Source organism: Leptinotarsa decemlineata, unplaced genomic scaffold (assembly GCF_025532065.1).
Source record: "Leptinotarsa decemlineata unplaced genomic scaffold, Ldec_3_MD MMD2_tig00026314_RagTag_RagTag, whole genome shotgun sequence".
Taxonomy (NCBI): Eukaryota; Metazoa; Arthropoda; class Insecta; order Coleoptera; family Chrysomelidae; genus Leptinotarsa; species Leptinotarsa decemlineata.
In genome coordinates this window covers 14232446-14520803 of record NW_027412684.1, presented here as the reverse complement: position 1 = coordinate 14520803, position 288358 = coordinate 14232446, and the positions used below count along the sequence as shown (strand labels likewise).

The 288358-nt window shown below is 35.1% G+C and overlaps 1 protein-coding gene and 1 long non-coding RNA gene across 3 annotated transcripts; one reads left to right on the top strand and one right to left on the bottom strand.

Annotated features, from left to right (window-relative positions):
• Positions 1-4710: 4710 nt before the first annotated feature.
• LOC141485254 (uncharacterized) lies at positions 4711-14955 on the bottom strand. Its single transcript, XR_012467118.1, has 2 exons — positions 14821-14955; positions 4711-4866 (listed from the first exon to the last, which is right to left on the bottom strand). It is a non-coding gene; the product is annotated as an uncharacterized lncRNA (long non-coding RNA).
• Positions 14956-82052: 67097 nt separating this feature from the next.
• On the top strand, positions 82053-279275 carry LOC111502699 (uncharacterized). 2 transcript variants are annotated; one of them, XM_074181426.1, is made up of 5 exons: positions 82053-82410; positions 173720-173779; positions 244831-244905; positions 263570-264551; positions 277296-279275. In XM_074181426.1, exons 1-5 carry the CDS (start codon positions 82279-82281, stop codon positions 277436-277438), a joined length of 1392 nt encoding a protein of 463 aa, XP_074037527.1. In that variant the 5' UTR covers positions 82053-82278; the 3' UTR covers positions 277439-279275. The 2 variants fall into 2 exon arrangements, with proteins under 2 accessions (XP_074037527.1, XP_074037528.1); XM_074181427.1 differs by lacking the exons at positions 82053-82410; positions 173720-173779 and adding an exon at positions 202290-202608.
• Positions 279276-288358: the final 9083 nt, after the last annotated feature.

Genomic DNA, 288358 nt, shown 5'->3' with positions numbered 1-288358 from the left:
CAAACAGAAAATCTCAAAGTCGAAAATTAATGAAAGAAAATAGTCTATCATCCATTCATTTCACTGTATAAAGCAGCATGATGTTGTCTCTCAAGAAACTAGATGAATTTCTAAACATTCTGTACAGAGCCAGCCATTAAGTTAGGTGCGTTTTATAGCCTGACGAACTACCTCAGCTTGCGCTTCTTGAAGTGACAGTGTCTCTTTATAGGAGCGATCATTACGTATTAATTTTAAGCTCGTCTAATGGTTCAATTCCGTTGAATATGTAATCAAATTATTCGAGTTGGCCTGAATAATTCATGAAAGCCCAACATGAATAATCTTTCTGGAATTTGAATAACGAACTCATTTTATTACTTGAATATCAATGCACTCGGCGTATTACCATAAATTTTTACTAAACAATTTACTTTGCGTCTTGTAATTAATTCTAATTTCAAAATAAGCGTTTACCAAGAATCCCAGCGGCACATGAGAGGCTATAATAGATTATTAAGAACAATTTCTGGACCTGTCCTACCTATCCTAACCTGACGAATTATTCTGGCTATTCAAAAATTATTTAATTATCCCCTTGCCGTCTAGACTCCAAAATATTATTTTTAGCTGGTATTAAAAAAGAGAAACACTATAATAAGCAAGTACTCTTCTTCAATTTTCGTCCATAATTCGGATTTGCATACTATTCGGGGTAAATTCATTTAAATTAACTGTAAATATATTCCGACGAATAATCACGTTTTGAGAAACTTGGGAATCGGAAGATTCCTCTGGAGTGAAAACTATTCTATTTTTCAAACTAGCACAAACACTGCGATTAGTAAACATTCATGCAAATTGTTTAATCACTCAGAATGCTTCTGTGTGCTGTTGCACAAATATTTCTGGGTGAACTATTTCATAACTTTAAGGAACTCTGAGAGATTCAGAAGATATATTTCAACTTTCTGGAGTAGTACAGGGTCTCTCACAAAGAAGATTGCTGCGTACTTATCTGATTCGACAATTGATTCAATCTGATATTTTGTACTTGTTTTGGTTTTTGGATTAGTTTGAAGATCCACGATAATCGTTTTCAATACCTCAATGGCAACTTTTGTTCATGACAAATACATACTTATTATCATTATTTTTTGGTTAGATTACCAAAAGCATTGCATTCATGATTCACATGTTATACATAATATCGTGATATTTTTACTAAAGGTTTTACAAAACTGTTTCACTATATAATACCGTCTTCAGTATCGAACACAACATTTGTAGTTGTTCATCAAATATCAATCACGACATTCCTCAAGGATCCGTTATGGGTCCTGCATATTTTTGAGTTTACATACATTTTTTATCGTCTCGCTCGCTGCACTGTGCTGACTTTTATTCATGCTCGAACAATCACAAACGTCATAGCATGACTTTTCTTTGCGCCACAATGACAACTGTCGTAACCTAATTAACCGAATGTCTTTAATTTGTTCAATACTCAATATTATGTTTTATTAGCTGCGGAGACAAATTCAAAAAAATCATGAAAATCGGTCCAGCGGGTCTATAAGTGTAGCAACATGATTTTGGGAATATGTTTTTTTAATAGATGAATGTATGGCAATCCTGTGAATAACATCTGATTCAGTATTATAACGAATGTTTGGAGTGCAAACTGAATAGGGAAAAGTGTTTTTTGTATAATTCTATGTTCATGATTCAATGATTACCTATAAGAAAGTAGTTGTTTTGAGAGGTTTGTTTTTTCACTTTGTGTCTGAAAGTTCCTTGTTTGCATGATCTACACATACGTCAACGTCTTTCAGGAACCTGTGTACGTATTTATATTTTATGTCGAAATTATCCACTTCACCCTTCAACTCGGAAAGCCGCCCTAAATAGTCCTGAAGATGAAACAATAAAGTTTCGAAACGTCGACAATTTAGACATTGGTTGTCTTCAACATTTTGACCGAATTCCCGCCAACTTGACAATCAAAATCTTTGTATATAGTTTATTTTGTAGTTGATAGATTCCTTCCTTTGTTTGGAAGATTGCCCTATATTTTTGTATGAAGATGGAGAAGTAGAAAGCCAAAACCTTTCTTTCCCATCTCCCGAATCATTTGAAATCAAAACATGTCCTGCTGTTATATTTCACGAAACAGCATACTCTAAACACAGGATCCACATTTTATTACCTTTTCTGCTTTTTCAACGATTTACCACCTTTTCTCATACTGGCATGTGTTTGTGGTATGTGTATGTTTTGTCATAAAGCAGTCGATATGAAGAGTGTATTTTCCTTGATACTCTAATAAAAATTTGATTATTGATATCTGTTTGGTCTGTCAATCAATTCAATTCATATGAAACCTTTACAAAATATTTCGAAACAAAGTCATAGAATATAGGTTTTTCAGAAAATTCACGAGTGCTAATAGGCAATTATCTCGAAAATGGACAGCAAAAACTTGTTCTCGAAGATGAGAACTCTGAATATTTGAAATTCAAGTCAGGTGTCCCACAGGGATCTCTACTGGGGCCTCTTCTGTTTATTTTATACTCCTCTCATCTGGTGACTGTAATAAAAGCCTGCAATATTCATTTATACGATGATGATACCCATTTTTACTATAGTTTCCTTCAAGATATGGTGGATGATGCATGCAATCTTAATAATTATGATCTTGAGGCATTCGCAAGAGCTGCCAAAGACCATTGCCTACTTATTGATCCTGGAAAATCAAAAGTTATGTTGTTTGGAAGTAGACTTCAGCGCAAAAAAGTAGAGGACTCTATTAATATTACGTTAAATAATAAGAAGCTAGAAATGTTTGAGGAAGCAAAAAACCTAGGAGTAATTATGGACCCTGACTTGAGATTTGAAAAACATATAAATAGACAATTACAACAGGCGTACTGTAATCTGAAAATGATATATAATAATCGACATTTGTTACCCATTAAAGTTGAAAAATCATTAACTGAAACGCTAGTTTTAGCAGCCTTAAATTATGATGACTCTCTCTACGGCTCTAACTTAACAACACTCTATAAAAAAAAGATACAGAAATTGCAAAACTCATGTCTGAGATTAACCTACAGTATCAGAAGACGGCAAAGAGTTTCTCATAAATTGAGAGAAATCGGGTGGTTGAATATAGATAAAAGAAGAAAACATCATGCTACCGTTCTCTACTATAAAATAATTAGAAAACAAGTTCCCTCTTACTTACATAAGAAAATAACATACCGTATAGATGTACATAATCTGAATATTCGAAATAAAGGCCCAATGAATGTACCTCTCTTCAGAACGGAATATTTTAGACGGTCATTTGGCTACCAAATCTATTCTCTGTGCAATCCGGTTCTGAATATTATAAGAACACAAAATGCACACAAATTTAGACAATTTTACAAAGAACATCTTCTTGAAACTCAAATTCTATAAGAATGATTTTTACCTTTTTTTAGTTTTTAGCGAAATATGTTCTTTTTTTTTCTTGTATAGTTACACAGGTTTGTTGGGGTTAAGTGAAACAATATTTTCTGTCGTGTTTACACAAACTTCGCCCTTATTTCCATATTTGAACCTTGATTTCTCATATTTATTGTATTCTTTTGCATGTGAAAATAATAAAGACGATTATTATTATTATTATTATGTATGGTTGAATTACCATTCACCATCTCTGAAGAAGCAAGTCATGCATGCTAGCGAAACGTCAGGAAGGCTCCTAAAGACAAAAAACAAATCCAAACGAGAATTGAACATCGACAACACCGAATGATTCAATATGGATAGTTCCTACCCTAATTTCGTAGCTTTCGAATGCTACCTACTTCTAAGCCTAATTCAATGAGTTTATTTTCGTTACTGTTGTCGTTACAGCTCACTCGAATGCGAATGAAAGCGACACGGGAAAATAATAAACAATGTTTCAAACGTCAGACCTTGATTTGATAAATTCGTGGTCATTAATCCCGTTACAAGCGACTAATTATCATGTTGATATACCATTTATAATGGTCAAATTAAACATGGCGTTCATTCTATTGAATAATTCTTCAGAGCCGTTACTGGGTGGGTTGGGATTAGGTCCCATTAAAAGGATGTTTTGTCCACTTGGGTGTTTCGGTAGGTGATTATTTTTTTACTGATAACGTTTTTGAAATAATGGGTTTACTATTATCGAGGTTTTGAAACACTATCAACGAATATAAAATGTTGCGCTAAGCAACTCCTACACAAGATTCCCATGTCTGGTGTTTTTACGGAAAAAAAAACAAAAAAAAACGGATGGTACCGCAATGGACAGTCCGGCAATGGCAAACTTTTTCATGAAAGATTTTCAACAACGGGCCTTAGAGCAAGTGGTCGTGAAACCATATTATGGGCTGCGTTATGTTGATACATGTTCATGGTCTGGCAAGATGGTGAAGAGACATTAAACAATTTTTTATTACACAGGCCGTTTCTTTTCTCATGTGGTAACATTGCTATATTCTAAACCGTAGCAGATACGAAGACGATTAAATGGGGAAAAAAAGGTAACTGTCATCAGGAACAATATAATGGTCGAAGAAAATTTACGGGGACTCTCGCCTTGAGCGGCGTACGCAGAATCTGTCTCAGGTGGAAGAACAAACCCCTCATGAGCAGGTTAGCAAACGTTTGCGCTCAAGTGATTGTTTGTCAGATAACATAAACACGAAGTCATCGAATACAAAATTTATTCTAATCCCATACCGAACATTAATGAACAACACGTGTGGACTCCAAAAATGCTTAGCTTCAACCAATCCAGGGTTACTCGTCATCTCCTACATTCGGCCATCCTGCAAAAGGTCTGTCCTCAGACCTTATTCTGACCTGAGAACAAAAAATATATTAGAAAAATTCAACAGAGCAACGTGTATTCAATGGTGACGTTCACCAAAGGTAACGTTTACCTCCTTTACTTACAGAGCAACGTTTGCTCAATGGTGACGTTCACCAAAGGTAACGTTTACCTTTTCTACTTACAGGGCAACGTTTGCTCAATGGTGACGTTCACCAAAGGTAACGTTTACCTTTTCTACTTACAGAGCAACGTTTACTTAATGGTGACGTTCACCAAAGGTAACGTTTAGCTTTTCTACTTACAGAGCAACGTTTGCTTAATGGTGACGTTCACCAAAGGTAACGTTTAGCTTTTCTACTTACAGAGCAACGTTTGGTCAATGATGACGTTCACCAAAAGTAACGTTTACCTTTTCTACTTACAGAGCAACGTTTGCTCAATGGTGACGTTCATCAAAGGTAACGTTTACCTTTTCTACTTACAGAGCAACGTTTGCTCAATGGTGACGTTCACCAAAGGTAACGTTTACCTCTTCTACCTACAGAGCAACGTTTGCTCAACTCACTTTTGGTCGTCTTGTATACTTATCTATTTCTTAAGATGATCTGGTTATGGAGACATAACTGTTCTTGAGCGTCTATAACCTTCTCTGAGATCCTCCACTTCGTGACAATTGTGAGCTACATGTCCTAAACGTTTACAATTAGAATACACAATACGAGGTTTTATAAAATTTTTAGATATATGTCCTGAAATACCACCTATTACAGCATTGACTAAATATTCATCAGGAATTGCAAAATTGAGTGATTTTAACTTTGACAATTTTTCAAACAATAGTCGCCTAAGTTTTGACCAGGTTTTGTTTCATAATTGGCAGCACTTTTAAGCAAATTAGAAAATGGAACAGATTTACGGAAATGAAGTTTCATCAAACGTTTTACTTCTTCCCAATATGCGTCATATTGGGAAGAAGATTCACCAAAACCAGAGGCGAAAAAGCTCTGCACGGTTGAATTTCAGGCATCGTCAGGTGTAGCTGACGTGCAAAAACCCTCATATGGAAAGGTTGTCGCGGGTATCAAGGCGGGAATCTTGCACTTTGACTATCCGACTACCTCATTAACGATGAAACAGCAGAGCATATACTTTGTGCCTGCCCCGCTGGGGACCGAATCAGGTCTTAAGAATTCGGCAGAGCCGTACTCTAACCATCTGACCTGAAAGCCACTCACGATACAAACTAATAGGCTTCGTTAAGAAGCTGGGTTTATTTGGCCACAATAAACCCTTGTGGGTTGCGGTGGAGGGTCGAATAGACCCACTTACTTTGAACCCAACCTAACCTACTTCCAGGATTGAGAATTATAAAAATATCACGAATAATAATTGATTAGGGAGAAATGAGCCTTGAAAGATGGATTACGGCAATACAAAAATTTTCATAACGAAAAAGAACGAATTTTATTGTGAAAGGGTACCTACCTGTCGAATTTATTGGGTTGCCTGGATTATATTTTGAGAATATTAAATGTGATATAACCTTGGATTGCGAATTTATTGCGAAGTTTAACAGAAATTCAGGGTTCATCTCCGTTCTCTTCATCAACTTGCGATGTTCGGTTAAGACGATGCCTTCTTGTGGAAATAAAACAAAAAACTAACAAAGGCCTTCGATCAACGTCATGTCTGAGGAGCCTTTTCCACTGGTTATAAGTTTGTTAGCTCTCTTCTTCCGGTGAAACTCAAAGTAGCCATTATGTTCGGATTACAAAAAAGGGCCCCCACTAGATTATTTAGTTTTTAAACCCCCACCAAGCAACATCCGTAATTAAACTGGCGATCCTTCCACATTAAAGGGTAATTATTAGCATTACGATGTACTCTGCCGGAACACACAGGACCGGCTTTACTAATATAAAGCATCAAACTCTCATGTTAAATTTTTTGTTAGACTTTTAGTTATCTGTCATATTTAACTATCAACTATCAATTGAAAGACCTAAATTAAATATCAAAAACACTGACAAAGGTAGTACAAAAAATGGGATAAATCCATCAAGAAATTTCGAATGTCTATACAGAAATGTTAATAATAATATAAATAAATGAATGTCTATAAAAATAATAATAATAATCAAAGCGGAATATGGAAGGTGATCTATAAAAATGATCACAAATCAAAAAATTAAAAGAAAACACTACATATAAGAAGCTATAATGATATTGGATAGTGAGCTACCTTCAGATTTGAACATTCAAACAAAATTATATCTCAATCTACAATTGTACAGAAGAGCTCTATAGTTCAGTATTGATATTACTGGAAAATTCAGACTGAAGTTACTGGAAAGGAAAATACCACAAAAATCAGAATATTTTTTTGCTGAAAAATCATGTACGATATGGGGATTTTTATCTGATAACAAAAGAAAGGAATTTCACTAGTTCAGACTTCCATTGTCTACTATATAAAATGATTTGAAATCCCTGAAACAACTGAAAAAGAAGAATTGAAAATGAATAGCTGAAAATAACAATTATATTAACTAAAATAAACCTGAAATGAAATAATAGTGAAATAAAACACGAGTAAAAATAGAACAATTGAATAAATAAAAATAAAGAAATGAAAAAAGAAAATAAAAATAAAAAGTGGAGAGATTCCAAGTCACGTTAGTTCACGACGTTTCGATTGTTAGTATCTACAATCGTCTTCGGGTGATGACTGGACTGATTCCTCCGAGAGGTGACTATTTATAGGTCGTTCGAGTACTTTCACTTATCCCCGCTTTCCATTTTCCGCTTCACTGGTTCCGTGGGAGATGACCGTTTTGGCGGGAGTTGGCCATTTTTCGATTGATGATGGGTTTCCATATGTTGCGTATTTCTACGCTGGCTTGGCTGAATACGTTGTTGGAGAACATGTATGCGGCTTTCTTGAATTTTCTCCTAAACCAATGTTCCTCTCTGTGCAAGATCTCAGCTTGGGACCACTCGATGTTGTGTTGATGGGTTCAAACATGGTCTGCTATTCCTGATTTGCTGGTTTCCCCTCGCTGTTTGTGTTTCTTGTGCTTGGCAATGCGAACATTCAATGGCCTCTAGTTTCACCAATACAGGATTTTCCGAAAGAAAGGAATATATTTCACTGGAATATTTCAAATAATTTTTTTTACTCGTACAAAGTTTGATGATCCTAAGCTATTATTCATTTTATATGTAAGTACTATTTTTAACTCTATTGTATTGCACCAAACAACGTTATTGCAAACGATGTGAGATGAATTTTATGTATCTATCTAACTGTATGATCATCAAAACAAAGTTCCTCGTAATCTTGTTCTTCCCAAAAATCAGAATAATTATAAGAATCAAATTTATTGAAAGAAACGTCTGTTCAGTATTATTCTTCAACTGAAATAAGCCTCTTGAACAATATCTATAGTACTTTTTTCATTAAGTGAAATTTTATGGTCCACTTCATCAAATGCATTTCGAAAACATCTACTTGTCTATTGACAGCTGAAGCTTCTAAAATAACTTGTGATGTGGTAACCAAATTTGTTGTTGTTGAATGATTATAGCAATGAAATGAACATTTTGGAATTCAATCAATGGCCAGATCTGATACTGATACTGAGTAATTTTATTGATACTTATTGCAGTTTTTGAGTTGTGTCAGCTTTTTCAGAATTGAGGGTACTGACGTTTGTTTAAGAAAATAGCCAAGTGATTGAAACTTTGCACCAGTCATGTTAAAATTTTATAGCACATTTTTAATTTCTCTCTGAAAATGTCCGTATGAGTAAAAATTTATCAGAAAAGTTAAACTTCATGATGAGTTTGTTATGTATACATGAATTGATGACAATTAACCGAACTTATTTTTTAAAATATAGGGGATATCTGTCAAAAATAAGCAAAACGTTAACTTCATCCTAGTTGCATAAAATTTGGCATATGGATATAAAATTGCCGTAGACACAACTTTTTCAAGTAACTTTTTGTTAAATTCGATCTAGAAATGCACTTTTAAGTTGAATTTGACAAACACTGAACGTCAGTGGGTCGCATTATTTTAAGTTAAATTTAAAGCACAAACAAGTGCCGAAGTTAAACTTCATTAAAACTTTTCGAAAAAAAAGTTTTCCATATGGTGCGCACTTTAATGGTGACACTGTATGTATGTAGTTGTCAACACTTGATGAATTCATTCAATTCTTTTCCCATTTGTACTTTCTCATACAAGTTGGAGGTAGAAAGTTACTATCTCTCTTTATCGTTCGCGCATCTCAGAGGCAGAGCTAGATTTGCCAAGCTTTATTAATAAATGTGGTTACAAGGAGGAAGGTCAAAGCCGACCCTGGAAACAGTGGGATCACATCCTGCTGTGAGTCGGAGTGCGCCATGATATCGGTTGGAAATGTCTGGGGATGAAGCAGTTCATATGCTTCCATATGTGCTGAAAATTTGATGGTCATTAAATTTTCAGAAATGGCCCAGCAACAGAGTGTTGATTCACAAATGCGTGGATTAAAAATTAATGCGTGGTTACATGGACGTAGATCCGGTATAATTTTTCAGCGGATGAGAAATATAAATTGATGATGGCGTACTGGGAATAGCAGAAAGCTACCGATTCGGAGGATGAAGAGTGATTAAAAAGGCTCGTATTATTGTTATAATTGGAAAACTTAATTAACGAGGAACTGTTGAAAATATGAAAGTGAATATAAATATTACTGCGAAGAACATTAAGTTCACAATATTATTAAGTTATTATTTTCAATAATCAACAGTTGGTAGTTCTTACCCACCTACTGCATATGTTTTTCTCGATTGGTCGAAGTTAGCCCAATTATGTTGTTGAATAAGATTTCAGGTAAAAGTCATATTTCTAACTTTGTTTCTTACTGATATATTCACGGATTTTCGAAGAGTTTCCATCAAAGTTTTGTCTTTACCATATGATGGTTCGTCGTTAAAAGGCAGTTATCTCAGAGAAGCAAATAAAATATGTCTCAATGTACGGTTACATTTACATTTCCAGTTAAATTCAATTCATTCAATTTAATTTTGCAGTACATGCATTTTTATATCATAAAATCACACATTCACTCGCTACGCCAGGTAAAATTATGTAAAATAGATTTCACCTACAACATTATAGTCAACTTTTATATCTAGAATGATTCAAAAACATTGGAGTTACCATTGAACATTTCCAGATGAAAATACAGAATGGAAGTGAAGAATTCTTTGAATGTTACTCTCATACACATGTGAATTAGAATCACTTAAAAAAAAGGTTTATTGTCTAACAGGAGTAATCCCAATTACAAGACAAATATAATAAGGTTCACAGCTATGACTAAGTATGAGTACAATAGAATATAACGAATAGCATATAAAATCAGCAGAATAATAGAGTAGTATATAGATTTTAGATATACAAACAGTGATACATTCATATAATAATGATAATAATAATAGTAATAATAATAATAATAATAATAATAATAATAATAATAATCAGTCCTTGAGGGTGGTGGAAGAGTACACGCATGCTATCGGTATGAAATTCGGGATAGACAAATGTGCAATGGTTCATCTCAAAAGAGGACGATGCGGGGACTACGGAGAGGATGTGCAGCTCGTAGATGGAAGCATCCTACACCATCTGGATGCCGGAGAGACGTATACTTACCTCGGGGTGGAACAACGCCACTCACAAGAGGTAACTGCAGTGAAAAACTCTCTCCGCGGCAAGTATCAGCACAAACTTCGACAGATCTGGTCATCGGAACTGTCGGGGAAGAACAAAGTAGCTGCAACAAATATGCTTGCCGTTCCAATCTTACTCTACTCCTTTGGAGTAGTGAAGTGGACTCGGGAGGAGCTGTATCAACTCGACGTAAGGACCCGAAAAATGATGCATCTCTATAGGAGTTTGCATCCCAAATCGTCCGTTCCACGGTTGTACTTTCCCCGACAACGGGGAGGTCGTGGACTTTTGAGTTTGGAGTGTTTACATGACAGAATGGTACTGGATACAGCCTGTAAAGTCGTCAGGAGTTCGGATACCCTTCTCTGCATGGTCCGTGACCATGAGAGAGCAGGAATTGGAGCATTTCTCCTTAGGGCAGCTGCTCGAGCAGCTGATGAACTCGGTGTAGTTTTCGACTCTGAACGAGGTGACTACAACTCTGTCACTGAGTTGGAACCCGTTCAGCAAAAAGCTCAGATAAAAGCCGCAGAGATCACCTTACTTCTGCGGAGACACAGGGATAAGCCAATGCATGAGGTCTTCTTCAATAACATTGAAGACCTTGGCTTATCAAAGCGCCTGACGTTCGCTTTTCTCAAGTCGAGTGGGCTGAAGTCGGAAACTGAGGGGTTCATCATGGCTTGCCAGGATGGTGTCTTTAACACCTTAGTCTACCGCAGTCGCGTGATGGGTATAGAGGTTCCTGACACAAGGTGCAGGGCCTGCCGAGAGGCGCCCGAGATCCTAATGCACTTGCTATCAGCATGTCCAGCATATGCGGTCTCGGCCTATATCCATCGACATAACGCGGCCCTAAGAGTGCTATATTACCATCTACGGCACTATTACGGTATTGACGAGATACCGGTGTTGCCCTACGCTCCGGGGGATATTTAATCCGTTGTGGGGAACGAGAAGTGCCGAATTTATTGGAACTATTCGTTCCCCACCCTCAGGCTCATGCAAGCTAATAAGCCTGATGTAGTCTTTCTCGACCACCAGACCAAAACGATATTTGTCGTGGAGTTTTCAGCTCCTGGCGAGACGAATATCGTCAGAAAAGAGGAGGAAAAACGTATAAAATATCGAGATTTTCTCTTCGAACTCCGCAGACTCTATCCAGATCACTCTGTCAAGATGGTCGTTCTGATTGTTGGAGTCCTTGGTGGAATGATGTCTTCTCTACTCTCGAATCTCAAAATCATACCGGCTTGCCGCACTAAGGCAGAAATTCTTGGCTCACTGCGTTTGCTCAGGCCACTCCCCACGGTGTGGGGAGTGGTCATTGGTTGATTATGCTGGCGCGCCTTCACGAATGTATCGGGGCTTCGGGGGATAGGGCCTGACCAGCGCACACTACGGTGGAAAAAAAAATAAAAAAATAAAAAAAATAAATAAAAAAACATATACTGTAGAATTCTAATAAAGTGTGCAGAGAGTTGAAACACAATATTTCACTTATGAGTTGAAATTAGATTTTAGTTCGACTTGCATAGAAAATAGCTTGTTACGAATTATATACTTGAAGCGTCCAGATGGAACAACAAAAATATCACATTCTGAATAGAAACTATTATAAATTTCACAGATATTATATTATTGATCCTAGGCAGAGGCAAATAGAAAAACATTTCGTTTCTACTACTTCGTCTCGGTACGTGAAAATCTAGTTGAGATAACAAATCAGGGCATTCAACCAGATTGTGAATCAATTTATATATGAAGATACAGGCATAATATGTTCTTCTGTTTTCTAAGGATAAGAGGGCAAATCTATTTAGCAACACTATTATCAATTACTTGGAATGGGTAAGCTCCATCCAGTTTGTAAGCCATGTATTTTATAAAGATTCTTTGACAAGATTCGAGTTGCTGTATATGCACATTGTATATAGGTGACCAGGTTAGGGAGCCATATTCCAGACGAGATCGGACAAATGCATTAAAAAGTGTTATAAAACGTTTGTTTGAAGGTGATTGACAATGTTTCGTAATGAATTTCACTAGTTCGGACTTCCATTGTCTACTATATGAAATGATTTGAAATCCCTGAAACAAGTAAAAAAGAATAATTAAAAAAGAATAGTTGAAAATAACAATTAAATTAAGCAACAATAAACCTGAAATAAAATGATAGTGAAATAACCTACAAGTAAAAATATAATAATTAAATAAATAAAAATTACAGGAATGAAAAAAGAAAATAATAAAAATAAACTAGTGTAGAGATTCCAAGTCACGTTAGTTCACGACGTTTCGATTGTTGGTATCTACAATCGTCTTCGGGTGATGACTGGACTGATTCCTCCGAGAGATGACTATTTTATAGGTCGTTGAAATACTTTCACTTTCTCTACTTTCCATTTTCCGCTTCACTGATTCCGTGAGAGATGACCGTTTTGGCGGGAGTTGGTCATTTTTCGTTTGATGATGGGTTTCCATATGTTTCGTATATCTACGCTGGCCTGGCTGAATACGTTGTTGGATAACATGTATGCGGCTTCCTTAAATTTTCTCCTGAACCAATGTTCCTCTCTGTGCAAGATCTCAGCTTGGGACCACTCGATGTTGTGTTGATGGGTCCAAACATGGTCTGCTATTCCTGATTTGCTGGTTTCTCCTCGCTGTGTGTGCTTCTTGTGCTCGGCAATGCGAACATTCAATGGCCTCTTTGTTTCACCAATATAGGATTTTCCGCACTCACAGGGTATCCGGTAAATGCAATTCTTGGAATCGCAGTCCGCGTTTGGGGGCCTGGTTTTCGTGAGGCTGCTACGGATAGTGTTACCGGATCTGAAACAGGTTCTAATGTTGTACTTGGAACCAATTCTTCTTATCCTCTCCGATAATCCTCTGATGTAGGGAAGTGCATGTGGATGTAGTATTTCAACGACCTATAAAATAGTCATCTCTCGGAGGAATCAGTCCAGTCATCACCCGAAGACGATTGTAGATACCAACAATCGAAACGTCGTGAACTAACGTGACTTGGAATCTCTACACTTTTTTATTTTTATTATTTTCTTTTTTCATTCCTGTAATTTTTATTTATTTAATTATTATATTTTTACTTGTAGGTTATTTCACTATCATTTTATTTCAGGTTTATTGTTGCTTAATATAATTGTTATTTTCAACTATTCTTTTTTAATTATTCTTTTTCAGGGATTTCAAATCATTTCATATAGTAGACAATGGAAGTTCGAACTAGTGAAATTCAGTGTTATAAAACATTCTTGTTTTTGAAAGTCTCTACACGTCCTGAAGATAAAACCAAGCATTTTTTTGCAGAAGATGTGATTTGATTAATTTGTGTCGTGAAGCTAAGTTTCTTATCGAATATAATGCCCAGATCTTTAGAGTCAGTGTTTTGTTCTAAAGTGATATCATTTATTGCATAGTCTAACTATATATTGTTGTGCTTGAGGGTGTATTTCATAAATTTACATTTTTGAATATTCAGTGTAAGTTTGTAGTACATTCAACAGTTAACTATCGAAACCAACAGAAAAAAGTTTATTCAGTAGAATTTGATGGTTCACTTTATCAAAGGCCTTTGAGAAGTCTGTATAGATTGTATCCACCTGTAGCTGTTTATCTAACGCAGTGCTGACTGTTTGTATGAAACACATAAGATTAGTTATTGTTGAACGTTTATTGATGAAACCATGCTGATATCCAGTTGGAGTGAAAAATAAACACAGTTATCTAAGTCAGTTCTTAACTGTAAAAAAATATCATTGCTCATTACTTCTACACGTCTCATCACTGTATTAGCAGAAAGTTGCATAGATTTTATAGCTGAAACTATCTCGTCTTTATTTCCAAAGTTGGCAAATAACGAATCAGCAGCTTCTAAAAACGCCTGTTTTATCATTTCCCCGTCTTCATAAGGTTTCTTTTTTTGTGCAATTATCTGGGACACACGGAACGATGCTTCAGTTGCAGCCTTATTTTTGTCGACTGTTCTTGAAAATATTGATTGTTGTCCAATTAACTGCTTTTTTAACTGTTTCAGTTTCTCCTTTCTGGCGGCAGAATGTAGTGGGAATGATTTTTCAAAATTAGAATGTACAGTTTTATGATGTCTCTCAATATTTCCTTTTTTAGCAACGGAGACCGAAGTATTACATTACAAACACACATTTTTATCTTTAACTTCTGTAAAAAAGTATTGTTCTTCCCATTCCGAATGAAAGTGGTATGTCTTTACCTTCTTACAACTGCTTGCCATAATATTATTTTTGTTGTTCTCTACTAACCCAACTGCTGGACGTTGGTTACGCGTTCAGTTTTAAACTAAGCACAATGTCGCCGCGCGTATTTATCCCGTTCAAAGCAATCCATATCGTTCTCGAACACTAACGCGCTGGTCCGGGTGGTCGGTTCTAGCCGATTCTAGCTTGATGGCGTCAGCGGCAGATCGCTCACCGCAACGTTGCCGCTGTTTATGTTTAATATTATGACAATTAGATTTTTTTGAGGAATTTTCTGAAGCTTCTCCGATTTTTGCAGTTTGTATTTTTTAAATTAAAATCGTTGTGAGAGCTACCAGAATTGCCTCCGCGAGCTACCGGTAGCTCGCGATCGACAGGTTGGCGACCACTGGTCTAGATAGTAGATAAGACAACATTGTGAAATTGATTTTAAGACAATTAAGACGCAAGTATCTAGGAGAGATATAAATAAGGACAACATTGTATGTAGGTTTAGTTTAATCTTCCTTCAGAAGACGCCCACTTGGTGATCTAAACACGTGTCGAGGTGTTGAAAATAATTGTTTGGTGTTGGTATAGACCTCCAATAATATACATTTACTGAACTTCGGATTGGAATATAGTTGAGTCTCACAACCTCTCAGCTCTCAACGAAGTAGCTTACAAATAAGACATATTTCCACAATAAGACACTTTTCCTCGTGTTACGTAGAAAATGCGAACAACACCACTTCTACCTGTAAAATTTCCTCTGTATTCACCTTTGTCGTACGTACGGATGTCCTTTGGAAAAGACCGCTGGAGTGCGTCGCAGCAAGAGCCATTCCCATTGCGTTTGAAAGCCCTCACAAGTTCACTGAATTTCAATTCGATTAAATAGGAAACGCCGTATGCAGCGCATGAATATGGAAATGTCGTTAGGATTGATTTTATTATGCGTTTTATATTTCTATATGCGTTCCAGGCGCAATTTTCCACGAGTGTTCGTCGGGAATACCTATTACCAGTTAGTACTTGCGAACTACAACGTACAAAATTGGCTTCAGATTTGGACAAGCTAGATACAATTTGGAATCGAAATGAGAATTTCTTTTATAGAAAAAGAGTAGTGAATGAAAATAGTTCGATGACATATTTGCAATTTTTAACATCAAAAAGAGTGAGAGAGCGTTCGAATATCACGTTATCATATTCAATTGGAAATCAACAATGAAGATCTCACTCTTAATGTATTCTATTTACTGCTCGTAAACAATATGTTTTGCCTATTTCTTCAAAGTCTTCAAAAAACCTTACAGTGGAGGGATTCATTAGGAACCATGAAATTGGATAGTATCTTTGTAAATCTTCAGAAAGACAATGCAAGCAAGTGAGGTATACACAATATTTTGAAAAACTGAACATACAAATTATTGTCAGAACTGCTCCAGAAGTGTTATTATTATTTCCCCGGCAAATATTCTGATTCTAACACATGGGCTAAAAAGTCCGGGCCTAAGAAATAAAACGCTTTTTTTTTGTTCAAAATTGGCTTCTCCATCAACGTATTCCCCATCGAGAGACACACAATCATTCCAGCGCTGCTCCAACATTTCAATCCAACTTTTGTAGAGCAATTTATCTTTTGTCTCAAAATAGGCCTCGTTTCAGCAATAACCTCTTCATTTTAGCGAAATTCCTCACCGGTGAGCATTTTTTTTAGGTCTGCGAACAGCCAGTAGTCGCTGGGAGCCAAATCTGGTGAATATGGTGTATGCAGGAGCAATTCGAAGCCAATTTAATGCAATTTTGCCATCATTTTAATCGATTTGTGACAGCAATGAACGGAAACAAACTTTATTATCTTTTAGTATCTTCTAACAGCTTTTGTATCTACTAGTTGTATCTCTATTCTTCTTATCTGCCGTCATGACAACCACCCTGGCTTGCTATTTTTAATACAGGGTAGTGAACATACATATAACACGTTTTCTTCTTTTCTTAAAGACATTTGAAACTGATGACAATAATAACAATAATCACGAAACAAAACGGAAATTTCAATATCAACAAATCAATCATCATATGAATCTAAATCAGTGACCAAAATCTTTCAAATATGTAGATTTTCTACGATTTTTTCTTATTCGATCTTAATACTACAAATTCATTTCCAAATTCATTGCAATTGGCTTCAGATGTAATGTTATCATAACTAAGATCGATATTTGATGATTGCAGATAGTCTGAATTACAAAGAAAATAATGACCACTCTCATTATCAAATTCATAATCATATATCAGAGGCAACTTATCAAAAGAACTAGTGAACTGAGTCATCAACTTAAGCAAGGAACTTTTTTCTAGATATGGCTTCCTTGATATATTTCATTCAGATAACGTTCCATTTAACTCGTTGAATTTAAAAAGATTTTCTAAAGATTGTTCCTTTGAATCAATTTTCAGCAGTCCTTACCACCATCAATCAAACGGTCTTGCAGAAAAATATGTTGGTATCGTTAAAGATATGTTGGAAGAACTGAATGACGAAAATAATTTTACTGGAATATCAACAACACTCATGTACATCAAAATAATTATTGCCCTGCCCAAATATTTCTACTACATAATTTTGAAAATAAAAATTCCTATATCAGAGGAAAATCTCGAGCCTTCCGTAATAGATATCAATTCATAACGAAATAAATTATACAACAAATATGCTCAACAAAAACATTACTATGAGAAAACTGCTAAAGATTTATCCGCATTGAAATTAGGAGATGATATAATGGTTCATAATGATGAAATTTGGAGGAAAGGTCAAGTGGAAGATATAATTAATCGAACATCCCACTTCTGACACCATGTTATAAGCCTTTTAAAACATCAATAAACAGGAACAAACTTTATAATCTTTTGGTATCTTGTTATCTGCCGTCATGACAAGCACCCTAGCTTACTATTTTTGATACAGGGTAATGAACATACATACAGCAGTCTAGATAAAGTAGCACTTTGTTTTTCTTTAAATTGATTCGTTTTTCTGCAATTTTGGCCATCAATCGTTCCAATGGCACTATATTATCCATTGTCACATATCGAATCCAAAATTTCGGTTTTTAATGTTCAAACATGGCCAAATACTGCTCAGAATCATCAAGACGTTCTTATTTTTAGTCAACAGTGACCTCGCGCGGCTACCACTTTGAACTGAGCTCTCATAGTCAAATGACCATGCAATATAAAGCCAACACTTTCTTTTGATACCTCTTCACGCAATTCACTTTTCGAACATCCAAAACGATTTTGTGATTTTTCATAAGTTTTTTATGTTATTACTGCTCCTCTTGAACGTTATTTTTTCCCATCAAGGAGCAGCATAAAATTAAACACGAAGTTTGATCCAGTGTTATGAAAATAACAAAAGTAGTGTTACTCTTAACACAATAACTCACAAACTCATGAGTGGAATATCATGAAATTTCAACAGCTTTCTTTTGAAGGCTAGTGCTAACTGATACAATGGTGATTGCAATAAGACTAGCACTATCTACGTGTTAGGACCGGGACTTTTCAGGCCATATACTATCTTACAGGCGATATACAATTCAAAATGCTTTCAAATCAAAGAATATAATTATTTTTTGACCTGTACCGTTTTGTACTCTTTTTCAATATCAGTTATTAACATCCATATTTTCTACTAATTCGTCATTCATTTCAAGAACTGATTTCATCTACCTACCAACAAGTTCTCTGGTCCATAAATCCGTCAATACATTGTAAGGAATTCCACCTGTGAAAAACCATAAAATTCACACTAAATTTCAGCCAAACGATCTGTTGAAATGAATATTCAGTTTGAATGCATCCAAAGCCCACAATGAATTTTTGGTCGCTACATTGCCCAGGTCGTAAATATGACCGAACAATAAAATAAATCGCTATTTTCAGAGTCGGCTTCTGAGTTTGTTTATTAAAATGAGGTAAGACATTCATGGTGACCCTCGTGAGTTATTTCTATCGATAATTTGTAACTAATTACATGCTGGTGGCTCGTTGGATGTGTGGTAGATTCAACAGATGGAATGTGGGTTGTACAAGGATTATTGATATCTTATTGGCCCTACCATTTCAACGATTCCGTGAATTATTTAAATAATGTTGCGATTCAAGGGCTCAGAGTTGAGCAATTCGACGAAAATATGCTGAATATCATTGGCGACTAAATGAGACTGATAAAAATGGGATTGCAAGCTTCGAAATAGGTGAAGATGAAGAGCTATTGACAAAATAAGTTTCTGCAACCCCGGTGAATGTCGATGTCAAAGTGGGCTAAAACTAATGTTTGAGGCACTGGATATTTCATATGATCGCGTGAATCACATAGTTCAGGTCGATTTGGACATGCCAAATGTCTTAAAGTTGACCAAAATGACCACATTTGATCTGTACTCTGTTTTTTACTGAAAGACGTATGTTTTTACTGAGGATGAAACTCAGGTACGACCCAAAACGGCAACAATCAATAGAATGGAGACTTATTATGTGGTAGACCCAATTATTGTTCAGAATAATTCTATGAGGACAGCTTTCTCTAATTTCTCTAATTTCTCAAATAGTAATCATGGCCTGCTTACCAAATACCGAATGGAAATACCATTCTGAAGGGACATTTTCACAAATAAATGTTCATAAGTCCGAAACTTGACTAGATAGGTATAGGTATGATATACATAGAAAGAAAGCAAATTTCAGCAGCTTTCCGAATTTTTAATAATATACAGGGTGTTCCATTTAAAATAATCAAATTTCAGCAACTTTTTCAAGCAAACGAAAAAACTGTATTTTTTTACCACCCTGTATTGAAGTAACAGAGATTAGGCTGACGTGTGGAAAGTATCCAAGTATCACCTAACTCCAAACCAAATTTCGATATCATAGTACTTCTTAACTAAAAGATATCGGCATTTTTAGAAGTCATGATTTTCAAAGAAAAAAATTGAAATTAATTTTTATTTCGAAAACGGTAACAGATAGGTATAGGGAAATATCAAGAAAAGTTGTCGGGCAATTGTTGGAGATTCCAAAAATAATATTATATACAGAGTGTTCCATTTGAAAAATCAAAGTTGCTACTGCTTTCTAATAGAAGCGGCAACACCGAATTGTCGAAAATATTTTAGTTGGCTAGAGAATGTCCGAATATGCCCTCCATTAAATTTTCAAAGTGATCCGTTGTCTGGTTCACCAGAAACGTCTAATGTGCCATCCACCGTGAATCAGCCTGTATATTCTTATTCTGCTCAAATCTTTCAGAACTACATTTAATGTGGTAACTGTCTTCATATTCACTCCTCATCTCTTCATTCTCTGCAATTTATCATTCACGAAAGATCACTGAACACAAAGTACAATCAACCAAAATGAATGTCATTCCACCCTCCCTGTGTTTCCGTGTGTGTATCGCATTCCTCCCCAAATCCTCGTTAATGATTTCCTTCTTTCCTTCATGTCGAATTTACGGCGGTTTAACTCCGTTCCGACAGAGAGGCTTGCCGTCACTGCCTGCCATCATTGTTATAGCGCAGTCATTGCAGATGTCAACTGTCGTTTACCATTTTATTAGATGAAAATCAGAAGACATATCTATAGGTAATCAAAAAAATATTTGTGCAATTTGCAAAAAAATCAACGAAAGTAATTTTTTGTGAAGGAAAATCAGTTTTTCATCGACTTTTTTTGGCAATTTTTTTTAAATTTCTGTTTTACATCGAGATCACATAAAAAATAGACAGTTGGCATAATCTGAATTGTCAGAAAACATCAGACAGTGAACATCGAGTAGAATGGAATAGGACAAGAATGATTACCAATGAGCCTCACTCTAAGAAACGTAAGCTAAAAGCGTAAGCGTATATTCCCATATCTGGAGAGGATTGTATTTCGAACAGCTTCTTAGAAATATGCCGTACTTGGATACCCATCTTAAAAGAAAATTTGGATAGTGGCGAAATGGCAACAGTCTGATATCGGAGATCAACTTGTATTACATCGAATGTTTCAGTTGTCAATCAACAACATTGACATAGTTTCACATTTCAAAACTCCTTTGACATATGTCAAATGAACAATGGAAATCGAGACATTCAGCATTTTCTCCAAACTGTTTTTCAATGTACATGCCAAATTTGAGATCTCAGAATCTCCGAGCTTCCTGCATATTTGTCATAATGTTAACTTATATGACTGTGCTATCATCCGTAGGTAACTCCTCAGTTTATGGAAGACTTGAAAGGATTAAAAACTATAAAGCGACTTAATACGTTCGGAACGGGTGTAGGGGCTCAACTGAATTCTTTTGCTCTAAGAAAGAAGGCCTGGCACGGTGTATCCATCAACTGAGCAGCCAGAACTAATCCGAAACGTGTCACCGGACCAGAACGGTCTCGACTTTTTTCTTTAATTAAAAGCGGATCAGTGTCCCTGCGATTACTTTTACGTCTGCTTAAACAATTTTCTGAAACTTTTATTAGCACGGAATCTAATCCCCGAAATTGTGGATCGGGATTCCAATTTATTTTTATTAAATTTCTTGTGTTTGTTTTTTGTTCCGGCGGGGAGATTTTCCCGTTGCTCTTGAATCCGTCAATCGGATACCTTGGGAAACTTTCTATCAAATCTTCTACGGAAATGCTCCCGTATTAATCTCGAAGTTGGATTTTATAAAATTGACCAAGTTTCCGTAGATTGAGAATGGCATTGTGCAAACTTGGATTTATTTTCTCGATGGGATTGAAGATAATCTTCGATGAGATTCATTGCCTAGCTTGACGTACCGTTCAAATATTTCGCAACTTTTCTGCTGTTGATTGTTATTCATCATATATGCCAACTCACTGAAAGTGAATGAGCAGTCATTTCGTAGTTGTCAGTAACTGGGCAATTTAAATACAAAGAGTTACACTTCAGTTATGTGAGGTGTTCAGCGAGAAATTGACCAATAACCTAAACCTATTATACAATAAATGTTTTTCAGTTTTTCATGTTGAATAGTGAAGTAAAGAGACACTGGAGCGATGTGAATCCTCATTTGGTGATGGAAATACATTTACATACTCCACAAAAATTGAATGTTTGGGTCGGCATTCTTAATGATTTTATTGTTGGACCATTCTTCATTGAAGGTAATCTCAATGAAGATACATACTTTAATCTATTACAAGGCTGTGTAAATCGTATGATTACACAAATTTTAGTAGAATTTAGTAGAAAAAGAAATGCTGTTCCAGCAGGATGGTATACACCCACATTTTGATGTTTGGGTGAGACAGTTTTTGGATGAACGTTTTCCAACGCGTTGGATCGGCAGAAGGAATCCAGTGGAGTGGCCAGCTAGATCACCTGAACTCACACCGACAGACTCCTCTCTGTGAAGACACCTGAAGTTGAAAGTGTACGCTACTGAGTCTACATATCTGCGACAGAGAATTGTTCGGGAATGCCGATTTCTGACTCAGGACATATTGAATAATGTACGGAACGCTTTTGAGAGTAGACTGTATTATTGTATGGAACTAGGTGGAGGTCATTTTGAAGAATTTATTCGTTAATTATGTTTCCAATATTCAATTTCTCTATAACGAATGAAAACATTTTGAAAAAAATCACAGAGGTAATAGAGAGACATAAGAACGTTTTTTTTGTACCTTGGGAGCTATCTGACTTATCCTTTAGTCCACGTCTCCAGAAAAGACTGCAGCCTCTTGGACTTATTGCGTTTATTCTCCCATCTTCTCATAACACCCATTCCATCAGTTTCGTTCCCTGTACTAGTTTGTACAGGTCCCCTGTTGGATTTTCGTCATATTCTTCTGGGCGTAATTTTGTACGTCCATATATAGCCTGCCTCCTGTGATTCAGTGCCTCACATTCGCATAAGATGCGTAGAGATGTTTCTATCCCTTCGTTGCATAATCTGCAGCTGAGGTCTCCGTTGTACAGCCCCATTTCATTCAGGTGTCCTCTAAGCGGATAATGACCGGTTAGTAACCCTGTAATTATTCTGAGTCGATCCCTACTATGTTGAAGTAGTTCTTCAGTTCTTTTCTCGGACGGTTCCCTAATGAAGGTTCTACTGTGTTTGTTGCCAGGTACTTTTGTCCAGTACTCTGTGTGCTTCTTATTGGTCCATGTCCTAATTTGGTTTCGTACCAATTATTTTGGTACCCCCAGAGCTGGTTCAGGACCTATATATGAAGTGGATGATCCGCGTCTAGCGCATTCATCAGCTTTATCATCACCTGTGGTTCCTGAATGCCCTGGCACCCAGTACCTTCAATTTGTTCCTTATTCAGTTCTTCATGGCATTCCCAGAACAATTTTGATGTCACCTTCGGGATTGTCAGAGCCCCTAGTGTGCTCTTGCTGCCTGTAAAAATATTGATCCGCTCATTTCTTTAAGGTTTCAATTTAATAAGCCTTGCACACTGCAAGATAGCATACACTTCCGCCTGAAAGACGGATGTGTATAGTCCTAGTTTAGATTTCTATCCGCTCGGTATATTCCAGCTCCCGTTCCATGTTTGGTCTTCTAACCATCTGTATATCAGGTGTTTTTTCCAAACATGTTTTTCCAAACATGTCTTCCACTCTTCACGACTTATTATTTTGGCCGTGAAGTTTGTGTTAAAGGTGTACTTCGGTGTCATGTGGTCCGTGCACATATTCAATATGTGCTCCTCCACTTGTTCCGAAATTTCTGTTCGGTCCGATCTTTTGTAGTTCGGGGTGAGTTTTCCAGTCTGAATTGGCCCATCCTGGCCTCCCCCATCATCACAAAGTGTAAAGGAGGTAGATTCAGGAGTGTCTCCAATGCAGCTGTTGGAGTAGTTCTCATTGCTCCCGTCATTCTCAAACATCCAAGTCTTTGCACCTTGCCTAGTTTGTTGATGGCGGTCGCCTGCTTCATCTTTGGCCACCAGACCAGAGATGCGTATGTTATCGTGGGTTTAACCATCATCGTGTATAGCCAAGATACCATGTCTGGTTTTAGCCCTCATGTTTTTCCATAGGTGCATCTGGCGAGCATCAGTGCTACCTCCGTTTTCCTCTTTATCCTGTCCAAGTGTTGGTTTCAGGTTAGTTTGGAATCTAGGATTACTCCCAGATATTTAACCTCCCCCGAAACTTGTATTTCTTCACCTCGAAGTTTTAGAGGTCCGAGACCCTCCGTTTTAGTCCTCTTTGTGAATGCTACTATGGTCGATTTGGATGGGCTTATGTTAAGCCTTTCTTCTTCGGCCCATCTTCTTATAATGTTCAGGGCATGCTGCATACATCCCTTCACTACATTATTGTAATTACCCTGGAATGAGATGACTGAGTTGTCTGCATAGCTCAGTGCTTTATACCCATTATGGGCAAGAGACATAGTAGCTCGTCATCAAAAGGTTCCATAACAGAGGGGTTAAAACCCCCCCTAAGGACAGCCACTTGCTACCCGTGCCACGACTGTTTCCCCCATAATGGTTGTATATACCAATTTTCCCCTAAGCATATTGGTCTCGATGTAATGGTCTGATAGCCAGTGATACGACCCTGATATGTCTGTCAAATAGTTTTTCTAGCGTTTTCAACGCAAATGACATGAGAATAATTGGTCAAAGCCTTCGCCGAGTCCTGTTCGATTTTCCCAGGTTTCGGAATGAAAGTGGCCCTGATCAGTCTCCAAATTTTTGGTATGTGTCCCAGTGCTAAGCTTGCCCTGAGAATTATACACAATTTTTCGAAAAGTATTTCCGATCCGTTTTGAAGCATTACTAGGTATATGCCATCCGGTCCCAGCGAGTTATAGGGTTGAAATGGTTGAATGGAATAGAGTTTACAGCCCATTTAATTTTCTCCATATTTATCACCTTTTTTGTCATTTTCCAGTCCTCCCTGGATGCCCTTTTTGGGGTCTTCAATTCTGAAATCGCCCAGGACTCCGGTGTTAGATTTGTAATTTCTGATCCAGGAAAGTGTACCCGGAAAAGCTCTCTGGTAGTCTCTTCTCCGGTTTTTGTATACTCCCCCGTATTTATTTTCAGATTATTTATTGAGACCTGAGGTTCCTTCGAGAGTATTTTGTAGAGCCTGGCACATGCTTGGGTCTGTTCGAGCTGCTCACATTTCCTTCTCCACGTATCTCTCTTGAATTTTCTCAGGACTTTGTTATACTCAGTTAAGGTCCTTCTCTATTGGTCCCATGAACCTGATTTCCTTGCGCCTTTGTAGGCTTTTCTAGTTTTTTGTCTCATCCTCGCCAGATCTTCATTCCACCAGGGCACATTCCTGTTTGATCTCTGGTTTACTATGGGACAATGTTCTTTGTATGTAGAGATGATAGCTCCCTGTAATCGATTTGCTACCAACTCTAGGTCTATGGAATCTGTCATGTCAAAATCAATGCGGTCTAAACAGGTTTCCAGGTCCACAGTATAGGCTCCCCAGTTTGTTTTCCGGGGATTTTGATATGTTAGTATCGAGGTCTGAATCCCTTCGATTTCAAAGTTTATGTGTCGATGGTCTGAACAACTTTCCTCATCGGACACATTCCTTTTCCGAACATAGTTACTTACAAATATAGTTCCTATCGTTATGTCTATCACTTCACTACGCTTCCCCAGGTTAGGTGGTGTGCATTGGCATCACAGCCAATTATAATTTGTAGTCCCCCTGCTTGGCAGGCCCTAACCAACTCCTTCACTTCCCTGGTTGGTAGTGGTACCGGACTGTCGTAAGGGAGGTATGCTGATCCAATGATGATTTTCTCAGGTCTAGCCCCGCCAGCCGTCTTTATTTTGACTGCCGTTGAGTCTCTAGAACACAAATTACTCAACGGCAGTATATTTATTCCTTTACGGATGATTATGCATGTTCTTGTGGTCTCTGAGGTTCTGTTATAAATTAACTCCCCTCTGATGCCCTCCAATCCCATTATTTTTCCCCTGTACACCCAGGGTTCTTGTATGAGAGCAATATCACTTTGGTAAGGACTGCCGAGGCCGCCTTACTGTGTTGCAGGTTTGTTTGTATCACTCTCAACATTGTTCTCAAGACCCTTCAGAACCTTGAAGGTGACCATGCTCAGCTTGTAGTAGGCTTCAAACATGTTTCTCTCCAAGGCCCTGAAGGAACTTCCATTCGTGGAATAGGCCAGGATTTGTCCTTCCTCTTCCACTTTTCTGCTCAGGAGAATCCAGTTTTCCACTCTCAGGGCAGGATTCTGCTTACTGAGGCGTGTCCTAACTGTAGCCGCCTCGTCTTTTTGGACCGGAATGAAGGCTAGAACTCTCGGTCTTTTCGAGAGTTCGTTGGCCTCGACCACGGTCAAGTCCGCCCCCTCCCAAAGATTTCCCAAGTTTCCAAGCTTCCTCTGAGCCATTCTTTTGTCCCTTCATTCGCTCAGGTTATCCATAGGACCCCTGCACTGAATGAAGTCTTTTTGAATTGGAGGTTTCCGAGGCTACTAGAGGGAGTATTGTCCAATTCGTGGACAAGTCCTTCCTGGATCAGGTCTGCTTGACCCTGACTCAGGGTGACCTCAGGGTGTCGCGTGTCGGTGACCGCCACCCTCAGGCCCCTAGCAGCCTCGCTATAGGTCCCAGTTTCTTTGGAAGCCCTGGGTTTTTTCAGTACCTTCTGTGAGGGAGTAGTTACATCCTCTCTAGGTCTCTTTTTGGCCCTTTCCACAGAAGTTACTTCTGTTTTTTCGGTTTTTCTGCGGTCTTTTGTGTTATATGGTTTTTCAATCCATGTTCCCGCAGCTATTTTCCGTGCTTTCATCAGTTTGCGCCTTCGCTCCCCTGATGACCTTTTCTTCTGCAGTTCGAATTTCGTGAATCCTGCATTTATGCTTTCGGCGGGGCTGGTGTTTCCCGCCGTTTGACTATGACTCTCCTTTTGATTTTGCGAGGAGTTGCTCGAAGAGTCCTTTTCTGATATTCCATTACTTGTTTCATCCAAGTCCCACGAGTATGGGGGAAAGGGTTGTCCACATCCATGGTGCCTCCTGTATGGATGTAAGGCTGGATACTTTGCGAGGTCGCCTGGTATCCCAAAGGCTCCGTTAGTGATACCTGATGAGGCTCAGGTACCATTCATCCTTTGGCACGGGTCGCATAACACCTTAGATTAAGCCTAGGTCCTTCTTGGTCTGACTTTTCTGTAACGGCCTCTTCGGCATGGGAGACCCTACCAGCAGCTAAGCTGCCACCGACATAGGCCGTAACTTCAGCACAGTACGCAAGCCCTCCCACCACATAAGGGACATAAGACTGTTAAAATGATGTACCATTTGACCCCCCATGCCATGGGAAAAATAGGGGTGGTAATTGCTGACCGCAGGGAAGTGAAGTTTTAGGTATGATTTTCATATCAGAATCAGTCCTCCTAGAAATATAAATTGACGTGTTTTTCAATTACATGTCCATTTCTGACTTACAGAGGAGGTCAAGTTTTCATTGAAACGTTCTGATGAACTTTCAAAATAATCTTAGAAAATAGTTACGATCTATTCTTTCCATTTCATAATGAAATTTGATTGTTGTATATTCCAAGGGTTGTTGAATCGAGTTCTATACTCAGAAGTACCTAATTGTCTAAAAATAACTTACATATTAATATTTTCCGTTTCTTTATGCACCACATAATTTATTCGCAATAATAAATGAACGTCATATCTTTATCGTTCTCTATTATTAACACCTTGCGCGGTATCAGTCATCATCATCGCCCCTGGAAGCCATGAACTTTTTCATTTTTCTGTACTCGATTTATGTTTGTCACATGCATGTAATTTTCTGCTATATTTACTCCGACATGTCTATTAATTCTTGCGTGGTAATTCATGAGAAGCGGTAACCTGAATTATAAAGTGCGGGGACTCATACCTTTTACCTATTTATATCTAGATTATATTCGGTTGATGGTTTTTCCAGAAGTGTCATTGCTCGGAATGAACTGATGGTAACTTCGAGAAGAGACTTTGTGGTCACCTTGATCAAGCAAGTTATGGAGAAATTGTATCCGGTTTTCAACTTCTTCAATGGAATACAGAAATAAAAAATCCACAAAAAAATTATCTAAGTGATTCATGCAGACACAAATTCGTTGAGCAAAAGATTTCAACAGTGATTGCTTTGTTCATTTTGGAATCGGTTTGCCTCATTTGCAAAAATATGTCCCTATTTGAGGCTTCATGTCATTTTTATAGCACCTGTTCCACCGCGTTGAAATTGCCAAATCCTTTAACAAATTTGGTCATGAATTCTATTTATTACAATGGGGTCAAGATGTTTAATCATTTGCCACAGACAGGCAAATTTGACCAACAAAATGTTTGGAATAAGAGTGAAAACCTTTTTGGCAGATAGACCCTATTATAATTTGCAAGAGTTTTATAGTGATAAATTTACGTGACAAAATGTGCATATTTCAATTTAGGTTATATACGATTTTTGTTTATATTCTTGTTAGGATATAAATGTTTGATTATCTGGTGTAATAGGTGTGTTTATTTATGTAATATTATATATAATTATATATGTCTATATGTCTATTACGTAAGTGTTGATAATATTTTCAAACAACCATGTTGATTCAAAATTTAGACGATAAACTATAGTGTATGTTCTAACTTTACTTTTTTGTAGGTGTTTTTATATTCACATTTCATATTTCTATACTTACATTTATATTTATTTTTCTCAAGCTTTGTCCACAAGATTTATTCTCAATTCTGTTATTATTATTTTTTTTTCTCACCGTAGTGTGCGCTGGTCAGGCCCTATCCCCCGAAGCCCCGATACATTCGAGAGGGCGCGCCAGCATTATCAACCAATGACCACTCCCCACGCCGTGGGGTAAGTGATCATTGGGTCCGAGAATCATGTGCCCTGAGCAAACGCAGTGAGCCAAGAATGACAGCCTTCTCCAATAATCGGAACAACCATCTTGACAGAGTGATCTGGATAGAGTCTGCGGAGTTCGAAGAGAAAATCTGAAAATCTCGATATTTTATCCGTTTTTCCCCCTCTTTTCTGACGATATTCGTCTCGCCAGGAGCTGAAAACTCCACGACAAATATCGTTTTGGTCTGGTGGTCGAGAAGGACTACATCAGGCTTATTAGCTTGTATGAGCCTGAGGGTGGGGAACGAATAGTTCCAATAAATTCGGCATTTCTCGTTCCACACAACGGATTCAATATCCGGGGGATATTGAATCCGGATATTGAATCCGGGGTATATTGAATTATTACTATTATTATTAAGTAACACTTAAATGAGTAGTTTACAAAATTGTGACACGTGTTTCACTATAAAGTAGCTTTCTCAGGACTCTTCCACACAAATGCTAAAATTTGCCTCCGTCTTCAAAAATGGACAAAATTTAGGTTTGAGCGCTGTTTTTTTGCTCAACTTCTTTGACATATGTCAAAAGAGGTCGATGAAAAACTGATTTCCTCCACAAAAAATGACTTTCGTTCAATAATATACGTTGTTATGAATACGTCGACTCTTTACTTGATGAAAATTAGTAATTATACAATTTTTACACTAAAAATTGTATTCAACTATCTTACAATGTCTTTTATATAACAGAAGGTAATTACGAAATGAATAATTTTTATAAAACTGTTATATTTTGATTATTGACTTTTGAAATTTAATGCCAAATCCAAATTAGATAAATGCCAATAATAAACATTTTTATGAATTACCTGTTTTCATAGAAGTAACATTGTATTTCAATTGTCTTTTCAAATTATACATATTTTATCAGAATTCATCATTCACTGGGAAAAAAAGGTTCTGACTTTGAAATATTTCCTCATTTTTTTGTATAAAGATGAGAAAGTAGAAAATCAAACTCTATCTTTCCCAAAATCAATATCTCCTAAAAGTATATCCCTTCCAATTTAATCATACATCAAATTGAGTTTTGTGATTTTCTACTGTTTTGAACATTGTATTGTGATTTTATCACATTCACATGTAATTGTATCAAATTCACCGATCTAGGTGTTACCTTCGAAACAACACTTTCCTTCGTGCCACACATTGAAACCACTCTGATTCAAACAGGATGTATGAATTCATTGTGCGAATCTCCAGAAATTTTTCGAATCCATCTATATCGAAAACCTTATAGGTCATCAGATCAAAATTAGAATATGCATCCATAAACTGGAATTCATCTCATCAGTTGTATACAGAGAAAGTTGAATCAGTACAATGTCGTTTTCTAAAACTTCTCTCCTATAAAAAATATTACTGGAGTTTAATACAACACTGAATCGTTATTTTCAACACCTCAACACGTGTTTCATTCACCAAGTGACCATCTACAAGAGGTAGATGATCACTTGGTAATATTCATTACCTCACCAGAGGTATATGATGGAATCGGCCGATACTTGATGAAAATCCATAACTAACGTATTCCAAAAACACTTCATTGTGAGATTTTCACTAAATTGTTTTACAAAAACGCAACACGTGTTTCGCCATACAATGGCTTCATTTGGCGTGTCACGCCAGATGAAGCCCTTCGTGACTTCGTGACTATCATCCTTAGAAATCGAATGGAAAAAAAACTAAGTATGACACACTTTCTTAAAACACATTAAACTTAAACATTAAAGTTCCAGCAGTCGAACAGCCGGCCGAACTCAAAAAAACCAATAATAATCTGTTGGAAATTCTTTGTCTTTATACAAGCCAATTCCAAATGAAAACTTCATGCACCAGCGGGCCCGTTATTTTCCAATAACTCGCTTTTGAACATGGGCCACATTTCGAGACTAAATTAAGTTTTGGCGATATTTCTACTGATTCGAAATGAATATGAAATCAATAGAGATATTAACTTCATTGCGTTTGTGAGGAGAACGCATTAAAAATTTCATTAAGGGCTAACGTTTGGAAGGAATTTTCCACATATAGTCAGTGGGCATACCCAGGCATACATCTAAAGGAACAATTCGTTCAGGGCAGTGTCAACTCCCTACACTGTAGGTTAACGGACTGACACCTATCAGAAAACAAATACTTTCCTGGCTAATACCACGAAGGGCGTTGGATTATATCCGACAGGTGTCGGTTGGTTACCTCCTTCACAGACCTGACTGGCCTGATCGAATTGTTCCTTTAGATAATTTTATCAAAGTAATGAATTAAAGAGAATTGAAACTGTGGTGTCTTGATATTGGAAAAGTTGAGCAAAAGAAACTAACACTACTTTGAATAGGTTTATTGCATGTTCAACATAATTTTCCGAACAACAACAGACAACTCCCCCAGTCCCTTCTACTTAATTTCAATATCACCTATGCCACGTTGTCACGTCTTCCTGAACTCAGGAGAATATACCACAGAAATTTTACATGTTTTTTTACCACTTTCATTTGTTCAAACGTATACATTAAATGTATACATCAATGTATAAGTTTGAAAATGTCCTTATAGGACGAAACTGCAGTAAGGTTAATTACAAATGAATGTGGTATGAAACAGACAGACGTTTACCAGACCTTACTGTGTAGGTAGTTGAGATTCATATTTTGAAATTCATTTCGAAATATTTGTTTCCTTGACAGTTTTCGAAATTTCGTTTCGGAGATTTTAGTCTCCAAGATGAACCCCAAAGTGGTCAACCTACAGTAATCCAGGACGAGTAACTGTAGAGTAGGGAGGGTGAGTGTAAGCACACAGCACTTAGGCCACATGTGACCCATTTTACATCCTCCCGAGGAGTTGTCCTCCTAGGTTATCGTCCATTCTGTCCATTCCACGAAGGTGGACACTGGGAGACATCTCCTTCATATTGGCAGGTGTAGGCCAAGACTCGCCGAACACACACTCTCTTATTGACGATAACTCCGGGCACTCGCATAGGACATGCCTGACAGTTTCATCTTCTTGTTCACACATTCTGCATAGAGGTGTGTCCACTAGCCTCGTATTATGGAGAGGGAGTGTTTCCTCAGTCGACAGTGGCCTGTCGCAAGTCCTATTGTTAAGCGTGGATTTTTCCTGGTCATCGCCAGATATTTCTTCGGCGCCAGCTTCCCAGGGTTGTCCAAGGTGATCCTGGCAAGATTGAATCCTTTGATTCCATCCTATCTCTTTAGGGATTGAGCATGGATGTGACATTTGGCTAGTTCCGCAATTGTCGAAGTCATCAGGCCGTAGGTGCTACTGGGTCCTGAAATTCTTAGTCCAGCCGCTTCCTTAGCTAAAAAACTGGAAATGCGATAACTTCTACTCCTGTCGTGCCCTTTAACCCACCTCAGGATAATGTTATTATCCACCGAGGCTTTAGGCTAAATCTTGGTGACACTCTAGTACTAGCCCAAGGCGAGTATTTGAGGATCCTGTTGGAGACTGACCCATCACGAACGGTTGCAGTTTTTGATGGTTTGAATCATATTGGAAAGTTCGAAAAGTGGATGCCCAACGATTTGAACGATAGACAAAAATTGTCATGGTTCAAAGTCTGTTCTTCTTTGCTTTTGCGCAAATTGATCCTTTTTTGAGTCGCATCGTCACGTGTGTTGAGAAGTGGATCAAGATTCGCCACCCAAGCGAAAACTCACCAAATAAAGACCATGGTTCCTATATGATGGTCAGCGGCTGGTGAAAAACTTTCTGTAATCGTGCCAAACCATCACAGCAGAGTCATATTGTGAGTAAATCGAAGGAATGTACCAGAAATTGTTCTGTATGAGTTTCCACTTGTTTGTCTTTTTCACAGTCACCTACTATTTGCACAGTATTTTCATAGACTTAAAATCAGCGAGCATGTTTTAATAAAATGTTTATGATAAAAGATTATAAATCATCAAAAATTGCTGGGAGATGGAAAAGAGAGCCAGAAATTTTCAATACCGTCTTGTCGAGGTCTCCTACAACAGGACAAATTTTGAAAATTAAATAGCATAACGACACCGGTATATTTCCAAGGTCTGAATCTGTTCATGATGTTCAACAATAAAATGAACACGTTAATACACCAGGAAAGAAACTTTGACAATTCCATCCTCAACAGAAATGGCAAACCACTCCAGCCTACGTTATCAAGTAGCATGGGCGTAATTGAGCGTGAAAATCAGCGGTACTACCGATATCCTCATAAATACCAACGACGCCGTAATGTATTGGAAAATTGTTCATGGACACCGCGATAGGAAATCGGCGAACAAAAGAATACTATGTGTCTATTCGACTCGGTCGAAGAACGAGCAAACACTGGCCGGGAAAAAACTCGCCGCACAATAGTCCCAGTCAAAGGAACAAAAGGCATTAATAAAGCTGTTAAATACGGTACTGCGTCTGATAAAGTAAAATATCACGTAGACTTCGTTTCTAGCGTTCATAGAACCGTAAATAGAAACAAGTTCCAGCAACTTCTCCATAAATACTCGCAAGGAATTGAATTCTAAGTTACGATTTGAGTTGGTGACACTAAAATGGTTCTTTAATTGCTTGGATAATGATATGAGGATTAGTTATGGAATACTTTATTAATTAATTGACTTAGACAGAGATTGATGGTACTTCTTTTGTTGAGTAACACGTACTTCTCGAAAAGCGGGGTGTTCATGTTTATCTAAGAAAGTATATGCGGAAGGAAAATGCTAATATACAGGGGTGCTTCCAGAAGTGCCTGGCCCAACAAAGAAAATACAAAAATTTTCAATTTAATCTTCTTGCAGTTCTATCCACTTTTCGTAGCGACGCGACGTTCAATAAGTTCGGACTGTCTTGCTCCTCAACATAACCATCAAATGTCGACTTCACTTCTTCATCGTTGGGAAATCTTTGACCATTGAGCCATTTTTTCGAATTTGGGATCAGAAAATAATCCGAGGAGACTAAATCTGGCAAATAGGCTGTATGAGGTAGCAACTCAAACTTCAGTTCGTTTATTTTGGTTATTACGTTAATGTATTTGTGAGCTGCTCCCAAAAAACCAATGCCATAACTTTGCCTACAGTTGAAACAGTCTTCGCCTTCTTTGAAACCGGTTCTCCCTTTGAAGTTTACTGTTTTGATTTTTTCAGGTGTGAAGTGACCGGCCCATGTTTCATCCATGATTATGCAACGACGCAAGAATGTTGTTTTTTGCTGTGAAACTTTGCAAAACACTTAATTGAAACATCTTCAAGACACTGTTTTTCCTCGAGTGTGAGCAAACGCGGCACCCATCTTGCATACAGCTATCTCATGTCCAAATTTTCAGATAATATACAATAACGCACTTTCAATAATAATAATAATAATAATAATGATTCTCGAACCCACCCCACGGTGTGGGGAGTGGTTATTGGTTGATAATGCTGGCGCGCCCTCCCGAATGGATCGAAGCTTCGAGGGATAGGGCCTGACCAGCGCACACTACGGTAAAATAATAATAATTATAATAAATGTTTATTTTTCAGTTAAAAAGCATAAGTGTATGAATACATTCAAGCAGTAACTGACAAAAACGTCATTAATATAGAAAAGAATTTAAATGATATGAACACAGTTATAAGTTATCAATATAAAAGAAGTAAAATGTATAATTATATAGAAATATAAAAAATTCATAGAACCTACCGACTTAATTAAAAAAGACACAACATGAACATATTAGAAAAAGGTTGAAGTGTCATAGTACGAATAACAAATGTTATTTAAAAACAATAGCACAAATATTACATTTGATTGTCAAAAAGAAAACATCTTTATAAAATATAATATTATGTCATAAATTCACTAATGGTGAAACAGTTTTTCTCAATAAGTAATGCTTTGAGTCTGGATTTGAAAATATTAACATTTGGAGATGTTTGGATAGAGACATCGAGGTGATTAAAAACTTTGGATCCCAATTATAAATGACTTTTTTGGTGTAGGTTGGTTCTGTGCCAAGTAGACACAAGAAGATTTCTGGATCTAGTGCCATATTGATGATCTGTTCTTTCGAAAAATTTATCTTTATGTTTGTATACATGTATACGCAGTTCATACAGATACAAGCCTGTCACAGTTAAAATCTTCAGTCACTTAAAAGCCTCTCTGCATGACTGCCTCTAATTTTGTCCTGCTACAATTCTCACAGCCAATTTTTGTAGAGCGAAAACACGTGGCCAAGAGATACATGTACTCCAGTCAAGAATACCATATCGCAGATGACAGTTGATGCTTGCATAATAAACGATTAATAGTATGTTTTCATAGCAATGATTTGACAAGACCTTCAACGAATAACAATTTTTTCTTAACTTTTTACAAAGTATATCGACGTGTGGCTCCCAGCACAATTAATAGTCGACTGTTAGTTCAAGCAACACTGTTCCATAGTTCCCCTCAAAGTTAATTTCATCAAAGAGGTTTTAGATACATTTACCGTTAGAAGATTCATTTCGGACCACTCCATTACTTTATTGTATATCATTTCTGATGTTATCACAAGTTCAGTAGTATCTTCACCAGTTATGAGTATATTTGTATCATCAGCATATGATATTACTTGGACTTTAGAGATGTCAAGAAGAAAATTGATGAGATCATTAGCATAGATTAAAAATAACGAAGGTCCAAGAATTGAGCCTTGGGGAACTTGGGGATTTCATTGAATTCAAGGCTACACCCTTTATACCATAACGCTCAAGCTTAATTAATAAGAGGTCATGATTAACACAATCAAAGGCCCGAGAAAAGTCAATAAATAGCCCACAAATCTGGACTTTTCCATCCAAGGCTGTTTTTACATTTTCTTGAAAATTATATAAAGCAGTTTCAGTACTTCTACCATTTGTGATACCATGCTACCTTGAAGATAGCAGCTTATTCATAGTTAAAAATGAAAACAGTTGATTTCTTATATTCAACTCATAAAGCTTGCTAAAGCTTAATAAAAGACTTCCTCTATAGTTTTCAGTGGAGTGGGGGTCACCTTTTCTATATACTGGATTTATAATCACAGCTTTGAGTTTTTCTGGAAAATCTCTTTTTCTACTGACAAATTTATTAGATAAACCAGAGGAAAACGCAGTCCCTAACTACATTTCTTAATAATATTATTAAATATCCTATCATGCCCACATGGATACGTGTTTTTCAGGTTATGAATCGAATCTATCACTTCAAATTCAGAAATTGGGGAAAAATAGTGAACTTGAACAAATAGGTATAATTTTTTGTGTAAATTCAAGATCAAGTCCGACCTTTCCTGGAGTGGGTGTAAAATTATTGAATTTCTCGATCATTTCCCTAGTGGATAATTATAATCCGTTCTCTTTTAAGGAAATTTCTGTTACTTGGTTAGGTTTCTTTTTTATATGGTCACCCACCGGCCATGTGGTTTTTGTTTTATTAGTTGAGTTGGCAATCCTTACTGTTGTGAACGAAGGAGCAGACAAATACTAAACAACGCAGCGTCTTCAAACTTCAAACATATGCCTTATAGGTTGTCTACTTTCCAATACAGTAATATGTTTCAAACAATTACCGATATCTCTAGGTTAGCCTGGGTAGTTCTGGGTCCACCTTCGTAACTGGTTCTAAAATACCAAAACACTGATATTTTATTTTATCGAAATTCAGGACCAAGGCAGTAATAGATATTTTTCAAAAAAACTGCAGATAAAGGCTGCAGTGCAAGACAAGGGTCGAATTTCGTTGGTGGTCGATGTTGAAGCTTGGCTTTTCAACTGACCGCCTTGGGGAGCCTCGTATATCTCTGATATTCGAGGATTGAGTATTCTGCCGATCCCATAAATGTCGCCTTCGTAAGGGGAGATGTTGTCGCTCTAACTTTTTAGCTTGTCCTTTGCGGACAGATTTCAGCAAAGCATTTGTGATTTAGCATAGCAACACTATATAGATTATATATGTAAGAAATTCAATCAATCATACTATCTGATGAAATCAGATACAAGTCAGATACAAATTCACTGATATCAGTTTATTATGCCAAATTTCACTCTATCATGTATCAAAACATTTCGGTCTGGGGACTAGCTACTGGATCAGATAGGATTTTTATAAAACAAAAAGCACTGCTGAGGTTGATATTTAATTTAGACTTTAGAACTTCATGTAGAAATATATTCCAACAAAATAAAATATTGACATTTGCAAGTCAGTACATATTTAAAACATTGATGCATAGCTATAATATAAGAAGAAAATATTTGATCATAACACGAAAACATCATCACGCAAAATATGAAAAGTCTCCTAAATTTGCCGGCATTTGAATGTATAATTTACTGCCAATACTGCCAAACGATATAAAGACTCTGTCGCCTCATATCTTCAAAAAAAATTTAAACGTTATTTATTAGAAAAGAGTTTTTACACAGTAGACGAATTCACACTTGAAGTAAACAATGAGCGATCGTATTCCTTTTGAAAACTTTATTTCAAAATGTCCTTGTTACCTCTCCTGGTTAAGCAAGCTGGAGATTCATATTTTTCCTTTTTTTTTCTCTATCTATATGTATATATATGTATATATATATATATGTATGTATGTATATATATATATATATATATATATATATATATATATATATATATATATATATATATATATATATATATATACTATTGATATTATTATATAGGATTTTATATGATGCCTGGACAACATTAATTTTATTTGTTTATACCTTTGTATGTTTATATGTATGCATGTTTATAACTACAATTATTACTGATCCCATCTACACATTATTTAGCAAAATGCATCAATAAATCTATCTCTCTATCTATGACGGATCGGAACAGCGCTGTTTGGTATTGGATTACAAATGCAACGTGCTCGGGCCTGTATTTCAGTCTTCATTCAACAATAACTTTTTCTCAAATCTCATATTCTACAACGTTCTGTATTTAGAACACCTCAAAAACAACTAACATAATGCTATGTAGTGTGAATTCAAAAAATAACACAACTCAACAATTTTTTTTCAGATTTTTGTTCTTCTGCTCGAATTCCAATTCTAGACACCAAAAAACACTCATTCAAATTTAAAGGAAGGAAACATTTAATAAAATACTCTGTATATCGATATCCCACTCCTATTGCATTTGTTTCTATTCATCCATTATTGAAATGAGAAATATAAAAAAAATTCAATATGAACGTACCTGCATCTCTATTCTGAAAATTCAAACCCTTTACGATTTTATTGAAGAGAAGTAGACTAAAACTAATTCAGTTATACTGAATATGACGAAGATATTAGTTAAGAACTGAAACTCCCCGACGGGTGTCACGAAAATTATCATTTCACTTGTTCGGCGTAAATTGTAGCGTATTTTAAACTGTTTGCATTTTCATTAAAAGTTTTTGAGTCAAAGCTCAACCCAAGCAGAAATTTAATCAATTTTGTATTTAAAACGTGTTTAAGCATCCATTCAAAGTTCAATTATAAAGTTTTGACTTTGACTTTTCCAGATTCGATCTATTTATTTTTCAACTAGTTACTCATTTTCAGTGAAAAGGAAATTCTGTTCGTTTATAATTCGTTCGGATTTATATGAAACTGGAATCAGTACCGCCGGAAATTCAATATTACTTCGAAGTTGTTGCAGAACACTTTTGATTCGTGTTTAATTCCTCAAAAATAGCCGACAAATTTCTCTCGAATATTTTAAATCCATTAGTGATATTGTGGAAAAAGAAATAGAAAAGTGCATTTGTTGCTTTCACTCAAGTGGTAAAATTATTATTCGAAGAAACTCATTTGCTAACTTGCAAAGCCACTGAACCTACCAGATTGGGGTCCAGTGGAATCCGGAATAATTCTACTCGGATCTCGTTTAGATTTTTCTGGCCTAATATCTAATTATTATTACTCATTAGTGTAGAATCCAAGCTAGAAATGTTAATCTCATTTTGTAATAAATTATATCACAGAAGAATCAGAATGACATGGAAATTGAACATTTATTGAGTTTTCTATCATAAGTTATTCAAGATGTTACTTTGCCAACTCTTAAGTATTTTCAATCGATAAATAATATTGAAATTCGAAAAAATAACGTAAATATTATACGTTTGTTTGAAAGTGATTGATAATAAAAGAAAAATTGAAAATTGAACAATAAAAAATTGAATAAAAATCAAAAAGATTTCAAACCAAGTTACTTCCACAATCGTCTTCGGGTGATGACTATTTTCATTTTATTGTATTTATTGCTCAATGTATTCTATTCATTCATTCATTCCAATTCGTTCGTTTAGAGATTTCTAATCATTTTATCTCATTAGACAATGGAAGTCCAAACTATATGAAATTCGTAAATATTCCAGTTTACCATTCTATAGATGATATAGTCACTTTCAAGCTACAGGAAAAACTCTGGGAAAAACTTATTTTGACAAATGCAGTTGAATCATACTCCAGTATATTGTCTTACCAAAATATTTTCAACTCGAACCAGTTGAAAAATTCTAGTTCGAAAAAGATCACACTTGCGAAGATCTTAGACCGGTTGTTGTGCTAAATCGAATAGTTGTCTCTTTACCAGAACAATCAGAAGAATTACGGAAGCTATACCCGCTATATGTTTTCCCATCTTTATTCTTGCTTGGTTGCCATCTTGCTTGTCTATTTTCCCCAACTCTCTGGAAAATAGTGAAGTCTTGTGGACTTTTTTCTTTCTTCCTCTCTGTTCAAATTTTTTCCAGGCTAGATACTATATATAGATTTTCTTGTTAAATTTTCCTCAAAATTCATCAGGACCCAATTTAGAATATTTGCTTGCTTTTTATTCAGTCTCCCACATTTGCTTACCTAACCTTTCTTTCACTCTTTGTTTCTGATAACGGTCTCCGTTATATAGTTTTTGTATAAGTGTCTTTCTGATAAATAGTGTTCTATGATAACACTATGATATCACTCTATTGAAGCAATTCTTCTGCTTTTTTTTAAACGGTCCCTTCTTGGAAAAAACCGTGTGTGCTCTTGGGTTATACGTTAGTACTGATCGTTTTCCTCCACAATGACCCATGCCTTCAGCTGGTACCTTACCAAGCAAGGATTTTGTTATAGCGTCACATGTAGTTTCGGGTTCACGTATGCAGTTGACGATACTTACATAACAGACTTCGTTTTCGGTGAGTATTGAGTATTCTGGTACCTAGTCCAGCTTTAGTCAATAACACCCATTCCATTATTTTTCAGACCAGTCTTGATGTCACTCTTACGTTCATCAATTTCTAAGTACGACCTGGCTAGTCTATAATATTGATCTATTGATCTGTTGTGTGATCATATTATTCTGCATATTTTCTATAAACTTCTGAAATTATTATTCCTGAAAGGAATAGTAGCACCCTCTCTTTTTGTATCAATGATACTGATTGAAGGCATGTGGTAGAACACATACCATGAAAGCGAATACTATAACAAAGATGGGATTCAAAAAGGAAATGATAAACTATTCTAGCTACTTTAGAAACGAGCTCTAACGCAGTTACGCATAACATCTAGAGGAGAGCTTGGATTCCAAACTGTCTAGATGTTTGTTGAATTTTAAATTATTATCAATGAACATGTCAAAGAATTCAGAAGTTGTTACATTGTCAATTTGAATATTATTTAGATGTACAGCTGGAATCTGGCAACGATAGGACACTACTTTTGTCTTCCATAAATTCAAGTTCAAGAGATTTGAGTCAAACCAGTCGTTCACTTTCCTGATGTCACTACCAATAACTTCATACAACGTATGGTTGTTAGGGGCATGTCATAACATTGTGGTATCATCAGCAAATGAAGTAAATTTACCTAGGATGTTAATAGACCATAGGACATTAATGTAAATTATGAATAAAAGTGGGCCCAGAACCGAACATTGTGGGACGCCGCAAGTAATTTTTTTGCCTTCATTTTAATATTAAATGGTTTTGACCATCTGGGTGCGATCTGCTAAGTATGACTTGAACCACTTATTCCAGTTATGCCGTACCTACTGAGTTTCTGTGAAATAATTTTATGATTCACGCAATGAAATACTTTGGTTATATCACAGAAGACCTCAGCCACTGTTTCTTTGTCATTCATGTTTGAATAAATATTGTATAGAAATGAAAGTATGGCATCGGAATTGTTTTTTGATTTTGAAAACCAAACTGGCAATCACTTATTATTTTGATTTCATTCAGAAAGCAAAGGAGTCTTATTTTAAATAATTTTTCTATGAATTCAGCCATTGCAGAGATTAGAGAAATTGGGCGAAGACTTGATGGATCATTGATTACTTCACCCTTTGGCAGTGCTAACACAATCGACTTCTTCAAAAAAACTGCGAAGATTCTCTTTCTAAATAAATCATTTATCAGATCAACTAATTCAAGAAAAACTTTCACAACTTCCCTCGTGGTGTTTTTCCTCATTCTGACCTCACGTGTCTCAGTTCGACTTGAAATATTTCTGTTACTTGAAGTTTTATATGATGTTTCCACTGTTTCTGTTCTTCAAGTTTGTCTGAATCTACGTCGGTACATCCGGCGCCCAACATGGGGCAGATTGATCAAATTACGGGTATACATTACAATTTGAGAACTGATGATCATTCACCGAAAATCAACAAAAGGAGTCAAAATTACATGGATATATTTCAACAACATAATGAATGAATTGCTAAAGAGAACGCTATTTTGTCATCTTGGGCAAGTCAAATGATACGAATTTATCGAAATTCATTATTTACTTTTCCATCAGTTTCAATATCCATCAACCTACTCAATCAGATGCTAGAAGCGATACAAATTCAAGAGTTTATATGCAATTGTCCATTATTTGTGGAGAAAAAAAAACAATAATGATATTTGTATTCTTTTGTATTGAATCCCAACAATTCACGCCACGCTGGAAGTTCTAAGTTGTCGGCAGACGAGCTCCCAATCAATAAAGGCTGCTATCGCTTCCGCAAAATTAACAGAGTATAACACGGAGCTATCGAAGTGTAAACAAGAAATAGCAGTTTATCGATGGAAAAACTATTAAATTGGAGAGGATGAAAGGAGTGCGCAAACTTTTCTAATGAAAAATGCCATCATTTATTTTAACTCCACTGCTTATGAGCATGGTCTACCAGATCCAGTTAAAGGGACAGATCGAGCTATGGAATAACAACACAAAGGAACGTTCCGTCAGATACAAGTGTGTTGGATTTGTTTTATTATCTTTGAAATTGCCGACGCATTTTGGTCGATTTGTGTAACGTTGGAATCGCCCATTCAGGAAAGCTTTTTATCACGTAATTCTTCAATTTTATCGTCACAACGAATTAGAGCAGTGAAAGAGTCTGTCCTGGCGTCATATAAAGGGTTTGAAGGATGTGAATCGAATCACCGCAAATAAAATGCATGTTCGTTTGAAGTATTGGTAATAATTTTAAGTGTGAAATGCTCTCTGTTTTGATTTTCAACGGAAGTTGATGATGCAAATATAAAGCAAGAAGCCAGGGCGGATGTTGAGTTTCGACTGAAACTACCGTGAGGAGTTGAAAGAACTAATGTTCAAAATACAATAACTGCAAAGTAAAAATAAAAATCTCGAAGTGAAGAACATTATCTCGATTTAAGGAAATCTTGCTCTCCTATATTCATGAAGAAATATTTCTATAAACTGAGAAATATATTCTCTCAAGTTGAATTTGAATAATCAATTCAAATGGACTGTATTAACGCTTGTTTCAAGTGAAAAAAAGAATTCCACCAAGATTGTGCATACATTTCAATAGAAATCATCACATTTACTCAAGAGAAGTAAGTACCTATGCATTCTTAAGTATGAGCAAAATTAATCTCGAAGCAAAACATTTTTGGGTTTTTAAAGAATGATATATTAACTTATAACACTATTTAAATATCTTCGTAGGAGAAATTAATTGTTTTCCTTTGAAGTGAAGGATTTTTCATTCAAACGGTTTTATTTGTATAAATCAAGTAAACTCATTTACTTCATCAAAGATGAACTCAAACATCTGTTCACAAACTGCCCGTCTCATATAGATGTCTTTAGTTATTTGAATCCAAAGTATCTACTCTGTAATATGAACAGCTATAAGTGCTAAAGGAAGAAATTAAATAATGCATTATATATTATGAATAGTTTATTTCAAGCAATCCATAAATATTTGCCTGAGAAAGCATATGATGGAAAACAAAACGTGAAAGAGAACTAAATTTTCTTTGCTAGTCTTTGCTTAAATATCATATTCCAACCGCACACTTTTGAGAGATCATACAGTTGTACAAATAACAGAAATAAATATTCAATCAGAAAACATATATAAAAAGAAGACATATTCTTGACAAATTGCAAATTAACAAATTAAATAAAATCGAAGCCTATAAACAACATTACAACCCACACAAGAAAATGAATTAATTTATTAGTAATTTTACACAAATAAATTATTTTAAACTAGATGTCATTCTGGTAAATAACATTTAAAAAATCACTCTCGTCTATCTAGTTCTGCATTTTGCTTTTGTTCATCCACAATTGCCGGAACATCACTTGGATTCTGAAACGAAAGAAGAAATCAGCACATCATCGTTATCCACTATTTCAAATATCTAGAAAGGTAAAACTATGAAAACAGCTGCCACTTAATTGAAAAAAAATATATTTTTTTTATAAAAAACTGTTTGAGTGGGTTTATTCCGTTAACCAACCTAATTGTTGTCCGTATACGAACGACAACTCTCAAAATTTTGGAGATGTTCGTACATTAATGATTTTTTATCCGAAATGACATGTTCATGGTACCTTGTATCAAAATTTCTACCAGTTTGGCCTGTATATATGGCGGAGCATTCACCACATTCTAGTCGATATATACCAGAATTTTGAGAGATCATTGTTAATATTCTCGAAAATTTTACCTGCATAATTGATACTAACATATTTGTGTTCTGGTCTTGTGGAAATTGAATATAGTTCTTTCCTTATTGATTTTTGTTGATATTTCATTATAATGTTGTTAACTAGAGTAGTAGGTATTTTATTATTAACTGCTATTTGTTTAATGATTGGGATTTCACTTCGGAGGTTTTGATCATAAAGGGGTATTTTGAAAGCCCTATGTATCATTGACCTAAATGCATAGGGCTTTCAGGTCTAATGTAAAATTCCTTGGTTATTAAAGCTCTTCATTCGGCTTGATCACTTCAATGAGACTCTTCTAAGCCTTGATATTGGCTTCTTCATATAGCTTATAGTCTCTAGTCTCTCATTCCCGTATATGCCTCAGCCTTGCTAGCTCAGTCTCGTAGAGTTGGTCCTCGATCATTACTGCTAAGGATTTCGTGTGTTATCATCATTGCAGTATGCTCAAAAAGCTGAGCGAATCTGTTGAGAAAATAAAATTTTGATCAGCTGACGAGTTAATGGTTATAATGGCATGGTATATGACAAATAATTCCCCTGTAGAAACATAGCTGCTCATGGAAGTTGCAGCTAGATTATGATGTACGGAGCAGATATCTGTTCCCTTACTTCTTTTTCCATTTTGAAGCTTCAGTATTGAGTTGGATATGCCTTTACAACAAATCATAATGTCATGCACACAAATCCCTCAATCTTTGCTATAAACATAATACTGACACCTTGCTTATCAAAAACCACCTTCAAGTTCTTCTTAAACGACATCTGTCAATGTGCTGAGAAGCAAATTAATTCGTCTCCCTGAACTTCTGCAGAAATTCTTGGTCTTCAAGTTGATAATTCAAAATAATAATTTGTGTGGATACTTTTTCTATGCATTAACTAAAAATTTGACATTTCTGTATCTGTAGAGAAGGGAGGGCAACTCCCAAGGAGTCCTAGGTCATCGTCCATCCTGTCCTTTCCAGGAAGGTTGACCGGTCTCTGGGATACACCTCCTTTATATCGGCAGCTGTAGACCAAGACTCACCTAACACACACTCTCTTATTGACGATAACTTCGGATATTCGCATAGGACATGCCCGACAGTTTCATCTTCCTGTTCACAGAACCTGCATAGAGGTATGTCCACTAGCCCCATATTGCTGAGGTGTTTCCTTAGTTGAAAGAGGCCAGTCAGAAATCCTACAGTTAAGCGTAGATTCTGCCTTGTCTTCGCCAGATATTTCTTCGGCGCCAGCTTCCCAGGGTCGTCCAGGGTGATCCTGGCAAATATGCATCCTTTGATTTCATCCCATCTCTTTAGGGATCAAGTTGACATTTATTTTAGTGCTCACGTTTCTCGCTTGTTTCAAGAAATTGGATTGGAGCCAGCTGTGGCCGTTCTATGAATAAGCAAAATGTGATACAATGAAAAAATAAATTTGAATATTTTGGGCTATATTTGGTTAGGTTAGGTTAGGTTAGGTTTTGAATACCCCCAAAATTAGTCCCTCAAACACAAAAATTAATTTAACGGATTCAGTATTGGAACAAATTTTATCAGTTCCACCGTGGAGTACTTTTTATCCAGAGAGCAATCAACCCTATACCATACACTCTGATAAATATAATTCGTGACAATACAAATTAATGATTCATAAAACCCAAACTCACTCGAGGTATTACCTTTGACAAAAAATGACTCCATTCGCCATCCGACCATTGAATCAACTCAGAAATTATATTAGAGCACCAAGGTTTCTGAAAGCAATTACATACTTGACTGGCTATGATAATGCTGAGCTTTTTCAGTGTCGGCGAGTCTTGAGCGCTTTTAAAACTTTAGCTATTCCAAATCATATCAGACAGAAACAGAAGGTCGCATTAAATTGCTCTACCTTTCGTAATTACCGACAAACGGATCGTTTGGGTGGGCTGACTTTTTGTCCTTTTCGCAAGGCCTTCATTGTCGATGTTTACTCAAATTACTTTTTAATTATATCAATTCTGTGGTTTATAAGATGATATTATATGTTGAAGGCGACAGAGATGTTTTAATTCAGCTACCCAGAACGATGTAGCAAGTCGTCGTGTAGTTTTTATGTTGCGACAGAAAATGATTTGTTTGAAATCAAAGTATTAGTCTGTGAGCTAGAAAAAAAACTTGAAGCTTTCTCAGTCATCATTAGTGAAGCCTGAAGAAGTTATTACATAGTGAAACACTTGTTGCGGTTGTGTAAAAATCTCACAAATACGTATTCAAAACATTCATCATGTATTTTCGTAAAGTATTGGCTGATTCCATTTCATAAAAATGGTGAGGTCCAAAAAACTACTATAAAAAACTGTTTCTACTAGCTCATGAGCCTCTTGGTCTTGCAGCTTTGAAATATTTGCTCGAGATTCAGGTTGAGGATTGATAGATCAGAAAATTTTTTGAAATTGTAATGACTGAGTGCTATTCTGTTTTTATATTCATGGTTCGAAACAGTCAGGATTACGACAAGCTCACTACAGTTCTTGCTCAAGTAGAAGTGATTCCGTGTTGAGGACCATTGTAATCTCTTAGTGATAATCCTAATGATTTACGTAGTCTTCCACTTGCTCAACTTTTACTCTGCAGCATAGCAACAGTATAACATCTTCCATACATGTACATACATACATCTTCACAATAGAGACGGAATCTTGATATTGATTTTTATCATTTGAAGATATTTAGGGAGAGGACAGGCAACCGGAAGAAAACACATGCCACCATCAAGACCCTGGGTAATCCTGCATGTAGTTTCTTTAACGAAAATAGAAGACTCGTCAGAAACTGTATCATATCAGGCGAGTTTTTCAACGGGAAGGTCACTCCAAAACAGCTGGTATCACAGACATTGTCTAAATGACAGGAATCTTACAAGCATGAGAAGCTGCCTTAACCATCACTTCCTTACGTCAGGGTACACTATCCTTGGCAGGCTCACAAAAACTAAGGATTCCACGAATTGTTTTTACCAGACCCGATCGGTGAATTCGAAACGTTCTTGACATTATGAAGAAAAAAAAATGAAAATTTGTGTTTTTCATCACTTTCACTTGTAACTAACGTTACTGCAGTTTCATCCTATATAGACGTTTTCCAACTTATACAATATACAAAAAAAACTTAGAAACTTTCATTTCTCTCTTCTCCATTATGATTTCCTACCACGTAGTAACGGCTACATCCATCAAGTTCTTGACATTACATATTGGCGAGTACAAGAAGCATGTTCAGATCCATCTCCACAGACCTATCTCCATGATACCAATTCTAGGAAAAATTATTGAGATCCTTCTGAAAAATCGGCTGTATTGTTTCTTTGGTAAATACAACACAATTCACTGTTGTCAATATGGATTTCGGACGAACTGTTCCACGGTCCAGGCGCTAAACAGAGTTGTGGGAGAAATAGTTGAGGGCCTTGAGACTGGAAAGTTAACAGGTCTCACACTCTGTGACCTATCTAAGGCGTTTGACTGCGTCTCACATAAGCTTCTGCTGGCAAAGCTCGAACACTATAGGTTAAGAGGAACCCCACTAAATCTCTTAAAGTCTTATTCAACCAACCGTCAACAAGTGTTATCTGTCAACGGAATTACTTCGCTAAGGGCTCGTACTGATCATGGCGTGCCACAGGGATCCATACTTGGATCATTGTTGTTCACCATTAATGTCAATGATATATTTCATTACTTGTTTCCGGATATGTGTATTGCCTTTGCTGATGACACTTCATTAATAAATTCGCATTAAACTCAAAATGAACAATGATTAGACCCAGCACATCATATTCTCCTCTAATAAAAACATTTCGAATGGATCCACTGCTAAACTTCTGGAGATACCTCTCGATGATGAATTGAAGTGGAATAGCCACATCAACCATCTATGCAATGAACTGTCTAGCCAACTATTTTTGCTGCGTAAACTGAAAAATATTGTGAACAAAGATGTGCTATTGCCAGTACATGCTGGCATAGTCCAAGCCGATGATAAAATTAATTTCTTACATTTTTCAAAATGTCTGGAGATATTTGACGGATTTCATGCCTAATGCGTTCTTGGAGTTCATGTATGGTTTCTGGTTTCGTTACATAAATTTTGGTTTTGAGGTATCCCCATAAGAAAAAGTCTAGTGGGGTAAGGTCAGGAGAGCGTGCCGGCCACTCAATTGCACCTCTTCTGCCAATCCAACTACAGCATGTACATGGTGAACACTTTGAGCATCTATTAAATTAAATCTTATCTGTACGATTTTTTTTTAACCGTTACCCTTATGTTTATTGTAAAACTAGATAGTTCACTATAATCTCCTTGATCAAATTTTAAAAATCGATTACTGTTGTTAAGGGAAATAAATTGTTTCTAAAGCACATTACAACCCAACCTTTATTGCTATTTAATAATTTTGTAGCTACCCTGCTTAGGAATGTACGTAATTTGATTTATTACATTGTTAAAATGTTTCTCCCTTGAAGGCGAAATCGACCTGTTTAAAAATTTTCTTCAAAGCTGCGCATTTTTCATAAGACATGGGGATAATTTGAAAAATTCTAATTTTTTATGCAAATTATTAAATTGATAGTATCTCGGAAACTAATAGACGAAATTTTTAAAAAATCGAGCACTGCTGTTTAGAGGAATAATATGTCTTTAAAATTTAATACAAATCAACCCTTATTGCTATTTAAAAAAATTTAGGGGGTAGCTACCCTGTGTAAGGGATGTATGTAATTTGGTTCATTAGAATGTAGAAATGTATCTCTTTTGAAAACAAAATCGGCCTGTCTCAGGAATTTTGCAAGAAACATTCTGCTACAATTCTACTGAATTTATTCCAGTTGAAGGTACCACACTGTAGAATTGACATTTCAGTTTGTGTAAATGATATTTTTTTCTCAAACCATCAGGTATTGAAGTTTTGTAAATGAAGTATAGAGAATTTTTAACAGAACGAATTTCATTCTTCATCATCTGTGTCTCAACCTTGTGGTTTATTCACAATTTTTATGTATCTTGTTGATGCACTGCCACGTTACTTAATGAAAATTAATGACACTATCCATGCTAATGAAATAAGTTCCACACTGATAATACTTTGCTTTTTTCGCAAGTTTTCTCCGAATTATTTGGCTGTTACTAGACGGGCTGCAGAATTTGAAACAAACAGTCGAACTCGAAACAAGTGAGAAATTTTAAACGTCAATTAATCATGTCAGCTCGCTAATTATTTCACTCAAATTGTTTGAAATTATAAACCGTTGATTATGAGCACAATGTGAGTCATTCTTTTCGTTCATAGTGGGTGGCGCAGAGAAGTTTTTTTGGAAGTGGCTTCAAAACCGATGCATCGGTGAAATCAGTGCTTCAACAGGTATGGCAATGAAGCGACCAATAAGAACTATCTGAAATGGGTTCACTTCCAGCGAAGGTGGCTGTTTTTCATTTCCTGATCCTCTGCAAATCGTTAAGGAGCACTTCTTCAATAAATTAGATCACTACTAGCTGATTATTACGATGTCACTAACAAATGAAACAGTGATACACTGTTTGGAATCTTTGGTGCAGTAATGAATATTACTGAAGTTTTTTCCCATCTTCAAGAGGAAGAAGAAGAGAAAGAGGAGTTTGATCCTCCTTTTGAAAATTATCACTAGGTGATCGAAACAACTGTCGAGGTGTTAAAATAAGGGTTTGGTGTTGGGAAAAACTCCAGTAATATTAAATAGATTAGTGATTTCAGATATTCTGTTCACACTCAATTCCATTGACAATATTCCCAACTATTATTCTACAAAAATTTCCTAAGATGATTTGTAGTACAAACTTACTTCCTTGATGGAATCGACTGTTTTCTGTCAAACCAAAAATGAAACGGAATATTTTCTGCTATACTCATGAATATCTTTTCAAAAAAGCCTACTTGTTCAATCTACCTGAAATTGAAAGGTAGGAATTATGTACAATACAAAGGATATAGAAAATATTATAGTTCAAAATGGATAATTGTATAATTCATGGAAACTTCAATGTTAGACTGATTCCTTTGATACCATGATAAATGATTTCATATTTTCGCACTTTCATGAAATTTGAGTCTTCAATTGAGTCAGAGAAAGAGAAATTTAATTTTTAATTATTTTCATTACTCAGGCGGAGACAGAACAGTTTGTAAATGTCAATATATGCTTTTTCATTAAACAGTTTCTGAAATATCTGCTTGCACGTGCTACATGGATTCATTTCATTATCATTTTCACTTTCCTGGGCTGGAAATATTAGACCTCGATAATGCCTAGTTCGAACAAGTTTCTACTTTTGAGGGTTGTTATTCAGAGGGGACGACAGAGTAAGAGATTTTACCATATCTTTCAACAAATATCTAATGATTTATCTACAATTTTTCATAAAAATGCCAATAAAACTTCTCAGTGAGCATGGGCCTCGAAATACAGCTCAACTCATTGAACCTGAAATAATTGAGTTCAGTGAGTCCCTGTTTCTCACCCTTTTCAGAACATGGCTTATTACAACTGATGTCTAATAAACTGAAAAATGAAGACTTTTTGTCAGCAATGGAAGATTCAAAAGATTTTTTTATAAACACCATGTGTATGTTCAGTGGAAGTACAAGCGTCAAAATAACTGATTTACCTACTTCCACTATCCCAAGCAATGGCGGGCAACCCTCCAATATTATACAATTTTAACAAGTTCGTTGGCCTTACGTGCGGTCCATCAGTCACTCCGATTTCTTATTACAAAAAGTTCGCCTCGAATGAAGAATAGTCTCCGACATAAAGAGGTAATTAGCAGTCCTAGTTCCTGTCAAGTAGCTTTACTCTTTCAAGAACAAGGCATGTTTTTTGAAAGCAGCAAAGATAAGAATCGCCAGAAAAACTCTTTCACATAAAGATCTTCAAGACTTTATGTTGAGATAGTTGTGGTTCTATGCAAAAACCATTCTTTGGTGTATTTTATACACGCGACATGTTGATTGTGCTGCTCGTAGAACGTAGAATCAATGGGCGGTTTGGGATTTAAAATAGACGTGCAACTGCTAGTCTGTTTACGAAGGAATGTGTTTTTTTGTGGGAATGGGACGGTAGATATTTCAGAATTGGTATTACCATATTGATGTTGGTCAAACACGACTAGCTACAAAAACTTGTATCGAAGAACACATATCAAATGGACAGACGTGCAGATGATTTCTTAACTAGAATGAAATTCTCGCAATAGATGCTTTTAATCGAAAGGTAAACACACTTTGGACATGAAATCATTTTTGAAATGTTTCCTTTATAGGTTTTTGAATTTAGAATCGATGTTACCTATATAACTAGGATTATACAGGGTATAACTGAATAAGTGTAAAACATTCAAGCAGGTGATTCCTCATCAAAAAAAAGATAGGATCTTTCTATGAAGAAACTTCATTGGAGCATCCCTTGTTAAGATACAGCCCCTTGAAGGGGGTACATAAAATTTGTATAACAATTTTTTTCACAAGCACTGAAGAAGTTACAAAATTGACATCAACTTGACTTCATTCTTCGAATGAACCATATTCTCGTAATCGTTGATGAAGTCGAGCAAATATTGTATGTGAAGGATGCTGCCTTTGAGGATACATTTTAGCATATTTTCTAGAAGCTTCTAACCCATTACCCTGCGACAGACCGTAAACGTAATGCATATCAGCCATTTCCTCATTTGTGTATGCCATTTTAATAACACAAATTGTACCCCCTTTAAGGGGCTGTATCTTAACAATGGATGCTCTAATGAAATTTCTTTATATGAAAGAACCTATCTTTTTTTCAATGAGGAATCACCTCCTTAAATGTTTTACAGTTATTTAGTTACACCCTGAATATCTTTTGAGCCTCATTCCCCATTGTTATCCACCATTTAATCATGAAAAAACATTTCTCAGGCAGAAAAATCAGTATCTGTCACAATAATGTTTCTCATTTTTTTTCAGTTGAAAGTATCAGAAAGCTCGAAGAAAAACTTTCATATTTTTGTCTATATCTGATATTCAAGAATATCAACAGAGATTCAGGTATTTCGTAACCGAATCATCTGATCTTCGATATGTTTCAGAGTTGATTTCTGCGTAATGCTGTGTATAAGTTTGAATGGAAAATGAAAACTTTCATCTTCATTTAATCAATTATTGTTCTAAAAGTTTTTACCTGATGCTTTTTATTTTCACCGGCCCATTAATAAAGTTCACTGTGAAATAGAAGAATAAGAGTAAAATTGAATAGGTGTTTTTCTGTTCAAATGCTTTGAGTTCTGAACATTCGATTATATGAAAAAAAAGGAAGATACAATCGAATGTTACATGAATCACATAACAGGTTTGTATCCAACAGGTATGTATCCCATACCTAATAATTGAAAAACCTTATTCAAATTCATTTAAAGATGAGCGCCTTTTTCAGTTTCCTTCGATTGATTATCGGAAATATGGAAATAAATTGAAAAATCACATACTCATTGAATATAATTTTGGGAAACGAGTATTTCATAACAACAATTTTTTTAAAACGTGCTGTCTTCTGTATCTATAGAGTAGGGAGGAGGAGTGTCTGTTCAAGGCTAATAGGGATTGTCTGCTACGTACTGTCTTTCAAGGGTATTTCAGACAGTAGAATTGTCGTAGTTTCTCAAATCAGACCTCTTTCTGTGAAAACATGAGATTCGCGGCATTTGTTTTTTCATATTCTTTCTGATTTTTAAATTTTTCACAATAGAGTTAGTCAGACAGCTTCCCGTCTAATGTTTTGAACAATCGTTTCTCCCTGGGGCAACTTTGGAATTTGGTAACGCAAAAGTGAAGCCAAAGAAGACGAATTGATGAGACTTTTAGTGGGTCGAAACAAATACTTTGCTTTTGGGCTCTCATTCTGAACAGTTTTCGTATAATGTTATGTTTCTATATTATGTTATTTTTCTCACCAGAATCAAGTATCTCTTTACTCTTCCAGATTTGAAGTAATTGAAAAATGTTAAGAACTATGTAGCCAGAATCAATCAGATTCTCATCTTTTGAAAATTGCATTTTGAAATATATAGGTAGTTCATGACATATTATGTGCAAAGAAAAGAATTATTTTCAAATATACCAACATTGTTCGCAAAAATTGAACAATAATTCAATTGTTTCAAATTTTATGAAATTAACTATATCACCATTATTTTTCTTGGCTGTACTCAAGTCATTTATCGAACATGCTGATTGTATTATTGCGTGATAAACCCCAACCTCGTTGGATAAACTTTACGCGTTTTATAACTCCGGTTCGGGTATTATGAATTAGGATCATTTACTGAATGTAGCTGAATCTCCAGATCGTTTATTTTTCCAGGGGGCCGTTTTTCATTGTCACTCATAACAAAAGGAGAAAAAGGATACTCTAGATCTTTTCTAGGTCAGACAGACATTATCACGGCGTGTTTCAACATTTTTAGAATTTTAATGGAATCCACTTTGGAAAATATATGAATTTGAGAATATTCGTATGAAATATCTTACTTTTGTGGGAGTGGATATCACACATTTGCATGAGTTGAATATATTTTGTACTCAAAGAAACCATGAAAATCTTCAAGAGCTCAGATGTAAAAGCCCAACAATTATCTGTAGCACATATGGAAGGAAATGATGTCGATATGGAATAAAACTTTGGAAATGATGGAAATTGGAACTTATATTGTTTTAAAGTGGGTGACAATGTTTCGTGGTGTATAATATAATATAAATTGATTTGTAAACCCTGAAACAAAAATCAAAAAAATTTATCGGAAATAACAATTTTATAAAAAAAAACTTCAATAACAAAGAAATAACATACAACAACCAAACAAATGAAAATTGAAATATTGATAAGAGCTAAAAAAAAATTCAAAATTAAAAATATTATTAACAAAAAATTAAAAAATTAAAATTAAAAGATCTCAGACCAAGATATGTCACAACGTTTCGATTGTTAGTATCCACAATCGTCTTCGGGTGATAACTGGACTTCCGAGATCTGACTATTTATAGGTCATTCGAGTGCTTTCACCTATCCCATGTTCTCTTTTTCCGCTTCATTGGTTTTGGTAGGAGATGACCATTTGGCGGGAGTTGGTCGTTTTTCGCTTGACTAGAGGTTTCCATATGTTACGTATCTCTACGCTAGCTTGACTAAATGCGTTGTTGGACAACATATTTTTTTATTTGTTTGGTTGTTGTTGTATGTTATTTCTTTGTAATTTCAGTTTTTTGTTAATTAAAATTGTTAATCTTTTTGATTTTTTTCAGGGTTATCAAATCAATTTATATTATATTGGACAATGGAAGTCCGAACTGATGGAACTTATATTGCAAGAAAGCATACATTATGATTTTTATAAACAAAATATTTATGTATAAGTGTATATATCTATATGTATTAATATAGTGGATGTATGTACATTGCTAGGAATCGCACATAAAAAACAATCCCTCGTTAATTCTCAGCTCATAAACGTTTCAACTTCTGAAGGCAGGCGACATTTGGTAAACAGAAAAACAGATTATGAAAAATATTTTTTTGAAAAGTGAATTCATATTTGTATATTTTGATGTAATGAGTATACTTTTTGCATTTCTTCAGTTCGGACTTCCATTGTCTAATATGATATGAATCGATATGAAATACCTGAAAGAATCTGTAAAAAATCATAAAAGAGATTAGCTGAAAAATAACAATTATATTAAGCAAAAAAACTGAAATTACAATGAAATAAAATGCAAACAACAATAAAAAAATCGAAAAGATAATTAAACTGTTGACACGAGATGAAAATTAAAAAATTATCAACAAGAATTGAAAGGATTCCAAACTGAGTTATTTCACGACGTTTCGTTTGTTAGTATCCACAATTGTCTTCCGGTGATGATTGGACTCATTCCTCCGAGATCCGACTATTTATAGGTTATTCGAGCGCTTTCACCAACCCTGCCTTCCCTTTCTCCGCTTCATCAGTTTTAGCGGAAGCTGACCGTTTGGCGGGAGTTGGTCGTGTTCCGCTTAATTAGAAGTTTCCATATGTTGCGTATATCCACGCTATCTTGGCTAAATGTATTGTTGGACAACATATATGCGGCTTTTTTGAATTTTCACGTAAACCAGTGTTCTTCCTTGTGGATGATTTCAGCTTGAGCCCACTTGATGTTATGTTTATGAGTCCAAACGTGCTCTGCTATTTCTGATTTGCTGGTTTCTCCTCGCTGTGTCTGTTTCTTGTGATCAGCAATGCGAACTTTCAATGACCTCTTAGTTTCACCGATGTATGATTCTCCGCACTCGCAGGGTATCCAGTAAATGCAATTCTTGGAATCGCAGTCCGCGGTTGGTGGCCTGGTTTTTGTGAGTCTGCTACGGATAGTGTTCCCAGATTTGAAGCAGGTCCTGATGTTATACTTGGACCCCATTCTTCTTATCCTTTCCGACACTCCTCTGATGTAGGGAAGTACAAATACTGATTGTAGCGGCTTCTCTTCCTGGTGGAAAAACCTTCAAACAAACTGTACTTCTTGCCAATAAGATTTTTTTTTCTGAAATGAAGTGTACTTTGATCGATTGATTGAAATCTAGGTACATGATCATCTTCAAGAGGAATATCAAACTAAATAGTTTCATGTTGGGAAAAAATCCAGTAATTTTCATTAATCTACTTCACCTATGCATTTTCAAATGGGTCAGCTGATATATTTGTAATGAAGTTGAGTGGTAACTTTCTCTGCCAAGTGAAAAATATATTATTGATAAATCACGATATTTAATAAAACATTCGCAGGTATGTATAAAACCAAGCGCTTTACGAACAAAAACTGACCCAAATACCTAGTTTTCCCATTATTTTTCCAGGCTTAGTACAATTATAATTCTATCAAAACTTCATTGTTGGACAAAACTGTCGAAAAAATTTTATATAACCTCCAAAACCTTACATTTTTCCATAATAATCCTGACTCAATCGATCTACAACTTTTTTACTTCCCCTGTACACAGCAGTAAATCTTCGTCCCACGTCTCCATCCATATCGTAATTGGACCATTCATATTCACGGTTACCCATTACTCATTTTCGCTGTCGAATATCCTCGGCAATTGAAAATACTCTGCACGGCCGGTCTCCAAACAAAAAAAAAGACCTAGCCCATCGGAGATTCGTATCTTCTGCTTGCTACTTGCTTCTGAATATGTTTACTGTAATGATGTGAGACATCCATAAAATCCATCGACTCGGAGCTATTCATATCGATAAGAGGCTTTGACTAATTATTTAAAGAGCAGTAATCGCGGATACATATTTATCGTCTGCAATTAGTCGAGCCAGTATCGTTATTTCTTGTAGTTGTATTTGTTGTAGTGCTGTGTGGTAAAATACAGGGTTCTTGAAATATGTTTATGTTGCCGTTTCCAGACATCTTTCTGAATGATGTTTCATATATTCTTGACTTTTCATATAGAGTGTGATCTAAAGTCAGGATACTGATGCTCTCAGGTAACCTGGAGCCATTCAGGTCGTACCACGCAGCTGTGGAATTGATCCTGTGGATAGTTTTCTGGAATATCCTCTATGGCGGTCATAAATGGCATACTGAACAGATTCTAATTGGTTGCTTAATATTGAGGTTCTCGGATGTCCAGGTGCAACATCCCATATTAATAGGCGCAGCAACGTTCCCTTATGGAGAGAATCTGGGCAAGAGCTATACCTGCCGATATATTAGACTCGATCATGCAGGCCCTTTTTGTCTCCGGTTTGGATGAATCATTGTTTGAGTGCTAACGTTTGCTAATCTGCTCAAATGGAGATTTTTCTCTCTCCCGATGCAGACTTTAGTTTTGCTGCTCAAAAATTTAGTACAGGTCAGATCTATGGGATATGCTGCCCTTGAGGCGATAAATAACTTCATTGCAACACCATCTAGCCTCCTAGAATTGTTCAAGAGGAATACAATATGAATTGGATCACAAAGAGGGCAATATGAGTTGGATTACAAAGGGGGCAACGGGATTTGGATTACAAGGAGGACAAAAGGAGTTGTTTAGTCAACGGTTGCATTTTTCGGTTACTTTATGGATCATAAAGAATCCCACGAATAGCTAGAGAAATGAAGTCCATAACGACAGAGGACCGCGTTATCATGAAATGGATTTTTGAGAGGGTACCCAGTACTCTTGAAGTTCCGTTAGTGACACAGAGTGGGCTTCGAGTCGTATATCTTACCGCATGGATGCACATACTCATTCACAAGAGCTCGTACTTCCTTAGCTCACACCTCATCCCGTAGGAGTATTCTAACGCTCCTCGCTGCATGGCAAATTCGCTTCTTCCTACTTCCTTTGATAATGTTTGATAAAATGATGTGAGACATTCTCAAAACTTTAGATTGTCGGAGAGCTAGCCCATGGTCTGATTCACTTCGACCTCTTCAGATCTATTGTGATGATTCTTGTCTAGCTTGATCCTCTTTGATGAGACTCCATTGCCTTGACACTGACCCCTTCACATAGCTGGTAGCCTCTGGTTTCTCCCCGCATCTTGTGTGTCTCAGCCTTACTATGCTTTGCATTCACAGAGCACATGCAGTGCGGTTTCTTCCTCTTTTTGACAGAACCTGTATTGGGTTTCTTTCGTCAGACCCATGTTACTCGTATGTTTCCTGAGTCGACTATAATCCGTTAGTAGACCCACCACTGCCCTTACAACTTTAAGGTTGTGGTTTAGCAGGTCTTCAGTGGATCTGGGCGATGGTTTTTGTATAAACTTTTTCGCCTGCCACATTCCTGGGAGCTTATACCACATCCATGAATTTATGGATGTATTTATACATGCTTTCGCTATCCCGCAGAAGGGTTTTGGGCAAATCATAGCCTTGGATGCGCCTTCACGGGCTAGAACATCGGATTCCTCATTGCCCTTGTGACCCTCATATCCGGCTACTCAAGCTAGAGTGATTTTGGGTACTTAGCTCCTTGAAAGCGCTCAGGCAGCTTCTCACCAGTCTTGAGAAGACTTGAAATGAGCTGAGCGCCCTAATTGCCACCAGGCTGTCGGAGAAAATGGCAATGGTTTTATTTGTAACCTTCTGCCTGTTTATTTCTTCTATACAGTGTTCGACGGCCGCTTCTTCTGCCTGGAATACAGTTGCATTATGTCTGAGGCCGAGTGCGATTCTCATGTTTGCTCTGCCTCCATATATACCGGCTCCCACTTCTTCTTGGATCTTTGAGCCATCTGTATACCAAGTCTCTTCCGCTATTTCCGGTGGGCCATTTTCCAGTCCTCTCTACTTGGTATGATGAATTTGAAATTGAAAGTTATACTGCGGAACTATGTTATCCACGGGCATTCTTAGTATTGGATCTGCCTTCAGTTCATTGTACAGTTTCAAGTATTCTGCACCCTGTGACTGGCTGATTGGGGTTTGCCTCTCCATTAGCCTGTTTGTCACCAAGTGCTGCAGTTGGTGTCATTCTCTTGGCTCCCCCGACAGTTAAACACGGGAGCCATGAGAACGACCCCAACTACAGAACTTGAGGTCCTACTTCTCAAAACTGTGAATGAATAAATAAGTTTTCCCGATTTATAGAACGTCAAGGGTATCAATTCAAGGAGTTGTATGTTTTCTCTAGTCGGCTCGAGCTTGAAAATATCGAATTCAATTAAAGCATATTTATTGCTGACTGGACTGAACAGCAGCGAAGCATTACAAGTGAGTCCCGGAATAGACTACTGTCAGTCCTTGTGATGAAATATATGATTTCAGGTTGCATATTTTTTTACCTTTCTTCCCAAAATTTCACGCTCTGCTCAATATATACGCCAAGGGATAAAATCCTCCAAGCCTGACCCTGATGGGTTACGTTTTTGTGTTTAGTACTGAAGAATACGATTTCAAAAGCCATAGAGTTTTCTCAATCATTCCTTCTAAGAGCTGGGAATTGGGAATATTAGTTGTAACCGGACAGCTTCAATAATGTCTTCATTTGGTAACTTTCTCTATTATTGTTTTAGGGAGTCAATTTTCCACAATGAGAGAAATGAAAGCAAATGTTAGGTATTTTTTTAAATGAAACTTTCAACATGGATTTTCTAAATTCATTTTAAACCAATTGTGAAAAAATATAGGGAGGTCATAGACTGTCCAAATGATGTACTTTGTCAACCCATACTATTGAAAAAACTATGGGTTAAAGTTCCGAGTATGAATCCAATATCAAAATTAAAACTTTCGAAAAAACAATCGATATGTTCTTCAAAATTTCATGAATCCCAGGTTCTGATTAATAGGGGATCAATTTTTATTTGAAATGCCCTCTTCTCAACTTCTGAAAGCTAACCTGAAATGCCATCGGAAAACGAATCCACATGTTTCTAGAAATAATGTTGAATCGAGAAAGGTTAATGCAGTCAAGCTGCTGGAAAATAATTTCATAAAAATCAAAATATGACTAGATAAGTACCTTCTGATCATTCCCATATTGATTTCAATTTAAGAGCCACCGGTAGACAGCTGTTTCAGCCTATTGGGCATCATCAGTACCGGGCAGGCGGTCCTCGATTGAAGACAAAATGTGAAAAACCAGAAAAGTACTTGAAAAAAATAGCTGCGTAAACGCAAGCGAAACATAAGTGGAACCACCTATTGGTGTGACACCCAAGTCAACATGACAAGTTTTTATGTCAGTGTTGGTGGTTTGACCAATCAACCGACAACTGCGGTAGCAGAAATTTGGGAAGCTAACCTGAAATGCCATCGGAAAACGAATCCACAATAATTCCATAAAAATCAAAATATTTATAGATAAGTAATTTCAGTACATATATATATATATATATATATATATATATATATATATATATATATATATATATATATATATATATATATATATATATGCAAGATCCACACAAATAATAAAACACATAATATTCATAAACAAATATATTTCAAAAACAATACACACTGAATTATTTGACGTTGAATTGCTTCCGCATGCAACGTATTCTCCAGATCTGAGATCCTGCCTGTAGCAGGTACCACTCCGTTGCCTTTTGGGCATATTGATACTATCTTGAAAAAAAAAATGATGAAAATTATGAAAACAAATGATACAAAAGAATGTGTCATTCACATACTTTTCTCTATTGAAGATACACAACTGAAATCCCTCTAGTTCAAACATGTACTTAGTCAAACCAACAAATCCCACCCACTAACTGTCCTCGAGCCTAAAATGTGGTATACTAGGTTAATCACCATGACTTTACTATCGATACTATTGCCTTTTACTTACTCTTCTTAAAGACTGGATATGCAACTCTACTGTATGAAGATGCAAAAGCAATCTATTCGCTGTACTGCAAATTGGACAACCCCAAACTATAAATGGTACACTAAACATGAGAGAATTATTCTTGGATAATAACACCAATACACAATGCATTACACACGCGAACCTGCCACGTCAACAGTCATATTAAATCTAATGTTGATTTCAACGCAAAGTCAAAGCTGCCAAGCGTTCGTTGTCTGTCGCGCGCTACACTTCAATTGACCAATGAGAAACGTTTACTGCAATACTTCACTTCCCCATTTCTCTGTTGCCAGGATTTGTCGCTTGCGCTTGGTAATTGATTAATTTCAAATACAAAAAGACAAATAGGATGAGAATAAACCGATTTATTGATGCAATTGGTTCATTTATTGGCCCATTCGAATTTTATTGTTGTCTCCAACAGTTGCAGTTGGAGCAATACACCAGAATCTTCGCGTTGAGTTCAAAAACTGGTTAACACGATCAGGGTTATATACATTAGGTTATGCATTCGATTAAAATCTTCAAATATTTTTGTTTTGATTATATTGAATTATTTGAATACGTTATCATAAGATAATTCAAAATTCCAGTAATACATTTCATAGAATATTACAAAATATACTGTGGGAATATATTCTAAGAATATACCATATGGTATATTCGATCGACAATATTCTTAGAATATTCACGGGAGAATAATCCATTTATAGACATTCTATGCACATTCTTTCGGGAATAATCCTGCCATATTCTTTCAAGCATACTCTATGAATATTCTAAAGGCATGTATATATTCCAGGAATATTCTATGAGTATTTCAAATATATACGTTCGTTTATGACATACAGGGAATATTCCATTAATATCTGGTGCTGTTTGGGATATTCATCGACTAGGTTGAAAAGAGAAAAAACATCAACAGCGACTATTACAAATAACGTTGTTGGTGCATTTGAAGAATAGAATTGCGGAAAAGTGGCCCTATCCAAAGAAATGGAAATTGCTGTTACATCATGATAGTTCACCTTGTCACAAATTAATGAAATCGATGACAAAATTGGGCTTTGAATTGCTTACGAATGCAACGTATTTTCCAGATCTGAGCTCCAGCAACTTCTCTCTGTTCTCACACCTCAAGAGAATGCTGGGTGGAAATAAATTTAGCCCCGATGAAGAAGTAATAGTCAAAACTGAGGTCTATCGGTTGTATCGTTCTCGAAGGCAATTATATTGAATAAAAAATTGTTTTTCTATGTTAGCCTATGAAAATTTCAGCCCAACTTAAATAGTAAACATTTTGAACATATATTGGATTGAACTGGGGTGAGTTTTCAAACATTTTTTCTCGAAATCGTTTGTTTGCAGCTTCTTGAAATGGATATTGAAATGGTAATTGCACAAAAATGGATTATACGATTTCCTGGAATGGAATAGTTATCAAACAAGTTGTCAAAAGGCCCACTTTTTCATTTGACGAGTGGTGCAACAGTATTGTCTTCCTTATTAGAAAGTACTGAATATGATACTTGTCCGACCTTGATATATTCTCGTTCAGAAGTTAAGTCGTAGAGAATTTTTAAGCACTGTATAGTGAAACAAGTGTTGCGGATTTGTGAAGTGTTCATCTCTGTATCTGTAGGGTAGGGAGGGTGAGTGTGGGCCCACAGCACTTAGGCCACATTGTACATCCTCCAGAGGGGTTGTCCTTCTAGGTAATCGTCCATCCTGTCCTTTCCAGGAAGGTGGACAGGTCACTGGGAGACATCTCCTTCATATCGGCAGGTGTAGGTCAAGACTAGCCGAACACACAATCTCTTATTGACGGACACTCGCGTAGGACATGCCTGACAGTTTCATCTTCCTGTTCACACATCCTGCGTAGAGATGTATCCACTAGCCCCATAGTATGGAGGTGATTCCTTAGTTGACAGAGGCCTGTCAGAAATCCTACTGTTGAGCGTAGATTTTTCTGGTCATCGCCAGATATTTCTTCGGCGTCATCTTTCCAGGGTCGCCCAGATGATATCGACAATATTGCATCCTTTGATTTGATCTCATCTCTTAAGGGATTGAACATGGATATGAGGTTTGGCTAATTTCGCTATTGTCGAAGTCATTAGGCCGTAGCTGCGCTGGCTAAAGAGTCGTCAATGCAATCACCTTCACTCATGTCGTGCCCTCTAACCCATCTCAGGATAATGTTATTATCTACTGAGGCTTTGGCTAAATCTTGGTGGCACTCTAGTACTAGCCCTGAGGTAACACGTTGTCTGTTCAAAGCTAATAGGGCTTGTCTGCTATCAGTGCAGATTGTTATGTTTTTGCCAGAAATTCTTTTCCTGGTTATTTTTTTTGTATCCATTGAGATAACTGCTAGTTCTATTCGAACCACGATGGTATTTTTTCCCATTTGTCACGTAATCACTAGGCCTAATGATCTGGAGTACACTCCACATCCTGAGCCTCTTTTGGCTTTTAAGCCGTCTGTATATATGCGTATTGCATTTGTAGCATCTGACTCTGTGTTCCGTTTCATTTGTACTTTGTTTGACATGTTCATGTCACAATCTCAAAATGAAGTGTCTTCCAAAGGAACTACACATGGAATTTGAATCAGCAGAATTTTGTGGTCCACTGAACTCACACACCTTCATACACGGAATGAGAAAACGAGCATGCCAAGTTGTAGTCTAATAACGATGATGAAACATAATTAATAAATACCAGTCGATAATTTGAAACCGCGCTTGTCCATTATGTCATGGTTGGTGATGATATTGACGTGGATCCTCAGGGGAGGTTCGATGAACCCATAAAATTAAATAAATTATGCAGATTATTACTATGACAAATTATATGCAATTCATATTAATAATATAATGAACGCTGATCCGTCGAAAAAGTATACAACGTAATTTCAGAGATTGTCGTTATGTACGAGCCGTAGTCGTTTATTTATAATACTATAAGTATGATCCAGGTACCATCCTCATATGGTGGCAGAAGAAAGAGGACATAGTTGACAAGGATTTGTTTTCGTAAAAAGGAGGGTTTCATTGCTTGAAAGTAATTTTTGTAGACGACAGTTACTTCCGAACTTTTTGGTGGGTTATCCAACTATATTACATGATGAAGATAAAAAACTATTGAACAATTCAAACATTTGTAGAAAGAGAGGTTGTGTTGGGAAAATACTCTTTCATCTTCTTCTATATAATTAGAAAAAATACTATTTGGATTTCTGTTTCTATTGACTTGAATTAATCAGCCACTATTCTTATTTCGAGTCGTTTCAAGTATTCAAAATTACAATAACTTCTGAAGAAGGAATTTGTAGTAAATTTTTTGAAACGAAACTTCCTTCCTTCATCAGAACTGTATGAAATTATTCAAAATATTTCAAGGTCTTTCAGAACCGTCTGCCTCACAATTACATGAATCTCTACAAATTCAAATACTTCTCTCATGATTTCAGTTGTCCCTTTCAAGTCATAGACAATCTTTTTCCAATAACCCCAGCAATCATCTGAGGTTATTATGTAGACAACTTCTTTTTGTTTTCCCCGTACTAGTTCCAACAGGAATTTTGTTGGATGCTTATTACAATCTTCTGGACATGATTCAAGTCATTTTTAAATTTCTTGTCTCCTGTGATACAGTTCTTTCCTTTCGTGAAAATCACGTTACTTTTTCTCAGACTGTTCCTTCATGAAAGTGTTCCAGTTTGTGTTCCCATTACTTTATATTTCTTATGGACCAATTTCCTGATCTGGTTCTATAACATAGATGTTGCTACCATAATTGGTTTTGGGCTCATATATGAAGTTGAAACTCTCGTCTACCAGACCCATCAGCTTCTTTTATGAAAACAAAATACGAGCACTACAGGAAAATCCTTTAGGCGTTCTAAGAGCGGTGCCTATGGGAAAGTAGCGATTCACGTTGGATTTGAATCGCTGGAAATGAAATTCATTTGGAAAAACGTTTTCAGAAAGTTTATTGTGGAGTTTAGTGCGGAGGAGTCCCATCTTGTTGAAATATTAGAAGATCCTCCAAATAATCGAGGTCATTTTCGATAATATCAGAGAGAAGGGGATTGATAGTATCTTCCAGAAGCTCCGAATACATTTGTCCGGTTAAATTGCCTTCTAAAAACAATGGGTCAACAATAAAGTTTTTTGTTGAACTTTCAGGTCTCATTTATGTCAAACTTATTATTGATTCCTCTGTGGTGTTGATGATTAATCAAATAAACAAGCAGAAAATGAAATTCAACTGATAATGGATAACAAGTCAGATATTTTTTCTTTTCGAAAAACATGGAGCCGCTGAATCTATTGTGAACAATTTTACTACACCATCACAAAAAACTACCTCTCGACTCACGTTTCCCTAACCAATCAGGATACGACTGAAACTTACTCAATTGATGCGCATTTCGCTATAACTAGGCTAGCATCATCAGAAACTGATTCAACGATTAAAATGTATTTAGAGAAACGGGCTCAAGATACACTACTTTTATTCCGGTGTTGAGGAGGTGGTTGTATTAGAATAAAGATATGATTTTCCTGCTTTACAAATTAATATCGAATGAATATTGTATTTTGCCACAAAAGTTTTGTGTTTATATATTGTAAATATATGTTCTTATATTTTTATGACACACTGTATAAGGCAGCGTACTTGTGCGGATTTGAGGTCATTTTTTATATTTCAAACTGTTTTTGTTTTTTACAGTTAGTTGAAAATGAAGTCTTGTGTTAGACACTTCGTATATAATTTTTATTGTTGTGATTTCCTTCAAATTATGGACAAATATATCACACATATGAAAGAGAAAATACTACCATCAAATCCGTTTTTCCGTTTTTTAAGACCTTCCTTATGAAGTTAAAACTTCAGAAATCTCAAAAAATAGAAAGTCTTTCTAGTATGCGGAAGAAAAAGAAGAATATTTCTTGCATTAACGATTCGATTTGGAATGTGATGTCATTTACCGTACACAATTATTCTCTGTTTTCTTTATCAAAGATCGAAAACAGAAAGAGGCTGAAATTCAGGGAAACAATAATTCGCATTTTTAAGTGGCCTAAAAGCCATTCCGATAATGAGCTGTTTAAATATGCACCTCAGCGAATGTAATAAGCGAGGCTGACAGACCAGATATTCGCATTTTTATCAAAAAATAAAAAAGTCCGTTTTTGCTGGCACTAAATTTGTCACCCACTTCTGCCACAGAACGGGAGCTCAACTTGATGGTTTGACTGCGTGTCCACTTTGCATGAAGATAAGATAGGAGCGCCATAAAAAGATACCAATTCAAATGGGCAGACCACAACACGACTATATTATACGAATGCAACTCTCGGACTTTGCTGCAGTTGAATTAGGATTTTAGTGGAAATATTACGTTATTAGTGCCAAAGACGACTGTGGATACTAACAACCGGAACGTCGTGAAGTCACTTGCTTTGAAATATTTTTCATTATCTGTCAGTTTTTAGCATTTATCTTAACCATTTTCACTGCTTGTGCTTGCGCTGCTTCCAAAATCGAAAAAGAATATGGTGTTAGGGACAATTTTCAACGAATGGGACAAGTTGTGGCAACAAGCCAATATGAGATTCGCTTTAGAACGATGGTATCTCGTGCCGCAATTTCAATGTCCCACATTGCGAAATCAGCTTTCAACTTTTCAATTAGCTCTTCCACCAGCTCTTTGGTCCATATCGTGTTTACAACTGAATATAATAGCAATATAGTTCATATTCTGAAGCTTTTTCAACAACGTACCTGTGAATTGTGATGAAAAGACTAACTAGTGACACCACTTGTTGCCAACACCGTACAGACTCAGCGATGTTTCCCATGTGAAATGGAAAACATGAATATAAGCAACAGGTAACAAATTTCTTTCATTTTATGCCGCCAGATGTTGACGAGTATTCATTAACTAGTTGATGTCAGGCCTGAAATAATTTTATCCACTTTCCTATAATCTAGGATGAAATTATGGTGTCTTGAATTCATCCAAGATAGTATGACGTCTATTCCTTTGAAGAAAGTAATTTTTACATTTGTTTTCATTTCAATTCCATGAAGTGGTTTGATATTCCCGTTACATTTTTCTTTGTGAATTTGGTTTTCTGGAAACATGTAGATTCAATCAAGTTTTCTAGAATCAGCCAGAGTACCAGAAAAGATGTGGCTCTTAAATCGTGGGATTCATTGGTTATCTTTTTTTTTTAATTTCATTAATGAAAAATAATGCTTTGGAATCAAAAACACCAAAGGTTTCAACAGCTACTGTGGCAAAAGATAATAATTTCCCAAATTCTGATATTTTTGTAGTATAAGACAGCAGCACAGGTTTTCACAGAAGTATCAGGAAGATGGCAAGTTGCTAATGTACTCGTAATCTCAGAAATGAAGTACCGTTTTTTTATGAAACAAGTGTCATACTATCTGGCCGTGTTCCGTCGTATCGATATGTATCTATGATTCCCAAAATCGAAAGAATTTTTGCTGAAATCAACGCCATTTTGATTGAATCATTTATGGCACGAAAGAGACATGAATGTCCAGCGCTTACCCGGCGGCTCAACTCATAAGTACCTGATTAATTCACAAATGCACCACATTTATAAAAGTGTTGAACACACAATGATGTACCAAGTCGAAATCCAGTCGCATTTCTGGAAGACTCGCCATTCAATAGAGTCCTAAGTAATGCTATAGAAACAGAATTTTTCCAAGCACAAGATTCTTTTACACTGAATCGAGAAGACGAGCCTTATTTTTCAAAGTGTCAATAGCTATCTTCAGTAGAGTACTACTCACAACTCACTCGCTGAATATTTGTTGATGCAATGTATCATTTTATGGAGTGGTCTCAGTAAAACATTATCACACCTTCTAGAGGTCATGCTAAATACCATATTGAAAATAATAAAGAAGGTACTCAACTGAAAAACTTTACAAAGAAACTGGCTTATTTGATGTAAGAAAACTCTATACCTATCAATGCTTAATATGTATGCAAAATACCTCCATCTCTCAGATAAGTCATACTTAAAACACACGTACTAAATCTGAGCAGAAAACAAATGTTCCCCTCTGTAGACTAACACACACACACAGAGAAATGTATAGCATACTTTGATCCAAAATTGTTAAACCTAGTCCCTATAGAAATCAGAGTCGTTTCTAATAAACGTAAAATGAAATCAAAACTGAAAGAATATGTGAACCAAAATTATAACAAACTCAAAACCGTATACGAACTCGAATAATAATAAGAAACACAAAATGCAATACATAACCATATTCTCTCTCCCTCACAATGAATTTCACTTTGTTATTTTCCTTCTTTCAACTCACCACTCAGTATGTAAATAATCAATGCAATTCAGGTTGATGACTACAACACAAGTATTGCTTAGGTAGTTCAGCATGAAGTCACAATTTCCAGTTTTAGTTAGTTCTCTTTTTTTTAGATTCTCAAGTTATCTAGTTTCAATTTTGACTTCATATTGTAGATTATGCTTACCTGAATAAAATTCACTTTACTTCACTATTGACAACACCAATGTCAACATATTGTCAATATGTTGTTGGCAGGTGTGTACTTACCTATAGACTTTCTTCATCAACATCATTTTTAACAAGTCTCAACTTGTTACATTTACCAAAAAACACGGTATTCCAGAAGACAGATGATTTAGCACCTGAGATCGTTCTCCAAGTGATCGCCACAATTATTTCACAAACTCTCGTTCACTCGAAGAAATTCTCAGAATGACACAGGTCTTGACTATAACTGTGTAGAGACGGTTGAAGATGACAACGAAAAATTTATATTCACTGACCAATACAAAACATCAAAACCTATAACAATTTTTGTGACTTTGATAACATAAGGATCTATTTTTTACCCAGACTGAGTATCAGCTCATTCTTTCTATTGCAAATGGAGACAATGAGTAGTCTGAATATCTCTTAATCTAATTCCCTGCAAAAGGGGGGGAAATAGAATACACCTACAAGGAGGGGTGTCGTCGAGAGGTGTTTATTAGTATCGAAAGGATGTATAATTCTGAGCACTCTCAGTGTCACTAACAGAACCGTAAAGATTCCGATTGCCCTCTTGTCGTATGAAGTCTTGTTATTGTAATTCAGGGCACTACTCGTGGATTTCTCAATGGAGTAACAAAAGTATCTGATCCTTGGGCAATAGAGAAATGGACGTTGACTAACAGTTGTCTCTGTGATAACGGATCAAAAGAAGAGCTTCTCAGTTCTTCAACAATTGGAGGCTAGCGTCAAAAAACCTAGGGGGCTAGATAGTGCAGCCAGAAAACGATTCATCGTCTTCTGAAGAACAGGAAATCTGATGAGTTTGCCTAGCATCAATCTCATTGAGGAACGGAAGCAAAATTTGCTTCAGCAAATACTTCAAAGCAAAAAACTTCTGCATGGGGTCAGGTATACCTGATATGAAGATGCTTCCATAATGGAAGGTTACTTTGAGTCAGAATCAGGAGCCATCGCGTCTTCCTGAAATTTGTCCCAGTAGTCTTGCTTCCAAAACCAGATATTTGTGTTGTACACTTCCCTGACGAAGGTAGTCGCAAACTGATCGTTGATCAGGAAAATGTACAATTGTCATCAATCTTGAAATAGATTATTTTTCACAAAGAAATGCAGGTCTTGGAGCAGGTCTGTGCCTGCCCCGATCAGCGTTCGACAGATCCCTATTCAGGGCAGCTGACTGGAAAGATCACTCACCAAATGAAGTAATGGACCTTGTTGAGAAATTGTCGTGTCTGCATAGGGGTGAACTACAATAAACTTTCGCGGTATGCAGTGGAGGTTGGATTAGACCAACTCGATTTAGATTTACGTACCATTTCACCTGCCTACCTACCTCTCAAAGTGATTAGTGAAATAAGTAAAAATAAATTACACATGCAGATTCAAATTAGGTGCGTTATTATAGATAACTTTGTAATTTTTGTTACTATGCAAGAAAAAAAAAACCGTTCTGAGAAGACTTCCATTTTTTCGGTAGAGAGTCCATTATATAATAATTTCGGATATAGAAAATGATAATTCAATAACACGTATTTTGTAAAAGTTAAACTAAAGGAGATCATCCATGGTAATGATTATAGAATTTGGTTTTTATCATGTAACGGGTCAGAGTGAAGATAAGTAACAAAAATTGTGAAACCAAACAATATGTTTATGATGAAAAGATAAGTGTATATCCAATTAATATTCAGATACATTAGAAGTGGCTCTTCCGTGGGTTGGGCTACCTATCGGGCGCGTCCTCAGGTGGCGAATAGGGGAACGGTCAGGGGACTGGAGGCCCTGTCCGGGAAGCCAATGTGGCCTTACGGACGGGGTCGCCGGACTCCTGGTCAGTGGCAGAAATAAGTAGGGTGAGGGGAACTAAAACTCACCAAAAGCCTTTGCAAAACATGCCACCGTGGACTAGCCTATCCAAGGTAAGGTATAAGGAATCGTGCCGACAGCTGAATGGCCGCACAGTAATATGTGGTTACGAACGATCCCCTTGGAAACCTGGGCGGAACCTCATTGAGCTTACCTCTGGTAATGCGGGGCTCTGTCAGAGGCGACCAACTCTTCCCTTGCTACCTGAGGGAACACTCATGAATAAAACAAACTCAAAAACAGAAACAACAAAAACAGAAATCAATCCCGAGGCTGGACGGAAGTGCTGACCTCAATCTAAGGCTTGGAATGAGGCTGGAGATAGCAGATCACATCGTGATGTAATACAAAGGCCAAGGCTTAAGCGCATTTGCGGCGTTGAGGCCAAAAGGGGAAAGAGAGTGAAGGAGGCAGGAGTGGCAGCAACTATAAGTGCATCTTCCTTCTCCTCTACCCCACCTCCAACAGCAAGGGCACTTCCTGCGGCGGGCGCACAGAGCTCCGCCTTGAATAAAGGCAAGGAACTGGCTGCCTCTAGAGGAAAGCTCCCTCACTTGTGCACCTCCACGGAGGGAACCCCAAAAAGGTTGAAAAAGCCGCGCAACGACAGTAATGTCGCTGCACCTTTCAAAACCTTCGCGGAGGCCACCGTGAGACACCTCAAGGGTTACCAAAGAGTCTTGGCCTGTACCTGCCAATATAAAGGAGATGGAAATCGAACTCAATACTTTTCTTTATCAGTTTGTATTCCAAACATTCCTTATGGAATTGAATCTGATATCATTCACAGGATCGCAACACAAAAGAGTAAATGAAACAGGTGAAATTTCTCTTACATGGACTACTGTCATCCTCACATGCTTTTATTGAAAGTATTCTTTTTTTTCCTTTCTCCAGGAGTTTCCTTCTTCCATATAATGATAGAGAAGTAGAAAGCCACAAATCTTTTTAACAAAAACTAATCTCTCTTAAGAAATATGCCCTTTCCAAATTCTGTTCTCCGTACCTATACTGCAAAAAGTGCAAAGCTTTATCAGTTTACGCACTTTTACCTGTGAAATACATTTTTACACCAACTCTAATGAATGGAAAATATTGGAAAATCGAGGAACAGCTTTTTAATAATTATTTTTTTATATATATTGCTCACTGAAATCGGTAATTTCTATTTGATTGGACCTTATACCTACTGATAAACTTCAGATCTTTTTAGTTGTGAAATGTATGTTTCTACCAACTCAAGTAAATGGAAAATATTATAGTCATGAGTTTTTTCACAGTTTTCCGAACTGAAATTGGTACTATTATTTTGAACTTTTATTGAACGATGACTTCTGTGTCTGTAGAGTAGGGAGGATGAGTGTAGACTCACAGCACTTAGGCCACATGTGACCCATTGTACATCCTCCCGAGGAGCTATCTTCCTAGGTCATCCACCTTCCTTTTCAGGAAGGTGTAGGCCAAACACACACACACACACCCTTTGGCAACCTTGATATGTCTCACGATGGCCGCCGCAAATATTTTGGAAGGTGTAGCGACATTAATGTCATTTGGCGGCTTCTTCAACCTTCTTGGGGTTCCCTTGATGGAGGTTCACAAGTCAAGGAGCTTTCCTGCAGGGGCAGCAGGTTCTTCGCCTCTATTCAACGCGTAGCTCTTTGCGCCCACCTCAGGAAGTGCCCTTGCTATTGGAGGTGGAGTGGGGGAGAAGGAGGGTGCACTTATAGTTGCTGCCACTCCTGCCTCCTTCGCTCTCTTTCTCCTTTTGGCCTCTGCGCTGCAAATGCGCTTGCGCCTTGGCCTTTGTAATACATCACGAAGTGATCTGCTATGCCCAGCCTCATTCCAAGCGGTAGATTGGGGTGGACATTTCTGTTCATCCACAGCCACTGCCTTAGATTGAGGTGAGCACTTCTGTCCAGCCTCGGGATTGGTTTTTGTTGTTCCTGTTTTTGTGTTGTTTCATTCATGTGTGTTCCCACGAGTAGCAAAGGAAGAGTTGATCACCTGTGGCAGAGCCTCACATTACCAGAGGTAGGCTGATTACAATGAGGTTCCGCCCAGGTTTCCAAGGGTATCGTTCGTAATCGCATATCACTCTGCAGCCATTCAGCTGTCGGCACGATTCCTAACACCTAAGCTTAGGTAGGCTGGTCCACGGTGACATGTCTTGCAAAGGCTTTTGGGGAGTTTTAGTTCCCCTTACCCTACTTATTTCTTCCACTGATCAGGAGTCCGACAACACCGTCCGTAAGGCCACATTGCCTTCCCGGACAGGACCTCCAGTCCCCTGGCCGTTCCCCTGTCCGCCACCTGGAGACGCGCACGATAGGTAGCCCAACCCACGGTGAACGATGACTTTTTAGCAGATATGTTTTTAAAACATTTCAAATGTACGATTTTGAAAGTTTTACACGTCTTTTGCTGTACAAAATACATATCGCGGTTTTGTGAGATTTTCGTAGTGAAAATCTATCGTAGATTATATTATTGAGTCGTGAAATTCAGTGTCGAATTCAACTAGAGTATTGCTTTTTATTGATAATCGGTTTCCACTTTCTTTACGGAAAAGTGATAAATCGTGTAATTAGCTGAAAGCTCATCTGGAAGTAGTTAGTTTTATTTCGGCTATCAATATAATTTAGTCATAAAACTCGATTTAATGGATACTGCATTCTTCGGTTTTTTCTTTGGTCTCCCATCTTCATGAAGTCCCCATCAGGTATGTGGAAATATTTGTGGTCATCAACCAATCGTCTATGTTTTGTAACCAAACAGGGAACCGTTATATTGATGGATTTTCCGAAGCACCTTCTTTGAATATTCATTTCATTTTACTTCACTATTATCAGTAGTTTTGGCCACAGTTGAGAAATGATTCACATCGAATACTCAAAAGACTAAATGGACCAAAACGGCAGCGTTAAAAAAAAATAAAATTTCGTAAAATCTCAGCTCGTTCGAAAGTAAGATTATAGGGTCTATTATTTCCACCCTGGGCGATGGTTCTGTTGAGAAAGAGGTTATTTTTATTTCCCAAAAAGAGTCAAATCTGGACAAATAATATAGACGGTGACGTACATCCCTCTTTCACCTATTTTCAGTGAAAGATAGAGAGGGACAGAAAGGGAATAACAGAAAATGATATAAACTGAATAGAAGTGAAATCAGTAAGCCTTGATTTTGTGTTGATATGGACTATCTGAGACAAAAAGTTCGAAAATTTTTGAAAAAAGAACTACTTTCAATAAAACCTCTATTGTAAACAGCCAAATTCCTTTTGAAATATGTGATCTTAACTTCTGAAGAATAAACATCTGGTTTGCTATGACTTGTATACCTAAATTTCCATGAAGTGGGAATGAGGCTGGATGAGAATGATACAAGCAATTCTATGGAAAATAAAAGATGTTTCAAGATGCTGCTTTCTCTTCAAAATCGATTTCGGCAAATTCTCTTTTGATAAGGCATTGTTTATTTTTCAGATCTTGAGGGTTATATACCCAAAAACAGTAAGAAACTCGGCAAATTCGAAAGGCAGGACATGATCAAGACATGAACATAGACAGGAGGATATTGAGAGGATATTGATAGAACATTGCCAGGATGTTGACAGGACATGAACAGGCTATTAACAGGATAATGACAGGACATGGACGGGGCATGGACAGAACATCGAGGTGACATTGCCAAGATGTGAACAGGATATGGACAGGACATGGACAGGACATGGACATGGACAGGACATGGACAGGACATGGAGAGGACATGGACAGGACATGGACAGGACATGGACAGGACATGAACAGGACATGAACAGGACATGGACAGGACATGGACAGGACATGGACAGGACATGGACAGGACATGGACAGGACATGGACAGGACATGGACAGGACATGGACAGGACATGGACAGGACATGGACAGGACATGGACAGGACATGGACAGGACATGAACAGGACATGGACAGGACATGGACAGGACATGGACAGGACATGGACAGGACATGGACAGGACATGAACAGGACATGGACAGGACATGGACAGGACATGGACAGGACATGGACAGGACATGGACCGGACCTGGACAGAACATGGTTATGACATGGACAGGACATGAAGAGGACATGGACAGGACAGTGAGAGGGCATGTGCAGCAAATTGGAGGACATGTGTAGGACAACTTTGACAGAACAACAATGATGGTCAGAAAATTGAAAAGACATCGACACGGAAAAAAATTAACAACAAATTTGAAATACATTGAGGGTACATAGACGAGAAGACGTGAACAGGACATGACAGGATATGGACGGGGCATGGACAGTACATTGATAAGACACGGACAGGACATTGAAAGGACGTTAAGAGAAAATGGACAGAACATTGAAAGGACATGTACAGGATGTGGACAGGATATGTACAGGATGTGACAGAACATGGACGGGATATGTGTAAGAAATGCAGAGAATATGGAGAGGATATAAAGAGGATATGTACAGGTCATAGACAGGACATGGACTGGACAGGACAAAAACAGGACATGGGCAGTACATGGATATGAACAGAATATGGGCAGGACATGAACTACTTAATAGGAAACAGCAAAAATATTAAAAATTGATGCCGGAAGAGGTGAAACCTGATATAGTTTTGCATATTTCCTCGGTCCTAGCGTTCATTTCAAACTTATTCCAATCACCATATAGAGTAGATAATTGAGAGAAAAACTTTCCAGTCACCCGGTATAGAATATTGAACCTTTCTATTTTGTGGTTTAACAATAATTGATGTTCCATTGACTTCATGTGACATCCTGAACCATCTATCTTTTCTTAGAAAATTGCAACCTATATCAACTTTATTTCATGATCAATTCCAAATATTCCTTTTACCCTGTATGCAAATCATTCTACCAAGTAAAACCAACTCCATTACTTTCTTTGCAGTACACTCATTAGCTCATAACTACTCGATTCAGAGTTAACTACCTGTTATATATACCAAGGTATTCGCAAGTTTATGTCTATCTTGTGGCTTGTCCATAGGGTGTGTTTAATACCATTTCTTTGTGAACCAATTAAATCGAATAAATTACTTCCTGGTATTCTAAATTATATAATTATAATGCCAGTGATTGAAGTTAATGGCCAATCTGCAATGAAAGAAATTCAATGTTCTGCATAAACGACCTCGCGTTGAATTAACTCTAAAACACAAAAAATTATTTCAGTGGCATTGAGTGGAACATCGTATACCAATTAAGTTTGATCATAGTCAAGTAATAAGTTATTCTGCTGTTACTACGAATTGCCGACATTATAGTGACAATATAACGATAAAGTGTCTCTTGAATGAATTGTGAATTTTCATCATTACATAAAATTGAATTATTTTTGGCACCTTCGCCAAAATGTAGCTTTCGTAAATAAGAGTCCTTGAACTTTTCCGTTTTTCATACACAGAAAAATAAAGTGGATATATAAATAGATAAATTGATTTAGGTAATAACATATTGTAATAATGATATAATAAATAAACAATTTTGGAAGCTGAGCTACCTATGCAGAGCTTGAATTTTAGAATCAACCTATAAACAATTTAAACGTTGATTATATATGTACACTTGTACATACGCATACACATATATACACAAGCATATATACACACATATATACACCTATACATATATAAACACATACATATAATATGAGGTATAATTGTTGCATAATAAAGCAAACGCTCATACTGACAATGTAAATACAAATGATACAAATAGTTGGAAGGAAGGAAAACTGGTGAAGTAATAGTCGAAGAGAAGGTTACGTTGGATTGTTCAACTAATTCTAGACATTACCTACAATAGGATGTAGTTTATATCGATAGCCTAGAAAGAACTTCGATTAGGAATCCAGTTCATAGAAAGATTTCAATATGTCATAGTTTTGATTCACATATTCTTTCAGTTTTGACTTGAATTTGTATTTATTGGAGATTGCTCTGATTTCTGAAGGAATTAGGTTTATTATTTCTGGGCCAGAGTATGATATAAATCTCTGAGTGCACATCAAATAAGTCTGATTCTTTGTATAGTGCTACAGCGGAGTATCTTTTTTTACGATTAAAAAAGATTTTCAGGATACTATTTTGCATTACCTCTAGATTATGTTACAGGCTTTTGCTGACGTCACCCCTTACTATAATGCAATATCTCAGAACTGATTCTGCGAGTGTGTTATATATCATTGTTAGTAGCTTTTTATTATCGAGATTTCTGAGATGGTAGAATTTATAAGATAGTTTAATTTATGTCTTTTAACGGTCTGATCTACATGTTCGTCGTATCGTAGATGTTGGTCTACATATACACCAAGATATTACATGTTGTTTACCTTATCAACTATAGGACATGTGCTCATCATTGGGGTTTGGCAAATAGGTTTGTGTATAGTGAGCTTATTCTTGGAAAGTTGATCTTTGTGGGAGTAAACGTTACGTATTTGGTTTTAGCGATATTTAGGCTCAAAAGACTTGTGACTTGTGTCAAGAGAAAACAGATGTGAGTCCTCTTTCAGCTCTTTTAAAGACGTTGTTTCACGTATCGCCTAAAAATGACAGAGCTGTATCGTCTGCATAATAAATAATGCTGCTTTGGATGTTTTCATGTTTGTAAATGTCATTAATGTATATTAAGAACAAAATTGGCACCGTTCTAGGAATCACACGTTGAAAGGTATGACCTCGTTAGTCCTTAGCTCGCACAAGTTCCTTAACTTCTGAGAGTTGTCGTTCGTATGGGGGCGACCGCTGATTAACGGAAAAACAGATTTTGAACAGATTTTTTTTTATGAAACAATATAGTCCTGAATTAATATTTTGTGAGGCGTTTCACAAACAATACAAAATAGTTTTATAAACATTCCGGCAGTTACTATAAAATTTTTCTAACACCCTTTCGAAGTTTTTTGTAAAAATAATAAAAAATGATTGAAATACAATTTTATAGGTATTATTCGGTAGTTCCAAATGAGCGTTATAAAATATAATACAGCCTAAAACAATAATGATAAAATAAAATAGTGTTCAAAATGTTTTTCTCAAAGGGGCAAGAAGTAATTTTATATTGGACACTTAGTCTAGTTCACATGTACTTTTTTTTGTAACATTTTTCAGCCCTGTCCAAAAATTACGACCAAGGTGTCATTTGATTCGTATTTTTGCCTAGAAAGTTCAAGGAAAGGTCCGAAAACACGCCGATAAAAATTACAAAAGTTATAAACAATTAAGTGAAAACAAAAATGGGGCTTTAGTTTTTTCTCAATATCTCGGAAAATTTTCAAAATTTTGGAAATTTGAAAAAATATTTGAATAGATCAATGAATTTGCGTAAAAAAAGTTTCGACTCCTGAAACTGTATCTCGATTATTTATAATTTTTACAGAGCCCTGAAAATAGAGCCAAAAGCGGGTAGTCTGGCTTCCGCGCGCCTTTCGTCACTCTGACATAAAAACAAAAAAAATTATTTATACATATTAAATGTAAATATTAAGGAATGAAAAAATTCATGTAATGTTGGGATACATCAATAAACAATAATCCGCAGTCAAAAGCTTTTTATCCCAATTTTGAAGTAATTCATTAATTTGTTAATTAATAACTTTTTCTGAATTGAAAGTTAATATAAAAATCCCTATAATTATTATACTAAAACCCTGGCATTTTTTTCCTTTGATGAAGTTATCCTTAATAGGCAAAAAAATAGATTACAGTTTCCAAAATAAAAAAATTGTTATTGTCTTTTTTTATTGACAATTGAAAATTATAATTTTATAAAAAATATATTACAAAATGTCACCAAAAAGAGCTAAATCGAGTACATGTGAACCAGACTAACTAGGGAAATATAACAGATGTCACCAACTGAAAACTAACAGATAGAAAGGTTAAATTCATTTCAATAATTTCACTGTTTTACTTTGAAAAGACATGGTTTGTGCTTGGAAGATTGTAATTTTCACTGCAAATGAAATTTTATTGACAAATATATAATATGTGTGATTTATAACTTGTTTATTTTGTGGTAATTCATGATCACTTTGATGAAATGAATAAAAACACTTTTGTCTAATTTTCCACAAGTTAATTTCATCTATACGACCGGTTTCGGGTTTAACCCCATTATCAAGTATGAAGCTGTTTTATACTTGAAAATTTGTACGGGTGCAGGCCTAAGTAATTACGCAAAAGTCACCAAATTATGGTCTGCGAAAGGTCAAGTTCTTGTGAGCGACGCGATGTCGACTGCCTCGTTTTTTTATCCTGTACAATCTCACAGTCGGCAGTGATATTTTCGGCAGCTCTTGCGATTCTTCAATGTACGGGTATCGGTCGAGCATTTACTGAACCACTAGACTCAAATTCTTCCACCCGACAGACGCCCATTTTGATAAAACCATTTTAATATTTGAAAATCAACGCTGGTATTCTCCATCAAAAGTTCACAATACCACTAATTTTCAAAGAAATAATCTTCTTATTGTCTCCCACTTCAACTACATCTGAAACAACCAAGAATCATTCTTCAACAAAGCCCTTCCAGCCAAATTTTCCTTTCAAGCCAACCCTTATTCATCTGAGAGTTCAAGGATGACCGAAAAAATGATCTTGCCCGTCCCATCAGCGCAAAAAATTATATGAAAGCGAAAGAACGATAGTCTGTATATTTCATCAAACTCCTCCTGATCCCGAGCTACTGTTTTGACGTTTTTCTACCTATAACTCATGTTGGCCGTATCGGAAAATCTTAACACCAAAGCCGTTCATCTATCATCCCGCTTTAACAAATGTAAGGGCACTTTTTGCTGGCAACTACAAGGAAAGGGCGACCGTCAAGTTATGAATTGTTTTGTCATTTGTTCGCCACGCCTATAAGTTTTTGAAAGTCTTTGTACTCTCAACTAATTCGCAAATATCACAACAGGCATCATGAGAGGAGATGTAATGTGGTTTACCTAAAGGAAAAACTTTCGAAAATGATACTTTTCACTGTCTGAAATTTGTTTAAGATATTAATGGTTCGAATTGAGCTGACATATCAACTTATTTGGACCAATTTTTGTTTGAAGGTGATTGACAGACGATGTTTCGTGGTGTATTTCATCAGTTCGGACTTCCATTGTCTAATACAATATAAATTGATTTAAAATCCTTGAAAGAAATTGAAAAGATCAACCGAAAAATAACAATTTTATTAAACAAAAAACTGAAATTATAGAGAAATAACATGCAAGCGACAACCAAAAAAATAATAATTGAAAAGGTAATACAAGCTGAAAAAAATAAATAAATATTATTAACAAGAAATGAAACTGGAATCTGAAAGATTCCAAACCAAGTTACGTCACGACGTTTCGATTGTTATTATCTACAGTCGTCTTCGGGTGATAACTAGACTTATTCTTCCGAGATCTGACTATTTATAGGACATTCGAGTGCTTTCACCTATCCCTTCTTCCCTCTCTCAGCTTCATTGGTTTTAGCGGGTGATGGCCGTTTGGCGGGAGTTGGTCATTTTCCGCTTGATTAGAGGTTTCCATATGTTACGTATCTCCACGCTAGCTTGGCTAAATGCGTTGTTGGACAACACATACCCGGCTACTTTGAATTTTCTCCTAAACCAGTGTTCCTCTTTGTGGATGATTTCAGCTTGAGCCCACTTGATGTTATGTTGACGAGTTCAAACATGCTCTGCTATTCCGGATTTGCCAGTTTCTCCTCGCTGTATTTGTTTCTTGTGCTTAGCAATGCGAACTTTCAATGGCCTCTTAGTTTCACCGATGTATTATTCTCCGCACTCGCAGGGTATCCGGTAAATGCAATTCTTGGAATCGCAGTCCGCGTTTGGTGGCCTGATTTTCGTGAGGCTGCTACGGATAGTGTTCCGATATCTGTAGCAGGTCCTGATATTATACTTGGATCCAATCCTTCTTATCCTTTCCGATAATCCTCTGATGTAGGGAGGCTTCTCTTCCTTGTGGAGCTCTTGCTGTCCTCTAGTTAAAGCCTGTTCTACCATCACTTTCGAGTAACCAGTCCGTTGAAGGTTATTTTGATGATGCCTAGTTCCTTTTCGAGACCTTCCTTTGTATTACAGAGCCCGAAATCACGGTCTAATAGAGTCTTGATGGTTCCTCTCTTAGTCGATTGAAGGTGGTTGGATTTCTGGTTCAGATACTGTCCTGTGTGAGTGGGTTTTCGATATACAGATGTTTTCCATTTGTTGTTGTTGATGTTCTTCAGGAGATTGTCCAGTTCTGCATTCCCATGGTTCCATATTATGAAGGTGTCGTCTACGTATCTCAACCAGACTCGGGGCTTCTTGTGGGCTTCTTCAATGGCCAGAGTTTCAAACCACTCCTTATATATGTTGGCTATAACTGATGAAAGTGGCGATCCCATTGATAGTCTTTCATCTTGGATAAATAATTCTTCCTTCAGTTGGAAAAACAGTTTTGTACACAGCATCCTAGTATTTCCATAATTACTTCTATAGGTAATTTCGTTCTATCTTCCAGGTCCCCGTCTTCGGATAGCTTCCTCTGTATTATTTGAAGTGTTTCTTCGACAGGAACGTTGGTGTAGAGACTTTCCACGTCGAAACTAATCAGTAGATCCTGCTCTTTGACTTCGATTTCCCCTAGTAGTTCAACAAATGCCTTGAATTTTTTACAAAAGATGATGTTTTACCTTGAAGTGGTTTAATTATTGATAGTGAAAATCTGGACAGGTTCTGAGTGGCTGAATCTCTGGAGCTAAGGATCAGTCCGAGCGGAACATCGTTTTTGTGGATTTTGGGTAGTCCATACAAGTGAGGGGGCTTACATCGTTGCTGTGTTAGCGATGATCTCTCTTTTTCCGAAAAATAGACTTGGTGTTTTATCAAAATCTGGGACAACTCCTTTTCAATTGATGCAGTAGGGTCTCTTACAATCTTCGTGTATTTGCCTTTTTGCCTTATTTTTTTGTACTTACTTTCATTTTTTTCTTTAATGAAATTGTTATTTTTCGGGTAATCTTTTTAATTTATTTCAGAGATTTCAAATCAATTTATTTTATTCGCACCAACCTACTCTATATACCTATACGCTGTCTGTTCAAAAAATTAAATGATTTTTAATTTTTTTCCAAAAATATTCATTTATTAATCGATTTCTGTTTTTCCCCCTCAAAGTATTCCCCCTCAGATATAATACACTTTTGCCAGCCTTTATTTCCATTCTTGAAGCAGATCTGATATGCACTTTTTGGTATATCCTTGAGCTCTCTCATCGATTCAGTTTTTATTTTTTCACTCACCGTAAAACTCCATTTGTTCATGGGTCTCTTCAATATTGTTTATGAGCAATCAATTCCATTTTTTACAAAAAAATTATGCAAATTATTTGATCCAAGTTTTTCGATAGCAGAAAATAGCCGAATGAGCAAAACAAGTCGTTCCATCCGCCACTCGGGCAGCTACACTGAAGAGAAATGTTTCAAATCCTGCCTCCACGTGGTCGCGGACTATGTATAGAAGAGAATCCCAACCCCTGACACAGGCTTCACAGGTTTTATCCAGTAACATACAGTCATGTATACATTCGAATTGCAGAAGTCCATGGACTCCCTCTTATCAGTGGAAGTTCAACCGTTGATCGAATGAATTGGGATGCAAACTCCTAAGGAGATTCACCATTTTTGGAGTCTTTACTCGGGGTTACTCTACTCCAACTGAGCAAAGCAAGATTGGAACAGCAAGCATATTCGATACAGCAACTTTGTTTTTCCCCGACAGTTCAAATAATCAGATCTGCCGGATGTTGTGCTAATACTTGCCGCAGAGAGACTTCTTCACTGCTGTTTCCTCTTGTGAGTGGCGTTGCTCTGTCCTTAGGTAATTATGGATGGAATCATTGTTATTATTATTTTTATTATCGTTATCATTATTATTCACACAGCTCAATGAGCCTAGAAAAGACCTCTTAAGTATACTGAGCTCCATTTCATAGTGTTCAAAGTTATAGCCTTCTATATTCACAAAAATTCGTCAAAATTTCAAATGTGAGTAGTGCCAGTTCTAAACCGTTCTTTCATCACCCTGCTCCAAAAAGTGTAAGGTAATTTTTTGCTTGTTAGAACAAGGAAAGGACTACCGTCAAGTTATGAATTGTTTCGTCATTTGTTCACCACGCCTCTAAGTTCTTAAGAGTCTTTACGCTCCCGGCTAATCTGCAAATACCACCACTGGCACCGAGGGAGGGTATTGTAATGTGCAACCCGAGTGTGTAACCCCTTCGCAACCCCCCAGAGTGAAGAATGCCGTTCTTGCCCGAGCGGCATCCGATCCCTCTCCACGAATCTGTCGTAACGGAGGAGTCTCCACTGATGCTCGAAATTACTCAGTTCAGTTCCGAGCGTTTTGTAAGCAGTGCGACCGTCCGGTGTTTCTGACAAACGCACGCGAGTCAGTCAAGACCCACTTGATACACCTAGTTCTCACCCCGGCACTCTGTTCGTTTGTTATTTTGTGTTTTCTATTTTTGTTTGTGTTTTGTGGATGTGTGCGGACCAAAGGACGGTTTAGGATATTTTTAGTTTATTTTTCTTGTGTTTTCGATTAAAATGGCTCTTTTTCGGCGGTCCTTGGTTTGCCTCGCCATGCTCACGTCGTGCATGGGCATTTTTATTGGCGGAGAGCAGGATGTAGGAAGTCCTCTAAGGGTCGCACAATGCAGGGCCACTTGTCTTGAAAGGGTAAGCTGCCATATTTGCACTCAACTTTCCATTGTCCTTCCATGTGAGGACTCGACACCATGTTTTGGATTGATTTTCTTGTGAAACAATTATGAGGTTATATTTCCGGGTTTTTGGTGTGTTCAAAATCGCCAGGATGGTTTCATTGGTCAAGGTGTTACATCTCTGAACTAACTCTGAAGGACATATTTTGAAAAATAATAATGTTAATTGTCAGATAGCAATGTAGCACGACAGTGACTAAAAGTCACATCTTACAACGAAGTTTCATCTAAAAAACATAGTACTAAATACATCCAAGAAACTTGTCATATGTCAGTAGCTTGTAATTTTGCAATAAAGTGCCATACTTTACGTCAACAACAAATATCCAGTCATTATTAAATAACATTATTCCAAAATTGGTTGCTTTTTGATTAATCTGTAATTTTACTACATTGAGACTATTCGAATATTAATACGTTAAATTTTTTAAACAGACATAAATTGACTTGATAATTTTTCTCTGCTACTAAGACCTGGACTAATATTCATTTTGTGAACATTATTTTTTTTTCAATCAGTCACATAATTATGAATGTGCTGAACATAATAGACATGAAAAGTGGACTGTAACAATTTTGATTTCTTCGACTTGAATATGTGTGCCTAAATGGAGAGGCGTTTTTTATTGGAACGTCAAACATACAAATTGTCATAATAATTATGTTACTATGGTTTCACAAAAACTAGAACTTTGTATGTACAGGTCCTTAACAAGTACTGATGTTTTCAATTGCAGTAGTGGACAAGTTTTCACCAATTGAAGTTGTTTTCCCGAAAAAATACTTGTTTGAGTTGGTTACGTTTTCCTGATCGTTTTTACAAAACTAGGAATGAAAAATAATATTATAAATAAAAACAATAATTTTGAATACACATAATGGAAAGTTTTCACATTGTGACAACAGATGAAACCTAATAATCATCTAATGATAGATGACGATGACGTTTTCGTTTATTTTTTTTCAAAAGTTGTGTCCTTATTCTAATATGGATATAATCACAAGACATACTGATATAAGCATTTTGCCGACAATAACATTACATGCTCTAGAAATGAGCGATTATTTTATCAAATCATTGTAGTTCATAAAATATATCCATACTTCGGCAAAAATTTTCATTTTCACTGGAAAGGTATGTTTTATCTTTCCTAAAAAGTTACATATTAATCCCATATGGCTAACGAAACAAATCTGGAATCTTATATTATTTTCGTATATTTTATGTTCTCGATATATAGGCTCATAAACAATTTATTGAAATCATATCAATACTGAAAATTAAATACTTACATCAATTTGTATTTATTATGATATCTCTGAATAAGTTATACTGGAAATATACCCTGATAAAATATTATACATAAGTTACACAAGAAATAATTAATTTACCAATGATGCTTGAAATCTTCGTTTCGATTTTCATTTTGAAATAGAAATAGAAAATGTGCGTTGAAAATACAAATTGCCAACAAAAAGCAGTTTGAAAATATGCTTTGAACCTGTACAAAATTTTCATGATTAATGATCGACATAAAGATGTATTAACAGCTATGAATATGGATAGTGATTGTCCTCTTTTCTAATAATTTATATTAAGTACATTTCACGAGACATTTTCTAAGAATTTGCAATTAGTATAGACATCCAAGAAAAAATTAGTTGTTTAAAATACTTAATTTGTTTATCATTTCATTTGCGATAACTTACATTGAAACACATAAAAATCACATAAATCTTTCTCAGATTATCTATAGAAAATTTCAGTTTAATAAGTACGGGGAAAAGATGAAGATGTGAACTAGAGAAAATCAAATCTCTTGGCACTAACAGACGAACAGACAGTTAAAAAAATGCTGTCGTAAATTTTCAACAATACATAAAGGTACTTGCGATTTAAAATAGTTTTCATTCCAACTATTTATTGCTGGGTGAAGAAATGTAACAGACTCTAATTGCACTCAACCTGTAATAAATCAACCCAGTGAATCAACAATGAAAATTTATGGTACTGAACTTTTTCTGAATACATTGAGTAGTCTTTCAGATAATCCTATGATATATTATCTTTAAGTACAAAGACATTTCAGACAAGCGAAATTGAAGTAGTAAAAATAACGGTGATAAACCGCTGACAATGAGACTACTACTTATTTTGACGTGGATCTCAAATGATACAGTTCAGATTGTACTAATGAGTGTCCATTAGAGACTAATAGAATATAATTAGCAAACCCAAGTGCTTCTAGAATTCCTACATTTCTTTAAGTGCCCACTTCCTTATTTTGGACTAGTCATTGTTGATAAACTAGTTACAGTTAGCAGAGTGGTGCTAATTGAGAATATTTTCATTTACATTTGAAATTACTACTTTTTTATTTTGTAATAACTGTTGAGTATTTGTTGGACAACTAGTATTCATCTGCCGTTGTAATAGTTATAAAAACGATACATTTTTATTGTTAGTCAACAGCTATTTTCACTCGATTTTGGCCCTGTGATTCTTGCTCAGGCCTCTCAACCCCATCTGGACCATCTACTCCTATAGCCTCAAAATAATCATCAATAGCCTCAATAAAAATATAACAGTCAGGTATTTCATTTCGCTACTTACACCAACAATTTTTGGAGTGTCTTTCAGACGCGAACTTGACCGTACAAAGAAGAAATCCCTCGAACAAAGAGCATCATCAGTTTTCTGTGTCCACATGCTCTCACTGAACTTTGTGATTCAGCAACTTTGATAAGCGCGCTCACGATTTCTATGATCCGATCTCCACTGATCAGAGATATAAATGTTGTGACGAAACCTCTTGTGTTGCAAAGCTGAATGCAATCTGAGAATCAAATAAATATGAAGACGAAACGGATGAGTTTCGTGGGACTGATAGCGAAGCTACGATAGTCGCTGTTTCAGAAATATCTGCTTGAGGTTATAGAAAAGAGTGGAAAATGCTGTAAGGTAAAGGACCCATTGGTTGACACTATAGTGAAGGATTTTCACAAGAGGAAGGAATGGTCTGATAATTATCATAAGCAGGTTTAATGATATCACTTATTACTTGAGTGAAGTTTATTGTGATGTGGATGAGATATGGGTCAATTTATCAGTATGTGCGCAATTTTCTGAATTATTTTCGTTATTTTCCACATTCTCTTTTGAATCTTCTTCGATAACGTTTGACATCTTTTAGTATTTCTACTTTGGTTTTAAGTTTTTCTGTAGATTCACCAAATTCTTTCCCTTTGAGTCTTTTGATATTGATTTCTAGTTTTTTATAAAATTCGTACAGAGATGAATCTTTTATTTTTCCTGTCCAGGTTGAACTTATCTTGAACGCTGCTATCCTATCTTCAGGTATAAATTAAAAAAAAAAATCCCCATTGGAGGTGCTAACTGGCCAGCTGCATTTCCAGTAATCAAAACAGTTAAATATTCCTTTTCGTCAGAGTTTATTATTTGATGAATATTTTTTCCCCTTTTCTGGCCAATACTTTGGCACCTTTGGGATTTAAAAAAAATGCAGCCTCATCCGCGTTAAACACTCTGTCAGGGTCATTCAGAATATCCTCATATTTATTAGATTTTAAATAGTGATAAACTTCGCTGGACCAATCTTTTAGGTTATTTTTAGTGACTGCTGCCCTTGAAGAAGTTAAGTTTTGCGGAGTTCTGGCACTTATTTCTGGATTTCGTTTCAAAAAGAGGTAATACCATTTATTTCCAGGGCAATTGTTTGTGAATGGATTTCCCTTTTGAATTCTCTCATGAGTTTTTGAAAGCTATCCAACAGTTGATCTTTTCCAACTGGAAATCCTGCCTTCGCCACACGATCCAATTTACTAATAACTGCTCTTCATCCTTAGATAGGAAGGACTTAACTCCCATGCCACATTCCCTGGAAATGTCTCCTCTGAATGTATATAGAAGAGTTATCCTAGGCACCTTGTTTTTTAGCTGATGTTGCTATCGGAACTCCTCGATCACATCGCGGGAGTATTTCAGTAATTAGCGTTCTTTGGTAGCCATAACAGAAGCAATTGATTCAACAATGGATCGAAACCTAAATAGAACCAAAGGTTGACATGAATATGCTCCATAAGTTGACACACATGTCATCTATTTGTTCTAGATCAGTTAGAGTGGTAAAACAAATAGCCGAATGAATGGAAAAAATTTACGTATAAAATGAAGTTGAAATATTGAAAGAATTATTTTCCAGCTAGTAACCCAAAGGTTGACACTTATGTTAATCTTTGAGTATTACGTATATTTTTGAACCAATAGTTGACAACCTGACTAAAATTGTCAACCTTCGAAGATTTTTGAGCAATTCAATTCAGTTATAATCTTTAAGCAATTATATTTTCCATGATTAAAAGTATGGTTCAAAAGAGTAAAGCTCACCTTGAATATTTCGGAATAATTGCACCACACTTCTTAACTGATGTCTTTAAAAACACAAGAAATTTCACAAGAATTTTACGCGTGGAACTCAAATGGCGACCATATTAACAAAATCAGTTCTTTTCTACTGTACCTCCGATACACAGTCCTAGATGGAACCACGAGTAATTTCCTCTTTAAAAAAGTGGGACAGTCATATCAATTACCTTATTCAATGGCATTTTCGACGGAAGTGTCAATCTTTGGTGCAGTGTCAAAAATTGGGTGTTTTACCTTAGTTATTGAAAATTCAAAGTACTTAGGGATGTTGGCTATTTTTGGAAACTGTTCATAACTATAACTAACTTTCTGATACAGCCCAAAATATCTTAAATCATTTGCTGATACAACTAACACTTTCAAAATCATTTACTTTGTTTTGCGTTTTATATTCAACTCCAAAACGTTAAAACTTATCACGAGGTCGTGAATTGACAGATAGTTCTAATTTTCATAAATGTCGGGTGGTGCAGTATATACTAAATACGAAACATAATAGAAAAAGGAGGTTTCCTTCAAGGAAAGTAACTACTTTTTTCAATGGATATTTCAAAAAAATAGATTTTTCTTTCAAGTTAGGTTAGGTCCAAAGTGAGTGGGTCTATTCGACCCCCCACCGCAACCCGCAAGGGTTTCTTGTGGCTGACACCTATTCACACTCGACCAAATAAACCCAGCTTCTCAACGAAGCCTAGTCTCTCAGATCAGATGGTAAACGTGCGGCTCTGCCGAACTCTAAAAACCTGATTCGATCCCCAGCGGGGCAGATACAACGCATGTGCTCTGCTGTTCCATCATTTTCTAAGCAGAGGCGACACACACTGTCTTTTGACAATCCGAGTCTCTGCATATGATGATTCAAATGACAGTGACCTGTGAGAAGGCCTGATAGACATCGTAGTTCATCCGTACTGTAGTCCAACGACTGTTTGGTATCAAGCTTCGAAGGGTGAATAAACGCCTTGGAGTGAGCCATTCCTGGAAGATTCTACCAGAAGTCCATGGATCTTCTTGCCATCCAGGTGTTCAATGTTTGTTTTGCAAAGCCTGAAACGATGCCAATGACAGGTTCTGGTCCGATAAAGCTGTTTGCAGTACCTTGCAGGCCAGTATGGCCAGGAATCTAGATCAGAGATAATCTGTTGAGTCTTCCTATCGAGGAGAGTCGTTTATGGCTACTTGCTACCAATTTAGAAGTTGCTCGGTAGGATCCAAGAGCTTCCAACGGCGCTTGACTGTCCGAAAATATTTTTATTGACTTGTGTGAGAGGTTGGGTTCTTCCAATTTCTCCGCACATAATTCAGTAGCGTAAATTTCCGCTTGAAATACGGTCGTATAGGTTCCTAGGCAGGTTGATATCTCTGGATCCAGGATCCAGTCCTCTCTACTCGGGAAAGTACTTCATAAGGCAGTTCGTAGTTGACTCGTTCCTAATTTATATGCCAAATATTTTCAATATACTTTAATATAGACCTCACCATGGTAAAGAAAATTCCCAAGATAGTGATCGATAAAGCATGACTTTTATGTACGAAACACCTCTCAATGTCGAATATTTACCATTTCAGTTGTCAAGAAACGTATCAACATTAATGGTGTCTGCGAAACTGAGTCTCAACTGCCATTTTAGGTTAACAATGTGTTTTTATTAAGTTTCGAGAAATAAATTAGAGTAAACGATTAAGTTTTTATTGCGCTCGCTCTTGCTATGGCACATTTATTTTTAGAAGTAATTAACTCTGCAACTATTTTGAAGGCTATTGTATTGAAACGTGTAATTCTTTCAAAACTATTTTCATCAATATTGAGGATCTCTTCACTAAAATAAGTTATGAACTGATTCATTCTTCATCAGTTTTAATTCAACTTTTTTGATTGATTTCACTTTGCATTTTATTTCAACAGTTTCAACACAAAAAATATCGAAACGAATACCGAGTTTTGTGGCTAAGGAATGCTTCAATAAATTTTCTGCTTTTCACCTCAAAATAAATTGTAAAAAACAAAAATAAATAATGAGAAAAATAACTGAGTGTGTCAATTTGGAGCCCTTCAAAGTTCCATCTTGGGCCCCTTACATTGTATATTTACTATAGACGTGGCAGTTATAAATGCATTTCGAAATATAACAATGGACGCCTCATTCAACATCTTTCAAAATCACCAGAGTGCATGATAGTCAACTAGTGGACCTTTCATTATTCTGTTAACTTATTAGGCATTAGACAATGATAACGTCATTACGTCTGCATCTACTCATTCAACACCAGATGAAAATGTATTGAATTCATTTCAATTGTATTCTATGGAAATGTTACTCAGTTAGATTTAGAAATGGTGTCATAACCTGAGAGGGGTGTTCAGATGATAATAAGTGGACTTTTTACAATGTTTGTTAGTATTAATTTTCATTAAATTCTCTTTTGAGTTCTCTCCTATTCAAAAACAAACATTGGAATAATTCATACCTAAAAAGAGCAAGTGTTAACTTTCTCATTAGTCAGGTGAGTGAACAGTTTCTAGACTTTTTCAAAAACAATTTTCAAGCCATACTGAGAATGATACTTTTGTTTCAAACGTCTCAAACCAACTACTGTATTCCTCAAGGTTTATTACTAAGACCTTTTCTAGTTTTGCCGTTAGTTTTTCAGTCTTTTCACCATATTTTACATTGAGAAAAGAATACCGAGATACTTCAGAAGCTTTAATGATATTTCCGGTTGTTGAGATTACTATAATTCCTTGTGCATCCTTTTGGCACGTTTTTCTTCAACATTTACCGATTCTCATGGCCGTCGCGCGCAAGAATTAAAATAAGTGGTAGCATTTAATTTTCCAGCTTATCGGAAACTGCAATAATAATTATTATAAATATAATAATACGTTTCCGATGTACCGAGATACCGAGAACAGGTCTTTGTTGAGATGCAAGAAGTGGAAAGCTGCCGTCAAATGAGTCTGCAATTGTTAGTTCCGTGGATTTAATTCATATGGTTTTTTCCTCCATTTTGGAGGAATGAAAATCAAACCATGAGTCATTTTAGAGTGAAAAAATTATGCAGTTTTATCGAGTTCGAGCCTACTTCTAAAAAAAACCTAGTTTATTTATTTGTTGGACGCTACGCTACAACTACTGATGAGAAGACTGTAAAGGGTGAATTTTGAGACAACTAATCAGGTTTTCCAACTATAGAATAATCAAACCTTACACGTCTTTCTTTGTTGTTCAGTAAAGACCTATTCAAAATAGGTCAGAGAGCTCTGAATTCTAGATTATCCTGAATTTTAGGTGTTGTTAGAGCATTTGTGTTGGTTCACCGGTTACGATAGAGTTTCTAAAGATGGTACAAGTGAAATCTTTATATGAACTCTGGCTGTTTTCAACAATTTAATTTGAAGTAAATGAAAGAAAATAATGTCAAAGAATCAAAAATATTCGCACAAAAAATGTTCCATACCATTTTATGTATACATATTTTTGTATACTTAATATTGTTGAAATAACTTGAATTTGCAAGAAAAATGATAATTTACCAGAAAAATTATTTTACGTATATACTCGTACATGGCAAATGGACTGTTTACGTTATGTAACGGAGCAAGAAATGCAAATAATCGAAAAATTACTGCACTTTTCGAAGTAAATGATTTAAATAATTTAGATGCCCAAAGATATGCCGTCTCAAATCAATATTTGTCCAAGGGGGCAATGCATACGTGGTTTATGCTTCGGCAAAGAGCCGACAACTATAAGTTGTGTTTTCTCATTCAATATATACATTTTTTGACTGTACTGTTCACTTCCAAATTATTCATCAGTACTGTTTAGAGTTTAGAGTACAGTTTAGAGAAAACTAGTATAGGTAAGTATGCTAGCTTTTCAAATGAAATAAAAACTGAAAATTGAATATAAATATACTGAATGTTGCCACAAGTATATGGGCGTATTTGGAAATGGTTCGTAGAAAATAATTTTGTCATTTTTGAAAAATATTATTTTTCAGAAAAAAACACAATAATGACTCGATATGCATAATGGTTATGCAGGAAACAGTTTATGGGTTCAATTATAAAAAAATACATATTCATACATATTTTTGCAGTTAACATGTTTATTTGTTAACGCATGTTTACGAATTCAGCTCTGCATTAAAAAACTGTTCGTTGGTTTGGAAGTTATCTTCAAATCCGTAACTAGGATTCATGATATCGAGGGTCATATTGCTTGAAATGATGTATCTATATAACAGGAAATTGACCTGAGCAAAACTAATAGGAAATTCAAATTTTTTTTCATGAACACCCTCGAGGAAGCGATCATTACTTATTTAGGCTTTCAGCTACGTTACTAAAAAAGAAAGGTATGAGCTTGGAGATCATCAACGGCAACTGATGGCTGGCAGGGATAGAATGCTTATACTTCAAATAAAGTTTCAACTTCGATTCGTCAGTTCCAACTTATATCCTCTGAGAGCAGTATGTATTCATACTAAAACTTTTTCATCCAACCATACAGTTGCGAGGGGACAATAACAGAGGAGCGGTTCTATTTTTGCGGTGGTAAAAACTGCCAGTTTCGGGAGTTTAATTAGGGTCAAGTCGACAAAAACCCTTTATTGTTGAAGCTGTGGGAGACCTCATGGGAGATGACTCGTGCGTGAGTTCGTCCACAAAAAGCTGTTCGAAAAACAAATGCAGCGAGCCGAAGTGAGGTATTAAAAGGGTCCGGTAAGCACGATAAATAGCTCAGGACATGAACAAGTCCGTGCGTGGAAAAAATGGAAGAAAACCCCAAAAACAAATTCATGGATGCATGTTACGAAAATAGATCTGCGAAAAGCTTTAAAATTAAAACAGATGCATGAAAAAGCACTGAAAGAAAAAAATGAATGATACAGAAATAATTTTTAATGACTGAAATATTATGTATCGAAGCACTGCTCAAAACGAATACGAAATACTCTGTAAAGTATGAGAAAGGCACTTCACTTTTCAAAACTATATAAGTGTCATATAAAAAATAATTTGATAACTATCTTGAGGAAAGTATAACCATTTGGCAAATTTTTAAATATTGAAATACATTAGTAACTAAGATTTTCAGCATATTACTAAATTTCAATTACATCTAATTTTTAAAGAGGATATGTCAGGACATTAGAATCTGCAGAGTTCATTATTTAGACTGATTTCTGTTGAGGTTTGTACTGATTATGCCTCTAACTTTGTGATATATCTGTCAATAAATTGAGAAAACAATGAAATATGTCAAAAAGTGTTAGTAAACAAAAAACTATCAGACAAAACGCGGTCATCTCCATAAAAACAAATATTCTATGATATATTTGACATTTGACAGCTTTGATGTATTGAAAAGTATTTCTATCAAATTCAAATTCAAATTTATTGCATCCATATCCTATTAACAAGAAATAGATCGGATTAGTCCAAGTTCACAAATTAAATTGTGTCTGATGAATATGTACAATTAAAATGACAAACGTGAATAATGGTTAAGAAAAGATTACATTCTTGAATGTTATGAAACATCGTGTCAAAAACCGAATTTGAATCGGGTATTTCACCGCCTATGAAAAATCACAAAACCATCTCAAAGATAAAGCAAAATATGAAAAAGCATGAGAAGGTCAGTACTGAAAGTCACTAAGTACCACAAAAAAGTTCGAATTCACGGAGGGAGTAAAAGCATCCTTCGGCCAGTACTTTCTTTAATTTGCGTTTGAACATGTCTGCTTTCTCTCAATTCGAGGGGCAGAATGTTGAATAGACGTATTCCAGTATACACTGGAGCTTTTTTTTTGCATGGAGTGACAAATTTTCTTCAGATAGTTCTTTTGTTACTGGTGTCATACATATGAATATAGCAATGCCTTCTAAAGCTGTTTAGGTTTTTGAAAATGTGAGTCAAAGGTTTTAATATACAGGGTGTCCCTGGACTTCCTCTTTTCCTCTCGGGAATGTATAGATGGGGTCAAAATATCACCAGTACTTCATATAACTTTTTTTCCTAAAATCCTTCGTTACTAAGTAACGGGCCCTCGAAGTTACAAAATGAAAAATGTTTTTCTTTGATAACTTTTCAAGTGAATATTCAAAATCATCCAAATTTTGGTAATTGACTAAACAAATGAATTCCTTCGATGAGCTTCCATGCAGGAGTCAGTTGTTTTGCTACAAAGTCAGGAACGGACTACCCCCGATGGTCCACACCCCAAAACTTTGAAATGACAGATATTTTTCAATATTTTTCAACAAATTAAGGTTACTTGGACAATTTTATGAATAAAAGTACTCGTGTGGAAAGTCGATCGGAGCAACGAGTCTTGATAAAAATGTAGTTTCACTCGACGACATCAAACCCGCTCGTCCACCATTATTTGAAATGAATAATTATCAAAGCAGAAATAATAATGATGCTTCTGCATCATTACAAAATGCTCGTCCATAAAATACATGCATATCTACATATTCATTGAATGTAAACTGTTCGGCCATATCAAAAAAATTCAAAATATCCTATAGAATATTGACAATACAATGATAGTCATATGACAACGCACCACTCAACAAAACAAAATCGCATTCCAGTTTCTCATTTTTTATCAAAACTTTCTAAAAGGTTTTTTTGTCAACATCTGTGAAAGAAATGGAACATAATTATTCCCTGGATATTTTTCACCTGATCATGTGCAGCCGTTTTTGTAGTTCATTCGTTTGCTTTTTATTAGTATAGTAAATATTTTTTCCGATGTGCGTTTTTTCAGCTAAATTTAGATTCGTGTTAAAGAATTTCTCCCATAAAATTATAATTATCAGTGAAACTCCTCAACAGTTTAGCTGTGAAGAAGAATTTGAAACATTCGAATGTTGAGTTTCATGAGATTCAGATAACTGATCAACACGAAACGTGATTATTCCACACGTATTATGTACATACAAAATATGGAATGAATTCGATATTTCATAGTAGAGTAGCTTGTTAGTTTAAAAACACCACGAATCTACAGAACTTGATATTTCTTTTGAAAAAATATCTGCTATCACAATTGTGACTTATAGGTACTGTACTTTTTGTTTACGACTTCATTTTAGCATACTTTGTATTATTCCTGTTATAAATGTTGTTGAATTAACGTTATCATTATTATTTCTGCTTTGATAATTATTCATTTCAAATAATGGTGGACGAGCAGGTTTGATGTCGTCGAGTAGAACTACATTTTTATCAAGACTCGTTGCTCCGATCGACTTTCCACACGAGTACTTTTATTCATAAAATGTCCAAGTAACCTCATTTTGTTGAAAAATATTGAAAAATATCTGTCATTTCAAAGTTTTGGGGTGTGGACCATCGGGGGTAGTCCGTTCCTGACTTTGTAGCAAAACAACTGACTCCTGCATGAAAGCTCATCGACGGAATTCATTTGTTTAGTCAATTACCAAAATTTGAATGATTTTGAATATTCACTTGAAAAGTTATCAAAGAAAAACATTTTGCATTTTGTAACTTCGAGGGCCCGTAACTTGGTTACGAAGACTTTTAGGAAAAAAAGTTATATGAAGTACTGGTGATATTTTGACCCCATCTATACATTCCCGAGAGGAAAAGAGGAAGTCCAGGGACACCCTGTATAAATAGAGGGCACCGTGAGAATTGTATTACTTTTGAAAGTGTCTCTGCATGATGTTCTATAAGATAAGCAGAAAATACGTCTAATAATACGTTTTTGCAACATAAACACTATTTGTAGTTCGGACGCTACGTAATGAAGTGAGATAGAGATATTATCCGTGAAATGATGATGAATGATAAAACAAATATGGGTGCAAAGAAAAATGCCTGAAGAATAGAACACTTTAAATGTTGAATATTGGAGAATATAATGAACCAGAAAATTAAAAAATTGACAAAAAAAAGACTAGACGACTAACAAAAAACATTTTAATCAGGAAGATTTACTGAATGAGGAAAAATGATAATAAGAAGGTCATTAACAGAGATGATTAAAAAAATGATAAGATCGACACCAAAACAGAGGTAAGAGAAGATTTGAAAATAGTAAAAATTGAACAATGGGAAAATAAATATAGAGATAAGAGAATGTGGAGATAGATAAGCAAATCAGTTGGAACACGCAATGGATGGTAACTTAGATATAGAAAAAGAGGACTTATCAACCTCAGTAATGATTAACTGTTCGAAACCGAAGAGGCAATAGAGAGAATATACAATGAAGGAGTTGATAGAAAAAACTTCGCCATGATTCCAATTTCATATCAATTTTCCGCCGCGACACTTGACATCAAATTACCCACGTCACCGCAAATCCACTCTTAGGCCTGAAAAACCCTTGAAGGTCACGCCCAGCAGAGCAGACGTACTGCGACTCAATAATGGAGCCCGTCCGAGTCATCCCCAATATATATTCAAATTTTAATCCCCTCGATCTCTCCCCAACAACGAGCTGCATTTCTGTACATGCACGGAATACAAAGATCAATCAAAAGCACTTTACCGCACATATTAAACGCACGCACGTTGGGTATGCTTTGTCAGGCATATTTCTAATAATTTTATCAAAATGCTTCAATGTTTAGAATGGTTCCAGAACAGTGTCGCATCAAAGCCGCCTCAGGATCGTAGATTTCATCAGTGGTTTATTATATGGCTACATGAAAATAATTCAGAGGCTCAAAGTATACTTTATGATATACAGGGTATTCCTTAAACACATGCTAATATTTAAGGAGGTAATTCTTAGACCCATTTTAAGGAAAAAACGTCCTATGGACATATGTCCTAAACGCCTTAACTTTTGAGATACAGGGTGGCAAAGTTTTCAAAAATAATCAGTTTTTTAATAATAACTGAGATAATTTTGTAGACATCTTTGGCATATTTGGTACATATGTTCCATGCCTCAAGGCGCATTTTCTGATGTACAATTTTCTTAATTTTCTCTGCCAGTGGCGTACGTACGAGTTTTGAAATGTATATTTTTGGCGAAAAAAATACTACGCCACTGCTTTATCTTGAATTTAAAATTATTTTTAAAATCTCCATACATTTTTGAGCACATTTGATTTGCTGGGTTTTCTTTGTCCGACGCATGGTTTTCGCTCAAAAAATTAAAAGTCGCTTTACTTAAGGATAAATTCCTTAAAAATCTGATGCGGTATCGTGCATCGACTGAAAGCAAACTAAGAGATCAGATTTGTTGCAAAATAATTGAGGATCTAAAAGGTATTTGTTTGTTGTCAGATGCACTGTTCTCACTTAAAATTACATCATAACGCAGCACCGCTTAATAATTTTTGAAAACATCAATTTAGTTATCCTGGAATAAATGACGTGTAGCAGAATTTATTTACTGCACCTCTTGGAAATATGGAGTTTGTCGATATTTGATTTCTTCTAAAGATTAAAAGCAGAAAAAACAGCGTACCCACCATAGCAATAAAAAACGAATTCTCTGTATGTACAAACGTCAGTAGCTAATATTGATATTGGTTTAAAGTAAGGTGTTGGTGTTAAAAACTGTCACAGCACGTTTTGATTGATTTTGAAGTGTTATTGAAGTTATTTTGGTAGTCCGCTGTTTTTCTGAATATCAGTAAATATGGTAAATTATACGAATGCGGAAATGGCGCAAATGCATTACGTATATGGCCTTGCCGATGGTAATGCAACAGAAGCCAGGCGCATTTATCAGGAAAGATATCCTAATCGTGCCTTACCAGATAGCCGAACCTTTTCAAATATTCATCATCGACTTGGGGAAACTGGTAGTTTCAAGAAAGGGACTCCGGAAGGTAGACCTCGTGTAGTAAGAACTCCTGAAATTGAGGAAGCGGTGCTGCAAGAAATTGAGGAACATCCTGAGACGAGTACGAGGAAGATCGCTAGAACTCTGGATATTTGTCATCAAATTGTTTGGCGTATTTTGGTTGATTTTTTGTTATACCCATACCATATTTCAAGAGTGCAGGCATTACTCCCCAGAGATTTTCCACAGCGTGTGAACTTCAGTCAGTGGTATCTACAAAGTATTGCACTGAATCCGCAGTTTGAGACACAAATTTTGTTCACAGACGAAGCAAATTTTTCTCGGAATGCCATTCAAAGTTTCCATAACAATCATGTGTGGGCTGAAGAAAATCCCCATGCAATAACCGAAACCCATTTCCAACACCAATTTTCGGTTAATACAGTTTATCCTAATCGTTGGAGGACCTCAGCAATGGCCAGCAAGATCCCCCGATCTCAACAGTTTAGATTTTTTTTATGGGGTCACCTTACAACTTTTGTGTATAAAACTCCCGTTAATACTTAAGAAGATTTAAGAGAGCGAATAGTTGCCTCGTGTGAAACTATACGAAATACGCCGGGAATATTTGAACGGGTGCGTAATTCCATGTGTAGAAGGGCGGAAGCATGCATACTAAGTGCAGGTGGCCATTTCCAACAATTTTTATAATCAGTTTTGGTATTATTACTAATTAACAAATTTGTGCTATTCGTTTAGACTTACTGTCACAAAATAAAACTTGTTTTTGTGAAAAATTTATTTTTCTGCAGATTAGGTTTTCAAATATTATTAGGGAATTGGTAATGCGTTATGAAGCAATTTTCAGATTCTCATTCATTTTAGAATTGATCTAATTTCTTAATTTGCTTTCTGTCGATTTTTATTTTTTTGAGTGAAAATCATGCGTTGGACAAAGAAATACCAGGGGATCAAATTTTCTCAAAAATAAATGAGGATTTTAAAAATGATTTATTTTGAGAAGAAAGCATTGGCGTAGTACTTTTTTCCCAAAAATATTCAATGCGAAACCCGTAGGGATGCCACTGTTTGAAAAAATACAAATTTGTGTACATCAGAAAATGCGCCTTGAGGCATGGAACATATGTACCAAATATGCCAAAGATGTCTACAAAATTATCTCAGTTATTATTAAAAACCTGAATATTTTTGAAAACTTTGCCACCCTGTATCTCAAAAGTTAAGGCGTTTAGGACATACATCCATAGGAAGTTTTTTTCTTAAAATGGGTCTAAGAATTACCTCCTTGAATATTAGCATGTGTTTAAGGAACTCCCTGTATAACAACGTTATAAGGAACGAACATTTTGACAGTCACGGATAATAATGAAAAAAATCGAAATTAATCAAAAGTGTTTCTTTTAGAGTTTCAATAACATTTAAATCAGAATGTTGTCAGTGGCCTACGGTGATTGTATTTTGATTCATAAAAATATTTACACGTGAAGCAAGTTTTTGGCAGAAGATTGAGAAGATGTAAATGACGATGCTCGCCTTGGACGCCTAAACACATCAACAATCGATTAAATTGTTGAGGAAGTGAAGAAAATGGTTTTGGTGAGCGCCGAATCAATATTAGAGAAGTTGCCGAGGTGGTTGGCATATCGGTTGTCGGTTGACTTATTTTGGGCATGCAGCATATAGCAGCGAAGTTGCAGAAATTTGACAAAAAAAACCGTCGCATGAGCATCGCTCAGGAATTGTTGAGTGGCGTCAATAATCCAAATTTGATTAAAAGGGTTAGGTTAGGTTAGGTTAGGCTGTTGACAAATCATGCGTACAGTGTTATGACTTGGGAACCAAAGTCCAATCGTCTCAATGGAAGAATCCAGGAGAGTCAATACCAAAAACAGTCACGCCAAATATGATCAATTTCTTTTTTGAATTTGCCTGTACTTGGCCTGTAATTTTAAGAGACACCCGGATGAAAAGAGAGGACAAATACCGGCACTGAGTCGTTCTAACCGTATAAAAGAACAAACAAGAAGATAAAACGTTCAGTTTTATTAGAGCCATGAAGATGACAACATAGTCTGCTATCGAAAGCGCTCGGATATAATATCTGCCCCCTTCAGCTTCATTCGAAACATTATTATCCTAAACAAATGAAAAAAAGAAAATTCACCCTATTTTTGAACACTATAGACCGCGTATTTCACTCGCCAAAAACTTTTCCTAGTTCAGTTTTTCAGGAACTGAGGTTTCTCCGGAGATATAATATTTTCGATTCGTTAGTTTCATAATATAATCATTAAATTAATATTTATATTCTATATTAAATAAATATTTAATACAATATAATGGATATTGCCAGATGGAAGCCACTTGGAACAGAAAATAAATGAGCAGGATATAAATAAGCAATTTGAAATATTCGTTTGTGAAAGCACTATAAATTTGTAGAGCAAATAAATTATTGTCACCTGAAATGAAGAATTATTATTATGTCAATGTCATATAAATAATGGCAACAAAATGAAATAAAAATTGAATGAAATAATCAAGATAAAGAGATAAAAATGGAAAATAATCGCTTTTGGGTGATGACTAACAAATATACTGTTTAACTTTCTTTATTTCTGTAGAGTCAACATCAGATTCATCAAAATTTCAACCACATGACTGTGCTAAACAGTGTCACATCACCGCCGCCTTAGCATAGTCCTTCTTCTTGATGTGGTACGAGATCATTGTCGTTATGGAGCCGTTAAACTGATTTCTAGATTGGAACGCTATAAAGCCTTTTATGAGGCTTGAATTTTATTAGAGTTGAATTGGCCTTTGGAGCTTAGTGGGGGCACGATATATTCCGGATTTACTGCTTCAATCGCTGTAATTCTATAGTCAATTGATCGCTGTCTACGCTAGGTGGGTACAAAGTGAATGAGAAGAGGAATATTTTCCTGTGTGATAAAGATGCTGTCGTTTCTGAAATGTGCGCCCGTTTCGTTGGTTCACATGAAATTACCCTGAAGATTTGTTTTTTGTTGAATACGTTCAGCATCGACAAGTACGGTGATTAGGTTCGTATTCTGGGTAGGCTATTTTAATAACCCTCCGAGTATAACCTGGTTATCTAACGCATAATCAATTCTCAAGACAAAAAAAGTTGAATGTCTGTTTTTCTCCTCAAAATATCACTTCCATCAGAATCGTTTCTCCCAACTTTTTCGGGAGTTTATCATTCATTTTATATCAATTGGAATGTAAAACAAATATGAAAGTTTATGGCAGTTATCTGGATTTACCTTCTGGATGGTCAAGTTTATGGAAAGTAATCTTTCTCCTTTCTCAAATCTTAGAAAACATCGAAAGTAACAAAACAAGACTTGGATGGTTTTAAATAAATCTCCATCTTATAACAAAAATTTTCTTATTTAACAATACAATTAGGACATCCACCGTGATGTAACCAAGAGTCCGTGGAACGAGGGGTTTTATTTATTGCTGGATGCTTGAATAGTAGTTTGAAAATAACAAAGTTTGAGTTTTGAAAATGGAAATTCGTTTGTAAACATTTTTACATTGAGCGGTATTTCCTAAGACATTCTCAGCTGAATAAATTCAACATAATATAAATTTTCAAATCAAATAAATTCTTTTAATAACACGTTGATATCAATTTCATGGCTGTTTGTTTTATCGTTGTCAATTTCATCGCTGCTTGAATAAACGTTTCATTGCTGTAAAATTCTGTTTTTCATAATTTCATCATTCACTCGAAAAAGTACTGTGGAAGGTTATAAACTCGCAAAAACATTGACTTTACAAAAATGCCTGCCATAAACATTCTCTGTTCTTTCCTTCGTTTATTTTCCAGATTGTAGAAGCTCGAAAATCGAGAAATTGAGCAAGAGTAAATGTCTTGAGATAAGAAAGTCAATAGAAAAGTAAACCGGACACAAATTTGAAATAGATAAGTTTCTTCAGCATGTATATTTGAAAAATCATATTATAACGTCTGTTTTTTGAAGAAACTACCTGAAGGATTTATGGAAGAAGCCGTTGTTACTACGTTTAAAGTCTGTTTAAAATCTGTTTTTCCGTTAATCAGCTGTTGCCCCCATACGAACGACAACTCTCAGAAGTTGAGAAACTTGTGTGAGCTAATGACTAACGAGGTCTTACCTTTTAACGTGTGATTCCTAACACGGTTGCAGAATCATTCCAGCTTCGTGGTAGGATACATCAAGAAAAATGAGAATTGAAACTTTCTATATGCTTATACCACTTGTATTTGTAACTAACGTTACTGCAGTTTCGTCCAACAATGACATTTTTTAAAAAGAGTTTATTGTATTCATTTGAATATGAATACTTACTGAACTACTACAACTGCTACAGTATAAATTTCTCATATTGTCAATCATTCGCAGGGAAAATATGAGAACAACCGCAATATGTTTCGTTCCTTTTCTCAACAGGAATGAAAAGGTCTTATAAGTTTCTTTTTAATTTTTATTTTTCACTTTCAGTGAGTTTTCTTTCAACTGAATTTTCTAACCGAATAAATTATCCCTTTCCGTCAAAATTTTCCAAAATATCATAATAATAATAATAATAATAATAATAATCTTTATTCAGTCCTTACAGATCACATACAGCATGATATAGGATACGTCACAAATAAAAAAACCGTGTGATGATAGACAAATTTACAATCAACAATATTAAAATAACATAATTTGATAGATTTGTTCACATATACATGAAAACATGTATAACATTCATACATATGAGCAAACACATTTTCATTTTGCATCAAGAAATTCTTTGATACTGTAGTAACATTTGTCTTGCAAATATACTTTCAATTTTGATTTGAAGAAATTTTTATTCCGTTGCTCTTTCAGATTTGCGGGAAGATGATTGAAAAACTTTATACCTCTAGATGAGGGGCTTTTTTCATAGAATGATGAGCTGTGTGCAGGAATTCTGATGAGGTCTTCGTTTCTAGTTGGGTAACCATGGCAATGAGAAACTGTTTGATACATCCCAACATGTTGCATAAATAACATTATACATTTGAAAACATAAATACATGGAACCGTTAAAATGTTATATTTTTGAAAATATGGTCGACGATTCATCTGGTTTTAGATTGAAAATGAGTCGAATAATTCTTTTTTGGGAAACAAATATTCTGTTTGAGTTACTGTAGCATCCCCAGGTGTTGATGTTATAGGATATGTTGCAGTAGATTAGAGCATAATATGCATTGATGAGTTGATTGGTATTGAACATATTTTTCAATTGCACCTAACCTGTGTTAACTTTTTTGCTTATGGCATCAATATTATTTTCCTAACTCATTCCACAATCTATATAAGTTCCAAGGAATTTCGTAACTTCAGAAAGATGAATAGTGCTATTTTTGACAACCACTTGAATATCAGTCCCAGATCTCCACCTAGAATGAAAATGCATACAGACTGTTTTCTCTGCATTCACTATCAAAAAATTTCTTTCACACCAATTCATGAATTCTCCTGCTGAATTATTTAGTTTTTTTTTGTAAGTCTTCAGGACTATCTGCATCAATGGCCAATTTAGTATCATCTGCATAGAGAACTACTCAATTTGAATTGATATAGTCAGGTAGATCGTTTATGAATAAAAAAAGCGGCCCCAAGATCGATCCCTGAGAAACTCCCCGGTCCTTCTCATAATATTCAGATGTATGCTCTCCGATTTTAACTTCCTGAAGGTCAATAATGTCGAATGCCTTCGATAAGTCGAAGAAAAGTACTACCACATATTTCATTGTATCTAGTGAATCGTATATATATTTGAAAAAATTGTACGAAGCACTTTCATTGGAACGCTACACTATATAATATGTGAAATAGTTACGATATTAAATTTCCTAGAGTGATATCTGATTCCATTCAATAATGAATGTTGGGAGTACAAAGTGAATAAGGAAATGCAATTTTCGTGTAATTTCAATGTTTATGTGAAAGTAGTTGTTTAGGGAATGCTTTCATTCCAGTTTGTATCTGAAAGCACACATCTATTAAAGAGTTGATTTTGAAGTATATTACCTTATTTCTTCCTTTGGAAGTATCTCACAATTTTTTGCAGAAAGAAGGAGAAGTGAAAACCAGAGAGCTTTTTTTTCAAAAACTGATCTCTCCCAAAATGCAACTCAAATAAAAGCAGGTGAACTATCATAATGAATTTGAAAATTCATGGTCGCACAAAATCGCGTATAATTCATGCTAGGTGGCATCCCAGATCCATTTTTTCCTCTATTTCGAACAAACTCAACGCATCAGAACGGAACGCCACTCTTTTCAACAAACTTTTTCATCCTTCCCGGCGAGGAATCCACGCAACGAAAAAGTTAATTGAAACATGCAGGTGAACATAATCGATGCGTAACGCAACGTTATTTCGTCCGTTTTTTAATAACGTAAATCTTATTGTTTCGTCGAATAAGATGATTTATTCTCCGGTGTTTTTAATCTAGGAGGCTCGATGCACATTTTTCAAGCGGAATACAAAATTGGATTCAGTTTTTGTTGCGCACTTCCCTCGAAATTGACTTAATCGTTTGCCCTCGAGTCAAACTCTCCGACAGCAATTTCGTCTCAGGTAAGCTACAGAATGTTCATTAGAAAGAAAGGACGAAATATTTTCTTTCCCCGCTTAATAGTCCAGTTTTTTCTCCTCGGCTTAGACATAGTGGATTTTGCCTGAAAACTCAAAACCAATAGGATTTCAATAATAATAATAATAATAATAATAAATGGGCTTTGTTTATGCATGAGAGACGGAATTCAGTTTACGGTGTTTTGAGACTTAACCAATTAAAACTGAAAAAAATATTGATAGTATATTACGTATAGTCAAAGTAGCTTATTGTGAACACTTAAAGCTATCGGCGCCCTCAAAGGTCAAAAAACCAATACAAAGAAATAAAGCCGCTGCCAGCTAGTCCACGTGGACTGAAGAATTGGCGGTTCGTATTGGATGATTTTTACTATCCGAGTTTTATGATTGGCTGAAGAGTCATAAAATTAAATTTTGAAGTTCAGGAACTGATCGCGATTTGTGTGTTGAAATTCGATATTGGTGCAGTTATAACTACTTAAAATTTTTGTTATCTGTTTAAAATGTGGCGTCCTTGGACAAGTACTAATAGTAATAACGAGTGTGATAACAACGCAGACTTTTTCCTGTGTAGTGATTCCAATAGCGCTGGTGAACAATGCGAAAAGGAGATACCAGTGAATAAGATTCGGGTGCATTTGAATATTGAAACAGAGAGTATGTTTCAATGTATATTAGAATCTACATCTCAAGTTTGGTTCCTTGAAATTATGTGGAAAAAAATTCGAGGACTGCAATGTTGACTATCATAAAAACATGGAAGCTAATCTTTTTGAGGAATGGATTGAAAACACAGTTATCCCAAATTTTGATGCAAATAGTATAATAGTTCTTGACAACACTATAATTCGCGACAGCTCATCAAAGTACCGAATAAAAATTCGAGGAAAGATGAAATACAAAGTTTTTTAATGGATAACAATTTGTATTTTGAAGATAACTATACCAAAAACCAACTACTTGAAGTTTTACAGACAAAAACATTTGAAAAAGTAAGTGTATGCCCCTGAGAGTATTGCTGAAAAGTATGGACACACCATACTGAGACTTCCCCTCTATTTTTGTGTTTTCAATCTCATCGAGTTGATTTGGGAAAATTGAACCAAAGCATCGGGCGTAAACGTAATTTTCCAAAATTTGATAAGAAGGTAATAGAGCTAGTTGAACAAGAAATATCTAATATATATTATATATTATATATATATATATATATATATATATATATATATATATATATATATATATATATATATATATATATATATATATAAAATATGACATAAAAAAACTTGTCAAGTTGACTTGGGTGTCAAACCAATAGGAGGTTCCACTTATGTTTCGCTTGCGTTTACGCAGCTACTTTTATCAACGTTTCACTATATCGTTCACTTGAACTATACCAATTGTGATGAGAAGCCTATTACCCACTCGCGAATTATAATTGGCCTCATACTCGAGGTTGCGTACTATACTTTTTCTACGACTGACCATAGAAAGGAACGATACAATATATTTGTATGAGATTTTGGCTTTGGATAATAAACTCATTCAGTCAGTCAGTCAAAACTAACACGCATTACCGCTGAGCTACTCTGGCCATTACCAATGTGATGTCTGATTGTGACATGAGTAGTTAACACAATTGATATTCAATTTCTGAGTGAATAAATATATTTGAAGAGTTTAAAAAAATATAATGTCAAATACAAGTGCGGATTTTTTCCACAATTCACTCGTCACAACTTCCTTACATTTCATTTCACAGAAAATTATCAAATCTTTTTTTAAATATCGTGTTCCATCATAATAATGTAATATCAGGCTCCCCATTTGAAACAAAAATAAAAAAGGCGTAATTATGACAATGTTTACCAGTTTTAACAATTCGTACAACATTATTGAGATTGAAAGAATTAATTTCGTTTTCAGAGAAAAGTTATTTGTGTTTTTAAGGACGATACACAAACACTACAGCGATTCATTTGGAAAAACATTCCACATACGTATTTCACATTCAGGCAGTTCTCTAAGTGAAAGAGTTCTTAAGCAGTGAAGTTCGAGGTATACTGAGTTGAACCTCAAAACGATGAGCAGCCACAGTCCGTCGCGTATTTCTAATACGTACCGCTCTTCGTGGAATCAAATGTGCCAAGTCACTTGAACACCTTCCGTGAAAGTATCCATTGAAGAGAGACAAATCTCACACCTTTCTTCGATGTTCCAGGCTCTCAAGGTTGCACGTGATGTACCAATCAGGCGGAAGGCTTTTTTCTGGATGGAATCCAGCAGCTTCAGGGTATGCTTAGGGGCGGAGCTCCATTCATGAGAACAATATTCCAAAGAAAGTCTGATCTGAGCTTTAAAAAAAGCATTAAAAGTTGCTGAGATGTGTACAGTTTTCTGGTTCGAAACAGTGTTTCTAGCTTTTGAGAAGCAGCCTTTGCAATTCCAACGACATGATTGTGCTAAGACATATTATATGTTCATATTGGTCTTCATTAAATTTTGACTTGAACGAATTTGGTCCAGTTCCATATTTTACATTATATTAATTCATCAAGTAGAATATTCAGTATATCAAGTAGAACAAAATGCAAATTGTAAAAACACTGAAAACACAATAAGTCATACAATTTTGAATATTTTTTTCGTAATCAATTAGTTACAAATCATGTCACGACAAAGAACCACAATCATCTTAATGATCATTGGAACAACACAAATTTTATTGCCGAAAATGCAATTCACTGATTTTTGAGATTTCTGCCGGCAGCAGTTTCATCTCAGGTAACAGGCCGAAAGGTAAGCTACATAATGTTCATTAGAAAAGAAACGATAGGACAAAAAGAGGTTCTTTTCCCGCTTAATTGCCGGGTTTTTTCTTCCCAGCTTAGATTTAAATGCTCTGCTGATAATTCGTCGAAACGAAAACCGACCAAGGATGAGCGGTAGATGGACAAATTGGAATGCTGATTTTTATTAGGTTCTTTTGCTTGTACCGCATCCTCGATTAGTTTCACTATCATTTGTAAGATTTCTAACAGATTTGTACAGATGAAAATAGCAAATAACTGTTACTAAATTATCAAACATTTTCCTTCCTTCTTCCGTCATTTCATTGAATGCGATATCATCGTGAACAATACCTCCATAAATTCAACATTGTGTGTGGTCTTCTTTGAGCACTGAAAGCATTGTTCCCATCTTCTAAGGCTTGAGAAATCAACAATCTTTCCATATTTCATAACAAAAGCGAAATATTTCTGTCATAAATATTCAGCAAGTGCATTTGCATCTTCCAATTCACGATTTTCTCCTAAACGAGCTATCTGGTAAAAAGCATCAGAAAGACCAGAAACTATAAGACGTTCATTCAAACTCTTCACGCATGCCATCATTTAGTTTTTCTATGATGGATCTGTCAGCTAATACCCTTTTCAACTCCTAATTATAACGTACAAAAGGGTATATTAAGGTCAATCAAAGAGGAAATGGTACCTAATTATGATTTCCCCTTTATTGAATTATAAAATATCAGTGGGATATTCGTGTTGATCAAAGTGTCAAAATTAGCGAATTGATTAGCAGAAATCTCCGTTTATCAAAGCTTCGGGAACTAGTAATTTCACCTGATTCTGTAATTAAATTACCATATTTTTTGTTAGCCAATATCTTCATATCGCTTTGGATTCGTAGTACGGTAAACATAGCATCAAACCGAACATTTTTCAATTTCCGGACGGTGTGATTTGAATTTATCTCGTGAATTTTGAGGACTATGAAAACATTTCGAAAAATTTCTTTAGATTTTCGAGAAGTTTTTTTAGGTAATATCGTTTACAAATTTTTGTGGTGTCCCTTGTAGGCCTTACCTAGGAATGGGGAACGTTCCTCCTAACGAAAATCAAGTAGTTTTCATAAAAGAGCTCTAAAACAACGCTATTCAAACTCATCATTTCAACCTTTTTCTTTGAAAATTATTTAAATACTTGAAAAAGAAGAATGAAATAATGCATTCAACATTTAAAGGGATTCGTTTCTATTTCACCATTTCGCAACATCGGTTATAGCTAATAAAGGACAATGAATCTGTTACCTGTATGAGACAAACAAAGATGACATATTTCAGAGGCGTGCTGTTCTGTTTACTTATGTTCCGAGTTCCGAGACATTCTGTGACATATGATATTTTGTGCACCTGACCTATCTTCCTTTATATAAATGAATAACAAAACAACTGTTGTTTATATGGCTTGTGGAGGTGGTATTGAACTATAATTTATATTTTGCCTTGATTGTTGATTTATACAAATAATTTTCTTTTTTTAAAGTAGAATATCTAGATACGTATAAATTATTTCAACTTGATATAGGCGCTGTTGCCAATATGTGAATTAGAAACAAATCCCTTCAAAAATCAAAACCCAACTTTTGAAACATCAATTTGAATACTTTTCGAAGTGAATTTGAAAAACTCATGAATTAAATTCAACTTTATTTTGTTCAAACTTGCATTTGCAGTAATAACCCAAATTGAGGAACATTCCCCATTGTTGATTGGTTTATTATTGAAGGTTTGATTTTAATCTCAATAGGTAATATTCTTTCTGTTCAAAAAAACTCGTGGAGCTTTTATTCAAAAAACAGTTTTTAAGGTCATTCAGCAATTGAAGATATTTTAGAATGTCAGTAGGATATCAAATGACAGACAACTCATATATATATATGAACTAATATTACGTATTCAACTTACCTATTCATTGCTTTGCTTTGAGTTTCTCAAGCAATAATATGTAAACATTTTTGTTAGAGAAACTTTGAAAACTTTTCGATAATATCGATAAAACAGTTATTATCGTGAAAAAGGCAATTTTTTTTCTAAATTAATCCCATCTGTACCTTATTTTTGATTATGAACGTTACGACAAAATTCACAAGGGAAAGTTATAGATGATGTTAGTGTCTAAACCAAATCTACACCGGACAAACATACCCTATCTCATAAACTGGAATTCAGGTCGACAGTGACGATTTTATTGAAAAAAAAAATCATCGGAATGCTCGGTTAGTCTGGATTTACTGGACTATTGATGAAGCTGTAATTAGGGGTAATTTCATCCGAACCACAATTTGTGCGATATTATGCATTTCATAATGCTTCGAACCCATCCTATTATTACGATAGTGTTCAGCTATATATACCCAATTTAGCTAATATACGGTTTCGGCTATTGGCTAATTGCGTTACCTGAATTTATTTACTTTATCGGAGCCCAACATAATGCCCAAAATGCAGCCTTTGATGTGCTCGTAATGAAAATAACCAATAATGAAATTGAGCTTTAGCTTTTAACAAATTTTTCAGGCGAATTACTGCGTGATTAAGGTTTTCGAGGGTTCATTCCATAATTTTATTACAACAGTCGCATCAATTATTAACGAAAAAGTTCAGTCTAGTAAATTCGTCGACTGAAAGAAGAAGTTTCATAAACTACACGTCACGATTTGATCTCCACAAACTTTATTTGAAAAATATATCACGACATGTTTCGCTTACATAGTAGCTTCTTCAACAGTGATTTGAATACGACAAGTTGCTTCTTATGCTAATATTTATATACCACAAGTAACTACAATAAGTTGGTTCAAAAATTATCTCAATGGCACGTCACAAATAACTAGAGTGGGGAAATGTTTCTCAAATGAAATTTCAAACAATATAGGCGTACCTCAAGGGAGTGTCCTGGGACCACTGCTGTTTATAATGTACCTGAATGATGTAAATGATATACAAGGTTATGATTTTTTCAATTTATTTGCAGATGACACGATACTTGCATGCTATGGACATGCATGCTATGGAGCACATAAATCGATTGTTGAAAAAAATTTAAATATATTTAAACGAAAATAAACTGAAAATTAATACGAATAAAACCAAATCAATGATGATTAGTAAGAAACATAAACTGAAATCAATTGACTATGAAAAGCTTCATTTCGAAGTGGAGGGAGACAAAATTGAATGAGTGTCAGAATTCACACATTTCCAGGAAAAGAACAAAGCAATCTATGAAATCGTTGTTTTTCAGAGGATTGACTGATTTCAACCAATACCACATTAAAGATTCTGTTACTTTATATTCATTCAAGGCTCAGTTGAAAATATATATTACATCACGTACACTATGAATTTTCTGAATTTTTTTAATTTTTATGTTTCACATCATCGAATTGTTTTATTGGTTCGAGCTTTTATGGGTTATGTATACAATGTGTTACATCGTGTTACATTGTGATATGTTAAATATTTCGTTACCTACCCACTCGAATGATTGTTTTTATAACTAACTATTCTGAATACTCCTGATTTGTTCTGTGTTATAGGATAATATTCTCAGGAACACATTTCTATTTCTAGCTTTTTAGCTTCTTGTATTTATATATTATTTGAACGTATTTTATTGTTAGAAGAATTATTATCCTATTTTAATATTTTTTATATACCATTTTTACCTTTTTGGACTTGTATTTATATTAGGATTTCCTATTTTCAAATAAATAAAAAAAAACAATTGGGACTACCTCCATCAAACTACCTCAACCTCTACAATTATATACCTGAGGTATCTCTTCAATTATGATTACCCGAAGCATATTACCTCACTTCAACATCAATAATAATACTCCCTCGGTATTTTAAGAAAACAAGTTCAATAATGGTGAGTTGCTCATTCATTGGAATGTTTGAGTTTTTAAGTTTATTAATTTCCATTGCTTCGATATGAAAATGATTCAGTTTCAAATCTTTATTTTGTATGTGTACAATTTTGAACTCTTCTTTAACGATATGATTTTCTTCTAAAAGATGATTTGAATATGTTGAACTTGTTTTCTTATTTTCATAGCTCATATGATGTTCCTGGATTCGATTCCTAAATGTTCTGCCAGTTTAACCAATATGTATCAGAAAATGAAAGAAGGAGATTGGGAATAGATCAGATCGAAAAAGGTAGTTATTATTTTTTGTTTAGGATGTCGATTTTGGGAATGATCTAAGTGTTTGTTTTTTATCTTCAGCAAGATCATGTTATTCTGGAACCAGTATCTTCAGAAAATAATTTTCACTTGACTAATATCATTAGAATTTACCGATAATAATCAGTAATATGGAACATTCAATTATGGAGTATTAAAATAACACTTTCATGGAGTACCTCAGGACTATATTTCTGAACCACTTTTGTTTCCATTTCACGCAGATTTTTGTCAAAATATTGCAGACTATACTATTTATCACATCACAATAGAAATTCAAAAACACAGGGATATTTTCAATAGAAAATAAGAGGCAATGAACATTGATGAAATCTGGCTACCTTTCCTCAAAGGTACACAGACAAGGTCAGGTAATGCAATTGAGAGAAATGAAGCAATGCCCATTAATAATAACATGAAATCAGAGTCAAATACTGGCATCGTAGGTTACCGCGTTACAACTCGAGCAATAACTTGGGCACTGCGACCATTACCACATGGCCTTTGATAATATCTACCGCAGTAGTAGACGAAACGTCAGGCATAGAAACCTGCACACCACGGCCTAAAAAATCGGGCAAATAGCTTTCACATATATGATTAGTCGTTGACTAGTTCATATATGCAAGTCGGAAGAAGATATTTCAAAATGGTTCTCATGTCTTTGGTTTTCATTTCGAATTCGTCAAAGGATTTTGTTGCTGGTAAACACTACCAACAATAATATTCTTATTTCTTTGTTCGGTAGAGTTGGAAAGCAGTAAAACCTAATTGGTATAGGAAGGGGTAGTTGCTTTGAAGAAGAATATGTGAAACATTCAACAGATTTCTCAAGACAATTTGCCGGGTTTGATGGCCGTTGTCTGAATGTTTTAATTCCTTATGCTGCGTCTACGATTGCGGCAGACATAAAAAAATGTGTGGACAACTAGAGAACGTTGTCTATCTACCGCAGTCGTTTAACAAAGCCGGGGAATTAATTTGGCACAGTTATTTCTTATTTCTGGTCATGACAGTTTCACTTCTGCAGATGATCTAAACATGCTCGTTCACGAAATTTTTCTGTTCTTCATTTGCTGTACCTCATCCATTATAATTAATTTTTTCAACTTCGATCCTCACAAAGTTTGGTTCTTTTGAAAAGTCAATGAAAAAAATATAGAGACAGAATCAACAATCAGAATCTGATAAATGAGGTGTGTATGAGGTAAATTAGACTTTGTGTCCTTTTCAATGAAAATAGAACTTTGAACAAATAACAATAATAAATTAAAATGTAAAGACAAAAGTGAATCACTGAAAATGTTCAAAATGCTGGCCTTGTTCATGATAACACAACTGTGCCCTTCTTCGAATATTATTCACTGCACGATTAATTTCCCTTCTCCTCAATCTTCTGAACTCTCTAACAATGCTGTGTTGTAGGTCCTCAATATTTTGATTTTCCCTCAGACCATATACACAATTTTACAGTGTACTCCATGAGAATGTATCCATAACACTCAAGTCTGGAGACCTTGGTGGCCACTTCACCGGCTCATTATTCCCTATCCATTCATCACCAAACCTTTCGGTCAGGTAATTAGATACTCTCCTGGTAGTGTGCGGTGGAGCACCATCATCTTGAAACCAGATGTTGTTATAGTTACCCAAAAGTAGATCATCGAAATAGTCTTCGAAAATCGGCAATGAAAACTGATGATAGGTTTCTCTATTCAGAATTTCATCCAATAAATGAGGACCCAAAATTTAATCTTTGTAAATTCCTGCCCACACGGTAATACTAAATCGCCCTTGAGGTCAAATTTCTCGGAACTGCTTGGGGTTGTTCATACTCCAAATGTGTTCGTTATTTCGGTTGAAATCCCACAATTCGTAAGAGTGCTTTCATCTGTCCAAATTACATTTTCCACGAAAACAGGAAAATCAGGTCTTCTTTTTAGCCAATTACAAAATTCTTATCGCCTTTCGAGATCACCTGGGTGCAATTTTTGAGATATGTGTATTTTGTAACATTTTAAACCGCTTTTTTGAGATGTCTTCAAGCACTTGTATGACAAATTTTCATTTTGGAGGAAATTTGACGTGTAGATTTCCCCGTGTTCATGTTTATCTACAAATTATTAATTTTTATTGAAAAGGACACAGTGTCTAATTTACCTAATACAAACCTCATGTATCGAACTTTCTTTAGTTTCCTGGTCCATTCTGTCTTCGTATTTTTTCCTCGGCTTTTCAAATGAACCAAACTCGATGAGATTTTGATGCAATAACTTGAACATAGTTCGATATGGTTGTCATCTTTCGGGATACAAGTTTGAATACATTTCCAATGTCCTAACACTGTTTCCTGTTTCTATCGTATTTCTAATCAACTTGCATCATATCTCTTCTTTCTTCATTCGTGAAAGCCATTTCTCGCCAAAAATTCAATGACTTGTATAATAACAAAATGTCATTGAGTGTAACAAATTGAAAGTCAAATTTAGAAATATTAAATTTTTTTCAATATATCCAACATTTCGAAAAAGAATAATAACTTATGATACATCATATAAAAGGTAAAATCTGGTTCTATTCAAAACAGAAAGAATCCAATGTAGCACCCCATAAGAAAAAATATAGTTGCTGATGGTGGCCGGAAGACGAAACGTTGCATAGAAAAACTGAAAACACCATTCTGTAGCAGGGAAAAAGTGGAAATGTGGAAGTGGAATTTATTTTTGAATCCTTCGAGAAAGCCAGAAAAAATAAAAACCATTTTCCGAAATTTCTGTTTTTTTCCGGATATCTCCTATTTCAGAACATTCTCAACGCCATATTGTTAGCCAGATGAAACGGCAACTCTGCCCCACTTCAACCATCTTCGTATCTCTCATAGATTCCGAGATCCCAATGGTGAGGATCGAATTTGAAACATCCTGTATGTAGAGAATGAATTTTCACGTTGTGCTAATTTCAACTGACAATTTTCATCGTACAGTTTTCCACGCCAGAAGAGAAAAATAATTCCATCATAGTTTGCAACGCCGCATACCTTTCCTTAGTTTAATTAATTTAATAACACTATTTACTGGCCCGTTTGTTGAAGTTATGTGTTTAATTTAGTGTACAATGCTCTTAATTAAATTTGAATCTTTATGCGAACCGCAGGAGTCATTGGCACAGAAATTTATGCTCCAACTCGGTTATTCCCTCACAATAATAATGAAAATAATTCTCCAGAATAAGTAAACAACTGTCGTTATATCTGAGGGAAACTATTGTGGAGCGGTTCTCAGCGCAAAGTTTTGCCCGTAGATAGAAAATTCACTTGAGCTGGAATGTAATCTATTTAAGAAGGTGCTGGTTGTATTTGGAAGAAATATCATTGTGAATTCGAACATATCACCAATAAAAAGGAATCGACAGTTTGAAAAAAAAATATTTATGGGCGATTCAAGCCCAAAGATGATTGTGTGAAATATAGACATTGCTTTTCAGTTCTAAAATCAGTTCTAAAATAGAACTGGCCGATACTTGATGAAAATCTATATTGAAACTCATTAATATAGTTTATTGTATGCTTTTCACTATAAAGGGTTTTACAAAAACCGCGACACGTGTTTCGATATACAATAGCTTTGTCAAGCATTGACTACTTGAGAAAGGTATTGCACAACTATTGAATTTTAATGGACTGTAACAATGATTTGGGTATATGAATAATTCTCTGATAAACTTGGAACAAAAACAGAATTTATCCTCTTGATCGAATCGAAAAGTTACACCATAGCCTCCCTAATTCATTGTTTTCTGTACTCCATGTTTCTACTGATGCACTTGAATCATTGAAGAGGAAGGTTGATGATAGATGAGACAGAACCAAGTGTTGATTACTTCTTACAGATGTATCTATTCAATCACTTCTCCTACGCCAGAAAAAAAATAAAGTGTCTCTCGCTAACCAAGTTCTTCATTTAGTATTTCAAAGGTTGTAATTCCACCTATGATGTTACAGTTATATTCTGCATATAACCATACAATATTTGTGACTCATCGGCAAAAACTAGACTTCTTCGTAATGGTGGAAGCAGAAGGTAGTTCTGAGCCAATGGATTGGTTAACATGGTCTCCAGACCTACCTTCTGCTTGATTTTTTTGACGACATATGCACGGTTGCTTTTCATATCTAATTAGACTGAGGAATTGAATAATTATTAAAAAAAATATAGAAAATCTACAGACATCCTGAGCTTGAGAAAAAAATGTTGGTGGGCTTTTATTGACTAAATATCTCTTCATTCTGTTAATTCATTATCGGTATCTTAAGTTTTGGAGATTGGGAGATAATGAAGGAAAACTAAAATCCATCGACCAATTCTTCATTGCCGGTTGAATTATCTACAAATATTCCCTATCTCGTTAAAATTATCGTCACCTGAATCGAACCGTTAATATCTCATTCGAAACCCATTTCAATTATTAGGAAACGAGCCGATCAGATAAAATATGATAGGATCTTAACATTTCTATTTCCATTATTTTTGATCCCGAATGCATGCTCTTTAAGAGCTGGCCATCACCAGGCCCTCGGAATCTCTACGAGTCTCCTACTACCTGTCGTTTCCCATCTCTGTTCACCATGTCACGGTCTCCATCTGATTATTATAAGAGCTTTTAGTTTATTGTGCATGAGATAAGAAATTGGACGTAGGACCTTTGGCTTTGATGTATATTTTAGCTACAATCTAGTGTTTTAGGAATATAGTGCTATATTCGACTTTTAGAATTGAAGACAAAGAGAGAAAATGATTTGAGTGTTACTCGGTAGACATTTTGTTTCTGTAATATCGTAATACATCCGTAGATAGACCAAAATAATTATAAACAATTACATTCTCGATCGTTCGTTATTGGATGTCATACATACATTTATTTTTCATGATCGAAATTTTCGATAAAACACTAAAATTCATGAATAACTTATGAAATAATTTTCTTCAATGAGAGTACGTATTTTCTCAATCAACAGATATCTGTATTTTTGCTGATGAATTAATAACGTTAGGAATATAATACTTTGTTCCTGTATGTCGCTACTCGAGTGTATTTTGAAGACACCATTTCCGGAATTTAAAAAAGATAAATATTTCCCAATCGGATATAATAACATCAGGACAGACAATTCCGCTTTGTTGGGGGTTAAAATGTACACCAATATGTCTTGGCACAATCATGTCGCTGGAATTGCAGAAGCTGCTTCTCAAAAGCTTGGAACTCTGTTCCGTACCAGAAAACTGTACATGCCTCAGCAACTTTTGATGCTTTATGAAGCTGAGATCAGACCATTTATGAAGTATTGTTCTCATGTATGTTGCAGAACCAAATTCTAGCAATAATTTTAAGAGTATTTCAGATTCCTCCCATATTGCAGATCGTTTCTAATTTCATCATCATTTTTGATATATCATTCTGAAATTTACTGTTTTCCATCGAATTGAAACAAATTTTATAAACAGTGCATCCCACTATTGAATATTAGAAATTTAATCTGATCGTGTAAAAATGAAATAGAGAGCGGTATGCGAAAATGCTGATATAAAGCACTATAAATTGCTAATCCAGCTAAATCCACTGAAATATGTTCGATTTATGGACATGCCAGTTGAGATATTAAATTATTGGCACTTATAAATTTATAACACGCATGCATGAACGTACATGGCAAAATTTTTCAACTGGTATTCAATTTCTGCTACTTTGCAATTATAAACACCAACAGCTCATTAGTCAGTCGTTTTTTCAGGACGATTATACTTTCAAATGGACGAGTACTTTCCATGTTCCTCACTCCATGGGAAAAGCAAACGCAATGAGATACTGCAATGCCTTATTTCTATTTATATTCTTAGTACGTCCAATCCATATAAGATCAAATGATCCTCTCGACTTCAAAGTCATTTATCATTATATAATGAATATGTTGCCAATAATATTTTGCCGATATCGTTCACTACGAGGAAGGAATTCAAGATGCAGAAAAATCTTGTTTGGAATGATAAATGATAAAAACTTAGCATGAACTTTCATTTATATAATTTCGCCATCTGAAGATTCGTGGAAAACAAATTGTGTCGTTAAGTACTTATAATCATTTCTCAGATTTTTTTTGAAATGAATATTATCATCACCATCAAAAAACAAAAGACATGGGCCATGCTGTTGCAGGAAATTAGGATTGAAGTTGTGTAATACATTAACGAAAGATAGACTATATCCTTGTTCACGTTGTCATCCTAAATGGAGATGAATTTGAAAAGACTCAGAAGTATTTACAGTGAGATGAAAGGTAATCATTACAAATGCATTTGCGACTATAAAAAACAAATCCTTACATTAAAGTGCAGTGTTTGTGTCACTAGATATGAAGGGGTTTTTATAGTGAGGTTTTATTTTTCACAGGTATGAAAATTAATACTTGTAGTTCCAATACGAATATTGAATTACAGAATTTCATAAACATTATGATTTATATGAATATAAAAGGGGTTTCATCCCAACACCAAACCGTTATATTCAACACCTCGACAGGTGTTTCAATAACCAAATGTGGAATACTAAATCTCCATCTTGACAATGATCACTTGATGACTGAAACACGTGTTGGGGTGTTGAAAATAACGGGTTGGTCTAGGAATAAAACTCCAGGTAATATTCATCTGATCATCTTCTAAATGAAGATTTAATCTTCCCCACTTGGTGATTGAAACGCGTGTTGAGTTGTTAAAAATAACACCAAACCGTTATTTTTAACACCTCGACAGGTGTTTCAATCACCAAGTGAGAAAAATTGAACATTCATCTTGAAAATGAACACTTGGGGATTGAAACACGTGTCGACGTGTTGAAAATAACACTAAACCGTTATTTTTAACACCTCGACACGTGTTTTAATCACCAAGTGAGGAAGGTTAAATCTCCATCTTGAAGATGATCACTTGGTGATTGAAACACGTGTCGAGGTGTTGAAAATAACGGGTTGGTGTAGGGATAAAACTCCAGTAATATTTATCTGATCATCTTCAAGATGAAAATGTAATCTTCCCCACTTGGTGATTGAAACACGTGTTGAGATGCTAAAAATAACACCAAACCATTATTTTTAGCATTTCGACAGGTTTTTCTATCGCTAAGTGAGGAAAATTGAATATCTATCTTGAAGATGATCACTTGGTGATTGAAACACGTGTTGAGGTGTTGAAAATAACGGTTTGGTGTTGGGATAAAACTCCAGTAACATGCACCACTACACCAAAGGTCCTAAACACACAAGCTCATTGATTTATGGTTAAACAAAGTCATTTGATGAATGTTTTGATCTACAATTCAATAAAGCGCTCATTTAGTCATACTTTAGACCACTTCAAAAATGTTCTTCTTTTGGAAACTTTAATTGAACAAAACATAATCATAATATGCCTTCTTTTATTTCATTCAAAAATATCATTCTGTTAATTACTTACCGTGACAGTGTTTCCATTCCTCCTCTCTACGTTTCTGGAGTATTGTTTCAGAAACAGTTTCAACTATCAAGCCATATCAATCAGTCCCCAAATAATGTAATTTCCAGAAACAATTGACAGTCCGGCCTAAGGGGCACATCTCTCAACTCTCGCTGATGAGATCCAGCACTTCAGGCCACACAAGTTAGAACTCTGGAATGGAAATGTTTCCACGAATGGCAGTAATGCATTATGTGTCTGGAACAATTACCCGACATTTTATGAAACGCTTTCTATTACAGGCGGACTTTATAGCACATCAGTTCCGTTAGGACCTCCTCTATAGTTATCATGCTATATAGTCCAGGAATATTATCTCTGATGACGAAAAACAGCCGACTATTTCATTAAAATTTTATATTAGCTTTGTGAGGAACTTGCAAAGTTGTACTAAATCCAACTTTTGCTTTTTTCATTAAAAAAAAAACTATGTATCACATGAAAATTCAAATCTGTTGGGAACTACCCAATCAACCAAATTTGTATAGGAATTGGAAAACACCGGTAGTGGCAGAATCATGTCAAGGCTATTTAAATGTTATTCGGGTGACCAGAAACAGGAATGAAGTATTGTTTATATATATGGGGACACTTTGGAAATTGTGAGTATTGGTATTCCACAAGGAACTCCTTCAGGTCCATCGCTCTCTTCACAATTTACCTGAAAGAGATACTTTTACTTGATTCCAAAGGTAAGGACATGGAGGGGATCAGCTCAAACAAGATCATGACCCATTAGATGACTATGGGCAAGATTATTTAGGGAGATAGCTTCGACATAACTGACAGTTAATTTTGACAAAACTAAATATTCACTCATACTTTGGTGGATTACCAGATATCGAAAAATTATTTGTAGATTGCAGAAAGCACTTTCGTTGAGACCTACAAATAAAAATGACAGCAAGATAAAAGTCTAAGAAGTTGAAAATGTGAGTTCCTTTGTATTTGGAGAGTAACTGAATGAGAAGTGATTTCATAGTTTATATCATTGACCAAAAACTTCAGAATGTGATCTAATATCTTTTTCATTGACATATACAGATGTTCCTTCCCCCTTTCTTCTGGAGTTTTTCACTTTCTATATAACGATGGAAAAGTAAAAACCAAAAAGGGTGTTTTTAAAATAATGTCTAGTACAATATTCAGCCTATTGCAATTTTTTCAAGACTAGTCTTTCTGTTCCCACTATTCCTGGAGTAACAAGCGCCGTTTCGAAACTAATGAAACATTCACTAATAAAAATCGTCAATGTATTTACAACTTTAAATAATTGTACACTGATATTCACCTCCGAGTTATGCTTCACGAAGTGTCAATAAACAAAGAGAATTATGATCGCTTTGCGAAAGTGCGCAATAAAAGCGAATCCGCAATATTCCAGCTGAGTTACAGAACGCCGTAAACATGCGAAGTTATGCAAATTCACTCTCGCAAATCATTCATTAAAGGAAATTATTGTTGGGCAAGTGAAATATGTAGCGCAAGGGACGGTCATGTGGTCAGTGATCGATGTAAATGTGGGAGAGGATTAATTTTGATCCAGTTCCAGTTCTTTCGCAGGATCAGATGGATATATAAATCGTGAGAAAGTCACAATGGTCTGCCGTAATTAACCATTTAAAAAAACTTTTATGTTTAAACGCTCATTTGTGATGCCAGAAGACTGATTTTATGAAAATTCACCTTTTCAAGACAAATGAAAAATCTACATTCCAAGAAGTCTGATAAAAGAGGAAATAGAAGAAGAAGCTGAGTTTTTCACAACCATGATAGATTTAAAGGCGGCCTCGAACAAGAACAGCAGGTTTAGGAGAAAGCTACGATGGTTATAAAAAATGAAATGAAACGTAATGAACTTTGACAAAAGAAGCAATGTTTTTACTCCTCAAATTTAAAATTTACCAAACTTGTATACTGAAGACTTTTGGTTGACGCCATTTCATGTATCAGGAATCCGGTTAAATAAAAAGTACCGTCGTTGTTCGGTCTTGAATTTTTCAGTGTCAACCCATGAACGCGTAATCTAATATCAAAGTTTCAAATCAACATTTGAGATAGGTCAACATAGCTGTATTTGAATATTCGAAAGGAGAAGACGATAGACAGTGCAGTTTTCCAAACTTTTTTTAATTGTACTGAAATCAAGGATACGTTCATCAAGTAACAAGCCTTGAGAATTTGGTTTCGAAAGTTTCTCCTGACAAAAGAGGCAAAAGTTTCGCGTTCTCTTATTGTGTAGCTTTTTCCGAACATAAAGCTGTATATTCTCGAATAGTAACGCAAAAAAAGAGTGAGCTTTTCACCAAATTTTTTTCAACGGAACTTTACCAACTTTACTGCATCCATCCCTGTTCCTTTAACTGTTCCTCTTTCAAATGCAAAGCTCACTTCATAAGTCTATTTGCACTGTAGTCGTTGCTTCTCTTAAATACTCGGTCTTCTACCAAATTAATTTCGAATTCATTGTATATTCCCCCAACGCCAATCTTCTACGGCAGTTGCAGATTCTCTTCCGCTTGCCTTCCCTCCGGTTCTATTATTAAAAATAAGGACATGAATAGTACATTACTTCAGTGACGAATTTAATAAATCGAGTTTAATGTACCAAAATTTTGATTATATTCACTACAGAATCTCGAAGTGGGTCAATTATAGGCCGGGTGGTCCCCCCATCCCCCACTCTGTGGGGTTCAGATGTTGGAATTGTTTCACTTCCACACAATTTACTCCTTCTGGAATGGGGAGGTTAATTCAAGAATCATGTCGCGAAACATCATCTGAATGTTTGTTAGGTATTAGGGTGTTAATTTACAATATTAATTATCTCTCACTTATCCACAGGAAAGTGACGGGTTGGGGTGGATAAGGTTTCGTGAAGGAAATGCGGTTTTTCTTTAGATGAAGGTATTATGGCATCTGAGACAATAATTGAAAAGGAAGAACCTACTTCATTGAGGATGATTTCCACCTCAACTGCAGGGGGAATTTTGAGGATTTCTCTTTCATGAAGTCAATCTTCTCATTTTCATGGTGGAAGTATATTAAACTCCAGTTTCAAATTCATTTTATTGGAAAATGTGTTCAGTGTGCTACTGATGCAGATACGTAGGTAAGATTTCTCAGTCTGTTTTATTGGTACCTGGAGATAGTTGGATACTTTTCCATTTCGGAAAGTAATACTTGAGTTTGAGAAATTCGCAGACTACGACCAAAAAAACCCGGAAAATAGCATTCATAAAGTCCGCATGTGTTTATTGTTGAGACGGAAACTTTTTTATACAAAAGTTTCAGTCACAAACGTATCATTTAGCTTTATTCTACAACACATGAAAGAAATTTTGAGTTGAGCATAAATTTAATTAATTTCATTATGAAAAACACATAAAATTTTCAATTTTCATGTATGGGCTTCATTATCGAGCTTCCGAAATTATTTGGTCACATTGTTGTGATTTTATTATCTTCAGTGTAATATTTTGCTAATTCCCACAAATCTCACAAAGTATGTAATACCCATCATTTGCCATATTCATCAGATAAAAGAAGCAGAAAACTAAAAAGCCTTAAGTGAATTGAGAGTGACTAGACAACTTTCGCCAGAAACACTCAGCTTCATCTTCACTCGACAACATTAGGCAAATTATAAAAATTATTAGGACGCGGTAATCAAATTACCTGATAGACTCGGAGAAAATAATGTTTAGTAATTTAGCAATTTAGTTTTTGTGTCACGACCGTGAACCAAGACTAGGCTATTATTTCAGGCTATTCGAACGTCCGTGAAGTAATTAAGAAAGTGGCTCTTATACCGGGCGCCGTTAACAAAAATTGAACTATTCACGACTTATAGAATTCTATGTGTTTGACAAAAAATGAGTAGATCAATAGAAGAAGACAAAAATTGAAGAATAGTTGATGAACAGAAAAAAGTATTAATATACATTTATATTATAGATTCGAAATATGTTTTCACTTTCACACTCATTAATATTTTTTGGAGACTTGCCGAAAACTGTCGACATCATAGAAAGGTAACGACGAGGTACTTGTATTCAAATGAATAGAAAGCTTAAACAATTTATGGTAGCGTTAACTTTTTCCAATTTTTGAATTAATCAGTAGGTCTCGTAGTAGGTAGTATTTATTCAGATTATTTTTAATGATTCTCAATGCGTCACTACAATCCAATCTTTAGATACGTTTTTTGTTTTACTTACAAAAAACAAATATACTATATTTCACAAAACTCAAGTCTGGTGCATTAGTCACTCCTTCTGACCATTTCAGAGCATCTGAGTGACTTGATAATTGACTACTCTGTGGTACAATTACACGGTCCTGTGTGATACTAATAGGAAAACCAAGCCACAGAACGCCTTTTTGCTACCTGAGAAAATTACCATTGAAATAATACTTTTTTGAATGCTCATTTATGGAAACAGGGTATGGAAGACGTTTTGCTGGTTTCGTCTCAGCAACAATATTGTTCTAAAATCTGTTATAATGAATGTGTACTCTTCACATATCACCGATGAATTATAACGTTATAAAAATACTCTATAAAAGATTTAAATTGGAACTCCCAAATATATTTCTTTCAATACTGGGGTATTAGGAAGATATGATAGACTCCCATTTCTGGGGGTTTATCATATTTGTATAGATTGATATATTTCAGACTGAAAAAACTGTAAATTCAAGTATTCAAGTAAATATTCAATTAGGATCAATTTTAGATAATTTTTTGTTCTCAGCATACTATAGTACTTTTGAATACACAAGTTTTTAACTTCATTAGCTTCACAACCCGAGATAAAACCACATTGCTGAAGATTCTAAGATTAGTATATAATAGAATACCCAGAACTTTTTTTCTAATCAATTCACTTATAAATTTGAGGAAAATCCTCTACTACTAGAGAAAAAGTGAAAAAAAAACATAGAAATTTTCATTTCTCTTTCCGTCATGATCTCCTACCACATAGTAACGGCTACATCCATGAATTTATAAAAAAAACTGATTTCAACAATTTTTGATATGTCGAAATTATTCACGAGATATTTGTCAGGAGAATTTCACTCCATCTTCACTCTGAAAATAACTGTTATGTTGAAGTTTTGTCGTTGAAATTGAAAAAATCAAAGGGATGAATAATGCAGTTTCTGGTGAAACTATAGAAATTTATAATGACATAAAAATTGATTTCCTACTTTTATCTCTTTTATTCATTGAATTATATTGAACATATCTAGTATCGAGGGCTAAACTTGCATCGTATCTGTTCATATCATGTTCTTCTCAGTCATAGGGTGTATAAGATGAAATTGGAGAAAATTAGATATTTGTTATGAACAAAGTCTTTATTGTACAAGTTGATTAGAAATGAAGATTCATCGCCAATACAACCAACCAAAGTATTCTTATACTTGAGAAACAAAGGATTTGAATACAAAATCATACAGTTTTTTCTCTTGAAGCTTCTAGATTTTGTTATCTGTCCAAAACTAACATTTTCCTTTTGAAATGATGTCAATTTGGCGTCAGTTTCTGAAATAACACACGAACCAATTTTCATCACAGCCACTCTGATCCCCGGCCATAAATATCAAACGAGAATGTAATATCGATACTCAACTGTTCCGACTGACGCATTGGCATCAATACATGCCGTAATTTGTCCGCAATTCCCGATGCAGTGGTTTCGAACATCTTGGCGTGCCGGCCAATATGTAGAGCATTATTATATCAGTTGGCCGTGGTGTAGTAATAAGTGATATATTAGACGTAAGCCCCGGTCGAATGCGGGCATGCATGTTTGTCATTCGCGGCGATTCAATCTAGTTGGCTCCACCTGTCTGCCATCCTGCCACGCGGAATTTCGAATTGGGCACCTTCCAATTTATGCGGTGTGTTTATCGGGTTTCGCAGGTAGCAGCGTATTACATGTTTCACTAGGATATCTGCCGCTTAAAGATGGTTCGGAGACAGACAGATTTTCATGTTGCTGCAACAAAGATACAGAACATTTCAGTGTCGTCTTCCAGTTCATCATTTGAAGGATTTTTTAAAAATTCAATAGATTTCAGAGGCAAGACAGACAGATTATTTGGAAAATAGATTTGGTTCAAATATATGAGATATAATCTAATACATTAATAATGCATTTTTGAAATATCTTTTATATTCACTGAAATATATAATAATATTATATATTATATATTGAAAATACATTTTTAATAAAAAGTATTTTAGGTTTCGAAAATGTATGTGGGTTTTTCCAAGTACAGAATACAGGCACTACAGAAAGACCGCTCGTAAAGCGCTTCCTGTGCGAAAGTAGCGATTTACGTAGGATTTGAATAGCTGGAGAATAAATTCATTTCGAAAAACGTTCTCAGGAAGTTCATTCCACATAGACGCAGTTCTCCAGATGAAAGAGTTCTTAAACAGTGAAGTTCGAGATGTACTGAGTTGAAACTCAAAACGATGAGCAGCCACAGTCCATCGTGTATTTCTTATATGTACGGCTTTTGGTGGAATCAAATATGCCAAGTCACTTGAAACCTCCCGTGAAAGTATCTATAAAAGAGATAAAAATCTCAAAACTTTCTTCGATGTTTCAGACTATCAGGGTTGCAAGTGATGCTCGTGTCTCTAATCAGGCAATAAGCTCTTTTCTGGATGGAATCCAGCAGGTTCAGGCTATGATCAAGGGCGGAGCTCTACATTTGAACAATACTTCAAAGAAGGTCTGATATGAGCTTCATAAAACATCAAACGTTTCTGAGGTGTATACAGTTTTCTGCTTCGGAACAGAGTTCCAAGCTTTTGAGAAGCAGCCTTTGCAATTTTAGCGACATGATTCTGCTCTCGGCATCATCAGTACTCTTGGCTATATGCAAATTCAAACTGATCCCCACTCAGTAGATTTTGATTAAAAGTAGGAATTGAAGATATTTAAGGGCTAATACCAAAATATGTTTTTGAATACTGGGTGAGAAATCTCGATCTCTTTTCTCACAATAATATCAAAATCTTCCCGTGTGGTCCTCCAAAAAACAAATTCATTTTCGAGAAGTGAAGCGGACCGTTTCACATATTAATCGACTTTACTCCGCACAGTGCATCTCCTGTCCGTTTTTTGCATGTCCGCGTGATTTGCACTTTTCGTTCCGAAGATGAAATGCCTGCCCGCCACACTCTCCATTGTGTGCAGGACCGTCGCTTTTGTTGACAATGTTCTGCCTCACGTCTTCAATTACTGCATCATTGTGAGCATTGCGTAGCCTTAATTAAACCTGGACGTCCGCCGCGAATGCAATTTGAATTGGTAATGGGGGAAAAATTATGCTGAGTGGCGTGATTTTTTTCTTCAGTTGTCGGTGTTACAGAACAAGTGTAAAAGGACGACGCCCTATTAGCATTAACCTATAAAATATCATGAGAATAACTCTTGTCTGTGTGTATTTATCGACCTGCCAAAAGCTCTCGACACCGGCAAGTAATTAGGATAAGAAATATATATCTTGAACTATTCAGACGTTACCCAAAGAAAATAATTTAGTTTGTTAGAGAAGACGATGTAACAAATGATCAGAAATAAATTTAATATGAAACCCACAAAGTACTTATCCTATTTTACGTTAACCTGAAATGAATCTTATGTGCAATAAACTATGTATATTTCTACATAGATTCAAATACATGAAAAACCCTGTTCTACTACTTGAAAGTTTAGATGAATGGGGCGCGGCATTACTTACACGCATTCAATCACTCGAAATTCTCCTAAAGAAATTACCGTGATTTCTTTTCTTCAAAGATCAAAGATACCTATCCAATAGACTTCTCTCCGAAACACTTCAATATATATGCAAAACATCACAATGAGAAACAAAACCATACACTCCTCAGTACAGTTCTAGTGTAAAACAAGAATATAGCGCTTCAGTACTCTATAATACAGTAAAGAGAATTGCGATAAATCTGAAATTCCAATAGTTTTTAGAAAAGATCAATCTTCAGCAAACTGCGAGAAACATCGATTATAATAATTTTGTTCGATTATATTTTTTCATTTCTTTACCATTTTTATTTTTCATTTTGATAATTCAGCTCATTTAATGTTACCTTTTTTTGTTTCAGGTAAGCTGAAAAAATGTTTGATGGAATATTAATCATTCGACTTAGCCAGGTAATTTTTTTTATATTAATGATAAGAAGGTGTCTCTCTTCCATGTGAGAGTCAATGCCACTGACTTTACGTAACAAGAGTTTGATAAAATGTTATCTCTGAAAATTAGGATTTGTTTTTTCTATAATTGTCGAACAGTTCAATTTTTTCTTCGGTTTATTTTCACTTCTTTCGTAATTCAACAGATGATAATTTCACCAATTCGTTTCCAATATAAACAAACCTCTGAAAAGATACGCTACATTGTTGTTTTTGCAAAATCATTCACCTGAATGATCGAAAAACCTTATAAACGCTACAAACAGAATAATTACAAATTTCCAAATGCGCACGTATTGATTTTGAACCAACCTGACAATTAAAATGCAAATGAACGTTTTGGTATAAATTATTGTTTCAGTTCATTTAGAAATTGGGTCAGAATAATTGACGATTACAATTACGAAAGTATCTTTCATTACACGAAAGCAATTTAAAGGTAATTGGGTGTATTTCATTAATTCGGTAGTTGCCTACGCTGATGAATTTCTTGCTTTTAGACGGTTTTCTGCTACCAATTCCATGTAGGGTAATGTTTATTAATATTCAGCAATTATGAATTTAGTGCTTTGCTTTGGAATCGCAGATTCATAGAGCCATCATGTTGGAACGTAAAATAGCTGTTGAGAACCAAGTTGATTATCATATTGGCACAAAGTGTCTTTGAAATATTATATTTCTAATAAAAAGTCAGCCATTTTCCATCTTTCTGAAGAGAAAGGTGACAGCAATATTGTTAATCGTCATCAATCAAATGAGACTCATTTGGACAGATTCACAATTATTTATATAAATGATAAAATTCCCAGATCCTTCATTTTAGTTTTTGATTTCAAGACTTCATCATAGCATTTAAATATATTGTAAAAAACATTTTATACAACTCTCACTTGGCCACGATTATCTGGCCAAGTGTTACACTAACAAACTAAATGAAACAAGCAGAATTAGTTACACAGAATTGGTTGTTCTGTAATTAAATTTTCTATCGAGGCATTTTAATTTTCTTAGATGATTGTTTCTAGAAGTTTTGTAGAGAGTAATATTGATATAGAGTATAATATTGAAATATAACCTTCGCTGTTACAACAACGAAATGTAAGTTTGCGACCTAGATCTTAATCATAATATAAAATTCTCAAAAAAAATCATGCTCAAATACAGTCAATGATCAACGAATGATCTTGAATTGAATCTGTTGTGAGTCTAACTCATTCATTCTTCCATAGAACCACAACCTGTTTGGTATATGGAATGTTGGATAAACCTGACACTTTTTACTATTGGCCTCAATATCAATAAGCGTAAATAAGTTTTATGGTACACAGCTTCATTGCACATGTTTAGTCCTCGTCAAATTGCCGTTCAAATCGTAAATCAAAATAGCGAATTATACAGTTATGAGAGGTAATAAAAACATACTTGCAATAATTATGTCATAAATTCACTGCATGGCATTAAACGGCGATATTATAACTAACAATGAAACGGTCAACGTCAAATCACTGTAACGATGTTGATCGATAAATCTTTTGAGTATCCTGACCAATCGATCTGTGGCCAAGAATTCTAAAAAGATGAAACAGTGCGACTTGTAGTTATGCTCTGCTGACAGTGAAACTTGGTGCTTTCATAAGTGCTGGCAAAATCTACGGCTAAAAGCACTTTAACATTTGTTAACTTGGTCAGCATAATTTCCACATTTCATTAATTTGACAATGAATATAATAAAACTACTATATTTTTCCTTCGGATCATCTGTATGATTATTCAACTTGAATTAATCTACAAATGTAATAGAAGCTTGTATTTCTTTCTTTTGAACTCACTAAATTATAAAATGGCTGAGAATATATCATAACATTCATTTCATCATATTTTCATCATATTACACCATGGCCAGTTGTGTAATATGATACATGAGAAATAAAAACCTTTTATTTTTTTGGTTTCAGTCTTCAATAATACCCTGCGAACTGTTGGAATGAAATATGCAGTACTACAAAAATTTTCGGCCGGATACATAACAAAATGTGATAATGATATACTTGGGGAAGAATCATAACTGAACTTCCATATTCCTTTGCAATACCTCTTGAGGCGTCAGCAAAAATAATAGGGATGGAACTGCAAGGAAAAGTTGGTTGCAGTGAAAGAAATTTTATGACCCTTCCCATTTCAATTCATTTGATAAATTTCCCAATTCGTAACGTAGTTTCATATACTGACACAAACTATGTTCGTGATATTGAGGTATCTTGGGGTCTTGAACCCGATTCATACAGTAACTGTATAATTAGTTCGAACCTAATTCGGATGAATGCAATGTAAATCTGCGTTTTTTCGTTGAACATTTAAGGTTTCATGGGGCATTGTCGCCAAGAACTCGTAGGTCATTATTTAGAAAATATTTTCTTATCTCCAGATAAGTTTGTATCGCTAACAATCCTGAAATATATTCTTTAGTGACATAAAATCGTGAATTTAATTGTGCGTTCATTTGTGTTCAGGTAATTCAAGAACGAGTTGATGTCATCTGGGTTATAGTCCCCGTTGGCAGATACATCTATGAAAAACATCGTCATTCAAAGAATAGTCTTATCATTCGTTTGAAACAGATGTTTCATATTTATAGAATATAGTCTTTTCCATGCGCCATTCAACTCGAAAAGTCGCTTATAACAGCTCCCCATTGGCTTCTCCAGGGTGCTAACCGGAGCCTGTACAAGTATGAATGAGATTTTGAATGTCATGAATAATTTTTAACCATATTCTAATGACTCTCTCTTTTTTCGAACGTATTTTCACACTACAGGGGTAAATGACAATAAATAGGAACATTTAATAAATAAATGGCACCAACGAAAATCCACAACCTCCTGGGGGCCGTATTAATGATATAACCGATATGATTGATTCCGTCGTAGTCGCTTTATTTATTTCTGTCGGAATGCAGTGGGTAGGCGGTGGTCCACAACTCTTTCTTTCATTTTTTCTTTTTGTCTGCTAGTTTGTTTTAGAGACCGGGCCAGGTGTTTTAACTGTGATGAGTATTATTTATTACGAAGACTTGACAGGTTATTTTGTTCGCGGGGTTAATTAGATTTATGATGTATTCTGTTTTGTTGGTTTAAATGATTTTGGATGGGTGTGGTAATATGCGAGCCGCTTGACGGCTGGGCCGTGGTGGGATTCGAGAAAGGAGGTAAGTGAATTCGCAGACAGAACTGGCTTTCAGTTCATTCCGTTCTTGCAATGAAGACAAGATGGTGTAAATAATTCTTGGAAAAAATATGACGATACAACTCATTTAGAATTCTTCATTTATGCAAAGTGTTGCAGTCAAAGAGACACAATTGAATTAAAACTGTCCATTAATGATTTGTTCGATTATACTGTGTCAAATATTCAACAATGTTAACAATAGTTTGTAGGTACTACAGCAGACTTTATCAAACGCAGTTAGGCAGTGTTCTATTCGCTTTTGGAAAGTGTATGTGGCATTTTTCAATCCGAAAGACATACCTATGAATTCAGCATATCTCATATTCTCATATCTCATAATGTAAACAAAGAGAAGTTTTTGGGAAAAATAATGTTGGCTTTCTCTTTTTCTATCACTATAGAAAGTAGAACAATTTTGTGACGAAGAAGAAAAAAATAAATTAACTCGATGAAAACTCTACAAAGATGTGAGAATCATGCATTAACGTTTTTTTCAGACATAAATCCGAAAAAAAAAAGATCTACCTTGAACATATACTGTCAAATGTGAACATCTGATTACTTAAAAACCCTTTTTTTTTTAATGTACTTAGAATGGAATTGAAGTGGCTAGTTTCTCACTTTCCAATTTTCATCTTCTTGACTGAAATAATTAAATTAAATCTCCCAATAGCAGAAATTGAAATAATGAAAAAAAAATTCAAGTAATCTATATGTTCTGAATACTACATTTGTGGTTGTTGAATTATGAAAAGTGGACGTTCCAAATATTGTTGTTTAGATATACCATGAATTGAAAAAATGGATTTGTTTCCTTCAAACCTGAAATCAACAAAATTGAATGTGCCAGTAATTCAAACAAAATTTTGGTCGATATAAAATTTATCTTTAGTGACTGATTGAGCTATTCCAATAATTTTCTACCTTTTTTGCAGTCCTTTGAAGTGAGAGTCTCTATTAATAATAATTATTATTTGTATAAATTTTATCAATGCTTTTGAAGTTTCATCAGGTGAGTCCAAAAAGGGATTTTATCAAGATTGACTTTAGTTACAGTTTTTTCTGAATGATGTTGAGAGTAAAGACATTTTCTATCAACAATTCCTAATGTTTTAGTGGGTTCTGTGTATGCTAGATATATTTCATTTTGAATCCTCAAAACAACATAACTCTTTGGACAGTGGACGGAGCATTTCAAGTCCGAATGGCATACTCACAAATTTATAATAATAATTGTCTGGAAACAGCTCATATATTTTATAGAAAATTTCTTGAGTGACAGCAATCGACAATGATTCATTACTAGTCAGCAAAAATTCAATAACAAAACTGTTATATAAAGAGGTCTCTCACAGAATCTGACGTATTTATTGATCATCGTTCATCAACGGAACCGTTTTGTATCTCCATCAGCAAACGAAAAAATATGGGAAATTAAAAAAAAGGTAAGAAATAATTACTATGAAAACACTTTGTGAATATATGTAGATCACACAGAGAAGTTTTAGATACACAATGAAAGAAAAAACCGACCGTTTCGAAAAAACTACTTCCATATGAATATTGAATTACGTTCAAATCACTTTTCTTATTCAGTTTGTTATGTTATGGTTATGAAATTGAAACAGATATCATCAAAAAACATATTTGGTTTGTAACTTTACCATTGAATCAATCTATTCCTGATTTTGAATAAGAATAATATTCCCTAGTTCTTAGAGAACACTTTACCGAATATAAAGATAAGCTGAATGAATGCAGTTTTAGATTAAATCAATTCTCGATATCATTATTGCTGGTAAATTATTCCGGATTATATATTCATAAAGATTTTACCGGTAATTCTCATCCCACGGAAGAATCCAACAAACAAACATTCATAGCTGGATCTCTTCAAAAACTAATCAATTAATTCGAAATAATGAAACGATTATCACGTAATCCACATAACTCTGTTCTACGACCCACACGAAAAATCACTTAACAGAATGAGCCTGTCGAAATAATTCCTAGACATAATTATATAAACTATAAAACGTTGATGAGCTATTTCCTCGGCTCGAAAATAAACAAACGCGATCCGCGCATAACAGATCCCTTTCTGTTAGATTTTTTATAAGTTGCCTCGTTAACCGGCGTTTACTCGCAATCGTTTTATAAAAGCTACGAATAAACATATGCATGATTATTTTATGGACTGTATTAGTTTATGACAGCAATAAACTGCCGAGCAGTAAAAGTGAGGCACAGCGATGGTGGGCTAGAATTCATAGTCTATTGTTGTTGATGAGTATTGGACATTTCTCGACCTTGAGTTTAAACTATATAGAATTTTTGATACTCCTTTCGGTTTCAGCTCCATGTTATTTCATAGGTTGAACATGCATTGTTCTGATCTCTGTGATTATTTATGTTTCAAGTGAAAACATACAAGGTAACTTTCATTATTTCATTCGTATTATTTTCAGCCAATGAAAAGTCGTAATTCGCTGTAAACTATATCCATCAAACAAACAAAGTAGCCCAAAAGAAATATAGATGAGTGATCAATGCACGATCACCACTCACATTTGAATCTATTGGATAAAATAAACAAGCCTCCTTACGCTGGCCAATCAGATTCAACTTTAAACAGCTGCGGAATTCATTTTATAACTTCGGAGTGGTCAGTTACGTTTTACCACTTCACAAAACTATTTATTGCATCAACAAATGATATGTTGAATAGAACAGGCCGATATGTTGCCAAATGGTTTGTTATCGTGAACTAATCAACAGTCTAATCAAACAATTTCGCACTCTAGAATGGTATGTTTTGCACTATTTTTCGACATATGTCACTCATTTGGCGCGTTCCTTCGCGACGTCAAAATTTCAAACATATATTCATACCGTGTACTCTTACCTTCAATCTTCTAAGACTATAATTGGACGACATACGAATAACTGCGCCACTGCCTTTGCCAGAGGCATCCATAAACCAAGTTCATCGAAGACCTCGACTTGGGTGTATCTTAATTGGCGCGAGGAATGAATCAAACGACTGCTCGCAAACCCACATACTATCTACTCATTGTTAATCGAAACTTTATGTCTTGGCACTTCTTAGTCCGGATTACAAATTGAAACAAGATTCGTCGGTGTTCTCTGTCGAGCTTTGGCGGTTGTCTCCATCTATTCCCAGGGACTGCATTGTTCGAAAGAAGGATCAATAATATTTGTCGAAAAGATGGCTTCCAGGCGACAAAACGAACTGTCTATTCAAAATAGTCGAAGTAGAATATGTTTCCATCTAGTAAAAGGTAATAAAATCTTTTATTAGTGCTGAAACTTCCTGCAGAATTTCATCAATTTTGAAAGGAAACAATACACTAAAATCTAGAGAACTGATTGAGAATTTGAACAGGAAATCACTAGTATGGTTTTGGCAGACAGTGTTGTTAATATCTTTTCCAAAAATACGTCGTTTTAGTTTTCTTATAATACTGGGTTTGAGCGCTCTGTTGTGAAAAACAAACGAAAAACATATGTTCCTCACCATCTTGAGGTTATTTATTATTATTGGATAAAATGTCAGAAGGCTCCTCACCATCTTGAGGTTATTTTTTTATTATTGGATAAACTGTTAGTAGGCTGCTTACATTTTATCAATTTATTTGATGAGTATATATTTTGCTTAGTGAATCATGAATAGTTGCTTGCTAAACTATATCCATCTACCAAACAAAGCAACCCAAACAAAGATAAATACGTGATCAAAGCATGATCACCACGCACATTTGCATCTATTGGTTAAAATGAACAACCCTTCTCATGCTGGTCGATCAGATTCAACTACAATAGGCTGGCGTAATTCATTGTTACAGTATCGGAGTCGGCAGTTACGTTTTAACGCCTGTGGTGTACACATACAGGGTATTTTAAAGTTCAGAATTTTTAAAATGTCAAGTACTGACACAGCTATTTTGTCTCCCTACACTCCACCTTGAAAAAAAATCTATACCTAGCCGCATATTATTGAAAAAAATCGGCCGTACCTTAGTGCGACTCTGTATAAGGAGCCTTGTCTGGGTAATCACTGCACCATGCAAAATGATGTTTTGAAGTATATCGTATCTTAGATGGACAGAGTATAGAGTGATGAATGCAGGACGCATTTTTGATTATGAATATGTGTAATTTTTATCGTTTAATATTATTCAACGTCCCAAAATCATCAGGAATTTAATAATTTGATGATATTTCTATTTTGGCAAATCATTGGGGAATACCTATACATCAATTATTCCTATATGAAAGAAAACTTTTTGCTATTACTGCAAATTGCAATAATCAACTGAACGTCTTTCACACTGAACTGATATCGTAATACTCTTCAGCGCCCAAACAATAATAATAATAATCATTTTTATTGACTGAATTGAAAATTATATAAACACATACAAAATGAAAAAAAAAAATATGAAATTGTATAGAAAAGAATGTTAGTGAAAAAGCAGAGCTAAAGTCTATTCTGCAGACGAGAACGTTTCTTCTACTCAATCATAAAACTTCCATCTCAAGTAGAAGCACCAAAAGACGTTTATCAATGTTAGATGCTGATTCCGTTATTTGAATCAAAAGTATTTGAAAAAACTAATATATCAATCAAAAATTATCTTTTCCATCCTTTTGTTTGGCCTCTGGTGAACTTCAAAGCTTGAAAGGCTCAAAGCGTTAAAAAAAATTCGTAGCTATTGGGCTCAAAGGTATCAAAACAAGACTATCCGAGCGATGCCGGTTCGTTATTTCTCAAATGAAATTTCAATTCCTGTTGCAGAATTCATATTCATGGAGTCCCCAATAAAATACAGTTCATTTAGAATCGCGACCTCGAGAGATTTATGTATCGCGAATTTTCCCTGCATTCGTGTTTCGCCAAGATGTATGGCATTCAATGTAAATCGGAGAGAGAATAATACTGATTGAACTCAGTGTGTGATGTCATTGTTTGAAGAAGGCCGACCGTCTGTTTTGAGTTTTTATCGTTTAAATTATTGACGGTCGAACATTGATCGAGTGCTAACTGAAGGAAAAATCGGTTATATACATAATGAGGTTGTTATTTTCTTGAATAAAGAATAAAAATATTCCACGGAATAAAGAAGAGAACACTTGTTTATGTCTTGGAGATCAGATTAAGACATATATTACGAATAAGTCATATTTCGTGAATAATGGTTCATTATCGACGGACTGTCAGTCTACTTTCTTTTGTATCACTCTCCATCCCGCCGTTGTCACTAGTGTTGAGTCTCACTTTTGTCAACAATGTAACTTCTGTATGGGTTTTTAATAATTATTGGCAAACTTTATCAAGTTTAAATACTCCATTTGATAATTCAAAACACAACTGAACAATTCTTACTTCAATTACACTTGAAAACCACTGTCACTCCTTCAGTATTTAAGTATTGCTCGTGCAGAATATCCAATGTGGCATGAGCTGTGTGGCAGGTAGTGGCGTTTTGTTGAAACCGCATGTCGTTGGTGTCCAGATTATCCAATTCAGGCCAAAAGAAGTTGGTAATCATCGATCTATGGTGCTCGCCATTTACAGTGATATCCTGGTCAACGTCGTTCTCAAAGAAATATGGACCGATGACGTCGCCAGCCCAAAATTCACGCCAAACAGTGACTTTCTCAATATGCATTGGACGTTATTGAATCTCATGTGAATTGGTTTCGTAGCAAATTCGATAGTCGCAGAAATCATCGCTGAAGATGAGTTTTCGATGAAAGTTAGAGTCAGTTGCCAACTGCTCCAGAGCCCATTTAGCGAACATACGTCGTTTTCTATGGTCGTTTACCTTTACTTCCTGGGTCACTTGAGTTTTTTATGGGTGCAGACACGACGCAAAATTTGCCAAGTTGTGGTGGCCGAGTTCGGCTACCTATAATAGGTCCATGGTGATTTGGCAAAACACACTGAATATATGACAACTAATTCGACTGATGTGAAAATTTCATCGCACTCTTCTTGTTAATTAGAAAAACTGTTATCGTGATGTCGATATGATGCTATACTCAGTGGTGGTTATTGGGCAGGTAACGAGATTTTCAATTTTTAAAAATTACTTCACAGCAAAATCAGTCATCCCAGTATAATCCGGGTAGAGGTTGAATCAGCCCGATTTTTTTTCTGAATAACATTTTGTGGTGCATAATGAATGATGGATTTTCAGAATGTTGCTTCAATTGACACAAACAGCAATATTTTAATTCAGAAAATATCCCAAAGGCTGAACTACCTCTCCACGTCTCCATCTGGATTCGCCGTCCATCTTGCCGTTGAGACTGGTCGAAACTTTGTAACTCCCAAAGTCATTAAAAGCGAGCACCAGACGGCAAATCCGCAAAACTTCAAAATTACATCGGGCGACGCGAATTCAACTTCAACGTAATTTATCGTATTGGTCAAGATCACAATGTCAATTTATCTCTATAAGGGCTATCAGGGCAGTTTATTTAGCACAATGTGACCGTCCGATTGAAGATAACACTCGGACAACTGAATGGTAGTAGAGCACCCGTGATGGACGATAGGTAGAGGTAATGACAGACCTCGTTCCAGCGGCCGTAAATTACGATTTTCCAGCGACAGGTAGCCTTTGTTAGTGGCCGCTCTTCAGACCGAAGGGTAAACGCGAGGATTCTAAGTCATTTATACGATAGGCCAGCAGCGAGTGTTGAGAAAGATAAAGTAAGAAATACTTCGCTAGATATTCTCTATGAGGCCATAGATCTATTACAAAAATCTGTCAAAATCTGCACAGTCGAAAGTTGTGCGAGCTGAGGCTCAACGGGGTCCTAAACGAAAGATAGATCCGTGTGAAAGCTATTTTCCGTTTTTTGGCCGTGGTCTGCGGGTTTTATGTCTGACGTTTCGTCAACTACTGCGGTAGACATTATCAAAGGCGATGGTCGCAGTGCCTGAGTTGGTGCTTGAGTTGTTGATTCCGTTCCGAACGCGGAATTATTCCTGTGTGTTTGAATTTCTATCACCTCTATCATTTCTATACTTTCTATACCTGGATAGTAGTTTTGAGTTTTATTAGTTATTACTGTATCTTCGAATGGGATAATGTGAGTGCTTTCCTTTCTTCGTTAACTTAAGTTCGGCTGCAGCTAATTTGTCGGTTTCTCTGAGTCGACAATTTCTCTTGTGTCCAGAGAGACTTGTACCTACAATTCTTTCTGTGGTTCCAATGTAGACTGACCCGCAGCTACAAGGAATCCGATATACCTTTGGTGTTGCTGAAGGTTCTCTGGGCTCCCAAGATGACCTGAGAGTCTATTGATGAATATGTGCTCAAAGTAGCATTCCCTGGTCCAAGTATATTAGTCAATTTCAAAACTTTACTCCTGCATACAGAAGTGAGGTGGTTATCTTGTGGGAAAATTTGAACCGTCTCTTTGAAGTGAGATCAGAAGTTTTCATGTTTTCAAGTGAAAAAAATCATGACATGAAAAAATTGTTTGCTGTTGAAGAATGGTTGTCAAGATTGGCTTACCTAGCCGACATTTCTCACAAACTCAACACACTGAACTTAGGACCAAACACAACAGCCTTCACAACCAGTGACAAAATAAACTCCTTCAAAAGAAAGTTGGTCCTGTTTTGTTCACAAATACAGGAGTAGAATTTATCTGCATTCCCTACTCTCTCATCATTCTTTGAAGAAAATGAAATATCTCCAATGCCAGATGTGGTTGTCCACTTGCAAGGCCTTCAAAAAAGCTTTAAGAAGTATTTCTCTGAAGATTATTCAAAACAAGACTGGAAATCTTTTTTCGGGAACCTCACCAAATGAATTGAAACTAAAAGAGAGTTGTATCGACCTTTACAGAAGATAGTTTCATGAAAGATTATTTTAAAGAGAAATCTTTAACTAATTTCTGGATCGGAAGTAAAACCAAGTAAGTACCCTTTGCTCTTCCGGCAAGCTCTGGTATTTTTGATGCCATTTGTTACGAGTTACCAGTGTGAGAGTGTATTTTCTGAACTCTTGTACATAAAAAATAAATATAGAAACAGAATAAGTGTTGAAGAGAACTTAAGAGTGAAGATAAGTTCCATTACTCCTGATGTTAATATTTTAAGCACAGACAAACAACAAGTTTCGCACTAAAGACTATAAAAGTATATTTTGTATGATGATTAATTTTTTGCTGACTTTTTAAAAAAAAAAATTTGTATGTTTTTAGACCTATGGGTAATAAATGAAACTGTAAATTAATACCATTTTAATCTTTTTATTCCTCCTTTATTATAAACATGTTATAAATAAACAATTATCTAACCGTTAAATATTAAGTTTTCTCAGATGAACATTCCAACCTAGCAGACCACTGTTATAATATTCATGCAGTCATTGTTCACTGTGGTTCTGGCGTTGAACGTGGTCATTATTACGCCTTGGTCAAAGAAGAAACGGACTGGTTTAAGTTTGACGATAGTCGTGTCACGAAGTGTTGTGGCGATGCATTGAATTTATTGGAGCCTCTGGAGACACCCTACATTTTGTTTTATGAGAGAGAGGACATTGTTGGATCAAGATCTTCAGATGATGTGGTGCTGCAGGTTTTCCGGGTTTTCCTGCAGCTGAAAAAGCAAATGCGCCACTGGAATCAATGAAGTCGCCCCGGAGCGCCAATTAATTTTTATTGTTGTATTCATTTTATTTTTAATGTCATAAATTGTTTCTAGATTTATACCAGATAATAAAATCTCAGTAATTCAATTAAAAAAGTCTTTGAACACTTTTTAGAAAAGTAAATATTATACGTTTATTAAAATATTTCGATCTGGTGGGACACCAATATTTCTCAAAAAGTCAAGTATTACGCAGGTGCAAAAAGGTTGGGAATCCTGCCTCAGACTTTGTCTGATGGTTTTTGTTATCCTAAATTGGTTTCACGTTGTGTTTCTTTAATATTCTCCCAATAAGGTCTCTACATTTTCCTGGGTCGTATGGCTCGCTCGAATTCTCCTTCTATCATTTTCAAATACTATACTCATCATTTCATTTTTGTGGCACGGGGATTGAATATACATCAATAGTAGGTTTGATTCACAAAGTCTGCCTGTTGAAACTTTTGTTTTTCCAGAAATCAGAAACAGAAAAGTTAGTGTTCGCAGATATAGTTTTGTCATAGAAAAAATTAATTTATGATAGTGCATTAGAGAATTGTAAAATCTAATTTCTTTTGCGTAGCAAACAAACTTTTTAATTTCAGAATACGTACATTGAGAATGTGTCATATCTATTTGAAACCTTTTCAAAACAAAATAATCGGTACACATTTTGCCATAGTTGAACCAGAAAGATATTTATCCTCTCGACTATATATCTCATACCAAAGGGTAAGCTGAAGAATCCTCACACATTTACAGCATCGCGACAAACAAATCGCATTAGTCGAGAACCTCCCGTGCTTCTAACGCACATTCACAAAGAGCTTCTTCTCGCAAATGATTCGGAAAAGGAGATCATTAAAGTTAACGATACGATAAGACTTGAAAGAATACCCGAATGATATATAGCGAACACTTCTAGAATGTAACAGTTGCGATTTACAGTTCACCATTTAAAAATAACGATAGATAACTCGTTTCAAACGGCGCGATTATTGTTATTATCTTCTGAAACCGATTGGATGCTACGAAACAGTAACTGATCTCGGATACCGATGATACTGTTGCGACAGTAGTTGGCGATGGGAACTTTGCAATAACGGGCAGACTTGAATCAATTGAATCATTCAGAGAAATAGAAATATTGGCTAATATACACATCAATTTTTCAATGTTCCAACACTCTTATTTGTTGTACGAAAGAATGTTTCTTCATCTCCTGAAGATGCCAACTTGCATGTCGATTATATTGCATTTCTGGTGATTGGGAAACGTGCTTGTTTTGGATATATTTGTGTTATTGATATTCTTTTTTTTTCCACAATCTCATTTTTTTGTATTGTATGCTATAAAAGCATGTTTTTTAGTCTTTTTAAGCTATATTTATTTCATCTAAACTCTTGGATCAATCAGCCGTATATGGTTTAGAAAAATGGCTATTGATATCTTCCGATTTCGGAGAGGGAGCCGGAAAATCAGCTACCAAGCCCAAGTCAGCAGGCGCGCATAGAAGGGTTACAAATGAGGCAGCTGTCGCGCGTATTAATAAAAAAATACTTTTTTCAAATGAAGAAATGCATGTAAAGTGAATTCAAATTATATCAAGGAGAATACGTCATCTGCCTGCGAATAGATCAAGCAATAATGTAGATATATCAAGAAAGTTACGTACAGCGCCATCTGCCCGCGAATAGATCAAGCAATAATGTCGATATATCAATGAAGTTACTTACAGCGCCATCTGCCTGTGAATAGATCAAGCAATGATGTCGCTAATTCTGTCGATCTTGAGAGTTACAAACAAACATACATACCTACATACATACAGGTGAAGCTAATAAAAGTGTGTTGAAAAAAGTGAATTATTTGAAATTACCTTAACATATATGATGGAATTGGCCGATACTTGATGAAAATCCATAACTAACGTATTCAAAAAACACTTTATTGTGAGACTTTCTTTAAACAGTTTTACAAAAACGCCATACAATATAGAGTACAACACGCCCGAAGAAGCCATTGTATGGCGAAACACGTGTTGCGTTTTTGTAAAACTGTTTAGAGAAAATCTCACAATGAAGCGTTTTTTGAATACGTGACTAAAACATATTATAATATGTTGATAGAATTATTGAAGAACTAATATCTATGAGATCACTGCTGGAGATATAAGTAACATTACTGGTAACATGTGTATTAAGGATCTGATTGTCAACAGATGTTAGACAGGAAACAACTATGAGTCAAATTACCAAACCTACGCAGATATGTCACACATTTTTGATTAATGTACTATAATATGATAGTTATACTGGGACAATATCTTGAAATCAATCATAGAACGAATGTACGGGCAAGCCCAGTGACTCTGCTTGGTATTCAATTTGCATGGTAATCAAATTGTTGAAAAATACCAATTGGTTTGAGGAGTTTTCCAACTGAATTTTTACATACGTTTCACAGGTTTGCTGTGAGTGATTTCCAGCAGATGTATCTCTGTAGCAAACGAGAGTTTTCATTCCATTGAAATAATTCTGAACAAGTGCTGAATTTCTTTGTTATTAAATAAATATGTAGACAGTACACAGCTCATATTTTCCTTTCAAAATGCATCGCTCCTCCATTGAAAGTCATCTATATTAGAAAGCCAGCATACTAAAAATTCATGACTACTCTGAATATTTGTATAATACTGAATATCAATGAGTTTTCGATTGCAGACGGTAATGCATTCCCAGCAGTGAGCGATCAATAGTCTATGTTTCAGTGATATATAGGATATTTCATTAAGCGCTTTCTATCTTTTAATTTAAATAAAACAAAGTGTGTTTTGGATATCATCGAATTTTTTCATTCGATTGAAAGACCTATTGATGACTGACCCACATCGCGAATAGTTCTCTCGGTAGGACGATTGTGGCGACCGTTTATGGGGGAAGCGCGCGGTACGTTGCCCGAACAGAACATCCATTTTGATAAAACAATTTTATGATTTACATCAAATGCAATCCGTGTATGGTGATTCGGCAAAACAGAAAACAGACTGAATAAATGACTTTTTTTATTAGAGCTTCAACGTATTTAGGACAAACAATGGAAAAAGTGGCTTCATTTTTGAGGAAACGAGATATTAAAATTGCATATAGAACGAGTAATACGTTGGGAAAGTTAGTTAAAACTAATAATGACAAAACATGCAAATTTGAGAAATCAGGAGTGTATAAATTAAAGTATATGGAATGTGTCCTAAGGTATATATTGGTCAAACTGGCAGACCATTTAAGAATCGATTCCAGGAACATCATACGAGCTATTTAAATAAGAAAACAAATTCAACATATTCAAATCATCTTCTAGAAGAAAATTATAACTTTAACGAAGAGTTCGAAATTTTGCACACATAAAATAAAGGTTTGAAACTGAATTTGGAAGCAATAGAAATTAATAAACTCAAACATTCAAACATTCTAATCAATGACCAACTGGATTTGAATAGATCATCATTATTGAACGTGTTCTCTTAAAAACCGGGAAAAAATTATTATTGATATAGATGTGAGGTAATATGCTTCAGGTGATCCTAATTGAACAGGTACCTTAGGTAGAGGTTTAGATAATTTTTTGGAGGTAGTCTCAATTTTGGTTACCCGTATCATATAAATGTTAGTGTAAGAAACATCTGGAAGTATTCAAATCACTTGATAAAGCTACTGTGCTAGCGAAACATGTTGTTATATATATTCCAAATAAAGTTTGTGGAGATCGAATTGTGAGGGGTAGTTTTTGAAAATGAATAAATTACGACTGATTTGGAATATGGAATATGAGGGTAGGTTAGGGTGTTTATGACATTAGTCAATACACAATCTGCCGTCAGCTGGATTCATTTCCTATCTCGTGATGTATAGCAAAATTGGATGAATATAACGAATATAGGTACACATTTTTATTGTTACGACAGGAGGCGATCAGCTCGAATGTCATTAACATAATCAGTAATGAGTGCATTTTGAAGCAATTTCAACGATTGTATCCAGCTGTAGGTTGACAATATGCGTGACTGTAATTAGAGGTACGTTTTCTTTTTCTAGGAATTAAAGTGTATAAAATTAGTTGTACAGGAAATGAACAAAAGTAATGATGGCTTTTTCGTTGAGTACATGGCTAATGAAGGTTTCTTATAAGAACTACTGGTTGGCGTATACAGCAGAGTGTTTACCATTAAGCTGGTGGTCGATTATCGAAGAATAAAAGTTTTGTGGGGAAGGGTAGCCAACAGTTTTACTTTATATTTGTAAGAGTGTAGTTAGGCGTATGGAGGATATTGGGCTACGTTATTATGGGGGTAATAACTGCTTGACTTTATAAAGAATAATTCCAATACATTTTCCAAATCCTGGTTGACTGGTATTTAGACATAAGATTGAGACACTTTGTGTTTTTCAAGAGATATATTTTCAAATAAGAGATACCTTCTTGAAAATATGTTTTTCATAATTTAGATTCAGACATCATACTAACTGCGCCAACTTTTGATGAAAGTAAACTGACAAAGATATAAATGTCTTCTATAAAATAGATAATATATCGGAGGTGTTCATTGCACTTTTGAACGTTGTTTCAGTCCTGTTATATCAATCTACCTACAAACCGTTGATTTGTGTATGGAGAGGTTGGAAGATTTGTGTTAGAATTGACACATACTTGATGAAGCGGTTTTGTAAACTATTCAGACAAAATCTTGCAATAAAGTGGAGTTTCAACATCTTAGTCTTATCTGCTAGAATTTAACAAAACCCTGTGGTTTTGATACTCTATATTTTAGGTCAATGTGAATAGTATCACATTTAATAAGATTATGTCTCTATTTCATGGGTATCATTAAATTATTTTGTTTTCACATGAGTTTTTATAATACGGCAATCAAATTTGAGTACCGCAATGAAACCCCTCATACCCATTCATTTCATTAGAAAATTACGTGACAAATTTTCATTGCTTTGTCAGCGAATATACAAAAATAATTCATTCCAACATACAAACTGCGATTGCATAGTGCATGCTGATGATTTTAATCAGAAAAATGCTCAGTTGCAATGGATATTCAGTGGGGTTATTAATTAAAAACGAAATCCGTGAAAGCCCGCCACATTTTTGTTTATGAAATGTTTTTTGCTGCAGTACGAATGACCAAAATGAAAAATTTCACTCCGTTGACCCGTAAGAAAAATATTGGAAAACGAAATATCCACTTCATGATGATATTTATGAATGCTTTCATTGGGCTGCTCTTCAATCAATATTCTTTGATACCGATGTCAATATTTGGGAAATGGCGTTGTTTATGTTTGGGCAGGCCTCATTTTGGATAAAAATCGCATGAAGGGAGATTTCATCAGAAATTTTCAACATTTTATTTCACTTCGTTCACAACGAAATCAACAGAACAGTTTTCTATAAATATAAAATATTATGAAAGTGCAAAAGAACGCCAGAACGTCATTTTTCTGAAGGTTTATTCATAGTTCAGCTGTTGAGAAAACTCTAAGAAAAATCTGCAGCACCACGTCGACAAAGGAATTTTTCTTATTTAAGTTATATCGTGCGTTATAAAAACGAATATGCCAAAAGTAAGTTGAACGTGAACTAACGGAATACGAACCAATTAGAACTGTCCATCGCCAAATTGTCCATCATTTTCCTTATCACTATAGGTTTCCTCCAAATTAATAGAAAATATTTTCACAACTACATCTTTGGTTGGATGTTTTCAAAGATATTTTTCATCAAGTCATTCAACTAGCTCACCCAATGATTTATATTTATCAGCTTGAAATAGACTACCTCAATGGGATTCAGTTCCGGATAATACGGAAACCATCTTTATACGTTATGATTTTCTATACTGAAAAGTTCATATATTTCATATACTCGTGCCCTGATTCATGTTTTCCATGAAACGTGTCTACAGTTATAGTTTGAAAATGTGATTGTTCTTTTAGCTCGTAATCATTTTTGCATTTCAGTTTTTTTGACAATGGCAATTTTTCGCATTTTTAGAAATTCATATCATTATTGCAGTCGCTACTTCTTTGAAGTCACTATTGAGTCCTTTTTTTGAAAAATGTCCTGGTTTGGATCTCCTTATTCTAATTCATGCATTCAAGATTATGAATATGACGAGGAAAAGTATGAGGATGAAGATGATGAGAAGATACCTCCTGATGAAAGGTGATGAAGATACTAGATACAGGCATCGAGACCCACTGGAAATCAAAGGGAAAATGTACCTACCTACCTTACTTAAAAAAAATTAGGAAGCTGCTATTTATTCAAAGATTTAATCCATTTCATGCTTCGTTTTTCAAACTAGTTGTGTATAATTGAATTTTTTAATTAAAAATTCAGCTGAGCTCTCTAGCTTCATGCTACTACGCATTGAAATCAAATTGGGCAAGCTAGAACGATATGGAGTTGTTACGATCTATCTGTTACCGGTTTTTCATTGCGGTTTCATAGCTCTCATTATCTCTAATTGAAGTTCCACTTCACATTTGCCAACTTTATTACGATCCGGCGGTTGAGAAGTTTGGAGGAATGGTCAGGAATCGCCAGCAGTAATTTTCGTCGGCACGAATTTAAAGGAATTTGGATTAAACCTTGTTCAGTGGCGAGAATCTGCCAACATAAAGCCATCCGCGGTACTTTGCTGTCGAATTTGCACAAAGTTTGGTAGCTCCGAAATTGTACTACATGTCCACATTAAAATGTGAGGCATTCCATTGCATCATTAACATTTAATGGGAATTATAGGAAGGCCACCGCCATATTTTAGTACACAAAAGAAACATATGTTTTCTTGTACAGGTATGTACAATGTTCGATGCACCATTCTCAGAATTAAACTTGGTATTTGTGGGTTCGACTCGCTTGCCGTTTTCGTCGAATGTTTAGACCAAAATAAAAGAAACTTTGGAGCTAAACACTACAGAATAATTGACAACGCCACATCCTCTTATATCCAGTAGCGTAAATATTTCAACCAAGTAAAGGCCAATTTCACCACATACATTATTTTATATGTCTAATATTATAAACTAATATGTGAACTAAAATATTTTCAGAGTTATCTGATGAAAACAAGAATTTTCGCTTCCCAACTATCAATTTCGTATTTTATAATAGTTGCGGAAACGTTTCGGAGAAACAAATCATAAAACTGCATTTCTCCCAGAAATGTTTTCAATATGTTTATGAAACTGCTATAAATAGGAAATTGGCACCGTTTTATAAAACATTATAGTTATTATTATTATTTTGCAAGGCCTTTTACAAACACTACAAAACAGTTTTATAGACATTTTGCCAGTTACTATAAAATTTGTCTAACACTCTAAAAAGGTGCACTTTTGCAACATATTTAAGCGATACTTATAAAATAATCAGAAGACAGTTGAGTGTTTTAGTAGTTCCAAGTAGGCGTTATGAAATATAATACAGCCGAAAACGATAGCAATAAAATGGAAAAGTGTTAAAAATGTTTTCTTGAAGACGCAAGAAGTAATTTTGTATTGAACACTAGGAAAATATAATAGATATGTCACCAATTGAAAACTAACAAATAGAAAGGTTGAAGCCATTTTAAAATTTCACTTTTGCACTCAAAACTGTTGAAAATATTGGTTGTGTTTCGAAGAATGATATTGAAGAGAGATATTTTCAGTTGATAGTTTTGTATGTTTGAAGCTGGTTTTGACTCATTTTATCTACGTTTATCCAACTCTCATGGCCAAAAATTGATGCTGATGAGCTAATACGAATCCATGAACTGAAACGAAGTCATTTGATGACCTACCAAATCGCTGAAGAACTATTAGAGTGAAAGCTGAAGAATGACGATACAGAACAAGAAGAAATTATCAATTCTATGCAACCCAAAAAGCAAGCAGGGTTATTTTCATTCAAACAAGTTGTCATAGAAAGTATGGAAAAGCCACAGTTATGTATCTTTTATGAGACACCGTGGTTTATGGTACCTTGCTGTACCTGAATTTGTCATTATGTAAAGGGTTATAACACGAAACTGCTTCACTCAGAACAAAATATTCAGGTTTTCTAAATAGACAACTAAAAACTGAAACTTGAAAGTTCAAACCCTTTGTATTTTACAGTCTTCCAAATTGTGAATAACAAGGTTGAGTTACTTAACCCAATGCCTTAAAAATATTGAATTTACTTATCGGGTACCTATACTCAATAAAAATGAAATATTCAAAAGTTGCTGAAGAACTAGTTTCCACCACGATATCGATGGTGTCCCACTTGAATAAACAAACAAAAATATTCTTACTAAACATAACTAAAATTTTGAAGAATATTTCAAAGCTCTGATTAGGAATCGATGTCAGCTGGTTGTTCTTAAATGCTGCATTTTATTCTTGGTGGCAGCAAATATATATTAGCAAAAGCAATTTGATTTTATAACAGGTATATTAGTGTTTATGAATTATAGTAAATATTACCATATTATAAAATAGTTGGGAAATTATCATTGAAGAGACAATATGGCAATGAAAATAAAATAGTATCTGAAAGCATTCTAATAAAATAATTTCATTAAAGCTACAGGAAACAGTTATAAAATAAGCTTGAAATAGTTTTATAACTATCATATAAATCTCGCAGAAAAGTTTTATGAAACTGCTACATAACAATTTACTTTTATAGTTAAAAATAAGTATTATAAGTTAGTTGCAAAAACGTTTCTGTGATAAGTTCCTGACTATTTTATAATGGTTTTTTAATTTTATTTCATAAACGTTCATCTAATATAATCAATTATCATTTTGGAAGTAATTACAAAATAATAATAAAATAAAAGTGTTGTAACACCGTGGAATTATAAAACAACTTTGCTGGTTGGGTTGAACCGGATGTCTTCATAAATGAGCATACCTATTTATCATCATTTGAATACTTCAAATCAAAATGTTATAACAATATCAAATTATTAGTTTTGGAAAGTATTTTTGAATTACTACCCAAACGTATGCCACTTCAGGTATTGAACGACCTGAACGCTCATAAAGTCTTTCGTTGGCGATCTGCTTACAATACAAAAGTAGGGTGGACCTGTTAAAGTATTATAATCCTGCCTTGCAGCTGTGGCAAAAATTTTGTGCTCTTAGCGTTTTGCATTCATGATGAGCATTTATTACTTTTTACTATTAGGAAACAGAGTGTAGTCACTTATCAAAACTTATTTATACATCAAATATTACTTTGATGGCTGGTAGTTTTTCTTTCTGGTTACTCTATGAAAAATATTATTATATTCAATTCTCATCGTTTCAGAATGAATCACATATCGGATTCCACCCGATCGAACAGAAATCATAAAGCAAACGCAGAATAAAACACGAAAACAATATTTCATCTGCCGGTCCTTTGCCCGATGTAAAAGCAGAGGGTGGTTGGGACCGAGAATCGGTAATATGCCCAAATTGATACAGAACTTTTTCAATAATATGTAAACAAAACGAGGGATGCTGTGGAGCTCGGGGGTGAATCTGAACCCGACACAAAGGGTAATTCGCATCTGGCGCTCAGCGCGTTGGCCCTTTGACGATATCCCATAGGTTAACCCGCATTTACAACGCAGATATGTGCATTAAGTGCTAATGTGTACGCCGGGTTTGTGTTATTCTCGTTAAATAACTTATGATCTTTTGATGTTTAAAAGCTTTTGATATTTACAATTCGCAACTCGCAGAGAGGAGAATATTACGTTTCCATCGTATTACACGAAATCCCCGTGAAACGGTTTGTTCGGAATAATTGAGTGCGTTTTAAATCATTTTTTGCCTAATTGGGACGCTACAACAAACTTTTCCGGCCTGGGGTTGATCTGTATATTCCCTTGTCGGATGAACACTAAATTTACAAGTAGCAAAAACTGTGATTATGACTGTGGCAGCAAAGAATGAACTCTATAAAAATGTTGAGAGACATCTTTCAAAAAATTCCACAACGATTTTTTTTAATTAACATTTGCCAATTAATTCCCAATCTCGTTCATTTCAACCTCAATCAAAATCTTAAAATCTGTTACAAGTGAAGCAATGGAAGAATGCATATGTATCATTAAAAAATATGTAAAAAACGCGTACTTTAATATATTAGAGTCTTCCATGTCAATTTCGAGTCGACTGCCTCATCTGTTCGAAAACAGGGTTTTCGAACGGACAAATTTATATTGTTTCATGTGAAAGTTGGAATATTGATTAAATGTAATGCATTTATAGAATAATCAATTAGACATATTTGATGAATCATAAATCAGTGATATCACCTGAACGGTTAACACTCTATGATACTTTCCGCACGCACAGTTGATTCTGATCAGGACTTCGGACGTGAGTGATAAAATCCTATTTATCGTTGCCATGGCTACTTCCCTTGCTGATCCTCAGTAATTCAGTTAGAGGAGTCCACGGAGACATCGTCCAGTACAAAGCGATGGTTATTTTTCCGGTACGTCGAACGAACTGATTGATTATTGAACTTTTTCGACAGGATATTTCAACATTTCCACTGCGATTCAAAAGTCGCTAATAGACGATAAGCGGTTAGAGAAGGAATCTCTCGGGTGTGATTGGGATGGAAGCGGAAAGAGCCGTGAAATATTTTTGTGAACTGGCATTTGGAACAAATCACCCAGAAAGAAAACCTTATTACCTTCTAGATAGCAGTAAAAAATGTTAAATTACGTCTGTAATCCATAGTTCAACTAAATATGTGTGCTATATTTCACGGTGTGGTTTTGTGATTTTGCAATTTCTTTTAGTAATTGAAAAAATGTATTTTCAGCAAGATTTTCATGCGTTGATGCTCGCAGTATTGCCTCTTCCTTTCTTTCCATTATGATTGAAAAAAACATGTATTGTTCAAGAATAATTTTTTGTTATACAATATCTGGTTTTACATATTTCACCAGCATAATTTGAAATCAAATTTCCCTTGTAGAACATAATAAATTTCAACCTCTGCTGCAGGCAACCAGGGATTCAGTTGAACCCAGGTTTGTGTTTCATAAACCCTACAAAATACAAATGAAACAGAACACAGAGTCAGAGCCTACAAATGCAATACGCATATATACAGACGTCTCAGAAACCAAAGAAGGCTCAGGATGTGGAGTGTACTCCAGATCACTAAGCATAAGGATGAGGTTGGGAAAGGTAAAAAATACCATCGTGGTTCAAACACAACTGGCTGGTTGCCACAGAAGAAATAACCAGGATAAGAATTTCCGGCAAAAACATAACAATCTTCACTGCTAGCAGACAAACCCTATTAGTCTTATATGACTCTTTAGCCAAGTAAGGTGCTGGACTAAGAATTTCAGGACCCAGTGGCACCTACGGCCTGATGACTTCGACAATTGCGGAACCAGCCAAACGTCACACCCATGCTCAAACCCTAAAGAGATGGGATAGAATCAAAGGATGCATTCTTGTCAGGATCACCTTGGGCGACCCTGGGAAGCTGGCGCCGAAGAAATATCTGTCGATGACCAGGAAAAATCTACGTTTGACAGTAGGATTTCTGACTGGCCAATGTCAACTAAGGAAACACCTCCATAATATGGGGCTAGTGGACACACCTCTATGCAGGATGTGTGAACGGAAAAATGAAATTGTTAGGCATGTCCTATGCGAGTGTCCGGAGTTATCGTCAACAAGAGAGTATGTGTTCGACGAGTCTTGGCCTACATCTGCCAATATAAAGGAGATGTCTCCCATCAGAGACCTGTCCACCTTCCTGGAAAGGACAGGATGGACGATGACCTAGGAGGACAACTCCTTTTGAAGATGTACAACGGGACACATGTGGCCTCTGTGCTGTAAGCCTACACTCACCCTCCCTACTCTACAGATACAGATACATAATAAATGTCATGGACCTATGGCTTATGACCATGGAAATATTTCAACTTTGATTTTTCGATTTCAAAATGGCCAGCGAATCAAATATTTAAGTGGTTCGAATTCACTGTCATTATTGTCTGAAATTTTTACAGTTCATTTAATACATATCAGAGGCTTCTTGTGGCACACCTTATTGTGTTCATGATCAGTTTGCAAAAGTAAATCATCAAACATGTGAAAATACCTGAAATAACCTGTGATATTTCGAAAATCTGAGCCGTAACAGTTGGAGAAATATATTTTAAAATCAGTCCTCCAGAAAAAATTGTTTCTTGGTGTCCTTAACGTTATTTAGAACACAGGTATTTGTCATTTTTCATATTCAAATGTAAAATATAATTTGAACTTTTAACCGAATTACTCAAAATCGCACTATGTTATCATTTGGTAACTTGGAGAAAAAAACTTATTTCTATTTTGTATACATTTATTCCATCTAAGCTTACGATGTGTCTCAATTAATCAATCAACAACTTTCTCTGAACTCTGTCCATCTATAATAATAATAATAATAATAATAGCCTTCATTGTCCAACAGTTTCCCATTTACAGGACAATATTAAAGAATAACAAAACATAAAATGGTGTGTAAGAGTAAATTAATAATAATATCTAGTAGATTAAACAATAATTAAAATAACATATCAAAAATCAACGAAGTATCGATATAACAATGCTGTTTAATTTTTCATCACCGAGATGAGTTTCTTGATGGAACACGAATGAATGTCAATTTGATTGCTAATTTTATTGAATTCACTACACATTATATAAAGTGGAGATTTCAATTGCATATTTGTTCTTATTCTTGGAAGTTTAAAAGTTGCATGATTTCGAGAAAAATATGAAGGAACATTGATATTATTCAGGCTGAGCAGACTGGGAGAGTCAATAAGGCCATTCAAGATTTTATACAAAAATATAACAAATGCACAATTTCTTCTGCACTCTAAGCTGTCAATATTGACCCTCACGCATAATTCCTCATTGTTTGTTCCCCTTTCAGGATATGTACCATCTATTTTGAAGATGAGAAATTTCAAAAATCTTTTTTGAACGTAAGTAACAAAGTAACTCAAACAGTGATAGATGCGTGATTGACATGTGATCACTACGTGAATTTGCGTCTGTTGGATAAAATGAACAAACCTCTTCAAGCTGGCCAATCAGATTCAACTGCAATCGGCTGGTATAATTCATTCAGATATATCGCTACAGGGTCGGAGTGGTGAGTTACATTTTAATCCCTGTGGTGTGTACATATACGGTATTTCAGTTTGAAATTTTGAAAATGTCAAGCAGTGATACGGCTGAAGAAACTGCCAATTTGTCTCACCACACTCCGCACAATCAGCCTTGTGATAATGTTTTGGATCACTTTGTAGCTTTTACAGAATGTAATACAATTTTTGGATTATCATCAACTACCCATATAAAAATATTTCAGAACAGGTTTGAATAAATCGAGGGTTTGACAAGCTAAGTTTAGTTTGTGCATTTGTTTATTAAAAACCAATAATCGTTTTATTATATTCAGTCACCAAGTATGCAATATATTCACATAATCGTATTATTTGACACTACTATATTCCCAGAAATAATTTATATACGGAGAGTACAATATGAAAGATGCAATGTATAACTTAAAAAAAAAATTATTCATGTGTTGTGGGCAGTAACTTTGGCAAAGATAAACCATCAACCCTTACACTGCTCGCCACCTTCGGTGGAAATCCAGCAATGATCATCTATAACACAGACACCTCATGATTTATGAAGGCCCCAATACTAGTTAACTCCCGACAGAATCGAAATACTCAAAAAAGATAAATGGAAAAATAGATTGACTCTTCCCTCCGACAATTTCCCTGGAATGGTCTCCCAACCCCTCGAGAATTCTTTGTGCGGGGGTAACTGACCGTACGGAATATAATTTCGTTTGGTACATACGGTGACTCACAAACGTATGCCTACCTCCGGTGAGCACGTTTCACAAAAGCCGTTTTGTTTGTGCTACGGAAGAATTAGGGGAAACTGTTATATTGGAAATTTTGTTATGTACAGAGATTTTGTTGTACACAGAGATTTTATTTTAAAGATTATAGAATCGGACTGTGAAATTGGAATATATGATCTTCAGACTACCTGCACTCACCTATGTTTATTTTTCCCAAGAAATCAAGCCGAAGTTTTACAAACGAATGAATGAGGTTTGAATTTCATTAGTTTGGACTTCCATTGTCTAACATTACATAAAATGATTTGAAATCCCTTAAAGAACCAATACAATTGAAAATTAAAATGAAAATTTGAAAATAACAATTATATTAAGCGAAAGAAACCGTGAAATGAAATTACTATATAATAAAATACAAGCAAAAATTGATAATTGTACCACTAAACAAAACCAAAAGGAAATAAAAATTGAAAGATTTCATTTACTTCCTTTTTTTGTTTAGTTGTTCAATTTTCAATTTTTGCCTGTATTTTATTGTATTTTAATGCAGTTCAGGGTTATTTTTGCTGAATATAATTGTTATTTTCAGCTATTCATTTTATTTTCAATTGTATTGGTTTTGTCATCGATTTCAAATCATTTTATATATTAGACAATGGAAGTGAAATGTGTGTATACATATTTTTCACCAACTGAATTATTTGGTGTTTATATAACGGAAAGTGAATTAATAATCACAACTAGATACATTCTGCAGAACTAACCATAAAACATACAGGGTAGACCATTTAGCCGTATTTTGGAAAATAATTGGCAAATATAGGTTTATTAATATGTTTTATCAAATGAAATTAATAGTGTTTTTTCAACCGGAAGTTGATACCAACTTGCCCAATTCAAATGTAACCCTATGTATATTTTCATTTTCCTGAAAACCTGGCATAATTCCAATGTGGGTTTATTTAATACATCTAATACCAAAATTTTCAAATCATTTGTTTATTCACATAAAATAAAGTATTCGGCTCGCGAGTGATTTCCTCATAAAATTCAAATTTTTTGGTACAATGCATAAATGAGCTATTATCGATTCATCAAAAGTCTTCATTTAATTGTTTTGTTGAAGTTACATTTTCAAAATATTCGGAATAGATAACTAATTCTGAAGATATAAAAATGTGCGGAAACTCCTTTTTTTACAAATGGAACTCCCTGTATTTTAGGATAGTTTTGAAATTCCGAGATAATTTTGAATTTGAGTCAAAATAGGGGTATTCCAAGATCATATTGGAATGAAAAACTATCCTAAAATACAGGGTGTTCCATTTGGCCATTTCTATATCTTCATCAGTCATCGATTCCGAACAACTTGTATTTTGTTTACAAAACCGCGACAAGTGTTTCGCTATACAAGAACATCTTTGGGTGTCAAAATAGTATGATGAATTGCAAGTTATTATGGCGATGTATTTATTAAAAATTAGAAAGTCATAAAAATTTGTTCACTGAATTCGAGTACTCTAATTTCTGCAGAAAGGTAAATATATCGCCATTTTTTCAAAAGGCCCTGCACTTTCACCAAATATTACATTTTTTCTTGACCCTACGGATTTTTGAAAAGAATCTCTAGGGTTCGCAAGTATTAAATTCCGCATAGGATTCAAGGTTAGAAATATATTTCTCTTGTGTTTGACTTACTGCAAGAGAAGATTATTAAAATGATTCAATAGAGTTGATTTGAAACGTTCAAAAAACAACAACATAATAAAACAACAATAAAATTAGGACTCACATTATGAACACTTGACTGGTTTATGAATTCATTTTCAAAATTTGTCTCAGAAAATAGTTCTTTTAAAATCCCTTTTTCCGTTAACCAGCTATCGCACCCCTACAAACGACAACCCTGAGAAGTCAAAACTTGTGCGAGCTAAGGACTAACGAGGTCTTACCTTTCAACGTGTGATTCCTAACACGGTTTCAAATATATATTTTCTGCTTGTTAGCGGTAGTTTATGTTCACTAGAACTTGCGTACCTAATTGTTTCAATTATAAATTGTAACGGATGAAATATTATTCTCTATTCGAACTTTATCACTATCGATAAAATTTGTCAAGAGAGCTTTTGCAGGTTTGATTTCTCCGATTTCATGGAGTAAATGATCTTTGGGTTCAAGAATTGTGACCCTCTGCAGCTCTGAGATAAGTGTATTAGCCTTCATTTTAGTATGTCCAGGATCTTGTTGAATATATTCACATACACATCTTAATTGACGTTTTTCTTCCTAAGAGGATTTTTTCTGGATATAATCTAGTTGTCTCAGAGTATGCTCAAGAATCAAAAGTTCAACATATGTATGCAATGTTGCAAACGATGTTTACTTTGAGTTTCGGAAAGTTGAAAGTTATTCAGGTGTGTGAACATTACCCTGATTCCTAAGTCTAGTCATTTCCAAATATTCTGAGAGATTGAGTTTCAAACTTCTCCCTTCCAAACGTAACACGTCATAGTCATGATTGAAGTTGGTCTTTCCATTCAAGAAACGCCTTCAATGCTCTGTATTTCTTTGAGAAAAAGTTCTCCCCGTTTGGCCAATATAAAGTTGTGGGCTCTTGTAATAGCCATCGTTTAGCAAAACACGTGTTGAATTTTTGTAAAGTCGTTCAGTGAAAATCTCACGATAAAGTATAGCCTGAATATAACCATCCATTGTCATTTCTCACTTTTCCTGGAGCATAAACACGTTTCCAGTTTGGCCCCGTGCCAGTTTAATATCCAGAGCCACAGCCTTCCCGCACAGCTGATAGATAGATAACATGTTGTGCTACGTGAAGAAAACATTCGGATATCTGCCACGGGTAAACAATCTCCACCACCTAAACGTTTGGCGAGCTCGACTAATACATCAATAACCAAGCGTTCGGAGTGTTTACTCAGCGCGATCGTGTTTGCCAGTTAGAAGTGGCTATTCACCCGACGACGGCTAAAATATCAAACCGTCTCAGGCGCGACATATTGGTCAGTTTGGGGGTGTAGCAGGCATGTCTGAATTCTATTTTTTCTTAGTGACTATTACTTTATTTCATGTAACTTTCTCTGAATATTTTGTGGAGTAAGACTGTAAATCTTCATCAAAGTTGGAAATTCAGGTATGACATTTTTATTTTCCACATTTAAATAGTACGTAATTCAATACATAACAAAACAGATAACAGTTTTACTTTGGGTCAATTAAACTTCCTAGTGCCACAGTTCGATACTCCTCAAACAAATGTTGGGTGAAAATAACCTTTATATTTTTAGGAATGTCTTGTTGACTTGTGGAACAACTTGAGTAATATATTTTCTTTAGACGACAATACATTGAAATCAATGAGTATCGCTCTTTTCTCAGAACACAACCTATGGTCTGCTACAAAGTTTCAATCTTAGTCCTCTATTATTTTTCTTAACTGTGTTTCGACTCACAATGTTACAAGTTTTCGTATGCTGATGATTTGGAAATTCATTCAATGTTTTTTATTTGAAATTTTCTGATTTATCAAGTCTTATATTATCATTCAACACTTTTTCATTCAGCAAATTTGATTACGAAATATGGACTCAACCAAGGCAATTGAACAATCATGTCAAGTCAAATATGTTTATGAATATTTACAAAATATTGTGAATGTGTATTGTGTGGGGCCCTGCTATAGGCTTATGCCTCTTCAGGGTAATTGAACAATAAATATATAGTTTCAATGTAACCTTTCCATATAACTTGTCACTACATAATAAAATCCACACCGAGTTTTTCTTATCAGACAGATTCCATTCGATGTACTCCGACTCATTAGTATCTCATTATAATTATTCTAAAATGGATATATCAAAGAGGTCACACGTGTCGATCACTTATAATAGGTTCAAATTTATTCGTGGTTCCTGTGAATGTGCTAGTCACCTTTGAAATGCTCGTTTTCATGTTTTGTTGTCTAGTTATTGTGTGTACTTAATTTGCTGTTTTATTATTTTGATCATCATCAGAACAGTAGAAAAAAAAATTGATATCCTGCAAGAAAAGGATTTTTAAAACTGGGTCTATGTCTAATAATTTTTGAGAATCAATCAGTTGAAATATGTATATATGTAAGTTTTGCAAACATCAAGGGTAAATATAGGGGACTCAGCAGAGGCCATGGTTATTTCAATACTATCCCAACTGCAATATCTGCCATTTTGGAGCATTTGAATTTTTATGAAGCCTTCCCAGATAATATCGGCAATCGTACCGATTGCAATCCCATTGATTCGAATTCTATAAACGAATCCCATCGGCACCGAACAAAGCTAACTGATTTCTCATTACTCGTCTCAAGTTAAACAATTCTGACGTCTCAACAACGTTATTCACTATTTGATTGGATTTATTTTGCTCATCAGGATTGAATACGTCACTGTTCACCTCTCCGATTCGATCCACATGAGAGAATGTCTTTCAACAATCGCCTGTAATTTCCAGAGTTCCACATGAGTTGAATGTAGACGTGCGAGCTGTCACTTGAATGCGTTTACAGATATTCAGATCAGACACGTGGAGATAATTAAAATCTGTGAAGTAACCAGACCAATTGCAGTAAAATTATTGAAATACGTTTTTTCAATTGTCGAAAATATTTTGTGAAAGAAAAAATTGTTGCTCTGCTAAATTCATATAATAATAATAATAATAAAGGTGTTTATTATTTTCAAATAATATACATATAGATTTTAACATTGTATGCAAAAAAAAATAAAAACATTTCTGAAAATAAAGGGCGAAGTTCATTTTCTGCAGACAAACGATAGTTTTACTACGAAAATGTTCTTCCACTTAACCCTAATACAGTGCGTCGAAGAATTCATATGCGTTTGTACATGTAATTGACAAATAGACAATGAGAGAAATGAGTGATAAGTGACGAAAATCGTTATGAGGGGCAGAGGGGTATCTAGACTTGTGTTTTGAATAAATTATTTTTATATTCTGATCTGAAGCAAGTAATACTGAGGTTCTTCAAACTTTCAGGAACGGAATTATATAAATTATAAATTTGGTAGGTGAAAGATCGTCTGAACATTTCAGTTTTGAATTTAGGTGGGGATGGTAATCCTTTAAATCGTAGATTTAAATTATGTATGTCTGTCCTGAAAGATATTTTGTTGTACAAATATGAGTTTTAGATAGAATAATTTTGTAATATAAAGTGACCGCATGATGAACTCTTCTATTTTCCATATTCAACCATCCAATCTCAATTAATTTATGTGATATTCTCTGATTTATTCTCAAGCCGTATATTAGCCTCAAACAGGAATTCTGCACTTTTTGAATTTTATTTTTGTAAATAGTTGTTAAGTTCGGACCATAGACAGAGTCAGCGAAATTAAAATGTGATAAAACTAATGTTTCGCACAGTTTCATTTTGATTTTTCGAGGAATTAAATGCCTTTTTCCATAAATCAGTTTTAGTGAACCACATGCCCGTCGAATCAATTGATTAACATGTTTTTCGAATCTTAGGTCTGCCTCTATGATAATGCCTAGGTTTTTAGCTTCTTCAACAACAGGGATCAATTCATTATTAATTTCTATATTAATAGGAAACTGAAATCTAGCCCGATTATACATAGAACCAAATAACTTTACTTTAGATTTAGCGCAATTTATTAGTAAACAATGTTCAGAAGCAAAATTAATGAACGTCGCCAGTTCCCTATTGATTATTTCAGAAGCATTATCTGCTAACTGCGAAGGAAAAGTGTAATAAATCTGTGTATCATCAGCATAGACATGAATCTTACATTGTTCTAAAGATTTCATTAAATTGATGGTATACACAGAAAAAAGTAAAGGGCCCAGGATTGAACCTTGAGGCACCCCCGAGTTCAATGTCATATATTCGGACTGATTTGTTTCAATTTTTACACACTGTTTACGATTGTCTAAATAATTTTGTATAAGGCCAACAGCCGATTCTGAAAAACCTATATAGTGCAAAATATTAAGCAGTAATTTGAAGTTGATAGTGTCAAATGCTCTGCTGAAATCCAGCAGTACCAATATTGCACACAGACCTTTATCCATTGAGGCAATGATATCATCGACTATATTAAGTAAGGCTGTGAGCACAACAACCCTATTGGAATTCTAAATAAAATGCAACTTATTCGGGTTTGTGATGCACTGTTTGGAACTTTTGGTGTAGTAATGAATATTACTAAAGTTTATTCCAACACCATACTGTTATTTTTAACACCTCGACACGTGTTTCAATAATCAAGTGATCTATTGAAAGACTGTCTGAGAGTACCAGTGTATCCCCTACAAATTCTTTTTAATCTTATCTTGAGAACGTCAGTTTTTCCTGAACTTTGGAAAACTGCCAAGGTTTGCCCAATACATAAAGCTCAAGATCGAAATTAAATCAATAATTATAGACCTATTTCAATCCTAAACAACTTTGCCAAGCTTCTAGAAGCAATTCTGTATAGTCGTATCTATCAACCCTCTCGACATATAATATCTGACCACCAACATGGTTTTGTGCACTCTAGATCCACCATCAGTAATTTAGCTGTTTTTGGTTTTGATCAATATTTATGTGAATAGTTAGACCGTCGAGGGCAAGTAGATGTGGTGTACACGGACTTCTTTCTCCAAAGCATTCGGTAGGGTCAGCCATAAGTTACTGATTTGTAAACTTTCTTGCATGTGTTTCAATGAAATTTATTGTCAAGTTTTGGAAGCATGCCTTAGCGGACGTAACCAATACGTATATTATCGCGGCTTTTCTTCAGATGTGTATTTAGCAACCAGCGGAGTCCCGCAAGGATCCAATATTGGTCCCTTACTATTTTTACTATTTATTAATGATCTGTGCAACTCAATAACTTGCAATAAATTATTGTTTGCTGATGATTTGAAACTGTATACATTTATAAACAGTTTAGATGATTGTAACATTATGCAAAAGGAGATTGATCTTTTACAAAATTGGTGTCTCAAGCATCGCCTCCATTTGAATATATCTAAATGTTGAATTGTTACTCAGTAGAAAACTTAATACACTAGAATTTCTTTACCACATTGACAACATTATATTGGAAAGAGCTGAGAATATTAGGGATCTAGGAATCTATTTTAATCATCAACTAACTTTCAACTACCATATTGATCATATTATAAAATCAGCTTACCGCGCATACGGTTTTATAATAAGGAACTGCAAAAATTTTCGTAATATGCTGACCTTGACCTCCCTGTATTTTAGTTTGCTGAGGCCAAAACTAGAATATGGGTCCATTATATGGAATCCCATATACCATCAATACACATCAGTAATTGATAGAGTTCAAAAGAAGTTTTTAAAATTTCTTACTTTTAGAATGACCAGAACTTATCCTCCAAGAAACTGTGATTACCCTGATCTGCTATGCAGATTTGACTTTGTAGTCTTAGAAAAAAGAAGAAATCAGGCATCTGTTTTATTTCTATATAAGCTATTGAATGGCACATTGGATTGTGGATTGTGATTGTGCAAATTGATATCTTTGTTCCAAGAATATCTATCAATACTTTTTTTATGCAAAAGGGCACAAACTAACTTAATGTTGAAATTACCAATCAATCTGATGTGTCGTAATGCGAACAAGCTCTCTACTAACATCGATATTTTTTGTTGCAGTATTTGTGAAATTAAAAATAAGTCTCGTGCGTACCTATAATTCATGTATGTTTTTTATATCAAATAGTATTAATCCTTCAAGTATGTTAGTTTTGCTCTGTAAATGGGAAACTGTTTGGCAATAAACGCTATTATTAATATTATTATTATCTTCGAGAGGAAGATTAAAAAATTACGGTTGGTGTTGGGATTAAACTCCAGTAATATTGCAACTTTGAAGTTGTCCAACAAATAAAAAACTGAATTATTTCAATTATTTCACTACAAATGGCCTTGCTATCTTTCCAGAGCTGGGTATACAATTTTTTTCAGTACTTGAAAGTTTTCGTTGACAGATTATATCTTTTCTTTATCGACTCGAGATGAAATTCTATTCCAAAATTGATAATGATAATGTTATGATGTTTGTATTCTCGTATATGCCTTATAGGTAGAACAAACTAATTTTTCGAGTGATATCCTTCCACCAAATCTAAAGAGTAGTTCGAATTCTTTCAGACATTAAAAACACATTTGCTGAAAATAAACAAACTCAAGTTTGCGAAGATGAAATATAGCGGCAGACAGAAAGATTTTCAGGATGCCGTATGTTCCATTCAAGTCGTATTAGTATTCATATTTTTCAATACATAATGGTGCGAACTGTTCAACGTGTTGAAATGTCTTCTTAATGAATTCAGGACCAGCTGCGAACTCTTTTGTACACGAGCGATGCAGGGCATAAATTTTGCAAATGGTCACTACCGTTGTGTTTGTAGCATTCCAGAGTTTTTATTTTATTTGTCTGGCACCCGATATTAGTCGTTTATTTCTATCGCTGGACAAGTTCAACATGACCTCGAATGATTTGATGTGTCTTTTCGGACAGGACGCTTAGTCTATCTACTTGGAAAATACTTATCCTAGTCGGATTTCTGTTCAGAAATGTTGCTGTTCTGAACGAGCTATTGAATGATAAGGTACAATATTTATTCTCGTGAAGCGATAATCTTGGATTCATTCGCTTTCAAAATATCCTGATTTTTTCACCATGGCTATTTGAATTTAATTTTCTTTCTTGTTATTTCAATCTGCTTTATTTCAGTAATCGAATAGAACTGGCCGATACTTGATGAAAATACATACAATAACTTATTAATACAGTTTATTGTATGATTTTCACTATATAGGGTGTTACTAAACCCGCGACACGCGACAAGCGTTAACGCTTGAGAAAGCTATTGTATAACAAAACACGTGCTGCGGTTTTTGTAAAATCCTTTATAGTGACATGTGTTTCGCTATACAATAGCTTTTTTAAACGTTGACGCTTGAGAAACACGTGTCGCGGTTTTTGTAAAACCCTTCATAGTGAAAATCATACAATGAATAGTGATAATGAGTTTTTTGCTTCACTTTGATTAAAAAATGATTGGTCTATCATTATTTCTAGTTTATCTTCATATTGTCAAATTATTCTCTTCCAGTTTATTCTGAGTATTGGGTGCTCACTTTGTTCTTTAGTTTCACTTACACTGTAGATGATTATTTTTGTAATAACAATATTTGTATTGACACTGTATTTTTCCATCAACTTCGAATTCTATATGTTTTATTCAAGACATCAAAAGATTAAACAATTAATTTATGACCTTATTAGTGACATCATCAATTTGTCTCATTAAAAATACTTCCAACGATTTTTCCGACTATTTCTCATTATCTTTCCAGAAAGTTGAATGATTGTAGATCAAGACGTATGAATATTCAACCAGCTGAGGAGATACCCAAATCAATGGTAGCAAAACGGATCATGTAATGGGTTAACGTGTTAATGTTATTGAAAGAATAATCTATCTCTCAACATATCCAAACGTAATGTAATGTCTTACTCACTGAAAACGTACTTGAATTTACACAACTACGTCATAGACAATCAAGTTCTAGGGTGTCCTGACACACTCACTGATCTAGGTGTTACTTTTGATTCATCTCTCTCTTTCAATAAACATATTGACACTACTCTGACAGCAGCTTATCGCATGTATGGATTCTTAGTTATAAATACAAAAGACTTCGACAAAGCTTCAACATTGAAATTACTTTATTTCACTTTTGTTCAATCTAGGCTGGAATATGCATCTGTCGTGTGGAGTCCCTACTATCAGGTTCATATAAATCAACTAGAAGCTCTACAGAGACGCTTCCTAAAATATATGAAAGAACGTATCCCTATTATAATAGGAATACCCTATTGTGAATTGCTTGTAATCTCGAGGTAAGGCGTAAATATTATTTTATTCAAGGTCATAAATAATATCATCACCCGCTCTTAACTGTTACATATGTTGAATTTTTGGGTTCCTAGACGGTCATCTAGAAATAGTGTCACATTTTATATCAACACTCCGCGTACAAATATAATGAAAAAATCTTCAAGTTATACAATGTGCGATACCTCTTATTCTGTTAGTCATGTCCTAGATATACTCAACTGGCAGATTTTACAAATCAAAAGATATTTCTTACCTAACTGACACTTTTCTTTTAATTTTTTATATAAATTCACAAATTATATTATCTGAGTACATATTTGTAAATGCCACTGTTACTCCCTATTCTATAATTGGGTTCATCCTGTAGAATAGTGTATGAAATAAATAAATAAATGAATAAAATAAATAAATAAATAAGAAACAAATAATGCTAAGAAAACATATCTGAGTACTCATATGTGAAACCTAATTACCTTGGAAATGAACGAAATGACTAATACAATTCAAAAAAATAAACCATAGTTCCAGATAATGCACAAGAAGACATATAACTCGTCATATCTAATAGTTAACTATATGAAAACTTTCTGATAGATGAATTAGGTTTTGAAGGATTCGATGTGGATTAGCTTTACAAAGATAATGTGTAATATAGAAGTTTGAAAGCTCAACTACAAATAGCAGGAAACAGGTCAAAAGAATTTGAAAATGAACATTCATAACAGTAGTCAACGAAATCGTTAAAAATCTTTCATCGATTTCAATACACAAATCAAAAGTTGTATGCTGATAAGATATACTTCTCATAGATAATGCAGAAGCTTAACATCCCATAGACATAAACTGTAAAACAGGTCTGAATTCAAATCAATGAGAAAAAAATGAGGTATTATAAATAAACAACCAAAATGACCCACGAAAACACAATTTCAGTGGGAAGAAATTGAACTGGAAGAACTTCATATGAGACATATGAGTATCTTGGAAGTGCGATAGGAACCAAAAAAAAAGAGCAATTTGCAACTAGCAAAATTAGGAAATAAAATAATCTATGTCTACTCAAAGGACAAATATTAAATACACCATAGTTGTTTCTCAACCCATGTAAAGGAAGTTGGAAGAGGATTTGGTGTAGATCAAAGATCCGAGAATGATACTTCAAAAAGAAGAGGTAACACCTCAATATAAAGAACAGAGTTAATGAAGTTAATGAAGAGTTATATTTTGCAAAAGTTCACGTATTGATTTGAACCTAAGAACTAGGCCCAGAATGTTTTGATGGAATATTATCTATAACCATCCATTTTTTGAAAATAGTCGCCCATTCGATACTGTCTCAAGCCTGAAAACCCGATTCTGTAAATAGATTAGATTTGTTTTATAGAATTGAATACAATTGGAACTGAAACCATAGTACCCATTTCTTAGCTCTTCCTAGATATTCGTTGGTATATGATCGTATTGGTTTCATTAGTTATTATATTTTTGCTCTTCGGAATATCACAAAGTCGATAAATGAAAGTTTAAATCGTCGAGCCGTCATTCCACTGGCATCCGAAAATTACAGACTCCAAGTTCAAGTTCGACACCACGGGCAATCAAGCATTCAATTTGGGATTTAAGATTGAATCCATGAATGAAGGGTATCGGATGTCCGATACATCTCACTTTTCCTAATAGCCGGCGATTTTTACGGTGGCCGTGCTTAAGAAAACAACCAAGGCGTGAGGTAATCGTGTTTTCTCGGTGAAATTTGACTCGAAAAGTCACGATTTCGATACAGCCTCATAATTAAACATGTTGCTTTTATAATGAGTGTCGGTGCTGCGCTACATCTCGCACCGTGTTCGTCCTTTTTCTGGGTGCCGCAGACGAAGACAAAGACACCCGAGTTCATTACGAGAGGTGTTTGTAGCAAGATCCATTAAAGCAATGATTGCTCGCCCTCGCCATCTATGATATACGCAGGGACGGATTATCTCATTTGTTGAACAATTATGTGTGTGTGTGTGTGTTTTTTTTCCGCACTTATATTGATGCAACGCCAAAAATAAACGGTTTTTATAACATCCAGATCTGTTGTAAAAACTGCATTGAAACTGGATGTACATACTACAAAACATTGTAATGATTAATATATTCCATGTCTTTCCACTAGAAACAAAGAATTCATCGATCAAAAGCAAGTTTAATGTAAGAATAATTCAAGCAGGAACACGATGATATTGATTTCTCCTGAAACACATTTTCTGAATCAAATTGAAATAGATATTCAAGTGTCTCAGCGGAAAGATATATCAGAGCATATCAACCAGAATATTACTATCATTAGAACTGGGATTATTATTTTGCCTCATCTTGAAAAAAACTATTCTAGAAAATAAACAACTGTTCAAAGACTGTTCAGCTGTTCAATTCGTATCTTCTACTAATTTCCAAGCCATCTTCTATCGTGCTTAGGCAAGCAATATTATATATTTTTTCATTTGTTGTTATTGTTGATGAGAAACAGTTTGGGTTGTTTTTCTATTTCTGGTTTCGTATTGGTATCAAACATGACAAGCTCTTCCTGAAGCTTTGGTGATTTTTTTCAGATTCTCTCCAAGTGAAAAGTGTCTAGTGAGTTATTCTGTAATTATTAATTGTATGTTTGTCCTCTTTCCAGGTGTATTGTTCCATATTATTCATGTTTCCCAGATACACATTTTCTATTCCACTTCAGTATCTATTATCCCCCCAAAGGCAACATTTTGCCTGTTACATATACTATCGATATACCTCTTCCTCGATACCTCGATCGAAAGAAACTCCTGCCCTAGTATATTGTGAATCCTAGCACATACTTGAGACTATTGAAACTACTTGCATTGCTTTCTACAAGAGAATTCGATAGATTTCCGCAACCTTCATTATATTCATTTGGGAACCGTTCATATTGGAGCCAAAACCTCATTACTTTGCACACTGAAAACCTTCTCCAATGTGTTGTCCTATTCGTGCTAGATAGACTTCCATTTTAGAATATCCCTATTTGATTTCTGGATAATTCTACGAGAAATATCTGTTGATATGGTCGTTTTATGGTCCTTTATTGGTCGTTCATATAACGAACCGGCACTACAGGCTTTCAGACTCGATCTTCAGCAAGAGGATTGGTCGCAATTGTACAATATTATTGACTGTAATTCTGCATTTAATTATTTCCACGACATATTTCTTCACCACTTCAATATAGAATTTCCTTTATTGCTGCGTTTCAAAAAACATAAAACTAGAGACTGGGTGACCCCAGAGGTGAAATGCTCTAGCTTGAGATTGAGGGAATACTTCAACCTTCAAAAAATGTATCCGGAACTTAAAAAATCATATTCGACTATGAAAAAGATGCACAAATTGCTCGTAAAAAACACCAAAAAACAATTCTATCAAACTAGAATTGAGTCTAGTAGTAATTTATCAAAAGAAACATGGAAAATGGTATCTGAATTACAAGGTTCAATATTTAACAATATGTCAAATTTTGAAATCACTACGTCTAGCGGTGTTGTAACTAAAGACCCCAACATTATTGCAAAAGAATTCAATTCTTTTTTTATTGAAACTCCTCGGAAATTGGTCGAAGATTTAGACGTGCCAACGTATAATACTGGCTCTCTGGTGAATGAATCATCCTCAAGATTTTACTTATACCCGTTTAGTGAGAGTGAATTTTTTGAACTAATGATGAAGAAGCTGAATAATAAAAAGTCGTCAGGGAACGATGACGTTCCGGCTTTCATGCTCAAAAATACGCTGGACATATTAGTAAAACCTCTTGTTTTTCTTATCAATTTAAGTTTTTGTTCTGGTGTATTCCCTGAAAGATTGAAAATAGGCAAAGTCGTACCTATTCACAAAAAAAATTATAAACAGTTGGTGAATAACTATAGACCCGTAACAGTAACATCAGTTTTTTCAAAATTTTTTGAGCACTGTTTTCTAAATAGATTTTTAAGATATCTTGACAGAAATGACATTACTTCGGATACGCAGCATGGGTTTTGAAGTGGAAAATCCACTAATACCGCGATTCAATCCATATATGACAATTTAGCTGATAGCATAGATGCTGTTGGGATTTTTTGCGATCTCAGCAGGGCATTTGACTGCGTCAATCCTCAGGTACTATCAAGAAAGTTACATGAGCTGGGTTTTGGGGAAATTTGGAATGATTGGATCGATTCATTTATGTTTGGCAGAAGCCAATATGTAACCATCACCAATGTAATTAATGGTAAAAAAAGAATAATGAACTCTCAACGGATACCTCTATCACTCGGAGTACCACAAGGTTCAGTCTTGGGACCTGTACTATTCCGAGTATATATAGATAAAATTGACGAATCTGTTCCTGATGCAAAGTGTGTGAAATTTGCTGATGACGTTACCACGATTGTAACAGGCTCCGACCAAACAAGTATACAACGAAAATGCGAGCAAACAATGAGATCATTGAACTGGTGGTTTTCCAGTAATTCGCTTGTTTTCAATCCAAATAAAACAGTAATTATTCAATTTTGTAATTATCAAAAAATTCTTGACCCACTATATATTGATGTGAATAATCAGCTGCTTCCATTGTCAAAAAGTACTAAGTTTTTGGGTGTTGAAATTGACAAAAATCTTAATTTTAAAGTACATTGTGATGGCCTTATACCAAAATTGCATTCTTTAGCATTCAAGCTACGAAATCTTAGCTATATTGTCAGTCTAGATCAACTAAAAATTATATACTATGCTGAAGTGGAGTCGAGATTGCGCTATAGTGTACGTTTCTGGGGTTGGTCAACCAACGCAGGTAAAGTTTTTTTGGCTCAAAAAAACATCATCAGAAGTATCACTGGTATAAGTTACATGGAGTCCTGTGAACCTTTTTTCAAGAAATTACAAATACTGACTTTACCCTGCTTGTACATAATGGAAATTTGTGTCTACGTTTTTCAAAATAAAAGTCAATTTCCTTTAATAGGCTCTACTCATACAATTAACACTAGGCCAAAAAAAAATATATCAAGTTCTTCTAGCTCGAGGGCGGATTGCTCTTAAAGGTCCTAATGTTGCAGGTCCTCGTTTGTTCAATATTTTACCAACTGAAATAAAAGAAAGCAAAATATTAGAGATGTTCAAAACAAAGATTAAAAATTTTTTAGTTCTGAATGCGTTTTACAGTGTTGATGATTATTTAACGTGAGTGTATGTGTGGTGTGTGCATGCGTTTTCGTGTGTGCTTCTAGTTTTAGTGTAGTAGTTTATAATTTTAGCTTTACTGACTATTCCTAATACAATTACTTATGAAATTGTCGAACAGGAAAGTAAAGGATTTGATTTGATTTGATTTGATATATTGTAAAAGAATCAAGCAACTTTGGAAGCTATTTGCAGCAATAGCTTTCCGTATTTATTGCCTTAATTGCCTATTACCTGAAAATATACCCTTTTCAATCCAACTGGACTTTATATGTTCGAGTTGAGGATTGAATTCAGAAGTGTCAATTGTCAGTGTCCAAGTCCGATCCTGAGTCTGTCTCGGTCATAGCCTGGTGTCATTGTCGTGCAGCTCTGTGGGAAGAATAGTTTTTAATTGTTACTGGAAGATTCAACGGCTTTGTCAACATATGGTATAATTATACCGACTATTTTAAAATTCTGTATCACGTTCCGGGTTTGGCTGAAATACCGGAGTGCATACATATGGAAGTTATGCGACTCTGCAATTTATTCACTACTATTATCTGGTATTGTACTGTACGAGTTAAGAATGCGCAGATATATCTGCTCAAGCCGGGTAATTGAATAATTTATTCTCTCATTTGAATAATATTTATTGTCGCTTTTTCCAGTTTTATGGTACAGGAAATCGCAATTTGCATGCCACTCAAAATGACAATAAAAATCGAATAGCACGACTGCTATTCATCCCAATTAAACCATCGGATCGGTCGTCGATTGGAAAATTGCCTTCACGCAATGTTACTAAATTTTAATATGTGATGTGAATCGGTCAGATCAGACCGTTCACAGTGAAACATTGCTGTACTGGATTTGTTATTACCATATTAAAACATTCGTTTTGTCAAAGCACTTTGGAAAAATGTGTTGACGAGTTTAGTATCCTCAGATTTCTGAATTATTGAAGGTATTTGTTATTAAATAGACGGAACTAAGCACAATTCTGAGAATGACAAGATTAGGTTAGGATAGGTCCAAAGTGAGTGGGTATATTCGACCCTCCACCGCAATCCGCAAGGGTTTGTTGTGGCTCACACCTATTCACAGTCGGCCAAATAAACCCAGCTTCTTAACGAAGCCGATTAGTTTGTATGGTGAGTGGTGTTTCAGGTCAGATAGTTAAAGTAGGGCTCTGCCGAACTGTAAAAACCTGATTCGGTCTCTAGCGGGACAGGCACAAAGTATATGCTCCGCTGTTTCATAGTTAATGAGGTAGTCGGATAGTCAAGGTGACAAGGCGATGCTACGACGAGAGGGCGCCCGGAATCTCGGAGGTTCCGTGGAGACAGCTGATAGGCTCAGTGTCATTCATCCTTTCGGCACGGATACACACACCTCAGGATTAAGTCATCGTTGGTATGCCATTCAGTTAGGGAATAACAAGAAGGACAAGAAGGACAGCCAACCCGCCGCAAATAACAAGCAACCCTCCCATATGAGAGTCAATGAAAGTCAGCTATACCTGACGAAACATCAGATTCAGCCATGCAGGGTTTTTTCACATCTGATTTGGGTAACTCTCTGCTCAATAATTTGGTGCAAGGCAGATTCATGAGATATCCTGCTCTTGAGAACACGACTATGTCTGTTTCCGGCTCCACTGCCCTGCCTTCTAGATTTGGTAACAGGAGTAGAAGTTGGAGTTGGAGAAACAAACAGAAACACTCTATTTCTGGCTGCATCACCCAATCTTCTATATTTGTTAAGAGAAATAGGAGTTGGAGAAACAGAGAAACTCTTTCTGGCTGCATCTCACAGCTTCTATATTTGTTAAGAGGAGCAAGAGTTGGAGAAACAGAGGAACTCTCTATCTGGCGGCATCACCTAGCCTTCTAGATTTGTTAAGAGAAGCAGGAGTTGCAGGAACAGATAATTCATCTTCCAGCCTTCTAGATTTTTTAAGAGGAGCAGAAGTTGAAAGGTTGGATTCTTTTGTGATTTCAGGTTTCATAAAGAGTTTTACGAGTAGCTAGGATAATGAGGTTCATCATAACAGAACCCAGAACTACCATTTCTGACGAAGGGAAGGGAACTACTTTAGACATAAATATAGCTCAAATTTTGGCATTTTTGATAACATTTGTAGTTTCATTTCCATTATATTGTTAAATTTTCGAATCCTTGTTTCTTCCAGTTCATCGAGCCAATAAACGCATTATTCTAATCAGATTAAATCCCGTAATAAAACTAACAAATGGTGACACTATACTATCAAGGCTTCGAGCATTTCGAACATCTCCTTGTATTTAAAAAGCAATAATTAGTATTCTTAAGTGCAATAAATTTGTTTCGAGAGAAAGCGTATACATAATTAAAGCCTCATATGCTGTTGTAATCGGATGATACCGGGAGGGAAGCAGCAAGGTGGATGGCAGGGATTACTGAGATACTGATCTAAATGGGTTGAGATACGTAATAGGCAAGAGGCACACCCTAAATGTAGCACTCTGAAGGTGACGAATACACGGAATGAAATTTCAATCTCCGGGATTGCTTTCAGCAATGTTGATAGGGTGGTCTGAGATATAAGTTGATATCGGAGATGCATTATAGAAAACAAATTGTCGGTATTTCTATCATATCATGTGGAACTTGATCATGAACAAATAACAATCTACATATATGACTCTTTTGGTCCAATTTCACATTCTCGTTTTCCAAGATACGTCAGTAACTTGTTTTGCTGACATTTTCAAGGCAAACAACCTATATCATTATCTGAAAGTTATTTGTGGACCACAGTTCTAATGAGAAAGCCGAAACTGAACAAGAAAATCTGTGAAGCTCGTATAGTTTCTTATGGATGTGAGAATGGGGCATCATGCTCAATTAAGTCTGATCGAACATGGGTACCTTTTCTGAGAGAGAAAGCTAAACGGAATAAAACTTCATAGGAAGTGAAATTTCCAACATACAGTTTACTGAAAGCTTTTGAATTTGACATATACACTCGTATAGAAGATCTTCAAGTATTTGCTAAAAGAATTCAAGAAAGAGAATCCAAGTGGTACTCGAACCAAAGGAAGTATACCTGTATTAGGAACTCATATACATTTTTCTACCACAAATACGCAAAATTACTAATAATTGTTACTAAAAATTTGGATAAACCAATTCTGAAATTATATTCGAACGAGGTAACTTTTTTTATCAAATTTAATAATTTTTCTTCTCATTCGAATAGTTTCAGAAAGTTAATTGATTCCAGGATAGCGAAAACCCATAAATTTTCTGAAATAACGTTCAATAGCATCATAACAACGAAAAAAACAATGTGAGAACTTGAATATCATCCATTCTTCATCCTGCCTTCTAATCATCTCTTCAAAATTTAATTTCGTGTACGGATTGTTATCTCCATAGTTTTACCGTATTTGTGTTATTCACAAACTTTTTCAACAACTTAATAAAAATAATAAACGGTAAATTATCTTTCACTTTTTTGGCAATTCTCATCATTTCACTAGTGAAGAAGTAAAATGTGTTTCATTCATTGAGCCAAGATCTAATTATGTAAATCATTTCCACATGTTCATAATTGCCGCACTGGATTGAATAATTATAATATTTGCTGTAATAGTAGTTAATCAATATGAATTTTGTGGATAACTCTGTATTTCTGGAAAGTTTGGATTTAGAAGTGAAATTCACAGTTTTCTAACTATTCTAGGTTTTCAGTATCCGACAGTTTGAAAAACGAATGAATGCAAATAGATATGTCATGTTTATGCCTGTATTTTGAAAATACAGACAAAATTTTCCCGAAAATGATAAGTTTGTTTTTTTCTTAAGGAGTACAATTTTCATTCTTGTTGTTAGAAGGAGTTTTCTAAATTTTCTGTAATCTCGCAGTGAACGCTACGAAAACGAGATGTGCCTTCCGCCTATAAGGAGAAATCGTGATTACACCTAGAATTTGGAATCCCTGTTCTAAGCTGGCTTACATAGGCTTAGAACAGAAGATGGGATTGCGCTGCTTCATGGCTAACACGATAGGAAATGCCTTACAAACAACGACTTTCACGTATTCTCCTTGGAGGAATTTTAAAAATCTTTACAGATTGGATAAAAATTTGAATGTATTCCTGGCATTTGAATAAAACTGCGACGATGAAGAAGCGTTCGGTTGACTTCACAAAGTATTAAACGCTATTATAGAGACGGAAAATATCAGGAAATGAGAGGAATTTCTTCCTACGCGAGATTCTAACATGAAACAGTAATCTTGAATCAGATATCAGCTACAATTAAGATAAATGGAGATATCTTCTTACACGACAGTGGAAATAGGTTTCAGAAATGCCGTCCTTTTATTCTTTTGGTTTTCTAAACTCAATATGTCGTTGTAATGTTGAAGGGGCATTTATCAACCCAAATGTATATTTCCGAAATTGATAGTTTCAATTCAGAAAAATCGGCTACTACAGCATGTGAAATGATATATTCCCTTTGGTACAGGTATTGCGAAATTTTATTGCTGAACTCATTTTGAGTAAATATTACGTAATTCTGTGAATACGTGAAATTGGAGCGGATCTCTATTTAAATATACCTAAATGAAGAAATTACGTCCACGGTGTTTAGTTATAGTTTATCGATAGTTTTCGACTGCGTGAATAATTTTTTTTTACAAGTTTGAAGTTGTTGTCTTTAGAGTTGAGGTGTGGTTATGGTCGCATGACCAGGTCGCATAATAACTATTTCGAATGGTTTAGTTCCTCTTCTCTTTCTGTGTTCACCATGTTCGTACATAATATAGCAGTTTGCAGTATATACACCTTCCAGAGCGTAACTCTACATAAATACAAACGTAAATGTGTCTGAAGTTTTATATACTACTAAGGCTTCTGCGCATGATATTTAAAAATAACGTTAGTATACTGTCATATAGCACCATAACTTGCGCCTCCTGTCGGTCATTTTCATGTATTAGAGAAAAAGAAAGGCCTACTATGGGCTAAAATGAGTTGAAACAAATTCATTCATTGAGTAGCTGATATTCACAAACGAACTAAAATTAATGCTAACTACCGGTTGATAAGGTCTCACCTGTTGAAGTGATGTTACTAGCATTCTCCCTAGAGAAATATTTCAAAGATATATCTACTTTTACTATCTTATCGAAAAATATTTTCATTTCCTCATTATAGAGGTAAACATGTTTTTTCATAAAGATACACAAATACTGAAGAACAATCTCTGAGTTGCTCTGGTACGTAAGCCTGGGATTCAAATCTCTGTAGATTCTCGCAAACTATTTGTTCTTGAGAAGTTTGTTTCGCAACAGCACCTCAGGGGATACTTGGAAAGAGAACTCCATCTATGTGAGCAATATTCCAAAATTGTCTGATTCAAACTGTACCGTTAGGTATTTGTTTTCATTAATATTTGTTTAGTGATTATTTTCCTGGCAATGTATTTGTTAACATAAGTTCATAGTTACATTAATCTGCGGGTTGGTGTAATATGCATTTCGCCATTTTTTTTACTTTGATTGAATGCATTTATACGTTTGTATTTCATTTATTCATGTAGTATCTATATTGGATGGTTACATTCTTTGTTAATATAATTGATTGAATATTAAAACTGACACTTTCCTAATGCATAATGGTAATAAATAACGCGGCCCTAAGAGTGTTATATTACCATCTACGGCACTCTTACGGTATTGACGAGACACTGGTGTTGCCCTACGCTCCGGGGGATATTGAATCCGTTGTGGGGAACCAGAGGTGCCAAATTTATTGGAACTATTCGTTCCCCACCCTCAGGCTCATACAAGCTAATAAGCCTGATGTGGTCTTTCTCGACCACCAGAGCTAAACGATATTTGTCGTGGAGTTTTCAGCTCCACGGTGTGGGGAGTGGTCGTTGGTTGATAATGCTGGCGCGCCCTCCCGAATGTATCGGGGCTTCGGGGAATAGGGCCTGGCCAGAGCAAACTTGGGTAAAAAAAATAGTAATGATTCTTCAAGATGGAATTTATAATGAATTGTTTTAACGAAAAGCTCATTGGATTCTTCAGACTCCACCCAAAACTTAAGAATGTCAAGTCAGGCAAACTCATTAAATGAATAAATACTGAGATTTTCACTTAACAGTTTTCCAAAAAGGCAACACGTGTTTCGCCATATAAAAGTTTCTTCTGGCATGTCTATACGAGTGTTTTTTTAATACATTCACCACCGCCCTTCCGACACTGGTTGGCTCCGATTTTTCTGTTCACTTTTCTGTATATCACGTCAAAACTTTTTCATAACAACGAGCTATTCACCCGTCCGAAACGACAGTCAATTTTGATTTTCATGCATATTCTTCGAAACGTGAACAGAATGCTCGGGGCAAAATGGTTGCGCGATATACGTGTATTATATTCGATGGCGATATTGCCGCCTGGATTTTAATGAAATTCTGAACGAGCCTCAAAATAATACTGTTTTCTTTTGCAGTTCGCCAACGATGGACCGAATGGAGAATCGATGTGTCTACAGGGACCTGATTGTTTCATGGTAAGTTCATGAATGAATTCAAAAGTATTTGAATAACAATCAATATATTGCTATTGAAGTGAATATACAGCGTGACTCACGGTCGATGGTAGGTTAGACGTTTCTGGAAAACGCAAAGCACGATTTTTCTGAAAATTTCATCTCTCACATTTCCTTACCTGTTCTATCGATCTAAAATATTTTCAGCATTGCGGCGTTGCCACTTCCATCAAAAAGTCCTAGCAACTTTTTTTTTTTAAATGGAACACCCCGTTTATTAATACATTTTTGGAATCGCTTTGGTATTTTAATACTTTTTTGTTAATAATGTCCCATACATATCTCTATCTGTTTTCGAGATAAAAAATAAATTGTGCTGAATATGGTCCAAAACATACCCTTAATTGGAATTAAACACATCAGTACTCTCAATTCATGAAAAGTTAATATTTTGATGATAGTTTGGACAAACTCAAAATATTCAAATAACACCAAGAAATCGACTCCACAACATACAGGGCGGGCTAAAATTACTATTATTTCCATTGTGCATAAAAGTAGTGAAAAGTTTTTTAAATGAAACCCCCTGTATATTACTCAGTAAATTGAAAAATGGTGAAAAATGCTTCAAGATGATATATCATGTCCCTATACCTAAATCGTCAAGTTTTCTCAATAAAGTCGCTTCTTCTAGAAACATAATTTTTTTTTAGAATTTGGATTTAGGTAGCAGTGGAATTATCAAGCTTATAGCAGTTCGGTTACTTTTATAAGTAATTTACAAAGAGTTATCGATGGTGTTTCGAATCATCTTCCAAAATGAATGCAAATATCGATTATTCAAACGAAGTTCTTATGAAATTATTTAATATACACATGAACAAAGTGATCAAATCATTGTCAGAACGTGTAAAAAATTCAACCAAATGTATCCTTAATCAACACCAATGAACGAGAGGAAGTTTGTAAGGTTACAAAATAATTTCCTTAACTATGGCTCAAAGTTTCCAGGGAACAACTGTACCAAAAATCAGTCATTTCTAGGTAAAAAGTAAGATTTTGTGGGCTAAAACATGTGAAAGTACAGACAATAACAGAATAGGATGATTCAAAATAACAAAAGTGTAAACAAAATATCATATTTTCACAATAAATGCTGAAAATGTTGTCCATTACATTCTAGAAATGTTTTTTTGAACGCGACTTGCGGTTGCTTTTTCAATTTCCTGGGGAACCAGATCTTCAATACTCCACACAATTCGCCGTCGCAATTCTTCTTTGGTAGGCACTGGAGTACTGTATACCCTTTCTTTTAAAACACCCCATAAAAAAGTCAAGTGGCGTGAGATCGGGTGATCTCGGTGGCCAATCCCACGGCCCTAAACGCCTAAATCAACGATCGTCGAAGAGTTCGTCAAGTTTCCTGGAAACTTTCTGGGTGGAATGAGCTGGCGCTCCGTCCAGTTGAAATCATGAATTCCTATATTTCTCTAAAGGCAAATTTTCAAGAAAATCGGTTACAGTCGTCCTTAATATTTGGAGATATCTCTCTGCATTCATTGTCTCTTCATAAAAAAAAGCTAATTTTATTGTTCTTCAGAATACAGAAAACATTTAGGTCAAATTTTTCTTGAAAACCCATTTCTTTTGTAACATGAGGATTATAATCAGCCCAAAAATGTGTATTTCTTCTATTGAGAATATCATCCCTCGTAAATTTTGATTCGTCGCTCCAAATTATTCTTGACAAAAATTCCCGATCTTCCTGTGTATGAATCAAAAGGGATTCACAAAAATGCATTCTGCGTTCGAAGTCTTCTGCTTTTAGAACTTGAACTTTGTTAAATTTATACGGATGCATTCCGTGATTTTTCAAAATTCGTTGTACTGAAGCATGTGATACACCTAAATGATACACATAAATATGCCAAAACGTTAACAGTATTGTCCTCATTTGAAGTAACAGGTTTTGGTAATGTTGAAGGCGCTTTTAATATGGTAACATGGTTAAGGAAACTATTTTGTAATCTTACAAACTTCCTCTCGTTCATTGGTGTTAATTCAGGATACATTTGGTTGAATTTTCTACAAGTTCTGGCAATGATTTGATCACACTGTCTGTGTATAATAAATGATTTCATAAGAACTTCGTTTGAATAATCAATATTTGCATTCATTTTTGACGATTTTTTGAAATACCGTCAGTAACCATTTATCAATTACTTATAAAAGTCACCAAACTGTCATAAGCTTGATATCTCCACGGCTACCTAGAAATCAAATTCTTTAAAAATTATTTTTTGTACAACTGTTATTGAAAATCTCTTTGATAGAAACACTTCAATCAGAACACCTACCAAAAAATCATTTAGAAAAGTTCACACATGCAGTTCGTGCTATTGGTAATATTAAATCCCTGTGAAGTTACTGACGATAACGAAGTAGTATTCAGTCCAACTGTAGAAAGTCGTTCATGACTAACCAATAATCCTCCTTAAATTAACGTGAGTTGGCGTATGTAGTTGTAACATATGCCTTGTAATCCAAAGATCGTGTGTTCAAATCCCATGGACCCTATAATTTTTTTATTATCAGCAGTAACGTTATACAAAAAAATTTGTATGATACATTTTTGGTAAAAATGATTTTATTTTGCTCGTGAGTTTGCTCCACTTGCTGACGCTCGTTTTGCAATAATCCCCACTCACAAAATAAAATGCCACTTTCAACACTTGTAGGTGAAACGTGAATAACTATTTTTCTACAAAAACAGCTTTATTAGGAAAACTTGACGATTTATGTATAGGGACATGTATGTCATCTGAAAGCATTTTTCGCCAGCTTTCAATTTATCGAGTAATATATAGGGGGGGTTTCATTTGAAAAAATTAACTTTTGACTACTTTTATGCACAATGGAAATAATAGTAATTTTAGCACGCCCTGTATGATATGGAATCGATTTCTTGGTGTTATTTGAATATTTCAAGTTTGTCCAAACTATCATCAAAATATCAACTTTTCATGAATTGAGAGTACTGATGTAGGTAATTAATAATAATAATAATAATAATAATAATAATAATAATAATAATAAATCGACTTTATTGATAATACAAAAAAAACAATACAAAGATATATTTGAAAATGAAAATAGTTTACAGGAGATTCTGGTACTCCTTGGCGAAGTCTAGCTCAATTTCAATTAAGCACATATTTAGCACAATTTATTTTTTATCTCGAAAACAGATAGAGATAGGTATAGAACATTATCAACAAAAAAATATTAAAATAATAGAGCGATTCCAAAAATGTATTAATATACGGGGTGTTCCATTTGAAAAAATATAATTGCTAGGACTTTTTGATAGAATTGGCAATGTCGCAATGCTGAAAATATTTTGAATCGATAGAACAGGTAAGGAAATGTGAGAGGTGAAATTTTCAGAAAAATCATGCTCTGCGTTTTCCAGAAATGTCTAACCTACCATCTACCGTAAGTCACGCTGTATAAATGTCTATACCCTATACCTAACCTTTATACAGAAAGTTGTAGTAGGTTGTATTAAAGTGACTTTGCTACGGATTTTTATTAATCATTTGCCAGTTCCATTCAGTTCTAGTATTTGGTACATGCCTTGATTTTCAACTGGTCTATTTCTGTGATCTCAAAAGTAATATGTTGTTGACGAGGAGAACTTCGTGGTTAATGTTTCCCCATATAATTATACTTTGTGATAAATACATCTGTTACGAAGTCATAGTGATGGTTTTTGAACCAAATATAATATTTGCTCAGTATCTCTCAAAACATTGCAATATTTTTGTTGGTCTTCGATAAACACTAACATGAATTATATTTGTTCCATCGTTAATCCTCCCATGATAACAGTAACAAGTTCAGTACTAAATACACATGCACACATGATGAACTGCGATTGGTCAAGAAATATGCATCGTTAATATCGGGAAACAAGCCCACCATAATTAGACGCCTACGCTAACAGAACCGGAGCTAAGCTTAAACCCAAACACACCACATTCGAAGCGCTGCTAGCTATCTAGAAGCCAGCGTAAGTGGAAACTAATTTCAAATACAAATATCCGTAATTGATTTTTGAGAGAGTTCAATCTTTCATGCGGTCGGGGCGCTTTTTCATTCCTTCTTCCGTGCCTGACGGACCGTCGAGGATGTTCGAAAGTTACTCTGAATTAGAGATAAGGGCGGAGGGCACCTGGCCGGGTTATCAAGATCTCGAATTCACAACGAGACCTGGAGCTAAAGGCGAGATCTGGCGATAAAAGTGCACGGTCAAAGACATTAGTTTTGGGTAATTCTCGGTAGAAGCTAGGGCATGTTTCAAAGGGAGAGATATACGCCTTTGCGCTGAGAAGGAAGCAGATAAAGTTGATCGGATTGCTTTTCGACTTACATTTACGATAAAGTCAATGAACTTTTCAGGTTCAGGTCTTATCGATGATATGATTTTTTGAATGGAGTTTGGTATGACGTTCTGTGAAAATTATTTCCGCATTTAGAATATCTTTGATGTGACGAGTTTCTCAAAAATTTTCCATGGTTATAATTACTGCTGATAGTTTTCTAGGAGTTTTTTCAAACATGCACATGCCTCTTTTTGAATTGTGTCAAAACAGTTTGAAATCCATGTGAAAGATTTGTTGAATGAGCTGATCACGAATTTGAAATTAAAACAAATCATAGAATTGTTTGTGAATCCTATTAACGATGACTCAACTGCGGAAGATTATTCATTCCTTAGACAATAAAAACAACTCTGAAGTACTGAATAGCAAATTTTTAAAAGAAACATTCGAGGTATTTGGGTATGTGATATTAAACCTGGTGAATACATCTCTGGATAAAGGAATATTTCCCGATCAACTGAAGATAACTTCTGTTATTCCTATACCAAAGGTTAGTAATACAATTGAAGCAAGCGATTTTCGCCCAATTAATACACTACCAACTTTGGAGAAAGTCCTTGAACTAGCAGTTTACGAACAATTAGTTGCATACTTGGATGATAATGAATTATTCTTAGGTAAACAGTCAGGATTCAGAAAAAATCATTCCTGTGAATCAGCTATTCAGTATACTTTCTCTAGATGGAAAAATGCGTATGATGAAAATAAATACACTGTAGCTGTATTTCTTGACTTCAAGCGCGCATTTGAAACAATTGACAGAAACATTTTGATAAAAAAATTAAATTATTATGGGTTAACAGGCTCTGTGCTGGCATGGTTTCTTAGTTATCTTAGTGAAAGAAAACAGAAAACAAAAATTGGTTCAAAAATATCTGATGAGATAGATATCAACATTGGTGTTCCCCAGGGAAGTGTACTTGGTCCACTTTTATTTATTATATACCTAAATGATATTTATTATGTTCCTGGGCTACATGAACTTAATCTGTTTGCAGACGATACGTTAGTTTATACTTCGAATACAGAACTCAATGATGCTGTAGATACTCTCAAAGGTTCTATGAAGAACATCGAAAAATATTTAAATATGAATAAATTAAAATTAAATGCAGATAAAACAAAAGCTATGGTGATAACAACTAAATATAAACTGAACTCTATTGATTATAATGAAATAAAAATTGAAATTGGTAACACTACCTTGGAATATGTGTCTGAAATAAAGTATCTGGGAGTTATTGTAGATAACACTTTGAGTTTGAACAGTCATGCTGAATACGTTATTAAAAAAAATTCAAAAAAAATATATTTTTTTTCTAGGATAGCAAATAATTTGACTATTAACTCCAGAATATTAACATATAATTATATAATTAAACCTCATTTTGAGTACTGTCCAACTTTAATGCATTTAATAAACCAAAATAGGCTTTCCCAATTTCAAAAACTCCAAAATAGGAGCATGAGAATTATATCAAGATGCAGTCGTTATACTTCCATTGATCACATGTTAAATATACTACAATGGTTGTCGATTTCAAATCGATTATTCTTTTTAACAATGGTTTTTATATTTAAAATAACCAAAAGTCTCCAACCAACATATTTTAATGAATTTTTGGTTTTTTATAATCAAATACATGAACATGAGACAAGATCTTATAATAATTTTCATATATATAGAACTCACACTGGTGGCGGAACTAAAAACTTATTCTACAAGGGACTACGAGAATTTAACAATTTACCAAATGCCATCAAAGAGGAAAATACTGTAAGAGGGTTTAAAAATAAATTATTGGAATACCTAGAGCGTTAGTTAGTTGGAAAATATGTATATTATATATACATTGGGTATTATAAATTGTATATTTTTTATTATTATCTTTTTATTTAGTTTATCTTCATTATTGTTATTATCTATATACATATTTGAATTTTATTAATATTTTTGGCACTGTGGAAATTCAAATTATTAATTAGTTATTATGTCTTGTAAGATTAGGATGTATCCTATAATAATTAAGACTACAAGATTACAATCCAATACGAAGGATTTGGAGAAGCGTTTGGGGTTACTTCGATACTGAGCAGCATACAATTGCAAAACATGTGCTTTTCTGATAACGCGTCCTCAAATTATTGGTCTTTCCAATCAATAAATGAAAAAATAAATATATAAGTTGGCTATTACCTTTTGAATGTGGCGTTTCCACTGGCAGTCCAACAGTTGGAAAAAGCAGTTCCGGATTCAGCATTTTAGTAATTCCGTGATTAATCCTGTTAGTAACGTTGGTTTGTCTAATATATGATTCTTTCGTAAAGCTTATTCTCAATGAACTGGAGAACTTTCACTTCAGAAGCGTTGCCGTATACAGGCTTTCATCTTCGAAACTGAATAGTCAATCTTGTTCTGTGCCTTTGTGTATTAGCTCTTCTCAAAAAGAGCTCTGTTGCTCTGTTGGTGTGTCAACCTGAATTCTCTTGGTTTCCTATAATCAATTAGTAAACCGGTAGATTTCATAGTCCTGTTAAGGTACAGACGTAGGCGTCTTGACCAAGTTCGTGCCTATTATTGGCAAGCACCTTTCTCAAACAAAAACTTCGCTATATTTTCAGGTAATATTGATAGTGTTGAGGTTTTTGTGATTATCCTGGGAATTTCATGCCATTTCCAAGCTAGGTCTCCATTCTCTTTATCTGTAACTTTGGTGATGATGAAGGATTTGTGATTACACTGCTTCGGTCTTCACTGTTCAAGTTCAAACAAGAATGCCTCAATATTTTCAAGTATAGTTGAAGACGTTGAATCCTGTATGATTTTCCTGTTCCGGTCTTCAATTTGGCATTGTATCCTAAATAAATTTTATTCTTTGTCCATTGGTAGCTATTATTCTCTTCGTTTCATCCCTTTCATCGATCTTTATTAAAGATATTTCAGAAGTAACATAGAATAAGATAATTTTCCTTCGTTTCTAATTGTAATTGTGATAATTCCAACCCATTTCAACACTTCCTACAAGTTACATTCAACTGAAAACTATTCTCTCCTCAACAATTTATATCAGATTAAAATCAGTAGAAAGTCTGTTAGTAACCGCACGAAAAAGACGTTTTGCCCTCGGCCTAACATACTTTAGGAAACAATCGTCCCGATATTGATCTTTTCAGTAGCGTCGGAACAACTTAAGGAACACTGTAATTGTGCCTTGCACCTTGTAATTTCATTTGCTCGAGGATAGGTTCATTTAACACCATCTGTTACGATATTCCACTATCACATATCATATTAAGTGCCTGCCGTATCTCTACAATGCACAGGCTTTAAGTACCCTCCAGTTCAAACAGTACAATAAGACGGTGTTAACTCTGCTTGATGTAATAACAATTTGTTTGTGGTAATGAGACCAGAGTTCCTGTGTCGACTGTACGTGAAATGAAGTAATCCAGGATCAGTGTTTGCCAGATGGAAATGGTGCAGGCATAAGATAAGATTATCGAAATGGAGGTGGGATAGTCATTTGAATCAATTACAATGACAAAATCAAAGTTGAGCTAGATATACAATTGGACTGTAATTGTTTCAAATGTATCGCATTTTCGAAAACTCATCACAAACAAATCTGGTACATCCCAAAGAGAGATTTTCAGTCATCTTCAAATATGTTTCCTTTTAGACCAAGTTCATAAGATGCCGCCAAAAAATGAATCAATTGTCAATTTCAACAGTTATAGCTTATTAGTTGCTTCTTTATATTCCAAGTCAATAGTAAAATAGTATGAATTCAACTTTGGAGCTATTAAAGACAAATAATCCAACAGTCGATTACGAAATATAGAAATATATTCTCAATATTGGATTCTTTGCGGAAATTTTGGATATTCTTCTGTATCACGATGGCAAGTTTTTTTTGTTATCGTCTTGGAAGGAGCAATATTTTCACTTTTGTGGATATATAAAATTTTCATCATTAATGCTGGTCAAATGACGTCTTAAGAATTCTTATCATTCTTTATCTAGGTTCCATTTGTTCCGTATGTTCATTTTGTAATTTCGTCGACATTTTCTGTTATATTCCGATTGCAAAGGTTATTACATACATTGGACCAAAACTTTGCAATTCTTTACCGCCGTATCAGAAGTTATACTGAATTGAAAATAAAATCGAATACATTTATCAATCACAACTACCACAGATTGGAAACAATACTGGATAGTTGACTAATTCACCATAGTGGTATATATTTTATATTAATCTGAATTGAATAAATTTGATTGATTGATATCCTTTTGTAAATAACTTTTCATTGTCTGTCTCTTGTTTTCAATTATCAAGTGTTATGTCTTGTCATTTTTCATCAAACCAAATAGTTTTATTTTCTGTATTAATGTCTTGGTACTCTTTGAAGCTACTATTTTTTCTAGTGTCGTTGGCTAATCCGCAAAACACAACAATGTTTATTGTCTTTTGAGGTGAATTCGTGAGTAGAATATACCTTTCTCAAAGCCCATGAATTCTTTTAAGGTGAATTCTTTTCACACGATTTGTTTCTTTGTCACTTTAAACATTAGTTTTACTATCTTAACCATCTTACCTAATAAATCAATCCTAATCAATTTTTGTCTAATAGGTTACAATTATATTCATTTTGTTGTGAATTTGTGTGAACTTTGTGAAGATTGTTGACACTGTGGATTTATCGTCCATTACAGTTTACATTTTTTCCAGATCAAAACTATAGTCAACATTTCGAAATCTCTTTTTTCATTATGTTTGTTAATTACCTGGCAAACTATAGCTGGTCATCTCTTTATGGTTTAACTCGAAGCACATGTAACTTTCAACAATTATTTCGAGAACGTTGTCCTCAAGGAATATAATTTTCAAAATCGTTTGTCCGAATCAAAATAACCTGCAGTAATCCAAACCAATGTATCTTAAATTCGTTGAGGGATGAATCTATCCGTATAGTTATTCAGTTTGTCCACCTTCAATTTCGAAAGTACTTTGTGAATATAATTTACAACTCTTTCTCTGTTGATTGGTTTTCGTTCTTCAGTAATCCAAGCTTCGGTATCCATTCCCCGATAAATATGTCCTCAATTCCGAAGTTTCTCTGGAAAACCGCGAATTGATTACATTTGATCTCATTTTTCACCGTCTCCGTAGCCGCATTTAGAGTTTCACCTCAATTTATTGTTCGGAGCTCGGTAACTTCGCGAGGTCATGATACCCCTTACCCATTACCCAGTTATCAACTGTACCTTTGTCGAATTAGAATTCTTTGTATCCGCTCTTCGTGTTGCATGATTTCCTTCATCGACGCCGCTCAAATTACTTTCACCTTTTCTCCTCACACCAATTATCACACATTTCTACAATATTTTTACTGCCATTGGTAACGTTTATGCGAGTATATAGTATCAGTTGTTATGACAAACGTGATTCTAACATTCATCAAGTGGATAGTATTTACACGGATCCAGCTGAACTACACACCTACTTTTCTACCATCCATGCCAATATAATACAATTGATTTGATTTTTTCCATAAAATGTAAAACTTTTAGAAAATATCTTTTGTGATGGCAATATATAATATTTTCTTTCAGGAACCATATTCTTCCGAGGTGTGTATTAATAAAGCAATATGTTCTGCATGAACTTTATTGATGCAAGTTATTGGACCGGATTCTCCGGGAGAAGCAAATATTAAGAGCAGATAGGTTCACAGATGGATCAAAAACACCTTCCGGTTCTGGTGCAGGTGTTTTCAGTCGCAGACCCAGGACAGAGATATCAACCTGCCAAGGAACCTATGCGACTGTATCTCAAGCGGAAATTTACGCTAGTGGATTGTGTGCGGAGAGATTGGAAGAATCCAACCTCATACACAAGAAAACTGCGGACAGTCAAGCGGCGTTGGAAGCTCTTAGCTTCTACCGATCAATGTCTAAATGGGTAGCAAATTGCCAAAAACGACTCTCCTCGATAGCAAGACTTAACAGATTGTCTCTGGTCTGGATTCCTGGTCATACTGGCGTGGAAGGCAATGAGGCTGCTGACTCCTTTGCAAATGAGGGTGCTGCAAGTAGCTTCATCGGACCAGAACATGTCATTGGCATCGCTTTAGTCTTTACTAAACAAAGAATGAACACCTGGCAAGAAGATTCATAGATTTCTGGCAGAATCTTCTAGGATTGGCTCACTCCAAGGCGTTTATTCATTCTTCGAAGTTGTTGGACTACAGTAGGGATGAACTACGATGTCTATCTAACAGGCCTTCTTACAGGACACTGTCATTTGAATCATCATACAGTGCGGAAGACAGTGCCTTACTCTTACCATCTGATCTGAAAGACCACTCACCATTCAAACTAATTGGCTTCGTTAAGAAGCTGGGTTTATTTGGTCGAGCTACAATAAACCTTTGCAAGTAGCGCACTTCATTGCAATGAATAATATTCCATCAATTCAAAATGTTTTCTGTCAATTTTATTCACAAGTTGAATATGTGCTTGGTGCTTGTGCTTGGTTGAAAAAGATGTAGGTATGCTTCTTTGGCCGTGTTGTTACTGTGGATGAAACCTGGGTATGACCCAGAAAGGCAGTAATCGATGTAGTGGAGTTACTCTTACTATTCGACATTACTTACCATTCTACAAGAAAAAACTATGGACAGGAGACGCGGAGTATTTTTTTTAGCAGGACAATACCTCTTATTGATCAGATTTAGTTCTGAATATTACTGGAGTTTTTTTCCCAACACCAAATCGTTATTTTTACACCTCGACACGTGTTTCGATCACCAAGTGATCATCTTCAAGAGGAAGACAAAACTAATAACTATTCAAAACTGAAGCTACTTATACTAATCAGGTACATCATACAGGTAGGTAATCAGTAATACCACCCATACAAATGTACCACCCTAAATTAATTTTACAATTGGCCTTTTAATTATTTACAATATGTCCTTATGTATGTTTGAATGTTACAGCTATAAATAGAACAATTTTCAGCTATATAAAATTAGTTTCACAATATTGCCTATCTCAATATATTTACAATGTGTCTTTTTGTAGTAATCAGTAAACCCAACAATATTATTTCAACAGGCTATATAGTATGCTATTTGGTATTGGTCCGTTGTCGTTATTCATAATATTATAATGTTTACTTATTTCCACACTCTCATAGGCATCTAGTTGCCTGTTGTTATTAACTTGTCTAACTAATCTTAAAGAACTGCAGTCTATGGAATGGTTTTTGTTGCAAAATATGATGGGCGACTGCTGATTTTTCAAATCTTCCATATTTTAAGTGTGATATGTGTTCCTTATATCTCACTTTAATAGATCTTTTTGTCTGTCCATAATATTTTGCATCGCAGTCCTTACATTGAATTTCGTAAATTCCAGACTTTTCCGAATTCTCGACTTTGTCTTTTGGACTTCCCAAAAGGTTCTGCAGTGTATGACTTGTTTTAAAAACCACCTTCATACCTAGTTCGCTGAAAATCTTTCCAAAGTTCTTCGTATATTGGTGGTATGGAACTGAGATGTATTTATCTTGGTTTTTGTCCTTTCTGAAAGTCGAGATTTCGTTCATTCTTAACCTAAACTTCTTTTTCCTAATTATGTCATCTACAATACCCCTCGGGAAACCGTTAGTGGCTGCTATGTCCTGTATTGTACGTTTTTCTTTTGTGAACCTATCATGTGTTAGAGGGAAAGTCAAAAAACGATGCACCAAAAAATTCAACCCAGCACGTTTGTGCTGTCTACAGTGATGTGAACTGTCAGGAATATACCTGTACGTGCTTGTTTATTTTCTAAATATATCGTATTCTAACCCTCCATCTTTGCTCCTCATTACCAAAACGTCAAGAAATGGTAGTTGTCCCTTATGTTCTACTTCATACGTGAATTTTATTGATGGACATCTATTATTTAAAAAGGAAACAAAGTCCTCGATATTCGATTTTTTGGTATCGAATACCGCGAAAATATCATCCACATACCTTAGCCAAATCCTAGGAAAATACTTTGACTTTTCTTTAGTTTCCATTTCGAATCTGCTCATGAACAGGTCTGCCAGGTAGGTGGACAGGGGATTTCCCATGGCCGTTCCTTTCTGTGTCGAGGTGTAAAAATAACGATTTGGTGTTGGGAAAAAAACTCCAGTAATATTCATTACTACAGCAAAGGTTCCAAACAGTATATCACAAGATTTAGTTCTGTTCGATTGTCATGTCTTTCCTCAACTGAAAATGTCATTGATTCGTGAATTGCCTTCAAACGAAGTTGGTTTAACAGGCTTCAAAAGCTAAAAACGCATGCTTGTATTTTTTTAATCTGTGGTCACGATACTCCTCTTCCATTATCCAATATGGAATTGGTTATCAACAGTAGCTCTAACGAATTGGAATTGTTCGTATTGTGTTGCACCTTATCGTGTCGATGATTTCCTTCTTCAATGTAGTTTTCAGGTCACGTACTCGGAAGACAAATGCAGCTTTGTAGAGCTCGCAATGAAATGCAGGTTAAATATGATTTATAGATTTAATAAAACGTTCGCATTGCGCTGCCAACAGTGTTCGCTACTTCTATAGGTTGGTAAGTCGGTATTCGCTGCAAGTGGTGTTCGAATGCAAACAAATTTTACGAGGTATCAAGTAGAAAATTCGAGTGCGGTTTTGCCGCAGAGTGGCTTTTAAAGCGGTGCTGATATTAGAAATGGATGCAGATTTCCATATTTTCTGCAGCAAGTGAAATAAATCAGTTACAATTGTTTTATTGGGCTCTTCTATCTTACAAAAATTCGTAACTACGTATAGCGTAATATGTAAAGCAATGTTAGTTTATCTATTTCACTGTACAACGAGAAAAATCATCTAGAGTGATTCCAGGAAAGCTTCAACAGATGTTTTAGGAAGATTAGATAAGTATGACATCTGAAAATTCAAAAATGATCATTTAGAAAAGAATCCACCAAGATAAATAGTTGAACTAATAGTTCAAATTAGGTCAAAATTTGGTACCAGTTTCACAAATGTGTACTTTGTCTTCTTGAAATTTCAACGCGAATTTTCCTACGAACTCATGGAGACAAAGCTGGAAGTTTTCTCAATAAGAATGCCACCTAGAAGGATGGAATGAAAACTCAACTCGAGTTATCAAAAATAACGTGAGAAAATAGTCAATTGTTACTACTTTCCTACAATCCCCTAAAGTTTATAACGCAAATGGAGCCTTTAACTTTCGTCCCATAAACACTCTGCCTCCTTTAGAAAAAGTATTATAGTTAGCTACTTATAACCAAATATGCACATATATCGAAGACAACAACCTTTTGATGGAGTATCAATCAGGTTTTACATCGCAACACTCATGTGAAACTGCACTTCAACTCACCTTTTCTAAATGGAAACTGTCAATTGATGACAATAAATATGTAGCAGCAGTATTTTTTGATTTCAAAAGAGCGTTCGAAACTATAGATATATCTATTTTGCTATCAAAATTAGATTACTATGGAATGACTGGTAGGGTGTTGCTATGGTTCAAAAGTTTTTTACTCAACAGATCTCAATGTACTAAAATAAAAAACGTCCTATCAAGCCAAAAAGCAATTGATACCGGGGTCCCCCAAGGGAGTGTACTTGGTCCTGTTTTATTCACTCTGATATTCATAATGCTGTGCAAAATTAATTTGACTCTTGAAAACGTGGCGAAGTTCTTGAACATAAACAAACTCAAGGAAAGCTATGATATGATATGATATTGACAACACAATATAAATATAACTTAATTGATATCAACTCCATTAATATTGAGATCTACGGCGAAACTATAGAAATTGTGAAAGAATTCAAATACCTAGGCTTCATCGTTGATAACACTTTGAACTTAAAAAAACACTTCCAGTATATGTGTAATAAAATTTCTAAAAAAATGTTTTTCTTTACTAGAATTAGTAGACAATTAACATTCTAATCTAATTTGACTGTTTATAAAACAATAATCCTACCATACTCACTGGAAAAGCACCACATTACTTCAATGAGTTTATTACATATAACCATCAGATACACAAATACCATACAAGAGAAAGAGATGACTTGGTTGTCGCACGAACTAACCTTGCAAGAAAAATGAATTGGACCATAATACGCCTCCTAATGAAATTAAACAAAGTAACACCCTTCAACTCTTCAAACGCTCCTTATCTCAATATTTAGGGGCACAATACTATTCCAATTGAGTTGTTCATCATTCTTCTCACTATTAATCTCTTCATCATCTACTACTGCTATGTTTCACCCAATATATTCCATTATATAGGGTCTTATTTATTTCAGTTTTTTTGTAATTCTGTTAAAAAACTGATATATTTGTATAATATTTATGTATATTGGGATATCTATTTCAAATAAATCTATTTCTATCAAGTATCTGCTGCAATTTTTCAGCTGGTTGGCATCCATGTATGAGATCTATCAGTACGTTTATTTCTCACCATTTCAGAACTATTGCTGACGTGTACCTTCATCATTCTACTATATTTTTCTTGTCTTAAGGATATTTTCACGTTACACACCTTGACTTTTTACTCTAAAACCAACTTCGAACAACAAAACTGGAAAACATTGAATGAAATTTGATGAATGAAGAACAGAGAATTGAAACTTTTTATGTTTTTTACCACTTTTATCTGTAACAAACGTTACTGCAGTTTCGTTCTATGAGGAAATTTTCAAACTTATACATTAATATATAAGTTTGTAATGTATAAGTTTGAAAATGTCCTTATAGGACGAAACTGCAGTAACGTTAGTTACAAATAAAATTGGGAAAAAACACAGAAAGTTTCAATTCTCTTTTCTTCATTATGATTTCCTACCACGTAGTAACGGCTACATCTATCAATTCATTGAAATTTGATAGATTTTCGTATATATTTCATATACCTTGAAATTGTCTCCCAAATAAAACTTTCAAGACAAATTTTCCAAAGAGGTAACATAGAATATTGACGTTGCTATTTATATTATATCACAATATTTTCGAAGACGAACAAAGTCTTTGGACTGTGCAAGATCTGACTTGTGATGAGTTTTCTGTGATTGTAAGAATGCGAGACCCTCTGATTCATTGAAAGTAGTTCCAATACTCCTTTTTATTGTGTTTTTTATTGTTTCATTCAAGTAGGAGCTTTTCAGAGTAATATTACTTTTACTTATTGCTTGCCAACAATTTGGAAAGTAATAAGTAATAACTGTCATGTACTTGGTTACAACGAATCTTTCTTTTGCCGACACCATCTCCGATTCCGTTCTTCAAATTTCTCAAAAACATATCAATTTGTTTATCTCGCCTGTCAAAAAACGAACTTGTTGTCATTGTTTTCGAACGCCCAAGCAATCGCCCCGACTTCCAAGAAATGTGACTGAAATGACTTGTGCTGGGTAATAAAGTTGCAAATAGTCGACCATCAATCATGGTCCCCTGACAAATTTGTCTGCCGGGTACAAAAGGGCAAATAATGGAAGTGAAACTGGATGTGTCAGTGGTATTGAACCCCCGCAGAAAAGCTGTCCCGTGTATGGAATTGATAGTAAACTCGCACAAGAGGGGGCAAACAGCCAGTGACCATTTGGTAAGAGCTGTAAACAACCCCTCATAAATATGTCTCACGGATATACTTAGTTATAGTAGGTGGATGGATACGAGGGGAAGTAGATAAGTAGTGAGAGTAGCATTTTATGTAATGTTATAATTGCGACATGACGTTTATTTATATGCTTAAGTAAATAAAAAGAAAGGTTTACCGCTTGGTACATTCAATTTGATCTCATAATGAATCTTTTCTTGAAAAAGAGTCGGACTATCTATTCATAAAAGTATACCATGCGATACTAATGAGTGTAAATGCTTAGGAATTGAACTCAATGTAAATTTGAAACGGTATTTCAATATCGAATTTGTCTCCTCTAAACTATATTCTTTTTTATACAGCATTACAATCTCTTTCTCAACAAATGTGTTCCTCTCGCCATATTTCACTTAAACTTCGTATCAGCCATGAAATATGGAATTTTATTCTGGAGAGATTATCGTCAACTCGACAGGGTATTTCAGATCCAGAAAGAAACCATTAGAACTATTTTTCGTTCAAAACACAATCTTGTAGAAGAATATTCATAGCGAATCTGTTTAAAAAAAATCTGTTTAAAATCTGTTTTCCCGTTAACCAGCTGTCGCACCACTACGAATGACAAGTCGAAACTTGTGCGAGCTAAGGATCAACGAGGTCTTATCTTTTAACGTGTGATTCCTTACACGGGTTGGACGATAGCAAGTGAAGATCGATCTTTCAGACTAGGGCTTGAACCACCGACCAACACGGCAGTCAATTCGAGTGAGTGAACAAAGCACCTACGCCGAACCGCTTGGCTACGGACCGACATTAACAGACAGACAGACAGACATTAACATCTTATGGAATCTTCATATTAGAGTACCTGATATAAATACCCGGAAAAGTTCAGAGAACTTTCTATATATTATGGTAACTAGTAGGAATATTCACTTCAATTTCCTCAAATACCGTTTACCATTCAATTATATAATGAAATACTATCAACTATACGAGCAATTGAAAATTCACTGCTAATTGAATCTACGTAGTTCGCGAAATTTGAATATTCACCTCAGTTTCCGAACAGACCTCGTTTACTTTCGTAGATTTTTAATCCAGTCATTTAAGCTTAAATTAGGTAAGAATCTCGGAATTCGAGATACCCAGCTGTTAGTCTGTAAATACTTGTATATTGACACCCTAAAAGTTGTCTCAAAACCTACATATGGTAGGGTGTAAGCAACTATTAAATTTCAAGGTCAAAGGTCACAAAAATCGGTTTTTTGCGCTTTTTTTGGAAATATCTCATTTCCTATGGGTTTTTTGCTATTTGTATTATCTTACAACTGGGTATCTCGAATTCCGAGGTGAACTTACTATAATGACTGGACTATTTTGCAATATTATAGATCCTGATTATTACATACTTTTGCAAAGTAGGTACATAATTGCTTTTGGAATGAGCGCCTTTTGTTACTTCCAGGCTAGGGGTTCAGATTCAATTGACGCTTCTGGCAGATGTAACTTCATTAGTTGGATCAGAAAGCTCCGTTTCGGAGAAACTTTTCATATTGTTAATGAATACTGTCACATGTCACTTTAATTTTATCGATTCTTCTTCCCTAAAAATACTTTTTACCGGTTTAAAAAGAGAGTTCCTCCAAATTTATTAAAAACAAACTTTCGCCTCCGTTACTTTGCGGCGGATGTATATCAGCGCTTTTCAATTCGAGTCGAAACGTAAGTTATTTCTCCATATTTCAACGAGGAATTCCAATCTTTTTAGAGGCGTGCGCCCGCTCTGCCCAGGTAATATCAATGTATCAGCTCACTGCTGCTTGAATATATGGTTAATATAGAGAGGTATATTTCCTGTGCACGGACTATTACTGTCAGAGACACTGCACCGGGTTCGCGTTGCCGGAAATTTGTTTCATATCACTGGAAAGACCACTTATTCGTTTGGCATTGCTTTTATATGCTCGTAGCCGAACAAATGAAAAAGGTAATTGTCGAGTTGTAGTAAAGGGTCATCATTTTTTAGGTTTCAGAACGCCTGTACTATACATAGAACAGCAGGTAAATGCCACATTTCAACAACTTTTTGGTGGCTGCAAAGCACATTGACTACCACTTATTGCATCTGTTAGCTTTTCATGTATGACAATAACTACATTTATATAGTTTGGTTGTTTGTGGAAACACAAAATAAGTCAACAGGTTATCTATGATATAATTTTTTTTTTGACAGGTGGTAGTCCTTCAAAAATGGGTAACGCTAACATATTTTGGAAAAAGAACAGAAACAATCGCAGGTTTCTTCAAAAAAAAACAATGTGGAAGTAGCATTCAGACCACATGCCAGGTTATCTCATTTCTTTTTTAATGCCAAAGATAAGGTCGACAAGTTGGAAAAATCTGGAGTTTATAAGCTTAAGTGTCCGGAGTGTAATAGTGTTTATGTGGGACAATCTGTTTAAAATCTGTTTTTCCGTTAATCAGCTGTCGCCCCCATACAAACGACAACTCTCAGAAGTTGAGAAACTTGTGCGAGCTAAGGACAATGTGGCCGAAATTTCCAAAAACGGTATGCTGAACATGAAAGGTCCTTCATACTAGGAAAAAATGATTCGACAATTTCAAACCATTCCTCGGCATGCAACCGCAAGTTTCCGAATCTAAACGATACGGAAATTCTGCACTATGAAAGGAACGGTTGCAAACTCAATTATTTAGAATCCTTGGAAATTCACAAGCATAAACATTGCGGGTGCAACCTGTTAAATGATCAAATCGATTCAATTTACTCTCCGGTTTTTAAATTGGCACATCCGCATTGTGAACTGTAAATTCAGGTACTCAATCAAGTCAAGTACCTCTATTTCTATTAGTACCTACAGGGGTGGTATATAATGGCGAATGGAATGAACCTTTGTTAGTTTATTGGATAAGTTTGGAAATTCACAAGCATAAACATAGCGGGTGCAACCTGTTAAATGATCAAATCGATTCAATTTACTCTCCGGTTTTTAAATTGGCACATCCGCATTGTGAACTGTAAATTCAGGTACTCAATCAAGTCAAGTACCTCTATTTCTATTAGTACCTACAAAGGTGGTATATAATGGCGAATGGAATGAATTATTGTTAGTTTATTGGATAAGTTTGAAAATGTCCAAATAGGACGAAACTGCAGTAACGTTAGTTAGAAATGAAAGTGGTGAAAAACATAGAAATTGTCTTTTCTCTTTTCATTATGATTTCCTACCACGTAGTAACGGCTACATCCATCAATTTATCAAGTCAATCCATTTTATTGCTGATATCTTTACCATTAATCATCAGGAAATCATATGATATACGGCTTTCTTTCTTCATTGTTTTATGATTTTCTAGTGGTCACAAATAGAAAATTTTTTCTTAGAGTGTTAAAGTCATAGAATCCTCTCATAGTCATTTTTTCAATCAATAGTAACAATGTGCACTAACTCAATAATTGACATGGTACCTATTAGAGAAAATTCTTTGATACGATTCAAACCAGTTCACATATGCGAGTGTAGTAGATACGAGTACAACTCAAAAGTTCATATCTATACCTACTTGTCTTTCCAAGATTAAACTGCTTTCATTCATGATGCTCAAAGTGAGGCATCATAGCTACATCGATGAAAGGAATTTTTTCCAATGCATCGGGAAACACAAATATATTCATTCAGTACCAATAACCTAACTTTGGAATCTGTAATTATATGAGTACTTACCAGAGAAAAAGATGCAATATAACCCCTAGGGACTTACTTAGAATTTTTGTCTTCACAATATCTGCTGGTTCAAAACTAGGAATTAAAGAGATATCAACTTTCATTCAATCGTAGATCTTTGTTACTTCTTTGGTTCAGTTTTTTTGGGTATTACTAGGTTTGATACAGGTGGTTCAGTGCCAGATAAGTCATTCTGGTCACATGATTGTTTCATGTCGGTTGGAGCTCTAAGCTCTATGAAGTCGGTGAATTATGGATTTTGAAAAAGTCTTCATTTCCAGAATCTTCAGCTCATGCCTGTATTTTCTCAAAAAAATATTGCAAATATCTACATCATCCTCCAAGAAAAACAAGATCCTCTTTCGAAACATCAATTTTTAAAGCTACCTACTTTTCTGAATTTGATACACTGGGCATCGAGAAAGGATGATATATAAGATTTAGAAATTCGTTAAAACTAATTTAAAATGGGAATTTTGCGCAGCCTAAATAGTATGGGTCCTCATAATGGCAAATCATCCATCCCTAAGATGAGTAGTATAGAGGAATTGAGTAATCTTAATTAATTTGGTAACTGAAAGCTACATCAAGAAGTAATTCCAATGGTGAAAATTGGCAGCTCAATCCATGACTCATGAGAGGTAGATACTTGAGACTGATAAAGTGGAAAGAGCATGGAAATATTTCACACTATTGCAAACAAAAACTCTGTGAGTTACAAAAACACTAGAAAAACGAACCACTTCATCTTCATTTACTGAGAGTTGATTCAATGTATATTTCAAAACTGTTTCAAAAGTCCCTGAAGAACCTGAAATACACAGGTTTGGCAATGGTCACACAATATTATCATCATTGAGGCAAGAAGATAAAGGCAAAGTAAGTTATGTCAGAGGCTATAAATATCACTTTTGAAAGTTTCTTGAGTTAATCTGAAAAAAATAATCGTTGTTCCACAAGAAAAATATGTTTGTTTACCACTTCTTCCACTCATTCGTAATCGTTTTCAAAGTTCTTGCCGACATAATTTCTGAAGGGAACACGGAAGTTTCGATGTCAATAAGAAAAAGACAAATAGCCGGAAAATTCAAACCAAACTTTTATTTATGCCCTGCGGATGAAACCTTCCAAACTTTTCCAGTCGACGAATGTACATTTCCCATTGAAGAAAGCGCCTGAAAAATCATAACAAATGCATACGCCTCGTCCTTTTTCCGTCTGCCGTATTTTTATGCTACTCGAGAGACAGTTCTAGTGTTATGCAAGAGAACACCGAAATAAAATTGGGAAAGTCACGGTGAAACTGAATAACGGCCAGTAAAAAATTGAACTATGCGCCATTATGGGGAGATATACGGGCACCGAACATGAGCGTTCACAGACATAAATCAACAAATGCGAATTGTGATATTTGTCGCTGGATATATACTTGCAACAATAGTCATCCACAACACATGAGTAACGGTGTAACAATGGCGGCGTTCGATACGTGACAAATTTTACAGTTACGACCGTGGAATAACGACAAACTGCAGTAACTACTGTCGTAATTGTCTCTAACTGGCGATTTTTTATCGGTTAGTTATAGGATACGGGTAAAAAATCAATTCGCTTGCCTGGTTTTTCCAATTGGTATGCATTACATTGCTGCTGAAGGCTGAAAAAACTGGCAAATAGGTGTTTCAAATCAATTTCCATTGTTACGGTTTTATTCGTGAAATATCGCTGAAATAACTGCCTGAAATTTTATGATTTTGTCTCTTTCAGAATTCCAACCCCCATTCAAGTGACATATTATTAGTAGTTGACTCCCAGATTAGATTGGAATGCTCTTATTAGTAGTAATATACAGTGTATTTCTTTAATGCCCCCTCCCTTTTATTTTTTGAACGGGTTAACTCCAAAAATAGAAATTTGGGATTAGAAAATTAATGCATGAATACATTATTTTGAAGTGAAATTGACAGATGAAACTTTCAAGATGGCGACTGGGCGCCATCTGGCAAAAAAAAAATTGAAAGGGGGTCTTATAACACATTATTTTCAAGCTGCTGATGAATACTTCACAACCCTAAAATATGAAGTCAATATCTTCACCTACTACAGAATGTCAGTACGACAATGAACATCATTGTTCAGTTATAATATTCTCATTTAGTTTTCTGTTTTACTAGTAGAAAGATACTACGTCAACAATCTCTAAAATGGTCAATTCTCGCCCACTAAAAGAAAAAATTAAAGCGATTTTCATTTACGGTGCGACAAGTAATTTTCATGAAACCGAAAGGATTTTCAATGAACGTTTTCCGAATCGTCCTATCTGTAGAAAATATTTTAGGGAACTTCAAATTCACAACTACCGGTAGTGTACATAACCAGCTCCCAGGTAATCCGTCCATTCCGGAAGAACAGCAAATGCAAATAATTGGTGTGATGGTAGTAAACAGTATACTTATTCCGTTGCGAACATTTGTGAGGTGTCTTCTTTTACTGTGTGGAGACTTTTGAAGAGAAATAGGTATCATCCATACATCATTAAAATGGTACATCAATTAACTGAAGATGACCCTGATCGAAGAACAGAATTCTGCGAAATCATGACGGAAACCGTTGTAAGGCATACTATCTATCTCCACAATATTTGTTTTAGTGACGAATGTACGGCAATGTTCACAGACAAAATTGCCGTTATTGGAGTGACACCAACCCTCACGTTTTCTGGGAAACACATAGTCAATATCCAGAAAAAGTTAACGTTTGGGCAGGAATATTGGGAAACCATATTGTAGGACTTCTATTTATGGATCAAAATTCAACAGAAGAACTGTATATTACTGGAGGTTTTTTCCCAACACCAAATCGTTATTTTTAACACCTCGACATATGTTTTGATCACTAAGTGATCATCGTCAAAGAGGAAGTTTCAATCTTGTTGTTGTAAAGTTGAAGATGATCACTTGGTGATCGAAACACGTGTCGGGGTGTTGAAAATAACGATTTGGTGTTGGGAAAAAACTCCAGTACTATTCATTACTACACCAAAGGTTCCAAACAGTGCATCATAAGAAGAACTGTATTTGAATATGCTGGAAACTACTGTTGACCCTCTCATCACTGAAATCGTCGAAGCGAATCCTAATGAAATCGATATGGATATTGTATTCCAACAAAATGGAGCACCACCACATTACTCCAGACAAGTAAGAAACTATTTGGATTCTAGTTTTCCCGGATTGGATTGGCCGTCGAGGTCCTACAGAATGGGTAACCCGCTCGCCAGATTTGACACTGATAGACTTTTTTTATGGGGCTATTTGAATCAAAAGGTGTACGAAACTGAACCTGCTTCCATATTGGATATACGGCAGAGAGTAATAAATGTTTGTAGAGATATTGACGTTACTGTGTTCGGAAATATCGGATAGGCTGTTCATATATCAAGAAGTTCAAAGCAACCATTTCGAGCATCTTTTGAACTGACCTCAAGCTTATAACCTCATATTATGTAGTTAAATGTCGATATATTCAGGCAATTATTAAAAGTTCCGCCATTTTGTAGTAGTTGAAGGTGTTGACATTATATATTAGGGTTGTGAAGCATTTGTCAGGAGCTTCAAAAAGATGTGTCACATTTAATTTTTTTTCTCAGATGATGCCCAATCGCCATATTTCTCATCAGAATAAAGTATTTCATTATCCCAAATTTCAATGTTTGGAGTTGACCCGTTCAAAAAATAGAATGGAGGGGGGACATTAAAGAAATGCGCTGTATATTTCTTATATACTAACTTCATCTTTTCATGTATTCTATGATTGAGTTGAATAATAGCTTAGGCTGAATCTCTGCCCATTGTTTATTCATTTACTTTGTTATTTCGATATATGTTGAAATAATATCATTCATTATTATTATTACTTTCAAAGGAGTCACTATATTCGGTGAGCCTGTTATCCTTTGCTTCCCGAACCTTCATGACATGCCCCGCGCACCGCTTCCATTTCGAAAACCACGTCACGTGTAATTTGTTATTAGAACTGCGTAATGAACGCGAACGCAAAGTTGCAATTTCATTCCGAAGGGTAATTCACAGCACTATCGGCAGATCAGAGCTTTCAGAACTACAAAATGCCATCAGCTTCGAAATGAGGTTCGATGTGCAGATATGAAATTCCGCCGATATCTGATACGTTTAATCGACGAAGATCGAATGGTATAGTTGGGAAGTTTCTGTAATTACCGAAGAAGTGGTATTGTGAAGAGTCTAGTCGTGTTTGGGATGGATCGCGATAGCTGCAGAGAAATAGACACGACCACGGTACATTATGTTTCATCAGTCAGATCGAATCTCGCTCTGCGCCAATTTAATACAGTTCCTTTACTGCTGCCAGCAGATGTTCCAGCTAAAAATAACATTTCATCGTATCGGGAGATGTACATATTTTCGTTTTATTTCGTCCCACGGCAATGTTTCGCATATTTCCAGTTTAAACTTCGCCGCTGACAAAGAGTCGGAAGGAATTAGTGGGTTTTGAGTTTTATATGTACACCACCGTTTTTAGAAAGAAAAAAAATCAAGAAGCAGAATAGTGGTTTTTGATAATACCAGTGTTCCAGCAAAAGAAATTTGACCTCTTGATTTTAACTTGCTTACGTATCTATTATCTTCATGTGTTACGTTATCCAAACTTTCCGGTTTCTTCTGTTACCAATCATTCATCTCGTCCAGTTGATGTCTGCTCTGATACTGCACTCATAATAAATGATCCCGGCGGCAGAATATTCACCTGGAGAAAAAAATAATTATCTAGTTCATCACCCGCCGCGATGTATGTCTGTCTGAACGCAATAATCTCAAAAGCTGCCGAGCAGATTTTCAAACGGTTTTCATCAATGAAGGAAGTTATACATACAAAACATACATACAAAATGTTTATTCAAGCTTTTGGTTAAATTATAAAATATTTGTGCTAGTGTATTTTGTGTGGTGCCAGGCTATAGGCTTATGCCTCTTCAGGGTTAGTGGATTGTGTGTGTGCTGTCTTGGGTAATGATGTCTAATGTTGTGTTGTCATGTGTTTCTCTTGTTTTTCAGTTGTTCCGTTGGAGTAGTCCGGGTCAGTTGCTGTGATCATTAGAATGTGGGTCCAGGTTGTAGGGCCGGGGGTAAATGACATCCGATTTCAGCTTCTCCCAGGACTTAGCTGTCTGCTATCTGATTCCCAGTGGGTATTCCTCTAGGATATCTTGAATCAGTTCCGGCGTCTTGCTGGAGGAAACGGGAGCTTCTTCCTAGGTATCCTTCTGGGTCCTCCACGGGGAGTCCAAGGTGTTGTCAGCGTGTTGATGGCATCGGCGTTATTATTGCTCATCATTCTTGTCGCATATCGTCCTTGAAGTTCCTGAAATCGTATGTTGTTAGGATACGGTGGGATAGTCTCGGGGGGAGCGTACAGTATATCATCGCTTTGTAGTAAAGGATTGGTCTTATGAAAGTTTTATAAGTGTGTAGGAGAGTTTTACTGTCACACCTTCTGAGCTTGTCTCTTAGTGCTTTTGGCGGGTTTGCTCTTTTCCGGACTCTGTCCAGAGTTTTTGTCAGGTCAACCTCCCAGTTGGGGGTCCTCGTGAAGGTGACTTCCAAGTAGGATACCAAATCTTGGAGTATGAGGTTTTCTCCTAAGAGTCTGGGGTTGTTGGGAGCGGGGAAGTAGAGTATAGTATCGTCGACATACTGGAGGATTTTTTGGGTCGTGGGGACGTCGTGAGAGTAAATAAGAAATGAGGAGGAAGCGAGGACTGAGCCCTGGGGGACACCGGATTTGGAAGTGAAGTACTAGTTTGATGAAGTGGTGTGGGAGACGAATTTGGATAAGCTTCCAGATCAGGCCCGCATGCCAGACCTTGTCGAAAGCTTCCTGGATATCTAAGAGGATTGGAGGAAGTCATTCGAAAGCAAGGTTTATGTGTTGAACGCATTGGTGTTTTGTGTGAATTTGTTGAAATATAAAATAATCATGTTTATATTGCTCTTGTTCTATAGGCCTACAAAAAGTCCGCGATGACTATCTTTGGAAGATAGCTTACTATACCAACATGAATCAAATTCAATTTGTTTGTTAAGAGTTGTTCAACTTTCCAATGATGATATTAACTTTCAGCCTTCCCGCACATTCTTTCGAGCACATTTCAATGTCATTTTATGAAAATTTGTTTCATGAGTTCTATGTCATTATGTCAAGAACATATTTCAATGATTTGAGGTCTGTTCTGTTAAAATCAATCAATTTGGTGAAATAGTATCCTGAATCGTGTGGTAAATACATTTTAAATTAGGCGCCAAAGTTAGGTTGTCTGGTTGACTCAAGTTATGTTGGTATGACTTAAATAACTTTTTGAAACGGAGGGGAGTGAGAAAATTCAGTTAATTCAATGTTAATTCGACTTTGGTTGCATATCGTTGCCCTCGATCTATTCATTTTCTGATAAAGTTGAAGTGTGTGGTTTCAAAGATATTATTCTTTTGTCTTTGGATAGATAATTATCTTATCAAATCCGTAGATGCCGAGAATCTTTGAAAACATGTAAAAGGTCAATTACAAACCTGAACGGAATCAGACACTCCAATCTTTCTCAAGCCACGCTCCTGCTCATGCCGTTACTCTCTCCAGATCAAAACTATATCGACAGACAATGAGTTCTCGTCGTGATCAAAGATCTCCAAGTCGGAACCGAGGAATGAAGCATTGTATTGCATAACGCTATCGTTAGACCGGCTAAAGAGGTAATCGGGAACTGAAGTGTTTGCTGAAGTTTCTGTAATAACTGTAGATGTATTAAGAGATCTCGTTATGGCAAACAATGAAAGCATTGTCTTGGCCGGGATAGAGGACCGCGAGGTCAAGAGAATTCTGTATATCTGGCCGGAGCGGACTATGAAACACAATCAGTACAGTTCCCACAAAGACCGACTTCGAAAATATGAATTTATTGCATATATCTCGGGTGGGTGGCGAGCGTCATGCCCTTCTGATGGACTCAGGGGCGTACTCTGGAAAATTTGACAGCTTTATTTCACCAACTTGGAGCAAACATTTATCATCAGTATTTTATACTTCATTGTATTAAGTATTGTTATGTTGTTCTTCTGTTTTTGTAGAATTCTAAATAATTAGCTGATGATTAACCAATATAGGTTAGAAACATGTACTGATTGATGGTTTTGCCGCTCTAACATCTGAGGATGATAATAAATTGTCACTCCAGTTCACCCGTACATAATTCAACCGATCCAGGAACTGAAGGTAAACGACAATAGACAACTAGAGTAAATGTGCTCTGGAGCAGTTGGCAACTGATCATAATTTTCATCGAAAATCATCATCAGCGATGACGCCCATTTCTGGATGAATGGGTATGTGAACAAACAAAATTGTCGAATTTGGGACGATACCGATCTGAATGAGATTCAAGACCGTCCAATATATCCCAAAAAAGAAAATTTTTGGTGTGGATATTGGGCTGGGGCATCATCGGCCAACGATGTTGGCCAGGCTATCACTGTTAACGGCGAGCACTTAAGATCCATGATTGCCAACTTCTTTTGGCCTCAATTCGATGATCTGGACACCCAACGGCATGTGTTTTCAACAGAACGACGCTACGGGCCACACAACTGTTATCTCATTGGATAATCTGCAAGAGCAATTTGAGAGCATGGTCATCTCACGTGGATGTGATGTGATTTATACACCAGATTTATCCGCTCCACCAAGAGAAGCCGTGGGGGATATTTCAACGATGTTCCATTCCAAATGAATAAAAAATTTCGATCATATCTTACACACGTCAACTAGTAATATTTCATTTTCAATTCAGTTCTGAATCTGTAAAGTAGGGAGGGGGAGTGTAGGCCCACAGCACTTAGGCTACATGTGATCCATTGTACATCCTCCCAAGGAGTTGTCCTCCTAGGTCATCGTCCATCCTGTCCTTTCCAGGAAGGGGGACAGGTCACTGAGAGACATCTCTTTTATATCGGCAGGACACACACTCTCTTATTAACGATAACTCCGGGCACTCGCACAGGACATGCCTGACAGTTTCATCTTCCTGTTCACATATCCTGCATAGAGGTGTGTCCACTATCCCCATATTATGGATTCCTTGATTCCTTCAGTTCAGTTATATGGGTTATTAACATCAAATCACCCAGTATAACGAAACATACTTTATTGTTTTGCTTCATAGTTTGTTTGGTTGATTTTGGAAGGGAACTATCATAGTCTTTCTGTGGTTTACAGAGATCTGCTCCATCTGACACCCCTCTCCTTCGGAATATATTTTATGCTACTCTTCGCATTTCACTTATTGTTACACAAGTTATATTTTTTCAAAAGTCACGTCCAATGTGAACAACTGTAATCTGCTACATACTTGTATTAATTAGGAAAAACTACACTTTCGAAATATTTTTCTGTCAGAACCCTCCTTGAGGCACGTCTGTGAGAGAAGTGTCGACTACTCACGACCGAGAGACGCTCAATTCGTGAGATATCGGCATTAAGTAATGACCAGAGCACGATCACGGTCACTGTAATTTGTTGAACCCGATATCTTGGCTCGATTTAACCAGGTAGTAATGAAAAAATAATTTAGTTCAGCTTCGATGTAGCTGCGCGGTCCCGATCATACATTAGTTCTGCCGTTATGATGTGCTGCCTCGATTTCAATCGTATTCCGAAGATATTATCGACGGCGACGGTAATATCGATGTTGCATGTGAAATAATTGATTGCGGTTTGACGTTTTCGGATGGCGAGCCGAAGAAGATATTGTGGAGACAGATCGAAAAAAAATCTTGAGTTTCAAATGTGGTATGTGCACGGGTCTAACATCTGCTCACATTGACGTTCATGTTTTCATGGTAGTCGCCAGAATGATCTGACTCAAACATCAATAAACCCCCCTCAACAAAACCATCAACACTTCCAATGTGAGTAATATTCTGATGGATGTAGCCGTTACTACGTGGTAGATCATCATGAAAAATAAGAAATAAAACTTTCTATACCACTTATATTTGAGATGAAGTACTTGTTAACAACCCACTTCATCCAAATCAGCATGTATATACTCCGGGAAGGTCTACTGATTCGGCCCTTCACCATGTGGTTGGCAGAATCGAGAGATCATTGGACAACAAAGAATCCACCTTGGGTATATTCATAGATATCGAGGGAGCGTTTGATAAAACAACCTTTCCAATAATTACCCAGCAACTACACTCCAGGAATGTACCCCTGGTAGTAGGAGAATGGATACTCCAGATGCTCTCTAGCAGAGCAATAAGTATTAATGTAGAAGACATCACAGTGAAAGGACTGGTCATGAGGGGATGTCCACAGGGAGGGGTCTTATCACCCCTTCTCTGGAACATAGTTCTGGATACCCTAATTAATCACCTTAACAAAAATGGATTCTACACAATTGCATACGCAGATGACATAGTTATCTTGCAGACCAGCAAATTTGTAAACACACTGTGCGATAGAGCGCAGGATGGGTTCAAATTAATAGAAACATGGTGTAAGGAACACTCACTGTCGATCAATCCCAAGAAGACTGAGATAGTCCTTTTCACCAGGAAAAGAAGTTTAACGGGCTTAAAACCTCCCGAAATTTTCAAAAGCAAACTAAACTCCTCTGAAGAGGTGAAATACCTTGGTACTATGCTCGACAAGAAGCTAACATGGAACTCTCATCTACAGAGTAGAGCAAAAAGAGCATACGTGGCTTAAGAGCAATGTCGGAGGACAGTGGGACGCGCATGGGGTCTTTCACCCCGTGTGGTCACCTGGATTTACACTGCAATAATAAGACCTATGTTAACGTACGGAGCCGTTGCATGGGGACCGAAAGTTCTACAAGCAACGGCCATCCAAAAATTATATCAAATACAGCGAATGGCCTGTTTAAACATCACAGGAGCCATGAGAACACCAACCGCGGCAATGGAATAAATCACGGGTCTGACCCCTCTGGATCTGTACGTTAAGGAGGTTGCGTTAATGGCCATGGTACGATTGCGCACGGCTGGTGTAAACCTCGAAGTAGGAATGGGTCAATTGAGGCTGGGCCTATGGTGGGAAGCGCTCACTGCGTAACCTCTGCTGCAGGTAACAAGTGATGCAATTGAACCCAAGTTTGTGTTTAATAAACCCTACAAAATACAAATTAATCAGAACACAGAATCAGATGCTACAAATGCAATACGTATTTATACAAACGGCTCAAAAACCTAAGAAGGCTCAGGATGTGGAGTGTACTCCAGGTCACTAAGCCTAAGGATTAAGTGGGGAATGGGAAGAAATACCAGCGTGGTCAGAACAGAACTGGCTGGTATCTCAATCGCCACAAAAGAAATAACCAAGAAAGGAATTTCTGGCAGAAACATAACAATCTGCACTGATAGCAGACAAGCACTATTAGCCTTCAACAGACAGCGTGTTACCTCAGGGCTAGTACTAGAGTGCCACCAAGATTAAGCCAAAGCCTCGGTAGATAATAACATTATCCTGAGGTGGGTTAAAGGGCATGACAAGAGTAAAGGTAATCGCATGACCGACTCTTTAGCCAAGGAAGCGGCTGGACTAAGAATTTTGGGACCCAGTGGCACCCATGGCCTGATGACTTCGACAATTGCGGAACTAGTCAAATGTTACACCCATGCTCAATCGTTAAAGAGATGGGATGAAATCAAAGTATCACCTTGGGCGACCCTGGGAAGCTGGCGCCAAAGAAATATCTGGCGATGACCAGGAAAAATCTACGCCTTACAGTAGGATTTCTGACTGGCCACTGTCAACTAAGGAAACACCTCCATAATATGAGGCTAGTAGACACACCTCTATGCAGGATGTGAGAACAGGAAGATGAGACTGTCAGGCATGTCCTGTGCGAGTATCCGGAGTTATTGTCAATGAGAAAGTATGTGTTCGGCGAGTCTTGGCCTACACCTGCCGATATAAAGGAGATGTCTCCCAGCGACCTGTCCACCTTCCTGGAAAGGATAGGATGGACGATGACCTAGGAGGACAACTCCTCGGGAGGATGTATAATGGGTCACATGTGGCCTAAGTGCGTGGGCTTACACTCACCTTCCCTACTCTACAGATACAAGACACCACTTATATTTGTAACTAACGTTACTGCAGTTTCGTCCTATAAGTTTATTGTATTTGTTTGAAAAAGTCCTCTAGGACGAAACTGCAGTAAACGTTAGTTACAAATGCAAGAGGTGTAAAAACAGAAAATTTCATTTATCATTTTTCATGGGTCAGTCTCTCCTTCTCCAGATGGCCATTTTGATCCGTAGACCAGCCTTCTACAAATGCTTGACCAGATCTTGTAATATTTTTGTCTTGCCTCATTTTTCCAGCAGTATATTCGATATTATAATGTATTAATAGAGTTCATAATGAGCATGAAGTATCTCAAGTTGCTCAGATTCGAGAAAGGCCATTTTGGACATTTGCATTTGATGTTTCCAAAGGTTACTAATTAAATATCGATTTCATAACAGATCATTTATGAAAACAATTTCCTCGATGAAATTTTTCCCCTGCATCTGCAAAAAATCAAAGGCTCCTCTTCTTGACATGGCACAAGCTTTTGTTTTTTTATCTGAAGGTCTATTTGTTAATGAGGTGATTGACGACAGTTAATGGAATTATTTCTCGAATCACTTTGTGAGCGCGAAGTGAACTTTGTTTCATGTAAATTGGGCTCTAATGAACTAGAAACCTAATAAGCGAAAGGCATTGAAAATTTCATTGCCCCGACGAACTGATTCATGACCTTTGCCACTAGGAAAACGTGCTTACAGCAGGCAGCCCGCTCTGAATTCATTATTTTATGTCGTTTTTTTGAGTTCGTTTTTCCACGCCGTTTGTTCGCTGACTGGGACGTGAAATTCAATATTAATTAGTGAACGTTTCTTGTAAACGCTTTGTTTCCCGGTTTACAGGACTTGTCGATTTTCGATCGGGTTGAGAGATTTTTTTTTCAACTTTGTATGCTTTGCTTCGATTTAGTTAATAGTTGGATTCAATGAGTGTGAGTGTCTAGACAAGTCAATGCTATGCAGTGAAAACAAAAGAGATTGTTGAGTTAGCAGGCGTTTTGTTTATGAATTTTTCGGTTCATTCCTCAATGTACTACTACCAACATTCGTTAAAATAAAGTTGCATGTTTGGTTAAATCATACAGAATTGATCACATAACACTAGATTTTTTTAACAATTCAATTGTTTCAATCTATCGTGCCTTTACGAGAGATCGCAGAGCCGGCACCCTAGTCACCCGACTTACTCGACACTTTCAATGAAATTGCTACTATTCAGAATAATGTTTCGATTCAAATAATAACTAATGTTTTATTATACCAATATGTTTCGATTGAGATATTGCGATATATCATTTATGAATGGTTGGTATTGAAGATGAAGGATAGAAGAATTGAGAATTCAGGAAAAAACTCTCCTTTATGCAGAATTGTCAGATCCTTCAATACTCATTGCAATGATATTGAAAAACTGAGATTACCTTTCCTTAAAAGTAAGTGAAATCCATTTTTATTTATAATTAGTTATCGGTTCTTCATATACTGTTTATTTAGTTTTTTGTTAATATTCATTACTATATAGTGTAATGTATTTAGCATTTATATTTTGTTTACTCACTATCTTTCATATGAAAAATGAGGATATTTTTTGGATTTATTCTGTTTGTATCCCTATTTGTGTAATAAATAAATAAATTCTCGTTTGATTTTAAGAACAAAAAATTAAAGTTTTGAGTCTCCTTGATGATTTTTTTTCGATTCGTGAACTTGCAGATATTTTCATGGAGAAAACTTTATATTCAATTATTGCGAATGCCAAATATTTTCTATATAAAAAAATTTATACAGTGATAACGATAAATGGTCATGTGAATACTTTGGAACGGAATCGATTTATGTGCGAAATGCAACTTGGTCATTGCAACTTTAAGTAATGATGATTTTTATTTCAGTTATCACCATAACACTGATAACCCTATAAAAATACTTTTTGTGGCAACTTTTTATGCCGTGGAAGTAATAATATTCAATTGATATATCGTCCATCCTGTCAAATAGAAAACAGTAATCTGTCGCTTTTAATGAAGTGCATTTATAAACAATTTATTTCCAAAACATTTGTTGCAACTCACATGAAACGTTTTCTGTTTACTTTTCCAGCAATGAATCAGGTCAAGTGAGTTACATCCTCACAACCTCAATATATAGAGATGTCAAGATACATAACCAATGATAGCGAATATTGCGTGAGTCTTAGCACTTATCACAAAACATACTACGTTCAATCTCCCAGGCCATAATATATAGCCAGACCTGCAAACGTCTATTTTCGTTAGACAAGAGGTTATATTTTAGTAATAAACAGCGGATTTCAGTTCAATGTATAATCAACGGCTTTCCAAAAATGGGGATTATAATAATTTGGCAGGTGTGAAATGTAGTTTCAATACAAGATAATTCATGATAAAGCATAAGCTTGATGTGAACGAAATTGATACAAAACCCTGAATTTGACCTCCATGATTATAAATACCTACAGATTATCTTGTCACATCTCTACAGGTGCTCTCTAGTAGGTTTGTCTCAATTTATTGAACATCGCAACAAATGACATTCATTAATATGCTCTTTGTCAGAGAAACTAAACTTACAATGATACGTTCCTTATTCATGAAAATCAGACAAGATGAGTTGAGCTCCTCCTTCTTAGGTACTTCGCTAGGTACCTGATAAAATTGGATATGTGCTGAATCTTCCAAGGAAGATTTCATAGCGAGATTATTTATCTTCCTTGTTGAATACAAGAAGGAAATAAATGATGAATATATACCTGGATTTTTTCGAAAGAAAGCCTAAAAAGAATGATTACCTGAACCAATCGAATTCGAAAATAGTAATAGCGAAAGTAAAGTGGATAAAACAATAGCCTTCAATATGTTACAAAATATATAAGGTGTTATGTAAAATTATCGATACAGACGACGAAAAATATATTGTGTAATATTTGATTATACAGTAAATAGTGATATATGACAGAATCGGCCCTTGATGAAAATCCATTACTAACGTATTCTTAAAACACTTTATTGTATGATTTTCACTAGACAGTTTTACAAAAACGCAACACGTGTTTCGCCATACAATGGTTTCCACGGGTGTGTCTTGATCCGTCGGAGGAAGCCATTGTATGGCGAAACACGTGTTGCATTTTTGTTGAACTGTCTAGTGAAAATCACACAATAAAATATTTTTAGAATACGTTAGTAAATAGAGAGATGGAATTAGGATTGGTAGAACATCCCTTCATGTCTTAAATTCCAAATATAAATAGACACCGTTTGACAGAAAATTTTCTAATAGAGATAAAAATAATTGTATGATAAAGAGTGGCTGCATGAAATATCCTTTCTCATATGACACGTATCCAACCAGCAAGTTTCATCCGATTTGTACTTTTTTGAATCATTTGATTTTGTTTCAAAATATTAGACTAGGTCATTTCGGCCATTGATTTGAAATTCGACAAAATCGGTTAACTTTTTCAGTTGTTTATTGATTCAAATATAAAAAATTCTGATCTATTGCTGCATTGACAAATGTTTCTACATCTCTATTCATCACTTCACAGCAACTTCCAACCGTTTGAGCTAGTAAAGGAATGTCAATATTGTCGAAGTATAAATTAAAAATAATAGTGGGCCCAAAATGGAGCCTTGAGGGGCTTCAGAGCGAAGGGGCAACTATTCAGAGCACCTGTCATCCAACCACGCCCTTTGCACTCCATCCAAGATATCTCAGAATCAATTCAGCGAATTCATGACTAAACCAAATATACTGAGTGATGTTGAGGAAAAGTTCAGCTCCAATTGTGTCGAAACTGCTAACAAATTCGTGTAGAATCAACAAAATGTAGAAGTGCCGTTGTGCTCCTTAAGGCGGTTAGTTGCAAAGCTACTAGATGAATCTAGAACTCAAAAATGAAGCAATCGTTATCCAGCAATAGTCCTCAACAGTGATACTGGGCCAAGTATGCATTGCTTGATTCAAGTATCCTCAAAGAACGGTTGTAGTAAACGGCAATGACATTGCTCCTTACAAAGACGCCATCTATGGTATCGGCAGGATATCAAAGATAAACGAGGCCGAGTCCATCCAATAGATGGCGTTACCTTTCACTTTACCATGGATTAGACGAAGAAAGAAAATGTGTATTTGCCGTGAGTCTAGGCTCTCACATTGTTTTCTCAGATGTGTACTCGTGTATCTACTGTATTTTCTACTTTGATGCGTTCTGTTTTTCCATGCATGGCGTTTGAAGCTTCATCACTGTGAACTGATTTGTCAATCAATAGAAGATGTGCAACCGATGTGAATGAGAGATGTCGTCAGCAACAATAAACGGCAATGCACCCAACGGACATCATCACATCAATCAGGGCTGTGGGAATCAAGCAAGTATGACTTCACTGCCAATTTACCAATTATTTTACGCCTTCCTACAATGGTCATATCGAATTCATCGAATGGGATTATTGAATTGATGTTTTTGATTGAGACTGATAGAAACTGCCGTTTTTGGGAACGATGCTAACGGTTTTTCTTGATTCAGAAACAGGAATTCAACTTTGTTGAAGGATTTATTTCAATTATTGATGCTAGTGAGATATTCACACGACATTGTTATCGATGTACCGATGAATAATTTTTATCTTAACGCACAAGGATACTGAGAAATGATAAACCTATTCGACGGGTGGAACTATTTTTCGACTGATCCCTGATGAGAAAAATTTAAAACTGTTTACTTACTCGATGAATTTATAGAGAAGTTTCCTGAGTATTTATACAGTGTGACCCATTTTTAATGGAAACACCCCCCTGAAATTTGAAGTTGTAAATCGATTTTAATAATTTTTTTTTAAATGTCAAGTACTAAAAAGTCTACCTACCTTGGGACAAAATTTGAAATGTTTATTAATGATATTTTTTCTTAGTCGAAAATCGGGATTTTTATTAGCGATTTTTGATTTATGATTTCAACAATAAAGTGCCGCCAGATGAAAAAAAAAACAAATAGCGTAAATATTTTTAATGAAAATAACGGAATTACATTCACACAATTCAACTAACAATGAAGCAAAAAATTTTAATAAACGTAACTAATAACTAATTATTGGAATGTTTTGATTCAGTGCAACAATTAATTCTAACTCATATTCTAGTAGCCTCTACTAATCCACCACGTATTTCGATACATGTGTCGTAGCGCTTACGAATGTTTCTGATTACGTTCCTTAGTTCTTGAGGGCTAATATCTGCACATACCTGTTGAATTCTTGCACTAAGTTCATTTCTATCTCTTGAGTGTTTTTTGTAAACCTTTTGTGTGAGAAGTCCCCTGAAAAAAAGTCCAAAACTGTGAGGCCTGAAGATCTGGGTGGCCTCTCTATAAACGGACTACCACGGCCTTTCCATCGGTTTGGAAAATGCTTGTTAAGTCATTGCCTCACAGCTCTAGCATAGTGAACTGAATACCCATCTAACTGGACAATTAAATTTGATCGTTCATTGATTGGCAACTCGTGAATAGAATCCCAAAACTCTGTGTTTAAAAATTCTAGAAACCTCTGCGCATTAATGTTTTCCGACCAATAATTCTTTCGTTCAATATCCCACACCAGACGTTGATTTTTTGGGAATACTGGCTTTTACAGTTTATTACCCAGTTAGGATTATCCGCTGCCCAATAGCGACAGTTCTGTGATGACACTACTCCATTTGTAGTGAAAGTGGCTTCGTCGGTATATAAAATATTTTTTAGGAAATTTCTATAGTTTAAATATTCCCCTTGGGCCCATAAACAATATTCCAGGCGTCTTGCTTCGTCGCCTTCTTGAAGTGTGTGTAAAAATTTTGGCTTGAAAGGTTTAATATTCTTCGCCTTGAGACATCTCCGAATAGTTTCTCGTGGAATATTCAAATCTAAAGTGGCATTCCTTATACTGGCATTAGGATGATTTCCGAATTTATCTAAAATGATTTGATCATTCCTGTCATTCCTGTTTCGTCTCTGTACAGGATCACTTTTTAACATCATTTTTGATACTGCACCAGTTTCATTGAATATATTATTTATTTTATTTACCGAACCGCAGCTAATACGAGGACGATCTGGATGTCTCTCATTAAATACTCTACAAACCTCTCTAGCACTTCTAACGTCATCTCCCGAAAGGCGTACAATTTCAATTTTCTCTCTTACGCTCAATCTTGCAGTCATGACACAAAATAATTCGAAGAACTGTAAGGTGAATATTGTTGACAATAGTACACTTGAATCTTTCACAAGTGTCAAACTGTAATATTATTTCCATGGCAACTAAGATTTAAATTGAAGTATTAGGTCTTAGTTTTAGTTAAAACTTGAATGTAATTCCGTTATTTTCATCAAAAATAATTACGCTATTTCCTTTTTTTCATCTGGCGGCACTTTATTGTTGAAATCATAAAATAAATATTCTCATGGCTATATCTGTTGATATAGGGTGTTAGCTGAAATTTGGAATTTTTGAGTTGTCATAACTTTGTTGATGATGAATATTTTTTCATGAAATTTTGGTCACACCTGACAAGAGGCACGCTGAATCCAGTGGCGTAGTGATTTTTTCAATTAAAAAAATCGCTAATAAAAAATCACGATTTTCGACTAAGAAAATATATCGTAGTATGCCCTAAAACTTTAATAAACATTTCAAATGTTGTCCCAAGGTAGACCTTTTAGTACTTGACATTTCAAAAAAAATTATTATAATCGGTTTACAACTTCAAATTTTAGGGGGGTGTTTCCATTAAAAATGGGTCACACTGTATATTAATGAAGACTCATTACGATGTTTTCAAGAATGTTGATTCTATTTGTGTTGAATACTTTGTGTCCATTTGTAACATGTACTGAGGGAAGGAAAATGAATTTGTTGAAAGCTATGAGGGTTAAAAACCCAAATTATATACCCCTAAACGGGCAACTCGATTTATGTAGGTTTCCACTCTGGAATTCATTTGAGAACCCCGGTTATCCAGTGTTGAATTTTATACTTGGTACCCTTGTTTACTGAACTACTACCCTTTTTAGCTTAGCTACAAAATCCCTATTTAACCTCGTTTTCAGATTTTATATGTAAAAGTTACTTTTATTTTACTTGATAATGGGATAAAACCCAAAACCGGTCGTAAAAATCAAATAACTACTGAAAATTTGACAAATTTCATTGAAATGATCGTGAATTCACAGAACATAAACAAGACATCAATAACAGAATATACATCTGTATTTTGGCTCTCTGTTTTTTACTTCACCATCGATACAAATAGTATAGATTAGTAACTCAGTCATATGATCTAAGCTACAAAGAAAAAGAACAATTTCATATTTTTACTTTCATCTTTTACGAACTTGATTCCTTAAAATGATGTTTTTTACCTCCCCATTCACGGACTTTGAATCATTCTAATAGGGAAAGGCAGTGATGCCTTTATGGCATATTATGATCCTATTCCATTCCGTAAATCACTGCAACTGACTGCATGCAGATAAAAGTAACAGCGGGGGTTGATAAAAAGTGCAGAATAGTGCCAGATTGCTCACCACCAACTACATTTTGATATTAGATATTAGCCATTTCGCGATAGGGGAGAAAACTCCCAGTTCACCGCTGGAATGATATACGAGAGTTTCAATATTAGATTGTCCTTGCCTTCCTTATAATAACCAATGTTGCCAACGTGATGAAAATCGGATGAAAGTAACGTTTGCCAAATGACGACTAAGTGATTTTTAGGGAATAGTAGTGGATATTACTATACTTTTGTTATTGATTAACTTCAAAATCTTAGCACGACAGTAAATAATATAAACGATGAAAATCGGATTTACTGAAAACACGCTGAGAAAATATACAATATATTTTTCAAGTCGATCCCACCATTATATAGGAAATAGGTTTCGGACTTACAGGTTTGGATTTGCTCAAATCGAATAAAATTGTTAGGGGACATAGAATGAATTAAATAGAAGTCGACCATGTAATATAGGAATATATAAATGTCAATTTTTATCACCTTCAGATGTTATCGTTAAAGTTATGAGTATGAGTTGAGAACTAAGAATTTTTTAATTGAAAGTTGATTTGTTTTTCCCAAATAATCGACTTTGTCTAATTCAACTCACTTTCTACCAGTAACTCTTACGGTTTTCTTAGTCGTTCAGGAAAATATTTATTTAATTCATCCAGTAACATATTGCCAAGTTATGTCCTGTTTGAACCCACATGATAATTTTATTTGAAAAAATTAAGAAAATAAACGTATTTAAAAATCTTTTTTCCTCACAAAGACAAAAGTACTATCTCGATACGCGTTTTGCTAACCAAGTTAGCATCTTCAGATGCTGCAGAAACAGACGTGCATCAAGAGACATTATTTTGAGTCTTGAAGAATCATCAAGTGATTGATGATATTTTTTTATATTCTACTTATTCCCCAAGAATGAAAAATATTTATTCCAAATTGAAAATGAAAAAGTGACAGTTTACAGTTTACATAATCACCCATACTGTTGAACTGAAGTCCCAAAAAGTTTCTTTAACTTTTCTTCAGTGTCACAAACGATCAAAAGTTAGTTTATTCGATAAAATGTTCTATACTGCACAAAATGCATTTTTTGCTTTTTCCATGTTGGCAACATTGCATGTGACTAAGCAGGCGGTATCGCAGAGGCGCTATCACGCGAGAATAAGGGATATCCTGGCTATAAATTATCCTGCTAGGAGTAAAGTACTTCTTTTTTACAGGGCTGTTTAGAAAACGAGGGATCAGTTACAAAGTTTTCAGTGTTTCATAACCAAAGTTGTCATTTGAAAATTTTTACTCGGTTTTGATACTGAATTTTTTCAATGAAAAACATTCAACGACTTGTTTGCAAATGTGGCATATTTATGGAATATTGTGAATAACAAATTTGTAGGTGTGTTCATGGGGAAAATATCATGCGAAAAAGACATTTGATGTATTAAAACAAATGTTGGGGAATTTTGAACGTGTTTCAGTAGAATTACAATTGATTTTCCCGTCATCTCTATAAGGTACAATTGCAAATTGTATGCAGTTCAACTTTTTCATACTATCTCCATCAATATTATATTTTTTTTATATCTGGAATCACGAATTATAAGGTTATATTTGTTGAAAGTATATTTTCTTCTGCGTAAATAATAGTGTATCAATATATCAATGAATCAATTGGTATGTGAATGGCCAACTCATCCACTAGTTCTTTATATTAGGACAATACAAGTCATACTTAATGACTAATAATTTCACCAGGGTTTAGGTATAAACTGATTGCGATAACTGAGAGGATGTTTCTTCCTGCTTCTGTACCAATAGATTTGATATTTTTATTCAAATATATATTTGTGTATCTGATAATGTGTAGTGTTATACAGGGTGTAACATAAAATATTCGAGTGACGTATTTCTGAGACAAATGTAAGTTGCAGGGTGTTGAAATTGAAATTTTTTCTTTGTTTTTCAAAAATAACTTTTGAAAAAATTAAGTTATTTGCACGGAATTTCGTTCTCGGGGTTTTTTTGACGTGGGAAATCATAATTTCGGATTAATTTTCATGTAACTTCTAGATGGCGCTGCTTACGCTGTTATTAATAATTTTTGACAGTTCTTTTCATAAAAAAAGTAAAAATGGTACACTTACTCAACGCTGGAGGTGACCTTTCCGAGATATTTAAAATTTTCTAAATCGATGCATATCACTCAGCTCGTAGAGCGCTGAGTGAAGTTGCTGATAATATTACAAAAAATATGTGGTAGACCTCCTCAAAATAAACAACCTTTTCCAAAAAATGTTTGATGAAAATAAATAAAAACTGTAGATAACTAACGATAAAAACCCACCATGTTCTGGAAAATTTCAACAATTTGTATCTCGAAAACGAATGATTCTTCGATAAACATAGGACAGAGTTGTTAATTTCGACGGGATCCACCACATACCTACTTAGTTTTTGTAATTTTCTCAACAAATTCACTTAGCGCTCTAGTAGCTAAGTAATATGCATCGATTATGAAAATAATAGATATATCGAAATCGATCACCTCCAGCGTTGTAGAGGAAGTGCCCCTTTTTTTTATAGTTTCTGCGTGTTTCCTGAGTTTATTGCGTGTTTTCTATTTTTTATGTGTATCCTATGTCTGATGTGTATTTTGTATTGTATGTGTAGTGTGCTGTGAGCTGTTTGTGCTGTTCATGTTGTTTTTCGCATTTTTTTGTGTGTTACTGTTATCTTCCTTTTTTTTTTTAGTTTTTAGTATTTGGAAAAGGTGTGGGAGGTTTTTTATGAAAAGTACCAAAAGTTAACTGTCAAAAAAGTTAGGTGACAGCGTACTTAGCGCCTCCTAGATGTTACACGAAAATTAATACAAAATTATGATTTCCCACGTTGAAAAAACCCAAATTTCGTGCAAATAACTTATTTTTTCTCAAAGTAATTTTTAAAAAACGAACAGAAAAATTCAATTTCAACACCCAGTGTCACCGAAACGAAGCATTTCCGGATACAAGTTTATATAGACTTTTTTTGTTAATATTGTCTCAGAAATACGTCACTTGAATGTTTTAACGTACTTATATTACACCCTGTATATTTATAAAAGATTATTTCACCAACTCATGGACATGTAATGAAATAATTACCAATTTCCACATTAGAAAACAGATTTGAAAGAGGGGAATCAAATTCAACTAGGCTGAGTTCAAATTTCTCCTTCGTATTCCTCGAGCATTATCTGAAACATTTCCTAGTTGAACCCACCCCGTATCTTAGCGACTGCTATCCATTTCAGGCCGAGACTTCATTATGCCGTTGACACACGCGTTTGTCATGCCGGTCTGGAAATGCTGCACGCAATAAGAGATGCAGCCTGGATTTTCAGGGATTAATCCTGTCAGGGCCCCCGGCGTGGCGAGACAATGCCAAGGGATCAAATATAGAAAATGCATTTATTTAATTACACAGGCGGATGAACTCCTACACTAGTCTGCGTTAGGAGGAGACATTTGCATATTAAAAGTATTCTCACGATGGAAAATCGATTGCGACTGACTTATCCTCAAGAGTTTCGACGATGGAAGGATATTTTCTGTCTGGAAATGGCGGGTGAGAAATATCTGAGAGTAAATGTCGAAGTGCATGGTGAAGTGTCTGAGCCGAAGACAACGGAAAATGAACTTAAATTTGGGATAAATGAAAAACGACATAGTACAGAACAAAACTATTTAGTTTTTTTTCCAATCGTTGAACAAATCTATATATTGAAGGTGATGGTAGATTTAAATTGATAAATTTTTTATATCCTTCGATATTTTCCACCGAAGATATTCATGGAATTCTTTCCAACGTTATATTTAACAAATTGTACTAAGACGATTGTCTGGTATCTCTAGAATGCTAGACTTTCGAAGAAATTAATTTATATTTAAAATATATACTATAATGAATCTGAAGCCGCCCCTGACCAATATGCCGGCCAGCGAACAAACACATGACATCACCGCAAAAGGAATACAGTCGGCAACCGCCGGTAAAACTCTAGTTGAGTATTGAACTTACTACAGATTTCTAGAAAGAACCGTTACCTTTATAAGCCCGGCTTCCCCACGCATGAGGGAGTACAGAAAGTGAATCGAGCGGCTAAACAAGAAATTCAAATAGTGTAAATAAATTGAGCGTTAGTTGATTAGTGTTGTAATAAATAAATTAGTTTGTGATTAGTGAAATATTGTTGGAAATAAATTTATTTAAGACAGTTAATTCTTTAATTTGTTACAATTGGTGTCAGAAGTGGGATTTGTAAAATAAATCTGTGAGCGCTTGGTGATTCTTTGTGTTTCGCGACTACGGAAACATAAACTGATAGACCTTTCTCGCGAATAAATAGACTTGTGGATGTAGATAAGTATTTTTCGGAATCGATTAAAATAAATGGACATTACAGTTTTGTGAAAAATAGACAATAAGAGACGAAATGTGCTCGAGGAAAGTGCGCCTAGTGGACTTGAAAGTCTCCGAATTGAAGCAAGAATTGGAGGAGAGATTGTTCTGGAAAGAAATCAATACTCCAGAAGAAACTGTGGGATAACTTGACTGAATCAGGAGAAGATCCCGAAACATATTTATTCGAAGTTTCTGGGGGTGATTTGAGTTCAATAATGAGCAAACTCGATGAGAATACCAAATCGCTGAAAGATGAACTTAACAAAATTCGGTAAGTCTGGAGGAGAAGCTTCTGGAAAATTCGAAGTGCCTGCAGGAGAAGCTTCTGTAAAATTCTAAGAGTTTGGAAGAGGAGTGTGTAGGTATATATTGTTTTTTTTGAACTGGGTTCTCATTTTTCTCTACTTTCAGCTCAACAAACCATTCCTTCATGTATTCAACAGCGCATTGCTCTGATCATCGAGAGTTATTTCTATTTCTTTTTTATTCGAAATAATTATAGATGAATTGCGTACTGATAGAGTGAAAGATGTTCCTTCATAACTGTCTGGAAAATTGTTTTTATAAAATCAAAAAGTATGGGACCTAAGAATGATCCCTGAGAAACATGTGCACTAATTTGTTTCTTTGTTTCAATCAATTCGATTTTGTGAAAATTGAGATATGGAAATGTATTTGGATACTAGAAATTTACTTGAAATTATAATTGGGAAAATTTTTGTCAACTTCAGAATCAGAACGAGTAGATTTTGTTATTGACTATCGTACAAGTACGACATCGAAATTTTTTGTGTATACGGGATGGAATACTCTATCCCTGCAGTACTGAGAAGAAAATATCGTTCAACTAGTCAAAAACGAACCGTTTTTGTTTCATTTCGAAAGAAATGAAACAAAATATACTCTGAATAATATAGACTAACATTTTGTATTGATAATGATATATCAATGAATGCTTTTATTTTTTGCACAACTATACTCATAGAGATGTAAACATATATGTATTAATCAACTGTTTCAGACCGATCATGCAATGTCTAGTATATGAAAACAATGTTTATGAATGTCAATGATAATTTTTCGACACCTATGCTTTTTGTGACACGTATATATGTAATTAAGTGAATGATCCTTTCATTTGAACATTATCTCGCATCTAATTACTCTGTTAAATACTTTTTTGTACATTGTTTCGAACATATTCGGAAAGCTAAGTATATAATGCGATTATAATGCAAGATAAATTTGATCGATCGGTCATGCATTTAGAAAAATTCAATAATGAATTGAGAATGTGGAATCTTACATTCGACAATATTCTTCCGAGATATGCAGAAAGAGGTTCCGCAGAGTTCTATTCTTGTTCCTTCTTCATTTTTCATCTACGTCTACAATATTATGTGCAACATTCCCATTGCATAATTTTGTTTTTTTGCCCATGATCATAGTTCAATTATTCATCATTGAGAAGTTCAATCACCAATTCATGTATCACAAAGAATCGTGAATAGTATATTAAACGGGTTTAGTATAAATGAACGTCTTTTGAATGTATCTTAAACGCAGGCTGTTTTTTTCAATCCTTATAAAACAAAGCAGAATATTGAAATAACTGTGAATGCTGAGTCAAGAATACCTCAAACACTTCAAATTTTTGGGACTCACTATTAACTATGGCGTCACCTGTTCAGTTCATATTTTCCAATTGAACAAAACATTGTGCAGAACTATTTTGGCCATCAGAACCATAAAAATAAACACAAACATCAAAGTGGAAAAGACGCCTACTACCACAGCATTCTTCCAAGTTGTAGATTTGCCAAATTGAGTTTTAGGGTTCTGATTTAGAATCAAATTTCCCCTTTTTCATAGAAAAATGAACAATACGAATGTTTGCTCTACCATGTATCTGTCTATTATTTCCTCGAGTTTTGTGACACGAAAAATATCAATATTTTCTTCTAAATTTAGATATATTCGTTCTTGCGATTATTTCACTCACTCCAAATTTTTATCTAGACGAAAAAGTCTTTGAAACCAAATTAAAAATTACGTTCCAGCGCATCCACACAACGGGCATATGTGCATGCACAGTTTAAAGAGATAGCAAATAAATTACGCCTTCCATTCTAGCCACTGATGCAAAAACTAATGGAAAATGCCGACGCAAACGTCCGCCGTAATATATTTTCCGACGAATTGAACAATTTGTAAAATGTAACAAAGGATAAACACGAAAACTAACGCACACAATGCGACATTTATTTTGGTTCAATTTGTCCCCGCAATCATCGCACACCTGGGGTTCGAATTTAATGCCTCGAAGAATGTTTGTGAAAATCATCCCGAGGAATTCAATGCGATCCTTTCTGTGACACCTTTAAGAATGGGGGTTATTTATCCAAAACACGGCTAACTGAATCGAAGATCCAGGTGTTGGCTGTGACAAAGAACGACACAGGAATTTCTGTATGGGATTAGAAGATGATTTTCGGATTTTGTCAAAGCGTCAAATTGCTACGATTTTTATGGGGCGGAACTAAAGCCCTGACGGACATTTTACACCTTCTAAAGCTTATTGTTGAGCGATACCGGAGGGAAAATTCCGCAAAAAATGTGCCTTCAGAAACTCTACTCGAACAGGGTTGTTCTTAATGGTCCAGTCATCTTAGTAAGTTCATCTCAGAACTTGAGATACCCAGCTATAAACCAATATGGACTTGTATTTTGACATCCTTGAATTTGTATCGAAACCTACATATGGTCGGGTGTACGCAACTATTAAAATCCAAGGTCGAAGGTTACAAAAATCGTTTTTTTTTTCTTTAACTCGTTTCCCAAGGGCTTTTTGCCATTTGTAGTCATTATCAATATTGTAGACGATTGAATTCCTTACAACTTTTGTTCCAAATTTTTTTTAACTATTGAATAGTTTTCGGGATAGAGCGCGGATAGCGCTCGGTTAGAGCATCATTCAAGGTCAACCGGTAGTTACGGTAGAAAATACGTCATATAAAGTTCAATAATTGATAATAAATACATAATCATAAATTTACTTCCATTTATCATTACCTATTACATTTTACATGGTTACCTTTTATATTTCGGGATTAGAGAACAAAAACAAATAATAATCATCAAAAATCACTTTTTTGTTTTTCAAAATATTCCCCATGAAGACCTATGCACTTTTGCATGCGTTTGACCAATTGTTGAAGCACTTTTGACACTCTGATTGAAGTATCTCCAAAACATGCATTCTGAATGCAGCAACCGCTTCTTCAGGAGTCGAAAAACGTTGACCTCTCAGTTTGTTTTCTACGTGCGGGAATAAAAAGAAGTCATTCGATCCTAAGTCAGGACTATACGGTGGATGACTCATCATATCGATGTTTTGGGTGCTCAAAAATGCAGTTGTTTTCGATCGGGACCACTGGTTGTTTTTAAATGATGCTCTAACAGCGCGCTCGTTTTGGTACATTAGCTGAAGACGCTTCAGTAAAAGCTTGTTTTTGAAAATATTTTGGAAAATTACTTCATTTTGTTCTTTTCGATAAATGGTTGAACTGGAACCTCTAGCGTAAAATGAATAAATAATAAGCACTTCCAAACACCAGACCTGACATTTTCTCAACGCACGTTTCACCTACCAAGTTGACGTCCTTTTTTTCCTGTTTTTTGAATGCATTCAGACTGCTCATCAATCCAAATTTGTGTCATGGAGATGAATCACCCAAACCGAGTTGAACTTTCCAAAAACAGGAAAATCTACTTGGCGACTTCGTGGCCAGCAATTCATCTCAGACTGTCGCTGAAAGGCGCATTGTTGAGAACAAGCAAGTCATAAAACGCGTTAAACGACACTAACTCCCTTCTAGTTGTACATCAAAGATGTAGGAGAGGAACGTACATTTTAACTGTCATTCACCGTAACAAAGTTTGAATGAAAGGAATGAAATAAAAGTGCTAAAGATTACATTTCGCAGCAGCAGCCGAACGCGCCGGGCCGGGATAAATTTAATTTGCGAGAAACTGTTACTTCGCTCCGCATCAACGTCTAACCGCGAGGAATTGTCAATTTTTGTTTTTGTTCTTGGATTACACACTGTTTCGTGGATTACTCTGTCGCCAGGATTCCGGAAACTAGGCCATGGAATTATGGAACTATTACTCACGATTTCTGTCACCATAAAACTGAATTTCGTCAAAGCCTGTCGGAATTTATGGACCATCAAAAAACTGTTGTCATAATCCAGTAAATTGAACAGAAATACTCTTCCTGGCGTTCATTTCACCAAAAAATTCTTCAGTATCGAATATTTTTGAGGTGGTAAAATACCGTCTTAATAAAATATACCTCAGCCATGGCTAAGTAATAAAATAATTCATCGCTAACGTTTCATTTGAATGGGCATGTGAATACTTATTATTGATCTGAGAAAATCCACACTTGATGCAAACATACCATTTGCAACGGCCACAGAAGATCAATGGTCCTGTGTGAAATAAGATTATTCGCCAATATTCTGTGTGGAAATTTGATAGAGCAGTGTATATGGATTTTTCACAAAATATAGTATGGCCTCATTTGACTCTGTCTTTGCGGATATTCCAATGGACAATTCTTTGTAAACGTTTACATTTAACTCACATAACTGTATATCCGCTAATATGTAAATAAAACTTTTTCAAAATGGTAGAAAAAAAGAATAATGTAAAATCGGCCACGTTTTAGTCTATTAGACTTGTTTTACAAAGTTAGTTGAAATATGGAGTCTATACTATTAGTACTATTCGTAACCTAAAAAGGCTGAATTTACTATTTTTTATTTTTCAGTAGTGAGTTCATAGTAGAATAAGTTTCTATTTAGATTTTTCCTCTCACATTTTACCAGTTTGATGCTGAAATCGGCTCAGAAACTCCAGTAATGAACAAAACAAACTGAGTTTTCCATTCCAGAAGATAGGTGATGATGTCATCACTCAAAAGTAGGTTACTCCGTTTACTATTATTTTCAAATAAAACAAATCAAAATGGATATCGTATCTTTCTTTATTTTCAGTAATATTGTTCTTTCTGCTAATTCAGCTAATTTTATGCGCTACTACTCTGGAGGTGCTCTATAATAGAAATAGAAACAAAAAAAGCATGTCTTGGTATAAGGTCTTCTAACAGAGACTTTCGAACTTTGACACATGATAACGGCCATCTTGTTGAAGCTAGATCTGTCAAATTAGTTGTCTATTCAGTATGTTTTGCCAAAATCACCATGGACGAATATAACATTTTAAAACACCTGCAAATCATGAAATTATTTTATCAAAATGGGTGTTCTGTTCGAGCAACGTACCGCGCGCTGTGCCCATTGTACGGTCGCCATAACCTAGCGAGAGGGCTATTTGCAATGTGGTGGATAAATTTGAGTCCACTGATTCATTAAACGATCAAACAACACTTGTATGCGACGTAACGCAAGATATGCCGAAAACATAGCCGCTGTCTGTGAGAGTGTGCAGGAGAATCCGAGGCAGTCGATTTTGCGTCGCTCACAAGAACTCGGCCTTTCGCAGACTACAATTTTGCGTCGTGACAAAATTCAACTGACACAGGAACTGAAGTTGAACGACCATATATAACGACGTTTGCTCGCTGAAGCAGTTTGCAACTGCTTCATCGAAAAATCATCTTCAGCGATGAGGCCCATTTCTGCATGAATGGGTACGTGAACAAACAAAATTGTCGATTTTGGGACGATACCAATTCACACGAGTTCCAAGAGCGTTCAATGGATCCCGAAAAAATTACTGAGCTGGCGGCGTCATTGGTCCATATTTCTTTGAGAACGACGTTGTCACGCCATCACTGTTAACGGGAAGCACTAAAGGTCGATGAATACGAACTTCTTTTGACCTGAATTGTATGATCTGAATACCAACGACATGTAGTTTCAACAGGAAGGCGTTACCTGTCACACAGCTCATACCACATTGGATATTATGTATGGCCACCAAGATCGTGCGACATCACTCCATTGGACTTTTTCTAGAGGGGTTTTCTGAAGTCGCAGAAGAATGCTAATGGGCGACAAACCTCATCGGTCCTTAAAGCCAACAGCATTATTTATGTGCCTGAGTCATGGAAATTTGGACGTTGCGGATGTCAGAGAAGCCGTTGCGTACATTTTAACGATGTTATACTCCACACATAATGGCATCAATAGGTTTTTCAAACGAATAAAAAAATTATCTGATATGTTTGAACAGGATGGAAAGATAGCCACTTGAAAACTATTTATATCAACGAGAGAGAATGAGGAACTCGCCCGTTGAACAGTACCAGTTCCTATTCTATTCAACTCAAAAAAAATACCTCTTCTCAACATTTGAATAGGACATATCAAGATTGGGTACAATATACGTAAAAAGGCTTCACTTTCAGTAATTTTTGATAAGGCGCTACCAACTTTTTCGCAATTGGCATTAGTCGCTCCTATAGATAATAATCCGGGACCGGGATCAGCGAATCGGGATTTCGGGATGAACATTTTTTGGACCCGGGATTCATTTTTTTTCGAAAAAATTGTTAAATTCACTATTCACTTCTTTAGAATAGGTACAAAAGATAATGAAACATTGTCTATAATTCGTTGTACATGGATACGTTGAGTTGAATTAATGAAAATCTCCTAATATAAATGGTACTTTTCTAACTGTGCAGACACGTTAAAACAACAATGTGTTGTTGTGCTGTGAATATTTAATATGCAATTGTTTACTATGTCTGTTCATTGGCCTTTGCAGAGGTTAGTAGTTGGAGTTTACACTGATAACGTCCTCATTTGCGTGCTGGTGTAATAATAATCATCAATAATTGAAACTTTATGGTGGTTTTGTGCTTTAAACAATTTGTGTGGATTGAATGTTGATTAGTTACATTGTTATTCTATAGATCGACTGATAAACACGTTATTTTTCGAATGATATTGCACTCTAACTATGAACAATTGAGTTTTATGGCTTCGATAATATAAAAAAACATCTATGGAGACAATTATAATAACTTCAATCATGCTTTATACAGTGTGTATCAACCAAACATAATATATTGGTATTTTTAGTTGTGCATTTTTATCGTAGAAAAAAAAACACAAAAAGAAAATACTATTTATTTTTCAATAATGTAAAAACCAAATATACATTGATGCCAATATAGGATATGTTCCGAAGGTTCGCTGTGAATAATATTCTAATGACGTCAAATCAGGAGATTGTGCTGGCCATTTCATTAATCCTCGCCTTCCTTTCCGTCGTTTCTTAAATATTCCATTGAGGTTATGCTGGACATTGATTTGATAATGGAGTGGTTTTCCATCCGGCTGAAACCTCATTATTTTCACTGAAACTGGTGAGTTCGTATAATTTTGTCTACGTTCGTTCAACATTTTTGGAGCAGTTCTAAATATTTATGATCATTTAAGTCTCCATTAATGAAAAGGGGACTTATGTTAAGACAACTTAGTCCCGTCCAAACTTCCAGTGAGGATTTTCTCTAAACCTACAGCAACGATTAGAAAGACCGTGAAAAATGAAGGTCTAATCATGGACTAATTGGATCAAATTGTTATATGAAATTGGTACTATAAGATCACAAAATTGTCTTCTAGGAAATCCTAAGTTATTATCATATCAGTCACAACATTGACAGCTGCTTTTATAATGTATGGGACAAATTTGAAAGTTTTTCCCATTTCATTTTTTGTAAACACCTACATTCCTAACCAAATTTATTCAGATGATAAATAATCACCAACATGTAACAAATAAATATCTTTTAACTCGTTGTATATAATCGATCTTCACATTTTCATTTTCCGTCTGAATCATAACGAACGCACGTCTAATTTCCCGGGAAATCGTCGGCAATTACGTGCTTAAATCACCTCTGTTGGAACCGAGTGTAGTCGGTAATTTGAAAGGAAGACGTATGTGAGCCTGTCAAAATAAACAAAGCATCTCAATTTATATACAAGGACACGAGCTGCATATACAAAACAAAGTTTTATTGTCTGTCGACTACGATAATGAGCTCACGAGGAAATATTAAGGAATAGTCGAATATTTTCGACGAATACTTTTGTGCTCCAACATAATAATAATAATTATGATTTATTTTCCAAGAGACAAAATATTGAGCCGGAACAGTCAAGTAAAAAACGTACAACGTAGATCAAATAAGTTCACATCTTTTCTTGTTCTTTCGTTGATTGACATGACAGTTGAGCTCTTGACATATCCTTATATATATATGATTTGGTTGAAACATCGGTTAGTTATATTCATTTGTGAATAAAAAAATGAAGCTAATCCATTTTGTCGAAAACTATTTGATTCCTCAAAATCGTCAATTTGGTGAAAACAAGCCCTCCTAAGACCAGATACGTTCTTCTGATATATGGTCCAATTAGCGATTCCGAACGCAAGAACTAATCATAATTAATCACTTGCTCCAGACATCAACCTGAATTTTTTCCACTTTTCATCCGGAACGGAGGAACAGAAGTTATAAATCTAGACTTTTCGCCGAACTATACCATAAACAATTAATTAAAGCTAGTGTTGAAAAAGCGGCTTGATGTATGAGCCTGTGCAGTCACATAAATTTGTCTCTGTTCAGTAAAACGGTGTGCCAGAGCCATTATTTTTATTTCGATATCGTTCATCGGGGAGAGATTTCAATACACCGGGAAAATAAATCGAACTTAGTACAAGCATAACGGTTACGTTAGCAAAGAGCAAAAACAATAAATACCTGATTAGGTATAAATTCCAAATAATTGCATCGTCTTGTCTCAGTATGGCTTGCAGTGGGTTTATTTATCTTGTTACTTTCCAATTGAGATCCTTGAATTATTATTTCAGACTTCTTAGCTATTAATGTAGTTTGCAGTGATGTCACAGATGCACTTTACGACCAGCATTACACACCTTGAACCTTGGTTTTACTAGCTGCGGAATCATTTGCATTTGATAATTGATGCGTTGATTATCTTTGACGACAAAAACAATGGAAGGTGCTGAAGGGAATTAATTTTCATGTTGGAAAAGGATTGGGATGGAATCGAATTAATATGATTCAACCTCTGACGGAAGCACCAAACTCTTACGAAGGTTTGAAATAGATGAACACTTCAATATAGCTGACCATTATTCTGATCTTCATGCAGCCATTGTTCACCGTGGGTCTGGCATTGAATCTGGTCATTATTACGCCTTGGTCAAAGACGAAACGGACTCGTTTAAGTTTGACGTTTAAGTTTGACATAACACTTAGTGATAAGTATTATGGCGATGTGTTGAATTTATTGGAGCCTTTGGAGAAACCCTCTTGATAGAGATCACTTTGATGGATAAAGCCAATTGAAAAAAAAGGCGCGTTTCCTTTTATAGGCCCGGGACTTCTCAGCATAGGTGTTATTTTCAGTTTCATAACCAATGATCTATAAAATCACGGAATACAAACCTGTTTCAAATAGTATTCAAATGAAAACAAACACAAACGCCATGTCAGAATCAGTTTTTTTTGCCGCTTAATTTTTTATGACACCAACTTTTACAAGTCTTGGACATAATTTTTGTTGATTTTTGATTCCTCCGAATTGATGAGGATAATCCGATTCTGCACGTTTCAGTTTTGCAACAAAGTATTTCAGGAGATTTTTAAAATATATACTTCGAAAACCCTCTGTTCGTGTATGTTTCCGGATTTCTATGAATTGAGGGACTATATGAAATAATTTATTCCACTGCCATTTCGGAATAGGCTTTGTAACAATATTTTTACAAGTTTCTTCACATTCTAATTCCCGTTTTCTCAGAACTACCTACCAAAATCACCACATCCTTTGGCAAAAAACCAATTATGTTATGTAAACGATATTTTGCTTTGTTAAACCTCTTGTCAGTGGTAATTTCAGTAACAGTAGGTAGTACAACATATACATACAACTGAGAATATACAACCAAACCGAAATGATTAATTCGACCGGTGGTTTAGCGTTCTCTTCATGTGTGAAAGATTGATTGTTGGTTCAGCATTTGAGAAACAATATTTCACAATCGAATCTTCGTTCAGTGACAGGGACGGATTGCCAAGAATTAACAAGCAAAATTGTTCATGATGGACTCCATGTAAATGAAAAACTAAATATGTTATAAATTGATGGATGTAGCTATGTGAGGAGAGATCATATTGAAAAATGAAAAATAACACTTCCTATGTTGTCCTTATAGGACAAAACTTCAGAAACGTTACTTACGAATACAAGCGGTATAAAAACGTAAACAGCTTTCTTTCACAATTTTCATAAATTGAGCAATATATGCAATATGCAATCTGAAAAAAAAAAAATTGTTGTGGAGAACATTATACAATGGAGATGATCAATAATTCACACGATATAGGTATATAGTTTTTTAATGAATGGGTGTACTCCGTTATAAGTGATTTTTCTTTTGAATGAATTTAATACTATCATTGAAAATGTACAAATAAAAGTGTAATAATATCAGTACGTCATTTATATCTATTGGATTGCGTCTATTTTTCCTTCGATTTGATTGGCGATCAGTCCAGAAGGTGACCAATTAATAACATTTTTAGTTAACTTGACTTCGCATGTTCAAAAAATCTCTTTGGCTTAAAGTCATTCTTGCAGAGGAAATGGAGTACTCCTGGAAATGTTTTTTTACTCCTGGATTTTATGAAATTTGAAAAAGATTGTCGTAAGTTATTGGTATAGATTTTTTTTGTATATTAGTTATTTATATAATTGTACTTTTTCTGTATTCAGGACTACTCCTGCTGAAAATAAATATTTGTCGTCAAAAATTCTTTTCAAGAACTCCACATGCCTATGGCATAAATAAAATCAAAAATAATAATTAGCTTTCAGCTATCACAGAAATGGAATGTTTCAAACTGAGAGTAATTTATGGTTATATTGTACCATTTTCTCATTCTCTAACTGTAGTTGTATCTTTGTTGCAAAATAAGTTATTAGTAGTTATCATTGATCAGTTACGCATTCGAATTAGGTTTTATCACACACATCAACATAGCTGTGGTTTTTTTGTTTTCTCGGAAGGATTTGTTCCAACTTGTTACAATTCCTTCCATGTTATTTCTTCGACTCTATTATAGACCGCCGGTAGATTTGCAGATACCACCGGTACATTCGGTTCCTCATAGACGTAATTTAAACTTCAAAACAGTTGCTGGTAATATATTCCATGTATGCGATTATGATTATTACACGTTGCATTGTCGCCTTAGCAGATTGTTATAAAGATAAACAAGTCGCCTGAAGACACACATGATGTATGTGGTACAGTAGCGTGTAAGTTCACTGTGCACTTCAGATTTTAGTCCAGTCAACTATCTAAAACAATCGATATTCAAAGAAATATCCCTATGGAGCAGGAAATTTCTTTAAAAAGTTCCACGCGCTTTGACAAAAATCAGGTATTTGAACAAAAAGAGATTTTAAGCAAATAAATATTATTGTTAAGGTGAAAATTATTGGCGTGAATAAACTCTTTCCACTATATTTCTGTAATTTTTTGTTAACTTTTGGTAATCGTAAAGATTTTAAAGCTGTAAATTAACATAAGAACTAAGATAATAATTTCATGTTCATTTTCAACTTCTTCAATAATTATCGAAGACATTATTAAATTTAAATGTTTATGAAGCTATCAAAAAGTGTTTGTTAATTTTATTTCTATCATTTCGTTATCTTGCATTCAAATTTATTAAAAAATATGTAAAGAAATTGCGTTGAAATATTTTTGGGAATTGATTTTCCGATGCAATAATTATTTTCAAGAAAAATATTTCTCTTCAAAAAAATCAACATTTTTGTTGTTGAATAATATTATTATTATTGTATCATTATTTATAGTGTTCATTATCATACTTTGAAAAAACAATATTTTATTTCTTCTTCATAAAAAATGTATATGAATAAATGTATTTGAAACTACAAATGGAAATATTTTTCTATTCGTTGAATGATGCAAAGGTCCATCTGGCATGAATTATTGAGTGGTAAAAAATATATCAAAAATGTTTCTATAACAAATTTTTTTATTAATTTTTTTTATTGAATACCTACTCTAAAAAATGATTATTGTAGAAATGGTTTTCAAATATTGATATTCAGGAAAAAAATGCATTTCTTGATTATATTAATCACTTCATGGAGTTTTTTAATCATTCATTGATTTTAACCAACATGAATTATTTCTGTTGAGCAGCCTCCATCCTTAAAAAACAAAATAATGTTAATAATCCATTAACGTTATTTTGAATTGGTAATGAAAAGGGGAAAATCAAAATGTTTTTCCAAGTACTATTTTTTATATAACTTTCAACTACGTCACTACCCGTTTTAAGCTCAAACTCCACCTGTACATTGAATTTGTTAATACTTCGGATACAGTTTGGAGAGGTAGTACTTTCGTCAGTAAATTTTCTTGTGTTAAACGATATTTTTCTAATTTTCGAATATCTCAAAAAGTTTCCAGGTTATTTCTTCACTTATTTTCCTCTACAAAAACTGACTTTCGCGTTCAATAGTAAATATGATCTATTTGAATATGGGGTGCCCCAAGAATCAGTACTGGACCCATTGATAGATGTAACTTCATGCAGCATAACAAATCAGTTTTGTTTGCTGTCGATACCACGTTATTTCTTAGAGAAAGACAACGTTAATATGCCAAGGATAACTGATGAATTGAATAATATGGAGCAGAAAGAAGGTTCACAAGAATTAATAACGTAGGCACTAAGCTTTACTTTTGCAATTTTCTCCGACCCCTATACAAAAGTTGTATAACGCTTTTAGATTCCTTCTCGGATCAAAAGACGCCTTTTTGACCTTGCAGGAAAGGTTTTCGATAAAATTGCATTTATGAACTAGACTATTATATGGTACAGTAGCATCTAAGTGTAGATACATACACTTCGTATTGCCCACGGGTGTATCAGACGATCTAAAATCAATCTCATTGTATTTAAAATTGAACTATTACCGACACCCCACATGCCGGTTTCGGTTCGATTACTTATCGAAAATTCCATTTACACTGCTTTTTGTTTGTCTAATGGAATTGCCCACTCTATTTCGTTGCAGAGATTGGATCTCTAATTTCACAGTGGGATGGTTTATTTAAAACAACAATCAATTTACTTCATAATCTGACCCTAATCCTGGGATTTGTGCGAGCTCGACTGGGTATTACTGATCGAAACAATTGAAAGAAGGCGTCACAGCAACCGTGAATAACAGTTCAGCTTCTAAAGTTCCTCGAAGATATATTCCTAAGATGAATCAGAAGTGAAAACTTGTAAATATTATGATAAAGAGGATTTATTGTCAGTAGTTTCGAAATTTCAATCTTGATCAATTGGTATTGCTGTACTGGATGATGAAAAAGTGGTAACTGGTACAATGAAAGTGAACTATGATTCAACTTCTATTTTACACTTCCAAATAAATCATATACACTTCTTTCTAAAATTTCTCTGCTATGTTCGTTCAATTTTTGACACTAAAAACCGACATGTTAAATGTAGGTTACTGAAATAGCAAAATACTCAGAAAAGTTATTCCAAATTAGAAAGTTAATTTGAAGGGAACAAAATGCTATTTTGTAAGTTTTTCATAATGGTTATGGATTTTCTGAAGCGTTTTGTGGTAGTTAAAATTTAATTGAATGTGTTTCTGTGTCCAAGATAAAATAAGCCGTCATTAGTAAATCGAAAATTCGCAGAAAAAAGGTGGTCATTTAAATGACGAGATTTTTGAAACGTACGAAAACTCCCCACTTTCGTTTTGATTTTTTTCCGACGTTGTTCAAGAATATAATGAAAAATAATAAACACTTTCTTGTTGCTACTTTCTATGCTATACAAGATAGCAATCACAGATTTTCAATACGTGTCCCTTTTTTACATAGACTGGAGAAAGTATCACGTGATATAAGTTAGTGACAGGTTAACGAATGTATCACCGTAACTGTTCAATTTGTATATGATAAACGTCATTCAAATAAGCTCTATATTTGTTAACTTTTTCTTAGTTGGACGGACTTTGAATCTGTCCCAGCTTCCGATTTTCCTATACTATCCCTAGTTATCTTGGACACATTGTACAGTGTCATCTCCAAAGTATGCACCACATGGGAAACTTCTTTATTAAGGGTTATTCGACAAGAAGTTATTATTGATAAAAGTTTGTGCATCCCCTAAAACTAAACATGCACCAACAAAATACATTAAAACACACTAATATACGAGGAACCTTCAAATATTTGATTTTGAGACCAGAGTAAACTACTCTTATTTTGAAAAATATCGGGAAATGTTATTCAGAAAAGATGTTCAGCATTGAAAAATACATCTAGATTTGAAGTCATGGTCATCTAAGTGAAGTTTTATTTTTCCACCTAATTTTTTAAATGGGGACTACGAAAAGAAAAATTTGCTAAAACGATGAATATACAGCATCCTGTATACGATGTTTTATTTCAAAAGCCTGCATTATTACAAATTACACGACTATGGTGTTGACCACGGTAAATTTTTTTGAAAAATAAAATAATTTTCGAAGTTTTTGGGGCAAAGTTATTTTTGTTTTTTGGTAACACCGAAAAGTACTCAAAATTATACAGTATTGTAACAGGAACTTAATATTTAATAATGTCAAATCACAAAACATTGAAATAAAATAAGTATTTTGGAAAAAACTTATTGATTTTCTGGAGATTATTTTGAAGAATTATTTTGGACAAGAAAATCTCCAGAAAATCAAAGAGTTCCAAAATACCTATTTTATTTTGATATTTTGTTATTTGATACTATTGAATATCAAGTTCTTGTTACAGTACTGTATAATTCTGAGTAATTTTCGGTGTTAACAAAAAATAAAAATAATTTTACAACAAAAACTTTGAAAATTATTTTAAAATTCAAAAAAACTGACCGTGGTTAACACCATAGTTGTGTCATTCGTAATATTGGAGGCTTTTTAAATAAACCGTCAAATACAGGATGTTGTCTATTCATCGTTTTAGCATTTTTTTTTCGTAGTGCCCATTTGAAAAAAGTGTAAAAAAATGAAACTTCACTTAGATGGCCATGACTTCAAACCTAGATGTATTTTTCAATACTGAACAACTTTTCTAAATAACAGTTCTCGAGATTTTTCAAAATCAAATATTTGAAGGCTTACGTGTTTTGTTGATACATGTTCAGTTTTAGGGGATGCACAAAGGTTTATCAAGAATAAAATTTTGTCGAAAAACCCTTGATAAACAAGTTTCCCATATGGTGCATACTTTGGGGATGACACTGTATAACTTTAATTTCCAATCTATTACATATCGATTCATGGTGGCTATGATAATAATCTATAAAAAATGAACAAACGAAAATACATCCACTGAATCAATAATATCAGTCCTTCTGACTTATTTTTCTACAGAAAAGTTCAGCTTTTATCATATTGAGTGATACAAGTCTTTGATGTATCTTACTTTCCACATTCCACCTTGTTTTTCACAGTTTAGCCTTCTGCATATCTCAGGGATTTGGGAAAACGCCTTTTGAGTAGAAACGATGAAAGGAAGTAATATCCCTTCATCCCTTTGTCACTGACATCTCATTTGTTATTATAATGAACGACAATCCACTATTCACCCAAAGAAAGAGTCACTTTTTCGGTTGGAGAAAAAGCATGTTTTGCTGAACAGCTATCTTGTTTTTTGGTGAGATGAATTGTTTCCTGAAAATCTGTAAAAACGAGAATATGTTCACTGTTTATAATGATGCATATTGCATACCTATTGAATTGGAATGGGTTTCTGTTTCTCTAACCAAATATTATGCAAGGTAGAATTGACGAAGTCTCGCCTTCTAACGTGCGTTGTAACGTGGTTTGATTCAGGTCTTACCAGAATATTAAAAAAAAAAATGTATAATATGGAATATTATATGAACTAGCAAATGGCCAAGCGTTCATCAGTGTTTCTTAGTATTAGGGGTCATTTTTATTATTTCTTCAAAGCATTCGTAACCGTGCTACATTTATAAATCAACATTTCTGTATCAATCCATAATCTCCATATAGATTGCAAAAACCGATTTATGCAATATTTGTATACTTCGTGAAGTAATATACCTTCGAGAGAATTCTGTCGATTCCTTCGTAAAGGAAAATGTCATTACCTCTACTTATTCAGGCTTGTCTTTGAAGACAGTTGAGTCCAACAATGCATTTTTGATTCAGCTCAGCATCACTGATGAGATCTACGGCGGGTCGAAACAGCACGAATGCTTTGTCTTTAAGCTCTGCTTTTACTATGTATTTCATTGTCCTTCATATTCCTTTGAAATTAAATGGGGTTTGAAAGGAATCATTGTTCACGGTGAGGATAAGGATCATGTGGAAAAGAAAAAGGGTACCAATTTGAAGTTAGATACATGTAGTTATAAATGAATTGGGAATATAACCATCATTCAATCAAGTGAAGACAGAAATCGTCTTGAGATGATTTTGCAATCAATCTCTGCAACATCAAGTAGTATCTTGATGAGGAACTGGAGCATATCAAACGAGATTGTTTGCATAATGTAGAGTCCAAGAAGATGGAAGTACATACTTTAACCAAAAGAATAGTAGAGCTTCACAAGAAAGGAATGTGATCATAATCAAAGCTAGCATTTCTTTACGAAAAGAATAAAGATAATTGAATTTTAGCAAAAAATTATTACATGCCTAAGTAGAAACTGCCCCACGAAAATGAATGAAACAAACTTCAACAAAGTCTCTGAAATCTTCGTTCAACGGACCCGTGTGTCCTAAGAAAAACACTGATCCGGAGAGCAATAAATGCAATTGAATAACGTAAGCGAAGAGAAACTTTATTTAACGATAGTAATATCAACCAGCTGTCGCTTTCTGTGAACGATAACTGTCAAACTTTGCAGTAGGGATTAATCTAGGTCTTATAAGAATCGCACGTTCAAAACAACGTGCGATTCCTAGCACGTTGTAAGACGCATGTCCAGAGTTATTCACATTTCCAATGTGTCCACCAGGTGGCATGTCAGCGTAATGAATCTATCGAATGGAACTAATCCTTTTAGAAGTATGTGCCAGCATATTTCTCTTTTGGAAACACTCGTTTCGCTGGGTTACATTTCATTAGACAGCCGAATTCATCAGGTCTTTCTTCATTGCATCTTCATAGAGAAAACTTCATCCCTCAATTATTTCCTTAGTCGTAGTGAACAATAAAAAAATGACTACACCCCAGTGCAGGAAGAAGATTTTTGTCTTCGAAATTATTATTTTCCAAACTGCTTCAATTTTCTAATCTGAAAACTGCAAGTTCTTTCAACATTTGTTTAATCTAACTCTCAACACCTCGATCCGTCCCTGATTTGTCTTGAAGCATTCGAACCAAAGACGGATGACCGACCTAGGTGGGTTACATGTGGGTATTATTCGTTTCAATTACATATTTTAACCCGGTTAAATCACTGAAACAATGTGGGTATTATTAGATGAGCGTAATTCAATTACGAACAACAATGTGAATTGTTTATTTTCTTCATTGAGAATGATTGCTCATGATGAATGCGTTCTCGTTGCACTAATTCATCCAATGAAGGGTATTTATTTACCTTTGCGATATGGACCGTTATTGATGTGTTTGTTTGGTGTTGGCGAAGTTTTAAGTACTTTTGTATTGCCCGTCTATCGATTGATTTTCAACTGCTTGCCGCTTCGAGAGGACTTCCGATAGTTTTCGAGGCATTCCAGGATCCACTACAGGATTGCAGGGTTTATAATGAAGCGCTGAGATTAGATCGTTGTTAGCGATTATTGCACAAACACGGGATCAATCGAATTGAGCGACCAATAATGGTAACAATGAGTATATTTATGACGATGAAAACTAAATTTCAGAAATCATTGCCTATATGTTTCTAATGAATTGAATACACTGGTGTACATGCTTGAGAATCCGCGAACTGTCCTGGATTAGCCTAACCTTATCACTGTTTAGTACTCACAAACAGAGACACGCCTACGATTTAGAATTATTTTGTGGAACTGATCTGCTTTTGCTCATGAAGTCTCCTTGATACAAAAAATAATCATCAGAAGAATTGCGAAAGTATATTTATAGTACCCATGCATGTGTGGAATGTGCCCAACGGGCCAAGTCTGTTTGTTTCACGGACGGGGTATGATGGGTTGGTTTTCCGAGTTTCATTCCGTGTTCTGTGATTTTGATCCTCACAAGAATCATTTTCACGACGTTTCGGCAAAGTTTCATTTGCCATCTTCTGGTGATGGAACCAGACATCACCAGAATCAAAAGCACAGAACACGGAATTAATCCCGTAAATTGACAATATATATACGTTCATGTTTCTAATGGAATTTTATTCGATAGAATACTTTTATTATGTCTGATGTGTGTCTGACGAATCCCATACAATTCATGTTGTCAAGTGAATAATAAAATTTTATTATTTACATTATTATTACCTAAGAACTGTAGGTACTATCGGCTTTTAGTATTCATGGTAATCTTTCTTCCTTTCATTTTCTCGTGTTATGCTTTTTGACTTTCTTTCGTTTTCCATAGTCATTTGTAAAATATTTCTTTCTTTTTGTATCCATTAAACTCTTTTACAAATTGCAAATAGTTGCTACTATTTCATATTTTTTTAATTGTTTGACTATTTATTTAAATGAGATAACTTTTTATCAGGTTTCGGAGGTGTTTCAAAAATCAAAATCAAAAAATCTTTATTTCCGTAGACCTAGGGAAGGCATGGAAAAAGTCACTTAACTCAGTACAATTACAATGAGGTCACAATCATAAAACAACATAATTATAAGACATATAACATTCAGACCATAAAATGGATACAAAAATTAAAATTCAAAATTCCAAATCAGACTGAAAAAATTCATCAAGCGTATAAAATAGCTTTTCACATAATAGTTTCCGAACTTTTTCTTTGAAGAGCTTTACACTATTTATTTTTTTAATGGATATTGGGAGCTTGTTGTACAGTTTTATTGACATGATATTAGGTCCATTAGTCACCTTGGCTAACTTATGACTAGGAATTAAAATGTTATAGTTTTTCTCAGGGTGAAGCCCGAAAGAAGACATGTATCATCTCTGTTCTGAAACTTGGAGCAATTTGATTCAACGTAGATTACGCAATTAAGAATATAGATGCAAGTAACAGTTAATATATTCAACTTTGCAAATAGTGGTTTACAGGAATCGAGTGGTTTTTTAAAACAAATTGTTCTAATAATCTTTTTCTGGAAAATTAATAAGTCTCTGATTCTATTGCAGTTGCCAAAACAAATAATACAGTAATTGAGGGCAGAGTAAACATATGCATAATAGTAACTTTTGAGAATTTCAATAGACGCAAAATTACGCAGATTCCATATAACGAAACAGTGTGCTGCTAATATCTTCAGTATGAAATCAACATGATGATTCCAATTGAGTTGGGAATCAATAAAAACTCCTAAAAATTTTTTATAGTTTACCTATTCAATACTTTTAATCTCAGATCTAACCAATACACTACAGTTTCCTGAATTGTAAAGAGAATGGTGTTGGTTTTAAGATTATTTAGAATCAAGCCATTCTTAGAATAATAATTTTGCATGTTGGATACAGCATCATTTGCATCATTTCTCCATATAGTACACATATTAATCCTATAGATCATTTTTGCCAATTGATCTGTTTATTTTCTAATTTCATTAAAATTTCATGATCTTGCTGTAAATATCCAATTACATGTCAATCAATCTGTCGACTGTGGTTATGTATTTTATTCTGTTGTTTTCAGAATTTTATGGTATATTAATATCAATTAAGTACATTCTGTGGTGATTCTTCATTTATACTGTTTAAAAACCCTACTTCATTTATATTTTTAGTATCAGGCTGGCGGTATTTTTGTAGATATACTTTGGTTCAATATTTTGTCGAGTTCCCTTTTTTCAGAGTCTTTTTTTTCCAGTCCTCCTTTCCTTTATTTACATTTGTTGTAAATATTCATGATTTTATTTCATCAAATACTTATCTTCATATGAAATATATAATTCTCTCTCTCCACAATTTCTGTCAGGTCTGTTTGTCAATTATAGATTCATTAGGTTATACCTATTTGAATTTCTCGTTACATATTTTTTATAAATTCATTAAATTGTTTATTATTTCATGTAATATAACTGTTTGTATTGAAAATTTTAATTTTTACAAGATTAGTAGTGAATTTTGATTTGACTCTGGTACAACTAACAACTTCTGACTGTTATATTTTGTATCTTTATGAAAATGAAGAATCTTTTCATTTCATCTACTTCGAGATTTTTTAAAAAACTATCGATATCAGCTCTTATTTGTTCTAAGGTTCAAGTAGAGAAAATATTAAGACATATACATTCCGTACAACGCTATACCCCGTATAGCGTAACCTTGATTAAAAATTGTCATTAAAAGTCTTAATCGACTCGATTAGCAGCGGTTGTCTGAAGTCTGTAAAATCTTAATCAATGCGTCTAAGAAGCATAAATAAAAACATCCCATAGACTCATAAAGTAGCATCCTTCATTACTGATGATTCAATTTGCATTCAAAATGTTCTTAATACGCCAAGAAATGCCCATGAAGATGTGCAGCTGTGAGACTCACTAACGAACCATCAATACACAAGAAAGACGTTGATGACTCGAGTTAAGTTCATCTTGAATCCCTTTGTTATTCAATACTCGAGTTAGGTAAACATATGAGACTTATAGTACTCGGTTTATTTGAATAAAAACAAGTTTGTTTTTTGAAGGAATTGTGTGTGTGAAGTGGTGTTTTTATCCCTTAATTGCGATGAGTAATTTCTTGGGCTCTTCAATTCGTAGAACAGATGGCAAATCAACCTCGGTTTTATTTCACTACTGCAAGTGTTTTTCTAATAATGCTGCTCTAAAACAAGTTGCTGAAACAAAGTATGCAACATTTTATGATTTTCGGATGACCATTTCAATAACGTTACTTCAATTGGTTTCTTTAGCAACCTCCACAGGAACCGAATTTGAATATCCTCATGTCCATTTTTTATGGATGCCCTGACTCTGTTTATTCTACGGACTACGAATATAGCAAACTATTGCAATTCAATGCTTGAAGTCTTTTCCAGAAAAAAAAACCACCCCAATATGAACCAGTTGTATCGTTCAAATTTCTTTCACATCATTTTTGTACAACTTCTCTTACATTTTCGTCGACTGACTTCTTTCCCATGTTCGGGATTTCAACAAATAATAAAGTATCAAAAAAAATGGGGACATATGAGGTGGAATAAAAGAGAACTCAAAAACCTGAAAAGGGTACTCTCGCTACTTTTGTTTTAAATGAACGTGAAAAAAATTTCAGCTATAACAATCGGAGAATGAAGCAAACGATTCGTCAGATCCACTATATTCCTCAAATGGTATCAACTTCTTTTGTCGTTCCCTGTTCTGGTGGTTGAAACTCTATAAGGCTTCAGTGTATACTTCGGATGTGGTTAAGAAATCAATTCTCAATGGGTCGAAATCTAACTCTACAAATCTGGAAAATAAATATGCAATGATCGAACAGATTCACCATTATTATTGATTCAGTCCTAGGTTTCTTTCCCATATATAGATCGATGAAGAGGGGTATGATGAAGAGAATCAGATGAAGTGAGAAAATAAAAATACATTTTGACAAGCATTCGTTTAGTATGTCACAAAAAAATGATATTGTTTTTATTTCTGAGGTGGATGTTGATGAAAGGAAAAATTAAAGAGGGAGTTGGTATGGGGATTATCTTCTTGCAGATTATTGCAATGATATTGTGGAATCTTTTGATCTATTTATTTCCATTTCACTGTCACTAAGTATTGTAAATTTTTTTTGTTTCATAAATTCTTTCAACTGTTTCTTAATAGCCAGGAATAAATACACTTCCCACTTTTGAGCTGTTGTCACGATCATTTTCTACTTTCACACCTACAGTAGGCAGTAAATATTTCGATCCACATCCTCCCCTGTAATCAACACTTCGTCCAAAGTAACGCGTTGATTCATTGTTGGAAATATTTTGTAACTCTGACAATACAAACCAGCTTTCTCACTCTAGATGACAAAGAGCGCCGTTCAAATTTATACTTCATCATCTTGTTTAATAGTCTAAAGGAAATCGTGATACGATACTTCATTTCGGTGTACAATGCAGGCCCACAACATCACCGGACAATCTTTATATCGTTGAAAGGCGGCTGTGACAGATCGAACAAATATTATTGATACAGACAGCTGTGACATCCTCACAAAGGAGCATCGTCCGACGAATTTAATTGACGTACGAACAAAGAGGGTTTGAGTAATTGGACGTTAAATTACGGAAATCGGCGGGTTGTTTTGATATTTGCGATGAAACCACTGACGAAATTACTTCCAGTTTGGTAGTTACATGACAATTGTTGTTGTACTCAACAAATTTTGGCAAAAGGGCCAACACTGTGATTTTTTGGGACTAGAACATTCTTGATTATTTATTAAGAGCCAATAATTTTTTCGTTCTACTGATAACTTTGAGAATGATAACGACATAGATAACGTACTAGTTTACCAGAAAAAAATCGGGTGTATAGGAAATATTCTTTGTATATAGTTTAGTTTCAGCAATTTCAGCATTTGCATATCTGAGCTTGACATTCGAAAAGCAAGTAGTCCGCAGTGAGAGTGACACTCTCCAACCTAACTGTTTAATCTGATTCATTTCGAACCTACTCACTTGTGACATCTGAGTGACAGGGTATACATTGTCAAAAGTTTTCATTCTTGAGCTCATAAGTTCCTGAAGAGGACTACTTTTATGGACACCATCAAAGCTCACATTAAATAAAGAATGAACAGTTGTACATGATACTCCATTGAACGAATTTGGATTGAATGGAGTTCACAAAAAATTTCGACATGGCAGAGAAATATTGGTTTCCATTTTCACTGTGACTCATCGTATTTATTCCTTCATGATCCTAGGAATTTCAAAAGTTGTAGAGCCGCCTGACTGTCTAATGATGAAATGATTTTTGTTGAGTATGTTCTAGAAGACATCTGTTCGTTACTCTTTGTCAAGGGGGGTTTACCCCTCTTTTCCTAAAGGATAATAACATTTTCACTACTTTCGCAAACCTAAAAAAATGTATTCTGGCAAAGGAGTTCCATAAATCAACTGATACAAAAATAGATACAGAAACTATAAAGACCACTGGAAAATTGAAAGACCAACGACTCATATGCAAAATAATTTCGTCACTTTTTGTCAAGGGGGTTTACCAATGTATGAATTGAATGTAGTTTGTGAGTTTTTCAAATTCGTTTGTTTATATAGAAACAATCCAGTATTTCAGAGAGTTTGGGTGATGTCAGAATCTCTTTTCTACATGTTGAACTGAATAATAGTTGGGGACTTTGGAAACTATCAAGATGCATCTCCGAACTGCTTTCTGTTCTCATCCCACAATCCTAATCATGGATTGAAAGGCGTTCGATCAATTTAACCAACAGTGAAGCTCTTGGTTGGTAAAAACCTTCACAGCTAACTCTCGAAACTGAATCATCGAGTCTTATTGCTCGTAGGAAGAAGGACATATTAAGAGCAGATAGTTGTTGGTTCACAGATCGATCAAAAACCACCTTCCGGTTCTGGTGCAGGTGTTTTCAGTCGCAGGCCCAGTACAGAGATGTCACTGCCTAGGAACCTATGCGACTATATTTCAAGCGGAAATTTACGCTATTGAATTGTATGCGGGGAGATTTGTAAGAATCCAATCTCATACACAAGTCAATAAAAATATTTTTGGACAGTCAATCTCTTGGCTTCTACCCAACAACGTTCTAAATTGGTAGAAAATTGCCTAAAACGACTCTGCTCAAAAGAAAAACTAAACAGATTGTCTCTGGTCTGGATTTCTGCCCATAGTGGCCTGGAGGACAATTAGGCTGCTCATTCCCTTGTAAAGGAGTGTGTTGCAAGCAGCTTCATCGGACAAGAACTTTTCATTTAGCATCGCTTTAGGTTTTGCCAAACCTGGACGGCACCTGGACGGTAAGCAGATTCATGGACTTCTGGCAGAATCTTCCAGAATTGACTCACTCCAAGGCGTTTATTCACCCTTTGAAGCTTGATACCAAACAGCTGTTGGACTACAGTAGGAATGACCTACGATGTCTAATAGGCCTTCTTACAGGTCACTGTCATTTGAACCATCATATGCAGAGACTTGGACTGTAGGAAGACAGTGTGTGTCGACTCTGTTTGGAAAATGATGAAACAGCAGACCACTTACTGTGTGCCTGCCCTGATGGAGACCGAATCAGGTTTTGAGTTCGGCAGAGCCGTACTCTTAATATTTGACCTGAAAGACCACTCACCATACAAACTAATCGGCTTCGTTAAAAAGCTGGGTTTATTTGGAAGAGTGTGAATAGGTATGAGCCACAATAAATAAACCCTTGAGGGTTGCGGTGGAGGGTCGAAAGACCCACTCACTTTAGACCTAACCTAACCTTATTGCATGTAATACAGACCAATCTGAGGTTTGCTAGAAGTTTTCTTCGGTAAATTATCCATTTTACAGTAGTTTTATCTTGCTGCAAAACCCCAACCTGTTCTGCTTTGCCAAAACTTTGTTATTATTTCATTGTTCATCACCAACAGAACCACAATCGATTAGTAGTATCCCAATGTTTTAAAATATTGAAGTTTATCTTAGTTCATATGTATGTCGCGATTTTTTCCTGGGTTTCCATTTATCAACATGAAACAATAATGGCTTCAATCGTTTCAAAAGAGCAGTTCATTTCATAACTATGTTTCAAGCTGTAAAGAATCTCATAGTCCTATTTTGCCTGGAGTATGAGTCACCTGATCCTGGCTGTTGTTTCAATGAAGGCCATATTTCGAATAGCGTACATTCGGCCTTATAGCCAGACGTTCCAAACCTATTATTACGGATATTATAAGATGACTAAACACTACCTGTCAGTAATATTTCCACGTGCTGCAATTTCACTTTCATTTAATTTCAGTTTCTGCCATCGCATCGCCAGTACATATCGCAAGGAATGATTTATTTGTGGCGTTGCTATTCTTCATGAAGTCTGTAAAAATGCTTCTATCGAAAACGATCACAGTGAAGAGAATGCATTCAAACCGTTCAGCTGAAAGTAGCGAATGTTTGTTTTCCCGATTAAGATTTATACACACATTTCTGGTGATTTACAATCCGACAACCACCTTTCATGGGAAGAATAAACTTAAGAACTTGCTAGTTTTACTTTGTTTGTTAGAATTCACTACTCTGGCTTCAAAGTACTCGTACGGGAAAGTTTGTTTACCAGGAAGTCCAGTGGCACTTTTCTTATCGCCAGAGAGTTTACTGAAGTATACTTTACATATGCGGCCAAGTTTATTCCACAAACTACAGTAAATTTAATATCTTCCGAAAGTCACGATAGAGATACAGTGGCACTTCTCTGTTGTCAACAAGGAAAAAGTATCGCATATGCGACACTCATCATCACATGTGTTTATGTTAATTGCAATCGAATGTGTTCTTTATCTTGATAAGTTTATTTAAAGTCATGCAGTAGTTTTTTTATGTCATGTATAAAGAGCATGGGAAAACTTATGAGCGTTTAGCTCATATTATTAATGTCACATAATCAGTGAATAACTTCCAAAGTGAATATCAGTCTATTAGTTTAGAGAATCTTTTTGAGCCAAACGAAAACTAACTAAGTAGCCGTTGCAAAACCACTGACTGAAATCAAAGCAGAAGAAACTGGTTTTCAAGAACTCCAGTAATATTGATTACTACACCAAAGGCTCCAAACAGTGCATCATAAATCATAAGGAAGAAAAGAGAATGGAAACTTTCTATGTTTTTTACCACTTTTATTTGTAACTAATTTTCATCTAATTTGACATCTTTTTCAGACGACTTTCAATGTCATACACACCTTCATACCTGTTCCACGGAACTAGGTATAAAGGTGGGTTTTAAAACAAGTCATACACTACAGAGCCTTTTGGAAAGTCCAAAAGACAAAGTCGAGAATTCGGAAAAGTCTGGAATTTACGAAATTGAATGTAAGGACTGCGATACAAAATATTATGGACGGACAAAAAGATCTGTCAAAGTAAGATATAAGGAACACATAGCACACTTAAAATATGGAAGACCTGAAAAATCAGCAGTCGCCCATCATATTTTGCAACAAAACCATTCCATAGACTTCAGTTCATTAAGATTAGTTAGACAAGTAAACAACAACAGGCAACTAGATGCCTATGAGAGTGTAGAAATAAGTAAACACAATAATATTATGAATAACGATGACGGACCTATACCAAAGAGCATACTATATAGCTTGTTAAAATAAAATAAAATAATGTTGTTGGGTTTACTGATTACTACATAAGGACACATTTTAAAAATAAATTTGGATAGGCAATATCGTGAAATAAATTTTTATATAGCTGAAAATTGTTTTATATAAACACATATTGTAAAATAATAGATAAGGCAAAATTGTAAAATTAATTTAGGTTGGTATACCTGTATGGTTGGTACGCCTGGATGGTTTACCTGTATGAGTTACCTTTATAGCATAAATAGGATAAGCTCGCACTAGTTCTTAGTTTTAATCTTCCTCTTTGAAGATGATCACTTGGTGATCGAAACACGTGTCGAGGTGTTAAAAATAACGATTTGGTGTTGAGAAAAAACTCCAGTAATATTCCTTATGATTTCCTACCACGTAGTAACGGCTACATCTATCAATTCATCAAATTTAGTCACTGTTTCTATACAATTTAGACTTTTGTCGGAACCCAACTAAATCATAATGAAACAAAAAGTATTATCAGCAATTTTTCGAAAATCCACTATCCTAATGGTGAAAACTTTTCAAAGAGCTCATTTCGTGGAAAGAAAAAACTTAAGTTAAAAAATTTTTTGGTTGATTAGTAATATAAACACAGTTGAAGCCGAATTTGCTCTATTCCAAATAAAATGCGAAAATATTCGGCATTTAATTCAATTCGCATAATAGAAAATACTTCGTTTGAAATTTATGCCTACCATGACAACCGACAATCAACTGTTTTATTACTAATCATGAAAAATAGTTAGACAACATTATAACAAGAGAATTATTTCTTTTATAATAATCCCAAGAAACAAATGGTAATTTTGGATTTTAACAAAATTCAAATTGATTCATAAAGCAGAAATATTAGTAAAATTAACAAAACCTGATTTTTTGTTGAATTTAATTTTGACTAAAACTCACGGTTTTTGCACAAACCACGTGAACGACTGAAAAAAAAAATTGTAAATGTTTTATTTCATTTCTACGAAAGCGCAGAAAGGTATTTTCATACTTGTTTCTTGAAAATCTCGACTTTAGTCTCGAAGTTTCGACTTTGATTTCTCAATATCGACTTTACCCTTCAAATTACGACTTCAGATCTCATAAGTTTGATTTCAAACTCGATATTTATGACTTTAAACTCTAAATTGGACTTTGATTTCAACTTAAACTGGAAATTACGATTTCAAACAGAAATTTCGACTTCAATTTAGAAATTTCGTTACTTTCTGAATTACAAAAATTTCATCTTATATTTTGATGGCACATTCAATATCAACAAATAATTTTAGTGGACATCTTCGAGAATGAAATGATAAAGAAAACTATTAACACTCAATAATAGTTATATCATATTCCACCATCTCACAAAGAAACCTTTTTTCTCTATATACCTTTCATTCAGCAATATCCTAACCATCAATTACTTTGTTACAGTGTTGGGAGAATTGCGAACTGCTCCAATCAAATTTCCAAGTGTGGGGAGCCATGTGCGAGGAGAAGGAAATATGCGTGAGTATCTTTTTATTGCCTTAACAATCCCATTAATCACGAGCAACATATCGAACAGTCGGAGATACGATTTGGTCTGATTGAAAGGCGTGAACGAAAGCGTGGGAGTGACTGGTGGAACGCCGGACGGTATCTTTTGAAGAGAAGTCTTTTTGTGAAACCACATCGAATCGTCTCGTCATACTCAAGGCTGCGTTCAACTTAGGCTCGTTTTCTGTAATTATAATCATAATTGTCGTTATTGTTATCACTAAAATTTGTTTCTGAAATCGGTGACTCTACTTATCTCTCAGAAAAAAGATAATTTGGTGAATAGGCTAGTCATCATCGGTAACTATTTAGTTGTTATGCCGATCGAATTGACTTCATATATTATATACCTTCTTCTTCTTTTCTGTATGAATGCTGTTTGTATAATGATGTCATAGAGGTTATTGTTCTTTATTTCTTATACAACTGTGGACCAGTACAGACAAACTAATTTCAATTAGAATGCGGTAGGTCCGCTACTATTACAGCTCAGTTGTTCAATGGACAACATTAGGATAGGCATTTTATCCAAAAATACGTAACTCAAATAATGAAAAAGAATTTTTTCAGTGTGAGAATTATAAATAACTTGAATTGGTTTTTCAAACTTGTTTTGCAGGTCAAGGTTCGTTTTTTTTAAGCAGGTTGTAACGGTCGATATTGGTCTGAGAAAAACTCAGATGAGGTCCACAAATTTCACACACAACATCCTGAGAAGCTAAACGTGTAAACTAATATTTGGTTGGACCATTTTTACTAGCAGATAATCTTACAAGAGATATGAACTAACGTCTCACATTGACAGACATTCTTGAACATACGACCGTTACCATGAAAATGTGATGACATATCAACAATATTCTTCGGCTTATTTATACCTTCAAGTATTAACTTTTCTTTTCCACGACCAACCAAGATTTCTACACAATCACTATCATTCACTTGTTCCTGGTCAGAAATTGTTATCAGTTGCAAAGGGCAGTTTTACATCGGTAAGCAGTCGAATGGGCTGGAAATATTTCAGATATGGACGCCATTCAGTTTGAAAGAAAAATATTATGAAATTACCTAGATAATTGAGGAGACCTGATATTGTTAATGACACGATTATGGGTGTATCATACACCCCTCGTATCATACAATAGTCCTTCGAGCCGGATCTAGAGTGACTGTAAAAACAAATTCTAACACCACACCACGACTGAGATTCGTTACCGTCCGAACATAACATCGAAATACTGCGTACATTGTGCTGTTTCACATAATGGAGCATTCACACCATCTCTAATGAGGAATTGTCATGCAATGGAACGTCAATGTTTGAATTATCGATTTTGCGGCATCATCCTGATTGGGTATTGAAAATTCCTTTAAATACGTGATCGTCCGTGTTTGCTGTTTCAGTGCTTTGGATTAAATGCGTTCTATTTTGTTCGCGGTGAATTTTTAGGTTCGGTAAACAATGGATTAGTGCTGGAAAATAACATATGTGTACAAATATTATATTTGATATGAACAGTTTGTATTCATATATTTCCATAATCATTTATTGAATGGATGGGCGATGTAAAATAAATCATGGGAATAATTCTCATTTCGAAACCTGTAACAATATAACTAGAATTCCTCAACTTCACGAAGCTACAAATTGAACGTCAAAAACTAGTACCTGAAAATTATAATAATCCTGATGGGAAAATAAACATTGTCAATCTAGATATTTATTTCTAACTTTACAGGTTATGTGGAAAAATGTTTTCTTGTCCAACTTTCTCCAATAGCAGGTTTAGTTTTGATGGAAACCATTCTCCACCCCTTTAATTCATCACATTTCATTCCACGTACTTTGGATTGATATCAATTATAAATTTATTGAAATCCTAGTGCTATCGATGTTTGAAATCGAGTCCATATGTTAAGTAAGCTAAAAATTACTACTATCGGATGATTTCTAGAATACAAAATTTAATCACCATAAGAGTTTTTCGTGAAGGGTCAGAAAAAAAACACAAATGGAAAGTTGCTGTCTGGAAATGATAGTCATCATCTATGTCAAGGCTCTTGTACGAAGAAAACCTATAACAGATAGTTGTCGTACGGATAGAACTTTCCTTTCCATGAATCAGAATCTTTAGTATTACTTTTTGTCCTTTGTAAAGTTAACCAAACGGCTGGCTAACAATCTCAATATCACTTTAAAGTGACTTACAGTATATTCAACGTTTGATCAAGCAATATACCGATTTGTGTCGTTAGATTTTTTCGACCAGAAAAATCTGGGGGATAAGAACATATCCGTGAGGTATACCTCTCGCTCTTGCTGCATTGAAAGCATCATTTGGATATAAATCCTTGTAAATATTTCTAATTATAGAGGAAACTTTCGGCGGATCAGAACTCTGGAAGATTTCACCAATTTAGATTAATTGTGGATATTCCATCTCTGTCTCGACTATGTCCATTTCGCGCCGGAAAATTTGCATTTATAATTGCGCCGCTTCATAGAAAACTTGAATGTATAATGAATTTTCATTTCGAATCAGAGGGAAGATTAATAGTCTTACTTTCAATAGCATGGTGGAGAGTTAATCCCCACCGGTACGGAGCTATATTTATAGCTGTGAACCGAGTATGGAAATTAAAATTTCAAGAAAGTCCTCGACGAAATCGTACTGGGCTTTTGTTTTAAAAATTACTGTCTCCCTCTCGTCATTCCCAGAGGTGTTTCGATTATAACCAACGAGGAACTCTGGGCGAATAAAACGAAAATTCGTCACGAAATTGTCGAGAGATATCTCTTCTGTCATAAATATCTGTCGTCACGAACTTGCAAAAACAAAACTCATTATAATTGCCGGTCCCAATTTTACTTTTAGGGATGAGCACTACTTTGGAAGGCTCAAAAATTTGTTGTTCTTACTAATCTGGTATTCTGCAAAAAATAATATACATTTAGAATCAAAAAACTTGCTAGCTTGTGAAAATATATTTGTGGTACCGATAAATTATGATATGTGCGTTTATATATATGTAATGTCACAAAGAGATGAACTACCGAAACAAATGAAACCTGTCTATGACGAATATATAGCAAATCAAAAAATACTTGTAGAGCATTTGGGAAAGTAAGAACTCTTGGAGAAATTAACAGTTCAAACACAATTCAAGGCTGGGATTTTTTATTGTTCAAAATCTGAAAGAAAATCTTCGTTTATAAAATCTCAATCTGTTCTAGCGTTAAAAAGTTTTCCCCACCTGTAAATTCATTTTTTAGAGCCCGTATATCATCTAGTTTCTAATTATAATAATTGAAAATGTAAGTGAATAGTCGCTTGATATAGAAACTCTCACCATTTAATTCTCATTTTCTCGAACAGCATTATTTTCAATATTTTGGAATTATTAAATGTCATACCATTATTTCAAAAGCCATAAAACTTGTGGAAATGAAGTTAATGGAAAAATATACCTAAAAATATATACTTTAGTATGTTCCGCATGGATTTCAGACTAAAAAATCCACAACTACATTGTCTACATTGTTGACTGACTCCTTCGACTATATTTCACACTTCATCATTATTAAAAAACTTAGTTATGATAGCATGAGGGGTTCATCTCAAATCTCCAACAGATTTTTCGTCAAACCGCTTTCAAATGGATACACTAATTTGAATATGGTGTACCCCACAGTTCAATACTGGGGCCTTCTCTTTTCATTGTGTATATGAATTACTCCTGTCAACGTAAGCCACCTACGAGATGCATGCAACTATTTCGAAAACTCTCCATAGTTTCTTGTTCGCACTGAGAGAAATTGAACACGTTACAAACGCTAATGTGAATTTCATCCAATATTTTTCAAAGGTATTTCACTTTGAGGAAAGTCAACAAATTCAATAGCTGCATTCGGATGTCGAAATCAGGCCATTCGAATCTTGGAATGGATTATTATCGTTATCACTTTATACAATTTGATATCATCCATTTGCCTCTTTTAGAAGTATCGGATAAAAAATTATCGAATACATTTAGCATTATCGAAGCAGAAATGCGACATATAAGCTCAAAAGTCTTTCGTGGGTTACGTGGGTGTTACAACAAATACCTCATTTTTGTGATAGCTCAATGAGTATGCTCTAGAGAATGTTGGACCAGTATTATCATCGACTTTTACAATGGAAGAGGAAGAGGAAACATAGCCATCACAAAAACATGTGTGAATAGTATGCGATTTCAAATCCAACTACGAATAATGCATACAAATTCCATTAGGTGGGATTTCCTTATTATCCGGTGATTCTGGAATAAACTGTATTCCGTATCTTGAATAATCTAAGTCCTTATCTGCTTCTTCGAATTCCTTCAATCACAACTACCTTATTTCAGCAATCCTCTCAACATACCAGTGGGACACATCTGTCTGTGGTTACTTATACTCTGATGCATATGCAGGAACACTGCATAGACAATCCCATTCCAAGTATGCACTCCACCAATGGGAAAGTGCAATTAAACTTTGAAGATTGGTGAAAGGAAATGTTCGTTCCAGATAGCGAGTTTCTCGATTTATTTGTCAATCCCGAGTTCTTGGCTCAGTTTTCCAACCGTATATTTGATAGGAATTGATCGAGAAATTGATTTACATATTCAAAGGGTTGTTTCTTGGAGCAAGCTCAAGATACAGGAGGCTGGTAGTATCTGCCTTTCATTCAATGCCAACATTTGATACGAATGTTGTATTAGTATTTTGATATTCTGAAATACTCAATACAGTACAGTTGTGTAATACAAGTTACGGAATGTAAAAAAACGAGTACTCTAATTGAACCTAACAGACATGTATCGAATCACATTTTACTTCATTGAAAAACTCAAATTGAAAATTTTATCTGACAGTTCAAAGTAATATTTCATTTTTACAGTTTTTTGATATTTTTCATTGACAAAATTTGATAGAAACATATATTTTACAAGTAAAAAGACCTGAACTGACGCAGATTGACAAACAAATCCTCAAATATACAATAGTGTAGTCAATGTCAAGGATTTGTTTGTCAAACTGCATCAGTTTGAGTGCGTCAGGGTAATTGAATCTCTACCTGAAATACAGGTACAGGTACAGGTAGAGGTTTAATTAATCTACCTAGATGGCATTGACTTTATCATTGTTTATTCAATGAACTGCGTCAGTTCAACTGTGTCAGGTTAATTTAACCTGTCCCTGAAATCCAGGTTTAATTAACCTACCTTAAAGACATTGACTATATGTTTTCGAGGATTTGTTTGTCAAAATGCGTCATTTCAACTGCGTTAGTTTAATTAAACCTGTACCTGAAATACAGGTACAGGTACAAGTTTAATTAACCTACCTAAATAACATCAACTATATTATTGTATATTCAAGGATTTGTTTGTCAAACTGTGTCAGGTTAATTGAACCTGTACCTGAAATACAGGTTAAATTAACCTACTTAATGACATTGACTATATTGTTGTATATTCAAGAATTTGTTTGTCAAACTGCATCAGTTTACTTCACAATGGTTTAATAAACCGAAACAGGTCGTAATAAATAAAAGTATCGATAGAAATTGGACAAAATTTTTTTTCTCTATCCAATATTGATAATGAATTTCCACAAAATAAATAGGTCATCTATCGAACAATTTTGATAAAAGTTATTTCTAAGGATTCAGATCCAAAATTGATACCTATGCTGACTCATAAAATTGTTAAAGAAATTGATGGTAGTAGCAGTATTTAGCAAAAAATTAATTTCAAGTCGTGAAAAGTATCATTTCAGTGCTTTTTGACGAGAGAGGCAATAGTGGTGCGCCATTTCTCGCCGAGATGGCGATATCAACTTTTTTTTTAATGGAAACAGGAACTTGTGATACTGATTTTATAAATATTTCAAATCTCTGTGCAACACTTTTTTAGTCGTTTCCGTAGCAGTTCATTAATAATTTTTAATAATTTGCAAACGATTAATAAACATTATTATTTCCAGAAAAAAATTCATTTGAAACTAGCTCTGATTTATCCAGTATACGTTCACTTTCTGGCAAAACGAAGTTTGGTTACAAGTTTACTACTTGCTTCATGAAATGTTCCTGGGGCCATTCCGTTGCAAATATTTGTTTTTTTATCCATGAGTTGAATATCGTAAACTTCAGATGTCTTCTATCGCTCCAAAAACATTTAGAGGCGTCGGGTCAGCTGTTCTGGTAACTGGATAACTAGCTGATCTGTATGATTGACAAACTCAAATGCTCAAATTACCTTTCAGCAGGATGCGGTACCTCTTCATTACGACAGACTGACTAACTATTAATAGTAACCACTAATTGCCACGCTAATTTTGAAAAGTGTTTTATAGAAGTGAAATGGAAAACTGGGTATATGGAATATTATGTAAGTCATTGTTTATAGTTTCCAGGCCAAATTTTGTTATTTCTGGACTTTCTACAAGTCTGGTATCATGTACCAGTTTCTCAAGTTGACTAAGTCAACTAGTATGCTTGGATATTGATTTCCACAGCTAAGACTGAGAGTTGGAAAAGTGAAGCTGAGATTGGCATACTCTTATCGATGCGCGTGCGCATAGCCATCATCTTGCCTAATTTGTTACTATGATTGGCTTCACAACGATTCATAGATGAAATCTTTATATGAGTTATTTCAAATCATCTAAAAGAACAATTTGTTCGGGCCAGTCTCAACTCCCTACACTGTATTCCTCTATAATTCTCATAAAGATACTGATATTTATGAGAATTATAGAGGAATAAGCTTGCTTCCAAGCATTTCAAAGATTTTCGAGCTGCATATTAAAAAGCAATTACCTACTATCATTTTTTTATGCTAATGAACAATTTTCACTAAATCAGCATGGTTTCACCCAGAATGAAAGTACTGAAACGGCACTGTATGAATTCCACGAACATGTCATTAATGCTCTTGATGGCAAACTAAGTATCTGTGGTTTATTTATTGACTCCTCCAGAGCCTTCGATAATGTAAATTACAAACTTCTACTTCAGAAAATGAAACGATATGGCGTGAGGGGAACCGCATTGAAATAAATGAAGTCTTATTTGCATAGCAGGACTCAAAAAGTAGTGATACGGAAAACTATAAGTCAGTCAGCAACCATTGAACAGCAACCATTGTACTGAGCCTTGTTCCACAAGGCTCAATTCCTGGCCCCTTACTGTTTCTTATATATGCGAATGACTTGTTGCAGTTCATGAATACTCTCACGGAAATACATGTGATTGCTTATGCAGACGACATCAATTTCCTTATAAAGGAGAGCAAGGCAATAGCACTTGCAGAGAAAACAGAGAATGTCTATAAGCAGGTAGTAACATGGGCAAAAGAAATCAACTATCTGAACATCACGAAAACATCATTAATGAAATTCTCGGTAAATTCTGCTCATGACAATTTTAGCATTCATGAGAACGAGGAGTTGTATGTTGCATCTTGCTCAACAACAAAGATGCTTGGCCTTACACTGGACTACAAGCTCACCTGGATCCCTCACATTGAAACTCTTTGCGACAAACTCCGCAGAAATTGCTATGCGCTAAGATTTATATCAAACCATTGCAGCAAACAAGTTTTGTTGAATCTGTACTATGGATCAATACACTGTCATATACGATATGGAATACTGAACTCGGGCACTTGGATCGTCTGCAGTGAGGGTTTTTACACTACAGAAATATGCCATCAGAACTATTGCTCGTATAGGATGGAGGCAATCGTGTAGAAACATTTTCAAAGAACTCAAAATACTCACCGTTGCGGATATTTATATTTATGAATTATGCATATACATGTACAAGAATGGTCAAAATTTTATATCTAATCAGCATAAATACCCTACCCGCTCTAAAAACTTATTATTACCCCATATGCATCGAACCACCATATACAAGAAAAGCAACCTTTTTTTTTGGACCAAAATTTTACAATAAGCTTGATGATTCGGCAAAAAATGCGCCAACTGTCAATATTTTTGAATCAAGACTGAAAGCTGCTCTCATAGAAAAAAAATTGCTACACCCTTGAGGTTAGGTGTTTTTTTTATCTTCTTTAACGTTCTTGTCACTATCTGACATTACCATTATTTTAAACTTTTTAATTATAACCAGGACCCTCAATTTCACTGTTGTAGTATTTCGCTACTTTTATGTGTCTATATATATTTTTCATCTTTTTATCTCAATTTTTTTAAAATATTTAGATAAATACTTGAGTTTGAATATATGTATATGAAAAGTACAAAATCTTATGACGTTCTCCTTGTTATTGTACTGATAGAATTATCCACTTTTTAACAAGCGAAATAAATGAATTATTATTATTATTATTGGAACACACTTGCAGACCGGTTTCGGGCTGCTGTTTGGTCATTCGTCAGTGTATATCATCAACATAAAGTCGATGATTTCCGATAATTGAAAATCAAATTCCTTCAGAGTATCATTCCTCGAACTAAGCTGAAGCATACAACAAACAACAGGTTTGTCGTCGCCCCATCTGCCTGTGAACGAGGTAACCAACTGCATATCCGAAATTCCAATTCCTCGTATAAGGAAATAAAACTTTTCACATATAGTCAGTGGGCATACTTGAAGACTGGCTATAAATCAAATCATCTAAAAGAACAATTCGTTCAGGCCAGTCTCAACTCCCTACACTGTAGGTTAATGGACTAACACCTATCAGAAAACAACTACTCCCCTGTATCGCCAACAGCATATGCAGGAATAACTTCAGTGAATAATCCTGCACTGAAACCTGTCGGATATAATCCAACGCCCTTCGTGGTATCAGCCAGGGGAGTAGTTGTTTTCTGATAGGTGTCAGTCCATTAACCTACAGTGTAGGGAGTTGATACTGACCTGAACGAATTGTTCTTTTAGATGATTTGATTTATAGCCAGTTTTCAAGTATATGTGATGAGTTATTTCCTCGTGAACTTGGTAAATGGAATATGAACGTTTCAAAAAGATAACAGGCGTGTGTGAATCCAGGAATCGCAATCTGTATTCTAAGAATTATTCGAGGTTATGAGGAAAACCTGGCCTACGACTGCAGATCTTCCGATGGATTAGTTCTTCTTCGAGCCGCTCTATCATTGCCAAGTCGACTGCCACCGAGTAGCGCACAACAATAGATATCGAAACCCGGCAAACCCTCGAAAACTAGGAAACTCACTTTATTTGATTAAACGCATGTCTGGTTCCGGAGGCCGCATTAGCGCCACAATAAAGACCCGGAGAAAAATAATCCGAGGCACGACCCGAACATAACAAACGTTTTAAATGTCCCACACTCGTATACACTTTCATGCACTTCTAATTAAGTGCCCGATGAATAATGCCGTGAATTTAGAAGGAATGTGAATACACTACGATGGACTTTCACGCTTTTTTACGCTTGTTCGCTCGACGGAAAACGGTGCGCTTCCTGGATGACAAATACGGCTTGGAGCAGCTACGGAAATGGGCAGGAGTCTGGTTTCAAGGACTTGTTTGACAGAAATAGTTTAGACGTAAATGGTATATCCCAGGAGGCTTGTGATATTTTATTCGAAACGTACATTGTACTATTTCCATTCTATTTCAATTACTGTACTATAATTTTCGCTTTCATTTCAATTGTGAATACATTTAACCACTTTACATTAAATAAACAATGGAACTAGAAATCAATGATTCGAAAATCGAGACCTAACAATGATAAAAATTAACAACAAACATTATTTCGCAATTTTCCACAAACCAACATTCTAGTCACCTTCAACAAGATACATTAAAATCGTAGCGTGATTCAGAAACTCATCAGTATCCCTATCCACAAAGAATTTCAATAAATTCGATAAAATGAAATGAAGTAAAGAACAGCCCCAACCCGAATAAGATACATCACATCCTTGATAGGAAAATGTTTAAACAAGATCTCTACATTAGAAAAAACAGTAATACCTCCAAAACAATCTCATATACAGTAAAATCATAAAATAAAAGAGTACTAACAAAAGAGAACAATAACTTAGCAACTTAGACTGGTAACTCCTTGGGTACACATATCAGGAACAAGTCAGACATTGGAAATAATAACAAATCAGGGGTCTACATTTTTTTTTATTATGAAAGAAAGTTGCATCAACCACGGAGGGTTATTAGCAACAACAATACAATACAAGCTTAATATTTAAGTACACTCACATTATTCAGTATATTAACAAGTCCCCAAGCAATGTCTATAATTTGTCCGTTAAGTTGAGATCGTTAAAAGATGATAATAATTTTTTTATGTCACATCTCTCTCTCAATATAGATTTAAGGTCAGGTTCCAAATTAAATCTCTGGCGAAGATTGGCTGCTTTGGACACTCGATTAATAAATGTTTCACACTCACCGGCACTACGCATAATTCACATATTTTCTCTGGTTCTCTTTTTAGGATGTGTTCGTGAGTGTACCGTGTATGACCTAAACGCAGTCTAGATAGAATCACCTGGTGCCGTCTATTTGGAGGGTAGATGTTCCAAGGTTTTACCGAATGTTTCACTTCGAGTAATTTGGAGCAGTTTTGTTGCCACTGCATTTGCCAGTATTCTTGGATGAGGAACTTTATTTGGCTGTTTATATCCCTATACCATACTTTCTGTTCATTGATATCTGATAATGTATTCATTGCCTCTCTAGCTATTCTATCTGCTTCTTCGTTGGTCTACAAATTGATATGTGAATCATAGCCAAACATTTATATAGGAAGGAACTCAAGAAATCACCTAACGAGAATCTCAGGCCATGAAAGATGTTTTGAACTGAAGAATACCAATTTCACACATATGTGTGCCAGCTTTAAGAAAACAACTACAATTTCAACATAGACTACTACTATATATTGTCATCCGGCAAGGTCTACGCCGGTAAGCTTGTAATATCCTCCCAACACGATGGACGTTGTTCACAGTTGGTGCCTAAGGGAGCAGATGTCTGTCAACCCCAGCAAAACTGTGATAATTCCCTTCACAAGGAGGAGAAAATTGGACGATTTAACGCCACTTTCTCTCAATGGAGAGGCCATTTCATTTCGAACAGACTGTCCCTATGGACATGTCGAAGGATTTGTGGTAAAACTTGGGGCTTAGGTTTCAAACAAATCCTTAGGATTTATGTGATGATTGTCAGACCAATGATCACTTATGGTGCAGTTGCCTGGTGGCCGAGGGCTTTACAGAAAACGGCTCAGGCGAAGCTCTCTGGTTTACAGAGACAAGCTTGTTTGGCCATCAGTGGTGTCATCAGTACAACACCGTTAGCGGCCATGAAGATCTTTCTAGATCTACCTCCTCTCCACATTTTTCTGGAGACCTTTGATTTTATGCCTCCAACTGTCAACTATGAACTGCCTTATAAAGTACTGTTTCTGAGTTGATGGAACTGAATCCTCCGGGATAAAGAAATATTAAGAGAATATAGTTTTTGGTTAACAGATGGATCAAAAACACCTTCAGGTTCTGGTGCAGGTGTTTTCAGTCGCAGACCCAGGACAGAGCTATCAACCTACCTAGGAACCTATTCGAGTGTATTTCAAGCGGAAATTTACGCTATTGAATTGTGTGCGGAGAAAATGGAAGAATCCAACCTCATTCACAAGTCAATAAAAATATTCTTGGGACATCAAGCAGCGTTGGAAGTTCTTGGCACCTACCGAGCAACGTCTAAATTGGTAGCAAATTGCCAAAAACAACTCTTCCCGATAGAGGAGATTGTCTCCAGTCTGGATTCCTGGCCATACTGACCTGGAAGGTTATGAGGCGCTGACTCCCTTGCAAAGGAGGGTGCTGCAAGCAGCTTCATCCACGAGTTGCTTCAATTCATACACCAGTCTCATTAGGAGAATTGACACTGATTTTCATGTGAATTTCTTCAAAACGTAAAAAAACTAGCGATCTGCCCGGCTCCGCACGGGTGCAATGGTTATACTGAATATACTATACAGAATGTCTTCAAAGTTTTGCTATTTTTCGCTAAATAGCTCCGATAAACGCTTGTGATCGCTACTAATCATAAAGTGCTATAGGGCGAAGCGCGGCCTTCAACGCGTAGCCGGCCCCCGGCCGGTACGGCCGCAACCGCTATGTCCCTGCATTTTGAATCTGTAATATATTCGAAAATATTCATTCAAATAACATGATGTAAAGGGCCACATTGATTTATATTGAATGCACAATCTATTTAAGGTAATTATTTGTATAAGGATTATTTAAAATTGTTTAGTAAATGGAGCATTATTTTCGAGTATGAAAAATGGTTATTGTGGGTTATTCCTGAGAGATGAAACTGAAATATTGTGGAATTTTTTGTAGAACTTTTCAAAGTGTACAATACTATAGTACATAGTTTGGTTCGTATCATATCTTTCAAATCGCACCCAGGCTGTCAAAATACAATATTCGAATGAGAAATATGACGAAACTTTTTTTCCGCTCAGTTAAATAATGACATAGGAGTTCCCCAAGGATCAGTTTTGGGGCCAATTCTTTTTATTCTTTATATCAATGAGTTGCCATCTGCTTTGCAAAAGTCACTCACTTGTTTGTATGCTGATGATTCTTCTCTCCTATTTAAATCAAAAGATTTGCCTGAACTGCAACAAATTATAAATTCTGATCTTGATAGCTTGCAAAATTGGTTTAGTGAAAATTCACTATTTTTGAATGCCTCCAAAACGAAAGCAATAGCTTTTCATACTGCCCAAAATATTAACACGGTAGACATCAATATTGAAATATCCGGTGCTGAGATAGAGAGAGTTGATAGCATGAAATTCTTAGGGATTTTTCTAGACAGCAATCTCAATTTCCGTCAGCACTGCGATAATCTCATCAAAATACTCAATAAGCAGTGTTATCTGTTGAGAAACCTGAAAAGAATTCTAGACAAATCTGGTCTACTCTTATATTACCACGGTCAGATACAATCAAGAATCAACTATGGGATTATTGTTTGGGGAAATTCTCCATCTGCGCACAATGTTTTTATAACTCAAAAGAGAATTATTAGAACCATTGCAAACGAATCACGAACTTCATCATGTAGAACATTATTTAAAAAATTGAAAATCTTGCCCCTACCTGGTCTTTACATTCTGGAACTTTTGTTGTATATTCATAAAAATAAAGAGGATTTTAAACAAAACCAATCTTTTCATGAATATAATACACGCATCACAAATCATTTTCACATACCAAAAACACGTTTATCTTTACGTCTAAACTCGTTTGAGATTTTGGGACTGAGATTATATAATGCACTTCCGGAGTTTTTCAAAATCATAACCAAGGAGCAAGTATTCAAATATAAAATAAAACAACTACTTTCTGAAATTAGCCCCTATACAATCGATGAATTTTTTTCTTATCTGCATTGATTGCGGATTGTTTTAGTATCTGCTGTTATTTATGAATGTGTATATTATATACTTATATTTTATATCTGTATTTCATATGTACTGACTTGTCCAATTGTTTTTTTTAAGCTCTTTCAATGGATCAATAAATATTTGATTTGATATGATTTTGATCTATCTCGAAGGGTTCAGCCAGCGTTTGCAATGTAAGCGCAAAAAATGTGTTTATTTACGACATCACATTAGAAACCTTTAAAATTGTTAGTGTTTCTCTACTGTTATATATATGTTATTAAGGTGCACTCCATAGACAAAGGGTGCATTGACTTTTCTAATATAACAACTTACCCTTTGAAAAGAAAGTTATTGCGGTGTTGCAACTTTCGATCAAGCAAATGTTTTATTGGAATTTAGTTCGATTTCTTCCTCAATTGGTTTCTCTAGGTGGGTGATACTGGGTCTTCTACCTGGAGCTTGGAGTAATTTTCGAAATGATGCAGAAGTTCTTCTGGGTCCAGGTGGTTGATCATCATTGCTTGAAATATGTGAAGTATTATTGATGTTACAATTATTACAATTGTGAAAATAGTAAACCATGACACAATGGTTTACGAATGTTTCATTTATGATTTTATCCTACTGACTGCGCCAATTTGTCAGGATCAGGAACTGGTGATGTAGATGTGCGTTTCTTCGAGTATCCTAGAAATGTGCTGAATATGCAGAGTCATTTCCTGGGTAACCATAGAAAAAGGGTGCATGTATGTTATATTTTCTAATATAACATACATACAAATACCTTCCTCTGAATCACTTTGACTATCAAAAAATCCTGCATCAAAATTCGTTGCGTTGATCTTGAAGAACATTTTATTGAATATTGTCACGTTACAATTGGTGAATACACATGCACTAAATATCGTTTAATCAGGCATTAAAATTACCCTCCGAAAATTTGATTTACAGCCATGTCTGAACCCCTAACGAAATTGTATTTTCCTGTGATAAGAAATTTGCATTCTGCTGGAAAAAAAACCGTGAACCAACATCGCTTTACCATAACCATAAAACTGATACAGCCTCTGGCTCTTCCCCTTCTCGAATTTCCTTCATTCTCTCCCAAAACTGCCATGTTTAAAAATACAAACTACCCTAATCGAGCGTCAAAAGACGCTAGGAGATGAAGGAGAATATCCGAAAAAAAATCATCGTTTCAATTTGAATAGTGTGTCCTGAGAGAATTCCCCGTCTACTCGAATACGAGCATAGGTATTTCAGGAAAACAAAGCACGTAAAACAAAGATCAAAGAAGAACAAGTGTAATTTAATAGAAGGTTATTTTGGTGTTCTACGATGAAAGTCTTTGTGTGCGATGCAGCAGTCTAGATGTATATGAGCAGGCCCGGCTAAGCCCAATGGTGTTAGAAAATGGGCTGCAATTTCATGTCTATTTTGAAAACGATTAATTATTGATTTGTGATGAGTTTATACATGTTCAGTCATCTGTGGTAATTCCTCTAAATTAGCGGACATTTTCACGAAAGTTGTGTTCAAGGCCAAGTTGCTTCTAGTTTCAATAATGCCTTTATATGCCACCCAATAAGAACCAATCGTCATTAATACTGATGAAATTTTATATCACTGTTGAAGTGCTAGCTTCACATTCTTTGTTGATATTTCAAGTATCAAACTCATAAAAAATCGTATTGTCTTTAACACCTACCGGCAAAGCATTTTAGCAAATACTTCTGATAAAACCTTTTAATTTTCGGAAGCTATTTGTTATCGGTGGAAATACAATTTCTATTACCAATATGGTAAATATCACAGCGTATCAGTTGGTGTTGATGTTATTTCCGATGTCAAGTTACTTTCATGAACTTTCGCCAAATATATGTTTTCAAGATTTCTATAATGTGACTAACTCCACAATTTAGTTTTTTTATAAAATTATTACAATGTGTTAAAACAACGATAAAAATAAAATAAATACAACAATAAAAATTAATTGGGGCTCCGGGGCGACTTCATTGATTCCAGTGGCGCATTTGCTTTTTCAGCTGCAGGAAAACCCGGAAAAACCTGCAGCACCACATCATCTGAAGATCTCCTGTCCTCTCTCTTATAAAACAAAATGTAGGGTGTCTCCAGAGGCTCCAATAAATTCAATGCATCGCCAGAACACTTCGTGACACGACTATCGTCAAACTTAAACCAGTCCGTTTCTTCTTTGACCAAGGCGTAATAATGACCACATTCAACGCCAGAACCACAGTGTACAAGGACTGCATGAATATTATAACAGTGGTCTACTAGGTTGAAATGTTCATCTATTTCGAACCTTCCAAAGAGTTTCTTGCTTCCGTTAGAGGTTGAGTCTTGTTTGGAAATCATCAGTGTTATTATAAGATTGACTGGTGCCTCAGATATACTTGTTTCCTTATAACAGTCAGTTAGTTTGGCGCATGTTTGACAATACAGTCGATCATCACCTGTTAAAAATTCCATTTTCAGATGATTTAACAATAAGCTTTGCACGGACTGGTTATTAATCGTATTAGGAAAAGCTAGATGAAGTTCCAGAAATTCACATAAGTTTTCGGTACTTCTTGAACATTTACCACAAAGTAAACCAGTGAGGATTTTTCCAGCAAAAGATTTACAAACACAAGACGGGATGGGTTGTACGGAATCATTCAGTCCAGAGCGGTCAGGAGTATTGATTTTGCTATTGTTTTGCTCACGAAGAGTATTCAACAAGAACCCCAAAAATTCGGAATAATCCTCTTGTTGTCCTAACGAGTATCTAGTGGACTTCAAAGACTCCAGGAAATCGGTTGGAGGGAAAGATGATACCTTCTTACGAAACTGCAGCTGCATGAACAATTGTTTGAGTTTGATGAATAAGTAGGAAACATTCCCGTTCTCGTTCATAGAATACCATAATCTTCAGCATATACTCACCAACTGTGAAGTTGTGTTTCCTGCACCTTTCAAAGTATTTTGAAAGACTGGTTCGATTTTGGTATATTATTCTTCACTCTAGGAATTTCTTCAGGATATTTCTCATTATTTTTTAGATTGAATAAACCAAATCTAGATTTTGTGAATTTAGCTAAAAAAACGAGAGGATGATTCACCTGTGGATCAATCTATTATTCCATGAGTCATTAAGCACTCAGATAACGATTTTGAAGTGTATATGATTATCACGCGTTGATGAAATTTTTTTACAATTTTTACACCGTTTCCTGCAGTAATAGTCATTTAAACGGTCCACATGGTCATCGCAGTCTTTTTCTTGTCGGTAATTCGCACACATAAATTTTGCAGAAAAGTTTATGCTTCCTGTAATAATGCATTCACAAACTACCTCATTTTACTCAGGCCTCACCCATTCTACTCACTACAAGGAACTGTTTAAAACGATTCAGATGCACTGTCCTTTCATGTGTTTTCTTCATCAATTTCCAGTTGTAAACTAACAATTGAGGTTGTTGACATTTTTTATATACTCTCGCACTCTTTACTCAGATGCAAATAACTAATTGATTTATTACTAATTTTCCAATCGGTTTTTCAAACTACAAAGGTTTTCAACTATAAAATACATTAATAACCAAAAACCGACAATACTCCTCAAACTCCCATACAAATCTACGAATTACAGGAAGTGACATGAAACTAGTTTCACAGGACGTCCCTTTTTTCTTAAAAGAGTCTTCTGTTGGTTGAGCTAAAACTTTTCAGTGACTCTTGGCATTTTTGACTTAAAATGTTGAACTACTACTCAATAGCTTTACACCCCAGTCCGTTCCTGGAAAATCCTCCCTCAAATATGAAGATGCGAGCACATTGCACAGTCCTAGGTTTTTCAATAACTACACATCTTCCAAAGCAAAATATAAAGCAACGTTTGCCATTTTCCTTTACGGTCTGCATCCGCCCGTTGCATGCTTAATTGACTTCAGGTGTACAAATGCAATTACACCGGTCAGGTTTCTGGAATTACCGCGTGATTAGGGCGACGCCCGCTCGGATGTAAATTGTAAATTAGATGTTCAATAATTATTATCGATTATAGTTGTCAAGCTGACCGGTGTCGGCGGTTATTAGAAAATTAGGAGATGTGTGGTCACTGAGAGTTAGAGCAAAGTTTATGGGAAACTTGCGATCTGAAATCGACTCCCACTGGAGATTTGCAACAATGCCTAACCAATTTGACGCTCAATACCTATTAGAGACGGTGTCTGTGCATAATCCTGGGATTTACCATTAATGAGAAAGTATTTCACTGAAATATTGTCTTGGAAGCTTCATAAACATCAAAGGTAGATTATGTTCAATAAATACCTTGTTTTACAAAAGGAACTTCGAAAATTTTATTATAGTTTGATTTTGGACGGCATAATTTTCAATAGTCCTCCACACCAGAAAAAGGAACCTGAAATATCTAGGTAGATATTATCTCACCCACTACTACACATAACCCTCTAGATATCGAAGACACATCTAAGGAAAATATTGGAGCTGAGGGCCTGGACAAATCCATTGACTATATGTAATGATTATCAGACCAAGGATTATGTACTATTGATTCATAGATGAATCAAAAACGCCTTTTATAGGTATATACAGTCGCAGAACTAGGACAAATATATCAACCTGCCCAGTATCCTACGCAATCGTAATCCATACAGAAATCTACGGCATTGGTTTATTTGTGGAGAGATTGACAGAAAATAACCTCACACATAAACCAGTAAAAATTCATGGGTAGCCAAGCGGCACTGAGAGAAATTCTATCTCACCGATCAACATCCAACTGTCAAAAAAAGAATAACATATTCATGAGTGAGCAAAGTTCTATTTGGATTCTTTGTTTGTATTATGAGCGGGTGAATTTGGGAGTATCTTCCCTGAAGCCTATGAAGTATTTTTTGTAGCTACGGATATCTCTCAATAGATACCTGAAAAGATTCAACGTCTCTGGTCATCAATATGTTTATCTAGTTCATCTATATATGACTCTATCCATAGAGTCAAGCAAGTTTCTATGCTCTCTTCAAGTAAACTGTCACATTTTTTCTTGCAAAGACTTTTATTTGATATAGTGCTCACTCCAATATTGATATTTATTCACCACATAAAACATACTTCGAAATACTTCAATATTGTTATTTTATTTCAGTTTCCTGGATGCCAGGAGGCCTGTCGGTTTCATGCCGAAGCGGCAGCCCGTACACAGCAAACACAACCAGTGATCCACACCAAAGGTGAGGGGGTAATCCACGTAACAGGACAGCTGGCAAGCTGGCCTCGACCTTCTTCCGTAGACCTCAAAACCCCTCTCGTCTTCGTGGTGATGAGAAAAACCAAAACTGGACCCTGGCGCCAAATAATCCAGACCCTGGACCACACGACTCGCGTCCCATCCAACAACGATCAACCCGGAGCTTTGTTACGCGTCCTCGTAGTGGATCCCCAGGGACTCGTCACGATATACAGTCCAGACGAGGTCAGCCTGCGCGAGAATAAAAAGAAGAAGAAGACGATCAACACTGAGATAAAGGCCACGACAAGCAGAAGCGTTGCGAGCGACCTCTGGACCCTACGAGAGGTGTCGCTTATCCATCAGAAAGTTCTCGTGATCGGGGAGATCGCCTGGGAGGCCAAAGCAAATCACGGTGTTTACTTGGTGACCTGGGAAGTGGATGGGGGCGGTTTGAAAGGAAACTTATTCACCGACTCTACCTGCGTCACCCTGTCCCTGTGGCCGGACACTATTTATCACATACAAGTCGAGCTGGTCTCTCGCATTCCCGGGGTGGAGAACCTTAAATCCGAGATGATGGATCTGGATACGGGTCGAGCTCAGAAGGTGTCGACGGAAACGGATGTCAACGTCGTTCCTGAAGAGGAAGAGGGAGCAGACTCGCCTCTACTTTCAGTGCTGTTCAGTGCGGTGCGAGGAGGGGAAAACGTTGGGAGCGGCCGGCAGAATTTGGAGCTGTTTTTGGGAGGGGGTGCGGCGGTGGTGTTGTTCGCTATCGTGCTGGTGGTCGTTGCATGGAGGTGCAGGAGAAGGCACGGGCTGGCGGTTGATAATATGATCACCGGAGCGACGTCAGTGAGGAGTAGGAAGTTGGAGGAAGATTTTACGGCATGCAGAGGTGAGTGCATCGCGTGTAGCATTGTTACGGTTGTATAGCGACGTACACAGATACCCTAAGTACGAGGTGTTTTGGTAACAAATGCTGACATTCAAAGAAGTCAATTTTGCGACCAATTTGAAAAAATATAAACTTGTTATTAACGTGAGTACATAATCTTTTCATCACCAGAATTCTGAAATTTCAAAAAACATATATTTTTTATGATACTTTTGCTTCAACCCTACATTTTTTGTGAAATGTAGGCATCCTTCATACATCCAAAGGCATTTACTTCTATGAAGAATACTTTTTTATTCTTCTTCATCCTTTACAGTGACGTCCATTTGGGACTTGCACTATTACATTTCGAAGAGAAAACCTGATATGTTTCTGCTTTTCCTCAAACTAAACATTATTTTAAATTTCCAGTCCTTTTTGTGCAAATCTGGTCTATTAATTTCTGAAGATGAAACAATGAAAGTTCGTCATATTCATTTCAGCTGAAAACCTTTTATGAATATTCAACAATATTTGAGAATTTTGAAATGTTTTTGTTCAGAAATTATTCTTCACAAAACCACTTGGCTTCTGGTTTATTAACATCAATAACGCATATGTGTGAACTAGATTGGATATATAACTATCAGAGCTGTTCGAAAATACAAAACAAATATGTTTTTTTTTTCTAACTAGATACGTTTTTTACAAAAAACAAGAATGAGAATGAGGACATAACTTACTTGAAAACTGATCTTCATATCAATGCCATAATATCAAGTAAAATCTACATTATCAGTGATAGACTCAAAAGAGGACTTGAACTTGTTCTTGCTGAATTGAAAAATAATTCGGAGGTTTCTGCTGGCTAAATGAAAAGAAATAAACGAAAAACTCGACAATGTACGATATATACATTCATCCTCACCAATCATAAAAACATAATGCTCTCGGCAAGAACTGGCTCAACGAATCTGAGGCATCGCAGAAGAATAAAAATATTGTTTGCATATAACATTCCGTTTACACAAAGGTAGAGAATATGCCTCAGGGTCCTCATTGTTAAGTATATCATAAGCACTGTATGTTCTCGGAACTGTTATTAGGTTCGTATTGAAAGACTGCCAAAGTAATATGATTAGAGATTGTTGAAAGCACGTGGAAAATTGAAGTAATCTGCTTCGTTACAAAAAAGTATTGGTATTTTAAAGACTGTTTTGAATAGTTGTCGTTCAGTAAAAATTTTTGAGAAGCAAAACCTTTTGTACAGTTTCTAGCATTTCCGAATGTTTATTTTGAACACAGTCTCCATGTAGAATATATGCAGAAATCATTGGCACTAATTCTATAAAGTTCTCGATACCATTTACATGTAAAGCTTTCAAATTCAATGTTTCGTTATAACTCAAGGTTCTCTCTCATTTTTTCTGAACTTTCATAAGAACATATCTCACATATCGGGGTATTGTGCATTTTGCAACGTTTTATATCAAATATATACACATTTTTGTTCAGCATTGTAGCATTATAATATTAATAATAAATTTTTTAAATACGTTGCATAAGTATATGCAACCACCAACTACAATTAAATGGTGAATATTTGCTATGTGAGATAGCTCTACTTTGTCAACATCGACGTCTCTTTTCATTTCTGATATAATTTCTTGGGCATTGATTAATGTTTTCATTAAACACCTCCGCCATCTGATTTCGAAGCATACCTATTTTTAGATAACATGATTTAATTACGTGACTCGCCTTGAGACTTTTTTGTTGTACTCTTGTTATCCCAGACAATAATATGGTCTGTGTTAAAGATGTTTGTAATGAACAGAATATTGAATTACATCTGCATGGACTGAATTCGTTTGAGTGGCAAGAAAACAGTGATAATAAGAAGGGGGACATTATAATGGTGTAAAAAATTCCCGTCAATACTCACAATTACAATAACTGAATTCACGATATGTTAAAAAAAAATCGAATTGAAAGTTTAGTGCTGCAAAAGGTATTCTTCAAAATATCTCAGAAACTATTTGTCTTAATGCAGTGGAGTTTCAATTATTTCTGTAAATTTTGAACGCGGTTTTTCGAAAAATGATATTTCAACTTCATTATGTCACTGAAGATATATGAAAAATGATAAAAAGTTGTTCTAGCCTGAGAAATCCTTGATAGGATCAAGTTTTTCTAGTACTCTCATTTTTGTAGTCTCAAACTACAAAAAATTCATAAAATTATTCATAAGATGCAAAACGCTCATGTAGTTAGATAAAATGAAATAATTTATTCAGTGAGCGTGGATAGAAATTTGAAACTATCAACTCTTCAGCTATTGCGCCTCGGTTAATTAAAAATTGATCGTTTTGTCTCTGAATATTAATGGAGCTCCGCCATCGAGTTCAAATTGCCCATTCGTGACAGTTTTCAGCGAGGTTCATAGTGATTTAGTATTTTTTAGCTTCGAGTCATATTGCTGAATGCTGTAGGTACTCGTTTGTTAATTTCATGGCTGTCTTTGCGATGATCCCAACGCAGTATTTTTTCCATTAGTTGAGAGAGTTAACGTATATCATAAAGCGTGTTGTTTCCAATTTCTACAGTCCTTTTATTATTGTGGGAATGAATGCTAAGGCGTAGATAATGTAGTTATAATCTCGGTAGTTTAGAGATAATAACTTTTTCAGCTTTTTTCATCTACACGCTGATGTATTGGTTTGTTTTTTGTCTGAGTGATTTTTTGCAGTGCATTCATTGTACCACCGTGTCACGAAATAAATCTAAAACCCAAAGACGATTGATCAGTTGATTTTCATGAAATTCATTGAGATTATTTTTTGAATACTCCATAAGTTCTGCTTAGATTAGCAAAATTGTTTGTCTTTATGGAAATTTACTTTTCCAATCACCCTCTATGAAAGGGCTCATTGAAAAAACTTCAGCAATATTCCATTTGATATAGTTTGCTACAGAATTTTAATCAAGTCACAGAATAAATGAAAGTATGGAATTTTGAAGAGATAAAATTTTTGTAATGCAACTGATTGGTATTATATGAAAATTCAAGATTGATGTATTTGATTGGTAGAAACTTTCTGCTACATCTTTTCAAAATCGCATAATATGTTTTACTATGTAATATCTCCTAAAGCCGTGTTTAATATTAATTTTAAACTCCTCATACCTCTCACATGTCGATAAATAGATTTATCCATGATAATAATTGAACAATGTCCACAATTTTTTTTTATTCGAGACGTGATTCGCTAACATAGTAGCTTCATTGGTAGCAGGTAATGATGCTACGGTGTTCAATTATTATCATTAATTGTGTTCTTAATATTTATCAAGTAACGGATCAGTCCATTTATAAATAGATTCATGGAGACCTCTACTATCTACTCAATCAATAATAAATCTATCTCAGCAAAATGGACATTTAACATTACTTGGGTTCCCGTTCCTGTCTTAGCTAAAATAGGTACCTATCTACCTATTTGTTCTTCAGAAAATAAAGTCACCAAAGAAATTCATTCAATTACATCTGATTAGGAGTTGTTTCAAATTCCAAGTATTCTAAAAGATTTAGTGTTTCAACTTCCTCTTTACATGCTTCTCTTCCGAAAAATGATTTGCAACCAATGCATTACTCCCATCGTCTTTTATTCTTTTGAAGACGGTTATCTCCGTTTGACCAAAATAAAAAATTTTGGACAAGAATCATTTCGTACTTCCGGACTATCCAATAATGAAGTTGATAATGAAGTTCTGTGTTTACTGTTTTCAATGAATTTTCTCAATTATTTGATCTAGAAGCTACGTCCATGTTCTCAATACTACATTTACTGAAGATACGTATCTTCGTTTTCCCTTATTAACAATTATGAGTTTCAAATTTCAGCAATTGTCAAAAATAGTCCACATCCTTCATCGAATATTTCATTCGTTAATGTCAAGAACATGAAATTTCTCCACTCCTTTTCATATATTTCAATTCATATTTAGTTATTGAGCAAAGTATTTTCAAAGATGCACCAAATTATTTCGAACCTTAATGACTGAACCAACAAGAAGGTACTCGACAGGATTGAAGTAAATTATGTTGAAACTTCTGCATAAAAGATGCAGATACGTATTGTTGCAATTTGTATGTATAATTTCAAATTCAGAATGACGTTTCTAACTTCAAATTTGTTGAAACAAACATGACAAAAATGCATTTTTGCAGAGATAATAACTCCGCCCAGGATTTGATGGGATATACTTTGAAATTAAGATAAACCAAAATACCTGTTTAATCTGTTTAAAATCCGTTTTCCCGTTAACCAGCTGTCGCACCCCTACGAACGACAACCCTCAGAAGTCGAAACTTGTGCGAGCTAAGGATTAACGAGGTCTTACCTTTTAACGTGTGATTCCTAACACGGGTTAGACGGTAGCAAGTGAAAATCGATCGTTCAGACTAGGGCTTGAACCACCGACCAACACGGCAGTCAATTCGAGTGAGTGAACAAAGCACCAACGTCGAATCACCTGGCTACCGACCTAAATAAGTATTTCAATCACTGGCCTTTATGGGTATTCTTGCCGTTATAACTCAAGTGGTTTTTAACTCTGATGTGCTTATATTCTCTAAAAAAAATATTATAACACAATACTTTATTTTTCCTGGTACTTTTTTACAAGCATGGAAATCGTCACATACACAGTAAAGATTGGAGTTGAAAAATATCAAGTGATAAAATATGGAATATACATAAAAAAATTAAATTAATAGCAGATGTAGGAGATAATTATATAAAGCAATTAAGAAAAAACATAGTATAAACAGTAGAATAGTAAACAAGCAAACAATAGTGATGTCAAGCAGCCAGATCAGTTTGAAAATATTCATCAAGTGAATAAAAGGCATTTTTGTAGAGAATACTTGTAACGCTATTAATTCGGTATATCTCTGAAAATACTGTAATAAACCCTGAACTACTATCAAAGAAATCATGTCTAATTCCATCTGAAACTCTTTCATGCCATTTTCATTCAATCACTAAATATATAGCGGAACCTCTTTATATCGAACTTCCTCACGGAATTCATAATCCATAAAAGCTCGTTAGTTGTTATACACTGGTAGCATGCGACCAAAGCTCAAGACGGTCTGCAGGAAGACATGCCATTTGTTATGTAATTCGTCCGCAATTTGCCGCATTAGGAGTTTTTCGGGAAAAGACGTTTTTCAAGTCTGAAGGCTTTTCGTTCACCGCAAGACCATTATCCGAGTCGAATCTAGTAATTGTTAAGTTCCGTTCAGTGGTTTTTCGGTAGGAATAGGTACTAAACAAATAATTCAGTTTTATGTCTAACTGACCAGTCCAATACCAATTCATTCAATGATAACATTATATTCGGTTAACAATTGTTGTTCTATTGTTATAAATTAAAAAAAATGGATGAATTTGTTGTACTGTTTTCTCAACGTACTATAAATAAAGTTGATTATTGTACTACTATTATTTCTTTGAAAATGTAAAATATCCGAAACTAGCACAGAAATGGAAAATTGTACTCAGAATCGGTAAATCGATTGTTAGCAAGTTTTTACGTGCTTGTATTGAACACTTCGACAAATATGATTTTACTCTGAGTAAACATAATATGTGTAAGTAATCAACCAACATGTTATATTGTAGATATGCGAGATGAATAGTTGAATAAACTGTTAAGCTAGCAGAACCACTTCAGATTCTTATATTTACTTTCAGGCCACAGTTAATGGCGAATTAAGTTCTCCATTCTTGAGTGTTTCGTCTTTCGTATAACAAAGATGCCGCAATTGATTTGATTACAAAAAAAATTGAAGAAAGTTGAGAAGTAGAGCCTGAAATTACCATAAAATCCTCATACTAGAAAAAGTGTTTTAAAAACAATATTTTTGTTTTTACCATATGTTCCTGAGAGTAATTAAGGGAGTTATAATGACCCTAACATATTGCAAACTAAGTTTCCCAAATGTGAAGGATCTCGATTTTTTTTACGCAAACTCAATCTGGACCCCACCTATTGACAATCTATGCACAAAACTGAGAAAATCGTGTTATTCTTTGAGGTCTTGAAGTTTTTCTCTTTTTTTTCAATCTGTGTGACTGTTTATAAGTCATTTATTTATTACTTTTTGTATAAATACAGCTATAACAGAAGAATTAGTGACTGGATTAACTATAAATCGGTTCAATTTGTGAGGTTGCAGTCAATAGCTGGGCTGTTACAAAGAAAACTCTTTGTTGTATGTCAAGCTTTCGGTATATTTCACACCTTCGTCAGGACAACTACAATAATGAGATTATATATCTTGTGAAAAATATATGAATATGGAGAACATACTAACGTGAGAATAAAATATAAAATGGTTCAAAAACAGACAGAAAAAACATGAAATGATGACAGTTGTTCAAAATTTGACTGACAATGTCAAGTGGGAAAATTCTGAATAATACTCGAATTACTAGATCTTTCATTTTCTTCATCATATTCCAGTAGGTATATGTAAATTTTGCTGAGACTATCAATATCAGTTCTTTTATTCATCAAATGTTCTTCGTTATGGATATGTAACATTTCCAAAAATATTCTTTTAGTTTTATTAATTTCTCTGTCTAAAATATTTGGGTTTTCAAAATTCATTTTATGATCCTCCGAATTAACATGTTCTGTTAATGCACAAGAATTAACATTTCGTCTGCAGTCGCTTTTATGGGAAGTGATGCGACTACTTAGAGGTCTGGTTGTTTGTCCTATATATGTTTTAGAACAATCTATATAAAAAATTTTGTGTACTAAATTGAATTTTTGTTTATTTGAAATTGGAGCTTTCAGTTAACTGTATAATTTAGATATAGTAGTGACATTTGTTGTGAATATTTTGAAGTCATTATTTCGGATTACATTAATCAACTTTGGTGTCAATTCTTGAATATATGGGAGCGATTTATATATGAATGAAGGTATAAAGTTGTTGTGTTCAACTTCTTCATTATTTTCAAAGTTTGTTCTTTCACAAAATAAAATTCTGTTTACTGAAGATTTAGGATTAGAATTTTGGATCAGAATTTTACTGAAATCAGGCAAACTTTTGTTTCGTAAATCGGGATGGGTAATTTTGATGATTCTGTTTTTTAATGTATTATTGAATTAAATATACCGAAAGCTTGACATATAACAAAGAATTTTCTTTATAACAGCCCAGCTATTAACTGCAACCTCACAAATTGAATCGATTTCTACAGCTATATATAATATAATATGTAATACGCTCATTGACGTCTTTCACAATAATTTTGTTATAGTGTACATTTAACCCATTTGTATTATTGTGTACAACCTCATTGATTGAAATAAACTGATATTGTTATTATTATTGGGTTCTGCCAGTTCAATGATAAAGCTAGCATAATGCACTGAAAGTTCAGAAAACCTACACATGGAAAATCGGTGATAAAAAAAAGAGCTCAAAATGAGCTTGAATCATAGCTTAGTTCATTTCAATAAAAGGTTTCTTTTTCGTGGTTGGGTTTCACTAGCTTAAGGTTGAGCTAGCAGATATCTCCGTAGAATGAGGAACAGAAAAGGTGATTGAGAACACAATTCACCTCAAATTTTGACTCAAAAAGTGATTTTGCTGGTGTAATAAGAGTGTCTTACAAAACTCCCAAAAATCATCTAGTTCCCATGATTGGATAGTGAATGCTAATCATTACAACAGAACTCATTGTTGCAACATGTTTGCAAGAACCAAACTGCCCTGCTTTATACACAACACCATTTATCCACATCTAAAACTAAAGTCGGTAAAGTTCTCAATATAACTTTTTCTAAAATGTTTTCTATCTTGACAGGTGTCAAAAGTGAATCTATTTATGATATTAATTACACATTGTTTTTTTTTCACTAGGACAGCAAGAAAATGAAAAGTAGTTTTGAATTACTTGTGGAAAAATGCAAGAAAAATTATCTTAACAAAAATTAGTGTCCAGAACTGAACATATATTTTAAGTGTTTTTATCGACCAATGATGTTTTCTAATGGAAAAGGCTTTTAAGTTCAAATGTATTCTTCATAGCTGTTAAGAAAACAGAGCTGTTTGCGATACAGTCTTTCAGCGTGATCAATTAGGTGAAATTTCTTGACATGTCTATGAACGATCGAGGCAATATACTAATTGGTTAGTTTTGTGTTGCTGGCGAGTTGACTTGGCAGTAGATTTTAGCGATAAAATACCTCGAGAACTTCCAGTGGCTGCAAGGAATGGTAAGAATGGCTAGAGTAATTGTTGTTGGGTAATCGGGCAATTTCAGAACGGTGATCGACTATCTCTTGGGGAATTGGGGAAAAATAACTGAAAAATCCAGAACGTAAACGAGGAAGTTCGCTAGATCTGAAGCATGACAAGCCAATTAGTACAATCAATAAGGAAAGTGCTCTAGGTGCAATTCGTTATAGGTTGAAATAAACCAGTAATATTATAACTGGCTTTTTATTGACAAATGTGATAGTTATGGCATAAAAGACACAATACAATAAAACGAGCTATGTTGTCAGCGGATGTTCCTGCAATTCTGGAATCCTTAGGTACCAGTCGAGATGATGGTAAACGACCAGATGGTATGTCTCTCATACCACGGAAATACGGTAAACCTATGGTATGGGACTTTACTTGCATCGACACGGTCGCGGCTTCCCATGTAGCCGAAAGTTCCAAGTCTGCTGGAACTGCAGCATTGTCTGGCGAGAAATTGAAAAGGAAAAAATACCAAAATCTTGGAAACAACTATCTGTTTCATCCAGTAGCGGTTGAAACTTTTGGTGTTTATGGCCCGGAGTCTCTGTTATTCGTTTATGAACTCGGAAGGAGAATACGCCAAGCAACGAAAGATCACCGTTCTACCTCTTTTTTGATAGAAAGAATTAGTATTGATTTGATTTTGAAAATGATAATTCCGGGTTTAGCGAAGAGTTATTTCGATAACACCATTCTACAACCCGTCCTACGTTTGCTGAGAGGTTCACACAATCATCTATGTTCTCAACGAGGCAGTATAGTTTTAGATCATCGGCATACAAAAGGAAATACACATCTATAACATCTGACATATTATTAATGAAGATATTGAAGAGCAACGGTCCCAGATTTCACCCTTGTGGAACACCAGAAGAAGCACTGTATTAGGTAGAATTGAAACCATTGAGCGGAACATATTGTTTTTGATCCCGTAGATAGGAGTGAAAGAGTGCGATTAAGGATGGAGATAATCCAAAGGCTACTAGTTTATTTAGTAGAATGTCATGGTCAAGCCTGTCGAAGGCCTTAGAAAAGTCTGTGTAAATAACATCATTTTGGGCCCTATTGTCAATAGATTCAGCAATATGTTGGGTTACAGTCAGAAGATTGCTGACCGTTGAACGATTTTTCATAAAACCGTGTTGGTTTATACTTACATGCCGACATATAACTCGCTCCAGCAGAAACTCAAAAACGTTTTTCCAAATGAATTTGATCTGTAGTTATTCAAATCTAACGTAAATCGCTACTTTTGCACAGGCACCGCTTTTACAGCGCCTCAAGGATTTTTCGGTAGTGCTCAAAAACGATCCAGTATCAGATAGCACTGTTTCGACTCGCCATAGACCCCATCAGAGGTGTTAAGCCCCTGTGTTTTGAGAAATAATCTGAATTTCCGAAGAGATTTCAAGAGGTCACTTGAAATTGTTCGAAGAAAATTCATATCAATGAATTCGAGAGTATTTATAACACCTTTTACACTTCAATATTCTTATATTGAACATTTAATTTTTAAATCCAATAAAAAGACATCTGACATAGTAGTCATGAATGAAATAAAAAGTAAATAAAAAGTATATCATGCACACATGGACAAATGCGAATCTGAGTGAGGGGTAATAAAAGACTGGCTTGCATAAAATTGTAGTAAAGAAGTATCAGTCGTGAAAAAGGTATTACACCCTTGGAAAAGGATCGGAAATGAGTTTTTAACGATGTAGTTTTTCCTTGAGGCTCTTACAAGAGAGGCTTGGAACATGGGAAATAAAAATAAATATGTTTTTATCGTGAATGGGGTAATGAAACATAGTCATTCTTTGCCAGGAAGAACATACTCAAGGAAAGTCGGTATCTACATTATTTTCTCGTTATAAAACGTCAACTTTTTTTGCCAAAACCAAAAGTTTTCGTACAGATTTTTTGACTGTCGACCTATTTAGAACTGTTTACGATCTGCTAGATAAACATATATGATTTGAAGATACTGTAACTTTTTGAATAGAAGCGAAGCCAAGCAGCATTTTGTATTTTGCTTGCTTTGAGTTTTTTTTTTCAGTTCGAAACACTCTTATACCAAAGGATATGTCTGATATATCCTCTGAAAAACCATATGAAGAATATTATTTGATTGAATTGATGATGACTGAAAAATAATATTTTGAAAACGAGAACATTTATTTATAACGCAATCTCACAGAACAATTGGTTGAATTGTATTTTGAATTCATTTTGAAGAGATATGTTTGAGATATTATCAAGGATAATGAATATTATTACTGAATCTACAAAATAATAGTGAATATTACTGGAGTTTTTTCCCAACACCAAATCGTTATTTTTAACACCTCGACACGTGTTTCGATCACCAAGTGATCATCTTCAAAGAGGAAGATTAAAACTAAGAACTAGTGCGAGCTAATCCTATTTATGCTATAAAGGTAACTCATTCAGGTAAACCATCCAGGCGTACCAATCATACAGGTATACCAACCTAAATTAATTTTACAATTTTGCCTTATCTATTATTTTACAATATTTGTTTATATGAAACAATTTTCAGCTATATAAAAATTAATTTCACAATATTGCCTATCCAAATTTATTTTTGCAATGTGTCCTTATGTAGTAATCAGTAAACCCAACAACATTATTTTATTTTAACAACCTATATAGTATGCTCTTTGGTATAGGTCCGTCATCGTTATTCATAATATTATTGTGTTTACTTAATTCTACACTCTCATAGGCATCTAGTTGCCTGTTGTTAACTTTTCTAACTAATCTTAATGAACTGAAGTCTATGGAATGGTTTTGTTGCAAAATATGATGGGCGACTGCTGATTTTTCAGGTCTTCCATATTTTAAGTGTGCTATGTGTTCCTTATATCTCATTTTAATAGATATTTTTGTCTGTTCATAATATTTTGCATCGCAGTCCTTACATTCAATTTCGTAAATTCCAGACTTTTCCGAATTCTCGACTTTGTCTTTTGGACTTCCCAAAAGGCTCTGTAGTGTATGACTTGTTTTAAAAACCACCTTCATACCTAGTTCCTTGAAAATCTTTCCAAAGTTCCTCGTATATTGGTGTTATGGAACTGAGATGTATTTATCTTGGTTTTTGTCCTTTCTGAAAGTCGAGATTTTGTTCATTCTTAACCTAAACTTCTTTTTCCTTATTATGTCATCTATAATACCCCTCGAGAAACCGTTAGTGGCTGCTATTTGCTGTATTGTAAGTCTTTCTTTTGTGAACATATCATGTGTTAGAGGGAAAGTCAAAAGACGATGCACTAAAAAATTCAACCCAGCACGTTTGTGCAGTCTACAGTGATATGAACTGTCAGGAATATACCTGTACGTGCTTGTTTCTTTTTATATAGTATTGTAACCCTCCATATTGGCTCCTCATCACCAAAACGTCAAGAAATGGTAGTTGTCCCTTATTTTCTAACTCATATGTGAATTTTATTGATGAACATCTATTATTTAAAATGGAAAAGCCGTCAATATTCGATTTTTTGGTATCGAATATCGCGAAAATATCATCCACATACCTTAGCCAAATCCTAGGAAAATAGTTCGACTTTTCTTCGGTTTCCATTTCGAATCTGCTCATGAACAGGTCTGCCAGGTAGGGGGACAAGGGGTTTCCCAACCTTCTACCTGGAACCTGGACAAGTTAACAACAACAGGCAACTAGATTCCTTTGAGATTGTAGAATTAAGTAAACACTATGAATGAAGATGATGGACCTATTCCAAAGAGCATACTATATAGCTGGTTGAAATGAAATAAAATAATGTTGTTGGATTTACTGATTACTACATAAGGACACATTGCAAAAATAAATTTGGATAGGCAATATTGTGAAATTAATTTTTATATAGCTGAAAATTGTTTTATATAAACATATATTGTAAAATAATAGATAAGGCAAAATTGTAAAATTAATTTAGGTTGGTATACCTGCATGGTTGGTTCGCCTGGATGGTTTACCTGTATGAATTACCTTTATAGCATAAATAGGATTAACTCGCACTAGTTCTTAGTTTTAATCTTCCTCTTTGAAGATGATCACTTGGTGATCGAAACACGTGTCGAGGTGTTAAAAATAACGATTTGGTGTTGGGAAAAAACTCCAGTAATATTCATTACTAGACCAAAGGTTCCAAACAGTGCATCATAAGAAAATAATAGTGGTTTCTGCAATACGTGCTATTCTTTTCTTCTATTTTCGGTGCTCTAATTGTCAATAATAACGTTATATGCCTTGGTGGAATACTGTCTCAATGAAGAATGTAGACATAGAAAAAATGAATATTATTTATACATGTGACTCAATTTTCATTTTGTGTAGTTGATGTTTTGCAATATTTTTTAGGATATTACAAAAAAATTATAATTAATTTGTGTTTCCTTTGTTCCAGGATTTCAACCAATCGTCACGGTGATGGGCCGCCCTATGACCGCCCTGCCGAGTCAGAACTCTTCCGAAACGCCCGAAGTAGTGTTCCAAGGAGCGCGCTCCAGCAATTTCGCGATCGAGACCGAGAAAACTGTTCAAGTATGACGTCACATGTTCGAAACTAGTCGCACGGAGCCCGAAACTTACTGAGTTCCTAAGACTGACAGAGTACTGTATGGGGAGTACCTGTGAACGTGGAAAGTGATTCTGTGCGAGAAGACTGAAAGTGATAAACTTTTTATTAAAAATTGAATCTCAATGTATATGTGTATAAAAACTAGTCTAAATCAAAATGGCTCTTCGGGGGCTGGTAGGGGGTGAGAGGGGTGGAAATATGGAGATGACTGTAGAGTTTGAGAACTATACAGAAGCCGACGATAAGTTCTTTACCTCAGATACAGACATTTTGCTTTTATATTGTTAGTAGGAAGAGTATATGGACCATAAGTTGCTCTGTGCACGGAATACATTCCTCCTGCAACGTTATTTTTCATAATACTTCTGGATATTTCGTAGACTTGTTCATGGAGATCCTAATGTTAGATAAAATTGGACAAAATTATCATCCAATATGAAATCTCTACGGCAAAATGACCTCTGAGTGGATCACTCATCACAAAACTGGAATAAATGTCACTGATATCAAGTTGACTACCAATGAATATCCCGGACCACTGAATCCCTTTCTAGTGAACAGATTTTATTCACAAATTTCACTTAATTTATTGATTACTAGCGAAGGTAATTCGGAAAACTTATTTTGCTAATATTGTGTTAACATTTTGAAAATTGCTACGTCAAATTCCAAGATAACACTCCCACCTCAATAAAGAGTAAATTTTGTCCTTATTATCAAAACAAATTCCCACCGATAAAAATTCTGGAATCCATCCTCGGAAGATATTTTCTGTTTGCTACTTCATATAATTTCATATAATTTCGTTATGACCGGTTTCGGTTTATTGAACCATTATCAAAAGTAATTTTTCGTATCCTCTATTTATTATGAATTTCTACAAAATAGTGGCAGATCATGAGTGTTGAGAGAGTATTGAGTTAGCAAATACAAACATGCCTACAACTCAATCATTCTCTAAATCACCACCCTTCTCATGGCCTAATTTTTTCCTCCAGCACTACCGAAGCGCTTGAATAAATATGGAGTGATTCCGTATTTGACTGAAATAATTTTTATTCTGATTGTGGACTACTGTTGCTCATGACAATTTCATTAAAATCTCATGTTTGACGTTGTATAGATGCTTACTATTATTTTTGACTGTGTTATTTTTGTTAGATCTACTTATTTATTATTGAAATGACTAGGGAGTCTTAGAGAATGTAACTCTGATGCTGATAATGAAGTTTCAAATCAGAAGTTTGTTGAATTTCGAAATCTTTCAAGAAGATCTTTGAAAATTTTTCCATGAAAAGTTGTCAGCATCAGAAAAGAGGGTCATTTAAAAGAAATGTATTTATCTGTAAATAAAAATTTATATAGAAATTCAAAATAATGACTCGTCGTCTTATGATCCATTATGGTGAAAATCAAACCCTAATTGTTAATATTTGGACTGTAGCCACTGTTGACACTAGCTGTAGCTTCATCTCTCAACTTATCTCTCTCGAGTAGCATCATCGTCGCACTTGACGAAGCCGTTTCTGTTTTTTCCGTACTCCGAGAGAATTAGGTGGTTTCTGAATTTTGCCTAATTTTCCTGGACTAAACATTCAATAGTTTTGCATAAATTTGTAGCCTATGAATAGGTAACCAAAAGTTGAGTGCAACGGGACGTGCGTGTCAAATTTATTTTTCTTTGTACATATTTGATTGTATTATAATTATCTTCTATTATACATAAGTTATTTTTCTATTGAACATCGTCTTAGTCAGTTCGTGGCTGAAAAATGTAAATATAAGTATTATATGATTAACGTGGAACACCATTGTTTTTTTTCTTCCTCTTCCTGTCCACATAAACCATCATTCACCGCCAAGTAAGTAGAATTTAATAATGAGAAAAACGCGGCGAGCCTTCAATGAAAGAGAAGTACCACTTTTATGAGATTTTATTGAATTACACAATTGACTTTCTGCCTGATGATTTCATCCATTAGGATACGGTCTTACTGAGGAATTATTTTTATAATGTAAGGCATCAAGCGTGACTGTGCATTTAATGCAAGTTTCCCTAGTATGCTCGTACCAATGTGGGTTCATTAGAAATCACCAGTTGACTTGTTTTAATAGAATTTCACAACAGGACATGAGTATACATAAATATAAAAAATGCATATGAAAACTGATTTCTTTCACAAAATAATGATAAACTAGAATAATATTCGAGTGACACCTTATTTGAAAAACAATAGAAACACTATCAACTTGCCTATAATGGTATAAACGAGCTTTTGTTTTAAATTTTGGATTCTGAAAAACACAGAAGCACTAAAGAAATTGAATATAGATATATAGAGTACGAAAATTCTAGTTCTAGTTTGGTTTCAATGTTCACACAGTGCTGATAGATGGCACTACCCACATAGCAATAGATATTCCAGGAATATTTCAAGAATATACAGTTAGGTACTATTCTTTGTGTTGGAATGCGATTTTTATATATATATATATATATATATATATATATATATATATATATATATATCCTTACACTTGGTGCAGCCAAGTGTAAGGATGAGCAACACTTGGTTACCAAAAGATGGAAATACAAATGCACCAGCAAGAGACAACCGCACATTTGTGGTTTCAGTTGATAGATCTTGTGTTTACAAGAAAACTTTCAAAATCACCACGGAGGCAGCTACAGCTACCTGCGTGACATCCGGGTCCAGGAAATTATACAAATATGATAGTTATTGAGTGTCTTGATATAGAAACAGAAGTTAATATCGGACATAGCACTCAAGAAAGTGGCAAACCATAGACACGTGTTTCGGGCTTTTGGCTCATCATCAGTATGGTGCAGCCAAGTGTAAGGATGGGCAACACTTGGTTACCAAAAGATGGAAATACAAATGCACGGAGCCACCAGCAGGAACCAACCGCACATTTCTGGTATGCATTTTGCATTTTGATGCAAGATCCACACGAGTAATAAAACACAAAAACAATATACACTGAAATATTTGACGTTTCTACCAATATTAAAAATTAAAAATCTAATTCGAAATATTTATTCACTGCATAAAATACTCCTGAATATTGTCATGTTACAAATATTAGAAATGTATTTGAATTAGGATGTTTCTACTTTCAAAAAATGTATTCTAAAAATATACTAAAATAACAACTCTGTGAATTCATTTTATGGAAAAACAAAAAGTGTATCACATCTAGAAATGAGCGAGATATAAAATTTCACTTACTTGAAGTTATCCAAACTTTGCTCACCAGAAAAGTTTTTCTGATATTTGTCCAACAATGCATCAGCCAGTGTTTCAATATTGATACCTAGAACAAAATGTACATTAACGTTCATTATCACTATTTGAAAGTGGCACAATAAAGTTGGAATAAAAATCAAATAGATATTTTTCTCATAGGTTCCTCATGAACATTTACAACCTTTTATGACTTGGAGAGCAACTTGCATGTACCAGGTACCACTCCGTTTCCTTTTGGGCATATTGATACTATCTTGAAAACGGGTGATAAAAATTATAAAAACAAATGATACAAAAGAATGTGGCATTCACTTACTTTCCTCTACTGAAGATACACAACTGAAATCACTCTAGTTTAAACATGTACTTAGTCAAACCAACAAATCCCACAGACCAACTCTCCTAGGGCCTGTAATGAGGTATTGTAAGCACCATGCCTTTATTATGGATACTATTGTCTTTCACCTACTTTTCTTAAAGAATCAATAATAATATGTAACTCTAGTGTTTGAAGATGCAAAAGCAAACTATTCGTTGCACTGCAAATTGGACAGCCTTGAACTATAAATGGTACACTAAACATGAGAGAATTATACTTATACAATACACCATGCATTACACACGCGAACCTGCCATGTCAACCGCCATGTTAAATCAAGTGTCGATTTCAACGCAAAGCTGTCAAACGTTGTCTGTCGCGCGCTACACTTCAATTGACCAATGAGAAACGTTTACTCCAAAACTTTACTTCCCCATTTCTCTGATGCCAGGATTTGTCGCTTTGTAATTGAATAATTTTTAATACAAAAAGACAAATAGGATGAGAAGAAACCGATCCATTGATGCAATTGGTTAATTTATTGGACCATTCGATTTTTTTTTTCGATTCCAACAGTTGCAGTTGGAGCAATTCATCAGAATCTTCGCGTTAAGTTCAAAAACTGGTTAACACTATTAGGGTTTTATATACATTAGGTTATGCATTTTCAATAATATCGAATTGAATTATTTGAACACCATATCATAAGATAATTCAAAATTCCAGTAATACATCCAATAGAATATTCCAAAATATTCTAAAGGCATTCTATGAATATTTGGAATATACACGTTCGTTTTATGACATAGAGGGAATATTCTATGAATATCTGGTGATGTGTGGGTAGAGCGATAAACAACCTTTATAAAAAAAATGGTGTTTTGTGAGTGGTGTTTGATCGTTCACATAGTGCTGATAGATGGCACTAGAGTGATAAACAACGATAAGGTGTTTTGAACAAATCTAGAGCAACTTAAAATGTTGTAGAGAGAGTGCATGTATGATGCTGATGCATTTTGTTATAAATGTGGGCAATTTATTGAAGTTGGAGATGTCAAATACGAATTAAATAGATATTACGTTCTCTGTGAAGCCTACGAAGCATATATGCTAAAAATTTTTGAGACCATGGGCTGCAGGATGTTATTAAAAGTACATATGCTGCATGCTTATTTAGATACATTCAAAAACAACACGGGAGCGTATTTAGAAGAGAAAGGAAAATGTTTCCATCAGGACATTATGACCTTCGAACTACGTTATCAAGGCCAATGCAATGAAAACATGATGTGATACTATATTTGGGGTTTATTGAGAGATAGTACCTATGAACAGTAAAAAAGAAAAAGTAAAAGTGTGCACTTTTAAATATTATGTTCTACTTTTTTGTGAGTTATTTTGATAGTAAAACTTGATGAAAATGTTCATTTAAATCGTTTTATTTTCAATTACACAGGTTTTGAAAAATATCGTTCCTAAATAGAAAGCAAACTTTTTTATGCAGTATTTTTTTTCGTCTAAGTACTACATAAAGAATTGAAATTTATTGCTTTGAAATGAAATCACTGCAATTTATTTCGTGAAATACAGGGTGTAACTGAATAAGTGTAAAACATACAAGGGGGTGATTCCTCATCGAAAAAAAGATAGGATATTTCATATGAAGAAACTTTATTGGAGCATCGCTTGTAAAGATACAGCTCCTTGAAGGGGGTACATAAAATTTGTATAACAATTTTTTTCACAAGCACTGAAAAAATTACAATATTGAAATTAACCTGACGTTTTGTACTACCAAAAAGACACTTAGCCAGTAATTTATTTGGTTTACCCCATGGTTGTAAGGAGTGGAAAACGCAACCCCTAAAATTAATTTCCAATGTAACTTTTTGTCTTATTATTTGTTTACCATTTAAAAATTCATTTCCAATAGCCTGTTTCATTCTAAACAAAAAATGTCTCTTGGGTTTTTTGCCCAAAATAAATCAGTTCGCAGCAAAAAATTATTTTACGAACAACTACAGAGATACATTGTCATAAATGCGAACTGGATTTATTGTTATTTTGTAGTTAGTACCTGCATTAAACGATTAAAGGGTAATAAACAAAACTAATTTATTAATAACAAAACACACAACATGTAGAAATCATAGCAAATGATCATATGTCTACCTTCAGACATTACCCATGCGTCTAGACTTCGGCGCATTGAGCCACGTATTCGCTCAAATATTTCGGGAGTCTCTCTGATTACCCTGCACGCATCGATGATGCGGTTTCTTAAGTCCTCTACATCGCGAACAGGAGTACGATAAACCAAATGTTGTGAATGGCCCCAAATAGAGAAATCGAGAGGATTGAGATCCGGGGATCGAGCGGGCCAGTTCTGTAGTCCTCCTCGACCTATCCACTGATTTGCATATGTTTCAGTTAAATGCTGACGTGCTAATTGACTACAATGGGCGTGAGCCCCATCATCCATAAAAAACATATCCCTTCTGACGCTCAAAGGAACTTCCTCCAGCAGTCCTGGATGTACTTCTCTTAAAAATTGAACGTATGCCTCACCATTTAATCGAGGAGGTAGAAAATGAGGCCCAATTAAATCATCCCCAATAACTCCGAGCCACACGTTAAGAGAAAACTGTTCTTGATTGTTAGTTTCCACAATACCGTGAGGGGTTTCATCAGCCCATATGTGATAATTATGAAAATTAATAATCTCGTCCCGAGAAAAACTACATTTGTCTGTGAATTCTATCGTCTTCAGAAAGTCACAATTTCTTCTAACACAGCGCCATACCAATTTAATTGTCACTATCGCTAATAGTGACCTACTAGATAGATTAGTTTCGTATTTTCGCATTTATGACGATGTATCTCTGTAGTTGTTCCTGAAATAATTTTTTGCTGCGAACTGGTTGATTTTGGGCAAAAAACCCAAGAGTCATTTTTTGTTTTGAATGAAACAGGCTATCGGAAATACATTTTTAAATGGTAAACAAATAATAAACAGAAAGTTACATTGGAAATAAATTTTAGGGGTTGCATTTTCCACCCCTTACAACCATGGGGTAAACCAAATAAATGTTTGGCTAAGTGTCTTTGTGGTAGTCCAAAACGACAGGTTATTTTCAACATTGTAACTTTTTTAGTGCTTGTAAAAAATTGTTATACAAATTTTATGTACCCCCTTTGAGGGGTTGTATCTTAACAAGCGATGCTCCAATGAAATTTCTTTATAGGAAATATCCTATCTTTTTGTCGATGAGGAATCACCTCCTTAAATGTTTTACACTTATTTAGTTACACCCTGTATGATCACGTTGATATGCTTATATGAGCTGCTCGGTTGAATACGTCTGAATTAGAATGAAACTCCATTGGCCTGTTTGCTGCTTTCACCAAACGAGACAAAACGATTAGAAGTGAAGTAAAACTAATTCGAAGATAGGATGTGCTCGATAAAAATTCCATTCGCCTGTTCGATTTCGATTTAGTTCGTGAATAATCCGCAATTAATGAAATTCCAATTCACTCAACACGCCCGTCAGTACGATTTACGTTCAACAAAAAAGCTCAACCTGGCATGTGTGAGGGACACGGCAGATATAATGGAATTTCGAATTTGATTGTGTTTTGTCAGTATCAATTTATTCTGAATAATGACTAACAATTTCACCTCGAGATACAGTTTTATTCGAAATTGGTTCCCGTTTATCATTAACGTGTAATGGATATTTGGGAAAATGGGGATCGAATACTCATGAAATTAATCAAAATCATAGATTGAACGTTTTAATTTTGTTCGTTTATTCGATTTTGAATCGTTGTTCTCACGGCTAAAGGAGGTAAATAGTTTTCATGGGAAAATTCCCAATATATTACTTATTTTGGAAATTGTTTGGGACGCATTTAAAAAAAATGAACCCGTATATGACAGTGTTGAGACTGTGATAGGTAAATTTATTAATTAACACTCGACGTTAATCAATGATGAAATTTATTAACACTAAAACACTATGACTAATGAAACACAAAATATAAAAGCGCGACGTTGCTTTGACAAAACGAACAGTTTCACTTGCACGAGAAAGAGATGTTACCAGTTCCGAGGCTTCACTCAAAGAGAGCTATTTTCCTAAGATTTCTTCTCACTTGCGGAAGCGGAAATTCAGTCCAGCCAACACAAATTTCGGGTATTCGACCACTCGATTCTCGAGTGGTAAGTCTCAATATGGTGTGTCCATACTTTTCAGCAATACTAATAAGGGCATACACTTTTTCAAATGTTTTTGTCTGTAAAACTTCAAGTAGTTGGTTTTTGGTATAGTTATCTTCAAAATACAAATTGTTTTCCATTAAAAAACTTTGTATTTCATCTTTCCTCGAATTTTTATTCGGTACTTTGATGAGCTGTCTCGAATGATAGGAAGCGTTGCCAAGAAATATTACACTATTCGTATCCAAATTTGGAATCAATGTGTTTTCAAACCATTCTTCAAAAATATTAGCTTCCATGTTCTTATGATAGTCAACATTGCAGTACTCAAGTTTTTTCCACATAATTTCAAAGAATTCGGAACCCATCCTTTACTTCCTCTGCAATGCACAATGATTAGTCGCGATCCTTTGTTTGCAGGCATGTTAGGCGTACACATTCTTGAACTATCAGTCGACCCTTTCGCAACTGTTTCGTGAGTTTCATTCCAAGTTTCTTCCAAATAGAAAATTTGCCATGGTTCTTGTCTATATTTAGTTATTTTCTTTCCATAACTGCTCGACGTTTGGTTATTATTTCAAATCTAAATCCCAGTTTCTTTATCCAATTCTGAAAAGTTTTGTCACAGCAGCTCCCGTTATGGCCGGAAGTAATCAATTTCTTCCTTATGATTTCAAATGTAGGAATCTCATTGCTTTGGTAACAGTCGTATATTGTTTTTTTTTAAGATTTTATTAGATGAACATCTGAAGGTTTTGGTAATCCCGCATCACATCGCGTCTTGCGTTCATGAGGTTTGTTTTTGACTAGTTTACGTACAGTTGAGAAAGGAGTTTCGGTCAAATCTGATGTTGCTTGTAATAGTTTTTTTTCCCTCGAAACCAAACTTGATACGTAGATTCTTATATACATTGAAACATAGTCTCTGTGTTTCAATATTCAAATGCGTCCGAATCTTATTCACTGGTGTCTCTTTTCCGCACTGTTCACCAGCGCTATTGGAATCACTACACAGGAAAAAGTCTGTGTCGTTATCACACTCGTTATTACTATTAGTACTTGTCCAAGGACGCCACATTTCAAACAACAATTTTGAGTAATTATAACTTCACCAATATCGAATTTCAACACTCAAATCGCGATCAGTTCCTGAACTGAACATTGACAATACGAAGGCTCGCATTCTATTCGTCTCCGTAACATGACTTAAAATTTAATTTTATGATTCTTCAGCCAATCATAAAACTCGGTTGGTAAAAATTATCCAATACGAATCGCCAATTCTTCAGTCCACGTGGACTAATTCGTAGCGGCATTATTTCTTTGTATTGGTTTTTTTGGCCTCTGAGTTCGCCGATAGCTTTAAGATTACTAAATCAGTTACTTCCACTATACCGCCTCCTTGCTCTTTTCTTGTTTTACAGCAAGAAAGCAGTTTGAATGAGTAGCTCTTGATTTGCGGAGACAAGTTGCAGATCAGTTCTTGATTTTTTTTAATGAAATTATGTAAATACATTCAGTAGGTCTGCGATTAGGTTTTTATCTATTTTTTATACTCCTAATTGCTATTGTTCAATAAATAATCTCAATTTATTATTTTTGGACTCGGTCGACGACTGCGCAAGTGATAATTCGTCAATTATCCTTATCCAGTCTGCCCCCACCAGGTGTCGCTGCTTACTCAGTAAATAGCACATACGTTCACTTGATTTAACCTCAAAAGTACTAAACGCGAGTCGCAAGCTCCCGTTACTGTGTTGAACGTATTGCGTTTCATTTATTAGTGACACTATATTAATAATACCATTAAAATCAGTGCCTATCAAATTTTCTGATATTCATTCTAATAGAGAAATATTGTAGGTGGTAAGTAAAATAATAAATGAAATTACACAAATAAATCATTAGCATTCTGTTTTTCATCATTAACTAATCAAATGTCTTCTATTTGTGTGTTTAGCGCAATGGATCTCCGGTTATTTTACTTCGCAATTTGAACCCACCACGGTTGTGCAACGGTACGCGATTAGTCATTAAAAAATTAATGACAGATGTTATCGAAGCCATCATTCTGAATGAAAAATTTCGAGGTGAAAATATTTTATTACCGCGAATACCTATTATACCTACAGATGTGCCAATTCAATTTTAACGCCTTCAGGTCAAACGATGTCTGTTTGCGGCCTAGATTTGAGTACATCATGTTTTTCCCGCAGGCAATTATATGTGGCGTGCTCTCAAGTGGGCAAGCCATCCAGTTTGTTTGAGTTGGCGAAAGATGGAATAACAAAAAATATTGTACACTCTATTACATTAAGGGATTGATATTATCTTTCAGTAATATTGTCATAATTAGAGATATGTATTTCATTTTGAAAAATCAATTTTGATAAATTAAAAAAATCAATATTTGATGTTCTGTGACTTGATAAATTGATGGTTGTAGCCGTTACTACGTGGTAGGAGATCATAATGAAAAAAGAAATGGAAATTTCTATGTTTTTTACCACTTTTATTTGTAACTAACGTTACTGCAGTATCGTCCTATATGGACATTCTCAAACTTATACAATAAACTGACAATGATTCACTACATTAGCCAAATACTTTTGGTACTAATAGAAATAAAGGTACTTGACTTGATTGAGTACCTGAATTTACAGTTTACAATGCGGACGTGCCAATTTAAAAGCCGGAGAGTAAATTAAATCTATTTGATCATTTAACAGGTTGCACCCGCAATGTTTATGCTTGTGAATTTCCAAGGATTCTAAATAATTCAGTTTGCAACCCTTCATTGCATAGTGCAAGGAAGGGTTGTAAGTCAAGTCAAGTACCTGTATTTCTATTAGTACCTACAGGGATGGTAAATATTGGCGAATGTAATGAATGATTGTTAGTTTATTGTATAAGTTTGACAATGTCCATATAGGACGAAACTGCAGTAACGTTAGTTACAAATAAAAGTGGTAAAAACCATAGAAATTTTCAATTCTTTTTTGTTCTGTAATTTATATATTTCGTCACCGTTCACAGCGCTCCATAACTGCGATATACCATATCGTTACACACTTACAAT

What these genes read in the sequence shown, in the direction of transcription:
- LOC111502699 (XM_074181426.1), top strand. Translation starts at nt 82,279, where the DNA reads ATGGCTCTTTTTCGGCGGTCCTTGGTTTGCCTCGCCATGCTCACGTCG. An exon ending in GCGAGGAGAAGGAAATATGC is followed by an intron (nt 244,906 to 263,569) that starts GTGAGTATCTTT and finishes ATTTTATTTCAG; the next exon opens with TTTCCTGGATGCCAGGAGGC. An exon ending in AGATTTTACGGCATGCAGAG is followed by an intron (nt 264,552 to 277,295) that starts GTGAGTGCATCG and finishes CCTTTGTTCCAG; the next exon opens with GATTTCAACCAATCGTCACG.